Genomic DNA, 285,082 nt, shown 5'->3' with positions numbered 1-285,082 from the left:
ATTCAAATTGGCTAGTGCATTGCTCTATAGTCTAAACTAAAAGGTTTTTGAGTACGTTTGCCCTCTCCCGTTCCATCTGTGAAACAGACAGTGATCTGTTCTTGAGTCTGGGATTTTCCTTAGAAATTACATGTCCCTCCATTTTATTGAAATACCTGAAAATTTCTCAGTAAGACCCTGCTACCGATCGTTACCCCATAGGAACACGCTAGTCCTGGCAAACAGAGAAACTGAAAAAGTATTTTTGACTGTCGTAGTCTAGTATATAAATAAGTCTGCCTAAGAATATATAATTTAAAATATCCTTATATATATAAAATAAAAATTTAAAAAGCTGAATTAGTATCTTCTCTTTGAGCAGCTGATTCTTAAACCCACAGACCCCCAGACAAAATACCCAATGCGCATCCCGTGTGCTTAGAAAATGAAGAATGGAGACAAACAGGGATATTTATGGGAAGGCTCATGAAAATTTCACACGCATTCCCACCTTCCCTCATATTCTCAGGTGGCACAGATCAACACCTTTATTGAGAAAAGAGACCGAGCTGAACCACTAGACTCGTAGTGCCTTCCCTCTTTTGTTTTAAATCATGTGGTTTATTCATCAGGGAGGGAAGGGGTTTCAATCCAGAGGCGTGTAATTGTTTTGCTTGCACATACTCCTATTTTGCAATTTCTAGCTCCATTCAAGCATCCCAACTCTGTCTTACCAAGGATTTGCATTCAATGTGGGGAAAAAAAGTTCTCACGGCACCGAATAGTTTAGATTAATCTCTCTATGCTTACTGATTCTTTGAAATTAAATTATTATTATTATTATTTGCTCTCTTGCTGACTAAAAGTAGGAAAACTGTTTCTGGAGAACACAAAGTTTGCCAAAGGAGGCAGTTAGAAACTATTAGAAAATTGAACTTTACTAGTACACTTCAAAAAAACGTTTCCTAAATATTTTCAGATCAAAAAAAGTAATAAGAGGACTCAAATCCTTCCAACGTGTTGTCAATGCCTTCAAGCACCATAAACCCTTGTCCTAGATCCAATAATTTGGTCACTAAGCTGCTTCCTCCAGATGAAGGAAACAAAGCCTAATTCCAGCCTCTCTTTGTGGTGATTTCCCACCCCCCCCACCTCCCACCCAAGGCACTTTCCTCCTCCCTCGGCCACCCGGAGCGCAGGGTGTAGGTGTGGGTGCAGGTTTCCATCCTATTTGCAGGAAACAACCTCAGCTTGAGGTGTTGCATTTTGTGCAAGACAGTCCTACAGGCGGGGAGCCCACAAACCACATCCGCAGCTGTTCTCCCAGCCGAAATGATTGTTCGGCTGAGGGTCAGCGGAAGAGGCTGAGCATGCACAAGGTCACCAGGTACTTCTGTGCAGCAGTTAGAGCCCCATCCTGGGATGCAGGGCGGCAGAAGTACTCGAACAAGCACCTGCAACAGCTGAGTAAACGGCTCTTGCTGCTGAAACACTGTGGGTAAGGATTTGTCCTTTGGCCATTTGCTAACTTCAGTACGCTTGAGCCTTTATTAATGCTTTTTAATCTGCCCAAAACAAAGCACTTTTTTTATCTGCTGTATGGAAGGATTATGTGAATTCAAGGCTTTTTTTCCCTCCGAGTCATTTAAAGGAAAACAATGATCTAAATTACCTTGGTCCTAAAACCAATCTTGACGTATTCCATCTTTTTTGAGGTGAAAAACTATACGTGAGCAGCAAGCTCTGATCCCTGTGCTCACTGGTATGTGTTACAATCAGCGGTGTTGCACACGTACACAAGACACTGCTTGTAATCCCAGACCTTATTTCAACAAGCCAGCCCTATTCATTCAGAAAGCTAAGTGAATTCCATCCTATGACGCTTTACTGACAACTTTTGTGTTTAAGTTCCTGATCTTGAAAAAAAATTCATAAGCACACACCCCCAATAATATTTTTAAGTGCAGATAGTAGCTACAAATGTCTGCATTAAGCAGCCCTAGATCAAAAGCCTAAGCTTTGTTAAGCAAAGCAAAACCAGCACACCCAGGGGGAGCAAAACAGAGCACAGAAGATGAAGAATAAAGTTGTGAGTACCTGGTCCATGAAGACGCCCACCGAAATGAAGATGCTGCTGCAGAGGAAAAGTAGAAGTCTTCGGCAACTCTAAACACAAGACCAGATATCTCTGTCCCGCTAATCTGACATACTCAGAGCCCCTGGGAAACCTCAGGCTGAACTCTGTATCAGTATTTTCTTGCTCCAACTTGTTCATAACCAGAAGCGATGCATGACTGGTGTGCATAATTAGTCATGGTCACAGCAAGGCAGTCCCATAGATATAAGCAAGATTGAGAACACGTGTATGAATTGATTACAAACAGCCGCTGTAATACCTCCACCTTAGGCTGCATGTAACCAATTATCTTTTTTGTAAATATCACTGGTTTAAGCTATACGTTTTTCCTGATTGTTTTCATTTTGCCGTATACTTACCAAGCCATAATGGATAAAAATGTAATGGTAGCTGCTCATTTATCCTAAAGAACAGGACACGCATCATGCAATCTGGCATCACTTAAAGCACTAATCAAGCAAAAGACTATTTTGAATATACCATGTGCTTTTCTCTCTGGCACCTTCCTGAAAAACTATTCAGCTGTTTTCTCCTAACCCACCCAATGCTCATGTTGAACTTTTCATAACCACTGGGCCAGATGCTCTGTCGATGCAAATTTGTGCAGCACCCCCGAAGCTCTGCCGGCATGCACCAGGAGAAGATGTGGCCTCCTGCTTTTCCTCCAACTGTCATCCAGGAGAAGATGTCACTCACTCACTGGGGCCAGAGTGGCTTTTTTTTATATATATAACTCCAGAGAAAGGAAATTTAATGATTCGCCAGAATAACCATTCCAGTTGGTAAAAGTTCACATTGCATATTTATGCCCGGAGGGGTGACAGCGAAACCTTGATGTGCGCATTTCTTATCCTTATTAAACCGGCCACAGTCAGAGGTAAACAGTGGCATTTAAAATTTAAGACTGTTACAAGAAATTATGGTGTCCATTAATGAGGTTAACTTTTATATCACTACAACCGCTGTCCGGATTTTATCTATACACATGGGAAGAGAGCGTTAAGTGCTACCAGTCAGGTATACGGACTCAATTATCTTCAAAGCTACTGGTAAAGCTGGACTTCCCACTAGTGTTTCTATTGATTTCTCAGTCGCAGCCAGTCTATACAGGACAACGGCCTGACCTCTGTGTGTCCCAGCAGAATTGTCACTTGCACTCCAGGATTTAAAACCTCTTCTGTTTCGACTATGGCATTTGGTATGAATGATAAACAACAATTTTATATCAAATCTCTTCCAAGGAGAGACAAAAAAATGCCCTTTCAGATACAACTGTGTTCACGCCACCTCTATTCACAGTTGAAAACCTTGATCCCATTACCATGACCGCAGCTCACCTCAATATTAGATCACATAAATATTTTGTAGCCGAACTCTGAATGCAGCAAATACTCCTTATGAGGCCTTCTCGGCTATAAACGACCCATGCCCAGACTGGCTTTAAACGATTGTCACGCAATGATCCCTAGGCTGTCTCATTAGTAATTCACAGGTGGTTATATTCCCAAATTATAGTGGCCTCAAGTTTGCAGCAAAAGCTGAATCTCAAAGGTGATGATTGTGTCATAAAAGTGATCAATGAAAATTAGTATTAGACCATGAGAATTGCATCTCACAACGGCTCAAGTGTTTTAAATTCTGTTTGGTTAACAGGCAATATCCCAATGCTCTAAATGCATAATAGAAATGCATTTCCAATTGGACCCTTATCACTGAGGCTTTAAATCTTCGTGATGTTTATTTGACATTGAGCCTGATAAGAAGTAGGACGGTCACTGAGGTGGATTTGGCGCTCTCCTGCACTTCATTTGAAGTCGCTACCAATGACACAAGGAAACTTCGGACCCGCAGTTTGCTGTTTCTTCCTTCCTGCACATTTGTGCTGAATTGTTTAATCCCAGTGAAGGTTTTCCCAATTCACAGCTCGAACACAATTTTCTTATCCATGATGGCGATAATGATTGTGGCATACTGTATTTGACAGCTATTGTTGTAACCTATACTTGATTTCAAGAATATCACAAGCACGCACACACCTGGAAAAAAAAGGCAAGTTCTTTTTGCCTCTATCAATACATAGATTTTATGAATTGCCTAAATATTACCTTAAAAATTTTTTTTCTAGTCAGAAAGCTATTTTTATCTACTTGGAGCATGTTGTTCTAGAGGCTGTAAAATAGCATATGCTCCTACAAGCAACATTTAAATTTTCATGTTGTCTTTACCAGAAAACCTGGAATTTAACGTTTAAAATCAGAATCACCACTACACAAATAGCTAACATAAAGTTAATGAACACATTTCTTACTCAAGTCCTGTTTTGGGGGCTTTAATTAAAGCACCCTGTGAGTTCTACCATAGAGCAAAGACATCTAAGCATAAAAGCAAAATTGTTCCTGAGCCCTATATTCTCTCAATATATATTTTGCCTACCCCTTACCTTTCATCTGTTTGTGTTCCCTAATGAGCTTGCTAAAATAGCAGTATCTGGTGCATGTATCATTCCCAGCATAATGGATCCCTATTTTGACAGGACTCGTGCAATCTAAGTAATGGATGCATTTCATAATCATCCTCGTCACAATTAGATAAAACTGTACTCCAGGAGGCTTTCACTTAGCAGGTGCAATACGCTCTGGGAAAGCATTTCAGAAGCAATCACAACAGCTCTTGTGGTACAGGCCCATTTGTCAACTTGAATTCTTGAAATTAAAAGACATCACTTTCAGAAGAAGATGCTGAATCTTAACTCCTGTGTTATCCTTTCCCATCGAGAGGATTCCTGCCATCAAAACGTGCAAGGGAATAAACACACCAATCGATTTCAGTGACTTGGGTCACAGACTTGGGGTTATACCTTTATGAGACCCTTCCTGGCACAAAAAATCCAAGAAATACATGCTTATACTATGAAAAACTGGAACAGATGCCAGGCACCAGTTTTTCCACGGATATGTAATTATTACTAAGCTTAAAACATATATAAATTATTTTTATCCTTTTGATATTTGCTTGTCAAAAATCCACTTTTCAGGACTGAGTCTCTATAAAAAAGAAGCAGGTTTTTTTTCCAGACATGTTAAAAACTGCTGTTACATCCACGGAGCCTCCGCTAACAAGAAACCCCAAGCTAATGCACCTGGAGTAGTAACAGTGACTGTAACCTCCACATGTCCCGAAAGGACGCTGGCTAGTTTGCTGATATAAGAGTATCTTGATTGGAAAATACAGTGGATCAATTTCATACAAATTGACATATTTTGTGTCATAACGCTGCTGCTGCAGTTCTTTGCTCTTCAGATTTGTTATGGTGGGGTCACTCTGCTGAGCTGTAGGGTAGGGACATGTGCTGACTCCTGACACTCCTTACAGACAGCCCGAGAACACATACAGAAAGTCTGCTTTGGGAGAAGAGACCCAAGTTCTGCCGTAATTTACAGTGGCACCAGCAGGTACTGAGGTACCAGAGGGAAAGGGATAATTGAGCCCTTGAGTCTTTTTCCCTTTGAGGGTTCCAATGTCACTGGATCCATCCCTTTTCTCTGCCCGATCCATCATTGCTAGTTTATAACTATTATCAGCGATTAGCCTGTCATGACATTACATTGTAATATATGCTATCACATGCTGAATAGTTTGACCTCCAAGCCTCAATTTTCTACTTAAAATCTTAAAAATTAAGCTGAAAAAAAAAAAACCCTCAAACCCAAAATTACAGGGACTTAACTAAATATTTTTTTCTTGGTCATCACAAGGAAGCACTTCTTAAAAACTTTCATTTAACTTTTTCCTCTTATCTGGTTTTCATTCAACATTGCTTGTGGGCTTTGGAGAATTTGGTTCACAAGTGAAATGTTTCAGCATCTGTTAACTGGAAATAACGAGAAACAGAGTCCCCAGTAACTGTCTCCAACAGCGGCATTGACCATGCCCATTCTTCCCAGCTCATACGTGACCTACCAGCCTCGGCCATTCTCCTTTCCAGACAATAACTAATCTTTTACAGTCTTAAATATCTTTGATATCATGCAGTAGCTGAACATGTCTTGCTGAATTTCACCCAGCCGCTCTGGCACCTTTTAGGGGTGCAAGCGCATGACAGAGGTGGCCTTCTGACCACATCTGCACGGGATTGTCCAAGTGCTCATCAGCCCTTTAGTGGGGGGCATTTCCAGAGAGCCAGGTGATGGCACTGCAACAGAAATCAACACAGCTCTGGAAGCTATAATGCAGAGACAGTGGCTTAGATGCTCCATAACCCTTCCCAGAGTGTTCAGAAAGCAAAATGCAGTTTTATTGTCCTCAGGCTCTTGTCAACACTTAGCAGTGAGGTGTGATTGCACTGAACTACTCTTCACTAACACCTTGCATTTCACACAAACCAAGCCAGGTCCTTTGGTCTGGTCTGTGCAAGGACTAACTTCTTCCTTTCTTCCATAAATAGATTCTTGGCCACCTACCAGAACAAGCAATTGTGCTACAGTACCAGCTTTAGCATTAAAGCAGGTTTAAACAGCTGGGTTGGTGCTAGACTTTGGCCTTCTCCCACTCCTCAGATTTACAAAGGGAATACATACAAATACAGAAAATATTAGTGAAGAAAACAGTGTAGAAACATTAGTATCTGCAGTGTCTGGGTGATTTAAAATCATGCTCAGAGCTGAACAGCAACCTTCAAACCCCATCCCAAGGTGAGGTGCAGTTTTATCTCTTATCGTCACAGGGCTGAGCCCAAGCATCAGGCAACCACTGTCAGCCAGCAAGGGAAAGGCAAGCCTTCCTCACAGAGCAGCTTTCAGGGATATACATGGAGCTGTGCAGCAGTAAGCAGGGATAGACAGTCCCTGGTAGCACAATCTTGGCAACCTGCCATTTTGGGAACCTGAGGATGCTCCACTCAAGGGGTACATTTGGCTCTTGTTTGCTCCAAGCAAAGGATCCCCTATAATAATCTTCCTAGTTCTTTGTCTGAGGCTGGTAATGCCTCTGCTTACTCATCACCCAGCTGTTACGCTCTTTTCCTTATCTCCGCTATTGCTTAGGAATGCTAATTACTCCATAGCAGCTAATCGGCTCATCCCTTGTTTTGCTCTGGGCTCAGCCACAGGTTGCTCATGCTAACTGTTGCTTATCTTGAGTTATGGGCTAGGCAGCCCACAGACCCGATCTAGTTGAGGGAAAAAAAGGCTTCTACCAAGACGGGAAAAAAACCCACTTTGTTGACGAAGTCTATAGAGAATATAAGGAGTTTTGCAGAAAGAGGTTTTGACAGGTTTTCTTTTTTTTTTTTTTTTTTTTAATAATGCTATAAACTTCTGCTGGTGCAAAATGCTATGACATCTGTGATATTTCTGTGAGTTATACAGTGAGTAAGAGACACCTCACATAATTTCATATGACCAATAGCTATACATCTAACTCGGCTGCTCTTCCTCACTCTTGGAGTTCAAAAGATAGACACATGCAAAGGCTGATTCATTTGACTTACCATAGACATCTGCCGGAAGAGGAGATGAATCACACTTTGAAGGCAAGTGTTTCACTCCACTGGCTATAATTGATCCCAAGGTGACTAGCCTCCACAGAGAGACTGAAAACTTACCTAAGGCAGGGTTGGTGAATCCCACTCCATCTAAGAATTTAGCCCTATTCACAGAGAGGTTGAGTCAGGAGATCCAGAGCTGAGGTGAGGATTGTCTTGTCCACATTTAATGGAAAGCTCATCAGGAACATTTAAAATGGATTTATCCAGGTGAGGACACTCAAGCAAACGTGCACCCCCACATAACTGCATTTCACCTTGCCTCCTTCCCCTACCACCAAAGCCACGGAGGGGACAAATTACCACTACCATTCCCCAAGGCAGGCCCTGGGAGACCTGCTTTCATCATTTCATACTACTGCTAGCAAGAAAGACTGGAACTGCTTATCACACTTTAGACAGTCTTCTGTATTTTTACAGAAATGTTATCCATTTGACCTCCTCACAAAATATCAACAATCTATTTATGTTCTCAAAAATGCTTTTAACAAAAAGTGAGTGTGATACTTTCCATATACATGATGCAAAATAGTTGTAGGAGCCATTGGACCATCACTTCCAAAGGGACCATCCTGATGCTGTTCTGAAGGTATTTCTGCACAACGATCTGAAATCAAGCTTGCTCGAAGTCTTCCAACCTCTGCGCAGCTGACTTGGCAGCACTCAGCCCTTCTTTAGTTTGGGTGTACAGCCTCTACTTTGCACTTAACCAGGCCCAGACCAAAGGGAGATGTATGCTAGCAAAGGGTAACGACATCTAGAAACGACCACCAGACCACATGGCATGTCTGCTGCTAACTGGGGCCTCAGCACCCCCAGCCCAGGCCACCCCAGCAATCAAGAATGGGTAGATACTGAGGGGCTCAGGACTTCCAGAAAGCTCTAGAGCCAGAGGAAAGGCCACCTTCCACTGCAGACTTGGGGAACAGCCAAGGTCGCTCTTGGGCACACACTCAAAGTGCTGTCTAACAGGCACAGTAGGTAACTCCAGAGAAAATTATACATGCTCCGTCTTTCCAAAGTGGATACCAATGAATCCCAGTTTGCCTGTGCTTTGCCAAAAACAATTCCATTTTACGGGGCTCAGCCACAACTGACCTGAGTTTAAGCTACCATATAGCTACTGAGCTAGGGTGGCTTTTCTCATAAGCAGTGTTGACTAATGACACACGAAAAATAACACTGTTGAGCTTATTCTGCACTGACAGATAATTAAGTAGTATTATTTTGATTTTGCTGCAGAGTAAGAACGTGCATATAGGCTGTTATCACACCTCAGCTGATGTTTGGTAGTAGGTTACATGATGCTAACAATATTTTGCCCGAGTCTTTCAGGCATTATATCCTCTATAAAATTATTAAGGCCTCTTTTTCCATACGGATCAACACAAAATCAGCAATACTGCTTGCTTATGAAAAGCCACTGGCCTGCTGAAGTCACTCAGCCTTCCTCAAGAAAAAAAGATGACCCATCCTGTCCCCCGCAAACTTGCTATAAAGCAGAGACTAGGACAGAACATCTGTAGGTCAGAACATCTATAGATCAGCCATGGCCCTTTACTTCCTGCAGGACTCAGGATCTACACAGGTCCAGACAGAAGATGCCACTTCATTGTCTACATTTTTTAGCCATCCCCCAGGCCCGTGTCTCTCTGGTTTAAAATTACCGTTCTTATCCTGCCTATCATGTATGTTTCAAGAAGTTCAGATGGGATCACTGAGGTTAGAAGGGACACCTTGGGATCACCTTGTCCAACCCCTTGCTAAAGCAGGGACAAGTAGAGCAGATCCCCACAAGAGGGGTCTGCATGCAATCTTTTTTGCATCTATCCGTGTCACATGTCCCATTTCTCCCTCCCCCACGTTTTTCTAGGGCCAGCTCAGAACAGAGCAGAGCGCTCAGTGTTGAGTCATATGCAGATTCCCACCCAGGGAGATGTGAAGGATGAGAAATGAGAGGCACCATTGCTCTCAAACAAGGTTATTTACAGCATGCAACAGGAGGTGAGGGCATGAACTCTCCAGAAATGTTGAAATATAGATCTGACTCTGGACATTGTAGTGCCTCACCAGCAGTGCACTCAATCAAAATCAAATAAGAATGATTTCACACCGCTGCTGCCACTGTTGCTGCTATTTTACAGTGCCATTACTACCTGGCCTGGAGCCTACAAGAAAAATCTCTCTGCTGTGAGCTCTTTGGTAGCAAAGAGTTAAAAAGATAATCTCAAAAAACAAAAGCTTTCCTGACATGGAAAGCCAGTGGGGCTCGCAAAGCCAGTAGCCTACTTTTAAACTGGAAAGACTAACAGCAAAACAGCTGCCTCCAGATCAAACACTCCCTAGAACTCCAAAGGGCATCCCCATCATGTGGCTGGTTGCACTGATGTTGGATGTCTCCTGAGACCCCTCACTGTCCAGATGTGGAACTTCGCTCACCACATGCTAAGGGATGCCCTTTACCAGCTGTGGGACAGCTGCTGGCAATGACTGTTGGATCATGGATTATCCCAAGGTGCAACCCACAGCAGAGATAAGAGACAGAGCTGAACCCAAAGGAAGGTGAAAGCTTTGGCTGGGTAAGAGAAGCATCTTCCAAACCCAATCCCGCGGGAGCACTGGTATTATGGATTTTGTCAAAGTCACCTCTTTGCACAGACCCATGGGCCCCTGGCTGTAACTCCTGTGCCAGGTGAAGTTTACAGTTACTCTTGGGATTACAGGATAAGGGGCAATGGGCACAGGTTGGAACACAGCAAGTTCCACCTCAATATGAGCAAAAACCCCTTCCCTGTGCGGGTGCCAGAGCAGGGGCACAGGCTGCCCAGGGAGGCTGTGGGGTCCCTTCCCTGGAGACATTCACACCCCGCCTGGACGCAGCCCTGTGCCCCCTGCTCTGGGGGTGCCTGCTCACGCAGGGGGTGGGTCGGGGTGAGCTCCAGAGGGCCCTTCCAGCCCCCACCATCCTGGGATTCTGGGATTAATGTTACTCCTCCTAGCACACGTAGCAGGAAGACACACAAACCCTCATCTCCAACCCTCTGGGTCTCAGGGAGGAATCACTTAAAGAAAAAAAGTCCTCCTCTTCTGGGACTGCTCTGTTAGCAACAGAAATTCACCTTTCAGAAAACTGCACTTTTCATCCAAGATATTCTTCTAGAAGGGGCACAACAGGATTGGGAGACTATGCTACGGTGAGCATGTCCTGTAAAATACAGAACACATGCAGAAAGTGGGACTGAACTTACCTAAAATCTTTGCCAGCTGAAGGAAGAATTAGGCAAAATGCTCAGAAGCTCATATCTGGCTTTGAACATGTTGTCCCAAGAGAGGACAGGGTAAAACTGAGCAGGATGTCCCTTTGCTGGGCAACACAGATGCATCCTTTCCACGTCAGGGGAGGGTGGCAGGAGATTTCTTTAAATCCACAGGGGTGTCTTAGCCAGGAACCAGGCACACAAATGCAGGAACGCGGGTCTGCAGCTCATAGCCATGAGTTTGCTCATGCACAGCCAGCTCAGAGACAAGACCAAGGTGTTCAGGTCCCCCTGCCCCATATAGAATCATAGAATCATTAAGGTTGGAAAAGACCCTTAAGATCGAGTCCAATCGCTAACCTGTCACTGCCAAGCCCACCACTAAACCATATCCTCAAGCACCGCGTCTGCCCTTCTTTTAAATACCTCCAGGGATGGAGACTCAGCCACTTCCCTGGGCAGCCTGTTCCAATGTTTGACGATCCTTTTGGTGAAGAAGTTTTTCCTAATACCCAGCCTAAACCTCCCCTGACGCAGCTTGAGGCCGTTTCCTCTCATCCTGTCACTGGTGACCTGGGAGCAGAGACCCAACCCCCCCCCCGCAGCTCCAGCCCCTCTCAGGCAGCTGCAGAGAGCGAGAAGGGCTCCCCTCAGCCCCCTCTTCTCCAGGCTAAACCCCCCCAGCCCCCTCAGCCGCCCCCCAGCACACTTGTGCTCCAGACCCTGCCCCAGCCCCGCTGCCCTTCTCTGGACACGCTCCAGCCCCTCCAGGCCCTTCTTGTCCTGAGGGGCCCAAACCTGAGCCCAGCATTCGAGGTGGGGCCTCTCCAGGGCCGAGCACAGCATCACTATCATCACCTCCCTGCTCCTGCTGGCCACACTATTCCTGATACAAGCCAGTATGGCACTGGCCTTCTTTGCCACCCGAGCACTCTGCTGGCTCTCATTCAGGCAGCTGTCGATATGTGTCAATATGTGTTGTCACAAGCTTCTGGCCCAGCCTGCCACAACCCATGACAACTGAGATAATGTAAGCCATGCACTTTGGAAGCATAGCCATCCTCTACTACACCAGGATTCAATCAAAGTCAGCAAAAAAAAAAAAAAAAAAAATCCAATAGACTACTTTCTTCAGAGAAACATCTCCTGGTCGCTTTTCTTGCCCACCATGGACTTTCCCATTCAGCAGTAAAAACCTGCTGAATCCAAAGCATGATTCTGCAGTGGTAACAAACCCAAAGCTGTTCCGTAACCAAGATTTTTCAGAGAGGACCTTTGAGATCCTGCTCCAAACAAGATATGCACCTGGTCACTGTCTCAGCTTCCGGATACTCAGAGATCATGAGACACACTCTGTCCTCCCTTCCCTAGCAGCAGGAAGCGCCGCCAGAATAACCCAGAGAAAGCCATTTTAACTTACTGAATACTTTACAGTACCGACCACCTTCTACACCATCTGGCTGCAAGACCACTGAGCACCGAAGTGCCAGATTAACAGAGTTTCCTTAGTTGTTTTCCAGGCCACAAGAAGAACAGCCTTTAAGCTAATTATTATCCCCCGTCTTATGCCCAGATCAAGCAAACACAAACAGCATTTAGTGCCTCACACTTCAGCTGGCAGAAGTCCTAAGTCAGCTTGCAAATAAGTGGACTTCAGAGCAGCTTTACTCTCACATTTGTCCTTGCATCACCACTACGTACACAAGAGCCAAGGATGGATACATCCTTGTCGGATGTATCCAGTCAGGAAATCCAGGTTCTTTGCTTTCTACAGCACACTTTTGCCAAACAGGGCTGGTTACGCTGTTAAATAATACATCAACAGAAGGGTGGCCTTTTGATCAGAGTTCACACAAATACATCATTAAAGCTCTAGTGATCAGCAGGCTGCTTTTCTGATGATGTATTAATGTAATACATCATCAAGATGCAATTTAGAATGATGAATTAGCGGGGTATGCCATCAGAGCTCCATTGTTGTAGGCACGTATTCCTCTCCAGCAGGCCCTGGCAAGTCCAAAAGCACTGCAAATAATGTTTTGAAAGATTTTCTTTAAAAACATATAAATGAGATGTGTGCCAGTGAGAGTAAATTGCACTTGGAGTCAATAATATGCCTGAGGATCCCATATGCCTTTTGTTCCGTATTAAGCACTAGCATCTCTCAGCTCTGTTCTAATATAAGGCTGTCGAGAGATTGCGATAATTTGATCTGCTTCTGTTAATACCCAACCTGGCCTTGCTGTTGGAGCTGCTGAGCATGGACTTAGTTGCAAACCTCAAAAGGCAGCTTTGCTTTCCAACCACCACCTCTTCATAGAGCTCAGCTAATAATGAATCTCAGGGATGGCTTAGTATTTTTGCGTTACTACTCATTTTTATTTCCCTGATTAAGCCCTCTCAGTGCTATGTGGCAGCAGCCCTGGGCTGTTATCCTTTAACATACCAGCACCGGGAAAGAGGGCAGCACCGTCCTGCCAGCTTCTTACAGCTGTACTGCCAGATGCTGCCTGGTTCCCAAATGGGAACTGCGGAACAACAGGTGGATGCCTGATGTTATACCATATTTTTGGCCCAGATCTAAGTGGCAGGTAACAGAAAATCTGTTCCTGCTAGGACAATACACAAGTCTTTCAGACTCCTGAGCCCCAGTAATCACCCAAGCTGAGGGGAGTTATCTGATGGGACCCAGCTCTCGGTCGGGCTGTCCAGAGCCCCACGGGAGCAGTGAGAAGACCCAACCAGAGGAGATGCTGGCAGCAGGACAGAGGGATTTTTATTATCACAGTTGTTACTTAAGTCACAGTCCCACCAACTGCTTTCCTGCGGCCAAGGTGACAATCTCCTGTCTGAGGCCAGGATCAGCCACCCCATCGGGCAACAAGATGCGATCACTCCCTGGGAGGAAGACCCATCCCCATGGGGCTGACGTAGACCTCAAACAGACCAAGGAAGACCCTGTAACCCCAGGACTCTCACAGGATGGGGAAATCAAGCAACCTACCCAGTCCTGGGATGCTCTCACATGACTGGGAGCCCATTTGGGGTCCAGACAGAGCTGACAGGCATGATCAGCCATGGCCAGTTATATCAGTATCCCAAATATTACCCAGATATAGATAAAAATCCAAGAAAAAGTGAAAATACAGGAAGTACTCTGATAAAATGGTTCTGTCAAAAAATAATTTAAAATACATTTTAAAAGGTCAGGTGCCAAAATTTCATGACAGAGAAAGCTGAGCATCCTCACCCTCCCCCGCGCCCCCAATCTTGTTCCAGCTCTCCCAGTGCTGCCACCATCTCCATCCCTGAGAGGTATCGTAATCAAAAAAAGAAATCTCTGCCCAAACTTTTGATGGCCAGTTCTCTGATGCTGCCCACCAGAAGTCAAAGGAGCTACAGAGATTTTCTCCACCCTTTGCTTCAGTTTGACACCACTGTCCCATCACACTTATGGATGTAACACGAGCTGTGGAGGCACTCAGAATCATTAAGGTTGGAAAAGACCTCTAGGATCAACAAGTCCAACCCCCAACCCAACACCCCCAGGCCTCCTAAAGCACGTCCCCAAGTGCCACATCTACACGTTTTCTTGAACGCCTCCAGGGGACGGTGACTCCACCACCCACTCACAGCGTTCCAGCTTAACATCCAACCCCTCGAGCACTTCAATTAACTACTATTGAAGAGAAATTAGAGCGAAACAATTTTAATTTTAAAGACTGAGATTACTCACATAGCATTTCTATCTTAAGCCCATGCCAAGCTCAACCTCATAAATTGCTTATTTGGTCATTATTATTAGAGCTGATAATCATAATCACATATTAAATGAGTTGACAAAAAGCGTGTGTATCATATTATAAGCCTGCCAAGGCTGAGCTTGTTTTCCGAATTTTGAGCCATCCTTGCATGTGAAACTGGAGTCAATTTCTAAGTTTTGATTTTCATAATAGGTTAACATTTATGTTCCTCAATGACTTAATACAGAGGCAGAGGAGAGGGAACGTTGCCTGTACCACAAAGCAGCTTTCCTAATTAATCTCTTATTGTCATGTAGGACGTGCTGGCACTTGCAAGCACAACATTCACGGCTCTGTAATTAAGTTCCTTCTCCAATGGAACAAAGCAAAACACCCATTTTTACAGCTGAGTGTGGCAATAATTAGAGATCATCACCACAAGGCTGCGTGTGAAACCTGTCTGGTGCTCTAACTGTATCTATGGCAAAAAGAGGAGATGTTCCACTACACACTGCAATTAGGGTGACCGTGCATTCTTTAGGAATTAGGAAGTCATAAGGAACCGAGTACAGACAATAATCCCCCCTAGTAGAGCAGCTCAGAGGGGGGCCGTAAGGAGCCAGTTAAATGAGCAGGAGACACTTATTCTTCTAGTTCGAGCCAATATATCCTCATCTTTGTTAATGGAACGTACTTTAGCTTAAAATCCAGGAACGCAGCAGTCAGCACCACTGTCCTTTTATCAACTCAGACTAAAATTAGCAGCTTAATAGTGCACAGCCGCTAGTGGAAGTGGACTAATATAATTTATTGCCTGCTCTGCTCTCTTAGTATGCTTCTCCAATGATGGCAGCGCAGCTCAGTCCTTTCTAGCCAGTACCAGTTCATTGCAGTATCGAAAGAACTGAAATTGTTGATGGCATCATATAGTCAATGCCATCGACAGGCTACTGACGTACTCAGGGAGCGCTACGCCTAATTAACTTACCACCGCGTGATCTACTTTTTGTTTGTCTCCAAAGCTTGCAACCTAGGCTCTGCTTCTTATAAAGCTAGAGCTACCTCCAGCTCCGTTGGGGTTTTATCACACGCCCTCCGAGCCAGTTTCTTTGCAAAACAGAAGTTGCAAGCCAGAGACATGCGATAAACTTTTCCCCAAAGCTCTTTCGGAGGGAATAGATTCAAGGAGCAGACAGCCCTGGAGCAGCTCGGGGACCAGCATGGTTGGGCCAGGGCAGAGCAAGAGCTATTGTCACATACCCAGGGTAAAGACAGAGCTGTTCAGCCCCATAATAGCACCTGCCTAAAGCACACAATCCGTTTTCAATGGCCAGCAGCATTTCTGCAGAGCACTGTAAGATGCACCAGCTGCGCTGCCGGGTGCGAACACATCTGGCCCCATGCCCGGCGGCATGCCCAGATGTGGTCCAGCCAGCCCTGCCATCAGCCTCCTCCCTCAGAGAAGGGTTTGTCCCTCCAATGCGTTGCTGGGCAGAAAAACTTTGACTGAAGCCTTCTTCCAGCTGAAAAATACTTTTTCTTCAAAGAAAAAAAATCAGTCCGATATTAGTTAGATTTTGCTCTACGAAGGAAAAACTCAAAATACTACTGTCACAACTAGCGTACCATCTTCCGATTTCTCATTTTGAAGTGGCATATGTAAAATAAACTTTTCATAATAAGACTTTTGAAAAAGGGACCAGGGATAAAAGACATACTATAAACCAAACATCTTTCACTGATAAATTTTTGCTCTTCCATTTCTGTAAAGTCTTTCAGTTTGCCGTCTTAATTTCTGCTGACAAAGAAGCCAAATTTCAAAATTCTTTCCAAAAACCTTTCACAAAGCTGAACCTCGGCTATCTGCACAGCTTCAGTCTGGAACTTTAAGTTTCCCTTATCCCGTCTTCAAATAATGAAAAATTATTAACCCTCATGAATCATCCATGTAAAACTGGTAGAAACCCTTCCAGCCACAGCTATGTCCTGAGTTTGGCAGGGAACACCCACACCGCAGCCGATTCCAGTACAACCCAAACATTTGTTTAGCGATGGCTCTCAACAGTTTAAATCAGGATCTGCGAAGGTGAGACAGGGTGGGAGAAAGCTTCTGCAATAGAGCAGAATTATCTACAAACCCAGAGCAGTCACAGAACACCAAATTATCCCATCCTTCCTCCAAAACATATTCAAAGAAATAGTGCCGAGGTGCAAGGAAGCCAAAACCATTTTGCTGAGCCTGAGAGCTACTCAGCTTGTTAAATATGCAACCTACAATAAAGAAATATAGCCCCCATACATCAAGTCATAGCCAGATACAGCATGCAACTATTTCAAACGCGTATCTGATACAAGAATAAGGGTCTGCTTTAGAAAGTGATGAGTGCCCTTGTTTCAAAGGATTGAAGAGTACTTCTGAAGAGAGCATGCTGTGAGCATAGGAGGATGTCATGTATAATAGAGCAGCCTGCTGGTGGTGGTGATCTGCTGAATTACCAGACCTTTGATATGGGAAGAAAACAAAAAAAAAAAAGAAAACCACTTCATATCTCCCACAAAACACTGAAGCCTTCATAAAGAAAGCATCCATTTGAGAAGCACAGCTGATAAAACACTGGGGTTTTGTGCAGCAAGGTTGTTATCGTACATGAAATAAAGACTCACACAAATACCCACCATGGAGTGGGTGGAGTGGAGGGAAAGTAGTTACAGCTGATCTCAAAAGAGGATTTGAGTAAGCTGCTGGCTCTGGCTAGGAAATATCTCCAAGGCCAAGCGATTTTATAATCTCACACTTAGAGCCTCAAATCTTATCCGGCCAAACAAGAAGTTAATCTCAAGTACAGGGAAAGCCACGTGGTAAGGGTATTTCTGGAGCCATACCTGCCAGAAACAGGAATTAGTACAAGACACATCTGCTTCAAATCTCAGCCCCACCAGAAAAAAAGCTATTTCCCCCCCCCCCCCCCCCTTCCAGGTACACTGATCCAGAGCCACACCTGCAACCAAGTTGTGCAGAAAACACTTCAAAAGTGGGCTGAAATTAGCTGAAGCCCCACACACAGCATTCATCCCATCACCTGCACTGGTTTAGGGTTGTGGGGTCTGAGCTGTGCCCTGCCCTTTGCTATGCCCCAGGAGAGATTTGTTTGTTGTTTTGCAAACAAGTATCTTCCCTGCAAACCTAACTGCAGGAAAAACTAGTTTTGTGTATATTCCTGTAAACGCTACCCTCTGCTATCACCATCTCTCTAATGTGCCTTCCCCTCGTTACCCAGTAATATACCCAAGTGTTACCCCAGCAAAACAGTCCAGCTGCAGTAAATGCCTCTCGGAGTTGTCAATCTGTCTCCATAATTCAGCGTCACCCAGGGCTGGCCAGCATCCCTCCTGGAAGGCCCAGCAAGTCCCACTGGAGGGGCACACATTTGCCCTTAGGCAAAGTAGCTGGAGTCATTCTGACAAACAATACAATAAAAAAAAAAAAATTTCTACTCTCCAAAAGTGCAACTTGCCAAGAAATGTCACCAATGGCCATCTTTCATTCTTGCTGTTCTGTATAATGCATTCTCCACAGAAACTGGGGAGCTGGTTTGGGGAATATTTTGCATGGGATTGCATTAGAGCAGAAACCAAACCCTGGTATCTTTATTCTGGCAACAAGAAAATTTTGGGGGTTGCTCATTATGTTTGAACACCCTGCCTAGGTCTTCCCAACTGTAAATAGAGATAGTAAAGCTGATCACAGAATCAGCCCAGGATATGATTGGCTTTCTGGGCTGTAAGCACACATTGCTGGCTCATATCCAGTTTTTCATTCACCAATAGGCTTCCCAAGTCCTTCTCCATAGGGTGGCTCTCATTCATTAATTCATTAACCAGCCTGTACTGATACCGGTGGCTGCCCTGACCCAGGTGCAAGACCTTGCACTTGGCCTCGCTGAACTTCATGAAGTTCACATGGGCCCACTTCTCAAGCCTGTCAAGGTTGAGCACCCCTCCCCTCCAGCATATCAGCTGCACCACACAGCTTGGGGTCATCCACAACCTTGCGCTCAATCCAGCTACGTCATTAATAAAGATATTGAACAGTACCGGTCCCAGTGCAGACCCCTGAGGGACACCGCTTGATACTGATCTCCATTTGGACACTAAGCCGTTGACTACAACTCTTTGGGTGCAGCCACCAAGCCTGTTCCTTATCCATCAAATAGTCCATCCATATCTCTCTAATTTAGCAACAAGGATGTTGCATGGGGCTACGCCACAGGCCTTACAGAAGTCAAGATAAATGACATCAGTTACTCTTCCTTTATCTGCCAATGCAGTCACCCTGTTGTAGTAGGCTATCAGGTTTACCCTTTGTAAAGCCATGCTGGCTGTCTCTAATCACCTCCCTGTCATCCATAAGCCTTGCTTGATGCCCTTTATCAAGTGCTTTGCGACTGGCAAGATGAAAAGCAATAAAGGGGAACTAAGCAGGAATCATCAGTAACACAAACAAAAAACCAGAACGCATTCAGAGCTGGTCAAGGCACGGGCTCTGGTAGCCACAGCAATGCTGACAACAAACAGCACTTCCCAGCAGAAGGGGAGCTCCTACCATATCAGGGAGTTTTGGCTTTCAACATTTCCCAAATTCTTACAAGATATAGCTAAAGAGATACAGAAAGTTGACAGAATTGAAAAATCCAATTTTATCTTGTCCTCAGCTAAACAGCAATGCTGAGAAAAATTGCTGAGATTTTTTTGGCCAGGAAATCTATGTTCTTATTCAAGTCTGTTATTGCAGCCTTCCATTACAAGGGAACATAAGATGCATACGCTAGGAAAATAGATCCTCTTGAATGTGCATATCAAATCCTTTTTCACAAGCTACAGCATTTCAACATAGCGTTACTCCTGCCCATGTTTAACCTGTACCTTGATAGCTTGTACTCCCGCTTGCAACAACACTCAAAAAGAAGCCTTCAGACAACTTGCAAAAACTTGAGTTTAAGCAATTCCCAATAAAGAAGCTGTTGCACTATATAGCCACAAGACATTGTGATTCCCCAGACTAATGGGCTTAAGGAAATACAATAAAGTTGTTATCACAGTCAGACCCTGGTCTGTCTTCAAAGCTCTGAAATTACACAACAGCTCAAGGAAAGCATGGCTTGGCAACCACAATTAAAACCTGGTCACAGAAGAAACCTTTTGTCCTTTCTACAAGAACAGAGCAACACCCAGAGGCTTTGGCTCGCTCTAGCCCACGCAGCACAGAGGTGCCACCAAGTCATATAGGGTTTAACCCCTGCATCCCGCATGTATAGCGCAGCAAACACCTCTGCACACAGCCCACAGGCACCTACAGCAGCCCTTCAGAGCAACCATGGGTTTGAAGCAGACACCTGGAACATCTCTTTATAAGAAATCCCAAGATTAAAAGTGAGTTTATCAGAATATTGGTGAAGGTAAATAACACTTAAAGCAAAGAAGCACTAAGCAACTAGGTCAACCACAACAGAAATGCGAAGGGTTTATAAGTCCACGTTTTCCTACCATGTGTCTCTGCAGGGGAGATTCTTGCTTGTAGGTTTGGTTCCCAACACCTCTGTAGCTTCCCAAGATGCAGCAAATCCTGTGCAGACATCACTTACTCAAGAAAGACGCCTAATTCCCCCCTCCTAGCAACAACCAGGAGCAGATAACCTGCCCTGGTGAGGAAGCACACCCACCCAGCTACCACTGGATCCTCAGGACCCTTGATAACACAGAGCAGCCCAGCTGGGGAAACCCATACCTGCAGCTCAGGCAGAGCATGCTACAGCCACAAACAGCTCCTGCCGGACAGGAAAGCCCTGAATCCAATTCATGCTTTCCCAGCAGGCTGATTCAGACCCATTATGTACCTGTGCTTTAGGCACAAAAGCCTTCAGGACATTTTCCCTGGTAACACCAAATATATGTCCTTGTGGGCATATTCAGGTGGGCGCTATTTTATACCTTTTCCTCATTATGATCTATAGACATGAAGAAAACGGCATAATAGCACTTCTGATTCATTTTTGGTCTTTTATCACAAGAATATATATTTCCCTCATGTGTCCTTTCCTCGGTATGGTGTGCCAGGTAAAAGAATATGAATTAATAATCAAAAAAAGCATTCTGCTTCTAAAGCTATCAGCCCACACTTTGAGTCTGCTCAGGACATGACACATAACTGGTTTACTCCACAAGCTTATTCACTGTCATTTTCTCTCCTTACAGGCTGCTCTTTTCTTACTGAAGTGCTAAACATGATTTTTGCACTCTGATGATGCACTTTTCCCTGCTTTCACATGCTTAATTCCCTGTTATACCCAAAGAGAGTCTCAGAGGAGAGAAAATGGTGAAGAAGTACAAGTAGTCCAACCCAAAAAGCATTACTCCTGGAGTTATTGCTTCTCAAGGAAGCTGGTAATGATACTGAAAGCTCTCTGCACCTTACGGCCCGTTCCTCATATATTATTTTGCTGCGTTTATATTACACATTTCAGCATACCAGCCACTCTGTCGTTGTAAATGCATCAGGCATCAGAACACAGAAATAATCATCAGTGGCAAATTGTATCACTCTCCTCCCATTCTTGACTTTCTTCTCTAAAAATTAATAACAACTAATGAAATATAGATATTGGCCCAATAGCAACTGGCGGTATCCGAGTTACCTCCTTTAAATTTGTTAAACTACAAGCCTTTTGCAGATTATCATACCATTTTTATTATTTTGTCATGTGTGAGGTTCTTCTGTCCTTTCAGTGATATGTTTAAGAATGAGCTTTGATATTTTAGAACAAATAGGGAGTGTCAATAACGAACTCTTAATGCTTACCAACTGCCTGGTGCAATAGGTCAGTACTTATCTGTATTGAGTAAAAGTGGGTCATCCCAGATTCTTATATTTATATAATTAACATGTCCAACTTTATTAAAGAAAGGCGGAGCCCTCCCAGTGACCCTGACAACTGCAGGAAGATCCACAACCAACTTAGGTATAAAAACCTGGAGGTGGGTCTCATTAAAGTAAAAAGGAAACTGCATTTTTTATTACAAGCTAGCTTGTTTGTTTGTTTGTTTTCTGGCCTTGAAATGAATACCGACTGCAACAATCCTGCATACTTCTCCTTAAAACTAGACTGACACTCAAAAAGTATTAAAAAAAGGAGGCAAATATCAAGGAAGACTGGGTTAGGGAGAAATTCAAGCAGGCTGAGTACAATTTAAAGTAATTCTCTGTGCTTTGGATGCTTTAGAAAACTCAAAAGCCCGCACTGTGTTCAGCAGTATCCATTTCAACCCTTGGAGACTGACTTCACCATGTGATGAAAGTCACCGGAACTGCTGTTTTCTCCTTCATTACATGGTAATAAATGTAGTAGAAAAGAGTCAAAAAATCTGAAATTCTTTCCCTTTCACAAACTTTGCAAATAGACTGATTTATTTGAGGGGAAAATAGCCTTCTTTTGTGTGTTTTTAAGCAAAAAACACACAAGCAACAAATCTGTTGGAGAAATATGAAAAGAACGATTTCTGATAGACATTTCAATAAAATCTTGTGAGCAATTCACAAAAGAAAACGTTCCTTAAATAGCAGCTTGATTGTAATTAGAAGAGCCTGACATTCTTTCAAATTTCCTTCTCAAGAGACTGAGGCTAAAATATTCTGATTTTTCATTGGGGGAATACGCAACGTTAGACACGGGCTTTGACTGCAGACCTTATGCCCGCTCTTCCACATTGCTGCTTCGCCAATAAAATCTGATAAAGGATGAACTAAGAAGGGCAGGGGTGTAGGAGGACATGGTTGTGGTCACACCATGCCAAGGCCTTTCCCAGGGTCCTCCTTAACAGCTTTCAAGGAGGCCGTGGCACTGGGGGCACAACCCAGGGAAAATCTCACTCCAAATGGGGCTCACGAAGAGAAATGGAGCCACAGGCAAGGGAAGATGAGCTCCTTGGGTGCCCACGTGCAGAAACAGGCAAAGCTGCCAGCTTCGGGCAGCAAAACACCCTTTGCCTTGCTCTCCAGTTTGCACCCACACCCAGTTAGAGAGCAGGATTGGATTCACGGGGACAGGCTGCTGTTCTACTCTAAAGTCTTCCTGCAAGTTATTCGTGCTCAGGACCCCTTAAGTCACTTTTGATCTGCCTCCTCCCTGCAAGGAAATGGTTTTTAGACTTACCTCTGCCCAGCCACTACCTCTTTACCTCCTTCCTTAGCACCCCTCGGGCATATGGCATGACACCCGCACCCTGGAGCACCCCTCCATGAGCACCGGGGCTACCGTCCATTATTGCCAGAGGTAATGAGATTTCTTCCTGAAAGAAGAAAACTACGTGTCGGCTCAGACCTGACAATATCTGTTTAGCTCCAGACTGAATATAAGTCACTTCAGTGATATCAGCAAGAATGTCATTTTCTGACAATGCACACTAAGAACAATCATTTCAATTACTGAAGGAAAGGCTGCTGCCACCTAAAACCAGATGTCAGTGTGCCCAAGTACAAATTGGCTTTCCTTGACACAATAATTATGACTGGCTCAATAATGCATCAACACAGGCCAGCAAATGGCACGTTGAGCACAGGTCAGCGCTGCCCTGCTCGGGATCATCCTGCTTAGAAAACCTCGAGTGATTTATGTTGTCATCGCACAGAGTGTCTCAGTAAGGGGAAGATTTACGTAGCAACTTCAAAGGCTTGAATTACCTGTGTCGGCAGAGCCGGCACCATGGCAGGATGGTTTGGGTTGCATTTGCTCTGGGACTGGTCCCTTAGATCTGGAGCTGCCCTGGGCTGGGCACTACTGGATGGTGCTGGGACAGCGACCCACTGCTGTAGTTTAAGGATGGAATAGATGTTAGGCTACTGTAGACATTTAAAGGTACACTTTTAAACTAAACCAGTTGCATTCACCTCCTCCATGGTCAACAGCGTGAGATAACACCTCAAAAGACAACAGGATCTGTCTGAGATGACTGAGATGCACAGGAAAATATCAACATTCTTGGGCTTGATTATAACTGAATTAACACCATTTTCTGCTAAAGACTCCATTTTGCATAAATGAGATCCTGTGCTGCAGTCTCTCTCTCTCATGCTCCCTTTTAATCAGCAACACAAAGAAAGGTAGATTAAATCAGACCCTTGATTACTGTGGATGGGATATTGTAAACAAATAGGTACAAAACAATGCCAAACACCGCTATGACGGATACACTGCAAAACAAGAGATGGAGAGCTCAGGATGCAGAATTTCATCAGATGAGAAATTAAACATAAGAGTAAGTATAAAAGACCTTTACTTGGATCCCTACATAACAAAGACACGTAAATATGGTCAGTTAGATGCTAATGATATTGCAGTTTGGAAGCAAAAACCCAGTATATTAAGAAGCTGTGCACAAGCAAGACAAACCATCCAGTACATTGCAGGAATGACTCTTGTCTTGAAACTGGAAGCCCAGCCAGGATCTCAGGGACAAGGAGCTGCTTGTACTGCATGGGAATTTAATCCAGCCGTAAACCAGTATGGCCCATGTAACCAACATGACTGGGGTTGCCAGTAGCATCTTCTCTATATGCATCTGCAGATGTTGGTGTGACAGTAAGCTGGGAGGAACCAGCTTTGCACAGGTCTTTTCACCACCTCTTGTTGGAGATCCCAGAGGAGGAACACAGGCAAGACATCAAAGCAGACTTCGTCTAACTGATGAGATACGAGCCACCCTCATGTCAATTTTTTGTTTGACATGAATTACATTATTGCCATGTCCTTACCAGACAGATGCTGGTTAAGACTCCCAGCGACCTCATCCACCTTTGCCTTAACTTCTAACAGAGCTATAAAAAGCACCTTGCAAAACTGTAGTTGAGAAGAATTTCTCCTCCCACACTTCCTGAGCCCATCAAGGACTGACTCGTGTGTGCACACAAAGTTGTTTGTACACATCTTTGTTTCAGACTTGAACAGATACTTAGTCCCAAATAAAAATTACCCACAAAGATGATGAACAAACTGCAAATTTTCCCATGCTAAGTGTAAGGGATGCTTTCATGTCTAATAAATCTCTCTGCACACTGATGAATCAGATCCTAGGAAACTCTAGCAGCAGGGACAAAGTATTTGCAGAGACTGTAAATCTACATTAAATTAAATATAGCCATTTTAAAATCCCCTCTGAGAGCTACTGCTTTTCCACGCACAGGCTGAAGTGGAAGACACCTTTAAGCTACCCCAGGGCTAACCCTCAGAAACCACCGTCCCAGCTGTACCCAGACATGGCTCATCCCATTTTCCCTCTTTTTTTCTTGGGATGCAGCAAATGACTATTGGCTGCAGCAGCACCAAACTACCCCTTCTCATGCAGACCGCTGCTGCCAGCTAATGGTCTGCAAAATCGCACCCAGCTGCCCGGGGATGCCCCGATGCTGTTTCGTGTACCAGAGCCTTGGAGCCCAGGCCCGCCGCATCTCCAGAAGAGGTGGGCATGTTTTCTTTTCTCTCACAGGATGCATCATTTGAATCACAATCCACCCTGAGACAAGTTTTGTATTCAAAAATTTGCTCACAACTGGATTTTTTTTTAAAGATCTATTGTTTGGATCAAGTCAGTCTGCGCTTCTTTAATGTTCCTCCATCACAGCCTGCTGCTGCATCCATTAGTTACACCAAGACAAAAATATAAATGGATGTAATAGCAGAAAGCATTTTATACAGTCAAATCTTTTTACATTAATAAGTTCCCCACACCCAGGTGGATTTGCTCTGAAGATATTAGCTGGCTCCTTTTGTGGATATTTCTGGAAGCCAGGAATTGCAGGTCTCTGCAATAGCTTTTAAGGACCAGGTTCGTTATTAAAAAAAAAAAAAAAAGACCTATGTCTATATGTGTGTGTCTGTGTGAAGGAACAATTTATCTGGATGACTAAAATTCCAATATGATTTGACAAAGGATTGACTGCTTGTGTATTTAAAACCATGACAACCCTGACATTTTATAAGTTTTTTGCTCCAGGCATAAAATAATTTACATTACAATTTTAATATTTTGAGAAATGAAGGCCTGTGAGGTTTTCCTGCTCAATTATTTTGTTCAAAGTATCTCAGAAAAAAACTTGATAGGTTGTGATCATATTTCTTCTACAAAAATCAAGCTCCTGTTTTGTAAAGACAACGCAACAAACCGTGTTCTTGGGTCATGGTGCAATTCCCCACCCTCTTAAGGACCGATGGGGCTGGAATTAATATTTGCACCTCGTTTGGCCTTACAGACGCTACCTTGCCGTGAAATTCAGCTGTTCTGATTAACTACATCTTTAATCCGCCTGCAGATGAGTTTCCAGCAGAGCTTGCAGGAGCCGCAAGCTCTTCAAGGCTTGGCTTGCTCACGGGTCTGTACAGCACCAGATGCAATAAGCCCTTCGTCCTGAGGGGTGTCTCTGGCACAACCTCACTCAACGCACTAATAAACATACCGCTCAACACCACTCTTCCATCTACGTCTTGCCATTGGCGCTTCTTCTCCCTCTTGCTGTAGAACTACAGAGCTGCTGACCTGTACAAGCAGCTGCAACGCTTTCGGAGTAAATAAGTATTGCACAGAAGAGAATAGCTCATGAGGACTGGTTTTATATGGATTTGCTTCCTCTGGGGTCAGCCTCTCCCAGGCAGCACAACCATGTCGTCCTCTGTACCGTGGCCCCATGGCTGCAGGCAGCGGGGAGCCGGCAGCCCCCCACCTGCTGCCCACCCGAGCCAGGGGCAGCACAAGAGGCTGAGCCTGCCCGCCCTCCCAGCCCCTGTCAGAAATGGGGTGCTGGATTTTTTTTATCATTATAGACATTTTTACACATTTTGCCCATTTCTGGGTGTTGAACTGGAGTGCTTAAAGTCAGCTGAGGTACCTCTACCACGCACTGTAGCAGGGGGTGTAGACATACACCCGTGAGGTTTGGTGGGGCTGAGACCTCAGTAATAGCAGCAATGCCACAGAGCAAGATGTGGGAACCACGTTACACCCCGCAGCTTCAGTGCACGTCCAGCTTCAGCTACATGTTGCGTTTTAATTTCTTCATTCAGTTTGTTTTCAATAATAAACAGATTTCAGAAGGATGTACCTACCAGTTTGCTTCATCTGTTAGAAAACCTGCGGTGGGCTGCTCCCGCTCCGGGTTTGTGTTGTGCATTCCTGCTGGTAAGAGCGGACATGAAGACAATGAAAGATGCAACACAGGATTAAACACATATTTAGAAAACAAAGATGATTTTGTGAAGGGATACAGGAAAAACAGACCCAGCCTAACCTTTTGGAACACATTTGTTTTATCTGCTGTGATACCAGACACAGAAACCTGCCGTGTGTTAGGGGTTTTGGTTACGTATTACACTGTGAAAGGTCTGAAAATGGCATTGAACCAAACATCAGAAAAAAGCACTGAAATAATGGATCAAGGACTTGCTGTGCAGCTTCATTTATGATGAAAGTCAAACAAGCAGCGGGCGGTTTTGTGACATGCATGGATCTCAAGAACATCCAACAAAAATTGACATTTTTTAACCTGGAATTGATTAAAAACAATTGGAGCAAAGACTGGAACAAAACAATTCTCTAAATAGAAGGCTCCAGATGGATCCCAGATAATAGCAAGAGAGAAATTTAATGTTCTACATCATAAATACAAGAAATGTGCACATTGCCACTCCTGACACCCTCCTGTCCGGTCTACCTCTCCCAGGTCACCTCCAAGGGTTGTTGCTGCCCTCTGCATCAGTGTGACCAGGACTCACAGTGGGGAAATCAGGGAGGAGGCTGCATACAATACCATCCAACTCAACCAACCAAAAGAAGCACCACTGAAATGAACCGACATCTTAAAAAGTAATTTGAAATCCCCAGCAATATCTGCCTCAAGCAAATAAAAGCAGGTGAAAGGAAATGAAATGTTTGAGGAATGCCATGGCTATTCAACCTAGTCAATGCGCACCAAAGACAACAGCTCAGTGAGAAAATTCATCACCATCACGCGGCTCTCTGCTGGAGTGAGAGCAGCAGAACAAGTTCAACAGCAGCAGCGTGAAATCGCTCACTGAGAGCCACACACCCTCTTTCCATAGCACCCTGGTCCCAGAGAGCTGACCAGAGCATCAGTGCAACCCAGCGTTACTGAGGTAGGACCACGGGTCCTCAAAACCCTGGGCACAATCTGGCTGTGAAGATACAGCGAAACTTCTCCGTGGATATTGTGATTCTTAAAGTGCTTCCAGAAATATGATCCAAAACTGGAACATGGCCCAGACAATTACTGTGGCAGACACCTTGGCATGGTGACTCCTGCCTGACTGAGCCCAAGCACAAAATAAGCAAGAATAAAAAGTGTGTGTGCTAAACAGTTACAACCGGAGTGAAAAACCTGGCCTAGGATGTTGAATATTAGTAGAAAATTACACCAAAAAGGGGTAAAAAAAGGCTACAAATAGGGAGCAGCAACAGGAAGCCAACGTGGCTCAATGCTGGAAGCGGTGTCTGTAGGCTTGAGGTTGCTAAACCTACCCAAGTCTCTCATGCGGGTAATCCAGTTATCCTAACACCAAAAAAGAAAGTTTATGCAGAATACCATAATAGCTGAATTACTGCTAATGGCCTGAAGAGGTGATCCAAAGATTTTGCCAAGTGTCACTTCCAGCATCAGTTGCAGACGCAATTTCCGATACCGAGTCTGTTGGGAATGCGACCTGGGCTGAATGTGACCGAGCTCCTGTGCTTGGGGTCCTTTGGTGTCCTGTGCAAATACGTACTAGTTTCAGGGAGGCAATGGGCACCTTCATGTACATTAAATGTTTTCTTTCAGTGTCTTTCTCCTACCTCTTGCTGCGGTGGTGGGAACACCCTGCTGTTCATAGGGAGCGGAAGTAGAGCCTAACAGCGCCTCTATTTCAATGAGACAAAGTATGGAAATAGAAATATGCATGTTCAGCAAATGAACAAACTAAGGCAATGGCCTCTGCAGGAAAGCTCCCAAAATTCAGGTGTTCACCATTCCCTGGAAATGTTCCTTTGGAGCAGATGGGGATGGTGACATGCTCACACTGTGCAAAGGGAGGCACCCATGGGAAAAGGCTGGTCATGGCCATGCACTGTGAGTAAGGCATAAAAACCCCACTAAAAGAAGAAAGCAAGCAACATAGGAGGAGTAAATAAAATAAATGAAACTACAGTTCTGTGAAATTTCATACAGCAAGTATTTCCATGGTATGCTGCATTTGATTGAATGCCGTATTTCGTGTCTACAAGCTACCTCAGCAGAGCCAAAGTTCTCTAGGCCCCTCGCAGAGCCCCCAGAGCAGCCACATCCCACAGTTGCGGGAAATCCCTGGAGCATTGCAAGGTTTTGAAAATTAGCTCAACTCCTCCTCCATGGGAAACCCAGGTTTCTGTGGGGAAGAACAGCTGGCGTAAGAAACTTACCCCAGATAAATTGAAAAGTCTTATTTTCACAGAAACTGGAAAAAACATGGCTCACTGCAGCTCTCTGTTTTGCCAGCACTGCTTCTAAGGAAAGTACTGCAATGCTGTGCAAAATACGCAAGCTGGGACGTTGATGTTGGCCCTTCAGAGCCGTTGGTTTCCCAGGTGAGATCCTTGGGAAAGAGGTTCTTGCAACGTGCTTTGATATTCTTCTCGCCTGCATGTAGGAACGGACACTTGTCTTCCAGAAATGACCATCAAATTCAAGAACAACTAACTACTGCGTGTTAATGCCAGTACAACTACTTTTGACCAAATAAGACAGCAAAAAAAACCCTTTATTTTCCATGGCATTGTATCATTTATGAAGGTCTCAGAAAAGCAGAGCTGTCAGGAGATCAGGGTCTCCTCACTTGAGCTCTGGTGGGAATTCAGGGTTAAAAATGAAAATGAAAATTTGGGAAAGAGCTGAGAAATTATCTTGGCGCTAACGTATCGGGCTGCTGATGTCACTGAATATCTTGTTGTTAGCAGAGTCCCTCTGGGCTCTGTTCGAAGCGCTTTTTTATTTTCTATACAAACGAGCTAGACCTACACTTCCAGAGAGTTAATTTGCATTTTTATGGGGATGAAGCCATTTTGTATGCCAGTGGGCCTTCTCCAAATAGCGCTCTGGTTACTTTTTAAAAGGCATTTAACATAATGAAGGGTAGATTGCTGAATATTAAGCCACTGAGTTTAGTGAAGGAAATGTCAGAGAGTGCGTTTCATCTAGATGCATTAAAAATGGCAAATAGCATACCATCCAGTTCCTTATCAAACAAAATACATGCAGCTTTCCTTTCAAATGCGCAGAATATGCAGCCAGGTTTCCAGATTTCAGCCATTGCTGTGTCTGGGTGTATCAATGTCCTCACTAAGGAACAGCTCACTGGCTCCAGAGAACATCTTTATAAACAAAACTCAGCAGTATTTAGAGAGGGACAAGAAGAAACAAGCAGAAGGGCGGGGGCATGGCACTCCGCGGGGCTTCGTGCACGGACTAACTCCCAGCAGTTTTGCAGCTGACTCTCCCACAGCCCTTGTGTCCTCAGGGGAGGTTGCCTGGACGTCTTCAGTCTTGTCCCAGACCGCTGGAGAGAGCAGGTCCAGGGCCTCAAGGGCATGTCGTTCAAGCACCTCCAATGATCAACCTTGTATATGTGCATATATATACACATATATATTGCACATAGTAATGTGCTGCACTATTTCAGTAACTAACTGACTATAAAACTGGGGGCTAGTTCACAGTTTTTACATTTATATTGCTATTGTTCTTCAAATTTTTGATCTTTTTAAATAAAAAGTAGTTACGCAAGCCTTTCAGAAAAAGTCAATACAACCTACAAAATTTCCTCAAATTTCAATTATGGGAGAAAAAAAAAGAAAAAAAAGAATTAATACTCAGGATACTGGACAAAATGGGGTGCTGACCAAGTGGGCTGGCATGTAATGACAGTTCCCCAGGGTTCAAATCCAAATGAGTTGGTACCCTCAAAGAAGAAAAAAACAAAAAGGCTCTATTCTTAAATAGAAAATGTTTTCAAAAAGTGTCAAGAAAGCACCACGGAATGAAAATACAGCAGATTCCCATAATTTTGGTACTGAGCAGCTCAGGCTGGCACCAGTAACAGGCTGCTGGGCTGTGGTGGCCCAAGCATGGGAAGGGGCCAGATCCCCTCCTCACCTTCCTCAGAAAGCTTAAGAAGAGCCTGCTCACAGGCACCAGCAGCGAGCAGCCGTGCTGCACAGAGACCCTGGGAGCGGAGCCGCTGCCTGCTCGGGGCCCCGGGCTGCCGCACATCCCGTTAGAGCAAAGCCCTGGTGTCCCAGGTCATCACCGCTTTGTTTTTTACATCCCTATGAGGGAAGACACCAGAATGTATTTTCTGCATCCATCAGCGCCTGTTTCAAGCAGATGGCACAAGCTGGATGATCACATCTTCATCAGGGCTCTCAAATATATTTTGATCGACTTCAGCAAAACCAGTTCAGATTTACTCCAGGGCAGAGGGGACAAAGACCACACCAACAGGCTTTCACATCTGCCGTGTGTAGCTCATCAAGATTTTAAGCCTGGTGAACAAACGGGGGGACATTTTCCTCCTGTTCGTTGTGTCCTACGCCCATGCTGCCACCCAAGACGCGCAGTGCCATCAGCTCTGAGCAGTCACACGTGGGTCCCAACACCGACCCAGGGCCAAAACATTGCCGGGTAGAAGCCAAGTCATACCAGCCCCTGCATTTCCCAGGCTCAGCAGCACAAACAGGACCGCTGCGCTTCACGCCTAGAAACATTAACTCCGACCATGAGATTGCAAGAGACACAAGTTCCCCGCGGATGACAGGCACTGGGGAGAATTGAGATAGCTCAGCAAAGAGCGGAGAGTGGCGTGAGCCGGAGCTGGGTGGTGTTTGCAGCTCTGGCTGGGCACATAGCGCAGGGGAGTGGCACAACCCACTGGCAGAAACAGGCAACAGGTTCATCGCTTTATCTGCGGGATTGGTATGGCACAGTGCAAACGGGAGGCTGGGGGGAGCCCCGGGAGTGCATCGCTCCCGGGGAGCGGGGCGCTGCCTGCCAGAGGTGCAACAGGCAGCAGGGTCTGCATATTTGAGAGCTAAATATTGGCTGCAGAAGCACCTTCTGGTGGTGCAGACCAGAGCGATACAGGCAATGGGGAATTACCAGCATGGATCAGGTCATCCATGCCCGAGCACGCCAAAATGCCCCTAGGAAACAGACTGTAACAACTAAATAGGTCTTCATTCCTTTAGATTAGCATTGTAGATTATTATGTGTAAAGTTAAGCTGGGCATCACGTGCTTCAAGTAAGTGCTAGAGGAGCATGAGAGCCTTGTTGGGAGAAGCTCATCCCTTGCAGTGGGACGGGATGAAGGCTGCATAACCCATGGGGTTAACAGCTACCAAATGCTGGTGCATAGGGATTGATGTCCTCCTCTAGGCACAGAACAAAAAGCAAAGTTTGAACTCTCATAAAATTTCCAAGGAGTGTTTGCAGAGGTTTTCTTGCTGTTCTTGCTTTGGTTTGTTTTGGTGCTGCTTTTTTTTAATTCAAGAATTTGGGCTGTTGCACAAGGCAAGGTAGGATAAGACGAGCAGTACCAGATCTGCTCCTGTGTGGGTCCTGCATCAACAGCAAAAGCCAAGCAGGCACCTGCCCCATGGTCAGCCTTAAAGCTGACTTAAAATACAGGGCACATTGCATAAAGCAGCCATGTCAGGAGCAAACCTCATGGTTTTCCTACACTTTGCACTGGGTTTGGGAGTCAGTGGAGTATTTCTGGCTCATGCACTTAGGCCAACGGAGGAAAAGGCACTTCTATTTCCAGCTGAGCAGCAAACGCATGGATGTGCAGTGCCAAGGGATAAACTGGTACTCAGTGTATGTCCTGGGGATGAAAAGCTTAGCAGCCGTGGTTTGCTGTGCTTTGCACTTCCACCCTCGCTTCTGTAAAGCATGGGAACTTTATAATGAATAAAGTCCTCTCCAGGCTGCCGCAAACATTGCTGCCATGCCAAGACATACGTGATGGCGTTGCGGCTCTTCCCGGCAGCCCCTACCGCAGTCTGCCTCCCACCCAGCTTCAGTTAACGGCACGGACCAAGGAGACGTGAAGAGATCTCTTCCGAGCAGGAAGGCAGCACACACCAAAGGTCATTAAAGGAAAGCCTAATTGGCATCATTGGCTTTGCAGCAGGCTTTGGGGTATTGCAGGAGCTCAGGGAGGCTGAAGGGTGGCATCACATGGAAAGGAGGTGGACAATCTCCAGTGAAGGGTGTCTTCTCTACATTGATTCTCTCCCTGCCTCTGACAGCAGCTTTCAGGGTGGAATAGCTGCGGTCCCATGCTCAGGGTAGCACCTGGAAGGCAGAAAGAGATGGATCGATGCATAATGTTAATATTATACACCACCAAGCAGCAGGCAGGGGCCAGGGCAGGAGCAAAGGAGACCTAGCAGACGTGGGAAGTGTGGAAAAGAGTGGCTGAGTGCTGGCTTCCACCACAACACCAGGCAGGGTCCCATTCCCAGGGGTTTCCTTTACATGGGCAGCTAAGCTGAGCAAGACAGATAAGAAATATCTTCCTCTTTTCAGACAGAATTTAATCAAGAGTTTGGCTTTCCCCAAAGGATGGCCTCAGCCATATCCCAAAAATGCGCATATTGCATATCCCAAAAATGTAAGTGCCATTAAAATTGAGCAGGTTTGGGGGAGCCAGGAGGCAGATTTTGCCCTGTCTGTGCCCAGAGACAGGGAAACCACCAAAGGTATTCGGAGAGGCAGAAAGCCAGAGGCGGAGGAGACTGTTCATTGCAGGGTTTTGGTGAGGCAGCACCGCACGTCGCTCCCCCAGCCACGGGCATGAGGCACCCCAAGAGCTGTGGGAGGAGAAGGATCGTCCTGGAGAGAGACGCAGGGCTGGACCAGGGGCTGCAGCTTGCCCAGAAGATGCCACCACCGACCAGCTGCCGCTTTGCAAAAGCGTTACAGAGCGTTGCCTTTCCGTGCATTTCGGCCCCCCACTCGTTAATTCTCCTTTCTAATGTAGATCAATGAGCACTGCTTTTTCTGCTCTGATGTGTTAATTTCTAGAAAATAGACAACAGTCTATTTAATTTAGACTCCAGACTTGGTGGATAACTTCTCCACGAGAGCAGAGGAAGGAACAAGAACACAACAGGAAGCTTCTGGGGGCCCAAAGGTTGTTTGTTTATCTTTGAACTTTGTGCCAAAACAACAAAACACAATTATCCTAATTTTTGCATGCAATTTCCAGCATTGTAAATCCTTTATGTAAGAATACATCAAAACCCTTCTTCCTGCCAATCCCCTCTGTTGCTAAGGAACAGGCAGGCAGAAACCCTGAGCTGGGAGACTTGAAAGTCCTCATTAAAAGGCTTTGTGCATCGCTATCAGGGAAATGCTAATTCAGTAAGGCTGATTGATACCCCTGTGTTATCAAGTTCCAGCGATGAGGAAGCCGCTCTGGCTCACCTTCAGTCACTGTTGTTAACAGCAAAAAAAAGGTTTCTCACTTAAGCAACTGGAAACATTTTAATCCTAAAAAGCAACCAAAGTTTTCACGTTCTGCATACCTCACTTCTGTCCAGCACGCACAAGGCTTGGGAAATTATTTACATGCATTTGAAATTCACTTAGCAACCCAGGCTGCACCACTTAATTAAAATGTTTCCAGTTGTATAATCATAGGACATCCTTTTGAGCATCCTACCAGGCTGATCGGCACTGACTCGGAAGGAAAGCTGCTGATCCAGACAGAAACTTTCCGCCAAGCCCATGTCTCCTTCCTCCAGGGCCCCCGGTCTCAACATCAGTGTAAAATGAATGTTGTTCAGCTATTATTAATTTTTACTTCAATCCCACACCTCTCTCAGAGCTCTCCTGGAACGGGGCTCTGTATACACAGACATTATTGCCCTGCTCCAAGGAATAATATTTTAGCCTCTTTGTTAAACCTCCTCCTCAGTTTTAAACCCCGGCCACAGACTAATTGCTGTACTTTCAAAGTAAAAATATACATATATCAAGGAAACACTATTTAAAATCAAACATTTTGCAAAGCAAACAAGGGAGATGCAGTGTCATGCCCTCCAAGCACACCTAAGGAAAAGATGATTTACCCCAAGTGCTCATATAAGGGATTTTTTTCTTCCACTATAAAAATGAAGGAGCTGCAGCAAGTGGTCTCCAAGCTCAAATACTCCAGCAAGTCAGGATTTATCAGATTTCACGTCCTTTTCCACCTCCTTTTGAAACGGGGAGCAACGGTCACCCTACCCCCCACACACACCCAAGAGTGACAGCAGCAAATCATCACCAGACTGTGCACAATTGGTCATCCCTGTATTAATTTGTAAAGCTAAATTAGGGAAAGAACGCTTTGCAGTTTAATCAAAGCTACAACATCACGATTAATGCACTGAAAGGTTGGAAAGGATTGACCCAGAAATGAGTTCCCAACGGAGCAGGCACGGCTTCGCACCAAAATTAAATGGAGGGACGTGTCAGGGGGAGGAAACAAGCACATTCAAAAGAGCTCAGGGACATTTTTATACTGATGAGGTAAAGAATTTCACAGCAATGTAGCCAAACAACCCATATTTCACTATCATGCCCTGAGCAGAGGAAGTCATTGTTTGATCTAGGTTTTAAATGAAGCCATTATTTGACCCGGCTCTCAGTGGAAGTGGAGCATTATAGAGCAATTTATCCAGGATTTTCTCAGGCAGTTCAGTTCATCCAGCCAATCTCATCGCCATCCCTGCATCCCCCCTTCGGGTGGCACAAGTCCTGTCCTGCCACATAGAGATAGGCATCAGACACACCAGCTTTGCAGGGACATACCCCTTATTTAAGGAGCAGTAAAGCAGTGATAAAGCCACCTTTCTTTCCCTGCCAAGACGTGCAATGAGTTTTCACTCTGGTTTCCATCACAGCGTTGCTGTCCGTGCTCTCACCAAACCTGTCGGAGGAGCTCATTGCCATCTGCAGCCCATGCACATGCTATATGAGGTTAAGTAGGGTTTTAATTTCTAACAGGGCTTCTACTTGGGGTTTTGGTAATGGGGAATTGAACTAGGAGCTGGCCATGTTGGAAGCGGTCCTTAGACCAGCCCAGATCACCTTATCTCATCCTTTTCTAGGAGGCATTTAAGACGAGATTGAGTTTGCAAGGGGGATTGTCTACCACAAACATCAGTCAGGGAATTGATGTGGTGCTGCCGTACCCCAGGGCATGCCAGGGACCTACTTGGCAGGGGAAGGAGGACAAGTGTCCCTGTGGCAAAGCTGCTGGAAAACACTCCTCCCAGCTCTCAGCATCACCCAGGGAGCCTTCTCTGTCCCACTGCGAGCGCTTTTCACCACTTTGCATCTAGCTAATGGAGGAAATTCGCAGTTCCCACTGGAGTCTGTGTAATCAAGACTTGTGTCAGGCTGCAGAGGTGTCGAGATGATGCCCAGACCTCCTGCCCGTGCGCAGCCACCCCCCATCCAAAATCCCATGGCAGCGCCCAGGAGAGCCGCATCACCCCCAGCGTAGGGGAGAGGGGAAGGCGTGCTGGCACTGCACTGCCTGCTGCCACGCTGCTTCAAACTGTTAAGGTTTATTAATATTTCTATTTACCCTGGGTTTTTCCATCATCTGTTCATGCAAAAAGATTAATATTTACCTTGGTGTAAAACCCAGAAAGCTGTTTACACAGCTCTTAATGCACAGCAATAGTTCAGCTGGGAACTCTGATCTCGGGCACTGTGCACATATATCTGGGCTGTTCTCCATACACCCGGTGACAGTAGTTTGTGAGGAACAATGAAAAAAAGAATCGGAGGCAAATATTACCATCCAACAGCTCACTGGAGTCATCTGCTGGAGCTGCAAGTGCCACCGAGTAAATTGCTCATTAGCAACATGCACAAAAGGAGGGTTTCTTTGAGGCAATTAAATAACAACAGCAGTTGTGCAGCTCAGGGCCTCGAAATACATTTAATTAAACGTTTTTATGTATAAGGAAAAATCACATCAAGCAAATACAGGCACAGTTCAGAACCATTACCAGATTTTTGAAGTTTCTCAGTGACCCACTTTTTTGCAGCTCAGACTTGTTGAATAGTTCTAGGGGCTTTTGGCTGTGGGGAGAGAACAAGAGAGCAATGGGGAGCTCAATTCTTTTTTTTTCCCTTAAACTAATATGTAATTTTGAATCACTCTGCTTGCAATGGAAGAGTTAGAAAACAGCAGGCATTTGTCAGCTTTGTGAATTTTTATGAAATCCTAGGACACAGGCACAGCAAGAGACCCATCAGAGACCCTGCACAGGGCAGATGTCTCATGGACATCGCCCCAAGATCTTCCAGTTCTGGGAATTTCTCCCCTGAGGACACAAATACTGCCAAATCCCTCAACCTGCAGTTGGGCCAAGCTGCATCTTTCACAGAGCCCACATATGTCCCATTTTAAGGCTCCAGGTAACGATGCATTTACGGCTTTCCTTATAAACTGATCCATGTGATTAATTGCTCCCACTTTTTAACCGTTGCCTCCTAACGCCAGGTTCAATTTATCTAACTTCAGCTTCCACCTGCTGGAGTGTGCCACAGCCCTCCTGTCTAAATGAAGGAGTAACATCATTAGACATGAAGTTAAATTAAAATGCCATCAAGTGAATAACCTCACTGATGAAGCCATTGCATTTTGCTGCGCTCTTCCCCTTCGCAGCGGCACCGGGAAGCCCTTACACGCAGCAAAGGAACTCGAGCACTTCTGGAGGCTGCAATGAGGTTCGTGCAGAGACACCCCAAACCACTGTGACCTTGGGAACTGCACCATGCTGCCCCGGCTCAAGCTGGACTAACAGGATGCAAAGTTGCATTAAATTTACAGCACACTTTCAGGACCAGTGGTCCCACATCTCTGTATTTTTTCTTTCTTTTCCTCTTGACCTGTTTCTCAGGATAAAGCATCCAGAACACTCTAATGCCTGAGCTGTGGCGTGGCCTTTGGTCTGGCCCTGCAGGTCTGATTACTGAGGACTCACTCAGGTACATGGAAATATATATAAAATACATATATTTATATATATATATATAATAAAAATATATATTTGTATATATTCATACATATTCCTATATTTTATATATTATATATTCATGTATATATTATTTTTATATATGAAATATGGCACACTTTTCCAAAGCAGGACAATTTCGTCTAACAAAACTATAATGATTGGTCCAAACTTCTACAGGAAAAAAAAGAAAGTCATGTTCACTAACCTATGACCATCAGGGGGCTGTCTTATAAATGCTGAAGCCCAGCTAGCTGCGAGTCCCACAACAACCTACCCTCACTGCCTCAGCTGAAAAAACCTCGTATCACGAAGTATAAAATGTGCGTGTTACAAGGAGAGTAACATATCTATTAAGCAGTTCAAATACCGAGGAAATAAAAGACTGCATGTCCCATAATTGCAGTGGCCCTGAATCAAATCCAAGGACTAAAACTGGCTCATGCACAGGGTTCCCAAAAGACCATACCCTCTCCTGTACCCCAAACCAAGCAACTTCAGCTCTCACAATTATCAGGCAAATTTATTTCTGGCATATCCTAGAACAACAAAAAAAAAAGCCCTGTAATCATAACCAGATTCAAACATCAGGTCTGAATTCCCTTTGCACTTCCCCCCCCCATGTCAGCTCATCACGAACCTGGGGATTAAGAAACCCACTTTGGAAAGAAATACAACAGTACCAAAAAAGCTGAATAGTTTCACCAGAAGGGATGGGCAGAAATTAAATACTCTGACCCTAATCCTTGCCTTCTACCACTTTTCTTCAGGAACAGAGTCAAGGGACTGGTCCTAGCTTGCACCAATATGCTGGACCTCTCACAGCAATCCTCAAGGTCCTCCCAACCTCCTCCATAAATGAAGCTCAACGGAGCCCTCACAGTATTTTTGCAACAGCCAGAGAAGTTTGCACAGATTAATGTCACGGGAGGATAACTCTTCACCTCGTGTGAATATCTTGCTTCAAATCCAAACCATATATAACATAACCCCCAAAAATGGAAATTATGATTTTAAATGACCATTTAAATTTTAAATCTGCTTGGTAGCGTACCATGGGATAAAGCCCTGGAGGGAGGAGGGGGCCAAGAAAGCTGGTTAGTATTCAAAGATCACCTCCTCCAAGCTCAGGAGCGATGCATCCCAACAAAGAGGAAGTCACCAGGAGGCCTGCATGGATCATCAAGGAGCTCCCGGACAAACTCAAACACAAAAAGAAAGCCTACAGAGGGTGGAAGCAAGGGCTGGTAGCCTGGGAGGAATACAGAGAAATTGGCTGAGCAGCCAGGGATCAGGTTAGGAAAGCCAAAGCCCTGGTAGGATTAAATCTGGCCACAGACGCCAAGAGCAACAAGTAGAGCTTCTATAGGTACGCTGGTGATAAAAGACAACTAGGGAAAATATGGGCCCTCTCCGGAAGGAAACGGGAGACCTGGTTACCTGGGATACGGAGAAGGCTGAGCTACTCAGCAACATTTTTCCTCGGTCTTCACCAGCAAGTGCTCAAGCCACACCACCCAAGCTGCAGAAGGCAAAGGCTGGGACTGGGAGAATGAAGGACAATGTGGGAGAAGATCAGATTTGAGACCATCTAAGGAACCTAAAGGTGCACAAGTCCATGGGACCTGATGAGATGCATCTGCGGGTCCTGAGGGAACTGGCAGATGAAGTTGCTAAGTCACCAGCCATCATATCTGAGAAGTCGGAGCAGTCTGGTGAGGTTCCCACTGGCTGGAAAAGGGGAAACATAATTCCCATTTTTAAAAGTGGAAAAAAGGAAGACCCGGGGAACTACAGGCCAGTCAGTCTCACCTCTGTGCCTGCCAGGATCACAGAGCAGAACCTCCTAGAAACGATGCTAAGACACATGGAAAATAAAGAGGTGACTGGTGACAGCCAACATGGCTTCACTAAGGGCAAATCATGTCTGACAGATCTGGTGGCCTTCTACAATGGGGTTACAGCACTGGTGGATAAGGGAAGAGTAACTGGCGTACCTGGACTTGTGCAAAGCATTTGACACTGTCCCACACGACGCCCTTGTCCCTAAACTGGAGAAACACGAATTTGACAGATGGACTGCTCGGTGGATAAGGAATTGGCTGGATGGTCGCACTCAAAGAGTTGCAGTCAACAGCTCAACGTCCAAGTGGAGACCAGTGACGAGTGCTGTTCCTCATGGGTCGGGACTGAGACATGTGCTGTTTAACACCTTTGTCAGTGCCACAGACAGTGGCACCAAGGCACCCGCAGCAAGTCTGCCGATGACACCAAGCTGTGTGGCGCGGCCGACATGCTGGAGGGAAGGGGTGCCATCCAGAGGGACCGTGACAGGCTTGAGAGGTGGGCCCATGCGAACCTCATCAAGTTCAACAAGGCCAAGTGCAAGGCCCTGCACAGGGGTCAGGGCAATCCCAAGCTCAAACACAGGCTGGGTGGAGGATGGATTGAGATCAGCCCTGAGGAGAAGGACTTGGGGGTGTTGGTTGATGAGAAGCTCAACATGCCCCAGCAACGAGCACTTGCAGCCCAGAAAGCCAACCATACCCTGGGCTGCATCAACAGAAGCGCGGCCAGCAGGGCGAGGGAGGTGGTTCTCCCGCTCTGCTCTGTTCTTGTGAGACCCCACCTGGAGTATTGCACCCAGCTCTGGGACCCCCAAGATAAGAAGGACATGGACCTGTTGAGGCAAGTCCAGAGGGGGGGCCACAAAGACGATCTGAGGGCTGGAGCCCCTCTCCTATGAAGAGAGTCTGAGAGAGGTGGGGTGGTTGAGCCTGGAGAAGGGAAGGCTGCGGGGAGACCTTGTAGCAGCTTTCTAGTACCTGAGGGGGGCCGCAGGAAAGCTGGAGAGGGATTTTTTTATAAGGGCATGTAGTGATAGGACAAGGGCTTTAAACTGAAAGAGGGTAGATTTAGCTTTAGATATAAGGAAGAAAGTCTTGACTGTGAGTGCGGCGAGGCACTGGCACAGGTTTCGCAGGGAAGCGGTGGTGCCCCATCCCTGGAAGCGTTCAAGGGCAGGTTGGGTGGGGCTTTGAGCAACCTGATCTAGTGGAAGGTGTCCCTGCCCGGGGCAGGGGGGTTGGAACTAGATGACCTTTACGGTCCCTTCCAACCCAAACCGTTCTGTGATTCTATAATAAATCCAGGTACTGTAAAACAATGAGACACACGGGGATGAAGTTATTTTACAACATTGACTGAATGAAAGTTTGAGAAGGGGCTTGGCTATTTCTCAAGCCTGTTTGACATTCTTTGTGGAAGAGAAGTTATGGCAATGACCACCAGAAGCTGTTCATGAAGCATTTGATACTGAGTTAAATAGCAAATTAATATTTTCCCACTTTTCAAAAAATCTAGCCTGCCATAATCAGTCTTTCTTCAACTCTAAAGGCAGCTCAGGCATTCATTTCCTTCCAATGCAATATGTATTTCAGTTTTCCTGCTTGAATAGTTAAGTGTCTCAATAGTAAAACTCAAGGAATTTATGGTTTAGTTTAAAAGCCTATGTAGAATAAGGCAGGAGTCCAGAACCACGAAGCTTTATTTAGCTAGCTATAGCTTTATTTCTGAGCTATTACAAAGTCATTCATTATGCTCAGCATTATTCTAACGTATAGATTTTTCACTAACCTATTTGCAAAGTCACTCTGGAGCCCGAATTTCAAGATGAATTCGAGTAATGAGAAAAGGATGCTCCTGCAGCAGCTGGGCAATGTACCTGGGAAAGGTTTTAAGATCATGTCCCGTTTCCTAAAAACCCTGTTTTTCACCCACCCATGAGCACTTACGATTTCACAAGCTGTTTAGCTTCTCCATACTGGAGAATGTGCCTAAAAAATGGCATTTCCCAGCTGGGGGATGCTGTAGCTGTGGGACAGATTACAGGAGGAACACTGTCCGGGTGTGCTGTGGGTCGTCGCTGCCTGCAGAGAGACCTGGGTGCTCACTGGATTGGTTTTATTCTTGGAAAAGCAAAATAAATTTAAGTAAAACCAGAGGTAGATGGTCTTCAAATATGCATTAGTGATGTCCCAAAGCTCACAACTCCACCTTGGTGCAGCAGGTTCTGCAGGGATTACTGCCAATGTGCAGAAAAGTGTGGTTACTTAGCAATTGCAAGTATTTTTAATCTTTGGCGCTGTTTATCAGTGTCACCTTCTTAATCCTCAAGGCATAAATATTCCCAATTTATTAACGGGAAGCTGACACAGTGCAGTTGTGAATATGCTGTGCTTGAAGCAGAGTCTGTAAGAACACTGGCACCAACCCCCAGCTGCATCAGCTCTTGGGGGTCCGATGTTTCCTTTGCCTGTAAATTAGAAAGCAGAGTCATTGGAAAACACAGAAATGGAAGAAACTGGGGGCAGGGGATTAGCCTTGTGTGAGGTTTTCATTTTCAGCATGAATATTTTTCTCAGCTTTTTGGTTAATTGAATGTTTCATCTACTTCTCACCCAAAATTTGTTGACATGTATTTTCAAACTGATATGTCAGAAATCCCCCCACCTGTCACTAAAAGGCATTTCTCCAACTTCAACAGTGCCAAAAGCTGACGCGTAGCAAAGATCAAGCCACAGGCACTGCTGTCACAGAGGCTCCTATCCAAAATCCTAGCCTTTACTAATCTACAAGCACTCCCAATCTTTTCTAAATCCTCTCTCAGGTACACAGGTAAGACCACATAGCCAAAAGACACATCATCCCAGCGAGGCCAGAGCCTCCCCCCTTGCAGCACACACTGGGGTGGCAAGCAGCAGGGCCCCCCCGCCCACAACTAACAGGAGAAAAATCACATCAGAATACAGCTATGGTGATATTAACCGGGCTATAAAGGGACATCGTATGGAGTCTTAATTACTGCACCATGAGTCAGACCACTGTCTTTAATCTGAGTTTAAGTGTCTGTAAATTGATATATCTCTTAGTGAACATGCCAAGTGAGTGACCACCCAAAAGCAGCCCTGCGCTTATGGTTTTCTTATGGTTAGGTTCAGCAGGAGCAGAGGAGAAAAATCATATTACGCGAGGTGAGTATTCATGACATTAAATTTAGTAATAAAGAAAGAACTCAATAATATTCTCACAGGCTGGCTTTCAAGTTGACTAGTTAATGGATTGTTAGATATTTTTTATAGAGAGTGGAAGATCTGCCAAAAGCATGTGGATTGTTAGAGCCGTACAAGATGAATGCTTAGTGTCAGTTAAACCTTCAAATAAATTATGCAAGCCTTTGGGTAATACGCAATTAGACATGTTAGCATAAAAAACATTGCTTCATCTGATAATAGCAGTAAATTCGCAATACTTAAAAGCACCTATCACACGTTGGGTGATTACTTTCCCATTTGCAGCTTCCCAACTGCACATTTCCACCTTAAAGCTCCTGTGCCGGTCCCCAAAGTCTGCAGACACGTACCAAGAGCAAAGCCCTACCAGCCCAGCTGAACTAATGCATTTGTCTCCCGAAATTTGGCATGAAAATGGATCATTGAAGTAAGAGGGAGAGACAGGAAAATTACAGGTTTTCAATGACACTTTTCACAATGGCTTTCTAATCCACCGTGCAGTCTTTTCAGCCTGAACGCTGTAAAGTCCATTTAGCTGGAATGGGAGCATTAAATCCTTAATTTTACAGGGAAGCTGCGATCAGATCAAAATATCATGTTTGAACAGAACTTTTAAATTATGTACTTGAACTGGTCGATTCGTTTAATAAAGGTCGCTCAGCACGGAGGACGCAAGTTTGGAGATTTGGCAAAGGTGAATTACTGTCAGCGGTGCAGAGTGGGCTGCTGCCGAGCATCCCACAAGCCACCGGCTGCAGGAAACTCGCACTTATTAAAATGGCTGAAGTGACGCATTAATTATTCAGGCAAATTTGAACTGCAGGCGCGCGTGCTGTGGCTGGCGCTGGTCCCCAAGCCTTGCCTGCACAGTCAAGCAGCACTCGGCCCCAGCGGCAGGAGGCACCACACAACCACGGACCCCACAGCTATACACCATGTAAGACCACCTTCCCCAGCTCCAGCAGGCTCGGAAGCAAATACGCAACAATTATTATCCCATTTCTTCATGGTTTTATGCCATATTTTTGCATCCCAGCATCGGGGTGTCCAGACCTACCCACTTCATGAGTGATGCGCCTGCACTTAGTTTTCTTGTGTCCCAAGGGGGAGTGAACTCTACAGTCTCAATAGTCCAGAATTTCAGGGAAAAATGTGGTTTTGCTTTTCCTCTTTTGCTCTTCTCCTCTTTAATATATTTTGTACCTCCTAACAGGACCACATGACTGGCACATTCAGTACCGTATCCAAAAGACCAAATTACCAGCTATGCAAAAAGAGCAGCAGGCTACCAACCAGTAGGCAGAAAATTATTCATCAAAAGTAGCTGGCAGCTGCTTTCAAATAACAAATGAGCACCTCAAACTGTCAAACCTATGAGGCAGATATTTCCAAATAACAGAAGAGCATGCAGAGGTTTGTTAATCAGAGAGGACCCTGGGAAACCATTGCAATAAGTCATTCAAATATGTACACAGGTTGCTCACCATGTTATTAAATGTGTATATTACAGTAGCAAATAAAGCTAGTAACCAGAAGTGGAGTCCACATGTACTACAACCTTCCAACATCACCACTACACTACAGGTAATTTTAAGACTTTGCACAATTTCAAGCTTATTGCAAGGGTTTAGAGCCCCTGCTTTTGAGGCAGACTCATTTAGTGCTGTGTGATTTACTGAGCTTAGCCCCTGACCCACAAATCCAGGATCTCAGCCTTTAGTGGCAATGCATGTTGCAGCATGTTTTGTGTTCAGGAGTGCAAGTGTGGAGCAAAGGAGGACTGGAAAGCTCAGGTGTCTGCATTTGGTTCACATTCAGCCATCTCAGTCCAAAGTACTAGTCCTCAGGTGCCAAAGACATTGCTTAAAAATTGCTTAGTACAAACTCTGCAAGGCAGGAGGAAAGAAAATCCTTTTGGGAGGACTTCTTTAACGAATATACTGAAGATTAATCCAACCTGTTTTAAGAGAGAAGCGAAATGGATTCCCTGGACCTGAAGATTCAGCTTTGCTCCCAAGTGTCCAGGCAAAGCTTTATTTGGGCAATAAAACATAGCAAGTGTCCGTGCCTTTAGCACTTCATCCATCACTCATGGGAGAACAGGGGAACCTCTTCTCTGGGAAGCCCAGCCCTGAACTTCCCCCAGAAACCAGCACTGGATGAGCAACAACCCCCTCTCAGAAGATTTCATCTCCAGGCGGTGGGAATGTGTCAGACATTGTGAGTTAGTGAAGAAGGTATTTAAGAAGTACAGATTACTAACGTGCCAAAAAATGGTCTTTCTGTAGGGCATCTTTTTTGCTTTGATTTAAAACCTGAGCTGGTTTTTCTGCTGCAGCCAGAGTCATGTGATGTGAGCTGCAGGACGTGCCCACAAGGCCAGGCAACGGGGTGACCAGAGCCACGGGTGCGTTGGCACCACAACAATGCACTCAGGGTCCTACCCTGCTCCTGGGGAGACCTAAATCCAGACCAGATTAAGAAAGAAACTTTTTATCATGACACTGGTGAGACACTACCCCTGGTTTCCCAGAGAGGTGGTCGATGCCCATCCCTGGAAACATCCAAGGACAGGCAGGACGGGGCTCTGAGCGACCTGATCTAGTTGAAGATGTTCCTGCTCATGGCAGGGGGTTGGACTAGATGGCCTCTAAAGGTCCCTTCCAACCCACACCATTCTGTGATTCTATGAAATAAAGCTTTTAGTCAAATGCAATCTTCAAGCCCAAGAACCAGCTGGGAACTCTAAAAGACAAAAATAACAAAGGTAACAAAGTCTTTAAAAAAGGCAAATTACTACGGCTTGTCTGGACTTCAACAAAGACCTGCTGCCATTGTGTTTCTTTGTTTGCATGCTTTTACGGGAGAACAAGGTAGATTAGAGACATATAGAGGAGTTGACTTGAGAGACTGAACAGCAGGAAAATGCTTTCCTATCCTCTCAAGTCTTCCAAAACACAGCCCTTGAGATCTCTCTTCAGTTGATGTTCAGGTGAATCTGACAGATGCGAAGGTTTAATAAGCTGTATCCACTGCACACAAATCCCAAGTACCAGGACACAGGGCAGCTATTCCTGCCCAATGACACTCAGGCAAGAGCACATCGAAGGCAGAAAGCTGGGAGTAAAAACCCCAGTGGGATTTAACAGAGGCCAGTATGGATGCCATATGTGCAGATAAGCTGCTTTGCCACTGTGCCATACCAACAAAATTAATTGGAGCGCTCCTGGAAGCCGTCCCTTCTGGGAACCCCACCAAGGTGCCTGGCCTGGAAAGGAAACACTGAGTTAGAGGCCGGTAGCTCTTTTCCTCCAGGTCAATGGTTCCTTTTCTGTGGGCACAGCTCCCCTTGGGGCAACTGGACATGGCAACTAGCTGCACACCTTTCTGGTTCACTTCTCTTGTACGTAGCTGGGGCTGCGGTGGGCGAGCACAGTAGTTGCCCCCAGAGCTGGAGCTTAAGGGGAACGAGGACCCCCTTGTCCTTGGTGAGGACTGATGTCCAGGACTGTGGATCATGAAACTCCAGTTACTGGAGTTCTCCTAATTCAGGGCAGTGATGGAGTCCCAAATCTCCTTCCTTATTTTCTGACCTTCCCACATTCAGGGTGAGACACACCAGCATGAAGCTTCCCAGTGTTTTCCCTCTGTGCCTAAAGCAATATGTTTCCAGCAACAGGGAAAAGGCAGCTCTCCCTTCTACCAAGTGAAGAAAAATTCTCCTATTTCTGCTGCGTTAGAGACCAGGACCTCTGAATTATCCCATAGCAGAGGAATAATTAGCTAAACAAATATAGGCAGGAGGAAGCTTGTCACGTCCCAAACGTGACTCCAAAAGCTAATTACATTATTGTAAAAGCAAAATTATTCCATTATTTTAAAACCACAGCTGTGTGACCCTATATATAGAGAACCCATATATAAAGAGCCTCAAGCAAATCAATAATGCAAGAATTTGGCTGCTAAAAGAGCAAAGAAAACTAACACAAAAGCTTTGAAGCATACACCCTGTGACCACTCTCAGAAGGCTACTAAGTGGTAAAGGGCTCCTCCAGCCCTGGTTCAGATCTTCCTTCGCTGCCCATCAGCCAGAGGAAGGAGTGCAGCCTTCTGGGAAAATGATGTACCCATGTTAAAAACAAAACTTGCCTATACAAATCAACCCACAGCAGCAAGGGTATTAATCTTAAGCACAAAATTATTGCAGCTGATTTTGCCAAGCAACGGGCTGACGTCTCTCCGCCAGCCCCTTTGGCCAGCTCAGCATACGGATGCGTTATGCATTACCTGGGATTAGTCATTGCAAGTGGTGGATGAGCTCTTAGTCTTAGAAGTGTGCTCAGATATAGAACATTACCCAAGACTGATTGAAGACAATTCCCTGTCCTGAACGTGTTGATGGCCTAATATGTCACACAAGCTCTCCTTTCGAGCAGCCTCATGGACTTTCCCTTATCCAAGCTGACACATCCATAATGGCACTGTTCCGCTAGAAGAGTCATCCAAGGAAGGAGATTTAGGCTGGGATGTTTTACAGCCGGCAGAACGTGAAGCCATTGCTCAGTCACACCTGGTGTGATGAGCTATCGCCTCTCCCCGCCTCCTCTGCCCGTGCTCACGCTAGCAAGGTCCACAAAACTGAAGGGAATAAATGAGAAACAGCAAATGTTTGTGAAATCCATTTGCAACCAGAAGCACAGCAGGGAAATTATGTTTATCCGCTACCTCCTGCAACGTAGTTAGGATTTGTGCATTATTAATGGCTTCCTGTAATCATGGCATGGGGAATCAGATACATCTTTAATTTATTAAAAGCTGCAATCGTTGTACTGTCGCTCTGTACTGGCTTGTCCACTGCCCCAGCAGCCTGCTATTGCAATTGCCTTTAGCCAGAGCAGCAGAGATCCATGTTCCTGACTTGTAGCCGAGAAACACAAAAAAGTAAGTTTTTCCTTAGACATATGTAGCTTTGAAGGACTGCAAGACTGCTCTTAGGAAAGTGCGATCTCCATCACTGAAAGAGTTGCTGAACCACTCAGGCTTCCATCAGCATCAGTCCAGGCTATTTTCTGGGACAGGCTGATGGGTCAGAGACCTCTCTTCTTTCCACCAGGGACACAATGGATTTCACTGTGTTCTACACTATACGCTGTATTTTATGTACTTCTACAACAGTGTCTTATCAGTCCAGCTCAGGAGGTTCCTTCCTCTACAGTTATGGCAATTTAGCTATTGTGGCTGTGCTTTTACTCCATATCCTTGAGTTTGGCAGCTTAAAAGAAGGAGTACTTTTTAAGGTTTTATTATTATTATTGAATAACTGCAAAGCTCTGGTTAGTACATGGCCATAGAAAGGCTGAATAGTCCGAGGGGAGATGATACGAACAACTAACTAGGAGGCTGAAGGGGTCCAGCTCCTTCTGCATGCACTCAGTAATAATGCATACTGATGGACGGACTGGTTTCCAGTATGTGTCCCAGCCAGTCTGCAAGGGGAAAGCCTAAGGGAGAAGCTGAGACTGAGGGCAAACAGGAAGCTCAAAGAGATGAGAAGATTATTTTTGATTCATCCATAAATCCTCAGCCATCTCCAGAGAGATAAATGCTGTGTTGCCAAATAATATCAGGTCCTTTGTGCAAAGACTTTTTTTAACTGTTTGGGGATAAAGCTGTTAAGCTGACGAAAATATCCTTTTAAATATGATGTTGGGATACATTTCCAGAAGTATACCCCAGTAAAGAAAGCAGCAGCAGGGAAGAGCAGGACCCACAGGCAGCTACCGCTAATACCCAGCCTCTGTTTTTCCCTTTTTCCATCCCTGCACCCTCAAGTCTGGACAGTGGAGGGGAGGAATGAGGATCAGCAATTTGCTATTTTCCTTACCCAGTCTGTGAGACATCTGTCTAACCTTTTCTTAAAAAGCTCCCACTGTGGAGATTCCTCTCCTGGCTTGGGCAATCTGTCCTGGTGTTGGACCTAACTAAAGTAACTCCAAGTAACTTCAGAGTAACTCAAAACTGCACCCCTGTTTAAACCTACTACTTCTTGTCCCATCTACAGTGGATGCGGAGGACGGACCATTCCCTTCCCCTCTGCAGCTGCCTTGCCCCTTCAGTACATTGATGTCCCTTCAGTCTTTGCTTCTTTAGGTTAAACCACCCCAGGTCTTTCAGGACCTCTGTTTTCTACATGTTGCTCATGTTAATCATCCCCTTCAGCATGACATCCCTTTGGCCCGTGACTGTCCTAAACCCAATGCCCAAAACTGGACAAGAGACTTCAGTCGAAGCCCCAGAGCTGAGCAGCGTGGGAGGACTTGACTGCACACCTTGCAGGGGAGACTCCTGCTTACCCATCCCAGGGCACGGCTTGCCTTTTCCATAGCACTGGGGCATTACGAATTTGAGTGACTGCCTCACACTCAGGGTCCTTTCTCCAAAACCGTGACCTTGCTGGCTGCTCCAGCCCTTGTGCAGGACTGGGCATTTCTCCTTACAGAATCACCCTTTTTTCAAACCATTTCTCTGGTTTGTTCTATCCATCCAGTCTATCCCTATTCAGGCTCTGACAGCACAGTCTCAACTCCAAATATTATAGTTCTTTCTACACTATCATACAGCTCATTCTTCAAAATCTCTGAATGCTATTGGAGCCAGAAGAGACCCCTTCAGACTTCCAGTTACTATGTTCACCCTGTTTGACAATGAAACATCACTAGTGAATCCGAGGGCGTACTTTGAGTCAATCTCCACCCACCTCATAATTAGTTTCACTCTGTTGCTTACTCCACCTCTGTATAAAAGTGTCAGTCAAGACCCGATGGGAACTCCAACCATGATAAGTGTCCTCATTCAGGTAGCACCCCCATGCTTAAAAGACAAGTTTAGGATGTTGCTGGCTTTTCAAATGACCACTGGGAAGAAAGCAGAGATCCAGCTCAGCTTTAATGACTGTCACGAAGCACTAACACAGCAGCAGCAGAAAGCTGGGTGAGGGTCAATTCACCCTACAAGAAGGCATGCCACAAAGGTGACACCGAGCGGCAGAGCCCGTAGGGACCACAGCGGTCCCAAGGCTGAGCACAGCTCCCATCCAAGCTTAAGTGGTTCAGGGTGTTTTATATCTCCTCTATAGGCAACTCTTGACCCAGGGTTGCTGGAGGCTGCTTCAATTTTCCTGAATATCGCATCACCTTTGTCTCATATGTCCAGAATGAGATATAGAAGGAAAAAGCTGCCCTGCTGCCCTCTTCAATCTAGTTTTCTTTCAGCATAAATATGGTCTGTTCTTATTTTAAATTACTTTGACCTAAAGTGTTTATTTTCTCTCCATTTGTTGCAGCCAAAAACCTTAAAAACACAGTTTCCACTCTTATTACATTACCTTCCTTCATAATTTCCACAGAGATGGAAAATACCCTGGATTAGCGCTTTTCCAACTCTTTGTGTGTCTCTAGGAGGAGAGGGCTTGTATGAAACCATGAAACCTCCCTGGCAGCAGGATGGGGAGGTCACGCGTGAGCGCACTTGAACCAGAGACCGCAAAAGGAGGAAGATTGCAGAACTGAAAGATTGTTCTTGGGAATTGCCTGCATCCATCCCTCAAGTACTGCAGTCCTGTGCAGGTGTCCTGGCTAATTCCCACTGCAGAGATGAGAAACCAAGAAAAAGACACTCAGATGCTTCTGAAGATTAAGTAAACGGCTCTAAATTTCCCCAGGATTTGACCAAAACCACCATGTGCTACCGAGCACAGAGGCCACTTCTCTCCTGAGAGGGCCGAGGGTGTTCGCTGTGCTCCCCCAACGCCAACAGTCCTGACCACAGCCTAAGCCAGGCAAGCTGGAGGAGCCATGCAAGCCTGAGATGGAGGGTAACGCAAAAGAAGAGGAGGAACTCAGGCTAGGCAATGATTTGTCCTTGCCTCACTTTCTCCTCCACTCTTCTCCATGTTGATTTTACCCATCTGCTCTCTTTTGCCTGTGACATGGTCTCACAGCACAGAACAAATTTAGTGCCACAACAGAAAATGCTATTTATTAATTTCCACCAGGCACTACATCTGTGCTTCTTTCTTGTCAAGTTACTTATTTTTAGTACACTTCTGTTTCTCTTACAGGGCAAGTAGGTAATTGTTATCTATCCCTCTATAATTGCAGCAGCAATGCTCATTAATCAATACAACACTGGGCAGAAATTTCCTGATGAAATCCTGTTTTAGTTGACACCTGGGCTTCTGAATGACTACGAGACAAACCTAATTACCTCCTTGGCTAACAGAAACCACACACTTTAAAAAAAATGAAAAGCTCCTTTTTAGATGAGACCATTTTAACAAAGGAAGCTAGCAAGCTGTGATGAAAGACCCACACACAACACTTCAGACCACATCGTGATGCCTTTACAGGAAGAGAAGCATGGCTTACACATTTAGCATTTTTAAGCCAAAGAATTGCCCAGCACTGCTACAAAATACCAGATGGGGTAGGTTCGTACTTGAGAGCTGTTTGATGATTTTGATAATACACACAGGAGCCTTCCATTACTTTTATGAGCATGGGATGCCTGGAAGAATTGTGCACGTGTGTCACACATTAAGCTGGAGATCACACGGCCACTGCAGTAAAAGGGCAGAAAAGCTGAAGTCCCTACAGCAATCACAAGTTTGCTTTTTCTCCTTTTCCCTTCTTGTTCCCATGCTGGATGGCTCTGGCTGCTCATCCTCCTGGCACAGAGTCTGGTCCCTGGTTCACATCCAGGACCTCAGGTGGTGCTCCTGCCCAGGGCTCGGTCTGGTTCATGTACCTGCCAGGTTCCTACTTCCAAAACACCCCTGAGATATCCCAGTCCCACTATAGCTTCAACATACCAAGTCCAGTTGCGTTTATGGCCAGAAAGTCATAGCCAAAGCCATTGGTGTAGGCAGCATTTTCACCCCAGGCCATATTGTATAAGAAGGCAAGAGAGCAAGAAAGCTTTTCTGCATCTATTTTGCAGGTCAAAGGAAGATGCTTCTACCCACCTGTGCAAGAAGTCTGTGACAACCAGGAACCGTACCTAGTCCTGACAGCTAGCTCTTGCTTTCACCATGAGATGGCCCACCCTCTCCAGGGGAAAGCTTGCAACAAACACAGGTTTCCTCCAGAAACGAAGACCTTTTGCCTCAGTCATTTAACAAACTGGCAGCTAAATGCAGTCACACACATTGGGGTGTAAGTGGTCTGCTGTTGTTCCAGCTTATTTTCAGCAAACAAATAAAGTGCACTTCATTATAGCTGAAAATGAAAGTGTCGCTGGGTTAGAAAAGCAACCAAATGTTTGTTTGATTTTCTTTAAAGAACAGTCATCATGGCCAAGCAGTCATTTCTTAGCAGCTAATGATGCTTATTTTGGCTGCAACTTTGCCTGTGTCCTTTCTGATGGAGGATTGAACTCACAGCAGAGTGAAGTCCGATTGCCACTTTAAAATTGCTGTTAAAAAGGGATATATATTCCAGCACGATGTCAGCCAGTTAGTTAAATTGTGCTGCATTTTTTATGAGCAGAAGACAGTTTCATAGGGCTTCTTATTCAAAGCAGTATAGACAGAGTTCAGATATTTGGGCTGTACAAAGATTCTCAAGTCACATCTATAGAAGTGGTAAATCATTTGCAAATAAGGCAGAAAAGCTGTAAGTTTTAGGGAAGAGAGTGAGAGTTAGGAATCGGTAACAGAAGCCAACAGGCTCATGGATTTGAAAAAATGCTTGAGGATATGCTTATTTTATGATAGTAATGGGAAGGGTGGGATGCAGGGAGGAAAGGGAAGAGTTGAAGGGATAAACCACATCTGTGGAGGGCATAAAGTGCCAGTGCAGGACCCTGACGCATCTCCCCCAGGGCAGAGATTAAACTCTCAGACGCCTTGTCCCCAGCTGGACACTTACTGAGCTGTTAGTTTGTGATGGTGAAGGCACAAGCACAGATTTGGAGGACAAAGAGCAACGGAGCTGCAAAGCAGAGATGAGCCTGCAAATTCACCCACGTAACACAAACAAGTTTGAGTTCAAGGCAGATTCATCGGTTCCCAGCAAGAGCAGTAAGAACCAGACTTCTATGCGGTTTGCGCTTTTGACACGATCATACGATGATTCATTTAGTGTGCGTTACCTAATACAGATTTCTGCAAAGCCTTGATTCATTGATCTAGTCAAAAGAAATGGAAGAGCTGAGCCATAGGAAGAGGTGCAGAGTCATTCGTCCTCTGCAGAACAATGACATGCGAGGACCCATTAGATGTAGAAAATGGAAGCGATGGAAAGAAGAGGGTGGGGAGAGAAGTCCAAAAACGTATTCTTTGGAAGTCCTAGCAAAATACAGGTCATTGTTAGCACATGTAAACTATCAGTCTGGAGAAGCAGGTATAAATCAATATAGTGCCATTGATTTCAGCAGAGATGCAGCAGCTCTGGACAGGTGATAGCTGACTGAAGAGAGCCTGGGGATCCTGCACCTTCCAAAGGTCGTCTTTAGTTGACAAAACAGAAAAAGCAGAGAAGAGATTAAAGTGCTTTGCCCACTTCCCAAATTCAGCTCCGAGCTTGAATCCTGGCAACAGCAACCCTTCACCAAGGGAAGCCTTCGAGACCAGGGCAAGAGGCGACAGGGTGATCCAGAGGAGCAGAGGTGCCTGAAATGCCACCATCCAGACCTCACAAAAGAGAAGGAGTGGAGGTAGGAAGGAGATCAGAAAGTGTGTGATATTTCTCATTCTGCAGGATAGGGACTCTCCCTACCCCAGCTCTGTGGAAGGTGTGGTTTAGGGGAGGTAGACTCCATCTTCACATCCTCTTATATTTCTAAAAAAAGTATTCTCCTGATGCAGTCTTTACAATTATAGGCACAGTGGAAATTTCACATAGACTATCCCAAGGGCTGCATAAACCTTAAGCCTTCAACAAAGGTAGGAAAGAAGAATATCTGGTGCTGAGTTCACCTAGACTCCCCTGTCAAAGGGCCTGGCAGTTTTCTCATGCTTTCTCTCAAGACTCATATAGCTGTCAGGACCATGACCTTCTCAACAGACTGGTGATTCCTAATGACTGCGGTGCGAGTGGCAAAGCTGAAGGTGTGATGGATAAGCCATGTCACAGATTTTAAAGCATCCTTCATTTTTATTGGAGGACAGGGGTCAGATAAATACGCCTCTGTAGTACACTCTGTGACTGATTTCAAAGGGTTTCAAATTACGTTCACAGCAGACAACCGTAGAAGAATAAGCTAAATGCACTTAGAGTACCAGGTTACTTACCCATACGCCTATGGAAGCCAAGTACCAAAATAAGGTGTCACAGTGACAGAGTGTGTGCAAGACAGAGTATCCATTCGCCACAAAGAAAGTCCTTCAGAAAATCACTAATGTTCCTATGATCACTAAAGTTAAGCACTTTTGTTTATCTTGGCCTTCTTTCTGTGTTAGGAAATAACTATGAAAAACAACCTGAGCGAGCCAGCTAATAATTATACCATCACAGTATATTGATTCTTCACGTCCATAGGAGAAACCGCAGTAGGCTGCAGTAGCTCTCTGAATGAGGTACCACTTAGATACTAGGACAGGAGCTGGCTGGGGTTTCCACATCCTTCTCAATGCTCTCAGGAAATTATACAGTAGAAGCTAGTGAAATGCTGTTGTAAGGTAATAACAGGGTCTTCTCCCCACCCCAGAACTTTCTCATTCCACTCAATAAAGAGAAAAGCACAGAAAAGGACAAAACAGCAGCTGTCAGGTGTTCCTGAGGCACAGTAATTATGAAAATATTATTTCATGTTTTGCAATAGTATTTTCCATGAGAGAGACACTTGCTCAGAGCTTTAAAATCTCATCTTATTACAAGAATTTGTGAACATGATGCACTCCAGGAGATAGATGAACAAATAAGACCCTCCATAACTTTACATCTTAAATATCTTTCTCACTCCTCTCTTATGTAGCTGTGGAACATTAGAATGGGAGCATCATTACACACAGAAAAGCACCTACACAACATAGCCATTTGTGCTCTGCCTCTTCCTTATCATTTCTCTTCTGTGACATCTAGAGATGTCTGTTAGGCACAGAAAACAGAATTATCCATTACCCAGCAAATGAAAATACCCATGACTTTTAAATTATAACTAGATCACAGTGAAGAGTCAGAAAGAGCTCATGCAGGCTAGCTGACAGCCCATTTGTCCTTTTCCAAGCCTGCCACGTTGCCTGCGTGGAGCACAAGAAAGCTGATAGCAGACTAATGACACCTAACATGCACACTTAACTGTTGCACACAATGGATTTGATGCGCCGAGGAAGAGACTTAAAACACTCGGTGCTTCAGCATCCTCAGCCTCCACCCAAACCAATGGCCAGACAACAGGGTCTGTGCGCTGATACTGAACCACAGCATCCAAGCAGTGTGCAACAGGGAAGCTGCCTCTGTATGGGACCAGAATAAACAAACCTTGGTCCAACCAGAGCAAGAAAGAGATTTCCAGGCTCTGGTGCTCAGCAGGAAAAACAGCCCCAAAGAGGCTGGTTCAGGCCGGGAAAGACAACTGCAGGACTGAGGCCACAGCTACTGCTGTGCTGGCCACAACTCTTCCCAGCTACACCATCAGCTTCACTTGGGGCCCAGCAAAGCTCCAACTTCCACCAAACCTACCTAAGCTGGCAGAAGATCCCAGCTAGGAAGTGAGAGGAAGACCCTCAGCTTATCTGCAAAGCAGGCAAGGCCAGGAAGGGAGCCTGATGGCAGAAGAAACGGAGGTTACCTGGACAAGGACACATCTACATAGCCAGGGACTGACAGTATGTGAGCAGGTGGGATGCAAACAAAATCATTTCTAAAGACCAGCCCCAGATTGCGTCAAGGTTAACATGCCTGGGGAAGAGCAGGGAGGTCAGCTTGGGCTCATACCCACACTTCTAGCTGAGCACAGACAGATCTGTCTTGGGTCTCCCCACACCCGGCAGAGAAGTGCCACACACAAGTTAGCATTACAGGTGCTTCCCAGCCCAATGATGCCTACTCCAGTAGCGGATCCAAAACCAGTATTCCACAAGAAACCACCCAGCACCAGTTTAGCATGTACATCATACCTCAGACTTTGCTTTCTGCTGCCTGTGAGAGGCTCCCCTTGTGATTACATTGCAAATTCAAGGGTGGATTGAGAAGATGAAAAAGGTGCAGGCAAAGCATCAACTGTAGTCTGCAAATACCTCCCAGAAGGAAATATCCTGGTCATCACACATCATGCTCTGCCTGTTTTTTGGCAGGGTAACGTGTCCACAGGGTCTGCCTACGTAGCCAAGAGCACAAGCAAGGAGCCCACATGGGACCCCTCCATATGGTCCTGGAGGGCAAAGGTGCACCCTGGGGCCAGCTGCCTGTCTTGATTGTGGCTACACCCATGGATGGAGCCCAGGTGAAACCTCTTCTCATCAGCCATACCAGGCCTATTTGTGGCAAGAGGCAAATGGCAAGATAACGAGACTGACACAATTAGAAATAATTAGCCAAGTGGGAAATCTGTTCCTAGATAATTAATGGTAAGAGGCAAGGACTGTGTGATAACAAGTCGGGACCATATTTCGCTGTTCTCAGTGCATCCTGCTTCTAGTAACAAGAAGGCAAGGGAACAAATTGGTTTTTTGTTAAAAATAATTGGATAACAAGTATTGTACCAGCCATGGGAACCTGAGAGGTGAATTAGACTCACATTCCTCTGGACAGTGCAAAAAATGCCATGAAGTGGCTTTTTCCACAGTACAGGAAAGAAGTATTTGGAGGAAGGGGCTGCCTGCAGAGGAAAGGCACAGATCACACTGCAGCCAGAGTCAGGAACAGGATTTTGACCCTACTGACTTGTGTTGTAAAGCTATAAAAAGCTAGCCAGCCTGGTGGCAAAATGCTCACTTCAATCATATCCCTAGCAACTGTGCAAGCATATGTTTGGTGAAAGATTCCTGAAACACAGACATTTCTTCAGGCCTTTTTACAGGAGTTACATCCAACTGTTCAGAGCCTAGCACAGACTCACGAGTCTTCGGGCGTCTGCCCACCACAAACAGGCCTTTGGGTTCATCAGCTAAAGCAAGAAGTGCTGCCTCTGAATTGCTTGACTTTGGTGTCTTCATGGAGTTCATCATCACAGCTGAAGAAGTAAATGTCTTTGTCAAAACATCCAAATATCTTGCTGGATAATTCACATGTGGAAAGAGAGGCTAAATTAATCAAATAAATTGTCTACAGGGGACAGTTTCCCCCGAGCACGGGCAGAAAAATCTGCTGGAAACAAAGAACAAAATGTCAGCATCTCACTTTGAGATGTGAAACCAGAGCTGACAACACTGTGATTTATGGAGAACCAAGGCCTGTTTGGGGACAAAGCAGTTTACAGGAGTGGGGCCAGCAGAGGTGAAATCACAGGACTCAGCTCTGCTCATCATCCAATTGCAAGGGCTAATATTTTATAAGTGTAAGAGATAGGCAATGACCTTCCTCTTCAGAGTCTAAAATTGTTTCTGGGTTTAGCCTTTTAAAAACAAAAAGGTATCTATTTGTCTGAGTACAATATGTCTAAGATCTTATCTACAACCTAGTAATTTACTAGGAGAAGAACTTGGGTGAAAAGATTTAAGGGTACTGCTTGCCTTGTATGAGCTTGTACTTACAAATAATCATTTAGGAGCTAAGGGTTCACCTTGACCTAGAATATACAAGCATGATAACAAAAGATTAAATACACAGCATGCTTCCCCTTTGGACGAGTCTGTTGAATAAAGATATGTCAAATCATCCCACTTGCATTACATATTCGTGAAAATTATAGCTGGTTCCCAAACTGACTAACATGTCCAAGCTACGGCTGTGCCGTCAAAATGGTATTGGTGAGGTCCGACTAGAGGGGCCAGCCTTTTCCGGCATAGTCCTGGGGACAAGACTCCCATGAAGACGCTGGCATTGCCATCGCCTCATATTTTTTGTGCCAGCCTTTTGTGCATATTTTTGTGTTGTATTAACCAGCTGTTTCCTTTGCCAGTGTGGTTTATTCCCAGCTGGGGATACAGCATCCCGACACCACTGAGGCAAAGCAAACCGCATTCAGATGTGATTTTTAGTCGGTCAGCATCGGGAAAGGACTTCAGGGTGAGAAAGACACAAAGCCCACCTGAGGTTTCTTCCAGTTATGGAGATCCAGAGAGTCATCTTGGCTGAGGTGGTCTGGGACATGAGGAAAAGTTAGATGGGATGGCCAACATTGTCTGGCATCATAGATCAGTAATTCTAGGAAGACTGACTGCAGGGACATCTGGATCAATAGACAAGCAGCAAGAATGTTGCAAAACTGGAGTTGCTTTGCAAAGTTTGGCTATGGTTAATGATCAGTAGTGTGGGTGGACCTAGCAGAGTTAGGTTAATGGTTGGACTCGAATATCTTATAGGTCTTTTCCAATATATTCTATAATTCTGTGACTTCACTGGAGGAAACTTATGATCGTGACTTCATCTGCACAGGACCATGGATGCTGGACTAGCACAAAAATGCTGTTCTGGCTGGATAAAGCATGCTACTGCAGCAAATACTGGTGCCTCTGGGCCAGCTGGTGTCCTTGAAGGAAGGAAGGAAAGGGGTGTTTAAGCAGCCCCTGCGTCCTCAAGGATGGGAGTCAAAAATCCCACTGCTGGCTCTTTACGTTTGGCTGCTGTTGAAAATCTCAGATAATGAATTTAAAACCTCAGGTTATACATGATTAGCTTGACGCAGTGGTAGTTTCAGTCCAACCTCCCTCCTGTCCTGTTCTCTGAAGTGTTAGTTCTTGGGCAAAGAAAGCTGCCTAAGAAACATCATGGTAGAAAAGGTTCAAATCTTGTTCTGGCTCTGCAGAGGGGATTTCTGTTTGACCAAGATGGGATGTATCAAGTGCTATGTCAGGGTGGGTGGCAAGATATCAATGCTGGGGGACTTTGTGGTAGAAGAGACACATCGGAGTTCATGTGCCATCACACACCACAATGACTAAGGGCAAGGCAGCTCGTCAAATCAGTGTGGGAGAACCCAAATATTCACAGACGGTGGAAAGTACATAGGGATATCATGGTGCTCCTGGTAAAATGGTGAGGATGGGCAACATCTCAAAATGCAGGGGACAGAAAATGGATTTGGTCATAGCACATTGCACCACCAAGTAGGTAGAGTGCAGTGCAGTCCGATGGCTGGCGGGCAGGCTCCCGTGGTGGCCTGTCCATGGGGCATTTATGGGACATGCTCCAGCAAGGTGGCAGAGGGTTGTCTTTGTCCTGTCCAGACCCCAACGCTCCTTCTTTTGACCTCGCTCTGAGAAGAGGATGGAAGATCTGGCACTTTTAGATATTTACAAACCAGCAGGGAAACAGTATCACTGTTTCTGGTTCCTTAATCACTTAAGCAGTGACAAGAGTTAATGGTCCCTGAAGCTTTCCTAGCAAATGTTCCTTGACGTGCCATTTTCTGCACATCTCAATGATAGATAGGGAGTGAGAAGTCATTTTATGACAAGCCTTCTCAATTATTTAATAAGGCAGATTCTAATAACTTGGGGAAGTCCCCTAGAGAAATGAAAGTATAAATACAGTTTCCCTTTTATTCTGTGAATAGCTGGAGAGGAAAATGGATTGCCCCCTCTCCCATTGCCTGTCAGGTTTGTTTCTGGGACAGTGATTTTCTGTATTTCTGTCTGCATATTTCTGGCTTTTTGGACTGCAAGTGAAAACAGTAAATTAAAATGAAGGGGGGGTGTCTATAGAAGTGGTCAAGAAAATTTGCTACTGTATCAAGAGCAGGAAAAGGGCTGTGAATAAGGCAAAATGCAGGACCGTGAGGGAGGTGGGTTTAGCATGTCTGATGGACACTTCCTTCCTTTTGGTGTCTCTCTCTTCAGATTATAGCTTATTTTTGGAGGAGGGTCACTGCTGAGGGTCTATAAGGCTCTGAGCACAAGAGGACTTGCCAGGTGAAAGCTCTTCTGTCCACTGAATTATGCAGAACCGGATTAGCACTATAACATTCAATAGTCTTCCCATGTAAAACCACCGAGTCAAAGGATTATATAAGGGACTCGGGGATTTGACTTCATGCCACAGACTTGCACCAGCATTACAGCCTGCTTTCTCTCACCCACTATGCTGCACAAAAAACCCACCTGGCTATGGTAGAAGTACTCAGGCACCTCCATAAGTCATGCAGGTCCTTACGCAGCTACATAACAAGAGAGCTGCTCATTTGTGCTGGGAGCAGGGGTCAGATTTGGCCCAGGGCAATTATACTGCTAGAAATGCACGTTTTGCTATTCTTTATTTCTCTTCTCATTCACTTTGAAGTGGGAGCCAATTTACAGGGGTAGCACAGGTAGAGCAGAGTCACCACTTTTTGCATTGCAAACATACATGCACGGTAGAGAAAATAGACTATGATATATGCTGGTCTCGGTCCAACATATCTGTAACATCCCTCTATCTCTCTTGAAAGAAACACCAAGCTGAGCATGCCAAAAGCAGAGAACATAAATCTGAGTGTAACAGAAAGTCACTTGCATTAAGCCAAGGACACCTTCAGCCTGTTCCTGATGCCAGTCCAAAAACTAGTTGCTGCCCAGGCTTCCCCTGCCTATTTAGAAAATAGGAACAGGAGCTGGGAATGTTAAATGGTTAATTCAGACTGTTTGTTGAAGATATGACTCCACAAATGTTATACCATCTGGTGCTCTGTGAAAGCTGGAGGAGTGGGTGCTGTATTTTCATAACAATACGCCCTTCTACTCTCATTGATTAATAACATGAAGCTATTTTGTCTTTGTTCTTTTGTATTTTAAAATATTTGTATGAAGGCTTTTCAATGTGAAATCCAGTAATTATCTTAAGAGCTGAATCAATAGGTTCTTTGGGCAGACAAATTACACATTAAACTGAACAGTAAAAAAAAGCTCAATGAAAGGCATCTCTGCACCAGGCCCAAGATCACCCAAGTCCTTTCTTTTTTTGCCCCTGTCCAATTATCCCCATGATACCAGATGCAGTTTGGAAGCAAGAAGGCTGGCTGCCATCACAGAGGAGTTGCTACAGAAAACTGAGCGCACAGGTGGCTCACGTCCACCTAAATCATGGGAAGTTGGCTTACACCATCCCAATGCCCACACTGAGGCCATGGTCACCTCAAACCAAGATGGGTACGTTGACCTCAGCCAATACCTTTAAGCTGCTCCAGGAGGGACAGAAGGGACCTGCTGCTCTGCACCCATCCGCCTCCTGCCCAAAGGATCTGCTGCAAAGCCTGGGGCCATGAGGCATGAAGGGAGCTGAAAACATCCACCTTCAAGCCTCCTCCTTGGGCTGGTGGCTGCAGAGTTGGCCTCCAATGAAAGCAATATTTTGGAAATGCCAGGGAAGGAAAAGCTGCAGAGCGAACAACACACTCATCCCCGAACCAGGAGATGTTGGTGCCCCACCTACCTCCAGTGGTCCCCAGCCGACGAAGGAATGAAAACTCCTGAATTAAGTTATAATGCAAAAAAAAAAAACAGAAGAGGGGAAAAAAAGTCATTCCTGATATTAACTGAACTGAGAGTCAGTCTACGGAATGCCATGTGCTTGCAGGTGTGTTAACACCAGCTCCCCTTTAGCTATCAATGTAATATGAGCGAGAGATTTAAACCTAACCACAGACGCTTCAGTGTCAAAGGCAAAAATCCCTCTCTAACATCTAGAAAACCCAGCTCATCAAGGCAGAGCCTTTTTAGTTCCAGTAGATGAACAGCTTATGAACAGGGAGCACAGCTAAAAATGTGCAACTGGAAGATGATTTAAATAGTGCAGTTTGTAGTGGCTAGAATTAATAGGCAATTTTTAATAAAGTTCCCTAGAAAATGTAATTTCTTTTCCTGCAAAAAGCTTTATTTCACTGAGTGGTTCCAGTTTTATGCTGGAAAACCAAACTAAATCCTTTCACCCTTCCAAACTTTTTTAACAGCTGTAAAAGGTAGTTTAATTTCAATGAAAGCAGAATTTACCCCACAATTGCCCCATGCACCAGCAGAGCCTGGGAAGAGAAACCTCAAATTCCGAGAAACTTGTGAGAAAATTATGAGCCACCCCCATCAGCGTAACTCCAAAATGTTTGTTACCCCTTCACACGTGGCACCTTCTGGATTTAAAGCAGAGGGAGGAATTTGTGACAGAGCATCAAATTTGTGACATCCAGCATCAAATTTGATCAGTCCCTTGGTTTCCCATAAAAGAGACATCCACCTGCCCCTCCAGCGCCCGCCTGCCTTTTCCAGCCTCAGCAGAAATTTCCCTTTTCTTCAGAGTTTCCTCTCCCTCTTCCACCTGTTTTGCCGTGACAAAGTTTCCAAGTACAAACGAAGTGACCCTCATCAAACAATAAAGAAACAAATCCTCCAACAGCTATTTCCTATCTGACAGTTGGTATGTGAATGCTTCACTGGCTTTACTGTTTAGCCATGAAACCTTCATCATAAGTGTCATTTGGCTTTAACTTTGCAATAAGGTAATTATAAGCACCGTGCTTATTAAAAACAGACTCCATCACAGCCGACGTTGACTGATGTTGGTTAGAGTTGGAACTTGACAGCCAAGTAGGATGAGCAAGTGCATCAGGGTGCTAACGACGTTATATTGCAAATGCTGTTTATTTTCTGTCAGCTCTAAACTATGCAGTAAATAACACATTATAAAAAAAAAAAAAAAGAGATCCAGAAATAACATTAGGTTAAAATGGAACCATCAATTATCCCCCTTTTCTTCAGCTTTTGGAAGATTTCTCTCTTTTTTTATTTTTTTCTTTTTTTATCTTGAAGCATTTGTGCAGGGTTTTTTCTTTATTCATTAATTGCTTTCTTCTGACTCCTCTGTTCGGCTTCAGTGCCCATAAATCAATGTTAAAAAGACAAAATGCTACTATTATGAAAGGAGTGTAAAACCATATTTAAATACATTTCCTTTCGCACACATTTCTTCCCATCTCGGCACCAAAAACAGTCACTCTCACGGAAGGCAAGACCAGTTTTCCGACCCCAAAGTGGACCTGGCCTGTCCCGTTTCAAAACCCTCCCAGAGCAGCGTGCTGGAGGGCGAGCCACAGTCCTGTAAACTGTTTTCTCCTAGCAGCCACGAAGGAGGCTCCAGCACCAACTTTCTCCAGCATCAAATATTTGATGCATGGTGATGCCCACAGCACAACCGCTTGAACCTGCAGCCAGAGACAGCTCTAAATATTCCCTACCAAATAAGTGGTTATTTCCAATCAGTTCTTTCCAACAGGGGCATTTGTTGTTGGAAATTTTTGTGTGATTTTAAATGACAAGTTTTGTTTGGTGTTTCTTTTTTAACATTTCCCCTGTGGGAGATGATGGGGCAGAAGCAGGGGGAACTGGGAAGGAGACAAGGGTGAAGGTGAAACACCTTCCCTTCTCTCCAGACATGCAGAAAGAAAAAATACAAATTAATCTTAGCTTAAAACCCAAGAGAAAGAGGGTAGGGGTAGAATTTAGTATTTGTTTGTTCTCAGAATTTCCTAAGAAAAAAAAAAAATTAAAGACTTCACAAATTAAGCCGGGGCAGTGTCCCTCCTTTGGGGCAGCAGGACAGAAGTTGCTTTTGTTGAACCTGAGCCAGAAGGTTGGCTTTTTGCAGGACCACATGCTGCAAGGGAGGGACTGCTTGGAGAAGGAGATGTAAGCCCAAGCTTTCCCAGATTTGAGAGATGCCTGTGTTTTCTGGGGGAAGGCAAAGGGCATTTTCACAGGACTGTGGCAGGAGCTACCAGCTACACAGTACCTGGTGGTGCAGGCAGAGTCTCCTGCTGAGCATACAGACACACGAAACTCGCTTTTGGTTAGGAAAAGCTCCACCTTACAGCTTGCAACCCCAGTGTCAGACCTGGGAAAAAGAGACCTGTGGATGTCAGCGCATCAGGACGCAAATTGAATTAATGCTTTTGCATAATCTGTGAAAAAGGCAGAAAGGACAGATGTTGCCTTTGCATGGAGACCTGCGGTTTGAAAGAAGCTTTGAAGATGAACATCCACATCACAGAAGGGGAAATCAAATATTGTGGCCTGTCTAAACGTGAACTGAAGCACTTTATATGCTGCCTCCCCTCCTCTGCAATTAAAGGATTGAGACATTCACAAAAACAAATCAGGAAAAATGCACTTGTCACTTGAGTTAGCTCTGCCTGGAAATTTTTCAAAGTGAGCATTTTCATCCAAGTCTGAATGTTTTCAAAACCTCACTAATGTCAGTAATATTTTATTTAGGCAAAAGCACTCTAACACTGATGTGCCCTATTCACCATTTTCAAAATTATTTGATTTATCCTATGAACAATTTTTTTTTAAATTATATGCATTTCCTAAGAAAAAATATAAAATTCCCATTTGAAATAAAGCTGTTTGGTCCTTCTAAAGCAAATGGGTTCCTGGAATTTGTATCACAAAATGTCACTTTTACTCCCTTTCATTCCAGAATGGAAATACTTGAAGCAGCAAAATTTCTTGGAAATAAGTTTCTGATTGCCATCCAAGTGTAAATTAAATGCCAGCTGATGGCATTGCCATTAATACACCTGATCTCTGCCCTGTGAAGATGCCCTGTTCATAGTTCAATCAGGATTCCCATCCTGGGTGCAGGAGAGGTCAGCAAGGGAAGCGTTCCTGCTCTCACACTTGAAATAAAATTGCAGCTTTGATAATTGAAAGGTGAACGCTTTCATCCCCTGCTAAGTGGCCTCCCAGGAATTTACCATTTTGGTAGCCAGGTGCCCTAAGGGGGTTTGGCAGAGACTTTGGGGGGGGCTGAACCAGCCCTAGCAGCTTCTCCCTCCAGTTGTACCTGCGCAGGGCACATCTGTCCTCCTGAAGGGAGCAGAAAAATGGTCTTTAAAAACATACCTCACCTGCCGCGTAGGTGCCAGGAAGCATCCTCCTTTGCGCATCCATTCACGGCGAGAAGATGCCGAGGCGCTCCTCTCTGCTCCCCGCCGCTCGCTTCTCTCCTCTAATAACCGAGATCAGAAGGTCAAGGATGCTAACTGTTCATCACAAATTGGGTTGGTTTGCACAGAAAATACAGCCCACCATGTTTTCAACATTACCTGGCAGCTTTTCTTCAGAATAAAATCATGGAGTCGGGGGGTCCTCTTTGCTGTTAACAATACAGGGTAGAAAGGTCAAAAAGAAATCCAGCTGCAAACGGCCCAAGTGACCATGAAATAGACCTTCTTCAAGTTCCCATTCCTATGAATGGCTCATCATCCACCCCCTCCAAGTTATTTAAGATGAATCCAGGAGGAGTTAAGGTCAAGCTCTCTGACCTTTCCGGGCAGAAGTTGGGGAATAGTTAGGCTGGTGTTTGACAAGCAGTCAGCACTAATCAGAATAAATTACAACTTCTCACCCAAAGCATCTTTTCTGCAGCTTCTAAGGGTCAATTACTATTTTAACTTGGCTTATTCTGCCAGGAACAGAATCTGTGATGAGACATGTGCCAGCTCACCTCAAAATTCAGGGGCTTCATGTGCCCAGCAGCAATGCAAGAGGCACAAGGCTTGGTACCAAGAAGTGCAAAATAGATTTTGTTTAAAACCTCTTGTAGGAACTGCTGTTGTTTCTTGTGAAACCATCGAGTTTCAAGCCTACTTCTTATGAAAGGGCTTTTGAAGCGACATTTTTCTTCATTTTAGAAACATTTCCGGTGTTAACTGATGAACTTACTTTGAAATTAATTTTTGTCCCATAAAAGTAGATCAAGTGAAGACTTGGCAACCAAACAGAGCTGCTCCTAAACTGTCTCTGTATTGGTTCCAACATTAAATACTTCAGAACAAAATATGGAAGATATTCTAGAAGGTACGTTGTTTCAGGGTGCCCGGGCTGAGTTTTCTTCATTCTTGACCACCTCCCTCTTTTTTTTCCTTTTATTTTCTTTTTGTCTTTTGAGTGTTTTTTTGTTGTGGTTTGGTTTGGTTTTTTCCTCTCCAGCCTCTGACAGGCAAAACCTTACGTACGTCTGGAAATCACCAGCTCAACACCCAAAGACGGGATCCGCCACATCATCTCTTCATCCTCTTTATGCAAAGTTGCTTAGAAATTTTGCTCATTTTTTTACATAAAGAAATTATAAAATCCCAAGCGATGAAAGCAGCTTGTGCCATTGTGCAATCTATTCACACCTTCAGAGACATTTAAGTTCTCTGAATTCTTAACCAGGAGCTAACTCTTCATTCATCAAATTCAGCAGTCATTTCAGTTGACGCAAAATTTCTTACACAAATATTTTTCCTTATTTTCTGTGGTTGAATTATGTAAAAACAAAAAGATCTTGGAGGTGCCTACTGATGTCTTGTCTTTTTGAGTAAGAAAACCCCAACACTTGTAAGAAAAATCTCTCTTTCCTGAGTTGCACGACATTGTGAACTGTTCCTGGCGTTGCACTGACGAAGGGGTCAGTCTGTCCAGTCCGGAGTCAGAGATTCACACAGATGATAAGAGACACATACTCAAAGGCACACGCGTCTACATACTACACTTTTGGAGGTGGCCTAAGCGTCTCCAGCCACCTGGGACACCTCTTCACGACCCTGTTACATACCCTTTCAAAGCTGTTGTGATAATTTCCCAGCTTGGGACAAAAATCCCTGTGAGTTCTTATGCAAACAGTTTGTACCTCCTACAGACCATTAGCTTCAGTGTATTTAACTTGAAAATCACCCCTATCATTTGGATCTCATTCCGTTCATTAAAGTCTCATTTTACCTTCAAAACTGCCAAAACTTCTTGCAGCAGAGACCTGGGAACCTCCTCCTGCACTCTTCCCATCAATGAACAGAACTGCAGAAATATTGCAAAGCCTTATTCTATTAGAGTTGTAAAGTAGTAATTCAGTATTTTTGCCCGACTTGCATTTGAAAATATGGAGGCAATTGAGGACACTTTCAAATATTTAAAGCAGGAGTTTGAAAACGATATTCATAGATCATCACTCTATTCTGCCATGCAACTACATTAGCACTGTCTGGGGAATATTCCTGGTCTATCATATTTTTGATCATGAGCTTTTCCATATAACTATAGCTGTTTGCATTTATTCATCAAAAGAATAGATAAAGAGTTCAGAAAATATTTATATTTTCTCATTGTTGACTCTGGCCTTAAAGAACATCTGAAATTCCTTTTTCTGCAGGCAATAATGCCACATATCTTCCACTGTCCCTATCACCTGTCTGCTCTGTAAGGTGATTAACTCTATGATCACTATAAAAATGTTTTATTTAGTGGATAATTGTAAGTACTGGTATCTACCATTTCCAAATCTCTTGCTTTATTATCCTTGTTCAAGAAGGTCTTAATATTTAAGTGATTTACTGATCACTTAAAATGCCAGCCTAGCCATTAGGAGGTACATTTCACTATGCATTGCCTAATTTTATAGTACATTATTTCTTTATAAACAGACACATTACTCTGAAGCATTAATTAAACCTCTTTGCCCATTATGAACTCCATTTGGAAGACAACAACATAACCAACGGCTTGCCTTGATGGATGGGTCTGCAACTCCATGTTTTGGCTCACACCAAAGAGCTTCCCAAAGAGCAGTGCTACCAGGAGCGGGAAACATTATGCCATGGAGAGTAGTGATTTGTGGAAAGAAAGCATCTAATGAATAATACATGGCATTTGCACTTCAGCCACCCAGTTTGTTGAACTATTTTGCATCAATAACCTGGTGCTAAAAAGCTCTGTTTATTATTGCAAGCCTCTAAGGCTTTTTGAAATAGAATTACATCAGCCCATTTATAATACTTAATGTTTGGAGCAAACTGCAGCTTCTTACATCACTGGAGAGAGTCCTCTCCCAGAAACTTCTCTTGAACACGTGCCTGGAGTGACTTGAGAGCTTTTCACATTTCCACCGCAAAGACATGACATTTAGAGCAAACATAGAACAGTCCATCCACCACCCCTTTACCTTTTGCCAGTGCTCCTGGACTGGAAGCTCTTAGGGCACAAGCACTCAGGATCTAGGCAGACTACCCCAAAAAGCCCTCAGTAAGCAGAGGTTGTCTCCTTATCAGGGTTTCTACACAAGAGAAATTAATTCAGCCTTCCCATCCCCTCCTAGCACCATCACCCCCATCACTACCAGCATTCCTGAAGACTGCTTGTTTCTTGCAAGGTGGGTACCCGTCCCACAGTCTCTGCACCAGGGTCACCCCGCCAGTTTCCAACATTTATGGACTCCCAAGGCTGGAGGAAGCCCCAACCCCTGTACCTGACTGCTCCCAAGTGGTGCAATGACAGGTTGCTCTGGAGCGTACCCCCGCTTCTGATTTTCACTCCAAGATAGTCAGATTTACAAGATGGCCTGCAAAGAAATAAAACTCTATGACTCTACTGAGTATTTCAGTCTTCACATATCTTGTTCTCAGGTGTGCACAGCCTGAGTTGTTGTCACAGCCAGCGCACCCCTGCATCGCTTCAGAGGCCACAACAGTCACTCCACAATTCAAGCGTTCAGGACAGCATCTTGCCCTGCTGTGTCTTAACATCCCCATTAAGAAGTCAACATCTACCAACGGTAACTCTGCAGACATATGCACAGATGTTTCCTATTTAGGGATCCTATTTAGGATAGGAAATAATGGTGGTTTCTCAGGTACCACTGTGTGAAGCTGACTGGGAGATGATTTAACTGTGCCCATTATAACTGAAAAAGTGAAAAAGATATTAAAGGTTGTAGGAGAAGTGCTGTCACAGTTGGAGGACTCTTGGCTGAGCTGAACCAAAGGCCACCTCATGGGGATTCAATTTATGATGAGCACAGACAATGCCAGGAACAGCAGCGCATGAGCCAGCCAACAGAGATCGGTGCTACACATCAGAGGCAAAGCAAATCTTGACATCCACTCATTGGAAACTCCACAGCCACACAGGGCACCCTCATCCTCTGCCCACAGAAAGCAGCCCAGATGGTTCCCCGTTGTCGGAGCTGTGCCACGTCTCAGCAACACTCAGAGCTCCACACAGAGCTGGAAGAAACACAAAATGCATTAAAACACAAAGGCAATGCAAGAGAGCTGGCAGCTCGTGTTGCTTTCCAGCTATCTGCAGGCACCAGAAGAAAGGAGCTGACAGAGAAGGATGCACTGGCAGGGCTCGATGCAGACCTTAAAGGAGGAGGCTGGACTTTTTCCTCTCACAGCACATAGACAGCACTGAAAAGTGTGCATGGAGCCACCCCACCACCTTCCTCGCCATCCTCCTTGCCCTGGGTCTGGGTGCAAGATCACTGCCTGAAGCGTATTCACAGAGCCACCCCCTTAGCACAGCAATCTCCCCAGACACAGAGGGAGCTCATTTGGATTCAGCAGGAGAGCTACAAAAACGGCTGCGGGAAGTGATAGTTCAGGAGGGAGTTGGAGGCTTGGAACAGAGATAACACTGTGGGGACATTCATCTTCTGGCAACGGGAGGAAAACACAGGGGAGGAGAGGCAGACTGCCGCAGAGGCGGACAGAGCGACTCCGCTGCTCCCAGTCCCTCCCGCACGCACCCCAGCTGTTCAGACCCACACCAATAACTGATCATCCTACCAGCATCCCAAATCTGCCTCCAACCCCCCTAGTACGTAGGATGTACCACATCAAAACAACCTAGGTGGAATAAAGTTACATTCCCTGTTTTGAGGCGGTTTTGAGCTCTATGTTTATGATGCAAAAAGCCTTGAAATCATAAATTGCAGTCCTGTTTCATCAGTTACATAATTACTCTGCTACCACTAATTAGCAGCTGACTATAAACATAACCTTTATCCCAGAAAACGTCCCCTGTTCAGAGCACAGCTGAGCACGCAAGTCAGGCACCGCTCGGGTGCTCAGTCCAGTGTGCTTAGTAACCCTCAGGACTGGTCTTCTTGTATCCAGAAGCTGTTGGAGTGGCAAGCCCAAAAAAACCCAGAGCAACGTTCAATTTGAAATTAGGAGGAAAAGCGAAGGCTTAGGGAAAATATGCTCAGCTGGACAAAAACCTTACCTGGGCCAAACAGTGACAAATTGCTCCCACTGCTGTCAGACTTGGAGAGACCTTTTTAGCAGCAGTAGAGGAACGCACTAAAGAAATGCCACATTATACTCAGCAGAAAGATCTGAGATTGATGCAATTAAATCCCTGAAGGTCTAAGGGTAAATGCAGCCGCAGTAACGAAAGCAAAGAGGGTGATCTGACTCCAGGTAATTAAAAGTCCATTTTGATGCCAATAGGATCAGAGTCTAACAGTGAAAACCTGGGTCCCACTTGCAGCCAGCAAACAGAAGGACGGTGGGGAAGGCAGCAAGGCAACAGCAGGGATGGGGCCAGCCTTCCCTGCACCCCTTTCCACGAGGCTCCACACCGAATCCAGGAGGGGGGCCAGGCGGGAGGAGGTCTGCAGGGATCTCACACCGTGGAGAAGGGGTGATGTTTGAGTGGCAATGACAGAGATCTCACAAAAGCCATGCAGCTTCGTACCTCCAGCCAACACACTGAGAAGAGCGTAACTCTCCGCAGCACACTACAAATGACTGTGGAGCAAATGGTCAACATGGAGAAGCTGTTTCATCCCTAGAGACAGATGTTAGAGAGCTCTCACCAAGCCAAGATAGCGACCCCATGGGCAGGGCTCGTGGAAATGCCTGCAAGGTGGACAGCTTAGAAAGGCATTAAGTGGAGGTGAGGGACAGGACTATCCTTCTAATCAGATATTTCAATCACAGGTGCATAACTCCAAAACTTCCTGCTAGAATATTCCCTGTAAAGTTCAACGTAACTGCAAAGGGTAGGTATCGTTTGCTATACCAAAATGAAAATTATACATTAGCTTAGCACCACTCCTGGTAGCTGGATGGTGGCATTGCTTGAACATCCTGAATTAACCATCTCCTTAGGCCCAATCAAGCAAATTACTTAAGCATGCACCTATCTTTAAATAAACAGGAGCATTAAACTTCCCAAGCAACTTGCTGAACAGCAGCCACCGTAACTTGAGTTTCAAAATGAGCTCCAAAGCACAGAGACTCATTTTCGTCTCCATCAAAACCTGGGAGGCTTCTTCATTGTGGAAAAAAAAAAAAGGACAGTCTATGAATAGAGCAACTGTAATTTCATTTCAAGGAAAGAACAGGTTAATCAGCATTGCTGGATTCAGCACAAGTTTCCAGGAGAGGTTTGCTTGTCGCTGTGTGAAGGGGCTCAGCCAGGCCGTGCCCACAGCACCTGAGCCCGGAGCATGTCCTGGTGCCCTTGGTAGCATCTCATCCCCAGATGCAAAGGCCAACCAGTTTTCAAGAACTGCAGTAACCTGAACGCCTGCTACTCCCAGAGAGTCCTTAATCTGGACTTGCACTCCCAAAGTTGATTTCTAGGCTAAATTTCAGGAAGTAATGCCAGTGAAAATTAAGACACTCATAAGAGAGGATTGCTCCACTGCATTTTCACTGAACTAATGAAAACCAGCAGGAAAATCCTTTCTCTACCTGAGTCAAGGCTTTCAGCCAAACTGTAAGTGAAGTATAAGGAAAGTCACTCAAGATTAGACATTTGTGACCATTTCCAAGGAAAGCAAGTCATACAGATTGCCCCCTTCTGCCCCAAATAATGCAGTCCCAGACAAACGGGGTCTTCCCTTCCCTCCTGACAGAAACATGAGGTCAAAGAGCCAAATGCAGCAGCATTTCAGATGGGAAGGTCTGAAACCCCCAGGGAGACCCACACCAGCCCCAGCCCAGACCTGCCATCGCCAGGCTCCTCCATGGGGGCTGCCAACCCCTGTGGCAGGTTGAGCATGGATCTGCAGTTTATAACACAGTTTCCTCCCAAAATGCTCTCTGACATCCCCAAGCACGGGGAGTGGATTCTCCATCGTTCCCTGAGCACGGCTCCTGAAGCCACAGCTCCGAGAAGGGCAGTAGGATAGTGGTTTGAATATCAAAGCCGTGCCAGAGACCGGCTGAGCACAGACCTAAGAGGGTGGATGCCTCCAGCCAGAGAACTGATTTTATAATTTATTTATTTTTACACAAAGCTTGCTGGCGATGATTAATGAAACAACTTTGCCACCTGCTACAGCCTCCTCTCAAAAGATACGTGATGACAGGATGGAGCTTTCCAAGTCAGCTCTGAGGTCAAAAATGCATCATCCTGAAATACCAGTAAAAAGCGGTTTTTCTCTCCCCTTCAAGAATTCAACACCTAGAAACATGCAGAGCAAAGAACTATCCACAGCAAGCCTCGCGGTCTATACTTAGCCTGGTTGTTTGCACCTGAAGTACTTTGCAAACCTACAGAGAAAACCAACTTAACAATTTCCCCATCTGAGGTTTTCTGTTATTAATGAAACCGCTACCAGAAGAATGACATGTTTATTTTAATGAATCTGTTCCCCTAATTTATACAGCGCAGTCACTTAAGCACCGCGTAGATCTGCAGATCAGCAAATGAACCTTGTTAGCGTGTATGTGCAATTCATACATACAGGCAAGAGCACTAACTAGCTTGATTTGCTGATCAGCAGATTTGGAAGTTATTTAAACAACTGTACATCTCTAATTCATTAAAACAAATTTAATGATTTTTCCCATCAGCATTTTCATACAATCCCTCACTCCCCTACAGAAACGATGGCTGTAGGGAGCAGTAACTCAATAGCATTAAACCTCTGCCAACAGGGAGCCGCGGGATAAAGATTTCAAATTGCAGGAAAGAAGTAATCCCTGAACCACCTGTACCCAGCCAGAAGCAGTGACAGGCAAACGCAGACCCCGCACACAGCTCAGCTCCACCACCACCTGCCAACCTCTGCAGGAAAGCTGAGTACCTGCTTTCGAAGGTGCATCTCCCAGCTCATACGCTGCTTTACATTCCTCTCTATTCCTTGCATTGCCCTGCTCAAACCTCTCTGCAAGCTTACTTTCCTTCATCAAACCTCTAAACTCGTATAGTTCGAGTGTGCAGCTCCCTTCAAATACACAAACTCAGCGGTAATCTCAGCCCTCAGCAGTTTACCACAGGTATATAAAGTATCTATCGCTTCTATTGAGTGACTGATGGCGGGGAGGGAACCCAGACCCTCGCAGAGCTCCGACAACCTCGCATCAAACAGCAGAAGATGATGAAAGGGGTAAAAGCTCCATAAGGGAAAGCTGCGGCTTCCCAAACAGGCAGGCAGCAAGTCTGCAACAAGGGAATCGGTGCCACTTACAGCAGCTGTGAGGAAGGGGGGGTTTCTTCCCAAGAACCAAACACAAAAATTAAAAATGCAGACACTGAAGATAATGGTAACAAATGGGAAGACATTTTCCTTGAATTGTGATTATATTTTCTTCTGCTGTGATTTGTCTCCCTCACTTCTCCAGATTCGTTCCCCCCAAAAAATAAAAAGGTCAAAAGTTTTGAACAAGGAAGAAACATTTGTCACATCTGAAGCTCGCCTCAGAAAACTTTGCTGTTCAGCCAGTGCGAACTAAAAATAGCAAAGTGGTCTCATTTTCTTACACATCGTCACGTGAGCTCTGCCTGAGGCTGCGCAGCACGACACCACCTTCCAAGAGCTCCCCCCAGCAGAGCTCTCCTTGGGAAACTGCAGTGTTTCAGACCAGACCGGGGCTGTTTCACCCATTTCACAACCACGAGCTCACCAGGACCTCCCCAGGCCACCTCGGTACAATGTATATTCCCACAGGGACCAACATCTTCGCCTGCTACCAACGGCCAACGGCTACCCCAGGCGCAGCTCAGCTGCTGCCTCCACCCCAACACAAGCAACGTTTTCCCCTATTAAAAGCTAGGAGCTGTAGTCAGTGCAGTTCCCACCTGGATCCCACCAGCAATAATCTCCCTGAAAGGGGTGGCTTGCAAGAGGACCACACACTCGGTGAGCACAGGTACATCTCATCCCTCACCCCTTCCCACAGCTCGCTCACAAGCTCACCTGCCCCGTCGGGCTGCCTCTGACTGTCTGATGCTTGGTCTCCCCGGGCTCATCGTGTCCTCCCCAAAGGACTCATGTCTGGGGTACAGCCAGGTCTCACACTCACGGTGGGCCTTTTCTCAGGCTGCACTGGAGAAAGCAAAGCCAAAGCCTAACCCTCTCCCCAGCCCAAACCGCCAGGCTGCCTGGCCACAACTTCCCACCAAAGTCACCCCAAGGTGGACAGTGGGAGCTCGGTCCCCTCCCTTTCTCCAGCCAAAGCCCATAGTTCCACCCTGTCATCCTCCCCCTCAGGGCTCCTGCTGTCACTTGGATGATCTCCGCAGGGAAGGAAACATCCACACATGCCTTCCGCTTGTCTCAACCCAGCTGGGATTTGCAGTAGGCTATGTCTGGCCTGTACCCACCAGACAGGCTTCAGCTGTCACCTTCAAACCGTCACTCTCAGACACAGGTCACAGTTGGCTCTCCCACTGTGGGACTCCTCTCCCATGTTCTTCAGCCAGCTTCTGCCTTGCTCTGAATTACAGGATCAGGTTATCTTTCCCAGACTCTCCCCAGCCTCAAGCATCTCCCTCTGATTTTTCCTCAACTGCTCCAGAAGAAGCTTCACCTGATGCTGCATAAGAGGTGGAGCAAAGAGCCAACATTACATTTATACATGAAAAGAAAGGTGCATTTTGGCCATCTCCAGAAATAACGAACTTGACCTGTGGTCACCAGGGGAGGAGGAAGGGCAGGGAGGTGCCTGCCCAGCATTGATGCATTTGGGAACTGGCCATGTGGGAGATGCTGAATCAGGAGGTGAGGATGAGCAGAGGCAGCAGAGGCTGGGTGGGATGATCTCATGAGGCTGAGAAGTCCCAGAGAGGTGGGGTGGGATAGAAAAGGGGAAAGTGGTTGTGGGATGGACTCCTCAGCATTGAGTTGGAAGTGCCACATAAGCAAAGCACCATGTGGAGGCAGAAGGCCCCCCACCCCCAGGGGACCACAGCCCCAGCCCACATAGCCATGGGGGACTCACCATAAAGACAGCAGGGTATCGTGGGCTGGAGGAGTGCAGGGATGCAGCAAGCTCCGTGGTAGGACAGGGGAGATGACCTGGCCAGCACAGAGGGAATCAATCAGGACAAAGAAAGTATTTCCATTGTTTTACAACCAGTCCAATTTTTAAAGTAGGGGAAGAAAATGCAAGGCTTTATCCCATCAAAATAGAGCAGCCTACAAAGGTTGCTCTTTGATGGGTTTTATGACCATTCCCTTGGAAAGGCTGGCAGCAAGTTCAGCTTCATGCAGGAACAGCTCTGTGCACGGAGGCTCTCAGCAGCTCCTCTGCAACGAGCAGTGAACCAATGAAGGGGCAGTATTTGGCCAGGGTTTGATTTCCAATATCTCCATTTGGCAGATATCCAGACAGATAAATACCAGTAAAGCACACTTAAACTGGCTTTGCATAAGCAGCTATACCTTGCATGCAGATGGAATTTAAGTTGGTTTATTCATATGTCCTCCAACACATGGTGGGAAAACCTCATGGGAAACTGGTCTGCGTTGTGCAGGCAGGGTCTTGGGGACCCACCAAACCCATGAGTTAAACCTGAGCCCCAGGCTGACATACACCTTGGCACAAATATATTACAAGATTTTAGTGCCCTGCCTCCTTCCCTCTTCCATCCCTCTTACGTACAACTGTAAGGCTGCAGAGTTTCTCCCTTCCTTTTAATTTAATAATCAATTTAATTAAATTACCAATTTAATTTGTTGGATGACGTCAGCTATCCTCACAGACATCCCTTCTGCAAACCTTACCCAAATCCAAGCAAAGTCAGGGTGGGAAAATGTTTTGCAATTCCCAAGAAGGAAAAGAAAGTTTCCCAGTTCCCAGCCAGATCAGGGAGAATATTCATGCACTGAAAAAGTGTGAAGCGTTTTGATAACTGCTGAGGGATTCATCAGCACAGGATGTGATGTATCAGCACAGACAGCGGTATGGGCGCTGCTCAGAGATTCATTTCACAGTTCCCTGTGCCCTCTTTGACTTGCTAAAAAAAGGGAGCAGGCACCTTGCAGAAATTAATTTATACAGAGTATAAAAATAAAAAGGCGGGGGGGAGGTGAAATACCCACTAGAAGGCAACAGAGCAGCAAACACTGCCTGCCCAGACACAGACACTGCAGCAAGAAGGTGCGAGGCAGGGAAGCCCCACGCATATTTTGCTCAGGGCTGAGTCCCAGCAAACACGGCTTGGGAAGAGGGTTTCCACATGCAGAGCATCACTAGGCTTGAGGTCCAACTGGCACTTCTTTTGCACTTGTTTTAAAACAAGCCTTCGGGTGAGCAGAAGCAATATAGCTGTTTGCACGTCGCTGCTGTGAAATGCATTAAGCCATTTGATTTAATAAATGATGCAATTACAATTATACATATTAAACATGACTGCCCAGTGTACAGCAAACTACCAAACAGCATGTTTCAGAAAAGCTGCTCTGTCAGCTTACGCCGGGCTAGATGAATTAACCAGACACACCGAGCATTTCTAAGGGGAATCACAGATGTGGTACATTCAAGCATCCATCTCTATTAATTCAGCCTTTGCTTTGATTTCCGCCTTCATGCCAGAAAATGGAATTCCTGCAAGGGAAGGCACAGAGCACGTTAGCAGAAATGAACCTCCCAGCATATACACATCCCTCGTACAAGACATGCTGCTAATGATGAGCGTGAAAAGTCTCATGGCATCCATCCGTGTCACTTCACTCCATTCTTTTAGGTACTGACATGCAAGAAACATCACTCGGATCCAGATAAATGAAAAAAAAAGTAACTGAAGACATATTCATAGAATCACAGAACGGTTTGGGTTGGAAGGGACCATAAAGGTCATTTAGTTCCAACCCCCCTGCCCCGGGCAGGGACACCTTCCACTAGATCAGGTTGCTCAAAGCCCCATCCAACCTGCCCTTGAACGCTTCCAGGGATGGGGCACCACCGCTTCCCTGCGAAACCTGTGCCAGTGCCTCGCCGCACTCACAGTCAAGACTTTCTTTCTTATATCTAAAGCTAAATCTACCCTCTTTCAGTTTAAAGCCCTTGTCCTATCACTACATGCCCTTATAAAAAAATCCCTCTCCAGCTTTCCTGCGGCCCCCCTCAGGTACTAGAAAGCTGCTACAAGGTCTCCCCGCAGCCTTCCCTTCTCCAGGCTCAACCACCCCACCTCTCTCAGACTCTCTTCATAGGAGAGGGGCTCCAGCCCTCAGATCGTCTTTGTGGCCCCCTCTGGACTTGCCTCAACAGGTCCATGTCCTTCTTATCTTGGGGGTCCCAGAGCTGGGTGCAATACTCCAGGTGGGGTCTCACAAGAACAGAGCAGAGCGGGAGAATCACCTCCCTCGCCCTGCTGGCCGCGCTTCTGTTGATGCAGCCCAGGGTATGGTTGGCTTTCTGGGCTGCAAGTGCTCGTTGCTGGGGCATGTTGAGCTTCTCAGCAGCCAGCACCCCCAAGTCCTTCTCCTCAGGGCTGCTCTCAATCCGTCCTCCACCCAGCCTGTGTTTGAGCTTGGCATTGCCCTGACCCCTGTGCAGGGCCTTGCACTTGGCCTTGTTGAACTTGATGAGGTTCGCATGGGCCCACCTCTCAAGCCTGTCACGGTCCCTCTGGATGGCACCCCTTCCCTCCAGCATGTCGGCCGCGCCACACAGCTTGGTGTCATCGGCAGACTTGCTGCGGGGGCACTCTCCCAGCGAGAACTTCACTGGACTGCCACAACTTCTCAGATATGATGGCTGGTGACTTAGCAACTTCATCTGCCAGTTCCCTCAGGACCCGTGGATGCATCTCATCAGGTCCCATGGACTTGTGCACCTTTAGGTTCCTTAGATGGTCTCAAACCTGATCTTCTCCCACATTCTCCTTCTGCCCTAAATATCATATTAGGTATGAGCAAAAGCAAGTTTCTTCAAATGTTGTTAACTTTGCAGAGATGCATATATAGATATACGGTACAAATTCCCATGAACTAGTTCACCCCCTTCCTGCAGAATAAAATCAGAAAAAAAACCAACTTGTACTATACATTTATATTAGACTCCTGCTCTGTGTTTGCTGTTGTTGGTCAAGAAAAGGTTGTCCCAGCAATCAGAACAGGTTAGGCCACTTACAGAATTTTGGGATTCTTTTCTCAGCCCCAAAGCAGTCTATTCCCACACTGATAAAATGTACACGCAACGGCTGCATGACGCTTTGCAGACAAGTTCTCTCCGAATTGGTCGGGAGCCGCGCGCGGAGCACGTCCGTTCCTCCTTGCGAGGGTGAGAAGAGGCACGGCCACAAGCGCAGAGGAAAAATCCTCTTAAATTTGCTTTGAAAAGCATTTGTCAGGTTTCATCGTCAGCCGAATCAATGAATCTGCTTTTAGCAGAGAAACAGAGTGATGAGGACTGGCTGATTCAGGCATTTTCCTCCTCAGGAGTCCTTGATGAGAATGGTTTTTCTTAGCAATTTTGTTTGCTTCAGCCTCACCCATAGCCCCTTTCCTCCATCAGTGACAGTCCCAGCCAGGCGTGTCCCAGAACCCGGGACCACAGGGATTCTTCAAATTCCCCCTTTAATGTAAAAATACATTTCCTGAATAGCACAGCTGTCTCCAAACAAGCCCCTGACACTGCAAGCACAGAGAACATGAAAGCCACCGCAGGGCCCATTAATCAGGGGCTCCAGCACTGCGAGAGCTGTAATCAGAGAAGAAAACACCAGATAAGAGTTTCTCATTGCTTTTCCTAGTCAGTGGAAAACGGTCAAAACCCAAATGAACCAGCTCATTTTCAGCTGCTTTAATGAATTTTGTTCTTTTCTTCCATGGGCGATTTTTTTCCTCTCGTGGGACTGGTCTCGCTCCATTCAATAATTTCAACATTCTTGCGACAGACATCTAATAACTAAGGGAACACCAGCCTCTTCCTATAGTACAGGATAATTGTACAACAGCCTTCCCTGCATCGGTGCATACCGAGACCTCTCCCAAAACCAAGGCCAACAAACTCCTCATGAGATGATTTGCAGAGCGCAGGTGAGACAGGGCAGCTGCTTTTCACCATTTCCACCACAAAAAGGCCACGCAGGGTTTGCTTCGACCAGGTGGTTAGGGCAGAGCCAGTGCGAAGCAGCAGGCTTCCCACAAAACATCTGCCCTTCTTTTTCTGCAACACAGGGATCTAAAACCAAAAAAAACTCTCCAGAAGTCCCTCCTCGGACACTGAGATCCCACGCACGCTTGCACGAGTCCTGGGCAAAACCAACCCTGTCATTTTGTGAGTCACCGTAAGCCTCCAACAGCCCAGTTCTGAGCAGCCTTAGAAATAAATAGCAATAAAATGCCAGCAGCTTTTGTTGTCCTGTTTGTTTAGGGTTTTATTTTGCCTTGTGCTCCATCTGTGTCGCTTTCCTACCGCGCCGCTCCCAAGCAGCAGCATGTCAGCGTGTTATATTTGGGGGGGTGTGCGGAGGGGGGCAGGGGGATGGGGAACGAGCAGCCTCTCTGGAATTCTTTCATTTTCCATTCTATTACCACCGAGAGCACCTACTTCCAGATGGAAATGCAGATTGGCACGAACTGCGAGCCTTCGTCGCTACCTTCTGTTCACTCCCGCTTTGCCAGGAAAGATTATGTCCCTGGACAAGCTGGAACTTTGCGCCAGTGGCAGATAGTCCCATTGAATTAGTCTTTCCTAGGTTCATTTTAGCAATTTGCATTACGTTTTGCCGTTTGTTTACACAGCCCGTGGTCTGGGTCTGTCAGATCTATATATACCATCCTGCGTTAGGATGTTGTAAGATTTTTTTTTTTTAACAGAGAAATAGGATAATAAGATGAATTTTAAACAAATGCCTTGACAAAAATATCATCACGCTTCTGTTCTGCAAAGGACTTCATGTGTCATCCCCTCGTGGCAGCACCAGAATAAGAGCACTTTGCAAAGTTTAGTTGAACTCAACTAAACCCGCCCTGATTTCAGCCTGCTATTCCAAATCCCAGTAATTACCTCCACGTACTTCATCGTCCTCCAGTGCATTGCACAAATTGAAAACTGCATTTCCATCTCCCAGCTCAAAGTATCCTCGCTAGTAGCCAACAGTGAAAATAATCATCATAGCGCGGCGGCAAAACCAACGCACAGGCAGCGCTTTAACATTGTGTGCAAACGAGTGGAGAATCCAACTCAATCTTAAAGTGACTGGACTGAGAAACTCAAATCTAAAAAAAGGTAAAATAGACAGAGAAGTATAGCCAGTTGCCGTGGTGACGGCAAGATATGAAAGCAAGAACTGATGGAACCTTTACAGTTATTTAAATGCTTATTATAACATTATGCAAAACGGCTGAGTAAAGAAAGCGGAGAGGTTAACGTACTTATAAGAAAAACAGTCATTGCAGGATGAGCAAGGTAACAATTTATAAGTCAGAAATAAGGCCTTGTTTAAATTGAGCCATTTGAAATAATGACATACTTATGCCCTCTTGAATTAACAAGGGAAATTTGTTTTGAAGAGCGCAGAAAGGAGGGAGCTCTCATTGGGTATGAAAGCATTTCTCACCGAGAGCTGCACAGGTCCTCCTCCAGCATCTCCATATCCCTCAACGCCAGCCTTCCCCAGGCTTCAGGGGAGCGGCCCAGGGGCAAGGCCTGAGCCGTACCACAGTCTCACTGTGGTCCTTTGGCTTTGCAGCATCTCCCATTTGGATCCTCCCCACCCCTTCCTTCCAGTAGATGCTCTGCTCTGAGCAGTGATGACACAAGGTGAGCACGGTCATACATAAGGGTGAAGCAGAGATTTGGAGCCAGGACGTCCCCTGAACCTCAGGTTTGGTGCAGAAACAAGATATTGTCACCCACGGATGAAAGCAAGTCAAGGCACATCAGAGAGCAAGTTCAGCAGCTGCAAAGACCTACCATGTTCCCCATCCCAAAACTGTCACCCACCCCCTGCACAAGCTACATGGTGCTCGGTCTCCACCTCTTTTGTAGGGCCAGAAGGACTTATTATCCTTCTTCCTGTGAAAAAAAAGGAAAAAAAAAAAAACTTGAGACTTACCTCTTCTTGCCCCATAATTCACCCCAAGCCCGGAGCAGGGCTGCCTGGTGTGGACTTTTCTCTAGTGAGGCTGATGGGAGTCAAGCAGAGTAAATCCCATTACAGTCGCACTCAGGCCTTTGGGCTCAGCTCCTTCCTATTGTCATTTGTCAAGTGCTTTTCATCTGAAACATGATTCTAGGATTCAATTACCTTATAAAGTCAATATTTTAGGTCTCAGCTCACGCATCAACAAAGGCATCTCCAGGGATTAGAATTTAGCATGGTGGAGCTCTAAGTAATGTTCCCTGCACTGTTCCAGCTAAAAAAGTCAATAAGGTAGGTTTGTTTCCCCCACACTTCACTCTCAGAGGCTGCAAAATTATTGTTCACTTTTGTAAATTTAAACCATCGAGAAGGAGCAAATGCTCCTGGCTTCATTATTTCCAGGGAGATAAAACAGGATTGCTCCACGGCTTCCTCTCCACATTCTTGGCAATACTTCCCTCCCGCTGAGCTAATAGACAGGCACAGGTCAAGCGGTTTGCTCAGGATGGGTTTTGCCCATGTCAGGGACCAACACAAGGTCTAGAGCATCACTTAACCCCCTGTGCAGAAATCAGTTTCTGGTATCAGAGGTGGATTTTCCATATTGGAGAGTCCTCCAGTCTGTCGCAATTTTCTAAACCTCCAACAAGGTGGTACTCGAGCCATATTGCTAGTATCAGTAGTGTATTTCTAAACCCAGTGAGAATGAGTCCTAAACCCAGTGTCTAAACCCTCTGCAGTAGGTCGCACATGCACCTAATAAAACAGGGGGCAGTGCATTTTGGGAATAGATTCTGCAGTTAGCTGAGGTCTCCCAGGTACCAGGCTAGAGGGGCCAAAGATAACCCAAAGTCAGAGACTATGAAAGCCTGAAGCGTTTGGACACAGAGGAAAGAAAGGAGTCATGCTGAAGACCAAACCTTACACAAGAAACCAGAGCACTGGTGTAAGGCAGTGCAGGTAAAAGATAAATATTTTCATGAGCTGGACTGGGAGAGAGAGGTCCAACAGCCCTGGTGGAACTGGGCATCATGCAAAGCACTAGTTAGAGCTGACCTGGGATGCTGCGCAATCTAGACCACACAGCCGAAAAGAGATGCCCTTGACCTGGAGCACAAGGGAGGGTTAGGAGGAAGGCTGGGACTCAGAGGGGAGCCTCAGAGTTTGGTTCCTCCACCCTTGCAGAGGGCAGCCAGCAAAGGAAGAGGGGGAAAAAAAAACCAACAATTTAGGCTGAAAGACAATGTTATCGTGGGGAAAATATCAGGATAAGCTAATCACAAACACAGTCAGACTGGAAAATGAGAAGGTTTCTAATGATCAGGAGAAAGTCTAAAAGAGCTTTGTAGAGAGGGGAAGAGAGGAGGATGACTGCCAGGTTTTGGGGTGGCTCTCAGTGGGTTAAGGAAAAGCGGTGAATGCAGCTGTGCTGCAAGAGCAGAGAACAGGGGCTGGAGCCTCCCACCCTCTGCTCCAACATTTCAGGTGCTTTTACTAAGCAGTACAAATATAATTCTTCAGGGTTTTAATTAAAGGCTTCAGGCAATCCAAGGGAAAAAGTTTCACATTTCATTTGGGATAGGGGCTTTCTCCCTCCTTATTATGAAACTTAGCTCAATACTAAATTAAATATTTCAAATTCTTTTTTTCCCCTGAAATCATGCAAACAGTAAATTTTGAGTCTTTGTTTAACAGTCTATCTATTGATCTTTGCCAAGGCCACAGCACTTCATAAATCTCCACTGAAGCCAGAGAAGCATCAAAAAAAAAAAAAAAAGATTAAAAGTTAATACAACTCAAATACTCAAATCACATTTCCAAGAGAAACTTCCAAGCCCAGAAGTGTGTTTTCATCAAAAGGGTCCTGCAGAAGCCAGCCCGCTTGGCAATCACAGAGGCACAACAGGGCTCAAGGTAGTCCAGGAGCAGTTATCTTGATGCACAAACACATCCATTGCAAACCCAGCTGCAAAGCTGGGGTTCTCCCACAGCATTACGGGGGCATTGCAAGCAGTACAATACCTTGCACATCAAAGCCAGCAGCTCAAATCTCTGCAACACCCACTCTGAACGATCTCTACAAGCAAACAGAGCCTCAGGACTTGTTTCTGCTCAGGTAAAACCTAATCCCAGGGTGCTGAGCCACACCTTGTCCCAGGCAGCCAGGAGATGCTTTCTTGTCCCATGACTACTGGGGCAGCATTGCTGCATTTTGGCTAGCACCAGCAGCCCCTTTCTCTCCTGACTTGCAGCTCAGAGAGGAGGAAGACGAGGGATGAAGATGCCTTTATGCCTTCAGCAAAAGGAGAAAAAGCTATACCAAGAGAATCCATCAAATATATTTAATTTAGGCTCATTAGAAAGGGAAAACAAGTCTGGCCAGTTAGGTGAGCAGCTGATCAGGATAACACACCACGGGCATCTTAATGGGATTGCTTCAGCTGTGGCTAGGGCTAAATCACCTCCTGGGGCTGGGCACAGCATTGCAGGCACGACTGAGGGCAGGCACTTGATCATCCAGGGCATCCACCCAAAATTACCCCAGCCTAAAGCCAGCACTGGCAAGAGGAGATGGAAATCCTCAGCCCCTGCAGTGGGCTTTTGTGTTGGTTTTCAGGAGTGCTTTAGCAGGTTGTTATCACCAAACATTCAGGGAAGACTGTCCAATTAACAGAAGTTAGTAAAATTAGAAGATTTAACAGCAGCAGCAATGTTTAACACCGGATAGCAGAAACAACCTCCTTTGACACTCTTTACCCATTGATAAGGTTTGATAAAGCTGAAAGCTTCACAGGCATTTTCTGGCAAATGAGCCATAAAATAGGATAGTTTAAGTATTATCCCTAAATGGTAAACCTTCCAATTATGCTTGAAGAAAAATTACTATATCCTGCTAATTATAGCATCCATGGCTCGGATTTGTTTGAAGAGAAGCTCACTTCATTTAAAATAAATACCAACTTTGAAGGCAAGACGGGGTGAAAAAAGAAGGAAAATGAGAAATGAAAGACCTAAGGCATGCAGAGCGACCGAGTGCCTGTGTGCAATGGGTCAGTGCACGTCACTACATCCATCCGCTGTGGACACCACCACCCACATCTCCAGCAGCCCTCTCCAACCAGGACCAGCCTGGTCCCGATGCAGCTGCCAGCAGCGTGGTCCCACGTGCCTCCCGAATTCCCTCCGGCATGCATGCGCGTCACACCCCAGCTCCATCTGCATCCCGAAACAGGAGCCCTTCCCCAGGCTGTCTGCCAGCTGCATCTCCAAGCTAGGACTCCCAGCTGCCACGGAGGCAGCTGCAGCAGCAGGATGCCGTGCACGTGTCAGGATCTGTCCCAATTTGGGTGATGCTTCTTCTCCTGACGTGGTTGTTGAGAAGCCCAGGTGGAAAGCTGTGCATCTGCAGAGAGCAAATAGCTCTTGGCAGCATTGCAGACCTGGTTTAGGGGTTCTCCAGGACAAGGATGGGTGCTGTCCTACATGAGATTATAAAAGCAGCAGGATTAAATAATGGGGTTAATTCTCACTAAAAGAAGAAGTTACTTAATAATACAGCTGGTTTTTAGAAAATGCCCGGCTTCAGCCTTTTTAGAAAATGCCTGGCTTCAGTAGCTGCTCAGGAGGGAGACCCCAGCAGCACAATCGGTGCGTTATGGGTGACCAGGACCCAGAACAGAGCCGAGCTCAAAATACCTGCTTAAATACATTTATTCATCACAAACTCTATTTTTAAGGCCATTTCCTCCCAGAGAGATCAGCAGGAGGTTTGGGAGCCACTATAAGCTCTATTTACAGCACGCTGGAATTAACCTCAGGACCTTCTCTGCTCTCCAGAAGGCATCACCATGTCCAGGCAATGGATCAAAATAAGCCCCACACTGAAATGCTGCCTGCGGTAGCTGAATTATGGGGACAGCCAGGGCCAGGCATTAAATAGGTCAAAACCAAAACTGCTATTGCCTTGATTCATTAAATCTGAGTGGACAACAGCCAGCGTTAGACTGGGGACAAAGGGATTTTTGGGCACTTTGGGTGTGTTGCTCTGGGGTTTGCTGGTTGTCGTCTGCAAAATTTTTGTACCAAGTCACAGTTAATTTTCCAGCAGGATTTGGTGTCCTTGAGCAAAAGCGGCCGGAGGCATGAAGAGCAGTAGGCACAGGTTAGAGATCCATCACTGCTGATAGAAGAATTAAAGCTGTGACCATGCCTGGACGAACCAAGACAGAGTTTTTGATTTCTCTCATTGAAGCACCACCTCCGTGTCCTGCATCCGCTTTAGTCGAGGTTGCAGGGAAGCCGATAACATAATTTCATTTACTGGATGGGGAAATCTAGACTGAGGGCTTTCTTTTCCAGAATAAGCGACACCAAGGCCTTTGACCCTTCATTGCTGCTTTCTCACAAATTTTATAGACCAGCTGGTGAGGCCCGAGGTGTCAGGTACCAGCTGCAGGTTTGACATAGGAAAAGTGAGCAAAGCATGGTTAAAAAGAGCCAGATTTCATGGAACATATGAAAAACATCATTTTGGGCTTCACATACTGGTCCTTTGGGGTTAAAAGTTGTTATGCTTCGACAGGGAGGTCACAGGAGAAACAGTAATGGGTTTTGCCCCATGTGTCCTTTTACTCCTTCATGGGGCACAGAGACTGCGCACACCGGGAAGAGAAAGGGGAACTGATGCAGAAAAGGCAATAAACTGAGAAGAGCAAAAATAAAACAGAAGCAAGCCAGACTTTTTCCCCTTTCAGATTATTTTTTAATAAAAAGCTTAAAAATAAACCTTTATCCTCTTTCATTGCTCCAGTTCAACCTGAAACGTAACTACAAAACTGACTCCTCTCCTTATAAGCACTAATACTGTAGTAGTTAAGAAGGAGAATAAAGCCACTGGGCTGCCAGAAACAGCTCACAGGACTAGAGGACGAAAGGCTCAGCACCCATAACCGCAGCCAACAGCCCCCTGCTACCGCAGGGCCAATTCCACCCATGCACATTTTCAGGAGCACAGGTATCCCCACCCAGCCATCCCATACCCACCTCCAGTGGTGGCTCCCAGAGCAAATTTCTGGGCATTTTTATCTTGGCTGTGAAAACAACAACAACAAAAATATTGCTTTCTTCAACAATTCTGCAAAAGACTCTGTTTTGACTGACAATCCTGTCCACAAACTCAGTTGCCCAACAGCAAAACAAGCGAGGTGTGCAAATGGAGCCAACGAGAAGATGTTCCAAAACAGAAAGGGATGAATATTCATGGCAATATTTTACTTGCATCTAATCTATCTTTATAACAGACATTTCACTCCAGCACGCCAAGGCTGGAGCTCTGAACAGCAACAGCAAGAAGAAACATAATTAGGGATAGTAATTAAGGATGCAAATACAGTGGATGCCACGTGATAATTTCATCAGGAGGGCAGGAGAGCACCAAAGCTCCCCGTGGAGCGGGTGATGTGCTCCCCGTGACCATTAAACACTGTTGCACAGTCACACGTACTACACGTAAAGACGTAGTAAGTGTTTCATTCCATTTGCACAAATAGAAACACACCCCAGCAAACCCAACCTGCCAGGAGAAGGAAGGAGGCTGAATTTTGTATTCCCAAAGCATTTTTCCTCTGAATCGCTGTGGTCCAAGAGGTGACAGTGATGGCTTCATGCTGCACCGAGAGCAGCACAAATGAAGCCCTGCAATGGTACACAAGATTTACCCCAGCTCATCATCTGCAGAAGTAGACGCCTGGCTCAAACCAAATACAACACACATCCTTGTGGTACCCTAATCCTGACACGGATGCATTTTTGCCGGCAGCCAGCCCGTGCCGTTAAGTCATCAGGTTAACATGGCATTGCACGTTGAAAGCATCCGATCCCTTCAGTGATGTTCTGAAGCCCTTACCTAAATAGCATGTACAAATCACTCATTTGGATGCTTAATTAACTGGTGGGCACACAAATCCCAGGTTTATGCGCTTGCACGGTGAGCAGAGCGTATAAATGTGAGCTTCGGCTGGGCTGTTAAAGCAACCAGGTCCAGAAATGGGGCTCGTTATGGGAGGAAACAATCAGGGAACAAATGGCATGTGTCAACAGAGACTTTTTAAAACAAAAACACAAAAAACCCAACCCGCCCTAAAATTCAAGGTGGCCCAGCACACTGGAAAACCAGGCGGTTCCTGGGAATGGGTTGTTTTTATTGACTCTTGCAGAAAAACAGTGCAAAGAGTGAAACCAGGAGGAAACTACCTCTTGCAAAAATTTATTCTGCAGGGCAGAACAACAATATCCACAGATAGCCAGAGATCCCCCCCACACCCAGGCTCAAACTGCCAGCACCCCTAAACTCCTTGGGATCTTCCTGGTGGGCAAATTATTGCCTGAACAGGACAGGGAGTTAAATTCTGCTAAAACAGGCTCTACGTGTTTTAATATCCACCCAACTCTCCAAGCCAAGTGACAGCCCTCCCATATAAATGCATTGCCCTCATCATAAAAGTGCCCATACTTTCTTCTAGGATTTTCAGAACCCTTTTGCACCATATATATCACAGAAAGACCAGCTATTTTGAAAGCACTGGAAGTGCAGACTGCTGATTTTTAATATGCATTGCATTTTATGGCTCAGCTACCAGGTTAATGTGCAGTGCCAAGGATTTCAATGGGACTATATTTATAAGCATCATTAATTCATACGAGTTCATAATAATCCCATAATATGGAATTAGCAGCATTCTGCTTTATCCAAGGTGCTATTAAGATATATATCATGCAAAGAGTAAGGCTATTCCACAAAGCAAAAATACAAAGGCAAGACAACTTCAATAACGTGTTATTATTAGATACCGAACAGTTAGAGAAGAAGAAAAGCTTGTCGAACAGAGGTGGAAGCTGTATTTTATGTGGTCTCCAGTATTACCACTGCTGCACAAGGAGGAATTAAAAAAATCAGCCGGTAAAAGCCAAGGGCACAGGAGCAACATCGAGTCTCCACAGGGTGCTGGAGGGGAGCACCCCCGCGATGGGGACGCCCTGGCGAGCAAGGCGTGGCACCTCCAGCCCCTCCGCTATCGACACCAAGCACAGGCAGCCCCCACCCATCCCTACGCCACCCAGCTGCATCCCCAAACCGCACCTATCGAGCAAAAGGAGGGTTCAGCACCTTCCCAAAAAGTTCATCCAACTCTGAAAAATAGCCTCCTGCCCTGCTTGGGATCACATTAGGTATGCAACATTATTCAGCCGGGAGGCAAAAAACCCTCCAGTAGGCATTATTTTTTAACTGCAGTTACGTACTCTAAGAGGGAAGCGTTCAGGAGGAATTAGGAAAAAAGCAGATAAATGAGCAGGGAATTTAGGACTGGGCTCCTGGGACTGGAAGTAAAAAAACCCCGCGGTATTCACAATAAAACCTGCCTTTCAGGCTGAAGATGACAGCAATCAGCTTTGCTTTAACGACTCTGGGAAAGGGATTTCCTTGGATTGTTTCGCAGTTGTTCGGTTTGGAAAAAAACTGAAGGAGGGATGCCCAGCACTGCTCCAGTTCCTACCGATGATGCTGGGCACCACCAAGCAAGAAACTCCCACAATCACCATTCACAAGTCATTGCTGTGTTCCATTCACAACATTGCTAAATAAAAAACAGAAAGGGGAAGCGAAATATTTCACCTACAAACTCAACAAAATCTCCGTGCGGATGAACCTGCATCCGTACATCTGAGGTCTCCCAAACGGGGTGGCCGCAGGAATCGTTTTAGCAATGTACCAAAACAGGCATCAGAGTTGCAGCACTCGGGGCTGTTCCCTGGGTCTGGCCGATTTGCTAAATCAGACATAAACACTGAGTCGGAAAGCAAATTTACCTCCAGCTTTGCAACAAATGAGCAGCATGCACATGAAAACCGTGCTCTTGTTATTCAGCTTTCAGGAAATGGATGGAAAAGTCATTTTCTCTGATGGACATAGGGACCAGCGAGCTCAGGCATGGTTTCTCCAAAGCCTCCTGCCACACCACTCCCTGGCCCAGGCAATTTGCTGCAACCCCCATGCTGACCCCCCCCGGGCCATCTCGGCTACCCGGGCAACTCTCCCCTCCTAAAAACTTCCTCTCCGCCTCGGTTTTGTTGCCTTTTTGTTTTTTATAGCTCCAAACATGTTGCTACAGCAACCCCAGCATTTTATCGGCACTCAGGGGAATATTCATCTCCAGTTCCGCCGCTCCATGGAAACACGTCTCGGCAGACCCTCTCTCCATCCCTGCTCGGAGCGGGAGAAGCTGACCCCACCGCTCTGTTCCTGCTGGGGCATGGGGTCCACACCAGCTGGGCAAAGATGCGGGGGTGGGAGGTGCTGTGGAGGGGTGCTTTTAGCTTGGAAGAGCACCCAAAAAACCCCTTGCAATGACCAGCCCAGCGCTCACAACCTCTGCAACGCAGCTGCGATGCCCACTGGGGAAAAACACAAAGTGGGCAGGAGTGGGAGGCCCACACAGGCACGCCATGCCCATTGTAGGAGGGATCCTGTTAAAAAGAATTCCCTGGTTTGCTGGAATTTTAGTAGTTGGTCCACAACCTGCTGAACACAGCAGGGCATGTATCATCTAGCATTTCCCAAAACTTCATCCTGCAATGTGCGCTGCACATCTGCCACATATTTAGAGCAATCTCTTTGGAGCCCGGCACGTCCGCAGGGCCGTTGGAATGACACTTGCGCTGATGTTACGCAGCAAAACCACGTCACCATTTTCCATGGAGTCTTTGAATATTCAAGTGATGGAAATGAGATGTCACTTCTGCATCCAGCCATGCCCAGCAGTGCACGAAAAGAGACTCGCACATGCACGCACACACCAGCACAGCTCACAGCTCACTACGACAACTGTCTACAGGACAGCCAGCACGACAAAGGCAAAATGGCAAAAGTTGCCATTTCCAAGAAAATTAATTTGGTCCCTTCGTGTGTATTCTGCAGCACCCTTGGCTCTCCCCTGCACCACAGTCACAATGCTTTCCAGCAAAAGCAAACCCTGTGGCTCTTAGGGGCTCGCCAATGCTTTGGCTCAAAAAGATAATCCCAAAATAATCCCAACATGGCTTTGAACTGGGAAAGCTCCTTTGCCTTAGGGTGCCATTGCCCCTTCTGGCTGCAGAGCCGGCGTGAGGCGGGGTCCCCCACCACCAGCACATCACACCCGAGGGCCCTCTGCCTCTGGCCCACCGCGAGGCGACTCGGCTGTGGGACTTAGCTAACCCATACAACATTACATTCGATTATAACATCAAGCAGCTATAGCATCATTGAATCATGGAATGGTTTGGGTGGGAAGGGACCGTTAGAGGCCATCTAGTCCAACCCCCTGCCATGAGCAGGGACAGCTTCAACTAGATCAGGTCGCTCAGAGCCCCGTCCTGCCGGGCCTTGGATGTTTCCAGGGATGGGGCATCAACTGCCTCTAAGGGCAACCTGGGCCAGGGTTTTACCACCCTCACAGTAAAAAATTATTTCCTTATATCCAGCCCAATCTACCCTCCTTTAGTTTAAAGCCATCACCCCTTGTCCGGTCACAACAGGCCTTGCTAAAGAGGTTGCCCCCATCCTTCCTATAGTCCCCCTTTAAGCACTGGAAGGCCACAATAAGGTCTCCCTGCAGCCTTCTCTTCTGTAAGTAATTACCTAATATAAACTTATTAACATGAAGTATACTTCTTCAGACTTTAAAGAAAACTTTATAGCACCACGCAAAGGTGTCTTCGTGGTGGTGCTGCCCCTCGCTGCCAGACGGCACCCGCAGTCTCAGGGTCACCCCTAGGCTCTGCAGTTTCCATGGCATTTTTTGTATATTCAAATTCAAGACACTGTTAATGTTTCCTTGGCCAGGGCCAAAGTTCATTAATGTTCCAAGCAAATTACTCAAGCGCTTAAAAATAAGCAGAAACAAAGTCCTGTGCTGGCCTGCAGATAATAAAATACTATAATTGATCATGCAAAAGTCAAAGCAGAGTTCTTCCTTTTGATTTTTGCCTTTTTTTTTTTTTTTCATTTTTGGTATCATCTAAGGTTTCCCTCCCCCAGTTTCCCAATTTTCTGCATTTTTCACAGAAGAAATAAGTTCCCTCCACAAGACCTCAGTGAAGGCAGGAGGACAGGAGGGGTACCTCCTTCCAGCCCTACTAGAATGGGGTTTCCTCTGTTGTCTGCAGCTGCTTTACTCGTATCTCAACACATTTCTTCTCTATGTTACTAATAAGTGGATTTCCAGCCTGTTGGAATTTAAGATAAAATTAATATATTGGCAGATATCCACAGCAGCCTCTCAGGTGTTCATACTGAAAATTATTATTTTCAACAGTTCATGGCTCATTTCTTTAAAATTAAAATTAGTGTTGTGGCAGCCGGGGATAATTTCCCAGATGCCTGCACAAAGGAGAGCACAGACCTGGAGGATGTGAGGAATGAGGCTCTGCTGCTGTCAGCTGTGTCCAGCCTTGGGGCGTCCCTCATTTGTACCACTGAGGATGACCTTGAACGGGAGTCCCTGACCCAGAGGTCACTTGCAGATGAAGCAGAGGTGAGGATGCTCTTCTTCACTTTCCCTGGTTCTCCGTGTTCGGTGTGAGATGCTGGGCAACGGAGCAAGATGCTGGGCGAGATGCATGGTCTGAACAAACACCACTGGTTTCACATCTTCATGCTATACCCTTGAAGTCAAGCAGATTTCTCTCTTCAGCACTTGAATCTCACCATCCCATTAAACTCCAGACAAGGACTTGTCCTAGAAGCTACGCTAGAACGCTAGAAAAGTGAGATCTGGCAGAAAATGTTATAAAGGACAGGACTGGAAATAGCATGGACCATCTTCCAGTTACCCATACTGGAGGGTATTTAAGGAAGGTACATGGCTGCATGGAGCAGCACACTTTGGACAAGTGTTTGGATTTGTGGTGGCATCCTGATGGGTGACCTGGCAGCAGAGTGGAGGACAGCCTCCATCTCCGCCAGTTACTGGGAAAAAAAAAAAAAAAACAAGTATTACAGATGCCACAGTCCTCTAAGGGACAACAAAGAGGCAGAATTTTGCTTTAATTCACTCCATCTTCATCCCACCACGCTGCACAGCCACCATGTCATGCCACCTCATGCCACAGTGCGTGGACCCATGGTCTTCAGCGGGATGGAGCGCCGGGTACTGCGCAGAGCTGCTTGGTTTTAACTGTGGTCCCAGTGGAGGGGATGCCACCACTGTGGGACACCCAGCTGCTGCATCCCTCTCAGGAGTCACCACGGGGAAGGTCCTGCTCTTGGCCACCCGCTCAGCCTTCACAGCAGAGGCAACTAATCTGCTTTCCTGGGAAGTCGTGCAGGGAGGTGCAGCCTTTACCCCGTGCTGCTAATGGCCCCATGAAGCACAAGGAAACAGAGGACCCTTCCCAAAGGCCATAAACGCCTGCAGCCTCCACTCAACACTGAAGCATCCTTCTGCACTGTAAATCACTGGGAAACATTAATAAACAGCTCCATCTACTGACATCCTCACCTCCGAAATCCAGACCCCCATGGCAGCCTGGATGCATCATCCAGAGGTACCCGTGGAGTCGACAGCACCCTGCCCAGGTCAAGCAGCACCAGCTTTCAGCCTGGGCACAGCCCAGGCACAACCCGTCACAGCCCCTGGGTCCATTGCGGGGGAGGAAATCTGCCAGAGCAGCTCAGTGCCTCTGCCTGACCCAGCTCTATTAGAATTCTTTTTGAATGTCAATTAATTGACATTAATTAAATGTATTTTCATCTTGCTGAGTGAAATGTAATATCTCTTTAATATTGTATTTCAGCCAAGGAGATGAATATACAAGTGATCAAAAAAAAAAAGCCAAGGAGTTGAAAAGCAGCAGCTGAGAATGAGCAGCCTCGTTACACTTGTGTAGCACTGGGACATAAGAAGATGTAGCCAAGCCTTTGCCGCCCAGAAGCTACCCTTCTCTTCATCACCGATCCCTGTGGTCCCTATGCAGCCCGCGTTGGAGGACCAGAAACGGCACAACAAACCTCCCTCTCACATAGCATCTTCCTCCCGGGGCTTTCACACCTCTGAGTAGTGAGACTAAAATCACAAAACTGCAGCCAGAGGCACCCAGAGACGGGGCTTCCTCCCCAAAACTCATTCAGCTACACAGCACGCAGGCAGCTCTAGGCTCTGAAGCAACAGGCCCTTCATCCACGTTATTCCCCATGCCTTAAGTTAAAAAAAAAAAAAGGAAAGAAAAAAAAAAAATCACCTAAAGCAATGCAGACAAAGAGGACAGACAGATTTGGGTTCAGAGCACTTGATGGAATTGCAGCGGTGCATTCAGACTGGGCAGTTATTTTAAAGACCATATATTTTCACATTTGTCACAGGTCCTTGGGTTACCTTAAAAGCACCCCTAAAACCCAAGCCCCTTCCCTGCCCCAGGGAGACATAAGAAGGCAGGACACCTGGATTTCTGTGGTTTCCCCTGTCCCTGAGGGACAAATCCGGCTCTCTCCTCTAGCGCAGAGCAGGATTTAGCTGTGTCTGATGCCCAAGAGTGTCACGGCCATCAGATCTCACAGGGATAGAGTCACCCCGTGTCCACTTTGCCACCACATCTATCCATTGTGGCTTTTTATTTGTCATCAGTCCATCCCAGCCCATCTCTCAGATCCCATATTTGCAGCCAGGGTCAATGCAAAGGGGAGTGGTTTGGCCACTAAATCCCACGGGGAGCATCCCATGGGGAGCATCTACTTCACCCAAAACCCTGGGCACCCCCAGGCTGCCTGCTCTCCATCAGCCAAAATTAAAACCATGGCTTCTTTCTTCCGCATCGCTGCTACCAAGCAGCAATTGCAAAGCACCCATAGGAGTAATGTCCAGGGGGAAAGCGTTATTTACAGCCAACAACAGGTTGAAAGCCTCAAACCACTTTTTAATTAGGAAGAAGGGGCTTGCACTTGGGGAGCTCAGGTGTGGAGAAGTCGCTCATGTGGAAGGAGGTGACTTGGAGCCCCTTGGATCGAGCATCGGGGGCGGCTGCAGCTGCACCTTCCCTCGCGCTCACCCAGGGATGGGAAATACGGGGGTGGAAAATTAAGATTGAAGAGGAGGACATCAACAGGACCACAGGTCACTCACAAAAAAACTGACCTGTAAAAATATACCTTTAGGGTAAATAGCAAAGTGGTTGGAATAAAAGTGTCCAAGTGTCCATCCTTCCCCATGCTCCCACAAGGATATTTGGGCAGCAGCAGCCGTGCAGGGACTCACATTTTTCTCTTTCAAAGGGGTGTGTTTAAAAATCCCAGCTCAACATATAGCTTGATGCAGCTGGATGGATCCTTATAGCTAGTCCTGTTTTAGTTATTAAAGTGTTTGTGGCTTTTCCGAGCAGCTCAAGGGGCCAAACTCCACCCGCCGACAGGCGCGACTCGGCTGATGGCTGCTGCGGGGTGGAAATGGCATCCGCTCAGCTGCGCTCGCTCTTTCCAGAAAGGCTTTTGCCCAGAATCTTTAGCCAAAACAAGAAATTCCTGCGGAGCAGATGGTGAGTACCGTCTGGGGGATTTCCAGACTGCCTTTCCCCACTGTGCTGAGCAGCATAAGTTCTTCAGTAGATCTGTTGATGTCCACCACATCTCCTGCCTCCTCCAGGAACCTCCTTCCCACGTGTCCGCAGGATTAAACTAATTTTAAAAACCTCCAAAAAAGGCCCAGAACCCTTAGAAAAAGACCCAACTATGAGCTGCCGTCCGAGGAGATGCCCAACGCTCGCTGGCTGCAGGAGACACCTTGTGTAGGCAGAGTGGGCTCATCGCCAACATCACCAACATCACCACCGGCAGCTGCCAGCCCAAACATGCTTCCCATTTTAGCTATTTATGGCAGGATAGAGAGAAATGTGTCAGAGCCATTAAAACCCTGGCAGAAGCATTTTGATCTAATTATCACCTTATAATCCCTGCCAAAAGATCTGGAGGGACAGGGATGTGTTAATGCTGATGAGATATTAAAAGCAGAGGTAAGAGGCTCGGTGTCCCCCAATGGGCATCGCTACCCACTGGGGATCTGGGGTTCCCCCTCTTTCTGCCACAGGGGCAGCTCACACATGTGCCTCCACTTCAAAAGCTTCACCAAAATATTTGGACCCAGGGAGAAAAATCATCCTGGGGAAGCACCCATGTCCCCAAGCTTGAGAGAGAGAGAAAAACTTCTGGAAGAAAGAGGAAACGTGGATCCCACGTTATGGCAGAAATCCTCCCGGCCGCGCTGTCGTGCAAACATGCTTTGAGCGTAATTTCTCACGTGAGGTGTCAGTCCCAGACACTGAAGCAAAAAAATCCCCCTGAAACTGTGTAATTTTCTAAAATGAGATTAAACTCACACCACCTCTGCTCAGAGCGACACAGGGGACTGGCGACTGATGGAGGATGCTTTTTCTCAAACCAAAAATCCTGCTAAATTGGGATGCCAAGACTGTATCAAGGCTGTCCAGGTTCCTATTCAGGGCGGAATTGTTTAATCCAGTTTTCATCCACACACCAGCGACACGCAGTGGGAGCTGGGAGGGCCGTACACCGGCGCAGGGCTGGCGCACACCCAAGGACCGCCGGGACACCCGCACCCTGGATGGATTTTCAGCCGAGCAGAGATCACAACAAACACAGAGCAAGAAAATATTCCTTATGCAATTTTAACTCCATTTCACAAACTTAGCTTCATTTACTTGTTAAAGTTTAATACGTTCCTGGGAGATGGGGTGAGGGAGCTGTCGGTGCTGCTTTGACTCTCCCCATGGCTCAGCTGGCATTTTTTATTTGTGCTTTCACTCTCAACAGATAAATCTGCTTTTATCTCCTTCCTAGTTATCCAACAGCCTAAAAAAAATGCAGAGGCAGGAGGAGGGGACAGACATCATGTAGGAAACTCAATGATGGCAAATTTACTGCAAGGAAACAGAAAATATCAGGAGGTGATTCTGCCTCTTTGCTGAGTGTGAATTGTGCATCGCAGGTCATTCAAAATATTAATGAAAGTGAACTGAAAGGTAACATTAAGAAACCCTGGAGGGATTTGGCCCTCCGTAACACCGACATGTAAGTTTAGGCTACAAAAAGCAATGAGGTCCCAGCTCCCACGGTCACCACAGAAGAGCCGGGCTCTAACAGCACAGCCGATGAGCTAAAATGCAGAAAAAATAGGGAAAAGATGTGCAGGGAAGTGGTAATGGATCTTTTCAGTAAGGGCTGTCATGGACCACCTGAAATTCCCTTTGCCATTTCTCTCTATAAATGTCATCCTCATGAGGATACTTTGCTATAAAGGGATGATCTATATTTTTTTTAACTTCTGCATGGAGTAGCTGTTTATTTGAATGTATAAATAGCCACAGCCTCTGTCAGGGCTCCCGAGATGCTCGGCTGCCAACTTCTGCTCCATTGCAAGTGATGTGTCCTGATTTTCTCCACAACTCGGTCCTTCCCATCCTGCATCCCCCTCTCCTGCCAAAGCACAACGAGTTTCACTGAAAAACTTTAACTTTGACCTATGCAGATATCAGGAGTTATTGCTTTTTTGATCCAAAGGGGCTTTTTAGGGCACTAATCCTCCCCGTCGGCACAGGGGTTCTTGGTGTGCCGGTCCAGGCTGCGAAAGGCTCATCAGGATTCACCGCACGGGGCTGGGGCTTTTCGGCAGGGAGAGTTTAGGAAGCGAGGGAAAGAGCAAGGCAATAAACATCTCTCTAATGGGCACGTTTGCGACGGCAGCGGAGAAACGTACCAGAGGCATTTTCTTTTCCCTGAGACGGCAGCCGGAGTTTACCCTGTACGACGAGCCCCTGCAGCCATTAATGACTGAAAGAGCCACTTTCTATAATTAGATTTTCATAGGTGAAATGAATTTAGGCAGGCTGTGGTGAGTGATTACGAGCCTTAATGATGGTCTCTTTCTGTGCCCGCGAGGATGCTCGGAGAAAGCTGCATCCCAGTTATCTTCACCAGAGGCAGACGCAGTGTAATTCGATATATTTTTACGCAGCGAGGAGAATGGACTCCCGGTAAGCTTAACATACCTACAATGCCTTACAGGCACAAGTGGTGAGAGACGGCTGCAACGGAGGACTGAGGTACAACACAGAGAAATCTCTGCCATCCCGTCACCCCCATCACACATGTCCCCCTCCGCCACCACCCTGGCAGGCAATAGCAATTATTTGCCCTCATTAACGTCAGCTTGCTTAGTACAAGCTTTATCCCTTGTCCACCTGGGATGCGGGATGCTGTTTCCTCAGCCCTCATCAACACTCCTGCTCTTAGAAATACCCTTTATCAGAGCAGATTTGGTGTCTTTACTGCACGCCCCATTTCCAAAGGGGTTGTAGGAGCTCCCTGGGAAGCCACACCAGGACCCGTCTGGGTTTCTTCCCAAAAAAAGTGCAGTCTGGGTCGGGGCAGTTTTCATGTGTCTGTGGGCAGGTGGAGCTGATGGAACATCATTTTTTTAGTCTCCCTCCATGAGCGGATCTTGGGAAGAAATAAAGCAGAATCACAACCACTCTGACTCCTTCCACAGCTGCAAACCTCGTGTTTTATGGATGTCGCAGCCTTAATATTCCTTTCAAAACAGGCCGTGGACATAAAAGGCCAGTTTGTCAATCCATTGATCGCCCAGGGCTAAGCCGCTAATTCTGCTGCATTGTTGTGGTTTGCATTGAACAAACTGGCTTTCCAAGATCAAAATATATTCTACATCAGCGCAGGGTTGTAGTCACAGCCCTCCCTGATACCAGCAGTCCCCCAGTCCCCCCCATCCCCAGGAGCCGGACAAGAGGGTGACAAACCCAAGGATTTAGCATCCTTAAATACCCCCATTTTCCTTATTTCTTCTGGAGTTTGTCGTGCCCTTTGCCAGCATTATGTCACGCAGCATAACACTAAGGTAGTGCTGTCAGACATGCCAAAATCCCCTCTGCTAAAATCCATCCTCCGGGTCCGATTCATCCAGTGCGGGACAGGAGAACAGCTCTACAATGTGGATTTTGAACTGGGGTGTTTTGCACTGCTCGATGCATCCCTGTGCACCCCAGCTCCAGCCCCAGGATCTGTGCCCAGGCTGGCACCACATTGCTTACATTTGCTGGAGGGACCCTTTCCTGGGGGTGTCAAAACGTGCCAGTTGATGCCAGGTTTCCCATGGCTTTAGTATCCTTGAGCCGTTAAACCCCCTCCCAGCACAGCACTGGTTTGGGCTGGTTTTGTGCTCCCTGGTGCCAGCTTCAAGCACAGCTCAGGAGATTTTTCAAACTTTCAAGCAGAAAATGATAAATAATCTACTCTCAGACCTAGTAACATACAAAAATTCCCATTTTTCTTTCAGATCCCATTCTTGCTCCTTCTGTCGCAAGGCCACATCCAGCGGGATACTCCTGAGGTTCTCCCTCACCTTTCCCTGCTCTCTCACTACCTCATACTTCCTATGAGTTTCTATCCCAAAGTAACCCTTTCAGGAGGCTGTAAAAACCAGTTTTACATTAACTAGCTCAAATAGCTGCCCGGAATCCATCTTCCAGCAAATATGGCATTGTAGGGCTCCTGCTGGAAACTAACAAGTACTTGTGGGGAAGTTCATGTCTGGGAGAAAAAGGGGGCTTTAAAAGAAAGAAATAAAGAAAGAAACTCTTTCTGCAGCTGTAGTTGAATTAGACCCCTTCAAACATCAGCATCAAAGCATGGAAACCAGCGCTGAATAACCACAACAATCATCTGCACCCATCTGCTGACCACTAACTTTTAAGAGAGAGCTATTTAAAAGCAAATTGTTGGATATTCCTTCGCCGGCAGCAGCTACCCAGCATTTAGATGAAATGGCTGCCCTCCAAGAAAATAGCAAAATAATGACAGAAAAGCAGCCAGCTCTAAATACAACAAAGCACAAGAAGACAAAGTCAAGATTAAAACTGCTCTCATGCTGGGGATGCAGGCTAGGTTCATTGAAGTGATGTATTGCTTGTTCCCACTTTTGCCCAGAGCAGCTGCTAAAGCTATAACGGGCCACGTACAAATCTTGCAAGCCGTGTCCTAGCAGGACATCTGTAATAACTGGGCTTTTAGATATAGAGGATGCATGAAATGGAGTGTACTGGGCTCTGCAGAGAGCAAAGGGCTCCATTAATCCACAGTGATGCACAAAACGTGGAGGGGAGCCTACCAGCCTGTTTATCCCTAAAAACACATGAAGGCAAACAACCAGTTTTCCACTAATCCCAGGGGTGATTCCTGCAGGCATGAGCATGGGAGAGCACCAGGGCCCTGTCAGAGGTGTCCATCCCCAAAAAGCCTTGAGGAGGAGAAGTTTCCCCATTTGACTGCTGCCATTTTTTTTTTGCCAGCACTGACTGAGCTCATCCCTGGCATAGCTTTGAGTTGCAAAACAGTAAAAAACTAGTATCTTCTCTGTTTGTGGTGGCCCTTGCTCGTCTGTGCAGCTTCTCTGTCTAATAAGGGCTTTGCACGCTCTTTATCCTTTGTCGCAGAGGAGTGTTATTAAAAGGTCTCTCTCCTCTGCTCAGCCAGCTGTCCTCATAAAATGTGGAAATTTAATACCTCTGATGAGCTCCGCTCTTCTGTCAGGTAGGGTAGGAATTGGCCAGCAGGTTACAGAATTAAGAAAAAATTCAGCAATTGCATTTGTTCCATTTTCTTAGGAATACAAGCTAGAAAACATGGTCCAACCTACTAAAGAGAGAGCAAATGTCTGTCCTTGCAGCCAGCTCCTGGAGTTGGGAGGAGAGGGAGACACTCCAAAGTGCTCTCCCGTGCACACCCACACTGCCCTGCACACTCATTTCATGGGTGACCATCTCAGATCGGACTGAAACGCCCAGGATCGTCACGAATGTGTGTGTGTTTGCAATGAACTCGTGGTTTTGAGCTTACAAATTTTCATGTGAACAGTTCTGTTTGGTTTTGTCTGGAAATCGCTGGTCTTGCAGAACCAGCAAAGATCCCAGGTGGCTTTAATCCACCGGCCAAAGCTCTGCTTTGACAACCAGACTTTTACACCATTTGCACTAGAAAATAAAATTATTCCTGTCCTAAACCAGCTGAACGAAAGGCATGATCGCTGGCAAATCCCCTCCTGGTCTCTGAAGGTCCATAGCACGAGTGTTAAACCAGACAAAAGCATATCCACATGACATACATCACCCACTTCTGATTTTTGAAGGTTCAGATCCAAAGCCAACCCGAAACCACGGCGAGCTTAACGCCAGCTCACAGCCACACTTGGAAGCAACCCCAATACATCAGCTGTGAGGGAAAGGTGTGATTTTCCCTCTGCCAAAGAACTTTGAACAAAAATAGAGGTAAACGAGTCCTTGGTGAGCACTGAAAACAGCTTTGGTTCCAGAAGCATCCAGCTCACAGATGGACCACCTTAAAAAAAGAGCTTTACCACCAAGGTATAATGAAAAACAGTGCTGTTTTATTTGGTATATCATGAGCTGCATCTCCCCGCTGTACCCGCTGTAACTGGACTGCCGGCTGTAGCAGGTACAGCCGTATCTGTAAAATCTTCAAACGTTGCCTGCAGGCAAGCAGTTAATCTTCCTTCCCTTTGTTGATAATATTTTTTCTGTTAAAATGCAATTTGCACTCCCCAAATCGGAGGACAGGCTTCATGACAAGGAGAAGGCTTGCACCGAGATGCTGATGCACTTTTTCCTTCTCCCAGCCCGGCGATGGTGGCTGCCGGTGCCACGTATTACATCTCAAAAGACAATAAAGTTTCATGTTCGTTAGGACGGCTGCAACGAGGCGTTGGCGGAGCGATCAAATAATTGTTTCTAAAAGCACGTCTTTATGATGCCTTAACGTGATGCTTTAAAGCACTGTTGGGAAATGAATTGAGTGCAGGGCGTAGGGGATTTCAGCCTTGTGAGCGGCATTATGCTATAAATGTTGAAAAAAACTAGAGATCCATAGGGCTGAAGGTGATCAAGAAGTTACTGAGCTCATCCACTTCCCCAGCCAGTCAACTTCATCGAGTCATTCCCATGAGATCCTCCTCTGACCTGGCTTAAAAACCTTCTATGACGAAAAGGTCGCAGTCTCCCTGGCCTTCTACCCCAGGCACCTCTTCCTCTCTTTCATTAGTACAAATGCATAAATAAAACCAGCACTGCTGAGCAAACTGAAAGACTTCATTCCTGTTTTTATACCCACTACAGCATGTAGGCCTTCCACAGGAGCCTGGCACAGGTGACCCACAGCCATCAGGGGACTCACCCCCAGCCCTCTTGCCCAGCTCTGCTCCCTTCTGCTTCCAGGGTCCTTCCCCACCCTGCATTTCTGCTGCTGATTCCTCATCCCGGATGATAAAACCAGGTGCTTCTCTCACCGACAGCCATTCTAGTTTTCTCAGGCCCTTTTTTTAGATAGTTTAGCTCCACATTAATTTTCCAGTCTGGTTTCCCTGCACCTCCGAGGCCGATGCCAGCACGGTGGGGCCAGCCTCAACCTACATTGCTTCCAGTGCACCTGGTGACTGCTTCCCCTGGTGTCCCTTGGTTTGTGTTTCAGCTTTTCAAATTTTGTTGCCTTTTGTTTTCATCATTCTTTTTTGCTGATTTTTTGTCATCAGGCTTATTGTCTACTTCATATACGCCTCTTTTGACCAAGGCCAAAAACGATTTCTTTGAGGAGTTGCCCATACTCCTTAGCATCTTCCCCAGAAGGTCCCACCTGCCGTTCCCCACAGCCACTGTGCTTTGTCTCCTGGAAATACATCATTTTTAGTTTGAGTTCTTTCTTTCTTTCACTCCACAGTGACTTTCAGCCAATTGGCTTTTCATCTTCATTAAGCCAAGTCACCCTCCCCTTTCAGCTAGGCCAAGTCTAGAAGCTCCACTTTTCCAATAATCTATTCCACCTTCTATTATACCTATGAAAATAAAAAATTCCAACCTCTAATCACTTGCAGTTCTTGTATTTCTCAGCTGACATCCTGCCAGATTGGGGTTTGCACCCACTGGACATGAGATGGTCTGTTAATTGCGTTTCCCCAACACAGTAAGACAGAGCAACTCTTGAACCAGCACATGTCCATCAGCTATATGGCTTATGTATAACATGATGAGAAGAGAACTGAAGCTACTGCTTGATCAGAAAGAAGAAAAAAACCTTAATGGCATGCAATTTGTCATAAGTCATCAGCAATGCAGGTTCAAGGCCACCGCTCTAGCACAAGCGCTAGTTACCTTAGCCAAAAGATCACAGCACCGGGGCCACCTGGCTCTAGTTTAGGAGGCACCACTGTCTGCACATTTGTCCTGGCAGCAGCTGAAGGCAGCAGCGCATCAGAGGGCAGGTGGATCCCAGAGCCTGTCATTCACAACCAAGAACAGCTTTCAATACCACCTTCATGGAAGAGTTCCATTTTAAAACCAACAGCCAGGCTTTAAATCCCAGGCATGTTCTTTGGGATTATTATCATGATCCAAATACTGCCAGGGAATGTGTGTGTCACACATACCCAACCTCAACATGTTTGTTTGGAAGATGTGTTCTGCTCAGCTTGGGTTATTTTGGATGCTGCATTTTGGGCAGTGAGCTACGTTGCGTTCTCTTTGCTCGCGACGGGGATGAGACAGCCCGAGCACGCCGCCAACACAGACACACGCCAGCAGCACACACGAGCAAGCCTTGACACCTCCCTGGAAGGGGTAGTGCGTCCTGTTGACATGAGTTCTCGTTTTGGTATTCACAGGAGCCGAGTGTCCATCTGAGGTCCGGGTGTGCCTCTCACAGAAGGACACATCTGCTGTGATATTTCTGTAACACCTCTGCTCCGAGAGCCTGTCACCTGAGAGCATGGGAAAGGAAAAAGCAGCCAGCTCAAGGTCCAACAAAATAACTAGCCAGAGGGACAACTAAGTGGCCAGCTATAAGATGTATAAATTATCATCACTTGCCTCAGAAGAGTTAAAAAAAAAAAAAAAAATCTTTATAGTTGGAAAATGACAGTAGCTTATTTAATTTATGACAAAAGCAAAGACAAGAGGAGAATAGTATTGAAGATTACACTTGCTGAGTGTGATGCTCTCCTGTAATGTAATGAAATGAGTTGAGAGCAAAGTGAATTAGTGCTACAGGCTGACCTCATCCCACTAATCCCGGAGAGCAATAAGAAATGGAAGGTTGCATTCGCTGGCTTGGTTTTCAAGGTCAGTGAGGACCAAAGTGGCCGGTCTCCTCTCCCTGTGATTTTAGCATTAACTGAGCAGCTGGCTGTGATCCTCATAATTTATTCTAACATGGGGAATTACTCCAGTGTGTTTGGCAGGTGGATAACTCCTTTGGGAGCAAGGAGAGCATGAGAATGAGGGGCTGCAGGTATCAAACCAGCCCCCACGCTCAGGTACCTGGTCATCTACTGCTGTTTGGTACTTTGCACCAAGCAGATTGATAGGACTGCAGCAAGTGGTGGCTCACCCTGGCGCATCCTGGCTGCGTTGCTCTTGGACTGATCCTGAGGTGGTCACCATCCATCCTGCTCTTGGCGCCTAAGTGATTCCTATCTCCCTCTTGTGCCTTCGCTCAGAAAAGTTATGGATGCTTTAAAATGAGTTTTGTTTCAGAACTGTATTTCTCATGCCCTGACAAGACCTTACCCCTGAGCAAACTGCATAGAAAGTTTTGATGGTGGTAATTAACCACCTGCTGAGCTGGATGTTTCTGCAGGTAAGATCGTCCTCCGCAGGGAGAAACAGCTCGAGACCTGGTACGAGACACCAGCCGATGAAGTGTTTTGCAGATTTATGTACTCTGGCTGCAGCTCCAGCTCCGCTTGGGGCTGAATTTCACAGTGTGCAGACGGTTGTACGCCACCGATCCAACACCCCACCGGGGGACCAGAAGGCACTGGTGACACCCAGAGAGCTGCTCCTCCCGCACATGGCACGGTGACGTTGCCCCGTAATCAGGAGCTAAATGCAGGCAGAGGATGAGGGTCTGGCAGGAGGGTTTGTGCAGGGGAGAGTGCTGCTGGAGCATACCTGCCCTTCTGCATTATCCAACAGATAGAAAAGAAAGGTGCATGAGGATGGGTGCTGCGGCTAGTTTGGGGACCGATAAATCTACCGGATCAGATTGCCATTGGCTTTGATGGAACCGGTGTCAGAGCAGCTTTCTTGCAGAGAAAGGTGAAGTATGCAGCATTATCTCTTTGGGAAGATGGACATGTGGGCTGGAAGCTGAGCTGCAGGAAATAGAGCAAATGCAGCATTTCTCTCTGTGATGCACACAGAGGATCCATCCTTCTCTCATTTTCATGACCGTAACTATTGATCTCATTGAGTTATGCCTGAGCTGTGATTGAAGAGGAAGGGAAAAGGGGGGAGATCATTTCAAAGTCAGTGAGAACACTGCTTTTGAGAGGCAAAGTCACCAGACCCACCGAACAGAGCTGTGCCTCTGTATGTAATAGAGAGATCCAAAATAGAAAAAGGCAGGAGGATAGATCACCAATAGATAGGGTCCAGTTTACAGCTGGGATGAATCAGGCACAGATGACTCTATGCAGTGCTGTATGAGGAATAAAAACCATTGCAAACAACCAGGGAAGCTGCAAACGTACCTGGAGGAGCTCAGCACCTGCAAAGCAGCAAGTCTCATCAAGCTGGTGTTTAAGCACTCAGGTTTTCACTTGTATTCACGGTTCCTTAGCGTGCCTGTGCAAAAGCAGTGATAACCTACCTCAAGGAGCAGCCATATCACCTTGCACAAGTGACATTGTCAGAAATGGCAGAAAGCAAGCATTTCCAGCAGTCCTCAACCCCCGTTTCTGAGCACTCTCCAGGCATCCCGTAGATTCAAAATCATCTCTGCCATTCAGCTGATATCCCTGCAAAATCCCGATGGGAGCAGTGTCTAGGACAAGCATTCTTGCAAGACAAAGCATCTCACTCTCAGAGCCTGCATCTGAGAGACTTTTACACAGGACGCAGGGCCAGATTTGGGCAGGAGCCTTACCTCAGCTGCCAGCATGCCACCCCAAAGAAAGGCCACCAAAGTCCTTGGATCTGTCTGCAGGCCTGGGTTTGGGGGCCCTTGAGGAAGGGCATGGGTGGCTGGCCAAATTCCCAGTAGGAAACGCCGCTTCAGTGCAGCTAAGATTCAATTGCAAAACTCATTACGTGCAGGAACCTAGAGTCCTGGGTAGCCATCATATTAAATATGAAGTGCAAATAAATTTTACTACCGGGGGTTTTGCTTGGTTTGGGTGAGCACTCAAGCCTATATACCTTTTGGAAACTTCCTAAATCCCCAGATCTCTGCAGCTAATCCTGTGAGATCATCAACATGACTTTTCGAAGCCTGAGGCAACAGAAGCTGTTAATGCCTGAGAAATTTGGAGGCTTCACCGGGAAGCCTCACAAGGAGCTCAACTAATCCATACCCATCTCCCTTCAGTGGGTCCAAAAGATGCGGAGATTTGCAATAAGACCTCCCCGCATATTTGCACTATTGCAAGAGTTCAGACCACGGAAGGAGGTTAATTTGGCATTGCTGCTTTGTGCATTTACCTCCCAGACCACAGGGGAACATCCAGAGACGCCTTGTGTTGTGAAGACCAAGGGCAATGCAATGTCAAACCACACTGGGCAAAGCATGGCATGCATCCCGGCCAGAGGCAAGGCAGAGAAGCGCAGGTGCAATTTTCCTCTAAAATAAAAGGTTTTGAGCCTGATCTTCAGCCTACAACACAACCGCTTTGTGCAGACAAGCAGAAAGCGGGGTTTGGAAAACTCCTGGGAGAGCATCAGCCATGTGGGAGGCAGCCCCACCAACACCACCCTGCACAGCTGTTTTAAGGCATTTTCCATCAGAAGGACGATTAATGTAGGATCAAGGCGAGGAAGCAGCCTGGTGGGATGGCACAGCTGCCAACATGGCTTTTAACACACACAGCCCTGGTTAGGCTGGGCCCAAAGGGACACGGACGGGCTTTTGCCCCTAAACAACCACTTTTCTGGTGCCGATGTTCTCCACCTGCCCAGGTGGCTCTGACCTTTGGCAGCGTGTGATTTCAGGCTGCAGCTCTAGAAATGTCACTGCTGCTTCTCATTTATGTGTTTCTATTCATCATTTTCTCCCTTCACACCCAGCCTAATCAATGGGGACAAGTGCACATTCCCTCTAACTGATTCCTATTATTACTCATTACGCCCTTTGTTCCAACCCTCTGCTTCCCCATCTGGTATTAAACTCCAAGACCCCCCATCCAAGCTGTCCTTTGACTGTCTCTGTAGGGACAACTCTGCTTTAGTTGTGTAATCAATTAGCCGGGAACCAGACCACTGGCTCGGATACCTTCTTAGAGCAGCCTTAATTTTGATTAATATCTCTTCATGACTTTAAACCATATAGGCATGATTCCCTACCCAGCCATGCTTGTTAAAATCATAAATCAATCTATTCCACCCCCTCCAGACGCACCGAGACCTTTCCAGTTGCAGCCATCCAGCTACTGCTGCCGCAGAGCGTTATTTACTGGGTTTGCTTCATCCCTCTGCAGAGAAGAAATCCACTCACTGAAGCCAAAAAAGCCAGAAATATGTGTTTATTTTAAAGTCATTAAAAGTTACCTCCTGCATACAGTACACTTTTGAACAGCTCTAGCCCTGCCAAAGAGGCTGGGAGCAAACGATTTGCTACTCACCCAGAGGGTCACCCCAGCCACTGTTACCCAAAGATTTTGCCTGTCATCGCGTCCTTAGCACCTGCCTAGAGGAGCAGCAGAGCTAAAATACACACACATGCATGAGTTCAATACTTATAAATAAAAAAAGTGTCTCAGCTTTAGCCACCAGCCGGTTTAGGTCCTCAAAAGCCATGTGTCACCATTCAATGTCCTACTTCAGAGCCCCAAACCAGCCCATTTTATGCCTTCTTGATGTTCAAAGTCCTTCCTATCCCAATTACACTCAGCCCTCTGTAGAAAAACACCAAAGAAATAATGCTTCCCTTTACATTTTCTGTCTTTTATTCCCTTTTCTGTCACTCTGGCCCAAGGTACAGGTTTTGGGCGTCATGACAGTGCAATCCAAGGGCACTACCACTGGTAAAGGGGGAAAGTAAATGGGAAACCCTGAGTGTGGCCACACTATAAAAGCGCTCTGCAGGGCTTCCAGACCCACAGTCCCCCAGAAGGAGAGGGGACACTGCCTTTAAGGCAGAAAACTGCCAGTAGGAGAGGCACATCTGGCAGGGATAGGATAAAATGATGCTGCTCTGTAATAAAAGATTCAAGGGTTATTTGTCAGTTGTCCATTCCTTACCCCAGAAACTGAGATTTCAGCCAACATTTTCATCAGTTCTCCAGCCAGAAAAGGTAATTTTTTTGTGTTGCAGGACAGACACCCACGGCCTTAGTCAGCCGTCCGGGGAGGGGGGCATTGCACCATCCCTTTCACCTACCCCCCTGGTACTTTTGGGACAGCCTTTCTGTAAACAAGACTGCTCACCTGAAGTATCTTTTCCCCTTGGTTGCAAAGATATAATTATCAAAGATATAAATACCAAATTGCAAAGACACATCAGGGCTGGTGTGGGTGCAGCAGGGACCATGGCCAAGTTCTGGGGCAGGCATGGATGGATGGAGGACCTCAGCTGAAGACTGGGGCTGGCTCCAAAATATCCCAAGGGGCCTGAGCAAGGTGCTGGTTTCAGGTTTTAAGCCCAGTCCAGCCAGCGATCTGGTTTATGGCCTGGCTGCAGTAACTGTGCCAGGGGCCAGTGAACTGCAGTGTGCCCCAGAGGGACCCAAAGGCAAACTGGGATGGGAGGTTTCCCTGGAGGACCTGGACCATGATGAGCAGGTGTCTGCAGGTGAGGAACAACCCAAAGCACGAGCAAAACCATTGCATCTTCCAGTTGTCCTCCAGGGAGGGAAAGTCTCTCCAGCACAGGGATGGCAAAAGGCACCACCAGAGGGAAAGTCTGCTGCGGCTCCTCCAGAGAGGACTACACCTGAGTAGCCGAAAGGAAAAATGTTGCAAACTCACCTGGCAGCCACATTGCAGTCTGGCTTTGGAGAAATACAAGGCTTCTGAGACCTTGTATTTCCAGCTTCTGAGAGCAAAGCCTGAGCCCCTCGCCAGGGACAAGCGACCCAGCAGAAAGTGCCTTAAGGTTCATATGAGTAATGGTCTGTTTTTACACCATTCCCACAAGGATCCCACAGCCCAAGCCTGCTTAAAACAAGTCCCTGTGATTTTTGCCACAGCAGAAGGGACACACGGGACCAGCCACCAGGCAGCACAGATGGGACTTTGGGAGCCATATAAAACCCTGTGCTTGTAAGACTCCTCTGTAGTCATTTGGTTTAAATGCCTGAATATGCTCCAGGAGCTCTGACATTTGGGGAATAAAAGCGAACAGTGACCAACTCCCCTCTCTTCATTAGTTCCTGTAATTGCTGTTACCAGCAGAAGGAAGCATGGCCGTCACGCAGGGACCAGACCCTGCAAGCGCTGGGTGAGACAAGGTCCATTCGGGATCGGTTCAGTCACTGGTGGGTGCAGCACCTCACCCCACTCTCCACCCCCTCCAGCAACAGCAACCCCTCGCTTCCCCCCTCCAAAGTCCTGCCTGCAGCATGCTAACACATACATTAAAACACTCCCCGTTCAGCTCTCAATAATAACGTGCTTTACTGCATTTATCACTGCTGTTGAGTACGGCTTTACACCAACTAATCACTGTTTAACATGCCCCACGCCGCTCCATTTTAGCTGGTGTCTCAGCAAGCGCTGACTCGCTGCGGTGGGATAATTGATCTTTGCAAGCAGAAGCCAAATCTTCAACCATGTGTTTGCACTCATTGTCCAAGGTGGGCTTCAAACCCAACCACCAGCTAAAACGGGAGGGACACATTTCTGGATGTGGATTATTGGTCTTATGGATACCATCTCCCTTCCTGCTACTAAATCTGCTTATATCCGAGGAAACATTGGTTAGCTGTAACTTCATGTATCACCTCGCATAGGGGGAACATCAGCATCTGCTCATGATAAGTCAAGCCCAACCAAAATGCTCCCAAAAAATGTGGAAATGTCCCATGTCCCTACAAAATTCATCATGAGCTCTATGAGTGATGCACAGCCAGACCAGAAAATTTTTTTCCTGAGAATATCCAGACTTGTGGGACCCTCTTTGTCCCACAAAGTCTTTAGAAGGGCGAGCCATCAGAGGTAGCCCAAATCCTGTGAGCCCGGCACAGCCCTGACCCTGCCACGTACTGGGACAGGCACCTGGGAGAACCAGGCTGGGCATCGATTTTGTGCCATCGGCCGCCGTGACACCTTACATCAAACACTGGGAAAGAGCAAGGGAAACATAACCGAGTTTTATAGTTCATGTGAGCACATCAGTGTCGCAGACAGGATGCCATAAACTCGGGGCATAACTCCAGAGGATTTTCTGCTCGTCCAAGCTACAGACCATCTATTTGCCAGGGTTCGTATAGTGCTAACCCAGGGTATATGCAATCAAAGCGGTGATAAACAATGCTGGCACACACATGAAAAAGTATATATCTGTGTTCCCAGATTGTCAAGAAAATCAGCTAAACAAAAAGCGGTCCTGAGTAAAGCTAAGCCCCGAGGCAGGGGCTCGCTTACTGCTGGGTTTCACCTCCTGTTCTGAGCAAGGTAACATTTTTTTCCCCTCATTGCAGGGGAGTTAAGAGAGAAGCAAAAAGTAATTAAGCCATCAGAAGGCACTGCAGACACATTAGGATCCCAGGTGTTTGGTTAAGAGGGGATTTCTACAGCATATGTGAAACCCTAGTTAAAATTCTCACGTTTTCTGTATGAAATCCCAATTCTGCAGAGTTACTGCAGGCACGGGAGGAGGAGGATGGAGCAGAGCGCAGCAGAGCACAGCAAGGAGAGCATGCTGAATAAGCAAAGCCTACACCGCAAAGTGTGACGGTTTAACCGGAGGCAGGACTTCAGCTATGCTCTTTGTCAGATCGCATCCAAGAAATCCCAGGCTTTGGCACCAGAGCTCACCTACAAGCCCCTCCTGGCAGAGGGCTTGGGGGAAGCATCCCACCAGTGGTTTTGGAGCTGTTTTATTCAATGCAAGCACAAGCTGTCAGTGCAGCAAAAAGGGCCCCTCACTCCCACGTGCCTTTTCTCTGATGAAATATTAACTTTAAGCCACCATCACTGCCCAACAGGCCTCTTCCGATCTGGCGCCAGAAGAAATGATAAAAGCCCACAGGCTGTGGAGGCAGTGACTTGACGTGGCTGTAGGATAAAGGTGGGCAGCGAAGCTGCACAGAGGGAGAGTACGGCAGCTTCAGCCTCTCAAGTGATGCAAGATAAGGAATAACTCATTTTGTATCCTACAATTGATTAAATCAGCCAGTACTGCTCCGCAGCGTGGTTATCGGCACTCGGCCTTCAGCCCCTCCCTGTGCAGAGCCTGTCACCAGCCCGTGATGGCCATGTCCTGGGGACCCCTGGCTGGGGTGGGACGGGCTCCCCTGGTCAGGCAGTGGGGGCTGATGGCCCAGCGTGGCCACTGGCTCCATCCCAGAGGGACGTAGCTCTGGCTGAGCACTGGGCTGAGCCAGCGCCGCGCTGTCCCCTGTCCCTGCAGGACCCTTCGTCACGGTGGGGAAGTGGCCCAAGTTATTTTTCCCCATAGCAGAGCCCAGGCGGTCACCCCTGCACCCCACAGTGTTTCAGCTTCCCTCTCTGCCCCCCTCAAAGCCTTTTTTTTTTTGTTTTAATTATTTTTTTAAAAAAATCACAGACCTGAGCTGGGTGCAACTCCTCTGCAAATGCAGACCTGATTTCTACCCCTGCTGCACAAAAAGGCAAGGAGCATCATGGTGCATATCCCCAAAACAGCCCCCAGCAGGTCCCAACAAGGGTTTCACAGCCTGCCAGGAGCTCACCTGGAAAATCACAGTCAGGGCCACAAGCACACACACGCAAGTGCAGGGTGATGCTCTGCCTCTGGGCAAATTTCAGCCACCGTGTGATTAATGGCACAGTGTGCCTCGGTGGCTGCAGCTCACCTTCCGACCCCGGTGCCGCTTGTCCCATGGGAAGCACGCGTGGAAAACATACAGGTTTCCCTTCAAGGCATATAAAATCATCTGCTTCACAAGCAGCAAATACAACATGCTCCCTCGGGGCATAAATACATTTTCCAAACTCTCACGCTTCTGGACTCATCCTAATTACAAGAGTCTCCTGGACTCCACTATCAACAAGGCAGCAACCTGGAGCTTACTCAGCACAATATTATTTAAGACTTAATGCTGAGCATTTGGTGCAATAAAGTGCTGTTCGAACTGATCCAGCCTCGCAGGACCACGATATTTGGGAACGGCGGTAGCTCTGTTGCAAGTCTAGTCAGCACTCTGAGCATCAGCGCCGTTAGAGGGTATAAGTATACAGAGGTTATTTGAACTGAAATTATAATAAAATATAACACATTGCTCAGCAAGCTGATGTCTAGAACACAGTGAAAATCCTGCTAACGGGGAAGACATCAATTTGATTTTTAAGTTTGTTTAAAGCAGTTTTAACACTAAGCAAGTAAACATTTATAACTGAATAAATAGTTTTCAGTTTAGTCAAGGAGCATTCAGTGGATGTTGGCATAAATATTCAGTTATGGAAATTATTTGATTGAAATAGATTTTACATGCCATAAATAAATATTGTCTGCGATGAACACACATTCCCAACAAGCGGCGCGAATTAGAGAGCCACTGATGCCTAATGCTGGTCTTTGAAAGTGTTTTATTTAGAAGCACTTCTGCTCACCACACAGCCAGCCAAATCCCATCTGCCCGGGGTTTTCTAGATGTTCATCCCACCACATTATTAAACGCTTGGGGCAGAAGCAGGGCTGCATGGGCAGCGCGGCGGGTGCTGCACCCCTGTGCCCGGGGCGGGCTCGTCCAGGCGCTGGGATGGGGCAGGTTTAGCAGAGGGCTGTGCCAGAGGAGCAAACAAAACTGTAACCAGGAACCTGCGATATGTCAGCATCGCTGCAGAGCCTGCCCGCAGGTTTTAGTCTGTTTGGTGTTGGCCACCTGCATAAGTCAGGGAGAGAAATCTGCGTGTTTTACCGAAATCTGCTGTGGCTTCGGTGCTTGCAGAGCTACGGCTGGATGCAGGCGCAGGAGCGATGCTCTCCCCCAAGCAGAGAACGTCGTCCTAGCACTCAGCATAGCTTTTAGCCACATTAACTGACACATAGGTGTGAGTTAGACTTTTCCAAAATATATTCATCAATAAATGCCCTCAAGTTCAGGAGTATTTGTGGTGCTGGCCTGGACGGGGATAGCTCTGCACAATCTTGTAAAGAAGCAGATGAGCTCAGCATTAAGCTGGAGAAAATCAGGGATGACCTGATCAGAGATAAACAGCATTTTCCTGTTTTGGGTATATTTTTAAGCTTTCTCTCCAAAATGACAGCATGTGCAGGACCGGGGCACAAGGCTGGTAGCAATGCTGGAAAAAAAAAAAATCAAAAAACCAAACAAACAAAAGGAAAGGCAAGAACTGGAATTAAAGTTCCAATGTCACACCTGACATCACCACGGTCACACAGGACCCAGGCAGGAGCGAGGAGAGGGGCAGAGCTGTGGACTGTGCCCCAATCCTGCCATCCAGCACTGGTACGGTAGCAAGGATCCAAACCACAGAGATTTCTCAAAAGAAAGCAAGCACAGGGCACCCACAGGATAAATTCCCTGCATGCGGCGGCTTACTGAGAAAAGCCATGTGTTTCTGGACACAGCAGGACCGTGTCTCGCCCGAGCCCTCACAACGGCAGCGAAACCACGGGCGGACTGTGCCATCTAGCTTCTACGCTCAGACAGGACTGCTACACTGGGTTTTCTTGCACACACCGCTCACAGCCCTACACGCTGAAATCTGTACCCTGCTGCAAGCCTCTCCCCAGCACAGACCGCAGGGAGGGTGACTGGGGGGGTCTGGGTAAGACCCTGCCTAAAGTCACCCTTGGGGAAAGCCTGCGCAGGGTTACACCTGAGCATCACCAAGTGCCACCACCGGTGATCTGCAGAGCCGGTGAGAGGCAACCCACTGGCATACCACAGAGGAACGTGTCCTCAGCACCTTCACATGGGCAGTAACTGGACCTCATCCCACGCCTGGACCAGACACCCCCTGCACCTCTCCTGGTTGACCCCCACGCCACTTGACTGACATCTGGCAGACATGAGAGCCTGGGGCACACAGAAAGCTGTGCTTGGAGCAGCAGCTCCCACCCTGCACTTGCTCAAAGCGACCACGGCCAAACACCCTGTTTCTTCACAAAACTCCCAGGTCTCCCTTCCCCTTGGCTTGGGGCTGGAGTAACAAACAGCTTTAAGCTCAGTGTACTCTGCTCCGAGCATCGCCTGCAGCTGGCACACGTTAGAGCAGCCTCCAAGCTGCCCCAGGTGGAGCTTACTCCTTGCAGGAATTCAGTAATGTCAGTATTGGGAATATCCACATCCCTGGACAAGCTGCTGTCCCTGCTTCAGCACACCTCACGGTGCCGAAAGCGTTATCCCAGTTTCACAGCCAGGGAACTGAACCCCGTGGCAGGGGCTTGGGAAGAGCAAGGAGCCCCATCCTGACCCAGGTCACGGGGATCCACTTTGCTGGTCCTGGCACTCACCTTGAGATGCTGCAAGTAAGAAAACAGCCTGAAGATCACCCCCAGCCTGGTCCCACAAGCCACCTGCTGCAATAAACCAGATCTCAGCAAGTCCAAGACCACCTCTGCACGCAGGAGGGTCATCACGAGGTGCAGGCTTTCACAGCATCCCTGCTGCCACAGCTTACCTGAAGGAATTACACTTCCTTTCCTATCTGAGCATGTCAGACAGCTTCATTTTTATAGCATAAGGATGAGTTTAAAAGCCCGTGTTTTACCCAAAGCCTTGCAAATTCCTCCTGGAGCCTCTGACAATCATAGATTCTATCTGGTGCATAATCCAATGCAATTTAGTGTTTTTTCAACAGTCCAAATTCCCTATAAACTCTATTTCAGCAATTAGAGGTTCATCTCTTCGAAAGCTAAGGCATCAGTATCTCTTACTTGGCTCCAAATAGGCAACATTATTTCCCTACAGGAAAACATGTATTAGTTGTTCGCTATTAATGCAAAGTCCTTGAAGAGTATTTTGATTTTGCCTGTTCTTTAGGGGAATCAGCAGCTCTTTATAAATCATTTTGCTTCCAAATAAGTTTGAGCTTCACATCTGTGCACCTTCAGAGTCTGTAACCATCAGCTTTAGGAAGAAACAAAACGCAATTTCCACGATGAGCTCAGGAAATTCAAGGTTTTGGCACCTAGTCTTCGTTGTATATTGGGCAATAAATGCCTAGTTAAGGCAGCAATAAGGTAAAACGGCATTACAGTTTGTACTACACCACCTTCCCTCTAGACTTAAAAGATGGGAGCAATGGAATAGGAAAAAGGCAATAACATTTAAAGCATTTACAAAATTCCAAGGTGACAATTCTGGTATTTTAACACGTTCAAAGTAATTCAAAAACATATTTTAGCTTTGTTTTCAAGTCTGAAGCTGCTTTTCAATTGCTATCCCTAGCTATTTGGTACGGGGGGGGGGGGGTTATTGTTATTGTTTTCCATCACGTAGATAACACAGGTGCTCTGGCACTCAGCTCCGTGGACCACATCCTCAGCTGCTTTAGAGCAGCACAATTCACTGCCCTGCAACAGCACCCACAGAGGGCAGAGGAAGAAAGTGCCCCAAAGCTATTTTACCATCAGAAAGGAGCTTTGCTCAGGAGAGAGGGACATATACCCACAACTCCCTGCCAGACTTGAACATCTCTTGCAGCTCTGAGTGTCCAAATAATTCGGATACTGCTGCCATTTGCAAAGCTCTCAGGCTGGTACCCAGCATGGGGGCATCCTCCGGTCACCAACACATTGATGGGGACAGGAACAGCATGGACATTTCCCACCGGGAATCGCCACGAGCACAGCTGTGCACCTCTAGTATGTAGCGGGAGGCAAGTTGAACACAGCTCTGTGCAGACTCCAGCAGTGGGAGCTGCAAAGACCCTCCATGCATTTTGTGTTTCACTGAAATTTTACACTATGGTCCGTTACTAAGAGGTACATGAAAAGAGTGTGGGGTAAAAATGAGAAGCATCTTTCATAGTAAGGAGAGGCATGACTGATTATCAGGTTCAGGTGTCGGCAGCCACAGTGACCTACCATCTTGAACACAAACCCTTGGAGCAAGTCATCTGATTTCTCCCTGGTGTCAGGACACCACCACAGCCAGCACAAGGCGGGAATTTGCATCACTAGACACAGCCAGGTTATTAATTCACTTGTAACCACCCCCCCGCGCAGGCAGAGGCACCGCAGCATGGATCACACCCTCCTTGCCAGAGGATAGGAAGCTCAAAGCTCTGAAATACAAAACTGGCATCACATCCACTCCTTGCATTTCATGCTTCTGCCCAGTTATCCTTGTCCACGGAGCCCAAGCAACAGCTTAAACGGGTGCTACCAGCTCCTCCGCCTCCGCAGCTCCCCAGCAGCATTCATGGCGATGTATCAGCAGCTGAAAAACCAGCTTTCGCACCACAGCTCCCCGTTCTCTGCTGGGGATCGGGAGCAGCCAGCCACCAGCGAAGCTGACTGGTTTATTCATTTCCTTGAAAAAGAATAAATCCCTCTGATTGTGGCATGGGTTAAAATAATGCTTAAGAACAAAAGACTTGCTCTTCTCCAGTAAGAATCCCCCTAACATAAGAAATTCAGTAACTGGTTAGAAAGGCGAGCGGTGTTCTCTGATTTTTCAGAGTCACACTGAAACCAAACAAATGCACCCCATAGGATTCAACTCTATATCAGCAGAAATTAGAAAAAAACTAGCCAGCCACCAGAGGAACTGCACCCTTTTTATTATTATTTATTTAGTGTACCTTTACGCTGAAGACTTTCCAGATAGGAACTAGGGATTTAACCATTTCTCATTCAAAGAGACAGGCCCAACAGCATCCTCCAGCTGCAAAGCAGCTCACCCTTCCCCAGTCCAGCACCAAACCTGCATCAGCACCAGCCAGAGCTCCCCAAATGACCCCAAATCGGCATCTCTGTGTGCCACACCGGGCTGCCTTTGGTCGCAGGAGCAGCAAAAAGCAATTGCTTGCTCACCATCATTCTCCCAGGCTACAGGAGGCACGCCAGAGCTGGTCAGCACTTTCATGCACGACGATCTGTATGGCATTTTGAGAACTGGTGCATTATTAAAATGTAGAAGCCCTTGCAGAAATCTGTTTAGTCTAATGTTACTGCCTCAAGGCAAAGGGAAGATGGAAATCCTCTGAGCAAGACAGCCCCATACGGTTGCCTTTTAAATTTTGTATCAGGCTTTAACTATTAATTTATCTTATTTAGTATCCCAGGTTTAGCTCTTCTCTCCCTGTAGCTAGCTGCAGGTTTAGTCCCCTTGCAGTGAAGACATGGCAGCAGCTCTTAGGATGATAAAAAGCACATTTTCCCCCAGATGTAGCTGTTAACCCAGCTAGCTGCTTTAACTCACATTTTCACCTTGTTTTGTGTTACTTAGCAAGTATTTTTCCAAGTTTCATTAAATTAGTTTCAGATAATTCCTGAACCACCATTGCCAACCGCCTGACCACAGCAGCACGCAGCTCAGCTGGGGAAAAAGCAGCTCACTGAGCTCCATCCTGTTGCTGCCAACCCACAGCATTAACCCTCCAGTCCTTCAGCTTTTGCTGTAAACACACCTCAAATCCCTGCTCAGCTGCTCCACGCCCCGAGGTTCCTCACAGTAGGTTTGAGTAAAGCTCACTAAAGGCCAAAAGCTCAGGACTCGGCTCATGCCCACAAGATCCCTTACACCTCTGCTTCCACCACCACAGAAACCAGAGCAGGCTCCGTGACAGCAAGGTACGGCCACGCTTCTGCTCGGTGAGGTACTCACCCAGGACAAGGGCGAGGGGACAGTGCCCTGTTTGCTGCAGGAGGGAGGTTTTAGCACCGCACAGAAGAAACACTCCAGCCACCAGGCCAGCGCCTGGGTTTGTTCCCATGCCCTCCTCGCCACCCCATCTTGTTCTGTTTAATTTAATAACCAATAACAGGAAAAAAAGCGCAGTATTAGGGATTCCCAAACTAGACACAGAGCAGTCAGCTGGGACAAATCAGCCTATTTGCCACTTCAGGCATCATCAGATCATTCGTTTAGTCATTAAGCTCACAGAGCATCATCATTTCAACAGCTCCAAAACCAGCCTGAGCAGCAGGACAGCACCCCAATGCTTTCAGTCCCCTTAGAGGGAAGTAGAGGCCCCACTCCAGGCTTCTGGCACATTTGACAAGTGTCTCTTTGCCCAGCTCTCCTCAGTCCTATCATACCACAACATTTAAGTGGCTGGAGACCTCAGAAAACGCCAGATGAAGTGGAAGGGGTGGTCAGCTCCAACCCTATTCACTTCCTTCAGATGAAGGAAGGTTTGGACCACAGAGGACATCACACACGTGGGCTCCAACATCAGCCCTGTCACCGGCTCAAGATGATGTTACTGTGGCTTGCTTTGACATCAGTTATAACTTTCCCCACAGCTTCCCACAACCTGAAGAGCCAGACCTCCTAAGTGAGGAAGGCTTGGGCACAAAGCCCAAAGTACAGCACTGCACCATAGACATGGTGTAACATCACTATTTCCTATGTCAGCAAGAGCAGAGTTTACCAGCACCTAACCCAAGCAAGCCCGGCACTACCAGCAGCTGCGCTCCTCAGCCAGCCGCGGACCATTCCACCGCTCGTGGGATGGCACTGAGCCTTCGGGCTTGCAGGCAGAGCATCGGCACGCTTGAGGCCACCCGGATTTGTGCGGGAAAGCCGATGACACCAGGGTAGGCTCGGGTCAGGCCTGTCCCCAGCACAGCACCCACCCCCCCGAGAGAGCCATTGCGAGGGAGCCCCGCGGCCGCGAGAACCTTTACAAAAGGCAAATGCACACACGTCAGTCGGACAAGGCGAATATTTATTAAGTAAGGCTGGGCCGAGATGCTGTAGGTGTGTCGGGGAGGCGCAGGGAAGCCCCGGGATCTTCTGGCGACAGCCTCATCCTCCCGGCGCTCAGTCCAGCTGCAAGAGAGGGAGAAAGGCGAGAGCGTCAGCGGGAACGGGCACGGCCGCCCCCCGCGCCCGGGCCCGCCGCCGGCGCTCACCTTGATGAAGCCGATGTCCTTGGCGTACTGGCGGAAGCACTGCCGGCACATGTTCAGGCCGTACTTGCGGATGAGGCCGTGGCGGTTGGAGCAGACGCGGCTGTGAGGGGAGAACAGAGCGAGGAGGGTCAGGGCGGGTAATGGCGGCGCGGAGCAGGGAAGGGGGGGGAGAGGAGAGACGGGGCCAGGCGGCTGCCGCAGCCCGGGGAGCCCCGCGGCGGGCACTGACCAGGAGCGGGAGCCCTGGCCGAACTTCCTGGGGTGGCTCCAGTAGAGCTGCTGGTGGCCCATGCTGCCCGCTGCGCGCCCGGCTGCTAGAGAAAGATGGCGGCCGGCGCATGCGGTAATCAACCCTGCCCCGCATCCCGCCCTGCACCGCGGCGCGCCCCCGCTCCGCTCCCCCGCCCCTCCGCGGCGTGACGTCAGCGCCGTGAGGGCCGTAGAGGCGGCAGCGCGCTGCTAGCAGCGCCGGGCGCGGTGGCGCGTGCCTGTAGTCCCAGCTACTCGGGAGGCTGAGCCCGCCGGATCGCTTGAGCCCAGGAGTTCTGGGCTGCAGTGCGCTATGCCGAGCGGGCGTCCGCGCTAAGGCCGGCATCAATATGGTGAGCCTCGGGGAGCCGGGGGACACCAGGTTGACTAAGGAGGGGTGAACCGGCCCAGGTCGGAGACGGAGCAGGTCAAAGCTCCCGTGCCGGTCAGTAGCGGGATCGCGCCTGTGAATAGCCACTGCAGCGTAGCCTGGGCAACACAGAGAGACGCGGGCTCCTTTTGCGCCGACGTTTTGCAACCCCCGGTACTCCCGCACCGCATTTTGCCCCCCGCGCCGACCCGCACGGACCCCGCGCGCTACCGCCTCCTGCTGGGCGGTGGCGGCGCCGCGGGCCCTGCGCGCACCGCCCCCTGCTGGCGGCCGCCGGCACCCGTGCTGTCTGCGCATGCTCCGACTCCAGGAAAAAAAAAAACCACGGCTTTAAAAGTTGTTACAGAGAAAATATAAAGCCTGCGTCCTGCTCTTAAAATATAAATATAGAAAACCAACGCTGGAAGGATTCGCTGATTTATTTTTTTTCTCCAAATCCTGGTTAATGTGGTGAGAACCGGCTCTGCGGGCAGGGATCCAGCGAGCCGTGTCTTCTCCCGCCGCACCCCCCCTCAGTGAACGGCCCCGGTCTGTGCGTACACGGGGGCTGGTTCCACCCTGCGTGCACCTTCCAGCAATCTGTTCAATTGCTGGAAGGTTAAACTGTTAAAAAGCAACAGGTAGATCTGTTAAATGCAATGGTTTTATCCCAATTTCTACTGCACCCAAGCTTAAAGCAGCTCATCCCAGATGCTGAAATTTCACTATTGGGGATTCCCAACCTGCCCTGTCTCCACCAATCCTTTTCTACATCGTGAGTTCTTTCATTATTCAAATTTTAAGCTTTATTGAATTTCTTCATTATCCTTGTAATGAGTTTTTTCCCAAGGCCCCACATTGGTAATGAGTTTTTTCCCAAGGCCCCACATTCTGTTGTTTAGAAAGCCTGGGCTACTGTTATCAGAGAGGGTGGAGGATGAAGGGCGGCACTGGCGTCTACACCAACCAAGCGGCAAGCGCACGTCACAGCGGGTAAACATGGCGTTTCACCCAAGCTTGGTTTCTGAACGCCCACGGCTCTGGTTTCTGGTGGAGTTACCCCAGCCTCCTCAGGCAGCAGAGCCACCCTTCAGCTGACCCAGCCCCACCACGCTGGGGACAGGAGGCCATCACTGAGGTGGTGCTCTGTCACTGGCTTCGGAGGGAGCGCTGGTACCTTTGACAATGAACACACATTGTAAAACTTGTATTCCTCTGTTACACACAATTGTAGAAGTTGCCCAAAAGATTTGCCTGCCTGCCCCGGTGAGGAGCCATGCCCTGCCACAGAGGCCAGGCAAGCCGCCTGCCCCATTCCGTGTCCCGCACACCCTGGCCTGGGCTCCTCGCTGCCACCAGCACGGGCGGTGTGCCACACCTGGCGCCAACCCCACTCACTGAGCCCACGGGCCATCGCAGGGACCAGCGTGCCCACAGGGCTGCTCCTCGGTGACTCCTCAGCTCCCCTGTGTCCTCTCAGTTCCCTCCATGTCCCCTCACACCTGCCGTCCTCTCAGCTCCCGCATGTCCCCTCAGCTCCTCCACGTCCCCCCACACCTGCTGTCCCCTCACACCAGCCGTCCCTCCCCGCTCCTTCCTGTCCCCTCCAGCCGAGCCGAGCGCCTCCTGCCGGCGGAGCCTGCGCACAGCCCCGCGCTGAGGACCCCTCGCCGGGGCTGCCCTCACGGCTGCCGGTGCTGCCGCCTCTCCCGCCTCCCTCCCTTCCAGCCCTATGCGCCCTTCCGCCGGGCGGCTCCGCACACCCCTGGCCGGTGGCGGCGGTCGGTCGGCGGGAGTCCCGGTGAGCCAGGCATCGCGGCGGGCGCCTGTGCGCGGAGAGCGCGGGAGGTCCCCGGGCGCTGCGGAGCCGCGCCGCGCCGCCCTCCCGCCTTCTCGCCCCGGTGCCGACTAACGTCGCGCTGAGGGGCGGGCGGCGATGCGGCTGCAGTGCGAGGTGGAGGTGGTCAGCCGGCTCCTGCCCACCTGCGGGCTGCGGGGCCGCGGCCGAGGCACCAGAGCGCTCCTCTCGCTCGGCCGCCCGCCCGGACGGGCGCGGGGCGGCGGCGTTTACCTCATGGTGTGCACGGCGCGGGACCGGGTCGGCGCTCGCTACAAGGTGGGGACGGCGGCGCCCCGGGGCGGGTGTGTGGGGCGGGGGGGAGCCGGGACCGGGGCGGGTCCCCTCGTCCCGCCCCGGCCGCTGAGCGTCCGCTGTGTCTCCTAGGTGCAGGAGAACATCGAGCGGTTCTTCACCCGGTTCGTGGAGGAGGGTAAGGCCACCGTGCGCCTGCGGGAGCCCGCCGTGGACGTCTGCCTCAGCAAGGTGGGTGCGGGGACCGCGGCCGGCGGTCCGGGGACACCGAGGAGGGGGGGTGCCCAGGCTGGCTGCGTGGGGTCCGTCCGACAAACGCCACACGGACACTACGCCTTAAGAGTCGTCTTTGACCCACCGCTACTTTGGCGTGGGAGAAGGAAGCGAGGCAGCGTGAAGGAGCTTGGCTTTCTGTGTCCTCAACAGGCTACAGCAGAAAGGGAAATTTTGTGCCAGGAAGGCTGAGCCCAGCTTCTTTGCTGGGCTGTGTCCTGATTCTGCTGCCTTCTGCTCCCTCTGGAGAAGCAGCAGGAGCGGGAAAGTCTGTTTTTCATGTCATTCTTTGTCGCTTGTGTAGAGAGAAACAACTTTGTGATCTCTCTGACACAATATCTTGCTCTTGGGCTGTAAATTCTATGAAACAGTTGGTGCTTACAACCTTTCTAATGAAAAGAAAAAAAAGAATACTCTTGTCTTAGTGGACAAGCAGCGTGCCCGCTGTGGTTTTCAAAGCTGGAGACACATGGTATGGGTCAGTAGTACAGGCACCATCTCACCTTAATGCTTGACTGATAGTAGGACTTACCAACACGTCTATTTACAGTTCATAGGGTATTTGGAAGCTGTAAAGTGTTTTTAATAATGCTAAACTCACCCAAAAAAAGAGGCTTATTACAGTTCAGCTTTTATGTTGGGTTTTTTTTCTGTGCTTGTTCCAGTAATCTTTTGTAGCTTGTAGAAGAGGAAAGCAGGACAGCTTTTCTAAAACCTTAGAGTTAGAATGTGTAAAAAAAAAAAAAAAAGCAAACAATACTGATGTTTTTGTTTGGAAAAATCACTTTGACTTTCTGTTGCAACTCTGACTTTTTGGCCCAAAGGAGATCCTTTAATGCCTTTGGTGATGTCAGACTGAGCAGCTGTTACCATGAGTGGTGAACTTACTGTTTCACAAAGCAGAATGTTTTCTCAAAGGGCCTGTCTAAGGAGAAATGCCCAGGGCATGTTTAAACTGCAGCTGCAACAGGCGCTGACAACAGTCTTGCCAGAGAGGAGTGGAGCTCAGGGCAGGCTGCAAGGTATGCTTGAGAAACAAGGTGAATGAATCTGTACTCGGATGGTGACTTACTGAAAAGAAAACAAATATGACCCAGCAAGAAAGAAAAAGCACTTAACTGTGTTGGGAATAAGACCGATAATTAAATATAAGCCCGAATGTAGCTGTGGTAGCCCAAGACTTTGCAGACCGTGGCACAGTGCTATGGTGATCTGGAAATACCTTGTCTCCACAAGAGTGAAGGCTGCGGTGGTGAGGAAAGCAGCCTTAATGTGATGAAGAGAGCAGTTTGCATTATGGGGTTAAATATAAAAGAAGTGGTGTGTGTCCAAACCCAATTAATTTTTTTCTTGCCAGAAGCAAATGTGCTCTATATCTTACAAATATGAGAACTCGTGCGTGTTGCGTTAGATCCAAACATCTACATCTCTTACTCCGAGCATTTCTGCGGAAGCGTGAGACATCAAAAAGTTTGTCTCAGAACAAAGGTAGAAAAGCAGGCCTGTTGTAAGCGGATCTACTGGTATAAAATTAGAAAGGTCTGTGTCTTAGTGCTACAGGATCTTATTTAGACTCATATAGGGCCTGTAAGGAAACAGTGTGACAGACATTCTTTCATTGTGGGTAGTAATTTAATGAAGAACTATATGATAAGATAGTCCATGATGTTGTTAGACTGAAGAGAAAGTCTCAACCAAACATAATGAAACAGGAGTTAGAATAATGACCAGAGTTGCTCCCAGGAGTCTAGATCCTTGCTCCCCATTTTTAACATAAGGCTCACCCTCATACTGTCAAGCTTCAGGAACAAATCCACTAAATTCTCCCACAGCCAATGATAATATATATTCCTCTTAAATGTTCCAAATCCAGAAACCCAGTTTAAGATCACTGATAATTTTTCTGTAGTGTTTCTGCTGGTCTTTTATAATTTCATTACATAAAGGCTTCTTAACTCTCAAAGATGGACAAAAACTTTTTAGAAAGGAGATTTCCAGGTATGACTGTACCGATTGCGTGCAACTACCGTGCAAATCTCCACTCTTTGTGCTCTGCCAGGTGGTGCAATTTGCTGCATTCAGCCACATCAGAAATTAAGTTGAGAAACATCGGTCTGGAGCATAAATAATAAAGTCACTGTGGGTTTGGTTTTATTCCTTCAGCAAGCCTGTGCCTGCTGCATTGCACACAAGGTCTGAAATCCATGTAATCTTTGATTGCCTTGTCATCATTCATTTAGCTCTGAAACAAGGGACTTGTAAGGTGTCAACACAGATTAACCTCTTTTCCCGCCATCTTTTTCTGTGGTTGACTTCAGATGCGGAGCAGAAAATTGTCTCCCAAGCTCTCCCAGCTAATTCTTTGCTTTTTTTCTTAGATGTGTCTTAGTATTTTTCTCAACATACTCAAGGTTTCTCAGCAACAAGGTTTAGAGAGTACTACATTGCCTTTACAAAGGTATTGTGGAGGAACACGAAGTACTGGTATTGTGAAGTCAAGTGAACAGCCCAGAACCTCATTCTTAACAACCTAGTGCTTCTGGCTATGAGAAACGGGTATCTGTTGCATCTCATGCTTTGAGATCAAAGAAATATTCCCTGTAACTCAAATCTGATGTATAGTTATGTATTTTACTTGGTCTTTAGAGATCTGGAGGACTTTTTCTCTTTACTTCCAAAATTAGTTAGCTATTTATTACCCTCAGAAACATGACAAATCTGCCTGTAGTCATGCGGAGTCCCAGAGCTAAATATTTTAGTTAGATTGGCTGAGATAATGAATGTTGGTGGTCTTGGATACAAAGGTGTTTGGCAGGCAACCCCCCTGTGTCTGGAGGGTATCACACACGGAGCTGAAACAATAGGTGTGCATGGGACGCTTAAGGAGAACAATCATTTTAGGTTCCTGATGCAGTTAAATATGTTTGACCTTTATTGTCTCTCTTTCTATCACATTAGCATCCAGAAGTCTCCGAGATCATTGCTCTGTTGTGCTAGATGCTTATAGCGTATTAGGTAAGCTAGTTCTGGGTGCTCTAGAATTTGGTATAAACAAATACATTTAGAAGGAAAATTGTCTTTCAGGTGCAGAAATGGGTGTCACTAGGCTTGGGCAAGTTACAGCTGGGAACAGAGTGCAAACCTCTCGACTCTCAGAGCCACACCAAAACCCCGTTTCTTTTTTCCTGCAGTGAGAGATTACTTTTACTTGTATGGATGCATCATGCTTTTTATTTTATAACTCATTTTATAGCTTAGTGTCTGTCAGCTGCACATCAGCTTGAGTAGAGGCTTGCTGGGAAAGTTAGAAGAGAAACATTTGGTCACCCTGTTATTCATAAAACTTAATTATGTCAGTACAACAAATGTATCACAGCTTTCTTGACCTTTATTTAAAATACAGGTCATCTGATACTCCATTAATTTGGCTCTCTGTCCTTACGGCCATTATATTATATCCCACCTAAAGCAAAGTTAAGTCATTTGTTTGCAGGAGGACTGCAAATAATTACCCCCTTGTTTGACGCTGGCACAACCAGACAGAGCTGTGTGTGACCAGAAGCATTTACTTAACCAGCCCTGAAGCTTTCCACCTTCCTTTATGTTAAATTTAACCTCAGCTTCCATCCTTTTCCTTCCTCGCAACTTTCAGAAATTATTGCCTTGAGTTTTAGATCTCTGATTTCCCCATGTGTGTTTTTATAAACTGTCCCTTTATCATGTTGCAGGTTAGGAAGATCACAGTGCATCAGGCTTTTTTTCTGTACCTTATTTTCAGCTGTGAATTCAGAGCTTTGTTCTTTTTCTGAGAAATGAAACGGCAGTTTGTTTGATCTAGATTATTCAGAGACGTCGTAGCTTCTCATTCAAATTGCATGCCATTTGTTCTTAAATACTGTAAACAGCACGTCAGCCTAATAAGCCCGAGCTGTTTACCTTTCCCATTTCATTACCCTGCTGAGTTAGGATCTCCTGATACACGTACCAAATAGTTCAGAAAGTGTTAGTACAAATGAGCACAAGAATAATACACTTTTAATTCCACATTTGTGTTTTCCTGTAGGCAAATGCCAGCAATTTAAAGAATTTCCTTTCAGCTGTGAGACTGGCTCACCAAGGGACCGACATAGGAGCTCTCCCGCTCTCAGCTTTGGTACCAGCGAAGACCTCAGAAGTTGAAAAACCTAAGACAAAAATGATCATAACTTCAAGAAGGGACTATCCTCTCACCAAAAACTTTCCTTACTCCCTCGAACATCTCCAGACCTCATACTGCAAACTTGCTCGGATCGACACACGTGTGCTTTGTTTGAAGAAACTCCGAAAACTAGACTTAAGTCATAATCATATTAAGCAGTTGCCGGCTACTATTGGTGACCTGATCTGTCTTCAGGAGCTCAATCTGCACGACAATCACCTGGAGTCCTTCAGTGGGGCTCTGTGCAACTCCACCCTTCAGAAATCTCTTCAATTCTTGGACCTCAGCCAAAACAAAATTAAAGCACTTCCAATTCAGTTTTGCCAGCTGCGAGAACTTGTTAATTTAAAGCTCGATGACAATGAGTTGATTAGGTTGCCATTCAAGATTGGCCAGTTAGATCATCTACGCTTTCTGTCAGCAGCTCGAAACAAACTTCCTTTCTTGCCCAGTGATTTTAGGAAACTCTGTCTTGAGAACTTGGATCTCTTTGGAAATCCTTTTGAACAGCCTAATCCGCTTGTTCCCAACATACAACTGAAAATACCATTGACCTTATTAGAGTGTGCTGCAAGAGCAACGATAAATTACAGGTAAGAGCAGCCTGATGGGCACACATCGCACCTACTGTTTCAAACCTGTTGAGTCTAAACTTTCCTGACTTTTTTTTTCCCTGTCTCTTCACCTGTTAAATATCATAAGGTTAAAGTTGTTTTGAATTCCACTTGTAAAATCATCCCTTTGCTATACACGATAATGCAGTAAATTGGTGACTTGGAAGCATTTAGAGAAAGCTGTAGGTTGGAGTGGTTTTATCCACAAAATGGGGGCACCATCACAGAATGTTCTTGCCCAACCATTGGAAAGGTCAATCAGTTCTACAACCCTGAACCACTTCTGGCATTTTGTACCAAGAAGCTTAGATTACAGAGGATTTTGTGGCACCAATCATCTTTCATATTGGGCTTTAGCTTGGAAATTGCCTTCCAGCATGGTTGCCCTTCATCTTGTCCTCACATCAAAGTACAATATAACTGTCTGTAATACCCACTAGCCTGTCGCTGTCCCTTCCTGCGTGAGAATAGTGTGTTGGCAAAAGGTTACCTTCCACCGTACAGCTCCTAGTTACAGGCGTGGATCAGCCTGCCTCTGCTTGAGATGGGGGACCTTACGCGTGCCAAGTAGGGCTACAAAGGTACCACGAGGTGGGTTCTCCAAGGGCAAGTGTCACACTGGAGTTGGCATTACCTACTGCAGGCTTCTCCCTGCCTTAGGTTTTCCTTGAGCTGTTTGCTTCCTTTGCTGTTGGAGGGAGGGTATTCTGTCTTTCGTGGTGAAACCTAGTTCTGAGGTAATTTTAAAGTTATTATTCCACCACGTAAACACCATCCTTGCCAGGCTGCTGTTTGTTATCGGTTTTCTCCCCTTCCCCCACACGGCGTACATAGCTCTGCCTGCCGCGCCTGTGATCTTCCCGGTACCAGCTGCTGCTGCTCCCTCCCTGTTCTGGGTGGAAAAGGGAGCAAGAAGATGGAAGAGTCACGGGTACAGAAAGGGGGTGAGAGACAGACTCAAAGTGTTCCTAATCAACGCTCTGTGCCCATTCCTGCCTTGGGGGTGAGGAGCGCCTCATAAACCTGGGTTAATTGCTCAGAAGTCTGTGCTAAAGGTGTCCACAGGCATGCAGGGCACACCCTGGAAATAAGCAATGGAAACAGTCCCCTTGCCCACAGGTCTGTGGTTATTAGGAGACAGCATCGGTCAGAGTGGTCCCGATTATCTTACACGGAAAAGTTTAACAAGTGGGCAACAGACGTTCTGTCTGACATTCACCGGCGGTGAGAATTGACAAAGAACAAGAAACGGGAGTGATGATGGACTGTAAAAACCTCCAGAAATGAAGAAAACAGAAGGAGGGAAGACCCAAAAGCAAATGTTCGGAAATCAGTCTTCATAGTGGCGTGCTGGGCAAGTACCAGAGCTGTGATTATGCTTGTCCTGACTGGAAAAAAGGATGTCCCGAAATCGAGGTGGTGAAAAAAACCACACAGGAGTCTTAGCTATGTGAATGATGGTATGTAGAAAGAATTGGGAATATGTAGGTGTATACGGGATGAGTCAGTGAGGCCAATTCTGTGAGTCTCGAGTGACAGCTGGGCACTGATGATACCCACACTTTGAAGTTAACTTGAGAAAGTACTTCAGGGAAATTATTTGTACCCCAAACACTATGCCACTCTGCTGCGAATTTCAGAAGAAGCAATTCTTGTTCCTGCCATTCAGTGTCATTATTGATGTGACGGACGAAAAAAGCGGTCTATCAAGAGAACCATAATTTATTGTCTGCAATGTAATAGTACTACTGTAAAAGGTTCATTTTGTCCCCCGTTCCCTCTGGATACGGTGTTTTTATGCTACTACCACTTCTTCATGTTAGAGAGTGAGGAGTAAATTGTGGGTGCCTTATCAGGCCAGGAGGAAATACAGTGATCTTGCTGGCTAATGTGAGGAAAGAACAGATCTGTGCCTCGATGACTCATTATTCTTAATCTTCTTCCTAGTTCTCTAATTGTCTATTGCTATGATACAGGCTGTTACGATTTTTGTGAACTCCCTAATTCTCACATCCTTTTAAGTTCAGGCCCTTCGTACTCAGGGGTCAGTAACATGGTTGCATGTTTTTAGTGACTATCCTGAAAAGTGGTGTTTAATTCCTAACCAGTCCAATACTGCAAGCGGCAAAACCTCAGATTTGCCTTGCCTGTGATCTCAGAAACGCATTTCTTACAGCTGGTGCATATGGCGTGTCACTGCGCTTGAGTGACACTGGTTCATTTTGTGGTGAATTCACGCTTACTCCTCTTGTTCAACAGAATCCCTTATGGTTGTCATCTCCTTCCTTCTCACCTTTGTGAAGATCTGGAAGTGGCTAAAACATGCCAGTGCGGAAGTGCCTGTCTGAGCAGCTTCATTCAGATCACGGTGACCATGAATCTCCATCACGTAGCTCACACTGTGGTCCTTGTGGATAACATGGGAGGTACAGAAGCACCCATCATCTGCTATTTCTGTTCTCTAGACTGCTATTCCCAGTTCCTGGATAGGTACCTGCAGAGTAATGGGTGACTGTTAACAGGTGCAAAAGCTTTGCCTGAAGTTCTAGTCCAGTGACGGAGGAGCCTGAAATTGTTTTCTGCTTGTTACCCACATGTGCTGTCATAGGGCATCTGCCGCCGATAGCAAACGTCAGCCTTGCAGTGAGGGGGCACTGTCGGCCTGGTCTGGTGGCCTGACTGTTCCTCCACCCCTAGAATCTCTCTTTGGTTGGAATAAAAAGCGATGCTTAGCTTGAATGAATCTTCCTTAGAATGTATTCTGCTTTCTTTTTCCTACTGCTGTGATTTTTGTTTGGAGTACTATGACAGTTTTCTTTGTTCTGTGGTATAAGTGGTTTCTCCTTGCTAGGAGAAGCAAGGTGAGCGTGTATCAGACTGCTTTGCTTGCTTACATTTGAGGCTCTGAACTCTGCCTACAGAAGAGGACTGCGTTGACTTTATCACTGGACTGGACTCTTCCTGACTTGTTTACCACACACCAACTTAGTAGGCTGCTATGAGAAGAAATTACAGTGTGAGCAGTTTAAAACTGGTCATGTAATTCCAGGTGCTTCTTTTTAAAAAGTTCTGTTACAGCATTCTCACTTCAGGCGGGGACCAGCATTGCTGGTTTTTTTTATCAGAGCAAATGTTTTTTGTTTTATCTCTTTGTTATACAAGAAATGTCTTTTTTTTTTTTTCTAAATATGTGACCTAAACTTTGTTTCTTAATTCTCACATTTTAAAGATTCTTTAATTGTTCACTACTGTGTCAATTTAATTAAATTTTTAAACCCTTCTATGTACATGTGAATTGTGTTTTCTCTAATGAGGTTTTTTTTCATCCAGTGTATTCTAGGGATTAGTTCCCGGCCTTTTTCCTGGTGAAGATACTGAAATACTTCAGTGTACCCACACCCTTATTTCATGTCTTGTCAGCTGGTCCCTGGCTGGGGTATTGAAACAGGATGGAGCAAAAGTCCCTTGAGAAGTCTTTAGGCATCCCATGCCCTGGAACATGTGATGGCTTGGAGAGAGCATGTTAGGCTGTCATTTTTGAAGTAGTATTGACTGCCCAGGAGTGAGTTACACATTTTGCACCTCTTCAGGTCATAGGAAAACACACCACGCTGGCAATTACGTGTAGTTTCAGTGGGGGAACAAGACATCTGTAATTACCGAGTGCAGAGCTGACCTAGGCTGGGCTTCAAGTGACAGCTAGATGTGATGTATGGCATGAGGAGCAGCATGAAAGGCGGCAGCAGGCTTTGGAAGAAGGTACTGGCTTGTGGGTATCACTTAATGTCTCTTATGTGAGCACAACCTTCATCCGCGTTTTAAAACTGATCGGTTTCAAACTCTGCTAATCTGAGACACTGTCAGCAGAAATAAATATTGAAGCACTCCTACTGAAGGGCTTTGCTCTGACAAGGCTGAGGCGGGTTTTCCTGAGGAAGAGGAACCTTTATTCTAGAAATACCGAGTGTCTTTATTCTGACATTAGAGAAAGTTTTAACTTGACTGTGCTCTCTCCATGCAGTATTTGTAAAGCAGTAACTTGTAAGGAACTATGGGAAGGCTTGGGTGAATCATTTCTACGTTGCTCTTCAACTACAGAGAACTTGGGAAGGAGAAAGCCAAGTGTGCCTGTTAACCTCAACACCGATCTTCAGAAAGCACTGCAGAGCTAACCCTGCGAAGTTTTAAATAGTCATATGTTAATGCTGTTGTAAAGGGAGAGAGACCTCATCCTGATTGCAGCAGCCTGAAGATTACTCATCTGGAAAAAAACCCCTTTTAGGTGGAGTGCATGATTAAGGGAAGTGGAGTAGACACAGAAATCTGGCCTCCTGTGGGACTCATCAAGAATTTTAGATGAAGATGCAGATGTGTGGGTGTCTGTGCAGTGGCTGAGAGCCTTCCCAGGGAGCGAGCTGTGGTGGGTGGAGGAGGAAACCACACCTCTGTGGCCCAGCACGCGAGCAGCCTATTAGCGAGGGGTATAGGCTGTGAAATCCTGTCCGAGCCCTGCTGTGCTGGGAGAAGAGATTGGCTGGGGGGTTAACGGCCAACGTGAAGAGGAGCACATCCTTTCTTGGCATGAAAGGGAGGCTGCGAACTGTGGGAAAGGGCTTTTTGTATGGGAATACTTTGTTACCAGCTCTGCACATACTGCTGGGATTTTTTTAATCCCAAGTGTGTACGCTGGGGCGCCATTATCTCTGAAGTGAATGTCATCCCCAGAACTGACTTGGCTTCCCTTAACCCTCTGAAACTACAGCAGCTGGCACAGCGCTGGGGGCGGCGGGGTGCTGGAGCCCTGTTCCGCGGAGGTTCCTCCCCAGCCGTCGCTGGTTAGTACCAGAGCACCTTCTGGCAATGTACCCAGGGCGCTACGATCTCGCAGTCTCCGCAGAGGTCAAAAGCGTGGAGGAGCTTTCTAAACTCCCTGCTTTCCAAGGAAAGATGAAGAAAAGAGAAGTCTTGTGCAGCCAAGCAGAGGGGTCAGAGGAGTATACAATATCCGCAAGTTCCCTTGGGAGTCTGTTCCAGCCGCTTCATTTTCTCGGTCTCTTGCAATCCCTGCAAACAAGCTCTCTGCATGCTTCAAAGCATTTGTCTCAGTAGGGTGACGCTCTCAGGTTGCAGCTTCATCCCAGGGGCAGCAAGGTGCTTGGTGAGTTAGTCAGGGTTTGAGTCTTGCTGGCTGCAGAAGGATGAGCAGCCGCGGCAGCATTGCCGGGGGGTGGCTGCTGCAGCGCTCCGTGCCTGCGCTCCGCCGAGCCGGCGCTGCGTGCTGTCAGCCAGCCAGGAGGTGGCGAAGGAGCCAAGAGCCAAAGCCGTTTGTTCTTCAGAGTTAGCTAAAGCCAAAGCAGAAATTGCCCCTTTCAAGAGCGTCTCCTGCAGTGGTTTTTCTTGCCTGCCAGCAAGACAACTGTGGTATCTCTTGGATCTCCTTCAGCATGCTGGGAACAGGCTGACTAGCTGGTGGAGACAGCAAAGATGGGCACAGTTCTGATATTGCAAGCACAGGAGTGTGCGTGACCCAACCGTTGTGTCTCGGGCTTTTTGTAGAGAAAATGGGACCAGGCAAGAATTGTTCTCATAGGAAACTATTTGACCTTATTTATTTTACTTGGCGGGGAACTCTGCAGGGCCGTTTATGTGGTGTTTCCTATTTGTAGCAACGTAATTTGATTGAATCAAACCAACTTTAAGGACTCCTCTTTTTTTAATGCCTCACTTGAAAACCACTGGTTGTGCCCAGGTGATGAGGGAATACTTGCTGAGTTATCACAGAATCACAGAATAGCAAGGGTTGGAAGGGCCCTCTGGAGCTCATCCCATCCCACCCCTGCGTGAGCAGGCACCCCCAGAGCAGGGGCACAGGGCCGCGTCCAGGCGGGGGGTGAATGTCTCCAGGGAAGGGACCCCACAGCCTCTCTGGGCAGCCTGTGCCCCTGCTCTGGCACCCGCACAGGGAAGGGGTTTGTCCTCATGTTCAGGGGGAACTTCCCGTGTTCCAGCTTGTGCCCGTGGCCCCTTGGCCTGGCGTTGGGCACCGCTGAAAAGAGTCCAGCCCCATCCCCCTGACACCCACCCTTCAGATAATTATGAGCATTGATGAGATTCCCCCCTCAGCCTTCTCTTCTCCAGGCTGAACAAGCCCAGGTCTCTCAGCCTTTCCTCATAAGGGAGGTGATCCAGTCCCCTGAGCACCTTCGTAGCTCTCTGCTGGACCAAGCTGTGGTCAGCAAAGGTCAAGTTGTGAAACTGTTATTAAAAATGTCTCCTAAGCATAGAAGCATTGCTCCAGTCCCTTGTGTTAATGTTGTGCCTAAGAAGTTTGGTGTTTGCCTCAGACGTTGCAGAGTCGAGTACTGCGGGGCTTAGTCTCATCGGATTAAAGCAACCGATGGCTCTCACCCGGAATTGAAGGAGGCTGTCTAATGTGAGATGGTTTTAAATGCATCTGAAACCTGTACTTATCAGTCTCATCTGGGGGGAAAAAGCCTCGATGGCAGATCTTGATTTGATACTCCAGAATGCTGCTGCAAGCAGGGCTAGGGGCAGGTTTGATCACTCTTTAATTGGTCTGATTTTGCTGTGCCGATGCCACTTGGCACTGAGTGCTTTGTCATCCTTAACGTGTTTATCTGTATGCTGCCGGTGTGATAGGGAAGCTCTGTTATCCCAACCAGATGGTGTTTCAGTTGCCGGAGTTTTACCCACGGCTGTGCAAGGCGTTAAACCTGGCTCTGCAGGGGCTGCCTTCTTGGGGCAAGAAATCCTTGAAGTGATGGAAGTGAGTATTGATGTTAACCCAGACTGAAAAATAAACAACCCCCAAACCTGCGTATATCAGTGCCACGCCACGCAGCAGGAGGGGGTGGCGCAGCCTCCCGAAAACACCCTTTGAGTGCTATAAAGGATGAAGCGCAGGTGAGACCCTGGTAAACGTAGCAAAACCCAGGGCAGCGCTGCAGTCTGGGGCAAGGTGCTTGTGAAACACGGGGCTGCTGCTGCAGGCAGGCGGAGACGGACAGAAATTCCGGCTAGATACAGCTGGGACGTGCCAGCGCTGCCCTTCGCTCCACGGCCGCGACGGGTCTGCGGCCTCCGGGGAACCCGCGCTGGGGCTCGGGGGCGGCTGTCAGGTTTGTAAAGCTTTTTGAAGCAAACCTGGAGCAATTTCTGCGAACGCAAAGGGGAGCCGCGGGGAGCAGAGCTCTCCTCCTCCTGCGGGTCCCAAGGACCTGCGCGGGTGATGGTATTTGACCCTCAGGAGCACGCTGCACCGTGACGTATTGCGGGAAACTGTCACCAAATTTCACAGCTGGCCCGTGCCTGCCGGTGAGAGGGGCTGGGACACAAGCGATGCAATTACAAGAGTAATTCTTGCAATTATTTGCAGCTGTTGAATTATTAAAATTATTCTTGTTTTTATAGAATTATTGTCCTCTTACAGATTGTTCTTCTAATTCTAGAATGAGTGTTGTCATATTCGCGTAATTCTAGAACTATTATCCTGCAATTCTGTAATTATTTTCTTGTATTCCTGCAATTCTAGAGTGATTTTAAAATGTGTTGTTCTTGTGATTCTAGAATAATTTTTGTATTTGTGCAAATCTAGACCTTCTTATGTATGATCCTTGCAAATCCAGAATAAGTTTATTTTTCTAATTCTAGAATTAATTTATCTTATTCTTGCAATCCTAGAATTAATTTCTTAGTCTTGCCATTCTAGACCGAATCTCTTATTCTTCCTATTCTAAAATAATTTTGTTATCTTATTCCGGCAAATCTGGCATGATTTGGTTTTATTCTTGCAATTCTAGAATTATTTTCTGATCTTACTCCTGCAATTCTAGAACGTTTTTCTCACACGTTATCCTTGCAAATCGAGAATTATTGTATCTTCTCATCAGCCATCCTTGCAAATCTACGGTGACTTTCTTAGCTTGTTCTTGCAATTCTAGCGTTATTTTACCTCGTTCTTCCAACTCCAGAAGGATTTTCTTCTTCCATCCTTGCAGTTCTGCAGCGATGTACCCCGGCCCCGCTACCGACCCCCAACACCCCCTTTGTACATCTCCCCCCTCCCCCCGGCTACACCACTAATCACTAATTAGCTCTCGCTAATCACCAACCCCAATTAGCGCCGGCCAATCACCGCACGGCGCTGCGAGGGGGGGCCGAGGCCGCCCGCTCCCGCCTGAGGTGATGGCGGACAGCCACCGCCCCGCCCCCACCGCCGGAAGCGGCGCTGAGTGACAGCTCCGACGACCAATAGAAGGCCGGCGGCCGCCTAACCGGCGGCCTATGGGGCGCAGTGACGTGTGGGTGTGAGGCGGCGGCAGCGCGCGCGCGCTGCCTGCGGGAGCGGCGGCGGCGGCGGCGGCGGCGGCGGCGGCGGCGGGAGGGCGGCGGGGAGCGGCGGCCGCCGCCGCCGGGAAGGATGCGGCTGCGGATCTACAAACGGAAGGTGTTGCTGCTGGCGCTGGCGCTGGCGGTGTGCGCGCTGGCGCTGTGGGGAAGCGGTGGGGGAGGCGGCGGGCGGAGGAGGCAGCAGCAGCAGCAGCAGCGGGGCGGTACCGGTACCACCGGGGAGCCGCCGCGGGTCAGCGAGCCCCCGCCCCGCCGCCCGGTCGCTAACGCTTCGGCTGCATCTCCAGTACCGCCGTTGCTTACCGAGAACGGGACGCTGAGTTACCGCTCGCTTATTTACCGGTTGAACTTCGACCAACCGGTGCGGAACGCCGGGCGCTTCCCGGCGCGGGCCGCCGCCGCCGACGTGGTGCTGGTGGTGCAGGTGCACGATCGAGCCGAGCACCTCCGTTTGCTGCTGGAGTCGCTGCGGCGGGCGGCGGGAGTGGAGAATGTGCTGCTGGTGTTGAGCCACGACCTGTGGGCCGAGGAGCTCAACCAGCTGGCGGCACGCGTGGACTTCTGCCCCGTCCTGCAGGTCTTCTTCCCCTTCAGCATCCAGCTCTACCCCCGCGAGTTCCCCGGCCACGACCCCCACGACTGCCCCCGCGACGTCGGCAAGGCGGCGGCCCTGCGCCTGGGCTGCATCAACGCCGAGTACCCCGACTCCTTCGGGCACTACCGCGAAGCTCGCTTCTCCCAGACCAAGCACCACTGGTGGTGGAAGCTGCACTTCGTCTGGGAGCGGGTACGGGCGCTGCGGGAGCACACCGGGCCTGTCCTCTTCCTGGAGGAGGACCACTACCTGGCGCCTGACTTCTACCACGTCCTCAAAAAGCTCTGGGCCCTGCGTGAGCGCGAGTGCCCCGAGTGCCAGATCGTCTCCTTGGGCACCTACAGCCCCGTCCGTGGCGGCTTCGCCGGCCGCGCCGACAAGGTGGAGATGAAGACATGGAAGTCCACGGAGCACAACATGGGCATGGCCTTTGGCAGAGACACCTACCAGAAGCTCATCGAGTGCACGGACGCCTTCTGCACCTATGATGACTACAACTGGGACTGGACTCTGCAGCACTTGACTGTCTCTTGTCTTCCAAAGTTCTGGAAAGTGCTGGTTCCCGAAATCCCCAGGATTTTTCACACAGGGGACTGTGGCATGCACCACAAGAAATCCTGCAGACCATCCACCCAGAGTGCCAAAATCGACTCTCTCTTGAACAGCAACCAACAGTACCTGTTTCCTGAAACAATGAGTGTCAGCAAAAGGTACTCCATGGCACCCCTTTCCCCTCATGTGAAAAACGGAGGGTGGGGAGATATTAGGGACCACGAACTCTGTAAAAGTTACCGCAGACTTCAGTGAGGATCATTCTCACAGCCTTTTTCTTTTTGAGTTGTTCCATACTGTCTTTTACAGGTACACACGTGTATAAAAAGCATTTATGAGTTGGTTTTTGCTTTAATATGAATAAACATTCTTGTAAAAGGTGTCCCAAAATAGTAATCTTTCATGTTTGGCAACCATGTTTTGGAACCGGGTTACTTGCTGCTGCCGGGCTGCCCACAGCAGCATCGCAGCCCCAGTGCAAAAAGTGACCGCTGCTGTGCTTACAGGGAGGAGGAGGAGGAGGAGACTTGTATTTATGTGCATCTTTTCTGATGCTGGTAGTGCTCTGGTGCAGGGCTTTTTCCCCTCATCGGGGCAGAGCGGTGGTGCCCGTAGCGCCGCGCTGGGGGTGGTGAGGCACAAGCGAGGAGACCAAGCCCTCCCGAGCTCCAGCCCCGGTGGGAGCCGGGCTTTGCACACCACCTTCGCCGGCGGTACCAGCACCTCCCGCCGTCCCGCTCGAGCTCGCCTCATGCCTGATACCTGCGTCCTGGTTTGGTTGCGATGTGTTGGTGAATATATGAAGGAAAAGGAAAAAAAAATCATTGTTTTTACTACAATGTAGATAAATATATGATTATTTTTTTTTTTAGTTCTGCCGAAATAAAAATCAGTTGTTTTGTAATACCAGAGAAGTTCTTGATTCTCACAAAAAGATGATGTCATCTTATGTTGCTAGAAGGAGTCAGGACCGGGGGTGGGGTGGTATCTTTAATCCAGAGGGCTGAACACATGCCATCACCCGTTCTAACAGTGTGTATTTAACTTCATTAATTTTTTACTGATACTAATTGAGGCAGAATAGAGCAACAAATGTGTGGCATGACACTGCTTTTGTTTGGATCACAAAAAAGTTTGCTTTCAAATCAGTCAGCTGTGTAAAGCAACCAGTAAAAATTATTTCTGTGTAATGGAAACACGCTGAACTGGAGCTCAAAGCCGTGAACAGGGAGAGCGGAGCTGTTCGTTAACACCAAACACTTCCTTGCCTGTTTTAAGTCTAGCAGTACGGCTGCTTTAATGGCACTCGGCTTTAAAGCACAACTGGTAGCAGCAGCGCACAAGCAGCTTTCTGTAGAACAGAGAAGTATGTTAGAGAAAGAAAATACTACGCTATGGTGACAGACGTGCGATATGCAGAGGTAGATTTTATGCTGAGAGATTTGGAGAGAAAAAAAAAGCTTCATTTTTTAATTAGAGAAACGAGGTTGGTGCACTTACAATACTGGCTACAAGAGTTACTCATGAACGGAAGGGCATGTGGCAAGGCTTTCCTTTTACCGCCATTTGTCACCTACTTTATGGGTTGTGAATATATTGGTTAAATGTTCATTTGAGAGAGTGCCAAGTTTTGTGAAATACTGCAAGAGGTACACAGATGTTTATTTTGACTGCAATAAGTTGTTCTCTTTTTCCAGGGGTAATTTAACTGCCACGATTTTGTACTTTGGTACTTGCTCCGTTTTCATAGTTCGACAAAGTCAGGGCTGATGCTGGAAGAGCTGTGCCTGTGCCTCAGCCCCTCGATACCTCCCACAACGAGCTGCGTGACAGTGACAGAGCTCATCGGGGTTAAACTTAACCCAGCAAACCGCTTACCCTCCTTCAGCTGGGTCAATGCTGCACTGGCTGGCGTAGAGGGTAGGGGCAGGTGTTTCTGGCAGTGGTGGCTTCCGCTGAAGTTACAAAAGTAAAGCTCACACGACACACCCCCACTGCAAGCACTTGCATTTAACATAGAAATATAAAAGGAATTCCAGAGGAACCAGGAAAGTCTAATTTAAGTTTATTCTAAAGCGCGTTCGTGTCTTGTACAACTTAAAACAGAAGTTATTTCAGAAACAGTGAGAAGGGAAACTGAAAGTTTGTTATTGTTAGATATGTTCTTTTGGTTATCACACTTCTAAGCGATGAACCAGCGAACAGCACACTGAAGCCCACAGGGAACTGTTTTTGAAAAGTAAACCTAATCTGGGTAAAATGAATCCATTTTACAAACTGTAAATACTTAGTAGCAGTCGCACAACAAGACAGGATGTTTTTAGTGTGCGGTTGAATTTGTTCGGTTGAGAGGCTGGGGTACGTTTGGATGCCGTGTTTTGAAGTGACGTACTAGGACTGAATACATGGTATAAATGTTGATTATTTCTAGGAGAGTAATTAGAACTTCTCTGTGTAATTAGAAATTTCATTTAATTGCTAAAAATCAGTGCAAGCCTAATCCTGCATCTATCACAAAATGAAAGGTTTGAAAAATTATGAATACTGCTCATTTCTAGGTGGACTAAACACAGCAATTCCTGAGGGAGCCATTAGAAAAAGGCTATATACAAATAATCCCTGTAATGTAGCAAGAGACTAAGATAGTTATATAAACAATAAAGATGCGTTTTCTTCCAAGAGCTCAGATTCACCTTCAGCTGCATCTTTCTTACAAGTAAAACTACTTGAGCCCATACATGTGATTAGAAAACTCAGACCTGTTAACTTCAAAAATTATTAACAACGTAAGTATTCTAAGTTGACATGTAAACAAAACTGTTTCAGTAGGAACCTGTGTTCTACTCTTAGCCCTCAAGTCATAAACCAGCATATGGAAACCACAATAAGCATCAAACAGAAGGAAATCCTAAAATAATTAAAGTAGTCCAATTCAAATCCTGAAATAATTAAACTAGTCCAATTCATACAGCAAAGAATTCTGAAACGTGACCGGGCAGTGCGTTACATGATCCCTAATGACCTGCACGCTCCCATCCAGCGTGTTCACTTCTTGGAGAATTGGGGAGGCCGGTCTGCTGCGTGAGCTGCGCTGGTTCCCCTGTGCCGACCCTGCGGGTGCAGCTGCTTCATCCCCTTCTGCTTTCGCCTGCCCCTCCAGGAGAAGGCCGGCTTGTTTTTCAGAGTCTGTTGCCACAGCTGTTTCACCTACTGTGACAGCACTTTCTAAATCTGGTTCCTTTCTCCTAGATTCGCCAGGAATCGCTGAACTGGTGTCAGAAGGTTCATGCTGCAAACAATGGTGTGAACTACAACCTACTTTTCCTATTGTTTCAGCTGCTGCAAAAGATCTGGAAGTTTTGTTGGTTTCTGTAGCACGTTCTTCTTCAACTGTGTCAGCTGCAGTACAGTTTGTTTCTGCCTTTGCTGGGGGGTAGCCGCCGTTTGTCTTTTCAGTGAAATCTCCTCCTGAGCTGCTAAGTGCTTGTTCTTTTCTGTCACATTCAGAATGGACTGCTTCCTGCGACTGTGGAGAAAATAAATTAATTGTTTTATAGTTGAAACGGACTAGGCACACAAAACTGCTGTGAAGACAGGCCAAGACACCTGTTTCTCCAACGTCTACTTCCAGAAAGCCAAGTCAGTATGGTGCTGAGGTCTTCCTGGTCTTGTACCACGCATGGGAATGAGTGGCAGGGAGGCTGTTTGCCTCCCGAGGGTTTCCTCTGCAGTAGGAAATGCTGCTGGGCTGCTGCCAAATGGCCACAGCCTCCATCACAATTAACAGCAGGGAAGACCAGCGACTCACTACACCCTGGCTGTTGTTTTCTAGAACTCAGGGGCCACAAAATCAGCTAAGGGATCTAAACTCTCATTGCGAGAAGTGTGTTTTAACCTTGCAATTAGGGAAATTACCATCCTATCATACGTGAAAGGTGTAACCAGTAAGCAAGCTGTCTTTCTCAACTGGCCTAAGTGAGCTAATCCAGGAGTTGCTGTGGTTTGTCTCAGGAGAGTATGAAGTGTGAGACCCAGTGCTGTCTAAACAGCAGTTACCCAATTTAACCATTAGCCATTAACTGCTTTGGCAAAAAACAGCTGGTAACTCGTATGTCCCTACCAGTGGACCATGAGGATCAGCCAGGCATCTGTCCAGGAGCAGCTGGATTCATGGATTCAAGGACCGAGTCGCTCTCTCACACACCCAGCCCTCTCAGACCCCAAAACCACTGCTCACTCCATCAAGAAACAAAAGCAACACTAGTAAGTCCTTCTCAGCCCTGCACAATTCTCCCACATGAATGTGTGAGTGATTTAAGATATCTTAGCTTCCTTTTCTCAGGTACTGAAACAGCCACATTTGCTCTCCAACAACCTGAATTTTAAATTTTTATGTACAAGCCATATTAGCTGCAGAAGTTAAGCCTGTCAAGTAATGCTGGAGCCACTATCTTTAGGACAAACTCCTCAGTCCTCCAGCATAGTTCCAGAGGTCACATGCTTCATCTGAACTTGCTTTCCAAGAAGCCGTCTACACATTAACTGTATCTGCAGTCTCCAGTTTACGGCCACAGAAGTAACCTGATTGCCCCTGCATGTTATCTTTCCATGTTTCCTTTAAGAAAAGTTTTAAATGGATTTCTGATGCAGTGTCTACCAAGAAATCCCAGTTGATTTGGGGGTTTTACCTCACATTTTCCTCTTTACAAAACCAGTATTTTGTTTTCATCTGTCTGTCTCCTGTTTTGCAAAGGGAGATCATTCACGTCCTGCTTGACTAACTCAGGCGCCTCTTGACCAATCTGATCTCCTATGACCAGGTGACCCGCTTAGTGGATGAGGGAAAAGCTGTGGATGTGTCTGCCTGGGCTTTAGTAAAGCCTTTGACACTGTCCCCACAGCATCCTCCTGGAGGAACTGGCTGCTCATGGCTTGGAGGGGTGGACTCTTCGCTGGGTAAAAACTGGCTGGATGGCCAGGCCCAAAGGGTGGTGGGGACTGCAGTTAAATCCAGTTGGTAGCCAGTCAAGGGGAGTTCCTCGGGGCACAGTGTTGGGGCCAATCTTGTTTAATATCTTTATCAGTGATCTGGGTGAGGGGACGGAGTGCATCCTCAGTAAGTTTGCAGATGACACCAAGTTGGGTGGGAGTGTTGATCTGCTCGAGGGCAGGAAGGGTCTGCACAGGGATCTGGACAGGCTGGATCAATAGGCCAAGGCCCACTTATGGGGTTCAATAAGGCTCAGTGTCAGGTCCTGCCCTTGGGTCAGAACAACCCCATGCAACGCTACAGGCTTAGGAAAGAGCAGCTGGAAAGCTGCCCAGCAGCAAAGGCCCTGGGGTGCTGGCTGACAGCCGGCTGGGCATGAGCCAGCAGTGCCCAGGTGGCCAAGGAGGCCACCAGCCCCCAGGCTTGTGTCAGCACTGCTGTGGCCAGCAGGAGCAGGGCAGGGATGGGGCCCCTGTGCTCGGCATGGCAGAGGCCCCACCTCGAATGCTGGGCTCAGTTTTGGGCCCCTCGGGACAAGGAGGGCCTTGAGGGGCTGGAGCGTGTCCAGAGAAGGGCAACGGAGCTGGGGCAGGGTCTGGAGCACAAGTGTGCTGGGGAGCAGCTGAGGGAGCTGGGGGGGTTTAGCCTGGAGAAGGGGAGGCTGAAGGGAGACCTTATCACTCTACAACTAGCTGAAGGGAGGTTGGTCTCTTCTTCCAAGTAACAAGCAATAGGACGAGAGGAAATAGCCTCAAGTTGCGCCAGGGGAGGTTTTAGGTTGGATATTAGGAAAGATTTCTTTCACCTAAAGGGCTGTCAAGCACTGGAACAGACTGCCCAGGGAAGTGGTTGAGTCACAGTCCCTGGAGGTATTTGAAAGACAGGTAGACATGGTGCTTAGGGACATGGTTAAGCGTGGACTTGGCAGTGTTGGATTAACAGTTGGACTTGATCTTAAAGGTCTTTTCCAACCTAAACAATTCTATGATTCTCTGATTTTAATCCTGTGGCAGACTTCAGAAACACCCTACCTTGCATCCTTGATATAGACAGGGTGACTGAGGAAGAAGTGTGGCCTGAATGAGACCTTAAACATTACAAGCAGTAAATTTGAGACCAGCTTTTAAGATGAATAGTCCTATGTTTAATTATCCGCACAATAGGAAACCACCAAGTACTTGAACACTTGGACCAAATAAAGATAATGAGACCTAGTTCTTCACAGACAAAATCCTCGAGGTTTTCTCTGTCTGTGTGACGAGGCAGAGGGAGTAAAGCAGTGGCCGTGACTGAGCACCCTCTGTCCCTCTTAAGGAGCCCTTTCCAATTCCGCTCCCAGCAGCCAGGTTCTCTGCCTCTCCACTCCCTCCTGGCCCCAAGTCCCTCCAGGTAAGTTCACTTCTGGACCAAACACCTTGAAAGGTGTCTGTGAAAAAGATGGCATGCTTTAACTGTGGGCTCCAGCACATGAATCCCAAACTTCTGGGTGTTTGAAGGACATGGATTATTCATTTCTTTATTCTGGTTTTGTTCTGATGACATCTGCCATGATTTGTTTGCAGTGTGTTGTCATCAGCTCTGACCTGAAAGCACTTAGGGTCCCTCTGAATACTAGATAGTTACTTAGTGATTTTTTTCTTTTAACACCAGTGAGACGTTTAGTGTGTGCGTGCCATCCTCTATTCCTGCAAGGAGAATGCACTGTCTTTAACAATTGTATCATAGTTCTCCAACTTTCCAATGAAATATAGGAGGTTTCAATCCCTGGGTAACATTAAATGGCACAAACGTGAACCTGTTTCTAAAGCTGACATTTCTGCTTGCAGGCACCCCCTACTCCATGGTTTTCCCCGCTATATCAAGACAAAACAGGAACAAAGGTGTTTTGGTCAGATTTGATACAATCTTACTGAAGTACATTAATCAGTCCGCAATATGTTCTACTGCCAGAGAGATCCTTACCTTCAGCATGATTTGAATTCTCTCCTCAGTAACATCAAGCACTTCAATTAACGGCTGACTTTCCAGTGCTGATTGGGAGCATGAGGAAGGGCATAAAACAGTGCCTAGAAATCCATCAATGTTTTCTTCACTGACAAACAATCTTTCCTAAAGAAAAGAAAGAGCAGGTTATGTTCTTTTCATACTATACTTCAGCAATATTGGAGCAAGAAATGCACTCCAAACAAAGCCAGGACACTGATTCACAAGTTCCACAGCACGCTTACATCTTGACAGAGAAATTCTAAGCCAGATGTTCAGAAATAATGATGTGAAATGAATTGAAGACCAGTGCTTAGCTCATTTTGACTGAAAGTACAAATCTGCATCATACACAAAGAGACATATGTTTTCTCTCTTTCAGTATGTGAGTAATATATAGATTTAGACTCCCTCTGAGGAATGATTTGCAACAACGTTGTTCCACCCTACTCACCTGTCTTAACATCAGGAAAGCGTTATGCTTTTATGGATTTGTTCCAGTGTCTTACTTCAGGAAAATGCAAACACCTCCTTGGCCTGTCATTGCAGGATCTTTGAATCCTCAGGCCTCAAGATCAGACCTTCTAAAGTAAAGGCTATGAAACATGCTTGGCTATATCCGTTTCACGGATATCCACCCACAGAGGCCTCTCAGATCTCCATTTAGGCAGGCGTAAACACCAGTTGGAAGAAATGCAGAGGTATCCACAGGTAAAGATGACAGCCTGGGACATGTTTTGAGGCTGTTAATATGCAGTTCACAAACAACGTGAAACACGTTGCTACAGGTTTAAAGATTTAAATCAGTCACAGGTAATTAAAGGTCCTAGAATACATCCTAGAGGGGCTGTTTCCCAAGAACTGCAGAGCTTTCCCTGTCCTCATATTATTCCTAAATCACCTGCTGTAGGCCGTAGGTAAGGACAGACATTGGCACAATAAAAATGGTCTAACCTAGAGGACTATTCTTATGTTCTGTGAATTACCTTCCCCATTTAACAAGGAACTGTTTAATTGGAAATAGCAGGGAAGAGTTGCAAACCTTCTACTTTAAGTCATACTTATAAATTTCTCAGTCCAGTTCTACCCTCTTGTCAACCCAATGAAAGGTAAATTTAATTATCGCTGACGTCTTGCGGACTGAGAAGCAAAAAGGCAATTCTGCACATTTTTGCCCCCCTGTGGATATAGCCTTATGCACAGCCAGATGCCACGCTGTGTCTAAGGTACAAACTTTAACTGACATCTTAAAAAAAAAAAATCTGTATGGGAAAAATAAAACAGTGGAGTATTTTTTCACTATTTAAATTAGAAATCACAATATGGAAAGTCATAACATACCTATTGCTGGTTTTCAAAACCAGAGTTTTGGAATTAATTCAAAACTGAATTCATTTTCTATCCAGAAAGATTTCAATCCAGGCAAACAACCAACATCGGATGCTGAGGCAGTTTGTGGAAAGATTAAACTACAGAAGGGTGGCCTTGACAGAAAACCCTCTAGTAACACACCCACTCCTTGTATTTTTGTATATAAGTACTTATTCCCTTGTGTTGCATCCTTTCTTGCCTGCCAGAGAGGGACCCTGCCAGTGCTTTAGCTTTGTAGAAATATTCTGCAGAGTTTAAAAGAAGGTGTCAGAGTAAAGAAACAAGGCAGGGAATATAGACATAAAAATCTGTGCAGCACCAAAACTCCCACAAGCTCATGAACTAGATTCACAGGCAAGGTTTTGGGCAGCACAGGAGATACATTTCCACCTCCATCAAGTATCGCTTCACCCACGCATCACAGACAACAGCTCTGCTTCCCTTCCACGGGGTTTTTGGCACACTGCCCAGCGCAATGGCGGTTCAGCCCATCCTGGTACCCTGCCTTTGCTTCAGAGGAAAGCGCAGCAAAGCACCCTCTGCTCCAGCACGACCACTCTTCCCCCCAGCTGATAAACTTAAGTCACCTGCCAGTAATTCACCTTTAGCTGACACCTCCACTCCTTCACTCCCACATTTTCATTTTAAGAGCAAGAAAGTTTTCCTAAAAGCTGGAGACTTGCAATTACAGTGAGGGTTCAAAAATAAATAAATAAATAAATTGTGTTTGTTCGTCTTTTCCTCCAAAATAACTGCTACAAGGTCTCCACATCTCAAGACCCCACTTGGGAAAAGAACCAACCTGGGATTTGGGGCTTAGCAACCTTCCTTCAATTCTTTCTCCTGGACTACTGTGACTGTGAGCAAGTCTCTTTGTCTCCAGTTTTCCTACATAAAATGAGGAAAATGAATTTTTTTCCTCTGAGCCTGCATTTATTTTGTCTAGTTTGTTTTGTCTTTGGTGAAAGGACTCTCTCACTGTGCATTTTTGCTCTTAAAGTCAGTACCTGACCTTCCTCATGTCCATAAGCAGCATAATAACAACAAGAAATCACAGGTACAGGATCCGGGAGAGGAGATTCTTGAAAAGCCAACAGGTAATGAAAACTTTTCATTGCTAGGTCTAAATATTGCAAATCATATCCCTAAATTGCTTTGTGTGAAGCAACTTTAACCACTGGGTCACTTGCAGATGCTGCAGAGCCATTGGCTCCGAAGTCAGCGCTGTGGTGAAACAGCAGCAGTGGCAAAGGCAGCGTCCCACAGTGGGGCTCAGCGCCCAGCGTCTCACAAAACGCAGGAATGGTTTCATGGAGGTCCTTCTGAAATAGCAGGAGGCGGTTTACACACACTAAAGCAGAGATACAACAAAGAAAACCAGGAAGCCCCTTAGGAGAGAACATGAGGTTGAGAGAGCTCCGTAGAGAAACTGCCTCCCCAGGTCCGGGGTGCGAGTGCCAGCGCTGTGTGTCAACCGTAGCTACGAGAAGAGACAGACAGTTTGTCTTCAACAGAACTTCACGCTTCGGCAACAAACCCAATAAATCTTTCTGAAGGTTTGTTTCCCAGATTAAAAGCAAAATAATTTATTTTCCTTACAGAAAATTTTGTTTAAAAAAACCTGAATGGAAAGGTCTATTGATCGGTACTTTACAGGTGGATAAAAAGTAACTGCTTGCGATGATGTTCTTATCATTTTAACTAGTTACTATAAACCAGTTTGACCGGGTTTCATACCAGCTCGACACCATATTCCCAGAACACTACACTTACATTTCAAATTAGTATTTAAAACTTTATCACGGCACTACCAAGTGGCCCGCCATAAATCATGGACCTTGTGCCATATGCACAAGCAATGCAGTTTGTTATCAATATAATGATTATCACTAGCCTGTTCAGACAGCCAGCAACTGTAATTCAGACTTTGCATTCATGGTGAGTATACGCTGAAGCTTTTATATTACTGCAGATGTTATCAAACACAGACCTTGGCAAAAAATGATTCAGGAATTTATTTGAAAGTCTGTTTGCTCTGGCTTGGAAGAGCAGCAAAGGACAACCATCTGAGATTATTTCAGTCATCCTGTAAAATAATTCATCAGTTTGCACAGTTTATTTTCTGATATTTATTATACTCTCTTAGCAATTTAGAATTAAATATGTTTTTCCCTGCACATACTGTCATCTGCTGTTTAGTACGCATTTGTTTTTTCCTGTGACTAAACTGAGACCAAATTAACATAAACGTTAGCAGGAATGACTTTGGTTTCTAGAACACTTCATCATTCAAAACCGTCCTCTTATTGCACAGCACTGACAGCGCACAGCAGCAGCAACACTGGCAGAAACAGTGCAAAGCCAGTCACTCCATGGCTGCTATTAGCACTCAAATAGTTTGTTCTGCATTGCTTTATCCAAACTTATAGCCAGTTACCATCCAGAGTTACCTCCCACATAGGCTGCAACAGTTTTAAAAGTGGGACAGGTTTCAGGCTTAAGTTATTTGCATGAATTCTGTAATGAGAAGCTGACGCCAACATGGAAAAGGACCTGAATCTAGGGGCTTCTTGGCCTCTCAGTTTGTAAGGTCCCATTGCAAACCAGCTCGACGTGAGAATTTGTAGCTCAGAGTTTTGGTGAATGAAGGTACCTGTACTGGGGGTAAAAACTTTTATAAGGTATTTGTTACTGCAAAGATTAAACAGCTCAAAATAAGCTTTCATGGGCTTAATCAGTAGGTTAATAATGTTTCCCAACATAACTGTTTTGTGTAAGCACGTTATTCCCATAATGCATCAACCAATTAAAGGCTATTTAAAAATTAGTTTGTTTTATAGCAGAAGCAAACTAATTATGTTTCTTAATGTAGTTTGGGAAAGAGATTACTTTGAAAAAAATTCAAACAATAAGTTCTGTTCTGTTCTCTGTTTCTGTCCTCTTCTGACCTCCCAAAAAACTTGCCAAGAGTCCTGAAACTCTGAGCACAGAATTAACTGAACCAAAAATAAACTGGTTTAGGATTGCGCACAACAGTCCTAGTTTCTAGCATCATCATCTAAGAAGTGACCCCTAACTGTTATATTAACTCCTTAGAGTAGCTTGGGAGTTGAAAATTTTAACCCTGACTTTCAAAGAAAGCAATGGAACACAAAATAGCTTGGAAATTAGGGCAAAACCTAGATGCAGCAGTACAGGCAGCCAGACTGCCGCAGCCAGCTGAGACCCAGCACCTCTGCTTGGACTTGTGAGCATAGCGCACCATCCGTTCGGCTCTCCAGTACAGATTTCTCCCTGAAAGGCAGCATAGGCTTAAAACGTCAATGTATCTTACACTTCCCAACACAGCTCTCTAGGTTTCATGCTTGGTTGACTCTCAAACCAAGAAATACATTTATCCACAAAGGCCCTAATTCTAAGCTCACCCAGCACGAGGACAGCCCCAGCACAGCCCAGGCAGTGTGCCCACAGCAGCACATCCAGCCCACAGCCCTTTCCACGTGCTCTCAGCGCTGGGAGCAACGTAGCTCTGCCACCCACATTTGACTTTTCCAGCAAATACACGGCCTCTTGGCAGCCCCATGCCGCGTGTGTGTCCAGTGTGGCTGCAGAGCATGGGACCTGTCGGAGCACAATAGACCTGACAGCACATACAAGACAAATGCAGTGTTCAATGAGATAATTAGAAGATTAATTACAAAGACTGACAGCCCCTCTGTTGAAAAGACAACTAAAATTGATATTGTTCCCACGGGGGTTTTTTGTGTAAACAGGTCACAGCAGGTGTTTGTCTTGGAGGAACAGCCCCACAGCATACCTGTTGCCAAAGCAGAAGTCCAGGGGTTAGAAAACAACACGTGACGGTACGTGCGGCAAGCAGAGGTCACAGGGCTTCGGCATCATTTACTGGCTGCTTTCTGAAGGAAAAAAGCAACAACAGCTTCAAAAGGATCTCCTTCAGAAGGCGCTGGTAGCTGTGCCAAGCAGCAAAATCACACATCTTTTTTTATACTCAGTAACACACCCATCTAAAACATTCTCCATGAAGGCATCAGCATTCACACAGAAGTTAGACACAGCTTTCACATCACTATGCAATTCCCTTTTAGATACCTGTGTTAAGTAATCCTCACAAACAGCATAACTCATGTTTAATTCAAATTATTAACTAATCAAGAATGTTTAGTATAATTTTTTTTGTACTGTAAATGTTAAAAAAACATAATCTCAATGCATAGTAAAGCAGAAGAAAAGCCGCTCCCTGCCGTTCTCTGGAGCCCCGTGGGGGTTTACGTGAGTTAAATCTTAATATTCTCCATAACAGCTTTTATTATAAAAGGAATGGGCTGATGGCAGCAATTCCCTCCCCAGCAAGAGGAAACCCAGGAGGGACGCGCTGACCAGGAGGGTGAGCACACATCCTCTGAACAAAGTCATTCCAGTCCTCTGAGAAGGGCGGGAAGGGTGTGGGTCAGCATGAAAGGGAATGATTATTTTAACCAATCTTTCTAATCACATGAAAATAAGCACACATGACCCCAAAACTGCAGGCAGAATTAATTATCTACCAAACGTGTTTCACATGCTGGTATAACCGAGCCCCCGAGTTTCAGTAGTTCAGATACACCCACCAGAAAACTGCTTTTTGTTTCTGTTAAGAATTGAGCCACATTTAACCCCAGGAGACCAAATACTAAAGGACAGTGCTTTATGAAGGCATGATTTCATTAATTGTCCAACTCCAGCTCTGCCGTAAACCAGGACATTCTGGGACATGTTGTTCTCAGAAGCCTTGCCTGACAGGCTTACAAATTTTATTAATGGTTATTTAACGCTCAACCATTCCTTTTTGTTCATTCCCTAGGCTCTGTTGTCTTAAAATGAAGGGAGAACTCTGCAATGCAGGAGTTTCCTAGGCCTGAGCTTCCAGGATTTAAACAACTGGAAGTGAGAAAGGTAGAAGGCATTAGAGGATGAACTGCGATAAAGAGTAATAGCGGGAGCATAGCCCACAGCTGATCCTTCAAGGCAAAAAGCAGATGGTGAAGGAAACTTCCTCAGGTCATAGGCCTCCATTCCCCTGGAAAAACAGGGCCTGGAGCAGGCCCTGTAGAAAGATCAACGCTGCGTGGTCTCTGGTACAGCGATTGAGCACAAGGCCAGTGACAAAAGGTAACTTTTAAAGCCCTGAAATATCTGACCCTCCTCCAGGAAGTCCAAAGTTACAGGATCTTTATTTTTGTAGGATTTCTGGCTACCACAACAAGTTTGGACGTTAACAAGTGTGGACATTATGGTTTAGCCAAGGAGCAAAATGACTCAGAAAGAAAGGGAAGCAATGGCTGCAACCGCTGATACAGATAGGGCTCAGAGTCAGCAGAGAGCTGGCTCTATTGTATGGGAAAGCTGTAAAGCCAAAGCAACATCAAGAGCTACCAAGCAAAGGAATACTTGCAACGGCACAGTTAAAGTCCGGGGAGGACTGTTGCACTGTAAAGATTTGCTCAAAATAAGCACTTGCTGGGGTGGGAATTCAGACTGCTCAGCATCTATGGAAACTGAGCTCTAAATATATCGTCTTTCAGCACCAGGTTTCAAACGTATCTGACTACAAAAGGAAAACCAGTCCTTGAAATTCTGTTTCAAGAACGGTGTCCTAAGGACAAGCTCAACTCATTCTTCTACCAATATCTGCATCAGACCAATTCCCAACAAGAAAAGAGGCCAGTGCGATAACCGGAACATCACAAGCCCGCAAAGCAGGGCTGTGCAATTACCAGCACCGTTATCGTACGTGTTGATCTGGGCAGAGGCGCACAGGCAATCAGAATCAAGCGATAGGCGCTTCACTACAGCAGAGTCCGGGGACAAGGCTGCAATGAGATGCATTCTGCTTATGCGGTGAACTATTATGATAACACATTTTCCTGCTTGCTTGGCATGTTAATGGAATACAGCTACGGAAGCAGCCTAACAGGGTCCTGTAACAGCTGCTGTGGCACGAGCCATCGCCGCGTTAGGCAGATTTCTCAAGTAACTAACTGAGCAAGGAATCCGTTCCCTGAAACAACATAGAAACCGGTGGTCTCCACGAAGAAGCAACTTCCCTGAAGATAGCAGAATAGGAATTTCTTATCTGTAAAAAAACGCTGGCCTCTTCTTTCACTGCGCACTATCCTCCAGCAATGCTATGGCAGGAGGTTACCAACAAGCAGACAGCAGCGCAGCTGAGAGGTGCAGGATAAAATTCCTGCTCGCCTAGGCCACCAAAAGCTCCCTGAAGTGATTAAACAGGGCACTGCTATTGTGCGTGTTCCTAAAACACTCCTCTACAGCTGATGTAACTCCTTGCAGATCTCAATGCAAGAACCATAGCTCTGATTTATAGAAAGAGGTTCAAAGCAGAACACCACCAGAGACAACAGCAGACAAATTGAAGAAATCAACATAAGTAGAAGAGAAGCTACCACAAGCAAATAGTTAATGGACAAAAGATAGCATGTAAGAGCAGCTCTGATTAAATATTAATATTTCTCACTTCACTCTGAGTGAATGCAGCTATCAGCGCTGGCACAGGCACTTTTGGGAAATAGCACAGTTAAAAAAAAGGCAAACAGAACAAATGACTTCAGACTATTTCAGCTGCTTCAATTTGCAGGCCCAGTATCCAAAAGGACCCCAAAAGAAATCAATCTTTTTTAGCCTGTGACATGAATGAATAGCTGGGAGGCCTATGACTAATACTAAATCTCCCCCTCCTACTACTCCACCCAAAAGATTTTGCAATATATAATAAATTCAGCACATTCAAAGATTTTTTTTAACTCACAAAAATGTAATATTGGCCAAAATCCCCTTACTGCATGCCCTTTTAACAACTGTCAAAAGGTGTTCCCCCAGTCATAATAACCACATACCAAACACTTTCAATCATAACTGAGTTAAAAGCATGCAGAAATGTCCATCCATCACAGTACTAAAGAGATATTGCAGAATTTCCCATTCCCAAACTGAATTTTCAGCTATATCCCCACAAAGAGTCGCAGAAAGCTGTTGTTTTCCCTTAAAACCTGCATTTAGGCCTGCATGCCATAAAACAAGAAGCAAGCGCACGGACGCACACCATGCCACACGATGAAAGAGATGGCTATTCAGACTATATGAAAAAGTGGATAAAATGCCTGTAGTTCCTAACCCATGCCTTCTGTATCTCTACAAAAAACAGTCAGTAGTGTGCACGATGGCTTATTTAACATCACATTGGCACCCAGTACTCAACCACACCAATTAAGAGTAGTGCCGAACATTTCGTGGCCCCGCTTGCACAGACTTGCAGGCTCCTGATCCGATAAAAGCAAAGGAAATGCACTGCAAACAGTTCAGCATAGACGGTTCTCAATAAATTCATCTTCGATACTTACCCAAAATGATCAGCTCCTCCTTCAGAGGAGCTGCTATGACAGAGAAGGCATGCAGCCTGCTAAATGGGAAACAGAACTTGACGATTCAGCTGCACATATACTAATTGGATAAACACCTTTCAGAATCCTGCAGTAATTTCTAATTGTAGGAATGGAGCAATTAAGATACTCCAAACCACCATCCCTGTCGACACATCCAGTTTTCTGGACTTTGCGCTCCCATGCTAGGTGATCCAACCTGCAAAGGACTTTATTGTTCTAAAATAAAGACAAACTCAAAATCACATGGCCGAAGAGTTACACAAGAACTGTCCAGCCTTAATCCCTGCTCACGATAAATTGTTTGAAACTCTGAGCTTACCAAATAACATAGTTCTCAAAAAAATTTGTGCAAGGGCTTTTTGACAACAAAAATGCTGAGCATCCCTTTGCGGGGACACAGCCAGTTCTCAGCAGGCATGCCAACCTCCTCCTGCCACAGGGAGCATCGCTGCCTAACTGCCCATAAAATAATAAAACATCTCAAGTAGAATCATATTCAGACTGATGAGAAGACAAAGAACTAGCCCAGCAAAATGGCAATCAACAGCAGTTCACAGCTGAGATTCACTGAACAACTCTGGTTGAATTAATGGGCGTTGCTGCAGCTGTAAATGGGAGTTCTGTCCTCAAATACAGGCACAGGTACACCCTCTCACATGCCTGCACTGCATGACACTGCACATGTGTGTATGTCTGGGGTACGATAAACGTCTCCTTTCTTCATGTGAACAGATTGCATGAGCAACTTACATGGCCGTAAAGGCTAATGCTAAGGACATAGGGCAGACTCCGTTTTCACTCAGCAACACATCAGTGCGGGAGGCAGAAGTCATTTCAACTCCAAAGACAATGTCAGCTCCATGACGTGACCTTTGTACTGCTTGTACAAGACTAGCACTAATTAGGTCATTCTGCTTGCATCCAGTAACAGCTCTCTGACAGAAGCAGTTTCCATCACTAGCAACTTCTTCTGAACTCAGACCAATAACCTAACAGCTCCTTGGGACATCATTCATAAACGAATGCAAAGAGCAGAAGTCACACGCCGCAGTGAGGCGGAACGCCAGGGAGCGTGATGCACCAGTTTGAAGCCGTTACCTGCAGAGCGGAGGCGTCAAGGCCGAAGCAGAACTTCTCCCAGGGCCCGGTGCTCCCAGGGGCCTTGGCGAGCCCGATGGCAGCGTTGTGGGCAGACACGCTAACGCTGGTCTCGGGGGACACCAGCCTGTTTGCGGGAGGAAACTGTAAGAAGAGGGCATAGGCGCCAGCATCACTGGAGAAGCAGAGGCTGTAGTGGTTCGTGCCCACGTCCCCGCTGAGGCTCTGGGGCCAGATGCCGGGCACAGGCACGAGCAGAGTGAGGGAGGCCTCATCCTGACGGCACTGGAAGGGAGGGCACACGGCGGCCTCGGGGCTGCCGGAGCTCCGGGGAAGAGCCATGCCGCCGGGGCTGCCCTCTGCGGCCGGCGGGGCCGCGCTCTCGGGAGGGCACGGAGGGGCGTCCCCGGCGAGGCCGCTGGGCTGGGGGCTGGAGCTCGGAGTGGGGGAAGCGGCGGCGGAACGGGGCGGGGACGGCGGGAGGCCGCCGGCGGGCGGCCGTTCGGGGCACGGAGCGGGTTCCCCGTCGCCACACGTGCTCCGGACCACCCCGCCGCCCCTCGGCGGCTCGCCCAGCCCTTCGGCGGCGGGCCCGGCCTCTTCCAGCCGCTCCACGCCCGGGCCCGGCGGTACCACGGGCAGCGTGACCACGAGCTGCCGCTCGGCCTTGTTGAAGGCGGCCCGCCCGCCGCTTTCGTCCACGTCGTAGGGGAGGCGGAGGCGCAGGCGGTAGGCGGGACGCTGCGAGTCGAGGCGCAGCTCCCGGCCGCGGATCTCCAGCTCGGCCTGGGCGGCGGAGCGCAGCAACGGGAGCTCCACCGTTACCACCAGCTCCCGCGGCACCGGGCTGGGCGCCGAGTCGCGGCAGTACCGGTAGTCTTGTAGGTCCACGTAGGAGCGGTGGCGGATGCTCCAGCGCGGCGTGGTGGGACCGGCGGGCCGGGCCGGCGGGGGAGCGGCGGGCGGCGGCGGGGCGGCGGGCGGCGGCGGGAAGGGGAAGGGTGGTAGCGGGGAGTCGTCGCTGCCGTCGGAAGGGGTCGGCGGGGCGGCACCAGGCAGCGGGGTGCGGATGACGGGAGCCTGCGGGACGCCCTTGTACTTGGTGCCGCGGAGGACGGCGGCGTTGGCGCGGTCGAGCTGGACGGAGCAGTGGCGCTCCACGGCCTCCAGCGCCGTGTCGCTGAGTAGGCGGCGGAAGCGGGAGCTGCGGGAGGCCAGGCGGAGAGCCGCCGGGTGGAAAACCACGTCGTAGATCAGGCAGCGTTGTCCGCCGCGGCCCAGCTCCTCCCGGCCCGGCGCTAGGCTATAGGGCAGGGCCCAGCGGTGGCCGCCGGGCTCGGCGCGGGCCTGCGGCGCCCCGACCTGCGGGTTGCTGCAGACGTTGAGGTAGCAGCGGCGGGAGCCGGCCTGGCTGGTGCGCAGCACGTAGCCTGCCTCGGGGTGGACGAAGCGCACATCCACGCCGCGTTCCCGCTCCAAGGCCGTCACCTCCTCCTCGTAGAGCCGACGCTGCTCCGGGTCGGCCAGTTCCGCCGCGTACTCGGCGAACAGCGCACGGAACTGCTCGTCGCGGAAGGCCCATTTGAGCCGCTCGGCCTCCTCGGCGCTGAGCTCCAGCTCCTCCAACCGCCCCGGGCCCGCCATGGCTGCGACCCGGCCCGGCCGCTCTCGTTGCTGTGGAGACGCCAAACAAGATGGTGCCTCCAGCCCGGCCGCGCTTGTTGCTGTGGTGATGGTAAACAAAATGGCGCCGCCGGGCCCCACCGGCCGGTTGCTATGGAGACGCCAAACAAGATGGCGGGCCGTCCCGCGGTGGTCTCCGATTCCTCTCGACTTCTGAGGCCGCCGCCGCGGCCTCGCTGAGCCTTTCCGCTCCTTTCTCTTCAGTGGCTTCGTGCTGGCTCTCAGCCCTCGCCCCTGTGAGCCACAGGGGTGGTTCACTCTCCACCCTCCTGCATCCCTGAGTGGGCACTGCCTTCCCCCCGCAGCACGATCAGAACTGCTGGCACAGTCTCTCCTGCGGTTTGGGTTTAGACCCTCAGCAGTTCAGCTCCCATCCACACCCCATTGGTCCCCCCAGAGTCCATTGCCCGCTGCCCTCCCCCTGCTCCTGCCCCCGGAGCCATGCTCATGTAGATGCCAGTGCAGCAGGAAGGGGTCTGTGACACAAAACAGCCAGTGTCGTGGGTCCCCTCTCTGTCCTGCACCTGATTTGGGCATGTGGGGTAGCACCAGTCTGCTGACCTGGTCTCAGCATCTGTGAGTGGCTGGAACAGGTTTTTGCTTAGTTTCGTCGAAAAGGGACGGGCAAGGTACTTTAGGCCCTTTCACGTGCCAACAGGCTGCTCTCTGCTGCTGGCCAACCCAGCTGCCGACGCAGAAGCTGGCACTGCCAGGCCCTGACTCTTTCCCACCTTCCTGGTTGCTCCTTCAGCAAGATTTCCTCCTCCCTGCCTTCTGCAGAAGTTTCAAAGGATCACACCCTTGTTCCTTTTGCCTCTCCTCACCCTGCCTGTGTGACACGAGCAGCAAACATTATATACTGCCATTAGTAAATAACACCTCATAATCTCTAGACCTTTCCTGTCCAAACAAAAATCCCTAGCCCACATTTCCAGCATCTCCTGTAGATAACTAGCTAGCGGTTCACCTCAGCATGGTCAAAGTTCTCCCTCTCTTGAACTTCTTTAAAAGATAGGTATTTCCTGTTTGATACACATGCATTTGGTTCTTCCAGTTGCCTTCTTTTATTTATGCTTTGCCAATTAATCTTCACAGTGGCCCTACATTTTATCTAAACTAAACCCAGTATCTTTTCCTGTAAAAGTTTATTCATGTATAAAATACACCATTTTTGGCTTTGACATTTATTATAAACAGTCTGTAATACATCATAAAAATCAATCCATCTCAAATGAGTGCTACAGTTGGCTTTACCAAGGCTCACTCCCTTTTTGCAGTCTTGCAGAAATTCAGAGCCCCTGAAGCTTGCTGAAAATGCCAAAAAAAAACAATATTTAGTTTTTAAAAAGCTCTTTCACAATAAATAATGTATTATTCTATTTCTTGATTTATGAAAGACTTGATAATGTTTTAAACTATTTATAGACCTGAAGTATCTTATGGTATGATGTTTTCTATACTCAGGTAGAGGTTTCATGGGTCGATGTATTAGCAATTCCCTTGGGAGGGTGGGGAGTGTCACCCACCCCTGTTTGAAAAAAACACAGCTGCTGCGACAGGCATGAAACCAAATGAGGCAAGGTAAGATTGCACTTCTCCCATTGGGTTCTACCATCCTTATTTCAGATGGGAAAATTTCCATCACAGCTTTAAGTCCTTTTTTTTTTTGATACTTTTTGGTAGTGCAGCTGACCTTTCTTCCAGTCATTGGAAGACCACAGTTGGAATGAGTAAGTACAGATTTAAAATACATAAAATGAAAGCATGAAAGTGGCTTCTGGGCTTGATGATGATCGCAAAACGAACCAAGAATTGTTCCTAAGTGTAATTAACCTGTGGAACAAGCATAATCTCCAGAAACAAATCTGTTTCCCGACTGGGTCTCAATTACTGAAAATCATATTGTACTGTCTATCTTTCCTTTTACTTTTGTATCATGCTTCTCATCATTGCTATTTGACCGTCATGTCTATATTTATTATTTTAGTTCTAGGCATTTGGATTTCTTACACTGCCTAATTATGAAGTGTAAGTCTACATAACTGATTTTCTGTGTTGCTCCTGATAATTAGAAAGTCAGCAAATAAGAAGATACTTCCTTTTTAATGAGAAACTGAATATATTTACCTGTCTTCAACTGTCTTGTTGGAGGGGTAGAATACCTTGAATGAAAATCCACTTCTTGGAAATGAACCCTATAAAGAAAAATGTATATACCACACTTGTGTAAGTAAAGTACCACACAAATAGTGAGAGACACACTTGGATGTGACTGCACCCCCTTATTTTGGTAAAACATAAGGAAGTCTTACAGGATTTATGCAAAGACAGTCAGTGTTGGTGACCGTGAATGGGTCGTATTTATCTGCAATGACGAGCATATCTGGCACAGGATACACCCTCAGGGCGTAGTCATAGGCCCAGTACACAGGGCTAACGTACAGCGGAAGCGGCGTCAGATGTCCTTGTGATAATATAGTCTTTACAAACTGCAAGACAAACATAAATAGTTTGAGCCATTTCCCACAAGTCAAACTCATTCCTGCAGATGCTAATGCCCTGTTAATAAAGAAGCTTTGAACTGGAAATGGTTTTTTGTGTATTTCATTCCCTCGATTATTACTAATTTCTGGCGTAAAATAGCAACTCCCCTGCACCAGTCAGCTGCTGTTTGTTTGTTGTGTTGTTTGGGTTTTTTAAAAACATGAAGTCCTCTCTAAAGCATATCAGCCAACATTTGAAAATGTCAAAACTATTTTGTCAATCAGACTCTCCAACAACCTGCAGAATCTGCTTACCTGTTCTTCCAATCCAGGAAGCACCAACACTGCCATAACTTCTATTTTGTGGGTTTTTTTTTCACTCAGGGCTTTCCCCGCAGCACCAGTTAACCACATGACCCACACTTAAACACAGTCTTTTTCCTGAACTGGGGAAATCATTTAATTCCCAAATTATTTTAATTCCCTTGGCTGTTCTGGGAGTTGCCCTGCTCCAAACACCAGCTGCCCCCTTTCATTTGCTTCTTCATCTGGAAAATTCCAGCCAGGGTATTTTGGTTCATGATACTCTCTCCTCAAGCCCCCGAAAGCTTTTATTATCTCTAATGAATCATGTAGCTGCCGTTAGGCTCCATTTTCCCAAAGGGCCAAAATCATTGCAGCAACTTGGTGGAAGGGTCTGCTGTTGAAAGAAAATGTCGTACCAAGATAGGACCAGTTATTCCACTCATACCGTATGAGGCCTGAAGTCACCCTTAATTCAATCTAATGTTAGTAACAAAATTTATCTCTCTCATTCATCTTTTTACACTGATGGCTGAGTTAAAAAACTAATGACAGGCAGAAAAGGCAGAGAAAAACTGAAGTATGCAAAAGCAACCCAAAATTCTTATCTGCAGAAAGTGTTGCAATACATAATTTTACATTTCCATCATTATTCCTTCCCTTCCAAGCACGAGAAAGCTGTGTATGAGCACAGGGAAGGGATGGCTTGCAGCGTACACGTACACATACACAAACGTGCACACCAAAACCAAGGTGCACCAGCGTCCACAAGGGGTTCCCTATGTTCACAAGGAAACTGAGCACTGTCATGATGGAGCGAAGGAAGAAAGAGCTAAAAGAGGTGTCTGAGTCAAACAAACAAACAAAAAAACACTGTAAAATAAACAGAAACACACTCCATCCATCACTGCAATAAGCCTGGATCATTCTCACTCAATTACCTCAGTAAGTCACATCAACTCCTGCTGTGCATTCATTAACTAGAATCGTAACTCGGAGTGCTGTGGTGATGTATCAAAAGCAGGATTAAGACTTCAAGCGAGAAGGCAGAAGCAGATGACCTTTTGGAAAAGTGACATGCTGCTTTACTGCACATGTCACTGGTTAATTGGTCAAGTCTTAAAAAAAAAAAAGGTAATTTGTATTAAACTTTGCCTTTAGGAATCAATGTTTCTTGGTACGACATTCATTGCTGGTGCACAGACACCAACAGTCAGCTGCTATGAAGTTCTGCCTTTGGGGGCACCTGCAGTGGGACAGTGACAATGACTCGGTGCCATCAGTCAGCATCGTGGTTTCAGTTATTTTACTGACAAGATGAAAATGAAGGTAATAATACTAAACGTATAGATCCTTCTTGGTTACTCTTGCAACGTGTCATGAGAACGCAGATCAGAGCAGCCTAAATGCAGACCTGCTGCTCAAAAAAGAGGTCAAGGGGATCTCAGCAAGAAGTGCTGAACACAACTCACTCACATGGTTGGGAATATCCATGTTGCTGTTAGGGAAGCGGACACAGTTTCTGCACATTTTGTTTACCAAATCTTCACGGAAGATAATTATTTCTTGGGTGCAATATTGAATCCTAAATGGAAAACATTAATGAAATTAAATAAATTGAGATGAAACTAAAAGACGGGGGTGCATTATAAAGTTGATCTCCCTCTAATGCAGCAAAATGAAAAAGTACATTTCAATTAAAATAATATTTTCACATCTTCCCTTCATTCTCTCCAGATTCAGAAAAAAACATGATGCTTTTGATATTCGCTATCAAACTTCTAGCACTACTCCCTTCCATCACTTATTTATTTATGTATCAATGTTTTCAAAACTAGCTACGAATAATGCAAGTGAGGAATTCGAATAATTTGAAAAATTTAAGACAAAGTTTTCCAAAATTTGTAATATTTGAAAATTATACCTGCATATAAATTAGTCATTCAGTAAAAAAAAAAAAAGAATATTAAAAATAGCAGTAAGCTACACTGTTACCTGCAAGGATTTGTGGTGAAAACTGAAAATGGCACCAGCTGTCTGAATTCCTCAGTAATATTTTCAGCCAGGGGAGGTCTAAAATAAATAGCAACAGATGTATCGACCAAGACTCTTACCTTCTTTAACTATTTAACTCAAAATTCCAAAATTTGAAAAAGTGAAGCAAACTGACCGTGGTAAAATAGAACCAGGACCAGGGTCTTCAGGGCCAGGAACAAACACAAATCGACTACTGTAAAAAGTTCAACATATCACTTTTATACAAAATGATCCTAGAAGTATCTAAACATTGGTTATATACTGCCGTTAGTCCACAGATGCATGCAAATAACCTATTCTGGGGCAGAGATGACAGCTCTTCCTGGCCTTATGAACCACATAAAATACAGCTAAGGAATACAAATATCCACTCCTCACTGAGATGGAAGAAGCCTTAAAAACTGTTCACCATGCACGGGGGACTGACTGTGGGAAGGGAGACAGAACAGAATGTGCAGCCTGGCTCAGGACTCAGCGGTAATGGGCTCCACAATCTCATACAGGGACCCCAGATAACCCAGCAGCGGCACACCACGAGAGCCCCACCAGGACACAGGACGGAGGATCAGTCCCTGACATATACTTGCTTACATCTCACACAGAGCTCAGGAGCTGCAGGCTGTGGCCTTTCCTGCTTTTGGGGTCCATTCTAGGAACTAGCCTACTTAGGGGCTACTGTTAGGAATTTGAAGCTCAGAAGCCAGAAGGCATAAGCCTGGCTGTCTCCCTATTTTACTTTCCTTTGTCTATTCAAATCTCTGTAAAAGGGATTTAGTTGTCCAGGCCTGGAATGGGGCTCCCACAGAGCAGCGACACAAGAAGGGATAAATAAATGATTCCTTTGCAGGACTGCATTGCTTTGGTTAGTTCTCAAACTAACAGCCGTGGAGAACTGTGCGTGCAAGAGCGAAGACAGAAATGAGATGCCTCCATGTAGGCAGCAGTCAGCATCCCAGATAACATCTTCCAGGGCTGGTACAGAAAGCCTGTAGGTGCTCGTAGCAGCAACATCAGTTTATAAAGCAGTACTGCTTGGGCAGAACCCTGATGATTTCAAGGGAATTCCACAGGCAAAAAAAGGCTCACCCAAATAGCACTTTGGGGGAAACATGGGTGATATCTAATCCATGCAGAAAATGTTGCAGAGTGGGGCAGCTTCACCTTTGCTCACTCAATAGCAGCTTCCATGACCAAGCTATTTTAAAGAAAATCAAAACCCTGCACTGCTCCCAAAACAAACTTACAGGTCTGTTACAAGACCAGCTTGCTATCTGCTCATAGCTGGCTCACAATAATGAGGAAACATCGTATCTGTTAGTTTCTTAAATAATTAAAGCAAAGGTTTCACCAAATAAACAAATCTCCCTTTTCATAGCACTTTGTTGTGTACCTTTTATGAATGCTGGGATATTCACATATAATATCTGCAAGAGCCTTCAAAGAACCTAGAGTCGGGGAAAAAAAAAATCTATGATACAACACCTGGTTAGAAAATAAACACACATTATATGAATCACCCCTATACTTCAGTACATTAAAAATGTGTCACTTGGAAAATAAGGGTTTCTCTTCTGCTCTCTTAATTTGTTTTGCCATCATTATTTTAATTTAATGTACATGTCCAACTGCAAATAAAGACTTCCCCACCTTTCAGTGACTGAATTTGATTTTTTCCATATGGTGCAGATGAAAAATTTCCACAAAAGAAAAAGCAGGTTGGAGGTGCAGAGGAATAACCTGGGAAAACAGAGTATCTGTGAGTATAACATCCATTCACTTCAGTACCTGTCATCATTCAGCCTCCAGCACATTCCCTGAAAGGCAGAAACCAAAACAGCACTTCAAGCTCTGCTGCTATTAATACACCTGAACTATTTTTTTTATACAGTGTTTTGTTAGCTTAAAAAGAATGTTGGCAATTTACAAATGTCACTTCAAGGGAGCCCTGTTATTTACAGGCCCAGTTCCAAAAACATTGTTTGTGTGCATCCAACTACTGACCCAGTCACATAATTACACAAAGTACAATTATAATAAATAATACAATTTTAAAATGCACTCTTTCCTTAAAAAGAAAAATAGCGAGTAGGTAGCAATGGATTACTATTAACCTCCAGCCATCGTTCCAATTCAAGGGCTTTACCAACATTTAATTCACTTTTTGGCTTTATAAAGCAACAGTAACTGGAACTGCTTGAGCATTTTAAGAAATTGATGAATCCTCACAGTATCACTAATCACCCAGAAACACATGCTTTATAGCGAAGAGTGAAAAAAGAAACGCAGTTCCCATCCCTCAAAGAAAAATAAAAACACCTACTCAAGCATTCATCTCGCGCTCCAGGTTACGCTTCATATTCCTAACATGCAGCACAAGACTTGGATTTGCTTCACTATTTTTCAATCCAGTTGGTAAATAGGACAGAACTGTTTATTCCAGAGGAGTGGCTCATCAATGTTTTTTCCTTGCTACTCATAATTATGAAGCTTATTATTTGCCTATTAAAAAAAAAAGTCTCAAAATGGCAAATGTAATGTATGTACCTTTGCCAGATGAGTTCAGTATATTAACCTCACTGACCAAAGTCCCTTTGTTACCTCATCATATGCAATCTTAGGTCAAGCTCAGTTTGCTTCAAGGATCTCACCAACTTTGATCACGATAGTGAACTGGTTTTGTAACTTCCGTATATGTGTGGTAATTTGCGTCCAATTTTCTTTAAGTGGCAGCAGTTTCCCACCCTTAATTTTATGTTGCTTATTTTTAAAGCAGCCACCCTCTCACACGTGCATTCTACCTAAGACAGACAGGACAAGCTGTTCCAAAACTGCTCTGGAGTACAAAGAAGCAATTCACAGATCTTGCAGATGCTTGCTATTCAAATGTTGTCAGCATTACTAATGTAATGACGCGTGGAAGAAACAGTTCATATTTTAAGAGTAACTGATATTTTTTCATTGGTAGAACCAGAAAGCATTCGATGGATCACTGATCTCCAATGAAGTAAGAAGTTTTCTTTAAACTAAGCCTAGGAAGAACTTTCACAGGCAAGGGAAACATTCTTGTCACAGCACATAAGATGGCTATTGTCCAAAACAATATTAGTACTAAGTGATTTAGAAAATGGCAGTATCAGCTTGCAAAAATATAATCCAATCCAATTTTTAAAACTGTTAGAGAAAGATCCAAAAGAAATATAATAGCAACCGTGAAATACAAATAGCTGTCACTAAAATTAGAGTGAAGCTTCACTGGCTTTGGGCTTGGGTTCAGTAGGATCCTACCAAAAAAAATTCAACAGTTGGGCTTATTCTAGCTTTCTCAAATGGAAGTTCATTAAAAATGTGCAATACAGTAATAACAGGACTCAAAAATTGTTGCCTGACTTTTTCATTTAAAAGTCTACTTTTGAAAAAAAGCCACACAAACCACTGTTTCATGAAAGGTCATATTTAGATCACAGTTTGACAATAAAGTTGGCCTGACACTTAGCAGATCCTAGAAAGAACAGTCTTGCTCTCAGTTGGTATGCTGTCCAGTCTCCCCTGCCTGGACAGGGATGCTCACGTAAGCAACCAGATGATGAAAAGTTCACAAAGCTAAACCAGCATAAAACTAATTCTCCAGCAAAGGCAATTACTTTTCTGCTGGGGTATTCCCTGAATTACTCACCATGGGCTCAGATTTTCCAGCCCATGCCAAGGAGGGGACACAGCCAGAGATGGAGGACTAGCTAGGCATCAGACTGCCTCGCTGTGCTTGTCAGCTCCACCCATTGATGCTGCTAAGGACTAAGGAAAATGGTAAAAATTTCTCTAAAACAAGGCTCAGAGTCAAAGCAGTTCTCACCTACCCGAAAACATTGTGTGAAGCTTTTCCAGTACTTCTGCTTGGTCCAACCACACATCAGAAAGAAATACAAACATGGCATCTTCATTTTCATCCTCCAGCTGCTTTAGTTTTGCAGAAGCCTTTACTGAAGCTGAAGAAGGCCCTCCAAAGAAGTTTACATTCCCATAGAAGCCTCTACATCATTAAAATATTCAAGTTAGTTCTGTTTTCTTCCCAAATAGTTAGTAGTTTTGATTATGACTCACTTAAGCCATTTTAATTATTATTATTATTATTATTATTATGACAGGTAGCTCAGATGGTATCAATAGTCATCTAGTACTTCATGGAGAAACCAAGGAAGAGATACAGTGGTCACCTCGATATATAGCAGGGACACTGTCCTGCCATAATTTAACATATCATCTCAGGGTAAGATTTATCCTCAGTTCTCCCCCCAGTCCACTCCTTGAGCAACAAGGAATTTCTTATTCTCCTGTATCAGTTATCTAGTTTCGCAAGTGGGAAGGGCTTAGATCCCAACTGTTATTATATGCAGAATCTAAGGGCCTTTGGAAGGGTTTTTCTGCTAACGCTACAGGCTTTAGTACTGGCCCAAGTAGACCAGGAAGTCCCAGAATTGTTTCCTTAAAACTGTATTTATTTTGAAGCATTTGGGGAGGGGGAAGAATAGCATAGTTTAATGTCACAGAAATTATAAAATAATAATGCACTTAGAAGCCCATAACAAAATATGGAGTGAGGCTGCCGAAAGTCAGTTTTATACCTAGTGGTAGCAGAAGGCTCAGTAGGCGGAAATCCAAAAGCGTTCACATGAAAAACTTCATCTTCATACCAACCTAAGAGATTTTGAACAACAAAATAACCTTTAGTTTTCCTAACAACATCATGTCCTAGACATTAGTCAGAGAGATGGCAGCTGTGCTGCATAGCTAGTCCCAGCCTCCATCAATCCCTCTCTCGTGATGGCACCAGTCCCCACGCTGTTTAGTGGTGAACCAGAGCAGGAACTATCTGGCTGAAAAACAGAGTAAGAATGCAGGGGAACAGGAATGATTTTTGCTGGTCCTGCCCCAGAAGAGTCTCCATCAAACCACACCCTTTCTTGAGAACTGTCCCACCTGTTAGGGGAACGAAGTAATAGGGTCATACTTGTCCCCACTATCATTCTTGCTCTTAACTATTTAGTTTATTTTACAAATTTTAAACATAAATTACATTATAAGAAAACAGACTGGGATTATGTATATTGCACAGAGTAATATCCTACAAACAGAAATGACCATAATTTTGCTAAAACATGTCCAAGGCTTCAAAACATCAACATGAGACTTGTCTGTTCAGCCACCTCTGGCAGACATGTAATTGCAGCAACAGCCATTAACAGAATAACTATTACAAGCTATGAGAAATAGTCTTTACCTTCAGCCAAAACAAAGCATGATTCAGTATATAAGCCACTGTGGAACTGGTGCAGTAAGGTTAAGAAATATATTTTTCTTAGAACAGGACTCTTAAACTAGTTCTTTAGCCAAAGTTCACCTTCCAGCTGGTGTAATACATTTGGACACTACTGAAAGTTCATAGGCTGCCTTAAGAGCTAGGCGATCACCTGGTAGCTGAGCAAGTAAACTCTTAAGCAGTCTGCAAACAGGAACACGTTCTGCTTCCGCTAGGAGGAATACTAACCTTGTCCTAACAGACTCTGTGAAAGGGCACTGAGCTGCAGCAACCAAGTAATTTAAAAAGAAGGAGGAAGACAGGGCTGCAAGTCTCAATACATAATTTTTAATGGTCAGTATTGGTTTATTATTCAATCTGAAATTCTCCAGGTCTATAGGAAATTTCTTCAACTCTTACATCACAGAAAAGGATATTGCTTTACTAAGGTCGAGCTGGACGACTCCTGTAGGGTCTTCTAAGAAAAATTTCCCCTAAAAACCAGGATTAATTAATAAAGAAAGATATACCCAAACACATAAATACTTCAATCAGAAACATCTACCAATCAGCATTTAGCTTGTTTTAATGTTGTAAGCTTAGAACACACTAGCAGAACTGAAGACAACATGGTTTATAATAAGTGTATCTTAGCACCTTCCCTTTGAGCCGCTGCAGTTTGGATTGCTGCTGCACCCCTCTTCTACAATCACAGTCCAATGCAATGGCAAGTCCAAACACAGTCATTGGAAGCTCCAGCATTTCAAGAATGGGCATGCCTAAAAAATGTAACTGGTTCTGGTTGCTACATAAAGCATTACAAAATTCTGCAGTGAGAAGACAAAGACACTTTCTCTCACACCCTAGCATCAAGTGCTTTGGCAAAGTGTCTTCTTCAGGAATGGATCTTGCACCACTAACATTGATGTGAGTTCTGCCAATGTCTTATATGAAAAGAGAAAGTGGTGAGAGATTTAAGCCGTCTCATTTTCTAATATAACACTGAATGAATGGTGACCTAGATACTCCACAATAAAAAGCAACCTACCTCCTTGAGCTGAGTTATCATCCCAAGCACAATCACTTCTCCCACTTTAGTTGTGTTGCCTAATAGGGTTTCTATTGTTTTAAGCTGGAACCAAAGGCAACAAATCAAATAAGAATTAAATCAGACTCTCCGTATATCTATTCCTGAGCAAGCAAAGCGCCACACAGCACATGTGTTTACACAGATACACAAATGAGCCATGAGACAATACAGGCTCATCAGAGAAATCAGGGACACATTTCTGAATGGCAAATGTAGCACAGTTTAGGAAGATTTCTGTAACACCTGCTAGCATAAAGAACTGCTTAGCAAGTAAATATTTATTGTGATTACTCTGCTTACAACCGGATTAAAACTGAAAAGAACAAGTAGCAATTTCTGCACTTGCCTAAGAATGTCAATGGTTGTAACTGGATCCTCAGCAGGATCCAGTCTGAACCACAAGGCCAGCCCGTGCCCACACAGTAACACTAATTACTTTAACCACAGAGCCTTAGGTGCATGACAGAGCACACTCCAGAGTTATGCAGGTGATATCACACAGCATGCCATCTGCGGTTTCTGGACAAACTTATTTTCGTCTGTCAAGCTGCAGTTAAGAGACACAATCCTCCTACAGCACCGGCATAAGGAATGCATTTGCCACTGCTGACAGGGAGGATAGGAAGCAGTCAAGGGAGAAAGATGCCTATAAACCCTGGATGGAGATGCAGGCTCAACTCAGCTCAGGCTCTGCCTCAGGAACCCACGCTTCTCTTGCACTTTATAGCTGCATTTGAGTGGCTTGGTCATCATGCTGATCTGAGCCAAATAACTGCATTTTTGACACACAGGCTAAAAATGAGCGAAAATAACTCATTTCCATTGATTACCCACATTGGATGTAAAACTAAAATGTCACTGGAGAACTATTACTGCATTGAAGTGTAACACAAGTACGGTTCCTTTTGCAAGAAAAAAAAAACAGATTTTTTACCTGGAATTTACTCCTACTGTCATCAGGATGAGCAACGACTGCTGAAGGAGTAAACAACTCATGTCTATGAGTCCTCTGCAGAAACCAAAATTGAAGTAATCCAGTTTAAAAACAAATGAGCACTGTCAAAAAGCCAGTTCATTACAACCACTATATAAAATACTTTTTAAAGTTTTCTATTTTATTCAGCAACATTTAATTTGTTGAACATAATCCATTCTTTTGACAAGAATTTGCTTCTAAGAAACAGATGATCAGTACTGGACAATAAAACTAAGCCTGAAAAGTAACAGCAAAGCATCTGTAATGCTTTTAAAAGAAGTTATTTCTGACTACCGGGAAGGAAGGGGCGAGAGAGCAAGGGAAGGTAAACGGTATTAAATGCTAACTATGTGGAAAAGAACAGGTTCTCTCTTCAGGGCAGGGCCTATTAAAAGTAAACAATTTTTGGTTTTTTGTTTTAATAACAGGAGCAACCTACACTAACAGATAAGCTGCAGAGAGCATGAGGAAAATACATCATAGAGATTTTCACTTCTTTCACTGTTTTCATGCAGTCTGAAAGCCTCCCCTTGGAACAAACCCATCGCTACCAGCCTCTGCAACACACACAGTAATTCCTGTCAGCAGCCTTCACCCACACAGTGACCTGAACCTTCACTTTTCTGGAGATCAGAAAGGAGTATGTACGACAACCAAACACAAAACCTGTACAAAAGAGAGTCTGTGTGAAACCATCAGGCAAAGAGGTGCAATAGCAATATACAGTCTAGGAAAAGGAGGCTTCAGGATATACTCTATGGACACCTCCTGCTGCTGTTTTGTGTGAGCATGCCAATTCCAGCAGGTTTCACTAATCCTGATCACTGTTTGTATGAGCTAAAGCTTCTTCAATTAATGGTTAACCAGTCTTCCAGGGCAGAGGTTCCAAAACTGCAGCACACATAACCCTAGCAGCAGCAAATCCCCTGGTAGATAGAGAGTTGTTGCTGCTCTCTGACCCCATGCACGCAACTACCACACAGTCCAAAGGACGAGTGATTCACACAGGCAGCTGGACACCTCCCTGCTGCCTTTGGGGCAGCAGAGACAAAAAGCCATGCTGACTGTCTGTCTGTGTCCAGGCACTTCGCTCACACTTCAGGCCAGGGCTGCGCAGGGGCAGATAGGCCTGTGCAGCACCAGCCAGCACCGAGTGGGAACTGTGCTGTGGACCAGCCTGCTGCAGTTAGTGCAGACACCTGAAAATCAACCACCAGATCATCTGATTAGCAACTCACTCCCCATCCCATCGCTGCTCCTACTGGGCTGCACAACACAGGCAGGGCAGAGCACAGCACGGAGTAAGCAGGCGGGTGACCTGGGGGGGTAGATCCCAACTTATTGGGTGAGCGGAGTAAAGGAAAGAACAGGGTTGTGAACCTGTTCTGAAGGATAATCAGAGAGTGAGTGCTGAGGGACTGACTCTTTCCGGCTGTGTGCACAGCCTGGTCCAGAGCCACTACCTGCAGCTGCCGTCAGTACCTACTGTCATGGTGGCGCAGAACAAATCATGTTGAGGAATCCTGTTCTGAAGTTGCTCACAACACAAGACAAGATGCAAGTGCCACCAAGAGATGACAAGGGATGGCTGGCTCTCACTGGGCATTTTGAAAACTGGAAAATTAATAAATTAACTAAACCAGAAGTGAACTTCAATGCTTCAAGGAGAGCCTGAACAAGAGCTTCCCAAGGCTTCAGGTTTGCACTACCTCAACAAGGACGACATACAATGACATGCTAATCAAACAGCACAGAGCCAGATAACCAGAGGGAAAAGAGCAAGACACACATAAAAATATATAATCCCCTCTTACAACATGATGATGAAATGCAGAAACACCTGAATTGATCATGCTGTATGGTGACAGCTGAGGAGACTGATAAACCTTAGTACAGAACCTGTTCATATTCAGATTTTACTTAAACTGTAGCTCACAAAAGCGCCTCAACACAAAGCACTGTTGTACATGTATGAATATAAACTCCATTTTGTTCGTGTGTTTTGTTAAACAAAGCAAAACATTTTCTGACCTGCTGTAAGATGGAGTAGCGTTCACGAAACAACTCCGCTTTATCTCTGGCAGTTCCAAATAAATTTGGTACAGGAAAGTTGGTCATTGACAGACTGCAAGAAGTTTATCACAATCAAGATTAAAAAAAGGTATATTCCATACACAAAAATTACTTTTGACCTAAAAGTTCTAGGAGGCTGCAACAGCTATAAGACTATTGCATAATTTATTTACTCAATGAGGAAGATTTCTGCAAGGGATCCTGTGTTTCTGCATTTTGAAAGCTACATCCATTTAATTTCCTTTTAACTCACAAGCCTTGAGATTTATCTTTCCACCTGAATGGGACTCTGCAGAAATCAGTTTTTAAAAATGAAGTTATGTCTTTTAAATGGCCATGAACAAGAGTATTTTCTTCCTCTTGGTTAGCAGATTCTTTTAATGGAGTTCTCTGCTTCCAAAAGCATGGAAAGCTAGAAAGCATTCCTGGAATTAAACTCCTACTGAAAACACACATTGCTTTTGCTGGACTGGCAGAATCATGGACCAAGGCTAGAATATGAATTGCACGCTACACGAAGGTCGCAGCAACCCCTCACAATGAACTCGACTATCCATTCCTCAGCTAACACCACTTCAAGCTTTTCAGAAGCACGGCCTCTTTTTGGCTTAGCAGTCTGGGCCGCTTGCTGTTAAAGGTGAATTCTTTAGCTGGCAAAATATTTACAACCAATTCCTCCAATTACTTCTTCCTTTCTCCAACCTCCGGAATCACCAGTTGCTCCTGATTTTTCTTTTTTAGCTTTTGTAGCTCTCCTTAGAAATCCCCCCAGGGCTTCAGGGAGTTGCAAGCTACAGTCTAAGAAACAAATGCATGCAACAGACAGACCAAATTTATTAAAAAAGATTAAACAGCCAAATGCAGAAAAAAGAAAAAACAAACTACATTTAGTGATGTATGTCCTTAGCCTTACTGTCTCTTTTATTCCTTAGAAGGCATAAACATGGTTGGACATTTTACTATCTGATAAACACCGAAGTTCCAGAACCAGTAACATCATAGGCAGCACAGAATACACTGCCACAGGAGATGCAGGTCTCCATTTCAGTTTCAGCCTACTGGACTAGGAAAAACCCAATGGTACATTTATCTGTGAGCCAGCATTTGTCATGGAGTCTGACTAGCTCTTTAGAGACTAAGAAACAAAATTGTCTCACTTTCTCATTCAGGCTTGAGACAAGCAGACCCTAGAGGGCAAGATTAAAAAACAGACTTTTAACCATACAGAAACAGAGTTTTTTTCCTTAAAACAAGAAGCAGTTGAAACTTCAAATATGCAAGACTTACGGTAGAAACTTCTTTCTTTCTGAATTATAAATATAACGTGGAATATCAAAGGCTCCAATAATGTTGAAAACATTTTCTCTGAAATAAGAATGCATTTACAACATTATCTGAAGTGGATGAAACAAACAGTAACAGAACAAGTTGAATAAAATTATATTAGTTTTGTTCACTTTCACCCTGCGTTATCACCATTTCTCCCACATCACTCTACCTATCGGATACTACTGCATCTTCTAATTCAAAAATCGAAACTCTTCAGAAGTTCATTTAGAAATGACAGAGGGATATAGCCCCTTCCCTTACCATCCTCTGCTATCTTTTTTGACAACGGAACAGCCTTGGCATGGTTAATGTGAGTAAGTTTAAACAATGGATATGCACAACTCTTCAGACTATTAATTGAGTTGATCCATCCCATTATATTTACTGGTTCAGCTCTCTCCTCTGATGCCTCTCATTTTCCTCTTACTGTAATTGGATCAATTTCATCAGAGTAGATTAAATTATGCCATGAACCTTCACTAAGGCTTACAAGCACAGGACAACCATCATTGCCTATCAGACACTGAATTCTTAGGCTTCAGAGTGTATTTCTTACAAAACTTTGCCTTCAAGCTTTCTGCAACATAATCCAAGAGAGCTCTACAGGCTGGCCCCGTGACCCGCAGCACTTTTCCCTTCAAGACCTTGTACCGAGAATCTGCACATACAGATTTCTCTTCACTTCTGGAGTGAAAAATACATTAAGTATATAAAGCACCACAAAGAAAAGTCACACTCAAACCACCTGCATCATAAAGGTTCCAGCGACAAGGAGAGAAGTATAAAACAAATTTGCTTCATACTGAGAAACTGTGGGATCACAGTATCTAACTGACATGCCTAGCAAACCATTTACATTCATGCTTTGAGTTACGGTGTCAATACACTACGTAAACACTAAAGGAAACGCATTCATCACAATCACAGATAAAGTTCTCTGAAACTCAGGTAATTGCTTTGTTATCAGAGAGTGAAAATCAATCACGGTTTTCAAAAACCAGGCCTGCCATACAAAAAAGCAGAAACAAGCACCACGGAGAAAAACTTTTCTGAGTGCTTTCAGAAAAGAAGTATCTTATGAAAGGCACAAAAATAACATTAGATAATTCTGAACTAGAGAAAAGGAAACAAAGAAATGAAAAGAAGTAACAAGTTTTCACTGCATTGTAACTATTGGTTTATTTAATTGGTTAATATTCAACCTGTGCCACATGTAACACATAACTATAGCACTTTAATTCCAGAATGTCAGCATTATATTTAGAATCCCCTGGAGGCCTACCCATGAGAACAAATTTTCTAAGAAAGAACATTACTAACCTTCAAAGACAGTACCAGGAAGACAAAAGCACAAAGCAATTACTGCATGTGCAGCACTGCAGAAAACGCCTGACATTTATTTCCCAAGAAGAAATAAGGGCATGCATATCAACTCCCATAAACCTCAAATGAAAAAATGATGTCACCGTACATGGTTTCATCCGATGCCTGGCTACATTCTTGGACAGCTGCTTCCACTGTGGATTGTTCAATCATATTAGATGACACTGAAAAGAAAATTTCGAAGGATTAAAACTGCAGCCTATGGGAAGTAGTAAGTAAGAAAGTAGGTAGGTCTCAAATATTTTACAAAAAACGGTCCTGTCTTCTCAGAGGAATATATTACAGAAATACGAATATTTTCAGTAAGCTAAATGCCATTTTCTCTTTACAAATGGATCACTTAATATTCTTACCAGAAGGATACATTTCTAGCAAAAAAAATAACCCACGCACATACTGTGCCCACCATTAATTCACTAAACATGGAAAACAAGACAATTATAGTTTATGCAAAGCTGCCTAATATACTACAAATGTGTTAGATCTGAGCTTTCACATTCTGGAGGTTAATTTTGTTCCAGAACATTATCACACAGATTGCTGTCATAAATAAGTATTCAAACAGTTTTGTACAATTTTGGAGACAGGCACATTGTTGTCTTTAGGGATTTAAACTGATAACTGAAATTAAAAAATATTTCTAAATGCTAATGTCTTGCTGAATTTAAATGGAAGACCAGTCAATGCAGATTCACAAAAGGACTTGCTCAGCATTTCCAAGCCTAACTGCTGGGCTCTTGGGACAGAAACTAGTACATGAAAACCTGCCCTAGAGTACCCTATTCAGGGCATGGGACTTAAAATGACAATTCCTGTAAGGCAGCGATGAATAGCAGAGCAAAAAGGGAGCTAGCAGGGATGACAGGAGAGACCACCATATCTGAATTGCATCTCTACCCCTGACCTCAGACAACTCATGGATGTTAGCTGGGCAATATGGGAATTTATAGCACAAAATTCCGCCTTGGGCAAAGACTGGTGTTGGCAAGTGCGCTGACTGCATGTACTACACATTGGCCCTAGAGCTTCTCAAGACTCAAATTTATCCAAAAAGACAGATGCGTTCATTCGTACCAGTAGACCTTATGCTAGATCAGGACCGGCTCTTCAAACCGCTTTTATTCCCTGTTTGATTGCTATGATCTGTTATCCCATGGCTAGAGCCAGAACATAAACCCATAACTTCTGTAGTCTGTGCTCTAGTAAAACTACAAATCAAGCATGTGCCCACCCTTGATTTAATTTGGTTTAAACAGGATAGGCTGGGAAGGTTTCCTGGACTCATCTAAGACCTAGTACGTATTTCAGATCACTTTTATACGGATTTTAATCTTCTCAGCCAAAAACTGGAAGTGAGCCCAAGTTTCCTAGTTCGCATGAGCTCTAATCAGTAAACACACATGTATGTCAGGCATCAGTGCCACCTCCATCAGCCATATTCTTTAACTAAAGGTGCCACAACTCCTATGTTTTGTGCCGTGAGACAGTGTCAGGTATATTTTGAGCTACTACCCCATGCCTTTCACGGCGCTTAGGAGCAGGGACACTGGATCTGTGTACCTCAGGACATAGTGTCCCAATTAAGCAGGAGGCAGTCCCCAGACAAAATACTCCTGCCAAGATGATGGAGTTTCAGGCATGCTCAGAACCAAACGGGTCTTGAGAACTTTACCACGAAAAGTTCAACACTTTTGAGTGTCTCATGTTTTTATGTCATTTTGCAGGAGTTTTCTGGATTGCACTTTTGGACTTTGGAATTTATAGAATTTGATGTACTTCCACACACCCAGCCGGTACAGCTCCTCCGGTGCTACAGCACCTCAACTGTTATCAGCACCTTCTGCCCAACGTTACTACTGCGATATCAGGTTGGCATAACAGGACACCCACATCTGCCTTGATGCTTCAGAGAACATCCAGGTGACAATTAAAATCCAGAGTTGTTTTAAGTTAATATGCTGGACCATTATACCAGTACACTTGCATCCCCCACTTCACTTGGATGTGAGGGCAGTGATCTCTGAATGAACGCAACTGTCCTTCCTACAGTCACAGCCAGGCTCCTCAGGTTATAGCTGTCAACAGCCCTAACCCTTTTCTGGACCTGGACTACTGAATAGCAAGTGAATTCATTTCTCATTATTTCTTTTGTTTATTTTAATATTTAAAATTATAGTTTCAGAGCAAAGATGTCCATACAAACTCATAGTAACTGGCGTTGAAAAATTTCACTACTCTTGGAAAATTCAGGAGGTACCAGGCTGCTAACTTTTTAAATGGCAAAATTATACTATCTTTTGCTGACATTACAAACTTCAGTATTTAACAAAACAAAAAGTCAACAAATACATTTATCTTGATCGACCTGCCAGACTAGAATGACACCTTAATGCATATGCTGCCAGTAACTCTGTCTTTGCACAGATAGCATTATAAGCGTAAGATAAACTTAGCAAGCTTAAGAAAAATAAATTGTTTACTTACGAGGCTGTTTTTCAATGGCATCAATGACATTTTCAATTAGATTGTCAAGTTCTACTTCACTGACGGACTGAAGAGCTTCGGTAAGATACTTCAGAGCATCCCTAATTCCAATGAAGAAAGTCAGCTCAAAAAGCAATTAATATTCGATGCAGTTTATACAAACTATGCCAATTTTGGCAGATGTGCACATAGTCACTGAATGGGTTGTGATTAAAAAAGTAGAAATACTTAGTACTGCATAATACTGCACTAGTTTAAGTCAAAGAAAAAAACTCATCAGGATTGAAATCATTTAGGATAAGAAGCAGGTACAGAGAACCTCATCTTCACACAATCATAGAAGGACGGATGTCAGAAGGGACCTCTAAGGTCTCCCGGCCCAGCTTTCTGCTCTAACAGCACAGAGCAGTCACATTGCTCATAGCGCTGTTCAGTGAAATTCTGAACACCTCCAAGGATGGAGATCTCATAACCTCTCTCGACCCTGTCCTGGTGCTTAACTACTCTCCTTGCGAACAACTTTTTCACAGTATTATAGAAGAGTCCACATTAGAAGCGACTTCTGGAGACCACCCAGTCCAACCTCCTACTGAAAGCATTATGTCATCCAGGGCTGCACTGAGCCAAGTCTTGAGTATTTCGAATGCGGGAGATTCCACCACTCCTCTAGTCAACCTACTCCAAAGTTTAATTGTTCTTACAGTGAAGATTTTATCTTAAGCTTGTGCCATTTTGTCTTGCCTTGTCACTGTGCATCCTTGAGAAGAAAGTACCTTTGTCTCATCTATAACCACCTTTTAGGAAGACTGGGATAAGATGCCCCTGAGCCTTCCCTTCTTGAAGCTGAACAAACCCCAGTTCTTTGCATTTTTTCCACATCAAGTTCTCCAACCCTCTAACCAGCTTGGTGGTCCTCTGCTAGACCCTCTCGTTTTTTTTTTAATGTCTCTCTTGAACTGAGGAGACTAGAACTGGGCAACTGGGATTTCTTCTGTTGCAATCTGTGTGTGCTGCCCCTCGCCTCTCTCTGTGCACTGCCTCCTCCCTGTTAGCCAGTTGGATCATCCTCACCCACTTCTCTGCAGACTGAGCAAAACCCGCTCTTCCTGCTTCCCTTACACACCACGAGCTCCAGCCCATGACCACCTTAACAGCCCTCTGCAGGACCCACTCCAGTTTATCACTATCTCTGAGATTGGAATAATTTTAATTCTAAATAACACAAGAATCAGAAATCCACTTCTTCCCTCATCCTTGGACTAGAGTCTCACAGTTAAAGACAACAATTTTCTTATTAATGTCATCTGTCGGCCAATCAAAACTGGCATTTTGGTTAACAGCTTGACCTTCAAAATGTCTCAGTTCATTTAACTGTGGGAGTCAGGAGCTCTGAACTTGGACTCCTCACTAATGAAATTGCCAGGACGTCTAAAATAATCACATCACATCCGTGCCAGAAACAAAATGGAACTAATATTAATGCACAATCGTGAAAGGAAAAATACGAGCAATGGAGCCCCAGTCACTCTTATAAATCCTGACACTTTCCACTGCAAGCAGAAATCACTTTTCTTTGACCTCCCAATCTCTAACACATGTTATTATGTACCTTTGGAAATACCATTTCTTCCTCTAGTAAGAGATGCTGAACACAATAAGTGCCACTTGGGAAAGAGATCCCAGAGTTGTCAGGATAAGCGACTGGCAAAAAAAAAAACCCAAGAGAAGCCCCAGCACCACCATCAGGGAGGGTGCCCTGGGGAGGGTGCCCAGGGTGGGCGCTGCCGTGGGTCGGGTGGTGGGTAGAGATGGAGGGACGAGTCCCACAGCAGCAGGACGGGCAAAACAACAGCGCTCCGGAGGAGAGACTCCGAAGGCCTCAGTGCGGTGGGGGGGGGGAGGGGGAAGAGGAGGGAAAGGCGTTACCACATCCCCGAGGAGGCGATGCGGGGAGGGCGGGTTGCGGCCCCGTCCCTGACCAAATGCCACCACGCGAGACCCCGAAAGCGGGAGGTGGGCTTGAGGGAGGTGTGAGATGACCCCCCCGCCGCTACTCACGCCCGCAGCAGGAGCCCGCGCAGCCGGAACGCGGAGCCCAGCCGCCGCCGCAGCCGCTCCGGCTCCATGACGGGCGCTTGGCGCCAAACGGCCCCGTACCGCCCCCGCCGCCCTGGCCCTGCCCCGGGGCGGGCGGAGGCCTCCGGACGGCCCCGCCGCGCACCTCGGGGCTCCGTGAGGAGAACGGCGGGGCGGAGGAATTCCCGCCTCGGCAGCGCGGCGGCCTCGCCGTGCGCCCGCGGGAGGAGGGCGGGATTCCCGGGCTGGGGGCGGGCGGTCTCGGTGTCTCCCGTTTTCCGACGTCCTGGAAGAAGGGATGGCTGCTGTCTCGCCTAGCCCGGGAAAGGTGCCGTTTGGTGCCATGCTGCCCACCGGGGTTAAGGGACAGTTGTTCTTCGGTGAATTTCACAAGAAAAAAGGCAGGGTAATGCTAAGGACACCAAACACACTTGCTGTGGCTGACACGAGCTACCCAAAGTTATTATTTTGTTGCCTTACAGGCAATGTAGCTCACAATAATTCTGCCCCTTCATCTTTCCTTGCAGGGCGTGGTACAGGTTGCAATGTATCTCCAGTAGCCTGGAACCTCTCCAGTTTTACCTGCCATCAAACATCCATCAAATATGGCCGGCTGCGAATTGGGTTGTGTTCCTGTGACTGCCTTGTTTTCACCCATTGACACATTCAGCCTGTTACCATAGAACCATAGAACGGCTTGGGTTGGAAGGGACCTTTAGAGGCCATCTAGTCCAATCCCCCCTGCGTTGAACAGGGACATCTTCAACTAGATCAGGTCACTCAGAGCCCTGTCCAACCTGGCCTTGGATGTTTCTACGGATGGGGCCTCCACTACCTCTCTGGGCAACCCATTCCAGCACTTCACAACACTCATTGTAAAAAATTTCTTCCTTATATCCAGTAAATCTACCCTCCTTTAGTTTAAAACCATTACCCCTTGTCCTGTCACAACAGGCCTTGCTAAATAGATGTTAGATGGCATAGGATGCTTCTCTCCCGTTCATTTCTTCTTGTTCATTGATCAGTCTCCTAAGGTTCACCAGCCCTGGGCTGGGGCTGCCAGCAGTCTGCTGTGGTTCTGTGTCAGTTGCTTGGCTGTATAGTACCTTTCGTAACTCTGCCTTGCCTTTAACTACCGCTTTGCAGGACTCTTTCCTAGCTGGAAGGGTGCACTGGGACCCTGGGTCCTTTCTCTTATGCTTACACACTGACAGTAACTGTCCTACATGGGTGCCAAGTTTTCTAGGATAGCTGTCAGCTGCCTGAGAGTTTATTACATGGTAGACTCCTAGTTCTTCAGTTCATCACTACTTATGTGCCAGTGCTGTCAGACAGGGATCCCTTCCAGTTGGTTCTGCCTCGGCCAACAAGCATGTGATGGTCCCCATGGCAGTTTTTACACAAAACCAGTGAACCACTGTTGTACGCAACTTTTTCCTTTGGCCCTGAGAAGTTGAGTCTGTTGCAACATACTGAGCCCTGGTGCAGAGCATGATAAATAAATACACTGCACCTCATACAGTTCCAGTCTTGTGGGGCAGCTGCCTTCTCTCCAGATTAAAAATTATTGGTATTTCATTCAAACACTCTGAGCTCCGTCTCTCAAAGTAGAGCTTTATTCCACAGAAGGCTCACAAAGCAACTGTGAAAGAAAGTTCCTTGATCAAAAGACTGCAGAGATATAAAGACAGGCAAAAAATGTCAGTCTATTTTCTATAGGCCATTCTCAACTGCATAATTTATAGTCACTCCTCCTCATCTGGGAGCAAGCTCATGGGTGAGGCTGCAGCTACTCTCTTGAGATTAAAAGCTACCATCTGACAGGTCTCAGCTATTTTGGCAGGAAAGATGATCCATTTTTTGACTCAGGCATGCAGCTAGGTGCAAATTATGAACCCAATCCTTATGTAAATTCTTCTATTTGCTAAGATTACCACTTATTATCCTTTAAAGAAAACCTGAGTTTGACATTCAGCTCATGTCTCACCTGAAGAAGGAAGGAATGTACCCCTCATCTAAAAAGAAACTAATTTTATTTTAAGATATAACCAAACTGGGAATATAAAGCATGTTCCTGCAGCATCCTGCTGTATTTGGGGTTCTGTTAGGTTGCCTGGAGCCTCCCACCAGAGATATAAAAGTATTCCAGCAGGAGCTATAGACTTCTGTTCCACCGAACCATCTGTCTTGAGCTCTGGAAGCCATGCCCAGCTCTTTGTCTCCGCCGTCTGCCATGGCTTTGTTGGACACCACAGCGCTATGGTCTCAGCACACGTGGCTTGAGAGCAGGGAGCCAGCCGAGACAGCCTGATGGTTTATGATCAGACAGCACATCTACCTCATGCCAAAGGCGAATCAATGGAATTGTTTTGTTATACCAAGCACAACAAATATCTCATTGTCATGTCTGTCACTGCTCCACTGGCAAAAACCATGAGCTGCTGCCTTTGCACTGTCCCTAAGCTTCTTTCTGAGACATCACATTGTATCTCTACATGACCTATAGATCTGTCGATAGAGTTTGCCTGTTACCCATGTTTTTTCTTAACTCTTCCAATTCTGTATTTTAACCATCATCCCAATGCACCATCATTACATGTCTTCATTTTAACATTAGCAGTTATTGACAGGAATAGTTAATGTCTTCCCTCTTAGATCCAACAGAGGAAGTATATGTCCCGCTTTCCCAAGAAAATCTTTATGATTACTGTTTTTGTGTCCTTTCACAAGATGCCTAAGTGGTTATTTCTCACAAGCCCTACTCTGCTACTCTTTCTGAAGAGCTGTACCTGTTTTACTTTGAATTCCATTCATTCCTGCTGGATCCACAGTTCAGCTGGAACTCACTGGGTTGTCAATCTAACACTGTAAGAGCTGGAAGGGTTGTATAAGAGACTACTGCTTTTCCTAGCCTGCTGTTTAAGGGCCGGCCAACATATAGTAAAGTGTATATAGCGGTGGGGATAACAGAGATTGGAAATCCCTCAAATAATGAAAAGTGCGTAGTCTGGAACATGATGGGAGATGACCCATTGAGATCCCAACATCAGCTATATTCTGTGAGTTACCTCTAGCTCAGCACTGGCCCCAGCACACAGGTCCTGTGTAGCACCTCTGGTATTCTCCTCAAGTACCTAATAGCACTGCACCATGTAGCTTCATGCTTTGTCTGCTTCCAGGCTGCAGGTTAGAGGACAGCATTCATGGCACGCTTCTCTGGGGCCACCAGTTTGAATTCCTGTGCAGATATTTTAATTAATACCAGCTAGTATTTCATTGCTGCTATTTGTGGCAGGAGCGTAACTTGTCCCACCTTCAAAGAGACACCAAGTTCTGCTGCGGTTGTCTTAGACCACCTCCCATGTTGAGACCCAACTCTTCCTTCCATTCTTGCACTAGATTTGTGTTTAGGTATCCTATTCTCGGTGCTTTTTTCCCTCCTCTCATGCACTTCATTCACAGGCTTCTGCAGAGTTTATTAGGCCTTAAATCTCACCCTGTAACGTTCAGCATGCCTCACTGGGCAGACGCAGTGTGCTGGCCCACGGTAGGGCCTGTACCCGCACTGTCAGTGCCCCTTCCAGCAGCCGTACAAGGACGAACGCAGCGAAGCGCACCCACACGGCCGCACCGTGCCCTCCCGAAGCTGCACCTGGCAGCCTTTGGCCCGCTCCGAGCCTCCAGCTCGATCGGCTGCGGGGCTGAGGGCACCGCGCCCGCCTTTAACCCCCGCCCGGCGGCTCCGGCCGCGGCGCGACCCCCGGTTCCACACACGGCCGCGGCGGCGCCGAGGAGAGGCCGCGGCGGCGGAGCCCGCCACGGCCCCTGCGCTGAGGGGAGGGTGACGCCCCACACTTTGGACCCTCCTCGCTTCCCGTCCGCCTGAGGGGAGCGACCGGCGGAGAGCCGCAGCCTCTCCCGGAGGAGGCGGTGGCGGGACGCGAGCACTGAGGCAGGCGAGCCGCTTCCTCCTCCTCCTCCTAAGATGGCGGCAGACTCCGCGGAGCAGTTCTGCGTGGCCGAGGAGCGGAGCGGCCACTGCGCCGTGGTGGACGGGAACTTTCTCTATGTGTGGGGGGGATACGTGGTAAGGCGGCAGGAAGCGGCCGGAGGGCGCCGGGGACGAGGACGAGCCGGGGGCGGGAAGCTGAGGAGGGGGGACGCGAGGAGCCGCGCAGCGAGGCGGCATACCGCCGCATGGGGAGAGGCAAGCTGAGGAGCCCGGGTACGGGAGTGGAGGTGCGGCCCCGGCCCCCGCCATGCCCCGCGGCACCCTAGCCGCCCCCTCCACCGCCGCAGCCCCTCGACGAGCCGGGAGCCGATCGCTGTTTACCTCAGCGCGGGCGCTGATTGGCTGCCGGGGCAGTGCGCCCCGCAGGGGCGGGCGTTTCAAATGACGGCGGCGGCGGCTCTGAGGGGAAGGGCGGGAAGGAAGGGGGTGGGGGGGTTTCTGCTCTGTGTGTTCTTTTCCCCTTTCGTCTGTTTGTCCCCTTCTTTCAGTACTTAAAGGGGGACTATAGAAAAGATGGGAGTAATCTATTTAGCAAGGCCTGTTGTGACAGGACAAGGGGTAATGGTTTTAAACTAAAGGAGGGTAGATTTAGACTGGATATAAGGAAGACATTTTTTACAATGAGAGTGATAAAACACTGGCACAGGTTGCCCAGAGAGGTAGTGGAGGCCCCATCCACAGAAACATTCAAGGCCATGTTGGATGGGGCTCTGAGCAACCTGATCTAGTTGAAGATGTCCCTGTTCAACGCAGGGGGGGGTTGGACTAGATGGTCTCTAAAGGTCTTTTCCAACCCAAACCATTCTGTGATTCTCTAAGCAGAAGTGCTGCTGAGTGGCACCCATGGCTGCTTGCTGCTTTGTTTCCAGCTGCCTCCATCATGGAGCATGTGTTGGGGAAGGGCTGGTGGAGCTGGTTTGCTTCCCCTGTTCTAAAAACATATGGTTTCTTTGTTCTCTGGGAGTGCTTTTCTAGTCTCCCTTCCTCTGTGGAGTGATGGCTATTATTTGTGGCTCTGTTTTTCCAGTATGTAATTCTTGTTCCTGAGCCCCTGCATTTTTTACTTATTAGAAGTTGTGTGTTACGTACAGTGCATTTTCTCCCTCCAAAAGCAGTTCTGTCACTTCAGAAATAAGCTGGTGGCAGACTAAAACCACATCTGCTTTTTTTCCATTGAAAGATCAGTACTAGTTTTGGCATAAGTAAATCTTTGTATCTCCTGGGTCTGGGTTAATTCAGTCTAAGAGAACTGTGAATGATACTAAGTTCTACGCAGTCAGTTAGTTCATCTTATCCACAGTGTTTGTACATGTCAGCCCTAAAATGTGAAAGTAGCTGTGCTTGGTATTAGTCTTGATCAGGTTGAAAACATGTTTCTATTAGCATATTCTGTGTTCTATCTGTATTTTTCATGGGCTAAGGTAAACTTTAAGATGTGCAAAGCTTGTCCTTCTGTACTCAAGCAAAGAATTCTAGTTTCGGGATTCCTGGATTTAAATTTGAAAGTACATTATATGTTATGAGTGCATGCAATAGCAGAAGAAGGACACTTCTAGGGCTCTCAGGTACTAGTGGCTAGTTGTTTCTTCCAAAGGAGCATTATAGTTTACTTTCTGGAAATTTAAATGTTCTTTTTTGTATAGCTAGAAATGTTGGACTTAAAAGGTGGGGTAAAGCTGGGCAGTTTGTGGAATTTGAGGAGTTGCTCTGCTCCTGAGCCCGATTCATTTGACCTGGAAAGGATTGTGCCACTGGTTACTACTGAAATACTGAAAAAACAAGCCGATACTGCATACTGAAATGAAAACCCTCAGCTGTGGTAGGAAGGAAGGCAGCAGCGTTTCACTGTCTGGGTTACCCTGGCACGCCTTCTCTAGCCTATTGCATGGCCAGGCTTGCCTAATACCAAACTAATGAAACTGAGGAACCCTCAGGAGCCTGTAAACTGTTTCCACAACTTTTCTTCCCTTTGGGGGTCTTTGCTAGGCAGTGTTTCTTGTGACTGCAAGTCACGTAAGGATTTGAATACCTATTTTGTAGTGTCAAGAAGTTAACCACCTCTAGAATATATATATATTTAAATAATGTGAGCCTGTGATGTAGGAAGACTTAGTGTCCTTTTCTGGCTTTAAACTCCATAATACTCTGTATAACTATGCAACACCTAAATCACTGGTAATACTTGGTAGTTCTCTATGCTTTGGTCTTTAGAAACTAAGGTTGGACTGGCTAGCACAGTGTTTTCAAAGGTTTTCTAATAAAGGATCCTGGGTTCACGTCACAGTCAAAACAGACAATGTGTGTTAAGTTTAGCAGATAAACTTTGCAAACTTTTTGAGTAGTTTTACATATTTATTTGTGGAGAGTATTATGAAAATCCTTGTTACTCTTTAAGCAGCACTTTACACAGGAAAATAATTTTACATTTTTACATGTTGGCAGTGGCCTGCTGCCCAGCTAACTTATTTTTGGCATCATTGTATTTGCTCAGAGCTGGTTCTGTAGCAAATGCTCAGCCTCTGACCACTGACGTATCTAGATTAAATTGAGTAGACTTGTGCACTTTGTGAAAGCTGCAAGCTGCGTGTAAAAGTAGAGCCTACCGTATGAAAGATACCTGGCAGGATAAACTGTACCAAACATAGTGTGTTCGGACCTGGTTGGCACCTTTGATATTGGAAGAGTAATAATAAAGTATTGTTTAAGGGCAAGCAATCAATATCAGTAACTAAATTGTTAAATGCAAACCTGAAATTTAATTATTAATTTCTTTTCCTCACATTAATTTAATTTTTACCTGATTTTTTATTTTTATTTTTATTTAATGACTCTGGCTGCTTATTCCCTCACAGTCTTTCATTTCTTTCTGATGCTAAGACAATAATTTCATGGTGTAATCATTACTCAGCCTGAGTGCTGCAACTGCATTCTTTTGGGCTTCCTTCTGCTTGTTCTTCCTCATCATTATTTCCCAAATTATTTTTCTTTCTTATATGACCTCTGCTTGGGAGTCTTCATAGATCCATTTTCCTCAGAGGAATTAATTTTCTCCTCCATGTTATGGCATTGCTTAAGCTCTTTTATATTTGACATTTTGTTCTTTCAAGTTCCTTCCTTCGGTCACTGCACATAACTTATTTTTGTGCTTTTCATGTACACTTTTCCATATATTGTCCATTATGTCAAGAATTGCCTCCTAATTAAAAGTACTTCTCAAAACAAAAAATAATTAATTTTAATTCAGGAGCATCAAATCTGGTCTGGTTTATGTTGTTAACACATCTTTCTTGGCAAAAAGTTAAGTTGGTCAATCTGTGCCTTTAATGAGGGCCTGAGAAATTAAGTTCCTTATTTTTAAAATGAGTACTTTTTTCTGACTTTCTGTTTAGTTGTGGAGTTCTTGACTCATCCACACAGCCTGGCAAATCTTGGTTTCTGGAAAAGGCAAAAAGGGATTGTGGAATGAGGAAAAAATCCTTCTGGTGAAGGAGAACCCTCTTTTCCTTGAAGATGTAAAAAGCCCCAAAGAACAGCATTAATACTTTCATGCTTACCTTTGATGTTGTGTATTTGGAGGTATAAAGGCTAACAGTACAGCAAAATGTGCTCAGAGTGATCACATCAGTGACTGGAAAAGTACTTCCTTCAGTAAGAGCATTTTAATAGAGGAGGAATGTGTCTTTGACAGTCTCTCTTAAGATTTTTGGTTTTGTTTTGTTTTTTGAATCCATGGTCATATTATGGTATTGTTGTGCTACTTGTTAGTGGCAGCTGTGTATATTTCCTAATGACTGAATTGTTAGGAAATGCCTGACACATTATTTTTAATAACTTCAAAAAATGAAAAACATATCTTTTATACTAGAAGTTCAACAAATATATTGGCATTATTGAGCTGTCAATTTAAAATTGTAGTGATCAGAGCAATAATGCTGGGGTATGACTTATGCTCTGGTAGATTATCTCCTTAAGATTATTCCATGTTGCTAAGTAACATGATTTGGTATTTCATTTTAAAATGTATGGTGTATATTGCATGATTGAGTTCACATTTGCAAATTTTTTTTTGTTTTAGTCAATTGAAGAAAATGAAGTTTATCTGCCTAATGATGAACTTTGGATCTATGAAATGGATAGTGGGTTATGGTAAGTTGCATAATTTGTATTTAATTAATATATAAAGTTGATCTTTGCATAGATTATAATTAGCTGCAGTGAAAAGACTTGCTTCAGTTACATGAGTTATTGGTCATGTTCCCTGGAGTTTAAATAGCAGATGTTTAATGTGAAGACTGAAGAACAGACATATGTACTTGCAAATTGCTCTGGGAAACACATGAGTTCCTTAAGTATCATTGTTTTTTTCAAAAGGATGTTTGAAATGGTCGGCTTAAGACTCTGTTGTTAAAATGGGTGCGTTTTATTTGTGCATTTATTTTGGCTTAGTTCTCCATGCATTAGCTTCTATGTTTTTCGTGGTTTAGCCCCAGTCAGTCCCCCCCAGCTGCTCGCTTGCTCCCCCCAGTGGGACGGGGGAGAGAATCGGAAGGGTAAAAGTGAGACGACTTGTGCATTGAGATAAAGACAGTTTAATAGGGAAGGCAAAAGCTGTGCATGCAAGCAAAGCAAAACAAGGAATTCATTCCCTCCTTCCCCTGGGCAGGCAGGTGTTCAGCCATCTCCAGGAAAGCAGGGCTCCATCATGCCTAATGATGACTTGGGAAGACAAACGCCATCACTCTGAACATCCCCCCCTTCCCTCTTCTTCCCCCAGCTCTATATGCTGAGCATGACGCCATATGGTGTGGGACATCCCTGGGGTCAGTTGGGGGCAGCTGTCCCAGCTGTGTCCCCTCCCAGACCCTCGCTGTTGGGTTGGGTTAAGGAGCAGAAAAGGCCTTGGCCCTGTGTAAGCTCTGCTCAGCAGTAATGAAAACATCCCTGTGTTATCAACACTGCTTCCAGCACAAATCCAAAGCACAGCCCCATGCTAGCTACTATGAAGGAAATTAACCCTATCCCAGCCAAAACCAGCACATTCTCCACTCCTTATTCCATACCATTTATGTCATGCTCAGGTCCCCCACTATCCAATACATCCTTATTAACCACTGTCCCACTTCCCATCCTTTGATATGATACACAGATATCGTTCCCCTAGTTTAGGGACCACCCCTGTGAAATTTCTGTAGAATGTCCACAAATTGCCCACTGTGTTCATTCAGTCCATGACTTTGGGCTCCATCTGTTCTGGTGGTCACTCAGGGCAGGAGAGGTGGGTTGTTACGTGGAGTTATTGAGCACCAAAGCCAGCTCAGGCCAGGTCACTGCTGCACTTGCACTGCTTCCTGTAAGGCTTGCCCTTCACTGGTTCCGGTGGTTCCTGCTATAGTAATTCCCATAAAATGCAACTCAAATCACAGGTTACAACAACTTAACCTTTGAAATGTAGAACCATTACAATTTCCACCTCCGGTCCCTTTGGACTAGACCATAGGGTTTAACAACGCAATAAACTCCTCCCCTTGCCCCTGCTCTTGCTTGGGCTTATCCACAGACTGCAGTCCCTTAGGGGTGTACCTGCTCCAAGTGGAGCCTTATCTATGCACCACAGTCTCCCCAGGGCTGTACCTGCAGCAGCCTTGCCCACAGCCACAGTCCCTTCAGGAGTGAGCCTGCTCCAACATGGTCTCACCTGTGGCTGCAGTCCCTCCAGGGGCGTACCTGCTCTCTTGTGGGCTTATCCATGGCCACATGCTCTGAGGTGCTCCAGCATGACCTCGCATGCAGCCACAGACGCTTCGAGGTGTACCTGCTCTGGCATGGACTTATCCACAGCCACAGACGCTTCGGGGTGTCCTGTTCCTGAATGTATTTGCATAAATAACTTATAACTAACCAGATCTTGCACATTACTAGCAATTTAATCTTTACGTTTTATATTCATTGTGTTTACATATGATATGCGGGGAGAGATAACAATGCCTCTTTTTAAAGTTTTCCAGTGGTTTCTATTACAGTAAGTGCATTTAGTCGGGTAAAGTGGTATCCCTTTGGGCTTATATGTGTTTTCTGCCAGCTGTCTGTCTAGTCTCCCACCGGTTTATATATTTCTTGCATACCCATATTAAAAGCAGCAATTTGAAATGGAGGGAAAGGGGGAGGAGGCCTAGATCGGGAAGGTATGGAATTCCACATCTGTGTGGTCAAGTCGCTGACTTTGAAAACAGCTTGCATGTGGTTAGCTGTGAAGTTCTAGCAAGTGTTTTTGATGAGTATTATTTTAAAGGTCGTACCTTCCCTCAGCCTGTGGTTTGCTGTTAGTTTCTTTTGGTGAAATGGTTGGCCGAAGCAGCCTCTTGCTCTCTCTTGTTTTTCATGCCTGATGTCCCTGTGTCGGTTGTACAGTTGTTTTATATGGTCACCCAGGAAATTGGATCAGGAAAGTGATCTGGGTTAAATATAACTTTTTTCAGGGTTATTTTTAACCTGGATCTGTTCTTGATCTCATTCAGTTTACAGCACAGACAGTTGTATATGTACAGCTGAGTGCACTGTGTGACACAGGAACAAGCAGGAGTGAGAGAGCAGGAGCAGAGATGGGGAAGGTGGGCTGGCCTGTGGTAGTGCTGGTGCCACAAAGGTATTTGGAAGCAGTGCCCTGAGCCCCTGTGAGCAAGCGCTGTTTTCAGCAGGGACAGGTTACATGCGCATTGTTGACATCTGGTGATGTAGCGTGTAAGAAGCTTTTCCTTATAATGGCTGCCTCCAGGTCTTTTAGGTTGGATAAGGTCAAGCATCAGAACTCAAGACTGTAAGAATCCTTTCCTTCTGTATATCCACAAGTGATAGACAGTGAAGGCATCTGATCTAGATGTGGATGTGTCAAAGGAGGGAATGAATGGAATTGACTGGGTCAGCAAATGCCGTGATGTTAGACGCTGCAGAGAGAAGAAAAAGTGGAATCGGGCTTTGCACGTGGAGACCGTGACTGAGGGGGGAGGCTGGGCTAAGGACCCAGGTGGAAAGCTGAGAAAAATGAACGGGAATGGCAGGGGAAGGAAGCTTCGATCAGAAGCTTGGGTTGAAAGCAAGTGAGATGTCAACAGCAAAGCTGAGGCAAGGAATTGGGGTGCTGGCACAGAGAGGCTGCAGTTTGGCTGCAAAATCTACGGAGACCAAAGGTGTGGTGGCAAGGTGGAAATCCTAAACAAATCACGCGTCCTCTGCATGTACATGTGAGAGGGAAACGCAGGTCCCTGTCTTCTGTGGAAATCTGAGATCCTAGGAAAGCTGTTTACAGTGTGGAGTAACAACTCTAAGCACAGCCTGGGCCTGATGCTGAGCCTTGTGGGTTTGGCAGTTGTGTAGTGCCTGAGATTGTGTGTTAGAATTTGCATCGCACAAAGTTACTGGTTTGTAAGAGAGACCAGCAAGGAAAAGGCTAGGAACTACTGCTGCTGCTGAAGAACAAAGAACTCCTTGCTAAAACTGGCATTAGTGGAGGTTTTTTGTTATGCTAAACACAGTGCAAAATGCAGTTTTAGGAGTGGCAGATTGAGTACTGACACTAGTGAGCACCTCTGACCTTTATTTCTACTTCTGCATCACTTTTCCACTTGTGAAATAACAGCAATACCATGTTCTCATTTCAGGAGTGTTTGGAGTTAATAGTATTTTCCAGGTTTTGAATAATTAATGTTTCAGCTCTACTAATGCTCTTTTAGTACGGGCTTCACCTCCAGAAAAATTGAAGTGCTTCGTAAGTACATGCACAGTATTCACGTGAAAGTCCCCTTACACCACAGGAGCCTGACCTCGTATATCAGCTGCAGTTTCTAGTGCTAGTTATGGCCAAAACATTGCAAATGTATTTTTAGGTTTAAGTATAAAAATTATTAATACATCTGTTTTGGATTTGTTAATTTTAGCAGGTTTGAAAGCAGCATTATAACACTTAACACATGTGCTAAATTGCAGGACAATGCACCTAATGGAAGGAGAGTTACCTACCTCCATGTCAGGAAGCTGTGGGGCAAGCATTAATGGGAAGCTGTACATTTTTGGTGGATTTGATGATAAAGGATACAGTAATCGGGTATTGTACTCTTTTCTTTCATAACATATTGTATTTGAATGAATACTAATGCTGACCTTACTGTTTTGTCTGGGGTGCTTTGCATTTGAATTAAGGAGAAGTTTAAGGAAAAGCTTTATTTTTGTAGAAAAAGTATACTTTTAAACTGACAATAAACTTCAGTTTTTGTTTTAATGTTCAACTCCACCTATTTTTGGATGGGGATTCGGGATATTTTTGTATCTGGGATTTTCCACTGAATCATAGCTTCAGAATGAGTCCTGTTATGTGAAACTTTCTGTATTTCTGAAAACTGCCAGTACTTTCCCCAATTGCCTTTTTTTTTTTTAAGTATGTTGGCAGCCGTAACTGAAACTGATCCCAGAATATCACTTTTATTTTTGCTCTTTGGTAGTGATTACCTTTCTTATATAATCAGATAATAATTAAAGTTAAAACAGAGCTCCCAGTTTTTCTTGTAACTGAAGGCTGGAGTAGCAAAGTAGAGAAATGAGCTGTTTATATAATTTAGTGTAAATGAAGTCAGAGTTCGGTCCTGACTAGAAAATAACTGAAACAGAGCCTGGAATCAGAGCTCAGTTTAGTACTTGGTTCACAAGCCTCGTTGATTTTGTGCAGTTACCTAGTTAGGTCAGGCAGAACTTCTGACCGTTCTGCCAGTAGAACTGAACTGAGAGTTGTTTGTCTTGCACAAGTTTTTTTGCAAGGCTTCAGCTGACTCTGGAAGGAGCAGGATATTACTGTTCTGGCCTGGCTGAGCAAAGGCAAGATGTGCTGTTAATTCTCAGGCTTCTTGTGTTCTTGTTGTGTATCAGCTTCTTCCTATATATTGCTCCATATTGTAAAGGTTGCTGTCAGTTCCTTTTTATTTATTTATTTTTTAAAAAGTAGTGTATTCTGGGGGTGGTGGGCTGCTCTTTTTGCTGGTGATTTGTGCTGGATTCTTCACCATCATTTATACTGAAAATGTTGTAATTTTTTTCTTTTAAGCTGTATTATGTTAATTTGCGAACAAAAAATGGAACCTATAGGTGGAAAAAAATTACAAATTTTAAAGGTCAACCTCCTACACCACGTGACAAGCTTTCCTGCTGGGTGTATAAGGACAGGTAACACATTAAGAATATTTAATATGTGTTAATTGCAGAGAGGAAGTACTATAAAGTGAAGAGAACACAGGTTTGGGATTGATGAAACTCTAATTCTTAGCTTGGCTTGCTATGGGATTTTGTGTAACTCTCCTAACAACTTTCTACCAGAGTTTTCTCACATGTGACCTGAATTAATGGTAAGTATAAACCCACTTCAGGAGAGGGTTGGGAAATTTAGTGAAAGTTTCTGGAATGCTTTGAGACTTTAGATAAAAATCATTACGCATCTATTACTTACGGTTTTAATTTTAACATGTGTTAAAAATCAGTATAAAATTACATCTTTTTTTGTTACATTATGTAAGCATTAAATTATTACCTGCAATAAAATATATTTAGTATATTTTCAAGGATTTTAATAGCATACAAATGCTGACAATTGTAAAGGCATTTCAGTGAGTATCTTTATTTTCTAAGAATTAAGTCAGCCTAGATATTTGTGTTGTAAAAGATACTGAGTGTATTTAGAAAAAAATACTTCGCTAAAAATAAATACTTCAGATTTTGTATTTATTGTGGAAAGTGTCTGGGTATTGTGGCATATGTGGTCAGAAGAAAGTGACAAGTCAGTGATTTGTTATCAAAGTTATTGTAAACAAGTAAGAATATGATACAGTGAACACTATAAAATGTAAATGATTTATCTGTTTCTGGACTCCACAGCTAAAGAGCTTTTGCATAAACTGTGTAATGCCTCTCAGTACTATGTCTTGGTTTTGTAATTCTAATTTAGCTGCAAGACATGTGAAATTACATATATTTGAACAACTTCTCCGTAGCTGTTAATACAAGATTATTCAAACTAAATCGATCTATTCAGAGTATCAAGTAATCCACATACTGAGAAAATAACCTCTTTTAGGTGGCAGAGTGTAACCGTTTCATTTAACAAAAGTATTTGAGGACAAGCTATGCACCTTTTCAGAAATATACCTTAAAATTTCACAAGATGTGAATTTGCAGCTCAGGATGTCTTGGTGTATTACACAATGCTTTCAGTAACTCTGTTTCCCTAGGAATGTCAGTCTGGAATGACCTTCACCATCCCATCATTTCCTAAATTGCCTTCTCCCAAGATCACTAACAACTATACCAAATATCCTCAAATGTTGAAGTTAAACAAAACTTTAGGAACCATTACTTATGGATGGCCATTTCATGGGTGGAATATTAGGCTGGGAGGTGTGTAACAATACTTGCAATGCAATATGTTCGGTAGTGCTTAGTTGAAAGAATATCTTTACAAGCTAGAGAGAAACTCTGGGGGTCACAGGCAGTCTGTGGGCTGAACCAGGGAAGCGTTTGTTGTGAAAAGATGTACACAGAAGGCTAACAAATATAGCAGGAGCACAGGAATTGCAGTAGAAAAGGTTAGGAACTCTAGCAGAAGCACAGGCATTTCACTGTCTTGTGTTACGTGTCATTTTGAGACTTGTGTCTGAAAATGTGACTGTGATAAGCTTGTGGATGGAGGAGTAGAGAATAGGGACTTTGAGGTATCCTGAACCTCCTTCCCTCCTTCTGTGAATTTCTGTCAGGCTTATTGAGGAGTGTAACACTATTGCCTTCATCTCGGTAAGGTTTCTGTGTAATTAGGTGTAACATGAAGTACTTGAATTTGTTTATATTATTCATAGTACAGTAGGTAAACAAAAATTTGAAATTATTTATTACGGCTTATTCATTTGAATGTTATTTACCAAACAGCTAATAGAACTTGGTTTTTGTTGTTACTTTTTTAGGCTAATATATTTTGGTGGCTATGGCTGTAGGAAGCATAATGAACTGAGCGATTGTTTTGATGTCCATGATGCATTTTGGGTAAGAGGCTTGTCACAATTCACAGTGATTTATCCTTTCTGATTGTCAAAATGTGATCTTTTATGCTCTACTCAGTAAGTATGAAAATCTGTCTGATTTTTCTTCTATTTGTAGCATCGGCAGAAATGCAAATTAGAATCTTCTACTTTGATTTGAAATTTCAGATATTGCACATTGGGAGCAGTGGGTGTTCAGAGGATTCCAAGAACCCAGTGCTGGGCTTTGAGTGCGGTGAAACAAAATGCTGCCAGAGCAGGAGCAAAGGCAGTATTTTAAAACTGAAGACAGATTTTAAATATGAAACTCAGAAAATTTTAGAATTTACTTCCTTGAAGTAACGATACAGAATGTATAGCTTCGCAAGTCTACTCAGCAAATACTTTCAGTTAATTTATTTAATTTGTTACCCAGAGTAAATGCCATTACTTTAAGATGCCTGGATTAGCTCATTTCCTATAATGATTCCTTACAGCTAATAGGAAGAAGGGGATTGATCAGAGTGTTTAGTGACAGGAATTAATAAGAGAAATAATAATTAGAGATAATTAGAGAAATAAATAGAGAATCTATCTAGAAGGTAGATTTCGTCTGCTGCAGTGACTGGTGTTGGAGCCCAAAGCCCATTTTTAAAAGTGTCATCAGCCCTCACGCTCCTGAGTGCTGTTGACCTTCAACTAGACCTGAGCTGCTGCATCATTATTAAAAATATTAGCATGTGTTTCTTTTAATAAAATTCTGTATTTTAGTTTATTTTCTGCTTTGATAGCTCACTTCGGGGTTTGTATCTTTAATGAGCACCAAGCTTTTTAAAATAGAATAAACTTATTTTTTATTTCTTAACTTCTTTTTTAGGAAGGACAGATATTCTGGGGATGGCATAATGATGTTCACGTTTTTGATACAACCACACAAACTTGGTCTCAACCAGCAATTAGAGTGAGTGGTTTTAGTCTTGTCTTTTGACACAATTGTGATTTTACTGCATTGTGGATAGTTACTGTGCTCTAGAAATTGATGTTGGGAAAAGTAATTTGAATATGCTTTGTATTGCTCAGGCTGATAACATTAAACAGGAGGACACTCAGTGCATCTGAAATGTGGAAAATTCAGAACTGATATGAATTTTTTTTCCCACAGGATGTTATTAGACTGGTGTTCTTTCTGTAATACAGTTCTGATGCAAAAAATATTGTAAGCTTCAGAGAGGTATTAGAAATCTGGATACGTTAGAAGATGATAAAGTATTATGTATCTAGGGGATAGTTTTGAGATAAAGCTTTGTATTCAAGCTTTAAGACAACTATTGGGAATATAAAATTACCATCAGTGCTCCATCACTGGAAAGACAAGAAAAACTCCAGAAAACTCCAGAATACTCCAGAAAACCATTTGGTAGGAATACCAGAGTAGTGCTGAGGAACTGGGCGTGTAGAGGTGTTTTGCTGTCTCCTTACATAGTAAGCTCGGGTCCTGCAGAATGGATTATGGCAATTATACCAACTTTGGGTATCTTTGTAGGCCCTGCCAGGGCTTTGGATATGGAACAGTTTCAGGGCTGGAGCACAGCCATTAACCCAGGCCAGCTCTGCCTTCATCCCGTGTCACACCTAGTGAAGGCCTTCGGGAGCAAAGCAGAGTCTTTGGGGTGTGCGTGGTAGGAACACATGAATGGTTTTAACGGTGCCAAACAGATTAACAAACCTTGTTTATCTGAACTGTTTTGATATGAAGCCATTTGGTTGACTGTATCTGTGTATAATTAATCTGCAACATGGATAACCTATCACAGATAACTGAGAGTTGACCACAGGAGAGATTAGGGTCTGCCTGGGGACTTTTTCCTTTCCCCTGCCTCCCCCTTTTCATAAGGCTGATAGGTCAGTGTGCAGGATAGTGTATCGGGTTAAAACAACAATAGTGGTCTTGAAATCTAGTCTCTCTTGATTTACTATTCAGCTTTCCCAGACTTAAAGAAGGCAAGGGGAGAGATAGTAAACTCACTGTATTGCTAGTTTACGTCTTCAGTTTTTCTTTGTGAAGTAAAGAGATATGTTTAGTATCTGAGGGTTATATGCTTGTTATTTTGAGTGTTGTGTATATGGAGCTGCTGCATTCCCTTCAAGAGTTAATGCTGAAAAATTTTTTGAACAAATATCTCCCAGTCATGCTATATTGTTAAATAAACAGATCAGATATTCTTCAGCAAATGTGTTATTTTAATAGTCTTTCAAAGGAGTGTGTGTACTTACTTTCCCAGTAAAATATTAATTCACACATTGCTACTTATTGGTATTAATATGATAGTATACTGTAAAAGTTCATAAAGTCCTGGTGAGTTTATGTAAGAACTCAGTAGAGGTAGTATATTGTAATGAGTGTCTGACAGTATTTTATGGTCTTTATAGGATGTTCTAAAATTCCTATAAACTAAACGCAAAAAATGAAATTACCATTGAAAAGTAAAAGCCCGTTTCACTATCTTTACTTCTGATTTACCCAGGGAATACATTTTGGCATGTGGTTATTGGATGTAACATCAAATTTTAAGATTTGATTCCCAGAGATGTTTATACGAGTTCCTGATGGTTTGCACTTTGGAAAAATAAAGCTGCACAGGACATATCAACAATAACTGATGTGTTACTGTAATTTTATGCTTAGGAACTAATGATAAATTAATTTAATTTCATTTAAGTAAAGCAATGATAAATCATACCGAGAGGGTTATATTAAACGTTAGCTCCTGAGGGAACTCCATTAAAGCTGTCCTTGGCAAATACGTATATCTTCTAATGTCTGTGGAGTCTTGGACATGACTACAAATTATTTCCCTTTAAAGTTGCAGTTCTGTCAGCATATTGATGCATGTTGGCCTTACTTTTGCAACCCCTGTGATACTGGCTTGCCAGTATCCTTGGATGGCGCTTTGATGATGTTCTGAAGGATCTTATTTTGGTTCTTCCAGGGTGGAGATCCACCTCAGCCTCGAGCAGCTCATACATGTGCTGTGCTGGGAAATAAAGGTTACATCTTTGGAGGACGAGTGCTGGTTAGTGTTTAAAACATTTTCTTGGCAGTAATATTATTTTCTTGGCAGTTTTTTTTTTAAAGAGTAAATTATTTTTGTAGTAGAAAAAAAATCCAAAATGTCTTCAGCCTAACCTGCATGTTAGGGGTGCTGAATCCAGGATGCTTCTTTTCATCCCCTTCTTCCTTACAAAAAGATGTGTCTTTCTTTCTGTCTGTAGTATTAACGGTGAAGCATACATTTTCCCAAAAAGGAAAAAAGAACAGATGAATGTATGGTAAATGCAAATGTATATAAATCAACAAAAATGGTTGATGGGTGTGTAACCTCTGTAGGGTATGGTTCATTGAGAGTGAGGCAAAAACAAGCCTAATGATAGACCGGGTTTAAATAAATGACGAGGTGTTAGCACTCTGTGTTTGCTACAGCTTAGCAGATTTATACATCAAACCTGCTGGCTTTTTTTCCCCATTTCACTTACTGAAATGCTAGCAAGCAGTAAATGTAACTGGGATTTTTCGCTTGTGCTAAATGTGTAAGAACAGTGAATTACATACACATCTCTCATCCCCTGATGTTTACCTTCTGGGAAAGTGAAGTTCAGAATAGCTGTTGAGATACAGCGTTTTATATTTACAGTTACAACATGTGGTTCTGAATGGTAGGAAATAACAGATTTTAGTTGGCTTTATAATTTAAACTTTTGTCATTCTTTTACACACAATGACTGAAATACAGATGTCTGGAAGAACAGCGAGTGATTGTAATGTCTGGATACAAAGGTATTAGTCTCCATACGTTCAAACTGCAGCATGTTATCTGATAGCACAGGTCATTCCAGTCCTGTTAAGCCTCTCCTCCGCTCTCTGAATGTCAATTTTGCAGTCTCAGTCTTTACCTTTAGCGTGCTCTGTGCCCTTGATACAGAATATGTGAAACACACCGTAGAGATTGCTGTTAACAGCTTTATTCTGTGCATCCAGTATAAGCTCTTTACTGCAAGAGTAAGACTTGTATTTGCTTTTTTGATAGCTGATCCAGGACTGTACCATTTAATACAGTGTGGGAGGATCTTAAATCTGTTGTCCCTTAGGTAATAGTCAAAGGCGCAGTGTAAGAGTTGTCGGTATAGGATGCGATCAGTGCATATTTAAATCAAGGCTAGATTCTTGCTATATAATCTTAACTCTTCCTAGCTCTTTTTAACTTAAAAAACAAGTGTCATAGGCATCATTTCCCTGGTTGTCTGCCCTTAACAAACTTGAAGCCACCACAGGTAAGCAAAGGAGATACTAAAAACTCTCACCAGCACACTTTGTTTTTCTAGTACTAGTCAGAGGAGACCTCCTCTTCAGTAGTTCTCTGCTGATGCATTAATGTAAAAATTTAAGCCCGAGGCAGCAATCCAATACAAACAACATATTTCTGTCTTCCATCTGAAAATCAGGATGGTAGTAGGTAGCCTTAACTGATGCAGGCTCCCCTATAATTTGTAAATTTTTTGCAAGATGGTTTCTTTATGGGCTGGAAAGTGTACCAACTCTTGTTAAAACTGTTGCAAAAGCATAGAGAAGAGAACATTTTTAAAGGTCTCTGTATGAGCTGGAGTTTATCAGGAACGTGAGAAACATTCTGTAAAGCAAGTTAAAAAAACTAATTTAAGTTACTATGTACTCTTCTATATTTTTTTAAATTAAGTTTTTAGTTTGTTTTACCTACAGCTAATTTAGAGCCTTTAATAATTTTCAGCTAAAGGATGAGATTTGATGCTTTCTATCTCTACTACTATGAAAAGTAACAGTGAATTAGGTTTGAAAACCCTCAGTGTTGTCTTTCTATAGTTTTGTTATATGAAAGAGAAGGAATTAACTGTTGGTTGGAAATGCCCTACAGTGAATGTATGCCACCTTCATCTTGGAAAGCTGCCGTAACCTAAACCCTATATTCTCAAGTACTGGCAAATAAAGCAGTATAAAATTGCACTTTGTTCCCTATCCCCCGTTTTTCATGCTGTAAAAGCTGTACTCTAATGCAGTGTTCATCTTGGGGCGAGTCAGCAGTTCTGTTACAACATGGCTTACTCCTGCTTGCTCAGACAGAAACCGGATATACAGATCAAGGCAGGTTCAGAAGGACCACACAGTGTCCAGCCAGTCTTTCAGTTTGAATTGCCTCCCACAGCTGCAGGAGAAGTTTTTACTGAAGCACCTTTTCAGAGCAATCAGAAAAGAAAGTAACCAAAATTGATCCTGTTTATTCTTACCATTCTGCATTATGTGTTGTGTGGCCTTTCATACAGGCTCACGATCTCTGGAATTGTTGCTAAAGCCCCACCTCTTGACTGAGAGAGAATTGCACGCAGTAGCTTCCAGAGCTGTAGGTTTGGGCGAACTTGATTTGCAAATAACTAAGGAAATAAAGGGATATTAGAAGAGGATGAAAAAGTGTCTAGTTGTACTTGAATCTTGTGTGTCAGGGTTAGCTATGCCAGGTGAAGTGGGCCCTGTGCCTCTGCTATGGACTTGCTCTTTCGTGTCTGCTCTATAAATGAACTCTTCCTAACCACAGCTGAACTGAATCCTGCTCCTCATTTAGCAAGCCTGCAGACACGAGAGGGAAATAAACCTAAATGTGAAGAAGTAAACGTGCAGCTCAGGATCTTCTGGACCATTTATTTCTGAACACCTCCTCAGCCTTCAAAGCTTTGCTCCCTCTGGCTTTTTGTTAGCGAGGGCTATCTCTGCATGCTGCAGAGGTCTTCACAGCAGACCCAGAATAGCATTGAGTGTTGTGCCCAAGCTAGTTAGGGTTGCTGTGCTGTGCCTGTTGCAACTGAACTGCTTTGTAATGCAAGCTAGGATTCTCATGCAGCCTCTGCAAGTGAAATTATTGATTGATAAACTGGAGCTCACCTGTCATTTCTCCACTGTGCTGTTGCATGACTAGATACGCCCTAAGAGGACATGCCTTCTAGCTTCTATTTAACTCTTACTATTTGACTACAGGATTCAGCAATACAAGGCGGCTCTGATCTGAAAAGGTTTTTTTTGTTCCTCAGGTAGATCACCTTCCTTAATAACCATTTGCTAAATTTCAGTGAAACAGCTTGGGAACAGTGTCAGAGAAGAGTGAAATTTTGGAAAGTTATATTTAATTTTGAAGGAGAGCAGCAAGTGTAATTTTCACCTTAGTGGTACTCTATTATTGATTCACTTTCTACCCTAGAAATAAATGGAAGGAAACTTACAAAAGTCAGGGAACATTCAGTGGGGCTTGAGGAATTAATATAAGTCATGAAACAGGAAAGGGAAGCTAAAGACATCAGAAAAACACTACATTTTCTGACAACAGGAGTAACGCCTCCCCAAAGGATGAAGTCTTGGCATTTCTCCATAAATTAAGGAGCAAATACGGGGTTGCTCTGCTCCTCCTTCTCCTTCTAGTTCACCATAATACAAATCTTCCCAGGGAAAAGGCTCTACAAGGAACCAGAAAGGGCCAGGAAGTGTCATGAGGCTTCTCCTATTCATCTTTCTGGGAGGAAAGGGCACCTTTTTCCAAACTTGGAGCTAGAACTGGTTAAAGAAGATGATGATGATGGTGATCAAAATCAATTGTACCAGGAATCATTTGAAAACAGGCTCAGAAGTATTATGTGGACTCTGTTCCTCCAGGTAAGCCCCTCAAAAAACAGAAATGGGAGAGAGTGGGAAGGAAGGAGAGTTAGTCCAAAAGCTGATGCAAGTCTCATGTTTGATTTAAGCAGAAAGTTTTCATGTAAAGAATGATGAAGTAATAAAACGAAGTCTTTCCAGCAGCTCTTCACACATCTGATGCCTTAATGTATGCATGTTTATATTTCCTGTTATCCTTTCTGTCACTGAAGATCAGAAGATATATTGAACTGCAGTCCTTCTCTTACAAAGATTTGAGCTGTAATAGCTGTTTGACTGTAAATCTCAGAATGGAGAGCTGCACAGAGTTTACTGTAACAGCAGTGAGCTGTGAACATGTCACCCTTAATGCCTTTCATCATGCTAGAAAGCTAATCCTGAGACAAAGCAGATCCTGGTTAATGTTTACTAGGCTGCAAATAAATGATCATGCCATAGGTAAGTAGGATGTCTAAGGAGTGCTTGTAGCTCAAAGGGAAATGCAAACCTTAAGAGGCTTGATGCTTTTAAGCCAATTAAGAATCATCTTCAGACTATCAGCTAAATGATTAAATATAGTAGAGAGCACTTAGAAATACCTGAGAAACTACAAGAAAACTTTGCATATGGCAAGTGACGATGCTATAACCTGGCTGTGTGCTTCAGTCTCCCAAAAAAGGGTTGAGTAGAAAGGCATTTTCATTTGTTAAACCTATGTTAAAGGACTGAATCTTAGACATAAATGTCCAACTGATGCTGTGTTTTGAAGTCAAAATGAGATTGATGTAATTATGCATCTGTCAATCTGTTGACTCATGAGAATGTAAAGATTATAATACATTGATTTCCCAGGGACCAAGAAACTGAAAACTACTCCATCTTCTGCCTAATGCCTAGGAAAGGAAAGTCAGCGAGGAGGTCTTGAACAGGATCTTCTTGAAACCTTAATTTCCAACATAACAGCAACTTACGTTCTTCCCTTTCTTTAATAGACGTCCTCCGTACTGAACTGTGTTATTCCAAGATGATTAAATATTTTTAGTTCTAGAGGCCAGGAAGTTGCCCTTTCCCCACCCTACCCCAAGCATCTAGCTGTGTACAGGTACAGCAGAAGAAATTAAGTAATTGCATTTTGCTTTCTGCTCGTATAATTTGTTCCTCATCTCCTTCAAAGCCATCTGAAGGAGCAGGAAACTGAATAGACTTGTCATGGAAGACAGATCTGTTCCACTAGCTGTCAGCTGAACCATACTTTATTGTTACATTTGCCCTCTTGCAGGGATGAAATTTCTCAGGCAATGCACAAAAGTCCTCACGTTCTGCTATTCTTTAGCCTGTTGGCCTCTGAAGGCATTTTCAAAATGCTAGTTAACATTCTCTTCCCTTGGACAGAAAAGGGCTAGCATGTACTTGATCAGAGGAGGCCGTAGCTATCCTGAAAACCTTGCTGCTTCCCAAAATGCCCTGAGAGACTCTACATAGCTCTAATGGCCAACTTTGGAAGTCTCTCAAACTCACTAACTGGCTGAGTTCTCGGGTAAAACTACTCTTATTCTGACTTAAATGACAAGTCTAGTTTCTGCCTCAAAGGATCTGCAAGCTGGAGAAAGGCTTATTCTAATAGATCTATGGACTACCCTAGGAGAAAAGGAATTGTAAGGTAAGGCAAGATATATTTCCCTACTTCTCAGCTATTGTTTTGTAGTATCCAGGGGAATCACAAATATCAGTCAAGTGTATGTGAGCCATTGAAAATATTGCTACAATCTAAAGCAAAGAAATTCTTTCTTATATTCCCCCCTTTATGTTTCTAAGGCTATTACTTTTTTCATCTCAAAACACAGGCAGATATGCAAGTGTATTGATTTCCTGTTGTTCTTATTGACACATTTTATTATTTTTATGGCAGACGGTAAAGGGTCATAAAACTTCGTTGTTGCTAGTTGTAATTTTGTGAACGGGCTTGCCTTCTGGAAAAGAGAGAAAGACACAGATGTGATGAACTTTTTGTGGGATATTATGCACTGAGTACAGTACCTACTAGAATATTTTAAAGAATAAGTGACCAGGCAGGAGGATGCATAGTTCTGATCAGGACACAAAGGAAAATAATGAGAGGAAACTATATGTAGAGTATTATACCTTCTGCAATACCCCCCGTGAATTCTATGGGTGAAAATTGAATACATTTGCAGGAACTGAATATCACCTATTAAACTACTATTATAAGCTACAATTAGCCCCATACTGCCGTTGCATTACTGTAGATATTCCTGACAGGTAGCTTTCTGAGAGTTGCATGGGTTTTTTGAGAAGAAATGCTTTTCATCTGCCACGTAATACAGAGTTGTTTTAAGGCACATGGGTACAGTTTTCTTCAAAATATTGTTGCTTGGAAAATTCTGTCCTGGGAAGGCCTCGCTGCAATATTTTGCTCACTGTTTGCTTAATATAACACAACTGTGATTTTATTTATTTGTTTTAGCAAACTAGAATGAATGATTTGCACTGCCTGAATTTAGACACTTGGACTTGGTCTGGAAGGTAAGTTCCTCTCTTACACTTACAGTTGAACGTAGCAGATTGAAACATATTGTTAAATAGTTCCAGTGCTAATTTTGTAGCTTTTCCAAGAGGAGAATGGGAGTTTGGGGGCTATTTTAACAGCTGTTATATTGTGATTTCAATTTAATTTAATTTGATAGTGGTTACTAAGCTTTTTCTGTTCTGCACCAAAGCGTTGATGATGCTATTTTAAGCACAGCATGTAGTGATTTAACATCCTCATTTTCAGGATGGGTACATTTATCCATATGGAACTTTAGTTTCAATGTCTCTTTGAACACTGTTTTTACTCTCTCTATTTGGCTTATTATGGTACAGAATGGGGATGGATCCATATCTTCCCACCCCCCCACCCCCCCCACTCCATGATAAGCATCTTAACCATTTTTTTTTAAATCAAGTAAAAAGCATGACATAGACATTTCAATTTTAAACTAAATCAGGTATTAGTATACTACCTAAGATCTGTTTGTCTGCACGTAGCATTTATCACACAGCTTACTTACTACATGTGTAGCATCAGTGGATATATTGTTAGCTGATAGACAAACCAGGAGATAAACAGTAACTGGTGGGTGATAACCACTGTTGTGTTCCTATTCTCAAGGTAATCTAATAGTACTTTCATAAAAGACCATAAAATACGCCTTTCTTGAGTATGTGTCAGTACTGGTGATGCTCCAGGGCTTTGTGTGCTTCATGCACCTACGACGGGCATCTTTAATTGCCTGTGACTGCTGATCATCTGATCCTGCAGCGTGTTCCTCTGCCCTCGGAGCCAGGAGCAAGGCCATGGAGCAGACACAATCCTCCGTCCATTCCTTCTTGCTGCTGATGGCAGCAGGACAAAGAAGTCCCACACTGTCCTTTAAAAAAACCTTCTCTTTGAAGATTTCTTTAATTAGCACTTAGGATTAATGAATAAGTTTAATTCCCCTTTTTCTTTGCTGGCTGTTCTAAAATAAACAATGTTCTACCTCAATTATAGCATTGTCCCTCTTTCGAGTGTGAGCTTTACCTCTGAGTGGATTGATTATTCAGATTATTGCTTTAGCTGCATGCTTTTTTTGTTGTTGTTTCATTAGCAGTTGCCGTTTGGCTTGCTTTATATTGCTTTAAAAACAGGAAACCTGTGACAGTTGAGTGACAAGTCCATGAGAGGAGCTTCAAACCCTGAAAGAGGAGTGTCAATGTATAAGTTCTGTCTTAGTCCTCATCAGCCTGTGTTCCCTTTAGTTTGGCATATGAAATCTAATACTGAAGTTTTAAAAAAGTGTTCCTGTTCTTGACCTGAATACAGCTGGATGATTTTACATACGTACGCACACATGTCCTTACACTAAGGATGGTAATACTAAATGCAGCCATTCCTAGAAACTGAAGATTGAAGATACTCAATTATTTCTGTACTGTGATCCAAGAATAGCTCACGAGACTTACCCATGATTTAGTATAGACTCTGATCATTATAAATTTAGGAGCCTACTAACCAGCCAATCTATAGCACCTCTGCAAAGAGTCTTTGAGAGACTGAAAAAAGGTATTTCAGAGAGACTAAAAAAAAGAGATTTAAGAGATTGGGGGAAAAAAAGAATCTTTGCAGAGTGTCTGCTGCTGTGGCGGTACCTCACAGGAGGTAAAGCGTTCATATTTATCTGTATCTAGAGAATGAACCAATCAAAGGCTGGCCTTGATAGGAAGCTTCCTGGGACTGAGCACTGTTCTTCCCTTACTAAAGTGACTGATCTTGTGGAAACTTGAGAAATATAATTCAGACTAGCACAGATGGTAGAATTTAGATTAGCCATTATCAACTGCAAATCAGCAAGGGGGAAAAAAGGGCACTTTCCTAGGGCTAGATGATGTTTTCTCCAGATAATTTATTTGTGGTTATTAATTATCTACTATGGTAAAATCATCTCATATTCCAAGCCACCTATCAGCATGCACAAACATCCACTATCTCTTAGTGTGATTTCATCTCCTAATTGCAGGAGGAGCAAAAATCAGTGTATCTTTCAGGACAATATCAAATTAGTATTTACATTTTGGCTCCAGTTTACAGTCTGTCTTTGCGCAAATTATTTGGAAAATGTTTTCTGGCTACGCACTTCTTTTCATGAAATCAGTAGTGGTGACTGTATTAGAAATTGGGCATTTGTAGCGATCATCTCCAATATAAAGAACCTCATCCCAAAAGTCCCATGATTCCACACACAAACATTGTAAAATAAGACAGAGTATATAAACAGGCCCAGGTTTTTTTATATCCTCTTTTTCTTTTTTTTTTCTTTTTTTTTTTTTTGGTCTGACATTTATATAGCAAAGAAATGCTTGCTGAGACCAATAAAGTTATGTATTAAGAGCGTGAAGTGAAGAAAATCGCTCTATATCCATTCAGTACCAGCAGTAGTTTTGAATCGTTCTAATCAGACAATCCATCTCTAGCTGAAAACTGCCTCTAAAAAGCCCTAGTGTCATTCCAGTATTTTATAGGTGGGGAAATTCCTCCAGGCTTGTTTGCTGTCAGCGGAGTTATTTTCTCCTCTAGATGTTTCTTGCAAGGAATTTTTCCTTTCTTATGCTACAGCTCCAAATTCCTTTCTACTGAAATTTCCAATCCAATGATGAATTAAAAATTGGGCACGATACAACCTTCCTGCTCTTGGTAAAGAATTATCTCAGCCTTTCTGCAGCTGCAGAGAGATTGCCTTTGATTGCCCGTGTGAATTATCACCAAAGGAGACTTGAGGATTTAATACAGATTTAAAAGTTTGGCCGCCTGAATGATGCTGACCAAGACAAGTTGACTGCAGTGTTTGAAGTTCTTCTGTAATGTACAGATCTCCCAGGGAGGAGGACTTGGTTTCTGCAGTCCAACATTCAAATTCACTCGCTGGATACCCTCTCCTAAAAGAAAAATTCCAAATGCAGTGATGATTTTATTTAAAGCTTAATGGCTTTTCATTAACCAGTCATATCAACTCTATGCAGGTTTCTTAAGGAGTTGCATAATATTAACCTATTAATCCAGAAATATCTTCCAGCCTGAGACTGCAATATTTATTTCAGTTGCCACTACCCAGAAGTTAACCTTGCCTTCCCTGAGCTGCACTGACCTGTTGTTCAAAATGTTCAATATTATGTTTTTTCTGTTACTGTAATTATTTTTGTAGCAGTAGCTTGAAAGATTGAAGCATTATCACCCATCAGTAGCTGGTATATATTTTTCTAAACGTCAAAGCCTGTTGTATCTCAGCACAGTCTGTCTCTTTTGCCAATTTTAGCAGCATCTTATACAAGAGTTTTGCAAAGCAGGCACTCAAACATTGTGACTTGGCTTCAACTTCAGTGCCAAATTTAGTAGGACAGTTTTGCACTCCCTGTTTAATTAGGTATGATTCTTCAGTCTTTGCTTCCAGATGGAGAACTGCTTAGCAGTCACTGCTAGCGAAATTCCTCTAACTGAACTGCAGATGCCTGTATTACTCACCCTAGGCTTCCTCTGTGCTCAGTTAAGAGAAATAGGCGCTTCTTGGGCACAAGACAACTGCTGCTAAGGTAGACATCTAAAATAATTCACGAGTTGTGCTTTTCAAGGACCTGTGTCTCTTCATTGATTGTAAAGGAAATATAGATGACTGTCTCTGCCCTGTTCATATTGCAGCTTGAGCACACATCTGTGTGTATTACACTCACTTCACTTTAGCAAAGTGGAGGGGGGGGGCGGAAAGTAACTTGTTCTTTGACATACAGTCTACCTGGATTGAGCATTCCTTTCCTACCCACTCTGGACAGTCTTTGTCTAATACTCTGACCCCACAAGAGAGCTTTCAGGTGATTACACCTGCTTTTGCCATCATCTTTCCAAAACGAGGACATAGTGAGTGTGCGGTGGCCTCGATTCTGTGTGTCTAACTTTAGGTACTTTACAACAGAAGTCACCTCTTAGGATCAAGGTAACTAGGAGGGCTGATGCCCTCTGGAGGTCCTTACTCTTCTCTGCTGGATCCTCCTGAGACAACTGCACTCCTAAGTGCCTAAACTAAGATGATGTGAATTCAGGCCACCCGCTATAGGTAATCCCATATGTTCAGGTTCTTCACTGTTCAGATTGTCCTCTCAAGCACACCTAATTGTGCAGCTAAAATGAAATCCATAGATAAAATCTGGAAGAACTATATTTTTTGTAACATGACCAGGTGTTTAGAATAGTAAACCTACATCTGTTTTGTACTTAGGAATTCCACTTTTTACTAAAATTTATCTCAAAGTTTGGGTGATCCACTGTTGAGTTAAAAGGCACAATGGTTGAAGAGGGAGTAGCTTTTGGATAAAAGGTAAAGCCACAATCCTTTATTCATTTAAGCTCATTTTCCTAGGAGTGGAGAGGCTGTAGCCCTTTGGGATTTGTTAAATTTTATCTCAGATAACTGAGTCTGTTAACCTACGTGTACTGTGCAGTTTATTTGAATATATAGGCCTTCCTTTGCTGTCCTAAGTGCCTTCAGTTGTACCTTAAGGAATGGCTTTACTGATTTTAAGAAAACAAAGTAAGAATCACTGCTTTTGTCCTTATATGTGATATTTATATAACTGATTGATCAGGGAACTATTACTACAGGAAATTACTTGGTTTAGATTTGAACACCGTTCTTCTCAAGAGTGAATTCGGATTGCATAAGTGCAGCTTTTTCTCCGGGAAAATAGCCAAGCTTATTCTAGGACACACTAAATTAACTATTAAATTTTCTGGCAGGTTACTTCTCAGCATTCTTTGAAAAATTGTTTCTGTTTATTTGTTTCACCAAGAATTAATATCAGTGGAGAGAAACCAAAAGATCGATCCTGGCACACGCTGACTCCGATAGGAGATGACAGACTTTTTCTTTTTGGTGGACTAAGTTCTGATAATGTTCCTTTAAGTAAGTAATTTAGATATTATAATTCTATTGTACACTTCAGCACTAACCTCGTGTAGTGTGCACATTTATTGTCTTTCTCAAACTACTTATACCTAAATCTTGTTCCAGAATTGTCATGGTGCTTGGATATTTCTCTAGCTATCTTAATATTTTTATAGAAATGTAGGAGCACGTTGTGTAGTACTGTGAGAACACATGATAATAAATCTTTGCTCAAACTGTCATCTAAAAGAATAGAGGCAAGAATCTCATGCATTCCAGTATGAACAAGGGGTAACTTCTGATATCAATAGCAACTGCCATAAGAAGATACAAACAATAATGTCAACATAATGTAGATTTGTGGATGAATGACAAATCAGAGCTAAAAAATGTGAAATAGGAAGTAGGATAGTCTTACAGAGTTCCTTTTCTAGAAAAGGCAACTTTTTTTCATGAAAAAATTTGAAAGTAGTGAAAACAGCTTTAAGTGTCACAGATGTATTCCACTGGGTTTTCAAAGGGACACTGACCTGTTTTCTCAATATATCTAGAAGAGAAAAAGTGTATTTTAATTCTAGATTCCGATGCAGTGAGCTTTCTGTGACCGAATGGTTCAATTACAAAACCTGAAAAGATGCAAGTTAATGTAGAGATGATGTTACTGTTATCTTAGTATAATGTCGTCTTAGAACACAGAATTTTTGTATAAATACATAAAAACGGTAATACTTTGTCCCCAGAAAACGTACTAATGTATGTTCTTATTTGTAGGTGATGGCTGGATTCACAGCGTTACCACAAACGGATGGAAACAACTTACCCATTTGCCTAAGAGTAGGCCTAGGTATAAAAAATAGATAACGTTTGCCGAAATTCAGGTGTTTTAAAGTGTTACATAATTTTAAATTACTGAACAATTTTTTTAAACTACACTATAAGAATATTTTAGAAAATTACTGCAGTATGCTTGATTAGTTTGCTTTACTGATTTACGTCCCTCCGCACCTGAAACAGCATTATTGCTTTCTATATTTGCTATAGTTGATGCTTACTTGCATTATGATGTGTACTCGCGCTAAAAGATTTTTTTTGTGATGAAGGGTCTGGGTGTCCAACTAACCAGGTGTTCTGTAGCAAAATTATTTTTATAACTTTTGAGGAATTAATAACGGATGAGAATAATAAAAGTTTATTAACGTTGATACTTTATTAGAAACATGGGGGAGACAACCATGAAAATGTTGCTGCACCTTTCAGGATTCAAAACTATTATAAAATACCTTGTTTGGTTGTGTTGTTTTTTTTTCCCCTGAGCAGAAGCAGCTAATTACTATTACAGTTTTGCAAATCTGAAATTAGTACTAAGCAGTAAATGGAGTTTTGTTATTTCGAGGACTTAGCTTCCAACCAAAAAGGACCTAGTTTGAGAATACATATTGTTCATACAGGCAGCAATACTGTCTCTTCCAAACTGTTCCCCTTCCCTTTCTAGTTTAAGCCTACAGAAAGAGATTGATTCTTTCTGATTAAAGACAGCAAGTTCCATGTTCTGAACCTGGAGGTTGTTTAGAAGCTGCCATTGAATACTGGTGCTTGCTGTATCAGACCAGAGACACTTTTTTAATGCAATGTTTGAAGCATTCTGTGTATTTATAATGTAAACGCCATTGAATTGATTTGCTCTAGATAGCAAATATTCAGTTTTCATAGAATTAATTCTATACATTCACCCAGGAACTCTCAGCACAATGTTATATCATTCTTTTAGCATAGTATACGATTCTGGTCTGGCGTTTGCATGCTTCCTGCCTTATGTTCTGTTTTCTATTACTGAAATATCTTTACCTCAATTAATTTTCTTCCCGTTTTATCCTATTCTAGGGTGTCTTTTAAATAAACAGCACTGTTAGACCAAGTTTTCTGCTTTCTTATATTTCAAATGCTTTCAAGCCCACATAAACTTGTACCTTAGCTTCCTAGAATATTTTCTGTCTTTTTACAGTCAGTGAACTGATGAAGGGACTGATGACTGCTTTAAATAGCAAAGTATATCATTAGCGGTCAAGGATCATGTTTGTCTTCATGTTCAGTTCCTTACGTGAATGCGTTCATAAAAGTTAACTGCTGGAGTGCACCTTGTCTAATTATTTTTACTGGTGCATCATGAAAAAGGATCAGGAAGGGACAGAATGTGCTCTTTCTACAGGCAGCAGCCCAGGGAGCTGCCGCTCAGCCTTTACTCTGCAATTAAACTGGAATAAGGTTTGTGCCTCAGGTGGCGGCAGTGCTGGACGTTAGGAACCTGGGACTCTTGAGCCCCACGTGGCTTTCAGGCAGTTCAAGGGCAGATCCCATGCTGGGCTATGAAGTGCAACTGTCACTTGGCTGTGCTGGCAGAGAGCCTGTTGAGCAAGCCACTTTCCTTGCTGCGGCGGAAGCGCCAGAGAGGGTTCCTGAGGTTGGCACTGCTAAATTTGCTGAGCACTGTGCTGTACACACAGCCCAGACCCTCCTAAGAGAACAGAGCCTTTTTGAGTCACAGGCTGACAAGAGCCTCAGAGCTCCCTCACATCCAAACATGTCCTGTGGTTCTCTGCCACCTGAAGATTTTGGTACGCAGTTTGTGGGCTGAGGACAGTTGCCTTTCATTGGCCTCATCCTTTATTGCAGTAAATGACCTCCCCCCAGCCCTGTATTTAAAAAAAAATAATTAAAAAAAAGATACTTCAAAACCTTTTTCAGGAAGTCGTAGAAACATGGATAAAAGAAGCCATGCCAAAAGCCTCTCTATATATTGAACTAGCTTGAGTGGGAAGTACGTACTTGTACCATAATTGTATTCCTGTTCTTACACAGGATTATTGCAGGATCTCTGCAGCTGGAAAAGGTTTAAGCTGGTTCTATTGTTTATATGACTTTATAGCAGGACTTAAAATTAACTGGTAATGATATGTATATGAGTACTTCTTTTATATATTTTGATAATATACAGTATATCACACATGCATTAGTGTATTTTCCTGATGCTTCCACAAAATTGATTCCTTTAGATTTTGTAAAGAATAACTTCCCTCACCCTTAATTTTTAGTAATCTCTAAAAAACTGTCTTTCAGGTCCCTGATTCTGTATTTGTAGAAAATATTTTTCTTCTTTCTGTCCACCCGTTGTACCTCAGCTAATATTTTGCATGCCAGGTTAAAATACAGAACAAATTCTATGTTTAACTTCTAGATTCCTGGTGTTTTCGTTACAATGTAATTCTGTTATTCTAGTTGGAAGAGCCATGTAAAAAGGTTATGTGATTCAGCATCTGTATAATTTAAATAACATGCTTTATTAGAATGTTTAGGTGATAAGTTAGAGCAGCTGTGAGAGGACATAAACTCTGTCAGTCTGTAGAAAAAGCATCAGGTTGCAAGCTAGGATGTCAACAAAGTGAAGGCAGGAAAGGCTTCCGAGTGTTCTTCGGTGATGAAGTCCAGGCCAGAGTTTTCCTAATGCAGATAAGGCAGAGACAGACCTATCTACAGGTATGAGGAAGAGAAAAGGTGGGATACAGTTTAGCCTAAGGAAAACGGTGAATAATTGCTGATATGAATGGAGTAAGAAAGTGAGAACGTTTACTTTTGCATGAAAGTTCTAGTGCTGCGTATTATTTTGGTTAAGTAGACTTAAAGGGCCAGAGCTCTGTGCTGATCATCCTCTTGTGTTTACTTCAGTGGCGATACACCAATAGAAAACTTAGATTTTGATCTGCTAATAATAAAAAGTAACTCTAGCAAGGTGTAGCTGCTGAAGTAGCAGAATCTTTGTTAAAGCAAGATTATACAAGTCAGGTTTTGTTTGGTTTTGGGGTTGGTTTTTTATATATATACCATGTGCTTTTATAAGCACAACACAAAACTCGTGGGCGTGATGTAATTGACACGCAGCAAATCGTCCCCCAGAGATTCCTGGGGATCCATAAAATGGCAACAGGATAACTTGGGTTCTGAAGCTCTCGTCCTAGTGTCCAGGGGTAAGAGGCAGTACTGAAACCCCCACAATCTTAAAGCCGTTAGAACTGTAGTTATGAATTCAAGAAATAGTGGAAAATTTAAAAAGAAAAAACAGGAAAGAAAAGCTGTTCTTGGCAAAATTTTGATTTGCGTAGTTATTTTGTATAGTTATGTTGTTTTCTAAAAATTTTCCACTGTGACGTTTTGTTGTAGTGATAAGACAAAGTGTATCCATAGAGTACAGAAAAGTCCAATAATGACAAAAATATATTTTTCTGTACAAAAAGTAATCATTCAGCCAGAGTTTCTCATGAGATGGATAGTCACATTGCTCTCTCCTTTTATAGTGTTAAAGAAATGAGTAATACTGTACTTTTAGGTATTATTTTTTATCTCTGAAGACTTCTTAAATAATGTCTTTGTCTTGGCTTCCTAAGAAGTAAGGGTTGCAATACTGTGCTCTGTGCCTCTCCTGCCCGCGTACGTTATGAATCAATTGACTCATTTCAGTAATACTTGACAAAGAAGTAGGAAGCTCGGAGATACCAAGTCCCACGATACCCTGTGCAAATAAACGGCCAAACAGGGAAGAGCGACTCTCGTCACCGCTTCGCTCCGGTGAGCGCGCGGTGCTTGTTCTCTGTTCTTCCATAAGAACAACCCGTCTCTGTCTTGAGAGACCGGCTGATAAAGAACAGGCTTCATTGTTTCTGCGGCTCACAGAGCAACTTGTAAAATAGATGACTTAAAACTGTAAAATTCTTCCGGGTAAGAAGTGAGGCCAGTAAGACTTCAAGGCTCTGTGCCTCAGTAGTGGAATCACAGGATTAGAAAAGTGACCTTTCCCTTTTAGTTAAAAAGAATTTACATCCTTGCAGCAAAAGAGTCTTTTGAAAATAAACTTATATATGAAGAATGGAGGAGGGTCTATGTGAGGTGAAGCGGTTAATGTCCAAGTACACTTACCGCTTCTCTGAAACCCTGAAAAACATTTTGGTTTTAGATTTGTTTTGCTGATAACACACACCTGCTTGTTGTTACTTGGTCACTAATTCTATTTATAATTTTATTTTTAGATTGTGGCATACAGCCTGCCTTGGAAAAGAAGGGGAAGTGATGGTGTTTGGTGGAAGCAAAGATGACTTGCATTTCATGGACACAGTCAGTAAACTGAATAATGAAATCCTAGAGCTATAATAATTAAAACAGAAAGAAAATAAAGTTGATAAAATTGTTGATACTATTGGGTTCATTCATATACGGTGCGGTGAGATGTGACCTTAGGAATTCTTGGCAAGTAATTTATGAGGTTTTTTTCCTGCCCTTGTTAGGCTCATAGAAAGGAATTTGTTATTCAGATTCTTTAAAAATAATTATTCAAGTAGTCTCAGTTTTAAATTATGCATGTGGTAATAAATGTTACATTAATCTAGAGAATAGCAGTATGGCTGGATAAGTTGTTTGTCATTTTAACACTTCTTTTTTTCTGTTGATCAGGGTCACTGCAGTGACTTGTTGATATTTCAGACTCAACCTTATTCACTCCTCAGGTGAGTTGAGGTTATTGGCACAAAGGCTCTGGCATAAATCATTGTGGCGCTGTGCTTTTACACACAGGTCTTTAGGTTACACATCGTTTACTTAAATCTTTCTTTTGGTTTTGTCTTTTTCTTTTCTTTCTTCTTTCCCCTCCTCCTTCAGGTTGTGTCTTGACTGCATTGGTAAAAACGCAGCTCTCTTGAAGAATCAAATACCATGCTTGCCATCGAAACTATTGCAGCAAGTGTTGAAAAAAATAACCTTCTGGGCTGCAGTTAACCACCGGCAAGAGAAGAAAGCCGAAACTGAAAGACAAAGTCAACTAAATACCACATGAACAATGGCAACGAAACTGTTGAACACTGGTTTATTTGCAGCGTCCAGCAAAGTCTTTTGTTAGTGAACTTTACTAATGCTACAGAACAACTGTATGTTAAGCCGAGTTTCTAAGTGAAGTTTGAGGACAAAGAAAGCCTTTTTATGGAAGTCTCTTTTGTTTTCTGCGTTATAGAAAACCGATAAAACTTGATTTGTATATATTGTTAACTTCTGCTGTTGTAGTCTTAATGGGAGAGTCCATACAACTTGTTCTTTTTGAAGGTGACAGATGGTACAAAATGTTTTCCGTTGGATAAAACACAGCTTAAGTCTAAAATCTTACTCCAGCCTTATGACCTCAGCCTCTCTGAAAACACAAAATTAGTTCAACACAGTATCTTTGGAAGATTCACGCTTGTTGGCCTTGAGAAAGGTAACTAATTTGCTACCACCACGAATCTGATCCTTTGATTCCTCCAGACTCTGTTGTGTGCCCGTCTAGTCGAACGATGGAGCCAGGCGTCCTACTCGGAGTAGGAAAATCAGTGAGCTCACCCCACACCTGCAGGAAAACCTGCGGCGAGCAGTGTTGCCCTTCGTATAGGAAAGCTTACATGCAGTTAGTTCATAATACAGTTTTACTATGTTTCTGTAATCAAGGAGTCCTTTTAGAAATGGGTTGTATATTGTATTTTGGATGTGTAAAGTTTATATTTAACTCTTTGATTTAAAAAAAATGCTTATTTATTGTTTAAAAAGAGCATATGTAGTACTTGCTATTTTTCTGTTTCAAAAATTTAGTTAACAGGAGCACAGTCATTAAAATTTTATAGAGTTGAATCGAGACCAATTTTGCCTAGTTTTTTTGACATTTTTATGATCTGCAGACCTTAATCGGGAAGTTTTTGGAGCGAAGTTGTGTGATGAAGGAGAGTTTTGTGACTGGGTGTTGCAGCGGAGCCATAATTTCATACGTGCTAAACTTTAAGCAAACATTTAGCACTAGTTCGGTGGCTTTTGTTTAACTGAGGAGTTGTCGCCTCTCGCTTAACGCGGTTTTCCCGCGACACCCCACCCCCATCCCCGCCGGCCCCGGAGCTTTCGGGGGGGGGGGGGGGGGGCGGGAGCTGACAGGCCGCGGCGCTGCCCTTTCCCAGCCCCCGTCCCCCGGCCAGCCCTTCCTGCCGGTGGTGCGGGATCTGGCCCAGCGCCTCCCGTAAGGGGCCAGAGCGGGGAGACCCGCCACCGCTTCCCCGGGCCCCGGCTCCCCCAGCCCCGGCCGCCTCCCCGGGGCGGGACGGCGCCTGCGCGGTGCTGCCGGAAGCGGCCGCCCGCGGCGGATGTTGAGGCTGCGCCGTCCCGCTGAGGGGAGGGAGGGAAGGAGGAGGGGGCGGCCGCGCCGTCCGCCCCGCAGCCCCCCGGCCCGCCGCCGCCCTCCGCTGCGGTAGGCCCTGGGGGACCCAGGGGGTCGGAGGGGAGGCGGCGGGTGGGGGGGGGTGCGCCCGGGAGCGCGGCGCGAGGGGCGGGCGGTGAGGGGGCTGCCGGGACACGCGGGGCGCTCACACCGCGGCGGGAAGGGCCGGGGGTGTTAACGGTGAGTGCTGTGATGGCGCATTGCCGAGGTCGGGGCGTGTGTCACGGGCATGTCCCGACAGATGAGACATATCGGGCCTGTCTCAGCGCAGGAGGAGAGCCCGTCCGGCCAGTGCGGTGCCGTGAGGGATGGGGGCGGCCAAGGCAGAGCCGTAGAGAACTGGGAGCTGCGGTGGCTTGTGAGAAGCGTTTCGGTACAGGACTAAAGAATCGCTAAAGCAGAAGCTGTCCGGTGTGTCAGGGGTTGTTAAAAGAAAAATTAAAGAACGCTGATCGCTGGGGAGAGGTCGGTAGGAGCCTGGTTAACTTGAAGCAGACAGATTTCATTAAGGCGTGAGTAAGGCTTTCTAACTTAAAGCATAATTAAGGTTCAGCAATAAACTACCAAGGTGGTGTGTCTCTGTCATTGAAGTGATCTAAATTAAACGAAAAACTGTCGGGAGTGGTGTGGGTGTCAAGGATTTTGTGCCTGTGCAGGGTTCAGTAGTTTCGCTGAGGTCCTTTTCACTCCTCTCGCCTTGCCTGGTTGCACAAAACCGTTCCTTGCACCGTCCAACTTTCCTGACCTTTTGATCTGTGTCTGAGAATCTTTGCGTGGTCACGGTTTCAGCTCCTCGCTGAAGGAACGCTGGAGCAGAAGGGCTTGGGAGTGGCTCCTAGGCGGGAGGCAGTTTGGGCTTTTTGGGGGTCCCCCACTCTATTCCAGGCTGCGGCAGAGCACAAGACGGCTCCCTGGATGACCTGGCAGGGCTGACTTCACCGTCTCCTCCTGGCTACATTCCTCCCACAGTTGGGGCTTTGAATTACCAGTGACCCCAGTGGCAGCGTGGCCCTGGGGCTCCTCGCGTGCCAGAGCCCTGGCGCAGAGGCTGCTCTTGCTCCTAAGCTGCACAGTGCTCAGGAGCCGTCGGCTGGGGAGCTCTTGTCCTGCTGGATTTTGGCCTTCCGCATGCCAGCGTGATTTGGGTCGAGGGGCTTTGTTTTGTGAGGCTTTTCTTAGCGTAGGTAACGTGTCCTGCATTTAACAGCTACAGGAAGGTTCATGTGTGGGAGGCTTTGGCTTAGGCAGCCCAAAAGGACCTTGCCTGAAAAGCTACAGGAGTGTTCACTTTTGTGAAGACCATCCGGTAGGCAAAGCTTTCAAATCTCTTCTGTTGTGTGTTGGTTTTTTGGTCATCAATTAATGTATTTGTAGACAAGTGTGATTTTTTTTAAAAAGAGACCTTGGCTTAAATTGGCAACTGAAATGATCAGAAATGACACACAACTGAGGGATCCCCATCCAAAACTTTCTTGACTCATGCAATAACTTCTTCCACAGAAACATAATTGTAAAAGAAACAGCAGTGTGTAGTTTCTCTTTTTTTCCCTCTGGTGATTTCCCCTGATGTTTTTTTCAAAGCTGCATACTATGTGTTATTCTGTGCATGCAGTGCTGTATCGAAATGGCCGATGATAATGAAGACCTGCAGGCAGATGAAGAGCTCCCGGCTCCAGCTGAGGACAGCTTTGAGCAGCTGGAGAACGACAGCCCCGCTGAGCGCAGCGGGCACGTGGCAGTCACTGATGGACGCTGCATGTACGTCTGGGGAGGCTATAAGGTACGCTGTTCTGCTTGGTAAGTAAGCCTCCTGCCACCCGTGGTGCTGGTAATTACGTCCCATTAGTTTGGGAGTGACTCTGTAAAATTATCCCTCCTCCAGAAAATAATAGCTCCAGTAAATATTGAAATAAATCACAAGTGGTAAATGTAGATCTTGGCAAACAGGTAACTTCTGTGGGGTGCAGGGTGTTGTTTGCCTTTGTCAGCTTGTGTGTCTGTTGGAAGAGAAGGAAATACTGTCTGATTTGCAGTGCGCACCGTGCAAAATGGTGCTTTTATTTACAACGTTATCAGCACAACTGTATGTTGCATGGTAATGATCATGGGCTGGTTATTTATCACAACGGGGTGTGCGTGTATTGCAAGCAGAACCAAGTCGTTTTACAATTTTGACAGGAGTGAAGATGAATTGTTGAGCTCAGTAAAGAAATTGATAGCTCAAGACAGAGCTTTGGTGTGTTGGTGGTGGTGTCGTGCAGGGGGTGGGGGAACTAAAAAGGCAATTTTGGCTTATTTATGCACCCTAGATACCCTGCTTGTGCTGTGAAAAGGACGTGCAACTTCCATTTATCCCAGTCTCTGGCTCTGCTGGGAGCTTGTGGGTCCCCAGCAGAAGCTAAAATAGGCTAATACCTGCTCTCTGAGGGCTGCCGTGCAGGTGAGAGGTACAGGAGTGCGGCAGGAACTGCTCCTGCTGTTTTCTCTTCCGTGATTAGATCTCTGAGGGGATGTAAACATTCACAGGAGTCTGTAATTCAGTATGTCAAGCATCCTTCTGATGTTGCTTTTTCTTTTCTGACCTGTTCTGCAGAATGCCCAAGTTAGGGGATTTTATGACTTCTATCTGCCTAGAGATGAAATATGGATCTACAACATGGAAACTGGACGATGGTACAGTAAATAATTAACTTAATTGTTGTTTTAGGGGGGAAAAATAAGATAAAGTCTTAACTTGGTACAGAAAGCTTGCTGAGGGTCTGCGAACAGAGAGAATTCCCTGATCTCTTTGTTCCTACCTATCAAACTGTTGCATAAACGTGTAAAATATTTCTAAATTTTTTTTTTTTTTTGAAAACAGCAAATATGTTTTCACAGGGTGAAGTAGGAAAGGCAGCTCAGACAGGCAGCTTGTACAGGAGTACATGATTAACAGTGTGAAGTGTTTTTGGATGCCTGGTATAGGATGTAGCACCTGAAAATTGTACGTGTACCACTTCTGATTACAGTGGTGCATTGGTGAGGGAACCTGTACTGAGTTTGTCCTTTTAAGAAGTTCTTTTTAAACGTTGATGCAGCCGAAGAAACTACTGTGTCATCTTAGATTGTTGGGAGCCTGGAAGTTGTGTGAAACCTGCGTGCCTGATAGCGTGAGAGAAGGGCACCCAGCGCTCCGGTTCAGCAGCCAGCTAGGGCCTTGCGCTGCGAAGCCGAGTCCCCTTAGCACTTTGCGGAAAGTGCAATTTCAGCAGTGCTTCCAGTCCTCCTCGTGGTTCGGGAGAGCCTTGGATGTGGGCTGGGTGCTCAGCTTTGCGGTTGCAATGTTTACAAACATTAAAAATCCAGTAGCAAAATAGAAATCCTCAGTTTAGAGAGGTGCGTCCTCTTTGCCTGAGGATCTTTCTGGGATTTTGAACGTGAAAGGCATCCCAAACTCCTGAACTGGGCAGACAGGATGCCTGCCCCACAAAACATGTATTAATTAAATTGCCTTTTCCCACCCCCCCTCCATCATACCAGGTTAATGCTGTAAATTGTTAAACCTGCGAGGGTGTGAAGGAACTCGTAGCTGAGTGGTCCGCGATGACCTGTTGTCATTACAAACATATTGGTAGCATTATAAAATTCCAGTCTGATAAAGTCATTATTGTTCATTTTTATCAGATCAAATATTTTAAACTGTGTTTCTAGGAAGAAGAGTAAAACAGAGGGAGATGTTCCACCTTCCATGTCTGGAAGCTGTGCCGTGTGTGTAGACAGAGTGGTGTACCTATTTGGAGGACATCATGCACACGGCAACACAAACAAGGTTAGTGATTTAAAGGTAAACCCCTGCTCACGAGTAGGTTTCTCATTGGCTTTTGTTCCCATTTTTTATAAACTAGATGCAGCCTTTTCAGTTAATTAAAATCCATCCAAAGCAAGAAATGTATAAACTTTGCAAATCACGGAAACGTTTGCTTCTGAATGACTGGACAGGTTGGATCTCGTTACAGAGCTTAAATGCTAATAACGGGATGCCAAACGTGTATCCAGTCGCTGTGTCCTCCGTGGCTTCTGCAGCGTAGCATTTTCGTCCACTGGCTGTATCTGCAGTTCGTGGAAGCAGACACACCAGCTTTCTCAGCCTGTCAGTGGCTTCCACAGATGTGAACTAATTGAAGCTGTGTTCTTTTTGTGCTTGCCTAAGAGGTTTTGACTAACAAAATACAGTGCTTACCGCTTGGATTTTTGTTTTTTCCACGCAGGTGATTAGCTGGCTGACTTTTCCCAGTTCAGTGTACTAATTTCTCTGCCACAGGTCAGATAACGTGACGTTTGTAAAACAGGTCAGCCTCCAGCTCTGCATCGTTTCACATGATGATTGTGCTCTGATAGCTTTACACCGCCCAAGAAACTCCACGACCTATTACTTGTTTTGGTTGCGGTCGCTCTTGAGCAATTCACCCTATAAATTGTATTGCATCGGTGCTTTTGAGTTTGCTTCTTTTGAAAGGTGGGAATTTCCAGAGTTCGCTGAAGTAATCCCAGGAGGCGATTTGTAACTGCTCTGTAGTTCTTTGAAATGTTATTTTTCTCTGGAGTCTCTGATAATATTTTCTGATATTCTGCAAGTGTGGTTTAAATTAAACAGGCTTTTTGGCCTCACTCTTAAATATAAACTGAAAGTAGCTTGATGCGATGCTTGCAAACAGTCTGAAAGAAACTACGTTTATAAAGTATTACTTGCTTCGTTCTTATGGTATTCTTACATTTCAGTTAGTTTATATATGTAGCAGCTGTTTCTCTCCATGTAAATGATGTAACACGCAGAGAAGGGATGATACCATAAAACCCCACTTTTTTTTAAACAGACTTTTTTTTTTATTTTAAGATAATTGCTACTTTGGACACACCTTCATTGTATCCCATTTCAGCTTTTGGATGGTACAACCCCATGTCCGTAGTCCTGTTACTTCTGTAAACAAGTGTTTGGGGCCTGAGGCTGCAACAAGATACGGATCGTTGGATCCATATTTTGTTCCAAACATTGTCAGTGCTCTGTGCAGCTGGGAAAAGAGCTTTTAAAGTATTTCTATACCATTACTTGCTAATTAAAAGTTACTATTTTAATATCAATCAGATGTAAGGTTTGAGCTAACTGTGTGGGTTAAAAAAATCTTTTTATTTTCTACAGTTCTACATGTTAAATTCCAGATCCACGGACAAAGTGCTGCAGTGGGTCAGAGTAGAGTGTCAGGGGGTACCCCCTTCATCAAAGGACAAACTTGGCGTTTGGGTTTACAAAAACAAGTAAGGCTCCAGCACCAAAGTCAGCGCAGCTATCCTTGCGCGTGTGTTTGCTTTTAATCGCTCTTAGTCTTGTCGTTGTTGTGTCTTTTTGTTTGAACAAGACCTGCAGAAGGATGACTTGTCTGCGGTGCATACGTGCTTCAGGAAGATGCTGGATTTCTTCCCCAACCGGCCTTTTAAAACTGTTCCATCCTTTAATGGTTGATAAGCAAAAAACCTCACTCCCAGTTTGGGTATTTGTAAGCTGCAAAGTGTCTGTGTGAGTCACGGTCCAAAATGTAGGTTCATTACCAGCAAACCTTCTGCAGTGCGCTCTCAGTGCCTCGCTTTAAAGACACTGCGTCGTGGTTACTTGTATCAGCGTCATTCCTCTCGGCCATTGCATCGGGAATTGTTCTTCACAGAGGCTGTAGGATTCCCCGTATCACACAAAATGCAGTCTTTCGGTCGCATCTTGTAGGACAGCTTACCTTTCTTTTGATAGTTGAAGAGCGGGAAGCCATTTTAGTCTTAAAATTGCGTGTGGCTTTTTCAGCGATGCATATGCTTAACTTGGCATGTTTTGTGCTGGTTGCACAAACCAAGGAATGTGTTAGGTGAACTGCTGTTGATGTTATCTGATTTACTGTGTTGGGATACTGTCCCAGAGGTGCCGGAAGGCCTTTTGGCATTCCAAACCTTGGAAAAGATGAGGAAGACAAGGAGAAGGTGATGAAGCCAGATGAGCTGACAGGTAAAACTTTGTTGGCTTACACCCTCCTCCCCTGTTCAGTTAGTGGTGTGCTAATCCCCTACGCGGGGAGCTGTGTGGTGAGGTTGCTCCAGCCTTCTGGCACTGAAGGATAGGCTGAGGAAAGCCCCTGTTGTAGGTAGGTAGTTTCCTGCTTGCACAGGCTTGCAGTGTCCCAGCTGCTCAGGAGGTTGGGGGTGGAAGTGAATTCTCCCAGGGGAGGTCAGGGTCTTCTGGCTCTCTCTTCTTGGAGCATCTACCCAGGGCTGGTTTCTCAGAGGGTTCCTGGCTTCCAGAGAACAGAACTCCAAAATGCTCTGGCACAGCTGACAGCTCACACGGCCAGAATTGTCCCCTTGCAGGAGAAGCTGGAAGGGCTGATCCTGCAGAGCAGGGCACTCTCTGCAGCCAGGGGCTGAGGAGGTGACTGTCGGGGGCCTCTAGTGCTTCTTTGGTCACAGCTGGCAAGGGTTACACATTCTTACTGTCTTGTCATGTCAGGGTAGGGGCTTCAGCTGGTACCTACAAAACCTTACCTGTACAGCACAGCTCTCTTCTGCCTGTTAGCACAACTGGTCTTGACTGTATTGTCTCTGGCTCTACTGAGGCAGAGGAAATCAGGGATGCCGTATGCCCTTGCGTTTGAACCACACACGGTGATTTTGGTGTAAAGGCTACAGAAGGCTGTGCTACGTGGAGCGAAAGCTCACTGTTACAGTATTGGATGTGGGATTTGCTGCAGAGACTCGCGAAAGGTAGGAAACTGCCCGTGGTGCTAGTTTTCAGATTAATGACGTGGAGAGAAAGCTTACTGTTATGATTATTTGGTGTGATCAGTTTAGATGTAAATCTGTGCAAGACTGGAGTTGTGGGTGTTCAGTTAGCTGGTGTAGATTGTTTTCCGTTACTTTGTAATTCAGTAAGAATTCCTGGCAAACCCATGCCCTTAGTTTCTAATAGCTGCTAAAACCCAAACATTGAACTTAAAGATGAATTACATTTTAAAAACAGTAAAAATGGATGAGTGACTGCTCATAGTAACTGCTCTTCAGGCTTTGAAACAAAATGCAGCGAGTGCGAAGGAAAATGCCTTCCTCCCCCAAGACTAGAAACTTCCCAGGCAGCTTCATTGCTAGGGGGTCTGCTGCAGGTAGTGTCCCTTGGTCTCCTCCTTGCCTGGCACACAACTCCTCAGTGGCCGTGCCCAAGGCGTAAGGCTTTCCCTTCGCTTCTTACAGGGGCGTCTGTGAACATTTCGGGCTCAGGGGAAACGGGCAGAGGGTGTGGAAAGGGTGGAGGCAGGAAACTGCAGGGATAAACACCTGTAGTCGCTGTGTGGGAGCTCCGATAGCAAAGGCTGAAGCGCAGCGACCAGGCAGCAGGCCGGGGAGCCTCACGTGTTTGGAACCGGAGCAAAGCTTGGAAGCCCGAGGCCTGGGCAACAGCTCCAGAGGGATTTCATGTGGGTGGTAGGGTCAGCAAGAAACAGGGCCCATACCTGGAAAACTTGCACTGTAGACATGGGAATTAACAAAGCCAAAGGAGCTTCCCTGGTTTTCCTGTCTTCTGTTTGAGCCTTTGCAGAACTTTAATTTGCAGCAACTGATGTGCTAGCATTACTAATAGATCTTGATGCATGTTTTGTTTCAGACTAATATTTTTTGGAGGCTATGGTTATTTTCCTGAAGGGAAACAACGGGGAACTTTTGAATTTGATGAAACCTCTTTTTGGGTAAGTAAACCTGGAAGTAATTTCTATTTAAACTTTAAATATTTAATTCATGCTTATTAAAAATTCTTGCTCACTTAATATTTTTAAAGAATTCAGGTCTTCCTCGAGGGTGGAATGACCACGTGCATGTTCTGGACACTGAAACTTTTACTTGGAGCCAGCCTATAACTACGGTAATTATTCATCTTATGTTAGTTAATTAAGTTAGAGCTCTTACAAAATATGTGCACTGTGTGCCATATCTCTTGTTACAAGGTGAAATCTTTGTAAGCATGACTCTGCTAGGCCTGGGCTCACTGTGTCAGTTAGAAGGGGGTGCTGACAAAATGGCCTCCCCGCATAGCCGTGCGGGGTTAGCGGTGGCCTGTCCCCGCAGCAGCGGCTTTGGGCCGCAGATGTCCGGAGTGCCTGGCTGTGTGCTCGCTTAACTTGCAGTGTGAAGCTGCCTTAACCAGTTGGTATCCCATGGTGGGGGTCCCATCTCTAGTCTGTATCTCCCTGGCATTGTTTTAGAAGATGTGGTTAACTGCAAGCAAGAAGCATGGAAATTCACCCAACCTAAATTTTCCTACTTTCCTGCTCCACCCTGCAGCCTTGTTTACATGGCACCAGTCTTGAACTGGCAAGTGTTTTGTTGTCATGTGCTCTGTGATCCTGCCTTCTTTGGGATATAAACCAGTCCCTAAATCCCAGGAGTCAGAAAAGATGGAAGAGCGCTCTGAAACACCTAGTGCCAGCTAGCAGGGGGACGTGAGGAACGCCTTGCAGGGTCATGAGACTGGGTCTCCGCAAAAGGACCGTGTGGAGCTGATCTTGTCTCAGCGGCGCCTGCTAAGTTTGTTTTCTCCGTGGGATGAATCACGGGGCTGCTCGCTGTCACTGTGGCTGGCGGGAAGCGCTGCATCGGCAGCACTGCTCATTTCTGCTCTTCTGGCTTCCCTCCTGGGACACACAGCCTCTGATCCAACCAGGGGAGGAAACCTGACCAGGAGCAAAAGCTTGGGCCTGTGTGACCAGGGCTCTGTTCCCTTCTCATGCTTCTTGAGCGAGCTGTCTCAATTCCCTGTACCTTGCTCTCTTGCTGGTGAAGTGGGACTGTTAATTTCTCTCCTACATGTGGACTCCGTGAGGTGTCACTAGCTTGTGTCTGAGGTCTTACCTACAACATGCTTGGAGGAGAAGGACTGTCGAGGGGGGTTTTGAAATACTGTTGGTAGAACTAGCCTTGGAAACATCCCCTCAGAATAAAAATTACCTGCTGCCTATTCAGTAGCATTCTTCAGGCCACTTAAACTGAATTTCAATCATTCATTCACCTCCATCCTCTCTCCTCTCCAAAAACAGGAAACTTGCCTTTTATTTTGATCTTTTTTTCCTATTGACTTGCTTTCTTTCATGCTTCAGTGGAATTGTGCTCGTGGGGAGCTCAGGAAAACAAAATGTATGGTTTCCTGTCATCCTTGCTGTAATGTGACGGTTGGGTACAGTTCACTTGGGTGCTGAATTGTGGTCAAAACAAAACAAAATGCTCTGTAATTGCAAAAATACACGGTTTGAAGTGTCCCAGAAGTATTAGGGAACAGGCAAACGGAGTGATATTGCCGCAGAATTGGAGGAAATGAAATTTGAGATAAGTAACTCCTTATTCGGATTACCAAAGAATTGCTTTGTCTTACTACATACAGATATAAAGTATTTCAGAAGTAATTCAAGAAAAATACTGGGTTTTGATTTATTATGTCATTATTTACAGTCTGAGGTCTTCTGTGACTGTCTGAACCCTAAAAGCAAAATTTATACCTTGACACTAAAAGAGGGGGGGAAAATATCCCATTTTTAATGACTTTTCTGATCTTCCATCCATCAAACAAAGCAAGTTTCTGCACACAGAATGACGTACTGGATGGTTTTTCACTCTCTGTTCCTTGTTGGCCTTAAATCTGACTTTAGTTCAGCCTCTCATCTCCACGGGTGGCTGGTTTGTGGAGCTGTGAGACCTTGCTTTGCCTTGAGCGCAGTGCCCAGGTGAGCTCCCCGAGGAGGCCAGCCCCTGCCACCCCATCTCTGCTCTCGCACCGCGCTGCCCCAGGTGCCAGGTGTGGCCGTAGCCGTGCTGCTTCGGGTGTGTGATGGCAGGCAGCTGCAGCCATTCAGCTCCTCTTCGCTTCATCTGCAGGTTTCTGGTGAAAAGGCATTTTCTTTCTTTTGTTAATGTATCACACTCACCTTCTTCTTCTGCGTTTTCTTTTCCCAGGGTAAAACTCCGTCACCACGAGCGGCTCATGCCTGTGCTACAGTCGGGAACAGAGGCTACGTGTTTGGTGGCAGATACAGAGTAAGCCCCAGCCCAGTTTAACAATGTGTTACTGAAACCCAAACGGAGTATTTCAACCATGGTCTGCTTTATTGTAGGAGTCCAGAATGAACGATCTTTACTATCTGAATTTGGATACGTGGGAGTGGAATGAAATGTAGGTGCTGAAACTTGAGTTCTTTTGTTTGCAAAGCAATATGAAATGCTGTTTTTATTCGCTTCTGATCATTCTAGTGAAACTTGGTAAACTCCAGCAATTAAGTAAACTCAAGTAGAACTGATCCTCCTGAGCAGTTGCTGACTCTTGCTCTCAGGCTTTTAAAAGTACTGATACCAGTATAATTCTTTATCTAAAGAAACTGGGTCTTGAGCTCTGCGCAGTATGAAGCCGCATCCTTCAAATATCTGCAAAAAGAGCAGAAAAGAGCAGCAGTACTTTATGTAGCACATGTGTAATTTATGGTGCTTTTGTTGAAATACAGAATCACACAAGGCATTTGCCCAGTGGGCCGGTCGTGGCATTCTTTAACACCGATTTCCTCAGATCACCTCTTTCTCTTCGGAGGATTCACCACTGACAAGCAGCCATTAAGTAAGTTGTTCCAAAAGGATGTTGTGTTGTGTCTGTGTTCTTAAACAGTTGTGCACAGAAGCCTGAATTATTGCCTAGTCACCTTAAATTCTTTGTAAATTCCTTCCTTCCGTGTATTTGTGATCCAACTCCTTATGGTCAACAGTGAATTTCACAGAGTAGGAGTCACTGAGTGTGTCGAGATGTGATTATAGAAATTAGTCTGCTCTAAAAATGTATCTAATGCAAATTGCAATTAGTAGGAGCTTTACAGTTCCCCATCTTTCCCTTCTGACTTCGCTCCCATAATTCATTATTAAAGGGCTGTTTTCAAATAGCCAGCCCAAAGTTTCATAGGGTTTTTCGTAAGAAACTTGATTTATTTAAGAACGGAAATGGACTGTGTTACACCAGAGTACGTTTGTATTGAAGCAAACATGAAAGAACTAAGAGAGTACTGTTTGTATCTGGAGTTCTGCTTGTTTTCAGGTGATGCTTGGATTTATTGTATCAGCAAGAATGAGTGGATACAGTTTGAGCATAACTATTCTGAAAAACCAAGGTATGGGAGACACTTTCCTGGAAACTTACTGAAAAGAGTGAGGAAGCTTTTTGTGTTGGCTGTCAGAGAGAGGACACATGTTCCTCTGTACAGCGCTTGTTTTTCTTAACAATACAAACACTAGCTTCTACCCAGAAATACAGGTGTGTTGAACATATACACAAAACACAATACCACCGTAGGTGCTGGAGGTAGCTCAGCATTTGTGAAATGGTGGGAAACATGGGGATTTCAGGTTTGATCTGGCTGCAGCGTGTCTGAGCTGCACCAGCACAAGAGCTGACCGGACCCTGCGTGTTCTTGCTCTGCTGGCAAACCGGACCCAGGCAGGCGTCACTGTTTTGAGCATCCTCGCTGGCAGCTCACCCTGTGCACACCCAGGATATTTTTGTCTTCCTGCTGAGTAAATTAGAGATGATAACCTGCAATTTAAAAGCATCAGAACGACTGTGATGCATGTGTATGGCATTGAAAACACTCGGGTCACGTGAGTTATTGTGATCCATCTTGTCTGGGGAAGCGTTCTGATGCGAGGTTAAATGCATTAAAGCAGCGATGCTTCCTGGCCTGCCCCCTTTGGCCGTGCTCTTGCTGCTGGTGAGGATGAGGAAGGGTCTAGTTTCCTGGGCCAGCACAAGGCTGAGCTGCTGCCCCCCCACCTGCTTTTGCCCCCTTGGGAGCAGCAGGACAGCGATGCATTGTGGCTGAAGTCTTAGGAGGGTAACACAAGATCTGACTGACTCGGTTCGTTCAGTCTTTTGACTCAAGTGGGACATGAAAATAAAGTCTGTGCAAGCAGATCCGTACAGCCATCCCTCAGAAGCGACGGGCCTGGGGGTTCCACACGTGCCGCTGAGCCCCGCAGCTCTGCAGCCCTGCTCTCACCAGGGCCCGACACAGCCCGTGGTTTGCTGACCCATTGTCTTCCTCCAAACATTAACGCCTGTTGAAGTGGTCACATCTACAGCGTACCGGTGGAAGGGCAGACTTGCACGCGTTAACTTTTAAATACAAATCCCAAACGTGCGTTACTGGGTGAGGTGGGTTTTTGATTTAATGCAGTGCTGACTTCTGTTTCTAGGTTGTGGCACACCGCTTGTGCGAGCGAAGAGGGAGAGGTGATTGTCTTCGGGGGCTGCGCCAACAACTTACTTGCCCATACTAAAGCTGTAAGTTTGTTTTGAGCTTTCCCTTCCTGTGCAGCCCGGCCCTTCCTGCCGGAGCCGTGGTGTCTTATCGCTCCAATGTGAAATGCTTGTAGTCGGCAGCGTGAGCGCGTGAGGACTCATAAAGGTGCATAAACAAAGCTCAAAGGGGAAATGTTTTGATGCTTTTCTGGAAACCAAGTCATTATTCGTTATTTAAACAAACTATGAGTTACTTTCCCTCACATGTGTGTCCCCCAACTACTTCTTTAGCTTTGCCCTGTGCTTCTCACAGAGGTGTTTTCAGGGAGCCCCTCCCAAAGCGATTTCTCTGCTGGGAGGCCTGGTGAGAACAGGCTGAACAGAGAGGGGCTCTTCAGCCAGGACAGGGGTGTCCTGAGGTCTGTAAAAACACCAGCTGGCTGGAAAGGGAGACTGGGAACAAGCACCTTCTAGCATAAGGACCAGTGGGTGGCAGCTAGAACGGGCGAGTGGCAAACAGGAGTGGGGCAACACTTCTTTATGCACCAGCAACTCAGCTCTGGCAGATAATGCATTTACGTGCATTCAGGGAGGAGGCGTGACCATCTAAATGAAAAAAAAAAAACCAAAACTGCTGAGCCTGATACAGTCCCCATGTCCAAAGTCCCTCCCTGCCAATCCCTGGACACTCTGCCCACAGGGGGTGTTCCTGTTCTCTCCCCCGAGCACGGGTGTTGGCCAGGCTCATAGCTGGGGCACGGGGCTCGCAGGGCCCCCCTTACGCACTCGTGCCCCTTGTAGCTTCTGGCCCTCCCAGGCCAGCCCAGTCCCCTCTGACTGCAACTGGAGATGCCACATGGCGAGCGTGTGAGCCTGGCCGCTTCGTGTGCCCGTTCCCCTCCGGCTGTTTGTGTGAGGTGGCATTTGGTCTGGCTTTTTATTCCAAGAGCCTGTAACTTCCCGGAGTGTAAGATTTGGAGAGCAGTTCTGCAGTCAGCATGTCTGCTGCCGTTGTGGTTTATGTGAAGTCCAGCCTGCTCCCCACCATCGGCCTCTCTGGTCCCAGGTTGCACCTTTTGCTTTCCAGGGTCTCTTTGAGTGACTCTTGGCTGCTTTGGCTCTGCTGTCATAATGTGAATCCACATAACCAAACTGCCTCTCTCTCTCCCTCCCTCCCCGCCCCAGGCTCACAGTAACGAAATACTTGTGTTTTCTCTACAACCAAGATCTCTTGTAAGGTAAGAAACAAGTCATCAACTGTTGTGTCTCCATCTAAGACAAGTGGTGCAGGGTTACACTAGATCTGTTTCTTATGTTCCTAAAATACTTGAAAGCATTTCTTCCCCTGAAGAATGCTGAAAGAACAGCAGCCAGTTATGAGAGGCTAGAGCAGGATTCCAGTCACAAGCACGCATTCAACACTGACAATGATAACAAGCCCTCCCTAAATAGGGGTAAAGAATGAGCTTACCTTGCAGCCCTTGTTTGAACCCGCACTAACACCGGCCGTGTTTCCCTCTCCCCAAGGCTGTGCCTGGAAGCAGTCATTTGCTTTAAGGAGATGCTGGCCAGTTCCTGGAATTGCCTCCCCAAGCACTTGCTGCACAGCGTCAATCAGCGGTTTGGAAGCAACAACACCTCGGGCTCCTGAGCCTTCTGCAGGCGTCCCTGAACGAGCAGTTCTAAGATGTAATAATATTACCAAGTGTGGCAAACATTAAACTTGTATAGGTTAAATAGCTGTATCGGTGTAGGTAGTTGCTTTTTGCTTCTAAGTTGCATGTGAATGGCCTAGAGAGAACCTATTTTTGTGTAAAGATGTTTGCAATAAATGTATTTAATGCAAGTGGAGATGTATCCTGTGCTTAAGCTAAAAGTAGCTCTGGGTTTGTCCACCTTGAAGTAGGTGTCAGGGCCAGCCCCAGGTGAGACACTGGGGTGTGCGTGCACAGAAATACTTGTTACGGAGTCCCCAGTCAAGGAGCTGAGGGCTTCTGTGGTCATGGAGGAAACACGGAGGCACGCCTTGATCATTGAGGAGGCGCATTGCTTTAGTCTACTCTGAAGCTTGCTGTGTCAGGTGAGCAGTCCTGTTTTTAGTCTACAGCGTTAGGAAACTGTCTGCTTAACATTTTGACATAAATGCTTAAGGTCAGTAAACGGGGATTTGGAAATTGTACCTTGTCAGAGTTGATAAACTGTCGTAAATCTTCAGATGTTAAAGCACCACTACTCTCTGCTTGTTTGTAGTTTGGGTTTTTTTGGAATTCTTTATGTTGTGGAACTTCAGTTGTGAACCTTAGGTAGCAGATATTCTGCCCTGAGAAGTGTAACTGAAAGCGCTTGAGCCTGTTATCAGCTGTGTCAGTAACCTGCGGAGCTCACCTACAGCTGGAACAGCCTGAAGGACTTGGGCTTGGTGGAGGCACACGGAGAGCAGCGCCTCCGCTGGGTCAGCTCCAGCTGCCAGCAGCCCCAGCATGACATCGGGGACAAGAACAGGCTCTGCTGCTGTGGGGAGGGGGTGAAATCATGTCTGAGCTGTCCTCAAAAAGAAATTAAAAACTTTTGACTTCTAGAACAAAACAATTCCTGTACTGTAATTCCTGCGGCCGTTTCTTTTGTAAGTTTTAGCTAAGGCTTGAGTGAGAGCTCGGGGGGCCCCAGACCCTCAGAGCTGAGCTGCGGTCTCACAGCCCCCTCTGGGGTGTGCCGATACAGAATGTGGGTGGGGGGTGTTTATTCTGACTCAAGCTCCAGATCGTCTTCACATTCCTCACCTCCCCAGGGGTAACACCTGCACAGCTCCGGAGGGGCAGAGCTGGAACAGCACCGTCCCTCTCCTGGCAGCTGATGGCATATTTGGGGAAAAATTACATTTCACCTTTTCTCAAATGAAGCATTTTGCACTGAAACTCTCCTGCTGCTACTAGAGACTCCAGTCCCCTCCAGCAGAAAGCGACAGGTATTGGGAAGAAACAACATCAGAGTTTTGCTGCAGCAAATCCAGGCGTGCCTTTGCCCGGCAGCATAGGGAACGAGCGCGCGGCTCCAGCACCCAAAGCATCGGAGACCGAACAGCGTGAGAACACATCACTGACCAAAGGCCAGCCATTTACTCGCACGTCTTTACGCTCGTCGTATCGGGTGGGTCGAGTCCATCTAAACCACAATGCAGGAACCGGTCCTTGTCTGCCAGCTACCGTGGAAGCTAAATTCAGTCAAATGAACGGCAGTCTGGGTAGGTCGATCTGTCTGTCCCACCTGCAGGTGCTGGATTCCGCCCGCGCCACAGCGGCAGTTTGGCGGTGAAAAGCTCGAGTACGGAATCACTTCTTCTTCCTGTTCAGGAGATGAGGTGCAGACACTTTCACTTTACCAGGAATATTTCTTGACAAATCGGTATCCTATGAAACATTAAAGACGAGCAATTGAACGCAGCAGAAAAGCATTTACAAACATCTTCCTCACCCCAGCTAGCGCTTCCAAGTCGCTGGCAGGAGCTGACATGCCCATTTCTGCCAGCTTGCCCCCCCCAAAAATAAGGCTGATATCAGCCTTCCGCTCTCACACCATGTTTTAATAATGCAAGACTTAATGGTTTTTCTGTGCAGCTTCCACACATGGGCTCCGGTCGGATGGGCTGGCTGGGCCAGAAATTCCCTGGGCACTACCTGTTGCCTTCAAGGTTGTGAACCATTAATTGTGTTTTTCTAGCAGAGTGCCACAAAAAGTCAACATTAAGGCGCTGCAATGTTGCTGATCAGCGAGCTGTTACAGGCCAAGTGGCGCCAGGCACAGAGCAGCCTGGGCTGCCTGATAAACAGGGAGCATGGCCGCAAAAGGGGAAATAAACACCTGAGGACTCGAAGTCACACCAGGCGGCGCGGGAGGAGCGAGGGGACTGCGGTGCAAACGGCTGACGGAGCCGCAGGAGAAGAGCACAGCAATGAACCAGCCCTCACCGTGGTGGCAGGTACCGGAGCCCACAGGGTGATGGTGCCAAATTGAAAAGGACATGGAGGAATCGGCAAGAGAGCCGAGGAAAACTGCATCGTGCGGGCTAAGACCTGCCTGAGCAGAGGCGACACATTTACCCGGCCCGTGGTGAGCACCTTGCCGGGGGAGAAAGGCAGGCAAACACCTGCTGTGTGCAGCACTGAGAAACACAACGCTCCGGGAAAAAAAAAAAAGGCAATAGCACACGTTTTTGGAAGGATTTACCCCAAAAATGGTACTAGTGGACATTGTGCTACTGCTGTTATGTTTATATAAGAAAAACAATGGAGAAAAACTAGTCACCTTTACACTGCGGAACAGATCTTTTTCTCTTGCACTAGCTTCTTTGGATTGCATAAAATTGTGCAAGGCAATCTTGGCAGCTGTAAAAACACCAGAAAGATTTAAACGGTATATAAAAACGTGCTGGCTTCAATAGGTAGTGTGCTAAAAAAGATTCGAGTGCTTCAATACAATACCTTTTCCCTTCTTTTGGGTGCCTGGAGTGAGCTTGACTTTATACCTTTCAAAAGAAAAGGTTTCTGTTAGTAGTACGCAGGCTGCCCTTGGCCAGCGCAGGCTGCCGCCAAAGCCTTCCCACAGAAAGTGCTGCAACTTACTTGTAGTTCGTCATGGCTGTGTAGGGAGCGCAGATGGGAACAGCAAAGAGCAGAATGTCCTCGGGGTGCGGCTGGCCCGTCAGGGAGTCCAGCAACGCCTCGCTTTCCTGAACGGGCAAAGGAGCTTCACTGTGAAACCAACCCCAAACTACCGGTTTCACTGCGGGCAGAGGCCGAAGGGTCTCCCCTTCCAGCTGAACTACAACGGCAGCTGCAATCCCGCAGGCACCCTGGGTCAGACCTCGCGACGGGGCTACTGCAACGTACTGAATTCAGCTCTGTTGCTCACTCCGCCGGCATCGAATTTTACCAAGCCACGATTCATTACTGACTGTCTTTGATTACTAGAGATCACATCATTTGGAACAGGAGAGTTTTGAATGACCCAAACAGGACCCCCCAAATATAGTTACATCTTCACAGGGTCACCAAAAGCTTCCCCCTCCCAACAATCACTATCTTCCTTCATTACAGAATTTAAAGAAATCTACTTATTTCCAGCCTTGGGCAACACGCACAGCCTGTAATTACAGAAAACTCTGAAGCAATTTTATATGTAAATAAACTTGTAAACCGAAGAGCAACTCGCACCACATCGTTTTGTGCCATCCTCCAGCCCAGAGCCAGCGTTACTGGGGGCTGCAAAGACCTCCAGAGGTAAAGGCAAGGGACAAACTTCAGCTGAGCCAGCCCCTAGTTTCTACAGGGGATGCACATGATAAGCAGGGTAGGAAGTAAAAAGAGGCTATGGTTTGGTTTTTTTGAAAAAATAGGAAAACTGGGTTCAGTCACAGGCACGAAGGGGACTGCAACAGCAGAGCCGTGCCCTTCTAGAGGGCTCCCACACGACCCAGCCCACGCCTCTGGTCCTGCTCAGAGGGTGCTGCGTGCTGCAGTGGGGCCCCCCAGCTTCAGGCGGGGATAAAGCCGCCTCCTCAGCACTCATGGGGTTTTAAAGACAAGCATTTACCTCAACTCCTGGCTGATCCTGGTCTTGCTCCTCCTGCACAAACAAAGAAGACGACAGAGCTGAAACTAGCTTTTTTCTCCCCCAGCCCCTGGAGAAAATAAATTCTTTTATCACAGAAAGCCACGTTCTCACTGCAAAGAGAATTTAACTTATTTTAAAGCAAAAGGTAAGAGCACTTTTATGTGGGTGAGGGGAGGAATATTTCTTTCAAAACTCTAATTTGCTTGGCACACGCCAAGCTGGGAGGAGAGAGATGGGCTGTGATTCAGATACTGACTCACAACAACAGATCTGGAGAGGGCTCTGTTACATTTCAGCTGCAGCGAGTGGGAGGTATTGACTGAAGTGGATCCTCGGCAGCCTGGCGAGGCTCGGTTCTCCTCCCAGCCCTCATTCTGGCTGTGCTGGGAATACAGCATGCATGTAGACTGCTGCAGGGTTTTATGCTGCTTCTTGGAACCACCGGGCTCCCAGCATCGTGGCATTAGGCACAGTGTTCTCCACAGTGCCCCAAAACCAGCAAGAGCTGCTCGGCCTCCCTGGCAGAACAGAGCTGCATGGTGCCAGGAGAGCCACGGTGAGGCTGGGAAGGGATAGACGCGTGGACAAGAGAGGAGAGGCAAGTGTGCCTTTCACCTTCTCGTCCTGCTGCTCCTCCAGGGCTGGGTCCTGCAACTCGTGCAGCACGACTCCTGCTGGGAGCACCTCCTTGCCCCCTCCGGCACCACGACGCACAGCCTTGGGTTTCTGCTGTTGCTTCTTTGCTTGCTCATCTTTTGACTTTGCCTTTTTCCCCTTTTTCCCTTTCTCCTCCTTGTTTGACCCTGCAGACTGAGGTTACATAGAGAGGTGGTCAGAGCCAGCGACCCAAGCGACCGCGCCACAGGGGAAGGAAGAACTCTCACTCACGCCCAGCAGCTTCATGATGAGCTCCCGATCCTCCTCGTCCTGGTCCTTGTACTTCTCCTTCATCTTCTTCATTTTACTCTGCAGAAGAAAACACACCAACAGCTTTAGAAACAATTAATTTTGCAGAGTTTTGCATCCACAAACACCTAGATGCTGACCCCACATGCACTTTCCCTTCCAGGCCTCCTGACGCTCTTTCAGAGCAGTTCACCAGTGAACAAGAGACTCTGGTTCCAGCGAGGAAAGCACAGCGTGCCCAATGCTAACAGACCAGCGTCACCATCCTGAAACCACCAAGAGCCTAAAACTATCAGGCAGCCACGGACATCTGACATAAACCTAGTATTACTGTCCATGCTTCACATGGCAACGGCTCAACCCATGGGTAAAGCTCGTCCCTGCCTACCTTTTGGCCCCGCTTCATGGGCTGAGGGGCCGGCACACCTTTATTGGTGTTGGGAGCAAGGGGGGGCTGCATCTCCATCTCTTTCTGCTTCTCTTCAGGCATCTCCAAGTTCTCAGAGTCATTTTGCTGCTTCTTTTTCTTCAGTTCTCTAAGGAAAACAATGACTTGACACACTGCCTCTTGTAACAAGAGCGGTTGCTGCTCTCCTGCCAGCATTACCATCCTGCTTCCCCACCACGGGACTATGGAGGGACCCGAGGCATGCGCCCGGGAGATAACCCCTCCTCAGTAAAACCTCTCGAGCCCACAAGTACGCAAGAAACTGTTCACAGCCAGCACTGCTGAAGGACAGGAGCAGCCGCCATCCCACAGGCATGACCCACACTGGAAATGCAGGACAGACAATGGACATGGACTGGCCCAGACTGGGAGGTGGAAAACATGCCCGGCGCCCAAGTCAGTCTTGGCGAGGGAACGGGGATGAGGCATTCCCCTCACTGCAAACACAAAGAGGCTCTCACCTCCTCTCCTTGGCAGACAGATGCCTTCGCCCCTGGGACTTGCTGTCACTCTAAGAAGTGAAATGCAGTTAGAGCACACCATGTCCAGCAGCAGTTCACACTGCTCTTTGCCAAACATCTGAGCTGGGACCTTACCAAGTTGGGTTCTTCCTCTTTGGGGATGACTTTCTGCAGGGATCTGTGGGAAGATCAAAATGGGGGTCATCAACAGACGTAGGGCAGCTCAACCATGGACACATCATCACTGGCTAACTTGGTTGCACCACTTTCAGCTTTCTAGTTCTTGAAAATCCCAGCTTTGGTGAATGGAAAAGGGCAGCAACACTGGGATTCAGTTTACAAAACAAGCCTTCGGATCTCTGCCAGCTTGTCTCAGGCACACACACAAACAAGGAACAAAGACAGCCTGGGTACAGTATGCACTAAAGGAAGCCCTGATGTTCAGCTCCCCATGCAGGCAGCCCCGCTCAGCTGTGGTATCCCCTGCAGAGCTGCCCGCTTCCACCCACTCAGTCCCATCTCCTTGCACCTTCCAAGGAGTGCCATTTCCAGGGAAAACAGGGAGATGAGCTCATCTCGCAGCCACATGCAGAGCAGTAACTCAGCACCAGCTTGGCAGAGCAGAAACAAATCATGACTCAGTTTCTCAGGTCTGAACAGCTCTGAAAAGAAAACGGGGGCAGCCACCTCCTGAGGAGCAAAATCAGTGCGTGGTGCATAAAGGATGCTTAGGCCAAAACAGGCAACAGGAGTGATGAAAGAGCCAGGTACTCCTGTGTGCCTATGTGTGCGTGTGTGTACTGCAGGAAGGGGTCCAATGCAAGGAGCCCACAAAGAAGAGCCATGGAGAAAAACTGGCAGGGAATGGTGCACAGCGCAGCAGTATTCCCGCCATACAAGGCTTGCTGCCCTGCGCTCTGGCAGCCTGCAGAGCTGAGCATCGAAAGAAGCGATGCCAACTCATCACAGCCCTTGTCTTGGCAGCATTTTAACAGTATGGGGATCCTCAGAAGTGCCCACATAGCCGATAAGGGCAGCTGCTGCTTCGCTTACCTTTGGGACTGAAGATGCGACAGGTCGATTGTTGTATCTGGGTAATTTACCTCTTCCTCCTTCACTTCGCTCTTTAATTCTGGATGTTCCATTTCGTCTTCAGATTCTCCATCATCCTCTTCGGAGTCACCCTCTGGTGCAGGTGGTGTGTTTACTGCACCCTGGTCACAGTCAGCAACACCCTCGTCACGATTACTCTCAGGCATGGCTTCCACATCCTCTGGTGCTTCCTGACACTCTGCTTTTTCCTCTTCACTGCTGCTGTCTCCTCCTTCTGGGGCACACAGGTGAGGAGAACACAGCCCACATCAGAAATGCCAAACTGACCCGTAACACAGTGCAGGGAACTAAATGCCAAACCCCGAACTGTCCCCCTCAGTCAGCAGCACACAAAGCACCCCAGTCACATCCACTGTACCTAATAGCTCCACTTCTTCGGACACCAGTTCACCGGCACTGCTGGAAACCGTTTCCAGATCCTCGTCCTGTACTTTGATCTTCCTTTCTTCTCGGTGTCTCCAAACGCAGCTTTCATCCACCTAACAAGAGGTGCCTTCACGTTAGGCCAGTACCACCTGCAGTGGTGTTCGCTAGCCCATTCAGTGAACACCTGACTCAGCTTTACCCTTTCCGTTTGAACACTTTTTGCTATTCAAAAGGCAAGAAAACTAAACTGGCACCTTTAAACCCAAGTCTGACAACCTAGAAAGCACAGCTAGTGAGGAGACACACATCGTTGCACAACCAGCAGACTCCCTAAATGCACATATGCTTCAAACAGAGCTGGTATAAAAATCCAGCAGAGGTAGTGATGTTCACAGTGTCCATTTGTTTTAAATGGAGACGGTGCAAATTGGGGAAAAATGGAAATGAAAGCAGAGTAATTTTCAATGAGTAGCATTTTATGGGATTTGCCCCAGTGGGAAAAGAAGTAATTGGGAATATACTGATAAGGAAGAACCAGAAAATATGCCTCCTACAGCTCAAACCAAATTACAAAAGCCAGCAGGAGCTGCACAGAGAAGCAGTACCTTAAACAAGAAGCTAAAGCCCATCATCAGATACGAAGGTGGAAGAAAATTCTTCTTGCCTGAAAAACAAATGCAGATTCTCATGAGGAGGTTTAACAGCTATGTTACATGATGTATTTTCAAAATTCTTTTTTATCAGAGGCTGAAAAATTACACTGGGGCTTGTACTATCTCTTGGATGCCAACAGAACAGGAGAAACTCAGAAGAAGCTTAGCTAATGATTCTCTGCCCAGGGCTTCACATAGAAATGCTGCTGCAGCTGCCAAATAGTCAGTCTAAACCACTCAGAACAGGTTTTCAGGAGAAGAGCGGAATCTCTCGGCTGCCGCGGCGAGGGGGGCAGCTGTGGTGGCTGCCACTGCAGGACAGCACAGCATCTTCACACAAAACACCTAAAGTCAAATTCACACCGTTCCTTTGTGTCTCACCTCGGATCATGAAGCTTCCAGTAGTGAGGTATTCTCCTGTAGGCGCAGTTTTAGAAACCTAAAAAAATCATAATATACTATAAAAAGTATTTGTCGTAGAAGGGCAGCATTATGTAATAACAGCACTAACAAAAGCAACACTCAAGCAAGCTAAATTTTTAACTTATGGGAACAGTCTGCAGGACGACTCCATTTCCAAGAGGTTCTTCCTGTCCTTTGTAGCTTATTTTCCTAAGAGATGAATCAATTCAATCACACGCTACTGGCACTACATTTCAGAAGTCCTGGATGAGTAGCGGGGTTATTCAGGAAATAAGAACACTAAAGGCACCGTGACCTTCTGTTTAATGTAATCTCTCCACCCCTACACTTGAGTTGATTGGAAGCACAGCAAGACTGCAATTAATACACAAGCTAGAAGCCCAACTGAAAAAAAAAAGAAAACTTTGTTTTCAATAAAAATCCTTCCACTGTGTTAGAAAGAAGTTGTTAGAGGAAGCATTTCCTCTGTCACGTGCGTGTCATGGCAGAGGTTACACCTCCACCCCGGCCCTAAGTGCAGCACACCCAGGGAGAACCCTCCAGGAACTGTATCAGAGAGCAAGTTTCACCTGCACCCATCAGTTCCCCGCCCGAGACACTTCGTCTGCAGTCGCACACCAGTTCCATCTGCAAAGCTCATGCATGAGTGTCCTCACCTGGTTGTGGGAGACCCACCAAGCGCTGGTGACAACACGGGCATCCCAGGCAGCACTGTAACACAAGGCCATCGTGCCTGCCTCCGTCAGGGTTCGTGGAGGGATCGGTTCACCTACAAAGTAACACCCAACACATCAGTGAATGCAGTCCATGCACAAGAGGTTAAATTCTCCAACTTCCACGTGCCCTAATCCAGCGTGTGAGCTTTCCAGGGGCCCTGGGCAGAGACATGGCCTGGCTGAGCTCGAAGGCAGTGCAGACAGAGCAGAAGCAGTGTTAGCAGCTGCTCTCCACAGCTCCCCAAGGGAGGCTGAAGCTAGCTGTGCTACTGCTCCTTCATCAGCTCAGCTCCACCAGGGAGCAGTAACTACACCCCTCACAGCACAAGACCCACTTCTACCACCTCCCAGGAACAGGGCACAGGCAGGGTTTGCACAGCTGATCTCCCATGAGATCCATCCCACCGCATTAACGCTTCTCTGCTGAGATCAGTGCCCTCCACCAGCACTCAAACACCTCATGCCACTAGTCAAAGTCTCAGCAGGACTGCAGTCCCCACGGCCAGCAGCAAGCACTTGCACCCCCGCCTCTGCCAGTGACTAACGCTTGTCTCTGTGAGCACATCTCCATCGCTCCTTCCCACCAGGAGCTCAGGAAAGCAATTGCAAGCAGCCAGTCATGACTGGGAAGCTGTGGCAGTCAGATCTTGGAGGAATGATGCCTCTCAGATCCTAAGGGAAACGTCTGCTGGAGCTAGGTACCACTGCAGGGGGACAAGGCAGCTCGCCGGGCTGGGCTTAGACACGCAGTGTAGAGCCTGCCAGTTCACAGCGCCCCCAGGCTTCTACGAGTCCCTGCATCACCCCACGCATGGTACCTGAGGGGTTCTTTATCACGCAGCTTGTGGCTCCATGGAGATCAGCATGCACGTATATGTCCCCTGGGAAAGAAGTGACTCGAATCAGTCACACACGCGACAACTACACAGATCACTCGAGCTAAGGTGAAGGTTTCTAACGTTAGCTGGGAACAGCTGTTTTGGCTGTGAGGAGCAGGATGGGAAGAGGATACTGAAGTCTTTTAGTCCACCCCAGTTGCTCCAGGAAGCATCAACTCCTCTGCTCCTGACAGGAGTCTGTGCAACCTACGCTTATCCCACAGTGCTGGTGGGCCCAGCCTCCCACAGCAGACCCCCAGCACCCCACGGACAACGCACACGCAGTCTCCAGGACTCACCGTCACCAAAGGCCCCTTTTACCCAAGGCCCAACTTAAGAACAAAACAACCAAACCTTCCCATGTCATTCTTTCACATTTACAGAACTGGAAAATAAGAGAGAAACCGATATACTCCATTTGATAGGACTCTCACCTGGTTTAAGATACCGCTTTACAATCAGCTCATTCTGCTGTTGATCTCTTCCAGCAATAATAAGGTAATTCTCAGAACTAATGAACCACAGGAACTTCTCAAACCTGCCAAATGACATCAGTCCATTGTGTGAAAAACACCTGGAACTAACAGAGCATTACAAAGGTGGTTTTTATACCAAACTCTAAGAATATCCATCTTAGCATCTACTCCTTACAAAGGACACCACAAATGGTTTCACATCCATCCATATGCCTGGGGCATAAAACCAAGGCACAGTACAAATATAACATGAACAGTATTTTGAGATGAAACGACAAGTACCGTCACCACAAAGTCCGGCTGCCTTCTATTTATTTTTAACAATTCAGTTATTAGACTATAAAAACCTTCGGGGTATTGTTTTGTTCTTGCTTTTTTTTTTCAAATCTACTGTTACTATTTCACAGAGCTGCCAGAAAGGAACAGTGATTTTCCCTATTTTTATTACTAAGCCCATATTCCAAGCTGTGTTAAAAGTAAAAAGAAACTACAAGTCCACGTCCACTGAAAGGAACTTTCCCAGGAAAGGCACTACCAGAATCAGGCCAGCACCTTCGAGGAGCACTGTAAGAAGTCTCAATACAAAGTGTAGTGCTTAGAAATCATAATTAGCTCCACTTCTCAGCTAGCAAAAACTCAGCCTGACACAGCCGTTCTAAATTTGCACACATTCACAATATATTAGATAACAACAATGAAACTGTACTTGCCAATAGACCTTTCTCGCTTTCTGAATGGTGGTAACTGTCTGAACTTCCCTCAATGTCTGCTTCGTCTTCTTCTCAGCCGATTTAAATGCCTATTTAGACAGAAAGCAGGATCGCAATCCACCAGCACAAGAATCACAGAGCTGATAACTGAGCAGTAGGAAAATCCCTCCGAACTTTATCAGAGCGCAGGCTCCACACACTGCTGCTCACAGGCCTGCATTCCCCTCAGGCACATGTAAGACAGCTGTCCTAAAAGCTTCAGAAATCTCCACCCTGGATAGCTGCCCCCTGTGAAGATCATCAGCTCTTTGATCGTAAGGATCTCCACTGATTTTCCACTCCTGCCTCCACAAGCACTGGCCTGTTCGTATTTCCACCTAGCACCGGCCTTACGTGGTCACAATGCCACTGGCGGAAACCAGATGATACAGCAGGGATCTGCAATCCTCTGTCCAGCCAGCTTAAAAGCTCAAGGATGAAACAACCCTGGTTGGTTGTTTTTATCTTTCATGTCTCATTAGGACTACCTAGACCAAGTTAGGATTTTGCACTGATCAGTGAGAGGGAGTTTGTTTTTAAATATCTTCCAAAAAAAAAAAAAAAAAAAAGAAAGAAAATACCTTTTCTGCAGCTTCTACTGTCTTCTGAGTTTTCTTAGCTGCATGTCTTTTGTGATCATAGTACCTGCAAAACACAAGTTTGTTTGTATCTGAAATCCCAGCAGATTCACTCATTTTTAGGACGTACTTATCACAGTCCTCTACATTTGCCATTGGGACTCAGTTTTGAGAAGGTTTATTTTTTTAGCCCAGGTCTTTGGCTTAGTCTTCACCTGAAAAAAGCAGCCAGATGAAGGCCACCCCCTCCTCAGACAGGCAGAGCACTGTGCTTGGGTGTGGCAAAAGCAGCCGTTTTGTTCCATGTGTGCAGAATGTACTCGAAATTAAATTAATGTGTGGAATTGTACTCGAAATTAAATTAATGTGACAGCTAGAGACTAGCTGCTATGCAACAGTGAGGGAAAATGCACGTCCTAGAGCTCAGGGCGAGCTACCCATTTCCACGTCTAATTTTCACGTCTAACTTTTACACAGAGCCCTTCCTAACATGTTATCACTAGCACCTGCAAGCATACAGCAACTTCGACTACCAAAGCACACGTTTACTGTAAGCCTTACTTCTTGGCATTGGCATACGCAGACAAACTGAGATCAACATCAACTAACGACGGTTTGTTTTTCTGAGGTCTCTTCAACTGTTTGATTTTATTCTTTTTCTTTTTTCCCTTTGGCTCTTCCATTTCTTCTTTCTCTAAATCAGCATCCTCCTCCTCTTCTTCCTCTTCAGATAACACATATGGATTCCTAAAAACACATGACATCGTACAATTAAGATATGAGAAATGGCTGTTTTCCACCCTTAGTGCAATGCACTCTTACTTCTATTCCCTCACGAAGACTGGAAACGGCCTAAGGAACCCTTAAACCACTTTCACCACGCAGCTGCAGGAAGGCCCTAGGCTCCCTTACACACAAGCCCATTTACGTCTTTGAGTCAACCAGAACTGGGCGGGGGGGGGGGTCAGGAAGAAAACAAAAGCAGATAAAGAGCTCAAATTTTCCAGTCCAAGGAAGTGACACTTTCCAAGACAGTTTCTTCTATCCAAAGAAACACATCAACATGCTATCAACCTAGAGTAAAATCGAAAAACAGTTCCAAAGATCTACTTCCATAAAGTAAAAGGAACACAAGACATTCTATGTGTGATCGCCACATGGAAGAGCACAGTTACATCACCATATGACTCACTGAACAGGACACCAATGTGCTGGTTTAAAACCTTAAACAGCATCTGCACCACTGTTTTCAAAGAGGTATGCTGAGCACACACTAGCGGGATTTGCATTTGCTTCTCACCAGGACATTAAATCCTGCTCAATGCAGCTGTACCAAGCCTGTGTGGCAAAAGGTGGTGAAGCAGCATAAAATAACGTCCTTCATAAAGGAAAATATACCTCCATAGTCCTCTGCACTAAGCATGCATGATTCAACACTTCGTGGACTGACTGAGTGGTTTGATCAGCGAAGTGATCACTAGTCACTACTAAAACAGACGGAGAAGAGAGGCTGATGACACAGTTGCCAACACAACTCACTCCTGAAAACAAGGGTTCTATACACTAACATTTCTGAAAATGAGGTAACAAAAAATTCATAAATTAACTTTGCCACGTTACAGCTTTTATACCAAAAGTTCTGGCCATTAAAAAGAAATTCTTGCTTTTTTCTCCCTAGCATCCCAGTACAGTGGCAGATAAGGTTTTTAAAGATGCTCCAAATATTGCCTCACTGCCAGTTCTCTCATCAGGACTTCTACAAGAGCCAGCATCAAAACTTGCAACTCACAACAGCTGCAATCTTGAACCGCCAGCCTTTCACTGGATGTCAACAGCATCAAAAAGGGCAGGATCTCATGTGAATTTTACATCAAAGCAGCATAAATCAGAGAGAGTTGACTGCTGACTGACAGACCAGAGCTCTGGACCTATACCGTGTTAGGAGATGTTCCAATGGTTTAGAATATAGTAAGAAAGACTCTAAAAATACTAAAACAACAGCTGTTACAATACTATTGTTTTTGAAAGCCAAAAAGAAGGCATCCCTCTTTGCTCACAGAACTATGTTGTCTTCATGCTACTGTAAGAAAAACCAAACAATTTAAATACCAGTGCACAAGCTAAAAGGATACCTGTCTCCTATGCAGCTCACAGTCAGTCCTACTTGCATTTGGTACAGGTGATAAACAATGTACTCACCTCAGCAGCATTGTGATATGATTTGTCTGAAGCTTTAATTCTTTGATTGCACTTGCAACAGGGTCTCCCTGTGCCTGAGCTTCTTTAACAATCACCCCGATCTCTGTCCAGTCTATCTGGTTGGCTAACGCACTGCGGACCACCTGGATGGCTCGGTCGACGATCTCCAAGTTCATTTCTATAAGTTCTCCTTTTATCTTATCAGCTTCCTTAAGGAAAGAAAAAGTTTATACCCACTGAAGCTAAACAGACACTCAGCAGATTAAAATAAAAAAGTAGTAATGAATATTGAGATGAAATCCAAGAATGGCATTGATGTGATCACACAGGACAACGGCCAACCTGACTCCGGCAAGCAGAGCAGCACAAGCATGTTTTGGCAAGAGAGGTACAAAGGTCTCACAAGGGAGCAGAGCCCCGCTGGGCAGGCCTAGGCTCTCTGCAGGGCTACGGGGTGCTCAGCGACAACAGAAGGCTTCACTTTGGGATCTAACGCTGACCGTAGCAATGCAGACCAGCAGGTCAACTCTTCAAGAAACATTACATATCTTCCAGGTTAAAACAAAGCAAAACAAAAACCCCTCAGTCTTACCTGAGCTTGCTGAAGAGCTTCTAGTCTGTGCTCGTGATCCCTACGGACATTTTCAAGTTTCTTCAATGCTTGTTTTTCCTTTCAAAAATAAGAAAGATGGAAAAATACATACACAAATGGCACTATATCACCTAATCACCACAAGACATTCAACAGAGCATTCCAGCACAGAAAAACACAGCAGCATAAAAGATGCAGAGTCTCCAAAGTACTGTTGTTAATGCTATTACTTGCATTCCAAGCAGAACCAACTGCTACATCATACGTCTTGAAATCCACTCCCTGACCACTGCTGACTCAGCATTTCCACAGCAAAAATCAGGAATGACACCTCCCTCACCCCAGGCTACAAGAACAAAATGAACCATGTGAAGCTCAGAGAGCCACATGCTCTCTGAGCCAGCTGCCCCACTCTTGGATGAGAGCATACCTGCTGCAATGCTTTCAGATCAATTTTCTGTCCCTCTAGCTTGGAGTAAAACTCATCTGCTGCCTGCAAGAGAAAACCAGTTTTAAGAATCTCCAAGTTGCATTAACTTATACCAGCAACAAGCGGGCAGAGGAGGTTCTGCTCAGGAGAGGTGGCTGCAAAGCGCTGAAAGAGGAGATAAACGCTAAAACAGGATTCGGTAACTTCCTCCATTTTACCTTCACATGAGGTAGGTTTAACAAGACACTCAGTGATAGGTCTCGCTACAAACCAGGCACTATGCGCAAGGAAATAAGTGGCCAAACTATAGCCCATGTTTTTTGCTAAGAAGTGATGAAGAAGAAGCTGCTGTTTGACACAGTGTGCTCTTCAGATTAAATGATTGCAATGATAGACCTGTCTGCCCTGAATTCCTGCTGCTTCAATAGGTCAGCTAAAAAAAAAAAACCAAAAAAACCAAACAAAAACACCCCACGTAAAACCTAAAAAGTATGCTTAAGAACTGCTCCAGGTGTCCCGGTTGCCAGACACTATGCTTAATACAAAAGAGGAGTAAGGTTTTAGGCTGCTTAGATCATCAGTGCTGTGAAGGAGATGACAGAAATTCAGCCAAACAGCAGGGTAGGAAAGTGAAATGGGAATTCTGGAGATCAAGGTCAGGAACAACACGCAGTTAACTATTTCAGATGTTAATGAGTCAAGGACCAGGAAGGACACACTCAAGGAAATACTAAATCAGGTGCCTGAAGCTTTCAAAGCAGTAACCGGAAAAGCCTAAAAGCGATGACTGACTGTTTGCCCCCAGCGATAACTCAGCACCTGAGCTCTCCACTAATAAAATGCCTGACCAGGACTGTAACAGCCACCTTCCTTACAGGTCCAATACACACCTCCATTCAGTGCCAGATCTGTATTTCAACTACAGGATCTAACGGAGTTAAAGACAACACTGCTCAACAGTAGCCTAAAGGCCCTGTTTTAGTCAGTCTTTTCTGCATAAAACATTTATCCATAAAATTAATCATCTCTTCCAAGGCCTACATTTTCATTAACTTCTGCACTATATTTTAATCACTCTTTTTAGTATCAGTCAATTAAAGCACTTAAGTACAGTATCAGCAAAAGCACTGTACCTTATTGAATGAGTCAAATTCCAAGTACGGACATTTTGAATGTTGAGAAAACAAGAAAGGATGAAATTCCTCATATCTGTAAAATACACATTTGATATTATCACCTGAAAACTAGTTTATGTTATGCAGACTAGTAGAAAAAGGAATAAATACTTCAAATATTTACGTGTAGATATCTTCTGCTGGTTTATCTGGTGCCAGACTCGGCTTTTTCTCCCTTTTCTGGATAATATAACCCTAAAAGAATACAAAAACATGTAATCAGCATTTGTCTTTGAAAAGGATCTCCCTTATCTTGGCAAGGCAGCAAGTTTTAGCTGCTAACCAACTGAGGAGCATGAGACAATTCACTCTGGCAGGGAGACCTTGTGGCAGAAGCGGTATGACTGACTCAGTAAAGCCCTGACCGCTTGCTTGTCTTGCCTCCAATTTATTCCAGAAAAGAAGATGAACTTCTCTTACAAACCTCAGGACTACCCCCTATAGCTTACCACACAAATGCACAGCTTACATGCAGAACTCCTGCCTGCTATTAAATCACAAGGGCAATTCTCATAGAACCTGCATAATCTGCTTGTGAATTATTTAATGGCTGCACATCCAGTGCAAGGAAGCATTTTTTTATTCCCCATCACTACCTGGAGCCCAAGCTCACAGAATAAAATCTGTAGCTGATAACACCAGGAACAAGAATGCGCTGAACAATACCTGCCTGCCAGTTTAAATCTGCGATTCCTGCGTAGCTCATAACGGAGTTGCCCACCTGAGACCCACCTTTCCACTGAAGTTGTCAGTCAGTGTCATATAGTCTTCTGCTTTCTCTAAAGCAGTAAGCACTTTTTCGATATTTTCTAAAGAGAGAGGGGGGAGGAGAGGAATATTTTAAAACACCTAGAACAGAAAGATATTTTTATATAAACATAGCACAAAAGCACATCAACAAAAGACCCAGGCAACTGCTCTTCCAATTAAATGCCTGAAGCAACCTGTCCAACCTGACCATGTTAAGTAGGATTCTAGCACGTCTCAGAAATGAAATCGCAGATAACCCTTACCCCTGCTGCTTCACTACAGCAATTACTGTTCATCTTAAACAGGAGCCCTAGCACACATTTTTACATTTGGGGAATTTTTAATTGAAAAAATATCTGTATAGGTACGTCTAAGACATAATTATTCAAGTTTCATTTAAAAAAGGCCACAAAAACGCTAGCACTTTATAAAAACAAAACTGCAGAGGCAAAGCATAAACCAGTAGCTGTGAAGTTATTTGCTTGTTACAAAGTTGATTTATTTAACCACCAAAATGCAGTAGGAAGTAACAAAACCTTTTGATTCATGGCAAATATAAAGCACACAAGAAAAATAAGACAACAGAAAAATCTATTCTGACTTTACCACCAAATTCATAATTTCCCAAGAAATGTAAAGCTGCTACTTTATCAAATCCGCACCAGGTTTGCTATAGATAAAGACAACTCTGATGCTAATTCTTCTATATAGGATTCTTGTAAAATATCCCTTTACATAGCCAGAGCTCACCTGATGTTTAAGGTAGTATCTCATTATAAAATCATTCAGACTATAGGAGGAGTCTGATGTTTTAATTCCGATATATGCACCATTCGAGAGCTTTAATGTGAGTAAGGTTGGTTCCCAACCTAAAAGTGTTACAGTATATAACCATGTGGTCAGAACTACAGGTTTAAGGATCACTCATCTCTTTGGGGGAAAAAAAAATACTACTACATAGACACAAAAATTGCCATACATGTAGTACGGCCCTTAAAATCTTATTTTCTACATACCTTTACTTTCCATATGCTGATCTACTTTGACATAACCAGAAAATCCAACTTCTATGAGGCAATGCTCAATGAGAGTGGCTCCATAAGCTGTTAAAAAAAAATAATCTGTAGAAAACATTCACAATGACATTTCTATTCACATTAAAATCACAAGAAGTATTTCAACAAGCTAGGGCTGTGAAACTACAGTCAATCCTTAGAGAGGCTGGGGAGAGCAAGGGGACTTGTGCCCCCAAATTCAGGAGGCAGAGCCCAGAAAGAGCAGGTGATCAGGACTCCCATGGTGGCCCTCTCAGAAACGCGCATCGAGCAGCCAGGTCTCAGCTCATGGCTGAGGAGTTCTCACAGACTTAAGCACGCTTAGGTTCATCTGGAACTGGGAAAGGTCTAGGACAGAGTGAGGATATACAGGATATCATGTTGGCCAAAATGAAATGAAACCTTTACATTTAAAAGGGAGTAGGAAAGTTTCTGAACTGAAGAGTGTAGGAAATCCAACCAGGGTGGCAAACTGCCTGGGTTGGGGTAAGGTATTACAAAGCGCGAAGCCATACAAACTCTGTAGCTTGAAATAAAGAACTAGGAAAAAACTGGCAAAGCCAAATGTGAAACATGAGTGACAGAAGAAAAAGATGCAGCCCCATTTGAACAGGGTGCAGAGAAGGAGCAAATGAAAACAGATATATAAGCTCCTACAAAGATGCTTGAAGACTAAGAAACAAGATGGGGCCATGAAAACCAGGTTTAACTAAGAACACTGAGAACAAGGAAAGCAGAAATATGGAGGAAGGAAAACAAGCACTGAGACAGGGAAGCATCAAATCCAGAATGATGTAGGTGACCTTAGAATAGGCGAACAGGATGTTAAAGAGTCCAAACAAAGTAACAAGATAACCACTTGAAAAAAACCAGCACAATCCCATGGGAATGAAAACCCTGGCCTACATCTGGGACGTGAGGCATTAGAGCTACAGTATTAACTGCCTGAGCAGAGCTGCTGGTCACCCTAACGTGCTGAGGGACAGCCAAGAGATTGTGAAAGCAGGACACTGAACAGCTAAATCAGGTTTCAATCATCCCAACTCTACGGGAACCTACCCTAGGGTCTGCACTGATCAACTCACACCTAACTGACCTGGGAAGAGGGAACAAAGGACAAGGGGCAAAGCCTACTGATGAAACAATTTGTCTCAGCAACAAAGACAACAGCCAGCTGTGAAGAACTGGAGGAGAACGAGCAATAGTGAGTGATTAGATAAAGAACTGACACATAAACTCACTGCAAAACAATATAAAATGATCTACACAAGGAAAGACTGTCCTACTTATGCATATGCCCAACAGATCATTTCTATTTGGGAGTGAGACCTAACAACAGATGGTCCTGTGGAAGCATAAGCTCAATTGTCAGCGAACAAAAAAAAAGGCAAGCTGCGTGTTGGGAATTATTAGGAAAGGAATAGCGAACAGAACAAAGGAATCATGCCACAGTATAAATCCATGGTGCATTTCTGCTGTTAATGTTATGTATGCTTTTCCTTACCCCATTTCAAAATAGGTAGAGCTAGAAAAGGCACAGAGAAGGGCAACAAGGATCATCACAGGCTTGGAACAGATTCTGCACAAGGAAAGACTATACAGGCTATGTAGCAGGCTGGTCAGCCTAGAAATGACTGAGACTTAACAAATGAGTGGTGCAGAGTTGATAAATAGGCAGCAACTGTTCACCTCCTCTTCAAATGCAATACTATGGCACCAAGTAAAACTGCTGAGATGAGTTTCAGAACAAAAAAAAAAGAAGGAGGTGACTTTTCATGTGACATGGAAGAAACTGGAACTCCTCACTGCAAAAACACCATGGGTGCCAGAAGTTCAAAGAGGTTCAAAAAGAGATTTGGTAAATGCATGGAAGGAAAATCCAAGCCAAGCCATTAAATACAAAGATGGTGATCAGTCATGGGAAGCGTCTAAAATGTAAGACTGCTGGGATTGAGAGACTGTTCCAGGACAGTATCAGTGTGCCTGTTCGGGCTGCAAGCTAGTGACAGGGCTGGTGACGGGGCAATGGCCCAAGGTTAAGCTATCTTGCACAGGATGTGAGGAACTGCAGGACACAATGTGAGAAATTGGACACGACAGTTACCAGCATGAGGAGCGGCAAAAATGAGAGAAGCATCAGGAGGGTTGGCCAGGTTAGGGAGGAGTGGGGTGAGAAACAGCCAAACTCACACGGTAACTGAAGGTAAGGATTGTGGACCTTTTTAGAGAGTGGAGCCTTGCCAGGCCAGCTGTGGCTGGGTAATCAGATCAGTAACCCTATATAAGGCCAAGGTTACCTAGGGAACAGTATGAGAAATAACAAATAGGGGTATGGACATAGCAAAAGTAGGACCAATGGGGGAAAGTAATTAGCAGCGGGTGGTTTGTTTCGGAGGAGACCGGGGTGGAGAAAGAGTGGGACAAGGGCAGTGAAAAAGAGAATCAAGAAATGGGAAAAGTAATTCCTAGGTCTGCAAATCCTGTGATTTGAGCCATTCAGGGGTACCTGCCAGGCAGTCCTCTGCTCGATCAACATTGCCAAATCAGAAGGATAAACCAAACTTGTTCTGACCATATCACACAAGTCAAATTTGCTTCTGTGGTCAGGAAAAACAGGGCACAGGGTGCTTTGCCCAGCTACCAGAGATCACCCAGATGGACGTATCAGGCATCCCGGTCTTACCACATCGGTACTTGCTTCAGGACTGGCAGCGCTGGCATATTCCAGTCACTCCCTAACAACATCCTTGCCCTGACTGTGCACTTACATCTCCTATTCAGTATCACTAAGGACAAGACACTGTACGAAATGCTTTGACTCAGATCTCCAGGTCCTCACTCTCAGGTCCTCATCACTGCAGTATGACGGCAAGGCTCATCTTTGTGCAGCTGGCTTGGAATCAAAAAAACTACTCTGTTTTCAAAGGCTTAGGGGTTTTGTTGTTCTTCAAACATACATAACAGCAGACTGTCATGAATAACATCCAAAAAAAAGACTGCTTGAAGTTGTTCAAATTTTTGGCATCATCTAACGTAACATGTATTGACCTCATTTCATTTTCTAATGAAACACAATTACTTACGAAGATGCGGGTTAAGAACCCTCTTCAGTTGTTCCCCTTTGGGTGTATTTGATATAATTTCAGTTAACCTACAAAAGATAATGGAGAGTTGTCATTCCAAAGAACAAAGAGTTTTAAGATTACAGCGTATTGCTTAGAAGCTACAAAACACTGTTTTAAAAAAAAAAAGAGGAGTGTGAAAATGGCCAGTCATTTGTGAAAAGACCACCCAAAGACATGCTACTTTTCACAGTTCCAAGGAATTTGGGTTTTTTCCAATACACACACTACCTCAAAGCAATTACCTCTCCAAGGTCGGCAGAGGTGCAGGTGCTTTTGCACTGTCAACTGGGTATCGTTCCCGAACCGCAAATCTGACATCATCCGCTTCATCCGTGCGAAACCTCAGAATGTTTAAGATGATGTATTCGTGGTCTGTCAGGACAATGTTACCCTGCGAGCACACCACAGGGGACCATCAGCAAAGGCTGCGCTCACATGCTTGCTTACAGAGGACACATGTGGAGCTTTGCACTCACCCTGTCGTACAGCTCAATGATGAGGTGATAAGCAGCTTCATCGCTTCCAAACTGGAAGTCCACAATTCTGTCTATACCCAGCTGTTTGACACTGACAAGCCTTCTCGTCTTTAAATGCTTACGGCACTGTCAATAATGGAGAAAAATGTCTGTGAGATGATGCAAACAGACCTGCTTGTGACATTTTGTACTGAAACACATTCCTAGCTATAGATCCCTCCCTGACACTGACCACTTCTTACTTAATACAAATACCATAAGGATAAAAATGCCAATCTTTGTAATACCGAGACAAGACAGCTCTTGGCAAAATAATACCTTGATATTTATAGGTAATATAATTGTTCTGGATTCTTAATGTTAAGCCATCTTTGCCATTAAAAATAGCTATTTGTTTAGCTCAGCAAGTGCACAGCTAGTTAAAATTCAAAGGGTTTATTCTACAAAGAGAACCGGGATTATCCCTGCATCCATATATGATGTGGAAAGCCACCCTGAGGAATCTCTGCTGAGTCATTTCAACGAGGCCACATCCAGAGGTGGCGGGCTAAGCAGGCCCGCGTGAGTCAGCGCTCAGGTTCCATCCCCGCAGATCCACCTGCAGGAACACAGCTTGGCAGCTCGCAGCAAGATCTGACCCCTCAAAGCCCAGCAGACTGAACAGCAGGACTCACTAACATAGGGTGCTGCATCCAGGGTCTAAAAATTTGGACAATCCAACTGGAATGACAAGGACTTCACTGGAGTAAAATTCCAAAACGTCTTGCTGGCCCAGAAAATGTTCAGCAGCTCAATATTAGTCTTCATAAACTTAAGTTTTCATTGTTTCAGGCACTGAACGTCAACGCTGTGACCCCAGGTCCACATTTGCTCTTCCCTTGTCTCTCTGTCACCTGCTTGATCAGGATCCACCAAGCAAATCCTTTCACTATTTTCTTCTCTCTCAAATCTGTCCGCTATTTCCCTCTGTCTCCAAGGACAGAACATGAAGGTTGCTTTCTGATATCCACCCATCTTATTAAAAAGATACTGTAGGTTAGCTTACCTTCATTGCAAAGCTAGACGGCATCATGTTTTTCGGCCACTCGAACTCCGTTGTGTGAATGCGTATACCAGATTCAAGCAGCAGCGTGGCCTTGCAGTCCGGTCTGTTAACAAAATAAAGACTCACCCCTTGGCACATGAGCAACCACCCCTTACCACACAGCAGTTTGCACTGTGTCGAGGTTTAGCCCCAGTCAGCAACTAAGCACCACCCAGCCACTCGCTCACTCCCCCACCCCAGTGGGATGGGGGAGAGAATCAGAAGAGCAAAACTTGTTGATTGAGATAAGAATAGTTTAATACTTAAAATAGTAACAGTAATAATAGTAATGATAATTACAATGATAATATAATAAAAAAGAAAACAATGAGAGAGAGAAATGAAGCTCAGGAAAAAAAGGGGGGGTGGAACCACAAGCAGTGCAACCGCTCACCACCCTACAACTGATACTGCAAGTCCCCGAGCCATGATCGTTGCCTCCCCTGGCCAACTCCCCCCAGTTAACATACTGGGCATGATGTTACATGATATGGAATATCACTTTGGCCAGTTCGGATCAGCTCTCTTGGCTGTGCCCCCTCCCCTCACAGCTTCTTGTGCAACCAGCAGAGCACGGGAAGCTGGAAAAGTCCTTGACTAGTGCAAGCAATGCCCAGCAACAACTAAAACATCAGTGTGTTATCAACACTATTTTCATACTAAGTCCAAAACACAGCACTATGCCAGCTAGAGCAGAGAAGAATTAACTCTATCCCAGCTAAAACCATGCCACACTGGAATGAGACCAAAGCACCACAAACCAGCGGCAGTCTAGCTACAGAAAACACCATTGCCAAAACTACTTAGTAAAGACCACAGTGCCACGGCCAGACTAACAATGAAAGGACATCCGCATTTAAGTTTATGGATAATTGGGGCAGGCAAAACATTTGGCAAGCAGTGGAGGTAAAAATTCTCCAACACAACGGGAGGCAAGCAGATGGGCAAGGGCCCACCTCAGACACCAGTGGAGCGGACAGGCTAGACACGACACAAGCCCTGGCTCCCATTTGGCCTGGGCACCACTTACTGAGTGCTGCTCATCATTCCTCCCACTCCATTCTTCCCTCCCCACAAAAAAAGGGCCATGACAGTTGTGTGGTTTTACACTAACACCTTTGGCCTTTTGCATATTTTCTGCAGTACTTCACACTTCATATGCTATCTCCCAAGAACCTCCTGGGTAAAAATGACTGCGTTTTATCAAAGAACAACAGAATTTCACAAAAACTAGTCAGAAAAGCCACACACCTGCCAATAGACACACACACAAAAAATCTAGTTCTCATATGTACAGCAACAGCATAAAGAAATTTAAAGAAGTTCTTACTTTTGAAGGCGAATAAGATACGTCTTATTATCCACATCATAAACATTGTTTACTCTCATTCCCAATAAGCTGTCAAAAAGAAAATACACACTTTAGAGAATACAATACACAAACCACACAAGCGGCTGAAAAAATCCCAGTGATAATTAAAATATACAGAAGCTGAAGTTATGACAAGTTACCAAGCAGTAACCAAAGAAGCAGCAGAGGAAGATTAATGGAATGAGCTGGAAGCCGAGCAACCAAAAAATTGAGAAATTGCTATTATTGGATAGAGTGCAAAAAGCTAAACAAGCTGAAGAAAGAACAGCCACAGCAGACATCCCAGCTGCAACCGGACAGCCTCTGGATCTCTGGCACAGGACAGAGACCAGGCCACCAGCTCCTGCAAGCACCCCTCTTTGTGGCAGGGATGCAAAATTTACTGGTTACATTGGAGCACTTTCTTCCTCTGGGCTAACTTCTGCATCACTTGGGGAGCTCTTTGCCAGCATGGGGCACCAGTACTCCCAGTACAAGTACAGAAACGGCCCGGAGGGGACAATCCTGTCATCGTTTTGTTCAGCGTGGGGCTGAATATGCAGACTGCCCCAGACACCAGAAGGGTATGAGAGCTCCATGGGACATGGACGTGAGGAGCACCAGGGCTTCCCAGCTGGACAGAAAAACGTACGCCAGACCAGACGACCTTCCCCACACAACCAGGAAAGGGAGGGCACTCCGCCGCGCCCCAGGGAGATGCTGGCGGGACAGGAGCAGGACAATGAGTGGGGGGAACAAGGGTACCAGGCCTTCCTTGACGGTGTGAGAGGGGAGGCGAGAGGACTCGGCGCTCTGCGGCAGGGAGGTGTGCTAGGAGCCGTTCGGGCAGCCCCAGACCGGCCCCAGCACGGCAACGAGGGGCTGCCTCAGAGCGGAGGCGCGGCGGGGAGCAGCGGCGCAGGACAGGGCGGAGGGGCAGCGCGGCGCCCTCAGGGCTCAAAGCCCCGAGGCAGAGCCGACCCGCACTGCTCCGGTGCCACGGCCGGGGTTGCGGCGCGGCCGGGCCCCGCTGAGCAGAGAAAGGCGCTGCTCGGCCGGGCCGGGCCCCGCTCCTTCGGGATCGCGCTGGGCGGGAGCGGGCCCCGCCTCAGAGCACCGACCGGGCGGGGTGGGAGGGGAGCGGTACCTCAGTCGCAGCTCGGCGAGCACCGCACGGATATCGACGGTGCTGAAACGGGACTTCATGGCGGCGCCGCCGCCTCCCGCTGCCACCGGCAGGCAGCCCTCCCGCCACCCCCGCGCCTGCGCCAACTGCCCGCTACGGGTCGCGCCCCGCGCCAATCCTCTGCGCTCCGCGGCCGCGCTCGCTGTCGCCCCCCCACCCCGCACCGCACGCATGCGCAGAGCGGCGGGGTCTGTGCGGGTCGGCGCGGGGGGCAAAATGCGGTGCGGGAGTACGGGGGGTGCAAAACGTCGGCGCAAAAGGAGCCCGCGTCTCTCTGTGTTGCCCAGGCTACGCTGCAGTGGCTATTCACAGGCGCGATCCCGCTACTGACCGGCACGGGAGCTTTGACCTGCTCCGTCTCCGACCTGGGCCGGTTCACCCCTCCTTAGTCAACCTGGTGTCCCCCGGCTCCCCGAGGCTCACCATATTGATGCCGGCCTTAGCGCGGACGCCCGCTCGGCATAGCGCACTGCAGCCCAGAACTCCTGGGCTCAAGCGATCCGGCGGGCTCAGCCTCCCGAGTAGCTGGGACTACAGGCACGCGCCACCGCGCCCGGCGCTGCTGGCAGCGCGCTGCCGCCTCTACGGCCCTCACGGCGCCCGGCGATGGCTCCGTCACCTGCTCAGTCACCTTCTTGCACCCCAGCACGTACTCACGTCACAGCTAGCTGCCGAGGAGGCAGCCTCTGAGCTGGTTGAGGTCCAGAGCAACTGGCACCCCCTCAGCACAAACCCCAATTCAACGTTTCTTACGTGATTCTGGGTTTGATTCCAGCGCCTCACGACAGGATCTAGCATTGGGAGCATCTCTTTGATGAACCAATTTCTTTAAAAGAGTGTTTCTGGGCCCTCTCCTTCCTTAGAAATGCCTCATTTTTTCCTGCCATTCCTCCTCCTTCCCCTGGAGATACCCCCCACAAGATGTGGTGGCTGCTCCTCTGTCCTGGCTGGGATTCCCCGCTGTGTCAGTGCTGCTCAGCATTAACACATCCTGATACCTCACTGCCCCTTCCCCAGGCAAAAGGAAACTGGGTCCCGCTCTCTTGCCCGGGCTGTGCTACAGGGGCTGTTCACAGGCGCGATCCCACTACTGATCAGCACAGGAGTTTTGACCTGCTCCGTCTCCGACCTGGGCCGGTTCACCCCTCCTTAGGCGACCTGGTGGCCCACAGCTCCCCGAGGACCACCATATCGATGCTGAACTTAGCGTGGACGCCCGCTCAGCACAGCCCACTGCAGCCCAGAACCCCCAGGCTCAAGCCGTCCGCCAGCCTCAGCCTCCCCGGCGCTTGGATTACAGGCACAAGCCACCGTGCCCGGCTGTTTTTCAGGCTTTTGCAGATTCCGTGACATCCATCTTGTGCGGGCTCTGCCTGGCCACACAGTGGCAGTGGGGAACTGAGAGACCATCCTTGGGCTGCTTGTATTTTATGTTTTAAAATGGGTGGATAGATGGACAGGAAAGACAGATTTCTGAGCACAAGGTGGTTTAAGCAGCTGAGAAAGCCTAGACTTCTCATTTTGAGCCAGAAGAGGCACGTCAGGGAGCTCTACCTCCAGGACAGCTCAGCGCGCTTCATGTACTGAAGAGCAGGTAGGAGATGTCCCACTCCCTGCTTTGAAATACTCCACAGAGAATGGCTTCTTGATTCACCAGTGTTTTCCTAAGAGTGTAAAGCTCAGAGCTGAGGACACAAATAAGCTGTGACAGTAAATACCCAATGGAGCAGACTAATGAGATGCTCCTGGGAGCTGGAGCCCTGTCTCAGTCTGGAGTGAGCTGCCTAAGCCGGTGGTGTTTGGGGGGTGCTCACTGACTCGCAGGTATGCAGGGTCTCTGAGCCAGCAACACGATGGGAAACCCTGCTGCCTGTCATTTTCCATTTTAGTAGTTACATCTATTGGGATCCCAAAGGTCTGTCTGGGTCCTGCACTGTGGCCTCTCACCGCTGCAAGAAACCACAACACATGCCACCAAACACGAGCACACCTGAGTGAGCAAGGCCACGGCAGCATCTTCAGGTCGAACATCTGTCCGAGATTCTTTTGCCTTTCCCCAGCATTACTTGACCGTTTTGTGATTGCTCCCCAGCACAGACAGCTGACAAGCGCAGGGTCATGCAGGGGAAAGATGCCAAAAGAGGCTGGGTCCCGCTCTCTCGCCCGGGCTGTGCTACAGGGGCTGTTCACAGGCGCGATCCCGCTACTGACCAGCACGGGAGCTTTGACCTGCTCCGTCTCCGACCTGGGCCGGTTCACCCCTCCTTAGGCGACCTGGTGGCCCATGGCTCCCCCAGGACCACCATATCGATGCCGGCCTTAGCGCGGACACCCGCTCAGCACAGCCCACTGCAGCCCAGAACCCCCAGGCTCAAGCCGTCCGCCAGCCTCAGCCTCCCCGGCGCTTGGATTACAGGCACAAGCCACTGTGCCCGGCTGTGCACAGCTCCCGCTGCCTCCGCTCTCCAGCACTCAGGACCAGCTCCTCCAGCCTTGCTGTGGCAGCCGGGAGCACAGGCAGCGGGATGCAGTAGTGCTTCAGCAACACAGTGAGAACACGGGGGAGAAGGAGCATCAGATACAGGAAGTAAAATTCAGCTCTTCAAGTGAAGATTCAACACGATACCTTGGTTTAGAAAGGCCGGGTTAAGCTGTTGTAGGCAAAAAAATTAAATTCATGGTCCTGCTCTAGGATGTCCAGTGAGAGCTCAGAAGGATTTGCTGAAGAGAGTCTAAGAGGCAACCCACTTGCTGCAGGGAATACCTGCAGATGTAATGAATTATTTTGATCCTCAGAGAAGGATTTAAAAGCAAAAAAAAATGTAATGCAAGGAATAAAATGCAGGAGCTTCTTTCCTTTATCCATTCACGGCTGCAATAGACAGCTATCTAGAAATACTTTCATGGAGGATTTGAGATCTTCACTGTGTGTTTTGCCTCTCTCAGAGCCCTGTCCAAGAGAGCTCCCTCAGACATCCCATGAGAGTAACTCTGCAGCTGGCCAGCGCTGGGGATACTGCAAGGCCCTCACCTCTCTCTGGCACCACAGAGACCCAGGGCTGCAAGGAAAGCTTTGAGCCAGCATGCTCGGATGGCTGAGGCAGCCTTTGGTCTAATCCAGAAGCATAGACTGCACTGCCCCTCTCCTAGCAGAGCAAGACAAAGCTGATCCCAAACCATGGACTGCCATTGCCAAAATGGCCTTTTTTTAAATTTCCTCTCCAGGTATACTCTTCAGACGTGCTGAGCACTAGCCTGGGCGATCTCTGGTGGGTGTGAACATGCACAGTAGAGCAAGGGTCCTCAGACTCTTGTGTCTATTCACAAAAGCCGTGCAGACCACCTCTGAGGGCAGCAACCATCCCTGACTCAATGCCGGCTGGCAGAAGAGCAGAACCAGCTGCTGAGATGGCAAACACTGCCAGAGAGCAGCACTAGCCCAGCCAGAGCCTCCTGCTGCTGCCTCTGCCTCCACGGACCCCCTCCAGGCTCTCCCCACCAAGGCTGTGGCTGGTGCTGTGCACAAAGCCAGCCTGCAGCTGGCTTAGCCCTGACTAAAGGGCTAAAGACACCAAAGGATGGTGTCTTTGCATTGCATTTCTTAAGTGCAGAGGTCAAGGCCTGGGTGTACCTCCTGCCCAAGCCCGGACATGCCTCGGTTCCAGACACGGACATATCTCCTTCTCCAGGCACACCTCCTGCCCAAGGACAGACCCAGCAGCAGCCGCTCAGGAGGCTGCTAAGTATTCTAAGAAATGCTAAGCATTTCTTCCAGACTGCCTGGCCCAAGTTAGTGGAGTAAAGTCCAGGGTTAACACACACAAATGGCAATCCCATGTCAGAAACGACAAACAAAATCTTCCCCAGTGCTGCACAAGCCTTGTGCACAACCCCTTGAAGGGGTGTCAGGGCTGCATGGGAGAGACAGGCATCTTGTTCTGGGCACCTATTATCTGCTTAAGGAAGAGCTGTCAGTGACAGCTGGAGTTTTGGTTAAAGGCATTAGGATAAAGACACAGGGGTCATGGGCATGAGGAGATGGAGGCTTGACATCCACAAACAGGAGAAAGGCAAGCTGTCTACACAGAAATAACACTTCACACAGGGCTGGGCATCCCTCTCCCATCCCCTCCTACTACCAGTAACATGGGAACTATTTCTGTTGAGAAGGACCTGGGAGTGCTGGTGAACAACAAGCTGACCCTGAGCCAGCACCAATGCCCTTGTGGCCAAAAAGGCTGTCCTGGTTTCAGCTGGGGTAGAGTTAAATTTCTTCATAGTAGCTAGTATGAGACTATTTTGGACTTTTGCTGGACACAGTGGTGATAATGTGATGTTTTAGTTGTTGCTAAGTAGCGCTTACACTGGTCAAGGACTTTTTCAGCTCCCCGTGCTCTGCTGGGTGCACAAGGGGTTGGGAGGGGACACAGCCGGGACAGCTGACCCAAACTGACCCATGGGATATTCCATACCATATGACGTCATGCTCAGTATATAAAGCTGGGGGAAGAAGGAGGGGGGGGGACATTTGGAGTGATGGCGTTTGTCTTCCCAAGTAACCGTTACGCGTGATGGAGCCCTGCTTTCCTGGAGATGGCTGAGCACCTGCCTGCCCGTGGGAAGGAGGGAATGAATTCCTTGTTTTGCTGTGCTTCCATGCGCAGCTTTTGCTTTACCTATTAAACTGTCTTTATCTCAAACCATGAGTTGCCTCACTTTTACTCTTCCGATTCTCTCCCCATCCCACCAGGGGGGAGTGAGCGAGCGGCTGCGTGGGGCTTGGTTGCTGACTGGGGCTAAACCACGACACAGGCCAATGGTATCCTGGGACGCATTAACAGGAGTGTGGCCAGCAGGGCGAGGGAGGTTCTCCTCCCCCTCTGCTCTGCCCTAGGGAGGCCACGTCTGGAGTGCTGCATCCAGTTCTGGGCTCCCCAGTTTAAGAAGGGTGTGGAACTGCTTGAGCAGGTCCAGCGGAGAGTTACCAGGATGCTCAGGGGACTGGAGCATCTCGCTTATGAGGAAAGGCTGAGAGACCTGGGCATGTTCAGCTTGGACATGAGAAGACTGAGGGGAGATTTCATAAATACCTATAAATATCTAAAGGGTGGGTGTCAGGAGGATGGGACTGGGCTCTTTTCAGTGGTGCCCAACACCGGGACAAGGGGCCACGGGCACAACTTGGAACATGGGAAGTTACACCTAAACATGAAGAAAATCTGCTTTCTTTTGCAGGTGCCAGAGCACTGGCACAGGCTGCCCAGAGAGGCTGTGGGGTCCCTTCCCTAGACACATTCACACCCTACCTGGATGCGGTCCTGTGCCCCCTGCCCTGGGTGTGCCTGCTCACGCAGGGGGTGGGATGGGATGATCTCCAGAGGGCCCTTCCAAGCCCCACCGTTCTGTGATTCTTCCTATACTAACATTTTTCATCACATGAAAAAACATAACAGGAGTGAATCAAGACAACATGGACATGAAACTACCTGGTTTGCCCAAGAAAATCCGATGGGAATGAGCTTGGCAGATTGAGGAGGGACGTTGCACAGCTGGGATGCAGATATAGAGTCCTGACAGCAGTGTCGGCCTGCTAGCAGAGAGGTGTGCTGTAGTGTGGCTCCCAGCCACCAAAGCAACACCTGGAATAAAAAGTAAGGCCACTCAGAGCTGGGAAAACCTCAGTTGCTCAGCTTTGAGCTCAGGGGGAGCTCTGGCCCTTGGTGCTCATCTGATAGCTGGTTGCTGCATCTTGCTCAACAGGAGCAGCTGCTCCTGGCTCCTGCTGATCTCCCCCACATGCAGGAGCTGTGGCTTTGTGCAAAGCGTTACAGGTAAGCTGGGCTCCAGCCTCCCAAAGAACCAGCTTTGGGATCCCACTGAGCTCCAAACCTCCACCCCTTGCGAGGGCCAGGCAATGCTTGCACTGTGTCTGCAACCAGAGACCCTTTGAATGACACCTAAAACACACCTTACAGGAAAAAAGCCCTTGGGAACCACGTGCAAAAGCCCCTCTGCATTAGAGTGTGGATGCAGAATACAGCAGATTTCTGCTGGCCCACAGTGCTGACTGCAAAGCATCCCCACCCTGAGCTTCTCAGGCACCCCCTGATGATGCTGTGCTTTGCAAGACACCAGGCTCAGAACATCTGGGCATCAGCCATGGCCTGGCTTGGGGTCCAAAAACCTCAGGGTGCAGGTCTCCATGGGGTCAGCCAGCACATCCAGCTGAGTCCTGGAGATCATTGGTGTATCTCCTGCTTTGCTGCTGCTGGGAAATACAGGGTGTGAAAATGCAAAAATCAGAGAGGGAAGGAAAAGCCTCACAGATTATTTTTACTCTTGCTAAGGCTTTGTGATTTTTCAGGCCAATATTCACAAATATGGTGATTCAGGATCTTGGCATATGGAAATTTGGTCAGGCAGTATCCCCCCACCTACATTTCCTCTGTCTGGTCCTGAAAATACCATGTGAAAGGAGAAGCCACCTTGTTTGCCAGTAGTAACTGCAAAGGCATTTCGATGTACTTAAGATACAAAACAAACAGCCTGGAGGGCAAACTGTCTTTTCTGCTGGGAGGCCACTTTGGAAGAGCTTTTCCCCACTCCCACCGGAGGTCGGGGGAATTCCAGGGAGACCAGGACAGGGCTTTCTCCTGATGAGAAATGTGGGATTTCTAGCTATTCTTCAGGGTCCTCATTTACACCATTTCAGCACAGAAACAGGCTAACAGAAGTCTGCTGCAGTCAGAATACCCTGCAACACCCCCTGCTGCCTTCTACTCCTTCTCTAATGCTGTTACATTAACCTCATGAGAAGAACCCAAGGATCTGTTTCATGCCACGCTGCCAGTAAAGCATGCACACCGCGGGAGACTGCAGGTTTAGTTTCCTGGCCAAGCCCAGCTGCGGTTGCACAGACACCGACATCGCAGAATCGCAGGAAATGGGGCTGAGACGCCCATGGGGGACCATCTCCGCCACTCCCAGCCTGCAGGCAGGAGTGACCACAGCCAATCCCTCATGGAAAGTTCTTCTCTAACCTGACTCACTCCAACAGAGGACACTTGGCCCATTGTATCAGATATCTCAATGATCAAAGAAATCTATCAGTGGAATGCAATTGTAATATCAAGGATATAATTTGTTTTCACAACAGAAGAATTTCTCTAACACAGATACTAAACTCAAAGCATTATTATATTCCCCCTTGCTTCCCTGGAAAGCCACAAAGGCCTTTGAAGGATCAGCACAACAGCATGTTTTCCCATATCTCTCTGCCAAAAGGGGAAAGAAAACTAAGCAAGATGTGCAATAACCATATTAAAATAGGTTTGGACTGATAATCCAAACTGATTGGGAAGGTAGCTATATTCAAAGAGATAAAAGCAAAGGGGGGTATCGATCCATTTCCTTGAGGTTTGCTTATTCTGATGTCACGGCTATTAGGTGAAGTCGAAGGTGTGTCATTTTCGTTCACCGCTTTATTGTGACAGCACTTGGATCACTGGTGGAGGACGGAACATGCAAACACAGCCTTAAGAAAACCCGTGAAAAACAATAGATGCAAGCCTTGGTACCTGCACCACCCATAAGTTCCTTACAGCGAAAGAAAAGATAAAGAACAGGCTGCCCTGCAGCCAGGCCCAGCTGAGTTAACAAAAGGCCCTACAGCTATTTTCTATCTTTTTTTCCCAGGCTTTAACCCATAATCACTTTATGACCATAATTGCTTTATACTCTCTGGGCTGTAAATCCGTACTGGCATACAACAGGCACTCCATCCAGTGACACATTGTCAGCCAGTGCTTACTTTTAAAATATTTAACTTCTGCAGGCTACCCAGTAACTCGCTGCGTGTTGCCAAGGACCTGAAAAGGTTTTTAATTCTTAAGCAGGTATGTGAAACTAAACCCCTTCTAAGAGCTCACATTTTTCAGGTAATCTAGAACTGGTTCAGGTATTGTAAATGCGTTTGTTGGGTATCTGACCTTGAAAATCAACCAGCAACATAAGAACCTACGCTATATCAAGTATATATAGTGTCAAATCTGTGGGTTTTTCCGCAAGAGGTGGTTATCAGGTGTGGATTTGTATCGACTTTCTGCAGGCTGAGCACCGAGATTGAGTCTGTTTTGCTCAGACCATCACACTTCTTTGATGGCACATTTCTATCCCCCAGTTACTTAAGTTACTATCTTAAAAATAAGAACCTGTCTTTCAAAATATCTTGTACCGGGAGAGGTTCACATTTTAAAGGCTCTTAACACCAGCTGTGTCATCTATTGGCCTCCAAGGTAAGATGCAGTAACTCTGCAGGGATGCAGCAGTGGGGTTCCTCAGACAACAAAGCCTTTATTTGCTTTACTAAGTTATGCCATTTACATTCTGCTTCCTGTTTACTGTCCTTTCTGTTCATTTACGGAAAATAATATGAGTCTACATAAAAGTGTTTCAGAAGTAGGTGGTGCTCTCTCACCAGCTTCTCACCCATTCTCTGGGGGATTGGTAAACGTGAGCTACAAGGATTGACGTGCACAGAGCTTCTTAGTGACTAATTTGAGATCTTAACTATTGAAAGTGCTGAGTTCTCACGTCTTTTTGCTATATATCATCCTAAAGAGCAGCAATAATTGCTTTAAAAACACATGCCAAACCACGTAAAATCTTCTTCTGTGGCACACAGACCATATGAACAGAAAGTCTTCCTGAAGGGCAGGGGGGATCCTCACAAAGCCAGCCCAGCACAGGTGAAGAAGCATCTGCCTGAGTGGATCCCAATTTCTCTTCTACAGCACGTAGACACATCCCCACATCCTCAGTTAAGTTTCGGATTTCCTGTGTGATGCAGCACAGCATATCGCTTTTCTTTGTGAGGCTTTTAGACTTGGGTGATGGCAAGATCAACTTTGGACACTTTCGGCAGGTCACACAGCGGCAGCAGAACAATAGAGCACCGTGCTCCAGCTCGGGGCTGGTCTGAGCTGAAAAACGCTGATTGGCAGCAGAGGCAGCAGTGGGAGAGCTCAGGGAGCTATCGGGGTGCCCAGCCTGTCTCTGCTCCAGCTGCGGAGGGACAGGACACACAGCTGCTAAAGGCTCAGGGATCTGTGGGGCAAAGGCTTGAGCAGAAGCCTGGAGCTTGAGCAGAAGCTGTTGACCACAGCCCAGCGCAGCATGACTCATCTCAGCCACCAGCCCACCCAGGGTAGGGCACACACCAGCGGGCCCATGCTGGCAAAAGGATAATACAGATCAGAGCACCCTCTCGTTTGCCAGTATCAAGCACGGGCACGCAGGAACGCTGCGGGGAGAGGAGCAGCCCAGGAAGTGGCACTGCCACTTAGTCAGCAGAAGGCCCCGTTGCATGGAGATCAGCTCAACGGCTCCAGCACAAGAGCAGCTGCTCTCTCCCTGAAAGCAACTCCCTGCCTTGGCCTGCATGCAAGTATTTCACAGGTCCCATCACTTCTAGTTTACCAGGAGAGAAAGGAGAGAAGGGGCTCAGGAAAAACAGAAGATCCCAGCTGTTTGCAAGGTGAAATGGGCAAAGCCAAAGCTGGCCAAGGTTCCCCTGCAGACAGTCCTCAAGGGTGAGGGACAATGCCGTCACCAACAAACCTAAAAAAAAGCCATGCTTCAAGAGGAGAAAGCCAAGGAACAGTACATGTAGGTGTGAAACTGAGGAAGATGATGGTAGAAAAGGCACTTCCCCACTCTGCAGTTACTCATTTCAGTCCGTGCCCCATGGTACCCACCGGCAGGTGGCAGAGGGTCACAGCACAGCACATCCCTCCTGCAGCCCAGACAGACGAGCGTCCCAGGTGCCATTCGGTGTTTCACTGGCTACCAGGCACTGACATACTTAATGCTTGAGATCTGTGTTCCTCAACTGGTGGATTGCAGGAGAAAGAACCAAAGGTAACTCTTTGCTATTAAAAAGAAAAGCAGAAAAAAACCTTACGTACGGTCGCACCCTCCCCTTAATGCCTTACCCGGTCAGAACAAGAACACTAACAAGGCAGTCATTTCCTGAGACCAGAAAATGCTGCTCTGAGGCCAGAGGGCAGAGCAACCGATGCCTGCACAGGGACAAAGGCCATACTTTAAAGCTCCTGACATCTCCTTTCCCAACTATTTTGGTCAGGACCCATGATGTTGTACTACTGCTGCCTAATTTAATAAACTGCCGCTCATGTCACCAGAATGGAAATGGTCACATGGAACAGAGCCAAGTAGAAACCCACCAACATCCACATCCTGACAGTAACTTTAGCCCTGCTCGGCAGCAAACTCTATTTAGTTAAATTTTCCATGCTAGTGAGATGAGACTGAACTGGCTGTATCCAGCAAGATCACCATGGCTTGCTATAAATCCCATGCCAGTACAGTACTTAGTATTATCTGCTGCTTTGAACACAGCATATGAGCTCTGACACTGCATGATGCATGCAGGGACACTCGCGAGCCCTGGTGTCAGCAGGCTGTACCCCCGGCGCAGCCTGCGTGCACTCATTAGGGGAGGCCACGGATGGTATGTTTTCCTTGGCATCCTCCCTCTCTGCTCGCTGCATGAAAGAGCAAGGCTTCCTTGGAAACTCTTAATGTCATCTCCTTCATAATTCTGTAGTCTAGGAAATCTCCCGTTCTTCCAGACTTGTAAGACACCAAACAATTTCCCTTTTGCTGTTCCAAGGAGGATTGCTTTGCTTGAGCCACATAATTGCAAAGATGTCTGCCATAAATATTGATGCAATATTTGGTATTTTTGAAGGGATGGAAGGATATTCTGCAGTCTTAAACACACAATCCCAAATGAAAGCATGCCTATGTGCTCTGAGAGCTGTGCGCTCCAGGAGGTGACCACACCACCTGGCCTCCCTGAAGGCCAACCTCAAAGCAACCACAGCACATTTTGCTGGTTTTGTGTTCTGGATGGTGCTTCCTGTGTCCGCTCCGTCAGCTCAGATGCAACTACCAACACAGGCTTGCTTTCCCTTGTCCCCCTCCCCGCACATCGTGCCAGCAGGAACTGGGTGGGCAGCCCCCCGCCCCAGGGTGCCAGGCCTGAAGGACCAGCCTCATACAGCTTATGCATACCAGCCTCGCTGGCACGTCACTGGGAGTGCAGGGTTGCAACACGTCGTGCCTGTGAAACCAGCAAAACACGTATCTGTGATACATGTGTGGAGGGCGCTGCTCTGCGTCACGCAGGGCGTGCTGGGGCGCTGCTCCCAGCTGAGGGCTGGGGCCAGGTACGTGAGTGTGGTGCTTCTTGAGTGGCTGGCCAGAGCCTGAACTGCACTGATCTGAATTACGGGGAGCGACCCAAGAAAGAGCCATAAACCTGACGACACTACACATTGTAGAATCACAGAACAGTTTGGGTGGGAAGGGACCTCTAAAGGCCATCTAGTCCAACCCCCTGCCATGAGCATGGGGACATCTTCAACTCAATCAGGTCGCTCAGAGCCCCGTCCTGCCTGGCCTTGGATGTTTCCAGGGATGGGGCACTGACCACCTCTCTGGGCACCTTGTGCCAGTGTCCCACCACCCTCATGATAACACCAAGCCCCAAGCGGCACACAGGGCAGGTGAGGGGGGCCCTCCGTGGCGCAGTGTGACCCAGCAGCGTTTGAACTCCTTCCTGAGGCTGATAGCCCCCCCTCCTCGCTGCTGGAGGAGCAGCTGAGGGCATCTTTTCGGCCAGCACCATGCACCAGTCCAGCACAGCACCCCAAGTGCATCTGAACCCTGAGGCGTTGGGGTGCAAACCCTGGGAGCGTGGGCTGCCCCCACGGCCACCCCGCCCTACCGGCCTCCTCCTCCCCCAGGAGGGAACCTCTCGCACCTGTGGACGGCTACTACCCGTAGCCTCCCTACCCAAGCCCAGGGGCCGTGACCACTGAGACTACCACAGGCCGCTGCCTGGGCCTTTAAGGCGCGCCCCGGGCGTCCTCCGCGTGCTTCTGCTGACGTGTGATCGCGTGGCGCCTCTCCCCATCGAGGCCCCGCCCCCAACGGCTTAGTCCGCATGCGCAGTTCAGGCCGCAGGGGCTCGGCCCCGCCCCCGCCCAGCGACGCAGGCGCAGCAGTGGAGGAAGCGGCGCCCACCGCCCGCGCTGCGGAGGGGCGGGGATAGGGTGGCGCAACCAATGGAAAAAAACCCTCGCCCTTCCGTCCCAAGCCGCTCTCTGCGCGCATGCGCGCCTCCAGGCGGGACGGGGCGTGGTTCCACCCGCGCAGCCGCATTCCTCCCTCCAGTGGTGCCGCGCGGGAAGCGGGACGGCGCGCACCGCCACGGGCGGAAGGGGGCGTGGCGCGCGACGCTCCCCGCCCCCTCGCCCCGCCCTCCCCGTCGCGCAAACGCATGCGCGGGGCGGGCGGGCGGGGAGGAGGGGGGAGCGGCAGGCGGTGGCGTTGCGAGGGCGGGGCGGGGCGGGGGTGCCGCGCGCAGGCGCGGTGGCGGCGGAGGGGAAGTGAGGCGGGCGCGCGCGGCGCCTTTTCCGGCGGCGCTGGCTGAGGGAGCGGCGCTGCGCCGAGCCAAGCCCAGCCGAGCCGAGCCGAGCCTAACCGAGCCCAGCCCGCCCTGAGGTAACGGCCGCCGGCTCCTCTTCCCTCTTTTCTTCCCTTCCTTCCCTTCTCTCCCCGCCCCGCCTCACGCTCTCTCCGTCCCTCCGCAGGCAGGACGCGGAGCCGCCGCCCCTCAGCCGGCATCCATGAGCTGAGGCGCCGGGGCGGGAGCCAAGGCGAGGAGCCGGGCGGAGCCGCCGCCGCCTCAGGCCCGGTGGAGGAGCGGAGGGTGGCGCGGCCCCCCCCTTCCCGCACCGCCCCGCACGGCCAGGCCTCTCCTCGCCGCTCCTTCCGCAGCCGCCCCATGCGCGGCCGGCGCTGAGCCCCGCCTGCCCTTGCCCTGACACCCCTCCCCGGCCCCGGCCGCCGCCTCACCAGGCCGGCCCCACTCCGCTCCCCTCCGGCCCCCGCCCCGCGCGGGCTGCTCGGGTGGGTCGGTGCTCGCCCCCCACTCCCCCCGCACACACCCCGCACCCCCCGGAGGCGCCGGGCCCCTTGGATGCCGCCGAGATGGGCAAGGTGCTGTCCAAGATCTTCGGCAACAAGGAGATGCGGATCCTGATGCTGGGTCTGGACGCGGCTGGTAAAACCACCATCCTGTACAAACTGAAGCTGGGCCAGTCCGTCACCACCATCCCCACCGTGGGCTTCAACGTGGAGACGGTTACTTACAAAAACGTCAAGTTCAACGTGTGGGATGTCGGGGGCCAGGACAAGATCCGTCCCCTCTGGAGGCATTACTACACGGGCACACAAGGGTTGATCTTTGTGGTGGACTGCGCCGATCGCGACCGCATCGATGAGGCTCGCCAGGAGCTCCACCGCATTATCAACGACAGGGAGATGCGGGACGCCATCATCCTCATCTTCGCCAACAAGCAGGACCTGCCTGATGCCATGAAACCCCATGAAATCCAGGAGAAACTGGGCCTGACCCGAATCAGGGATAGGAATTGGTACGTGCAGCCCTCCTGTGCCACTACAGGGGACGGACTCTATGAAGGGCTGACATGGTTAACATCCAATTATAAATCCTAATGAGAAAATAACTATTTAGTCTACAAAGAATTAAAGAAAAACAAATAACCCACATGGCTTTCTGGAAGAATGATTCTCTACTGAAAAGTAAAACAAAAGCATCCATAGGATTATGATCACCTTTCTCCAGTTACCACCCTTTCCTTCTGCGCACTTGACTGGATTCCTGTTTTAACTCTTCTTGCTTGGCGTTAGGATGCTCTAATCTCCGAATGTGACACGAACACAAGCCCTAGATGCTATGGCAGACTTCCAGCAAACAGGGGAAAGACACATTGTAGACTTGCTAAGTAACTTTTTTTTTTTTTCTGTTGTTGGGGTTCTTTTTCCCCTCTTGATAGCCCTTAAGATGGTTTGATTATCTGGGGGGATGGTTGGGGGAGGGGTACCATTTTCAGTGTATGCTTTCTGGTTCTACTTTTTCGATTATATATATTTTTTTTCCTTCTATTACTTGCTGTAGATTGCTACTTTTTTGCATTCATGCAGAAAACATGTTGATAGATCTACTTCATCTAGTAAACTGAAAATTATTGCTTAAAATCAAACTGCAGTCTGTCTTTTTATATTAAGGACTTTTTTTTTCAAAGTTCTGTTAATCTGTAACTAAATAGTGACTCTCAGTCTGTCTTCATATCTCAGACTAATAATGAAACGAATTCTTGCCTGCAGTGGCAGATAGCGAGAATACCATTGTAACATGTTCAAAGTGCATATCGGGCATAATGTTAACTAGGTAATGTAAGAACTGCTTTGAAATGTCAGCTGTGAAGTTCTGAACCATACATCATGCATGAGAAGGGATGCAAATAAGTTCCCCATACTACATAGGAACCATATAGCGAATAAGACATGAATGATGTAATAGTTCCAGGGTAGACGCTGTTCAGTTTTTGTCTTGCATTGCGAACTTAAATGACGTTTAGCTGCAGTTTTTACTACTCGGGTCAGTCTCTGATTCAATGCGAGATAGGTTCCTTCCAGAAAATGCAGCAATAAGGTGTGAGCATTGCAACAAGTTTTACTTTTAATCACAGATGTTTAGGCAAAAAAATCTAGCACCGACTTGCCTGTCTTGTGATCGAGACAAATTGCTTTCATCTCAAGGCAGTTGAAGGCATCTAAATCTTAAAAGGATTTCTGATTCTTTCTGACATGCATGTAGTGGAGAAAGAAAACTCTTTTTTTTCTTTTCTTTTCCATTTTGTAGACTTCTGAAGGGGTAAGTTCCGTGGTAAGCTTTAACTGAGCTCGGTAATTCTGACACCTGAGTAATAGCTGTTTTGAGGAAATTGCTCATTGGTTTTAGTTTTCCAAGACTCGACTGAACTCGTGCAAGCAGTCGCAGTCTTCGCCATCTGTCTCGGTAGCCGGTTGTTGCTGTAGTCCTGTAGGAAGGGAACTATGTTGGATGTCTGAAGCCCATTGAGTAACTACTAATGAGAGCGGGGAGGAGAGAGAGAATACGACTATGAATGTAAACTTCCATAATTAGTTCTTAAAGGGCAAGCAGCTCATTTGCCATATCACAGTTTGCAAATGTGACTGGCAAAAAAAAAACCCAACCCACCCAGCAGAAGTATTAGTGTAAAACCACAATCAAGTATTAATGCTGGGTGCAAAGAAATGTTAAAGCAGCTGGTTCTGATTCAGCCTTAAGGATTAACTTCAGATTTCCTCAAGGAGTTAAACTCGATTGGGGAATTCTAGGAATGTATGCTACAAAACCAGAAGAAAATGGCTTTTTTCTTTGCTTTTTTTTTCCCAAGGATATACATTTTACATTAAATTGGGGGCATTACACTACATTTCTGCAGTGTTGACTCTGCATGCTAAGTACGTTGTACATGGAGCTCTTACCAAAGATGTATGGGAAGCTAAAAATACTGAATTAACTTCTGAAATTGAATGCTTTGCACCACTAAAGTTCCTTTAGAATATGGTTCTGAGAGTCTTATTTTGATGTGGGTTGCAAATGGGACTGAATGGGTTCTTGCTGCTAGAAGATAGAGCATTGATTGATGACAGGCCTTCCTAAGTTAGAAAGTCTGCAAAAGCTTAATGTAGAATAACTTAAATCCCAACTCTAAAGAAGAGGAGAATTTTTTTTTTCCCCCCCCCCCCCACTCAAGGCTTTTTGCCACTGGAATATCATTGCTCTATTTTCTAGTTGCCTTTTTTTTTTCTCCTGTTGATGTAACTTAACACACAGTGTGGTGGTATAAAGACTAAAAATACAAGAATATGGTTACTGTTTTCTTCTGGAGCATAAATAAAATAGCCAAGCACAAAGTAAATGCCTAAACTGGAAAACTTGAAGCTCTATTAATGGTTCTTGAACTTTCTTGAATCTATTCTCAGTCAACATGAAAACTTCAATAACTTTGTTTTTCGTCTAAGTTGATTTACTGTGTTTTCGAATGCTGGGGCAGACTTCTTTGCTAGACTTTGCATTAAGTTGAATCCACAATTTTGTATTTCCTTAGTAATTTTGTTATTCTGTTTTTGTAGGTGAAAGGAAACTGATTATGCTTCTGAATTTTTTTATGTCTTTTGGGGGGGGGGGGAGGGGGAGAAAAAAGTTACTGAAACGTGTGGCAGAGACGTCAAAAATAAATGGCCATTGCTACTGAACAAAATACAAAGGTTTCACTTTCAAGGTATCCTTTATAGGTTGTAGCTGAACCTCACCACGAACTAGTGGCTATCAGGCAGTGAACACAGCCTGTAGGATAAAGTGGCAATCTGTAAGAAATCCTATGATTTTAAAAACTAATCTGGAGTTTAAGTGCATCAATTTGTGTTCATGTGAATTTATGGAGTAAGTTTTGAATGGCGTTAATCGTGTCTGATAAGTGAATGAGTTTGTAGACTGTGATCTCCCTGACTAAAGTAAACAGGAATTTTGTGTTCTCAATATGGCTGTAGTGTTGGTAAAGAACTAATAAGCAGAAAATAAAGCAATTACACAGCGGAGCTCTCCTGGTATGTTACTTATATTTAATCATGAGAGAAACAGAAAGGGGCAATACGGCGCTGGAGTAGAGCGTTCTGCCGACATAAAGAGGTCTCTGTTCTGTGTCTTGCAGTTTTGAAAGCCTGTCTGTAATTCCTTTGAGACTTAGATTAGCGACTATTTTTATAAGTGGAAAGGATGATACTTCTTTAATACTCCCGCTTGCAGTTAACGATCTTTAGCAAACTTTAGTGTCAGGCTTATATTGCCTCAGCACCAGCCCCACGGAACATGGGAAGGTGACCAGCTCCGTGGGAGGGCACGGAGGGAGTGTCGCTGAGCAGGACGGTGCCGTGATTCACGGGAAGAAATGACTTGGTCAGAAAGGGGAGATGTTAGGCCAGTGTAGAAAATGCAGCGATGGACAAAAGGGTTGATGAGTGAATAGGGGCGCTTGTGGAGCGACAGATGTGAAACCAGGACGATTTTGGTGCCTGAATAGGGCACAAGTGAGCCGATAAAAGGACTTGGGCAGGTGCAGCAGGGACTGTGTGGGGGGCCGGGGCCCGAGCCGCAGGCTGGGGCGCGTGCAGTGGGCTATGGTTACTGCAACAGCTGCAGTCCTGTGGGCCCCGGGAGAGGCAGTGATGGTGCAGGAGCCATCCACAGATCCCAGCCTGAGCGGGGCTGTCAGGCTGCTCGGGCAGGGGCTTTGCTAGCAGAGGGGATGACGGAGGCTTTGAGGTAGCTCCCAGCACCTGGAACTGCAGGTGTGAAGCCAGGCTCCAGCTGCTTGGAGCCATCTTCCAGTTGGAAAGCTTTTAGGAGTCACCAGGAGATGATATTCAGCCAGGTGGGAGTACCTGGGTGTAGGGGCGGTGGGCCCGCTGCAGCTGCAGTCCTCCGCAAAGCCTGTTTATTCCAGGTTATTTAGGTTAGGCTCTGTCTACCTGAATGTCAGTTAAGGGTGTGGCTGTGTAAATGAACTTACTCCGACTTAATTAAACTACTCGGAGTTTGGAGACAAGGCTCCAGAAGAGTAAACTCATGTCTCTTTCATTGTAGAGTTAGTAATTTTTCAAAATGTCAGTACTTATCGTTTTAAATCAGACCTTTTGTCACCGCCGCAGTTAGCGTGACTCCCGAGAGCACCCTTCCCGAATCATGCCATGACTCACGCTTCAGCAGGGCTTAATTTCCCCGGTCACAGGGCCGCAGTCCTCATGGACGGGGTTTGGAAAAAGTGTGCCTGCCAATCCTAATTGGAAATTAACCCTGCCAATACGATAGTCCTCCCAAAGGCATGTCTCTTGCTCCACAAAAAAAAAGAAAAAGATCAGTCGCGTTGTCGAAACAGCTGCCCACAAGACCTGTGGTAGCCAGTGGCTTTGCTGGTGGACCTGAGCGTTATTTCCCTTGTTGCTGGGAGCTGGGAACGGGAGAAGCGACCGCTGGGAACGGGAGAAGCGACCACCGGGAGCGGAGAGCTCGCTCTGGAACGTGGAAGCAGCCTTGGTGTGGGCACCGTGACTCAGACTTCCCGCTAACGCACGGTTCTGCTTTTTGTCTTGGATTTGTTGCTGGTATCTGTCCAGCCCGAAGGGCTCAGTGTGTGGAATCTGAAATCACCTCAGCTTTGGCGCTTTCTGGAGAGGGGGGGGGGAAAAAAAGCTTTCCCCTCGCCTTGGAGGGGTAGCGTCAGCTTTCAAGGCCTGTTGGGGAGTTAGTGGCATCTCCGCTTATTAACTCCTATCCTCTTCTGACATCCTAAGCGCGACCCCGGCACCGACACTGCCCGAGTGTCTTAGTTTAAGAATTATACCTAAGCAGACACTTTCAGGACTTCAGGCCGAGGTGGATGACTTGAGCGCCGCAATCCATCTCCCTTTCAAAATTTGGAGCACCGCGAAGAGCAGTGTAATTTTAGCCCTGCCATCAGTTCTGAAGGGGTGAAGCGGGTGAGTCAGAGCCCTGTGGCGCTCAGCAGCGAGGGGTGCGTCCCCGTCAAGCGCCGGGAGCTTGTGTGAAAGGCGGCTTTTTATAGGCAGTAAATCGGGTATGTGGCGTATTGTCCAGGAAGTCGCTCTTCTCTTGCTTAAGAACAGGTATCTCTGGCCTCCTTAAAAAAGAGAGAAGGGGGAAAAAAAAAAAAGTACAGATGTGAGTCATCTGCTGAGTTCTCCAGCCTCAGTGTCTCACAGTGGTTTAACAGGCTCAGGCCCTTGCTTCACCTCAAGAGAAATGTTTTTGCCTTCCAGAGGATGCACTTTGCTCCTCTGTTACTGGTTTCTTTAGTTGCATCTTCCAGGGCAGTGTTAGTTAGAAAAAAATACTTCAGCGGGATCTAATGGGTGTCTGTTTTGTGAGAGATGGAAATTGATATGCTTGAAAATTGGTAACACTTGAAACACTTATTTTTCCATAGTGTTTCCTTTTCCATAGGAGTATTCAGATGAGCACACCCTTGAGGGGGAACCACCAGCAGCCCCTGGCTCAGCATAGGTACCCCTTGTGCCCCCATTGCCCTTCAGACTCTGTGAAAACTCACTCAGAGGTTTAAAAAAATAATAGAAGGAAGCAGAGGTGTCGGCAACAAGCTGAACTCCTGAACTTGTTTCTGTGTCTGTGCCTAGAATGGATTCCTTGTTTGAAATGTAATGGGGGTAACACAGCCTGGGCCAGGCACCGGCTTCATCCCAAAGGTTCTTTCTGATGGAGCGGGAGGGGAGGGGAGGTTTTATCTCTCATCATCACAGGAGATGAAAATGTGTGGAAAGCTGTGGCAAAACGCTGCGTTGCATGCTGACGGTTGCTTGGCTGTGTTATGGGGGTGTCCTCCCTCTTAATTCGTGTTTTGGGGTGGGGGTGAAAGAGCTCAGGATGCTGCGTTGGCTGTCCCGTGCTGGCCCTCAGCCTCTGCGCTTACAGGAGAGCAGGACGGGCAGGGTGGGCTGGCTGGCAGAGCTCGGTACCGAGGGAAGTGTGATCCCAGGCTTAACTAGGACTAGCTGAGAAGACTATATTGCTCTTCGCGTGCTTGAGCTGCAGCGATGCTTGTCCCTGAGGCCGTGCGGGTCCATCAGAGGAAGTTACATCGTGGGGAAAAGGGCAGGCGGCCAGCCTCCAGCACCCGCCTGGTTCATCGCTGCTGGGGATGGAGGCGAGTGGAGGAAAGCGTCCAGGGCTGACGCCAGCCCCAAAATACCTCTGGCATTAATTTGAAGCTGGTATTCGAAGAACAAACTCGTTACATGAAGGGCGGGAGTTACACGGGTTTGCAGCGCTGGGGTAAGGCTGCAAGGTGGAACTGACACCAGTCCCGGCGCCTGGTGATGACAGCTCCCGACTTGGAAGTAACGTTTGCTTGGCATACTTTCTCAGAAGGAGACTTTGCACTTTGCGTGCGTGGAACGTGGGATTGCGTAGCCCTCGTGCTGTTAATATTTGCTGTTTCTGCCCTGAGGAGCTTTATACATTTTCCTTTTGAAAACAAGGGGCTGTTGAGGAGCAGGCACTAACCCCATGGCTGTTAACTTCCAGCTGCCGCCCGTCAGCGGACCGAGGTGCGCTCTTGCAGTTATCCCATTAGCTTAACATCTGCCAGAACGCCCTTTCCCCACAGGGGCTGGATTAGTCTGGAACCGACCCAGCTCTTCAGGAGGCATTTCCTATCACGTACTTGTAGCTTTCAATCTGCTGCCCTAACTGTAACCCAACCCAGTGCCCGTCTCTCACCGTAGAGCAGGAAGCTTTTGCAAGAAAAGCAGTGATTTAGTTCTATCTTTCCCTCTAAAGCAAGCCTGTCTACTTAAGTGTTCAAATTGCATCGTGCTTAAATGTTTGAATCACATCCTTTATGTCACGTAGATCCTCATATTTTCAATCTAAAGGGTTGTTTCTGCTGCAATGACCTGCACTGGACTGGTTTTCATGTCGGCACTGAAAAGAAGAGCATTTTAAGGGGGGCAACAGCAGGACAGACACTGCTGGTGTATTCGGTTTCTTCTTGCTGCCTGATACAAAGGTACAGGACAAACTTCCCCAGCACCTGCTAGCTGGAAGATGAGCCAAGCTCAGCAAGGGCCGACGTGAAAGTCGCTGGCGTCCAGTGCTGCGTTGTGGAAGGCGTTGAATCGCTGCCAACGAGGTGTCCCTGGATCTCGCTCTGGCTCATCTTACAACCTTGGACTAGTTAATGAATTCAAAGTCCTCCAGCCCTTGTCTTCAAGCATCTTGAGTATGTGGCGGGTGTGAGCCAGGGTCACCGTCGGCCGGGCTGGGATGCTGCTGCCCCGGCGCTGGCGCTGGTCCTGGGCTGCTCCTGCCAGTCTCCTGCAGCTCCAAAGGCACCTTATTGCCTCAGACCTGCTTCTGGCTGTGTTTCCTTCAGCTTTCTGGCTCTCTTTAGGGAGGGATGGGAATATTTCAAACCAGGGTAGTGATGTGTTCTCCCTTAAATAATGCTGTCTGCAGCCTTGCAGCTGCAATCTCAGGATCTCAGCTCCTGCCTTACCTGTTTGGCTGATACTTAATAAAGAAATTATCTTCTGCATTTCCCTCTCGGTATGAAGTTACACTCTTAAATGCAGTACCAAAGCATCCCAACTTCTGTTTCCATTGTGGACCTTATTAATGGTTTGCGAAGGGGTATGCGTCACCCTGTGAGGACAAGCTATAGCTTTTAACCTTGTTTGAAGTTGTACATGGGTTTTTTTCTCAACCAAGGCCTTCAGGTCACAGCCTGAAATGCCCTTGCTTCCACACTATGCTTGCTTTTGCTCATGGTTGCCTCTTCACCATGCAGGTGTCCCCCCAGCCCTGCCATGCCATGGGGGAGAAGGGGCTCAACAGCTTCTCCTTCCTTTCTTTCGTGCGCTCCAGTAGCTCCCGGTCCTCCCGGAAATGCTCTGAGTAGTGAAACTGGTTAATCACGTTGACGCTGAAGGAGTGCTGGCATCCAAGCGGATCTGTGGATTAACTCGTTCCACCCGGTGTTTGCCAACTTCTTGGCAGCCTCATGCATTATTCAGCGGCCGTGCTGCTTTCGGGCCTTCAGAAAAAACTGGAGCTTCCCATCACTTGAGGGTTTTATGAACTGACATCTCTCCTCCGAAGCTTGCAGCTTCCTCTCCTTTTGGATTGTTAATGAACTGCAGGCTGCTCAAGGCCGAGACCTGGAATAGTTTGCTGCTGGTTCCCATAGTCTGGAGAGGAGACTTATGGCAGGCAGGCTTACTCCTGAGCTCTAACCCACCTCCCAGCCACCGCCTTTAAAAAAGAAAGTGCAATTTAAGGCATCGAATCTGTGGATGCCTTTAGCATCTGCCAACCTCCCAGCATACCCAGGTTGCCAAAAATGTGCACCGTGGTACCAAGGCGGGCTCTGGGACAGCTGTGTGGGTATGAGCCAGCCTGCCTACGAACCTGCGGTTCAAGCCGGGGCACTTGCAGATGACAGATAGGGAGGGTGAGGTGACTAATGAAGGCTAAATATCCCATTGCACCCTCTTCGTAGGCAGCGATGTCTCAACACACCGATGGCAGATATGGGGAGGTGGGATGGGGGCCACAGCCAGCTCCCTCAGCCCTGGTTTTCTTTTGCCTCTGTGTGTAGGAGAAAATGGGGAAAGGCAGAAGTTGTGGCTGGGATGCTCCTGGGGGTGGCAGGGGATGGGGGAGAGGATGGGGGCTGCGTGGAGGGTGGGGAGGACAGGAAGGTGACAGGTACCAGGCAAAGCAGTGCCTGAGGGGAGGTTCTTTCCTCCTCAGATGGGTTTATTTCCATTGGTTTCAATGGCAAAACCTGGATTGCTGCATCCTTTCTCGTACTGCAACACCTTTGAGTTTATGCCAGTGGAAGGTATTTTCAGGGCCATCAGGTTTGAGACGATGATTTTCCGTCTTCTCTGATTTTTCAACGTATTGCAGAGTTGTTGTTGTCAAAGCCTGTTCCCCATTTTGGAAACATAATTGAAATTATGCAAATGCTGGTACGGCACAGTGAGTGACTGATGCGCTTAACGCCCCGGCACAGCACCGCTCCGATGGGAAGCTGTCTGAGCACAAAAGCCCTGCGCTGGCCGGAGGGAGGCTGGGGGCTCAGCCCCACTCCTGCCATGGCTCCTGGTCCCACCAGTGCCTGTGCCAAGTGTCTGATCCTGCTCTGCTGATGCTCAGAGCGAAGCGCAGAGCTCACCGCATTCATGCCGAAACACCCAGCGCTTGGAGCAGCGACAGTGTTGCTCGGCCACCCTGGTGTGGCCAAAAGCCGTGGCGGTCGGGGTCCGGGGCTGTGTTGGGGGTGCAGGATGGGACCAGAGAGCAGAAGCTGGAGCACGAGGCTTGAGGGACATTAGCAAAACTCTCCCGACGAAGCTGTATTTTGGGGGTTGCCACCCTGCTGCCCTCCAGAAACCCCACCCTGCCCTGAGACGTGGTGAGGTGTGAGTGTGAGGATGGTGCCTGGATCTGGTTATGGTTCAGACCTAGGGTATGGTTCGGGCGTTGCACTGCTGACCTGGCCCAGAGAGAGCATGCCCCGGCTGGGTGAGGTGCTCTTGGCTGCCCTTCGGCTGGGCGGCACCAAGGCTGTGCTGGTGCTTTGCACCTCAGCCGCACTGGTCAGCAGCGGGAGAGGCAGCTAATAAAGTCTAGGCTTGTGGGAGAAGCTGGCTCAGTGGCATCTTGATAGTGGGATCCTGGGAGGGGCTGCCGATGCAAAAGCAGGCCCTCGTGGTGTGCAAAGTCCTTCTGCAGAGGGATTTGCAAGAGGAAGGAGTATTTTGCCAAAATAAAAGAGCTCCCCCCCCCCTTCCCCATCTAGGCCTTTCCAACCGCATATCCCTCAGCAGTTCCTCTTTTAGCACCACGTCTCCTAAAAAAAATAAAGTGTTGACTGCAGCTTTTCTGGAGGCTGCAGCACTCTCGCGTAAGTTAATGCACAGCTTTTCCCCAGCCTCCTTCCCGCTGTGGTTCTTAGGCTGAATGCAATCTTTTCCGGTCTGATCGCATGGCCAAGGAATGTATGTGCATATACAGTCTGTGTCTGGAGTAAGTTAAGTGCCAACAGTGAGGCTTTTGCGAGCAGCACAGAGGAAAAAATGATGCCCAAGTTGCTGTTTCCCCAGTTCCCGCGGGGTTTGGGACACTGAGCTGGCAGGTGATGGGCTGCTCCGTCCCAGCCTCGGTGGCTCCGCCTGCATCGCAGGTACGTAGCGGTGATTTCTGCCTCTCCACAGTCAATAAAATCTTTGCCAACTGGAACAAAAGTATTAAATCTGCTTGGCTTGGAAGGTAATGCCAGCTAATAAATAAACGGGGTTGAGGAAAAAAAAAAGAAACCGGGGTGATCCAGCATCGCAAACAAGCGTGTCATTCAGCGCTCCCTGCGAGACACCGTGGGAGGGTGCGGAGGGTGACGATAGTAATTAAGAAAGCAATTAATGCTAGACATGAAGCTGCCTCCCAAAGACACAAGGAAATCCAGACTACAGCTGTGCTAGCATTGCTTGTCCTGGCAAAGACCCTGCCCGTGCTGGAAGAGGGGGGGTTGCACATGGCGCGTTTGTTTGTGGACTCCTGGTCGGTATTCCAGGAGGAGAACCAGATGGGGGGCTCGGCATCCCCCAGCGGGTCCAAAACTTCTCCGCCAGCTTTGGTGGGATCTGTGCTGCCTGCTCTCTCCCACCAAAAATGTGGCTGGAAAATGCCAGCTGGGGCGGAGGAGCGGGAGGACCAGCAGCTCTTCCTCGCTGCCAGGGCCGGGTGATCCAGCGCAGCGGCACGAGCAACCCGAGCATCTTTCCACGCCAGCTGCTTTGTCAGCTTGGAGCTCTTGGAAAAAAAGAGCGGGATGATGGTTCTGTAGCAGAGCCAACATATAACGCGCTCAACTTGGCTGTGGTCCGTGCGTGGGGCTGTGGTCAGGCACGGTGCTGGATGTAAAATGCCTTTAGATGTAGACCTAAATTAGAGCTAAATCTAATTCTCTGTGCTGGGGGTGAGCTCACCCGCTCCCTGCTCTGCACCGCTGGCAGCAAAACATCATGCTACTGCAGACGTCCGCTGGAGCCCGGCGCAGCAGCATCAGTGTTGTTTTTACCAAAAAATCATGTCGGAGGGTCTCTGTGTATCCCCGGTCCAACCCAGTCCCTGCAGTGACAAATGAAACCGGGGAGAAGCGCTGGGAAAGCCAGTGGCAGGGTAGCTGAGTGGGGACGCAGCCAGGGGTAAACCGGGACCCTTTCAGCACCCACTCCTGCCTACGGGCGTCTGTCTGGTTTTTCTGTTTACATCTCCCAACAACTACAAACACAAAAGCCTCCCAAATGCTGCTTTCTGCCTTTCCAGGCTGTAAGTGAAAGCAAAAAAATTAAAAAAAACCAAACCCAATGACTGCTGGTAGCTTAAATTGTGAAGGTTTATATATATATATACACACACATAAAAACAAGTGCAAAGGTTTAACTGTATTGGTGTTTGATGGATCACCAGCTACAAGCATCCCCTTCTTGGGATGCTCAACCACTACCAGTATCTGCAAGAAGCTGGTACTGGCAAAAACCCTGGAGGAGATGGGGACATTCATGGGCCGGGGCTGCAGAACCCAACCTGGTCCTGCACGGACTTCTCAAACCTGAGGCCAGTGACACCTGCTTGTGCCCTGTGTTTTCAGGGCAAAACCTGCACTCTCAAGCCACAGCACCCCCTTTTTGCTTAAGCTAAAGCCCCTTTATGCTGCTAGATAACTGCTGGGGTGGGTCATGGCAAGGAAAAAAGGGCTCTGACGTGGCTCCTGGTGCTGTCGGGGGGTTTATTTTTGGGCAGACACACCATCCTTGCTTGGTTTGTGGGAGACTCAGGGACTGGATCTGGGAGCTTCTGCCCTTTCTTTACACAAGTGTGAAGCCTTGGGAGCAATCCCAGCCCACCCCCCCCCCATCTCAGCAGCCCTGTCTTCCTGGCACCAGCCCCCGTCTTCCCAAAATATCCCCTCCACGAAGCTCTCGCAGCTCCGACTGCCCCGACAGCGTTTGCAGGGCGTTGCCTGTGGGCCTTTCCACTGAATTATATATAACGCTTGGGTTTGGGGTTTTTTTTTTTCAGAAGGAAATCTGTTGCCAAGCAATGTAGCTGTGGCCCTGCTTTCTCCTCCCAAACCAAGACCTAAAAGCATGTGTAGGTCTGCAAATATCTGACTCGTCTGAAGTGGGGCTGGTGGAGGCTGAATCACAGGTAGCTGGTGGAAAAAGCTGCTGGTGGGGTTGGGAGGAGGTTTCCCTTTCATTTTTCAGAGGCTGCAAAGTTGGAAGTGGAGAGTTGTTTGATCCCAGAGGTTGCAACAGATATGGGGGGTCCTGAGAAACCCTAAGGGGTCCTGCGGGGAAGGCAGTAGCGAGATCTCCCCATGGTTTTACACCCAGCCTGTGTACAGTCTCCTGGACAGCATATAATGTAAAAATATTGTGTTTTCCCCCAAAAGGGGTGCTGCGATGCATGGACCAGCGCCGGCATGGAGCCGTTGAGTGTGGGGGGGGTGTCAAATCTCAGAGCCGCAAAGCCAGAGTGCGACCGTTGGCGCCCACCATCACATCGCTCCTCAATCAACGGCGCCCATGCGACGCCGGCGGGTGTAGATTAACAAGAGGGTCAATATTGACCCAAGTCCCACACTTGGGAGGTCGACAGTGCCCGTCTGCCTCCTTGGGAAAGCTCTGGTGGGAACAACGGCACCGACCCCGTGACTGACTCTGGCCCCGGTGCCGACGAGCATCGCCCGCGCAGCAGCTCTGGGCGAGGGGGTGGGGGGGGGTCCCACGGTTTCACTTCAGGCACAGCCAGGCTGACACCCCAAAACACAACCGCAGGAGGGTTTCACCTCACAGCAAACCGGAGGGATACCAAGTTTTTACTGATTTTTTCCCCAGCTGTTCAGCTTCAGAGGGAAATCACACCAGCATGCTTTCCTCATTAACCGCTGTCATATTTTCCAGACAACCCCTCAGTGTGCAATGCTGTAAATTAAAGTTGTTCTTCTTTCTCAGCTGCGTTCGCTAAAGGAGCTTAGAGTTAACGGGGTGCCAGCAAGACCCCGTTTCCCAGCCCTGAGCCTGCAGCGGCACTGGGATGCCCCATCCCCCACTTACACCGTCCCCCACCACATCTTCCCTTCTTTTGTGTCTCGAGCATGTCTTACACATAACACACAGCTAAAACGAAAGCAAGCAAGGTCGGTGGTGCCAGTAGAGCCTGCGGGATGTGGCTCTGCAAGCTCCCCATACCCGGGGCGGGCTGCAATGGTGGGGGGTGTGTGTGGAAAGACGTTTAACCCAGGAGCAAACCCCAATTTCAGCACAAGGATCGGCTGACGGCGCCGAGGGTTTCACCAGCCCGGGTGTGTGTGTGTGTGAAGGCAGGCTGTGATTTGCATCACCAGATCACAAGTTGCTTTTAAAAGATATGACCTAATTAAGTTTCAGCTCTTTTCAATATCATTTTCATAGTCACACGGCTTTTTTTTGACCTGTGTAACCAGCTGTCCCAGCAGGAGTGTTTCGAGTTTGGAAGTGGAAGAGGAGAAAGCATCTAACTTCCTCCTGGGAGTGGCTGTGGAGGCCAGCCCTGGGGTCCCTTCAGAGCCCCTCTCTGCTCCCAAATTTCACTCCCCATCATGAAGCCAACAGGCTCACAGGGCTTTCCCCATCCATGCAAAACAGGGGGCTCTGCAAAGGCTTGGCTGGAAAGGGAGCTCAGCAGGAAAGGGGCTCCCAGGGCTGGCAGCAAGCACTTTTCTTCCCAAAACCAGCTGATTTGTGCAGAAATTTGCTTTGTAATAGGTTTTGGGTTTTTTAAAATAATTATTATTCCACTATTTTTGGTGTTTAGGGCCAAAAGAAGGGGTTTCTTTTTGCACCATGCTCCCTCCCCATCCCAAATAACATCCCAACCTTTGCTGTCAGCCCAGTAATAGGCTCAGTCCAAAACTGGTCAACCAGGGGCTGCAAGAGCCGGAAACATAAATCACTTTGGTGGATGCAGCAGCATGTGTCGAACGGCAAACCAGAGCAAGTGCTGTGCATCCCAGTTGCCATGGGTCATGGTGTGGAGGGCGAGCCGGTTACCCCACCCCTCCTCCAGGCCTGATTTAGAGCACGCCAGGAAGAGGGGTGGGAGAAGCTGGCGTGAACTGGGTTCCTCCCCATGACCAGGCATCCTTCCTAGAGCTCGGTGTTGGATCTTGTGTGAGATGCCTCCAGCCAAGCCAGGTCCCATCAGACCCCATCAGGGCTCCTAAGCACAAGGCAAAGCCAACCAGCCCTTGCAACTTCCCCAGAGCCTTTTAAACCCCAACAAATACTGCTTTGAGTCTTAATTTTCTCCACAGGAATGTCCTGGGAGAGCCTGTTCACCGGTGAGGGTAACGCATGTCCCCAGGGAGGGAATCCTGGGTGGTTTTTTGGCTGGATGAGCAGTATATCCAGCATTTCCCTGTTGCTATGGCAAGGGTGAGAGCCGGGATTTTTGTGCATGGGTTGGTAAATCGAGCCCGTTCTGCACGGCTGATTTGCCCTCCAATTAAGGGCATTCTTCACTTCCCCTTGCAATTAGCATAAAGAAAACCAATTAACTCCTGCACTGTGAATGCCGAGTGTGGCTTTCTGCAGTGTAAAACCCTGCCTGTCTCCCACGTTTTGATTATCAAAAAAAAAAACCTGTTGACGAAAGACATTTGCCAGGCTGAAAGCAGACCCCACGCTGACAGCCAGTGCAGGCCGGAGCGTAGCACCGCGGCCACGTGTTGCAGCCTGATCCTTATGGGAGACCCCAGTTTTGCCCCCCCAAGTGAATAATGGTTGCCGTTGCCACACCCCGCTGACGCTGGGCTTTGGCTGCAAACTGGGGATTTGGGTGTAAAAGGAGATTTCTTGACACTCCCTGGCCATCCTCGGCCGGCGCCGGCATCTCCCCTCCGCCGCTGCGCCCAGGCTGTGCCGGCCGCAGGGCAACGCTGTGCCACGGCGTTTGCTTTGCCAAGCACCCAGAGCAAACCGGTGGTGGGTACGAAGGGCACCTCCGCTTCCCCCTGACCCCCTCTGCCACTTGTTCTCCTTTTTTTTTTTATATGGCTGAAGCCGGCTGGGAGCAGCGCACGGGCTGAGCCGCAGGGTTTTACACTGGTTTGACCCATCCCGCTGCTGCGCTCTCGGCGTGCACGCCCCGGCGGCTACGCCCGTAATCCCCGCCATGAGGTGCGGCAGGTATTACCTGTTCCTGGACTGCTCAAACTTGCCTTGCACGGCTCGGGCTGTCCCAAGCAGCTCCCTGGCTCCTCCAGGCCCCCCCCCACAGACAAATCTGGGTCTTGCACAGTCAGTGCCGGCTGCTGCTTCTCCTGCCGGCAGCAGCTTTGCCACCCCGGGCGGCGGGATGGTGGCAGCAGGGATGAGGTGCGCCCCGGCCAGCCTCTGAGCAGGGAGGTGACTTGGTGACTTCCAGCTACCATACTGCATCGCTCTCTCGGCTCCACCGGCTTCTCCTGAATTTCAGTTTCCCGGAGGAGTGGCCATGCTCATCCCAGCTGCCGTGTTCCAGCTGGTTTATCAGCTCCCAGGTGACCCGGAGTGGAGCCGGTGTCCTCCCCAAGCCCAGCATTGCCCAAAATCCCAAGTGCTGGAACCTCCACAGTCCCGCTGAGGGATGTACCCTGGGTGGTGGGACAGGCAGCTGCCCATCGTCTCCCCCCTCTACAGCAAACCCCAAAAGGGTCCTGGGGGGTCTCGCCCCCCCCCCCCCCCCCCCATACCTTGGCTCAGGATGTTTGCATTCCTTGGGTGAGTTTATCTCATCCGGTGCCGGTGGCAGAGCAAACCCCTCGCCTTGCTCAAGAGGAAACGAAACAGCTGCCGTTAACGATGGGCGACCACATGCAGCCCCCTCCCTTCGACACAGCTTGGGGCAGGGGGGCTTATCCATGCCACACACCAAAAACTGTGGCAGCCACTTGGTTTTGGGGGGCTATTTTTAACAAGAATTAGGTGCCCGTGCATCCGGGACACTGTGTGTTCCCCCCAGGTTGGGTTGCTCTGATGGGTTCCTGCTGCAGGGAGCAGCCCTGCAAGCTCAGCAGGAGGATGGCCCAATGCCCAGAGGATTCGGGAAGCTCATTTCCCCCTTTATGGGGCATTTTTTGGTGTTTCCCCCTGCTGGGAAGCTCTGAGCTGCTCTTTGTCAGCAGGGAATGGGAGCAAAAAGTGCAGCCCCTTCCCAAGAGCTGCTCAAGTCTCTGGCTTGTCTCAGGGTCCCCATTTGCTTTAGAGACCCCCGCCCCAGCTGGGGCAGGAGCTGACCCTGCGGCTGCGGTCAACACCCACAGCTAAACAGGCTCAGAAAGGGCTGCACAGGGGATATGTCTGGCTTATATTAAATACCGTAGGACATCACTGGGAAAGGACGGCTTCATTGTTTGTTAGTGGCTATTGGGTGGGTTTCAGGACCTGCCACTCTGCGCAGTGCATGGGGGTTAAGCGGCCCCTTCCCATCACTTGGTGGCAGACGGAGCAGCCTCCTTCATGCAAAGGTGCCTGGAGCATCCTTCATCCCTGGCACCGAGCCCTCAGCCCGAGCAGAGCCCAGAGGTATGTCCGTGGAGGGGGGTGAACCCCACGGCTTCCCACATCCCTCCCCGCCGACCGCCCACGACGCTGCGATGAGTGATTACACTGAATGTCCTGAACACGACATCGAACCCTGTCTGTCAGCCCCCACCAATAATCCCCCAGGACAAAAGACCCCGAGGACAGCTCCCACCCCCACCAGTAATTCCTCCCCTGCGCCCTAATCCCCAGCCCTTCTGTCGCAGCGGCCAAATCCAATTAACCGTGCAACAATCGCGCTCCACCCTCCCGGCCCGGCGGGTGTTCAAACAGAGCTGGCAATGCAGCTGCGGCACGTGGGGACCCTCCACGGGGTCCCTTGGGGACGGGAGCTGCAGGGTGTCACTGCTGGGGCTGGAGAGGAGCCATCCCTGCCCTTTAGTGGGGTTTATTCCCCCCCCAAAAGGACCTTCTGATAGCCAGGAGGCACGTCCAGGCAAGGTGTGGCCCCTGGAGTGAGGGGGGGAGGTGGTCTGGGAGTTGTGGCCATCGCTCTGCTTGGGGTGACTCTTTTTTCCCCGTTTTCCCAGCTGGCTTGGCTGCAGCACTGGCTTCCAAGGCACCACTCCAAACAGCAGCAGTCACAGCCATGTGGGTCCAACTTGGCCTCCAAGACCCAATAGCCATTTGCACAGGGTTTGCCATGAGCTTCTGAGCTCCGTTTCACATGTCCAGTTGCAGAGGAAGGTGCTCTGGTCCTCCTCCAACCCGTCACGGGGGACAGCTAGGGGTGGGAAGGGTGATCTCTGACCCAGCCGTGCTCCCAAGGTCGTCACCAGCTTTTGATCTGATTTGCAAAAAAAAAAACAACCCAGGTTCATGACAGAGGTACCGCAAATGCAGGGCAGCCCCATGAACCCCACGAGGAACCAGGTGCAGCCAAATAAACAGCCCAAATATTTGTATTTGCAGCCTTTGCTGGGGCAGTGATGTGGATGAACTCAAGCTGCAAGACTGGGACAGGAAATCAGATATTTTTGGGATGGCGGAAGCTCGTGGGACAGATAGGAGGAGAGGTGCAAGGGGACCTGGAGGGCGCAATGGCAGCACGGCACTGGGAAGGGCATTTGGTGGGGACCACCAGGGACGTGCCGCTGGGGAGATGCTGCCTTCCTGGGATAAACTGGGGGGGAAAGGTCCATAAATGTGGCTGGCCCCAGGTGGCTGCAGAAGTGCCAGCACCTTAAATCAAGTGGAGAAATGCATGGAGGGGGAGGCTGAGTCCAAGGGGATGAGATTTGACCTGGCCAGGGATGGCTGAGGGTGGCACATTGGCCATCGGCAGCTGCTCCAAGACCTGAGCTAATGTTTAGCTTTGGACTTTGCCAAGATGTCCAAGGGGCAAAGGAAGATGAGAGCAGGAGAACCGTGCAGGGCGGAGGGTGGCTGCGAGCCAGCGTAGTGCCCGGGGCCTGGGCTCCTGCATGAGCTCCAGGTCAGAGGGCTGTGATTTCTGGGTGTAATTTCCACCAGTTTGGTCCTGGCTCAGTGCGGGGACATTTGCTGACAAGGCCTTGCTGAGCTCCCCCGTTAAGCTCAGCTCTTCGTATAACGCTCAGCCCTTCCTGATTTATTTTACTCCTGGCACGATGGGCTCCAGAGAGGCATTTGCAGGGGGGACAGCATCGTGGAAAGGGCGAGGAGCCTGGCAGCGCCGCTGACAAAGCTGCAAAAGCGTCCCCAGTGCTGGCACAGGGCTGAGCACGTCCCGCTAGCCTGGATAACCTGCCCTGGGAGGCGCCTCGTCTCTATTTAAACCGCCCTCTCCTGGGATGCTATTAAGGACGTGTCTATTAAATCGCCCTGTGTCACTTTGGTGCGGCTTGTCCCCATCGCCACCCGTGCTCCCCGGGCAGCTCTCCTTTGGCCACGGCTGCGTGTTTCCTCCCCATCCCCTTTACCTGCACCATCCCAGACCTTTACATTTTGAGTTTTGCCTTGCCGGGAAATTTTGCACAGCAACATTTTCCAATCCCAGATTATTCTAATGACACCACTGAAGAGCTAAAAATAGGAGAAAGGCGTTTTCTGCCTCTCCCCCACCAGCCGCTGCTGGGAGCACGGGGACGGTGCCAGCAGCGGGAGCCTCCGAGGTGTTTGTAGAGAGTATTTGGAGAGTATCACAACTCCCCTTTCCTTTCCCAGCCGTGGATCTTTAAATATCTGGCCCAAATCCACACAAGCCTGCCTGTAGCTGCTTAACTCTTTCTTTGCATTCAAATGAAAAGGAAATTGGGCACCCAAATTGGGCTGGCTGAGGAAACGAGGCGATGGGTGCAAAACCGCCCTGGGGAGCTCCCGCGTGCGCCGGGGCAGGAAGCACCGAAATTGCAGGGGTGACTCAGCCACAGCATGGGCGGCAGGGATGGGGTGGCAGGGATGGGGCAGTGGGGATGGGGTGGCAGGAACGGGGCGGTGGGGCTCTCCCGGCTCCCATGGGGACCTCCCGCCTCCTGTGGGCCTCACGGTTCCCGCCTGCCTCGTCCCACTTGGCTTCCTCTTGTGCCAGGACCCTTGGAGGTCTCCAGGTCCTGCGTGTGGTGGAAAAGGCTGTGAGCCAAGGCTTGAAGCAACCCCTGAACACACGCTGCTCTCCCAAAAATGATGCACATCCCAGAAAACAGCCACGTTGGATTTAGCACCTGAATACGGTTGGCGCGGTGAAGCAGCGGCCGGTGGAGAGCCGAGCCGTGCTCTCCGCCATGGACCACAGGGAGGGTTTTGGGGGCACACAGAAGGGGGTGGTGGCAGCCCCAGGGTGTGGGTCCATAGGAACATGCTGCTTCCCCAAATGTGGCTTTTTGGAGCTTCTTCCTCCCTGATGCACGCCCGGCTGCCACCTTTACCTCTGCCTGACGTCGTCTTGCTCATGAGCTCGTGCTCTGCCTTGGTTTGGGAGCAGCAGATGAGCCGGTGTCAGTGGGAGGGAGAGAGCAAAGCCCCTCCCGGAATGCCCCAACCAGGCACAAAGGCTTTCCTTCCACCCATGATTTTCTTTTCAGGGTGATACTTAGCACAGCACATGCCAGGTTATTTTTCTGTTTTATTTTTAAGGCATGTTATGGGATCCTGCACTCACCAAGGGCAGCTGGAGTTTGGGAATATGCAGGGACATCGGGATATCGTGCTTCTGCATGGCCTCACTGGCTCTTGGAGGCCACCGCATGCTGCCAGCCTGTGCAGGGGGAGCAAAAGGTGCAGCTGCTGCCAAATCACGTGCCAAAAACCGTCATTAATGACTTCAGACCAGATTCCTGGAGTCCGCACTGGGAAAAAGTCTGTGCGTCACCCTAGGCATGAGAACTGGTCCCAGCATGCAGGCAAGGATGCATACAGCGAGCCGGGGAGCACCTAGCCTGCCTGGGGTCATCTCCATCCTCATCAGGGACATGACTGTACATTCTTCCCCTCAGGGCAGCGCAGGTCCTAACCAGAGGCAGATCAAACCGCTGCACC

The 285,082-nt window shown here is 46.5% G+C and overlaps 9 protein-coding genes and 3 long non-coding RNA genes across 15 annotated transcripts; 6 read left to right on the top strand and 6 right to left on the bottom strand.

Annotated features, from left to right (window-relative positions):
- Positions 1–118,144: 118,144 nt before the first annotated feature.
- On the bottom strand, positions 118,145–118,727 carry RPS29 (ribosomal protein S29). The gene is made up of 3 exons (XM_075104399.1): positions 118,579–118,727; positions 118,350–118,449; positions 118,145–118,266 (listed from the first exon to the last, which is right to left on the bottom strand). The coding sequence occupies exons 1-3, from the start codon at positions 118,638–118,640 to the stop codon at positions 118,258–118,260; spliced, it is 171 nt and encodes a 56-aa protein (XP_074960500.1). The 5' UTR covers positions 118,641–118,727; the 3' UTR covers positions 118,145–118,257.
- Positions 118,728–120,055: 1,328 nt separating this feature from the next.
- Positions 120,056–120,598, bottom strand: LOC142062233 (uncharacterized). Its single transcript, XR_012662403.1, has 3 exons — positions 120,541–120,598; positions 120,471–120,485; positions 120,056–120,145 (listed from the first exon to the last, which is right to left on the bottom strand). It is a non-coding gene; the product is annotated as an uncharacterized LOC142062233 (long non-coding RNA).
- Positions 120,599–120,792: 194 nt separating this feature from the next.
- LRR1 (leucine rich repeat protein 1) lies at positions 120,793–129,428 on the top strand. Its single transcript, XM_075104392.1, has 4 exons — positions 120,793–121,084; positions 121,193–121,291; positions 125,397–126,124; positions 128,405–129,428. The coding sequence occupies exons 1-4, from the start codon at positions 120,905–120,907 to the stop codon at positions 128,655–128,657; spliced, it is 1,260 nt and encodes a 419-aa protein (XP_074960493.1). The 5' UTR covers positions 120,793–120,904; the 3' UTR covers positions 128,658–129,428.
- Positions 129,429–134,510: 5,082 nt separating this feature from the next.
- MGAT2 (alpha-1,6-mannosyl-glycoprotein 2-beta-N-acetylglucosaminyltransferase) lies at positions 134,511–136,044 on the top strand. Its single transcript, XM_075104398.1, has one exon. The coding sequence runs from the start codon at positions 134,586–134,588 to the stop codon at positions 135,915–135,917; it is 1,332 nt and encodes a 443-aa protein (XP_074960499.1). The 5' UTR covers positions 134,511–134,585; the 3' UTR covers positions 135,918–136,044.
- Positions 136,045–137,715: 1,671 nt separating this feature from the next.
- DNAAF2 (dynein axonemal assembly factor 2) lies at positions 137,716–154,306 on the bottom strand. Its single transcript, XM_075104389.1, has 3 exons — positions 152,568–154,306; positions 142,615–142,761; positions 137,716–139,188 (listed from the first exon to the last, which is right to left on the bottom strand). The coding sequence occupies exons 1-3, from the start codon at positions 154,209–154,211 to the stop codon at positions 138,616–138,618; spliced, it is 2,364 nt and encodes a 787-aa protein (XP_074960490.1). The 5' UTR covers positions 154,212–154,306; the 3' UTR covers positions 137,716–138,615.
- On the top strand, positions 153,311–155,429 carry LOC142062234 (uncharacterized). Its single transcript, XR_012662404.1, has 2 exons — positions 153,311–153,448; positions 154,069–155,429. It is a non-coding gene; the product is annotated as an uncharacterized LOC142062234 (long non-coding RNA).
- POLE2 (DNA polymerase epsilon 2, accessory subunit) lies at positions 155,377–175,916 on the bottom strand. Of its 2 annotated transcripts, none has more exons than XM_075104390.1 (19): positions 175,760–175,916; positions 173,702–173,802; positions 171,306–171,381; positions 169,793–169,870; positions 168,464–168,557; positions 166,391–166,465; positions 165,415–165,498; positions 164,804–164,860; positions 164,349–164,397; positions 163,693–163,765; positions 162,928–163,100; positions 160,721–160,810; positions 160,464–160,518; positions 159,207–159,266; positions 159,032–159,109; positions 158,513–158,621; positions 156,563–156,739; positions 156,378–156,445; positions 155,377–155,558 (listed from the first exon to the last, which is right to left on the bottom strand). In XM_075104390.1, exons 1-19 carry the CDS (start codon positions 175,825–175,827, stop codon positions 155,540–155,542), a joined length of 1,584 nt encoding a protein of 527 aa, XP_074960491.1. In that variant the 5' UTR covers positions 175,828–175,916; the 3' UTR covers positions 155,377–155,539. The 2 variants fall into 2 exon arrangements, with proteins under 2 accessions (XP_074960491.1, XP_074960492.1); XM_075104391.1 differs by lacking the exon at positions 175,760–175,916 and adding an exon at positions 175,311–175,360.
- Positions 175,917–179,370: 3,454 nt separating this feature from the next.
- KLHDC1 (kelch domain containing 1) lies at positions 179,371–211,712 on the top strand. Its single transcript, XM_075104397.1, has 13 exons — positions 179,371–179,864; positions 183,865–183,935; positions 187,770–187,887; positions 188,878–188,996; positions 190,781–190,859; positions 191,712–191,795; positions 193,825–193,908; positions 200,026–200,084; positions 204,918–205,030; positions 205,784–205,856; positions 210,088–210,172; positions 210,509–210,561; positions 210,713–211,712. The coding sequence occupies exons 1-13, from the start codon at positions 179,763–179,765 to the stop codon at positions 210,885–210,887; spliced, it is 1,215 nt and encodes a 404-aa protein (XP_074960498.1). The 5' UTR covers positions 179,371–179,762; the 3' UTR covers positions 210,888–211,712.
- A 469-nt stretch (positions 211,713–212,181) lies between these two features.
- Positions 212,182–227,199, top strand: KLHDC2 (kelch domain containing 2). Of its 3 annotated transcripts, none has more exons than XM_075104394.1 (15): positions 212,225–212,312; positions 212,554–212,794; positions 213,895–214,062; positions 214,876–214,955; positions 215,973–216,090; positions 217,459–217,574; positions 219,955–220,036; positions 220,126–220,209; positions 222,291–222,371; positions 222,449–222,507; positions 222,833–222,942; positions 223,411–223,483; positions 224,565–224,652; positions 225,796–225,848; positions 226,138–227,199. In XM_075104394.1, the coding sequence occupies exons 3-15, from the start codon at positions 213,907–213,909 to the stop codon at positions 226,259–226,261; spliced, it is 1,224 nt and encodes a 407-aa protein (XP_074960495.1). In that variant the 5' UTR covers positions 212,225–212,312; positions 212,554–212,794; positions 213,895–213,906; the 3' UTR covers positions 226,262–227,199. The 3 variants fall into 3 exon arrangements, with proteins under 3 accessions (XP_074960494.1, XP_074960495.1, XP_074960496.1); XM_075104395.1 differs by having other exon boundaries at positions 212,249–212,312; positions 212,554–212,655; XM_075104393.1 differs by lacking the exon at positions 212,554–212,794 and having other exon boundaries at positions 212,182–212,312.
- NEMF (nuclear export mediator factor) lies at positions 226,900–251,556 on the bottom strand. Its single transcript, XM_075104387.1, has 33 exons — positions 251,372–251,556; positions 250,204–250,272; positions 248,835–248,937; positions 247,790–247,915; positions 247,556–247,704; positions 247,272–247,339; positions 244,150–244,236; positions 243,116–243,192; positions 242,508–242,578; positions 242,342–242,417; positions 241,209–241,271; positions 240,779–240,856; positions 240,187–240,395; positions 238,549–238,734; positions 237,991–238,054; positions 237,371–237,459; positions 236,619–236,722; positions 236,125–236,187; positions 235,247–235,359; positions 234,549–234,606; positions 234,120–234,178; positions 233,507–233,627; positions 233,089–233,362; positions 232,171–232,213; positions 232,036–232,085; positions 231,515–231,662; positions 231,109–231,186; positions 230,836–231,030; positions 230,200–230,232; positions 229,230–229,336; positions 229,089–229,132; positions 228,913–228,992; positions 226,900–228,017 (listed from the first exon to the last, which is right to left on the bottom strand). The coding sequence occupies exons 1-33, from the start codon at positions 251,428–251,430 to the stop codon at positions 227,940–227,942; spliced, it is 3,222 nt and encodes a 1,073-aa protein (XP_074960488.1). The 5' UTR covers positions 251,431–251,556; the 3' UTR covers positions 226,900–227,939.
- A 6,970-nt stretch (positions 251,557–258,526) lies between these two features.
- On the bottom strand, positions 258,527–263,403 carry LOC142061728 (uncharacterized). The gene is made up of 3 exons (XR_012662220.1): positions 263,259–263,403; positions 261,166–261,339; positions 258,527–258,684 (listed from the first exon to the last, which is right to left on the bottom strand). It is a non-coding gene; the product is annotated as an uncharacterized LOC142061728 (long non-coding RNA).
- Positions 263,404–263,866: 463 nt separating this feature from the next.
- Positions 263,867–267,994, top strand: ARF6 (ARF GTPase 6). The gene is made up of 2 exons (XM_075104386.1): positions 263,867–264,001; positions 264,091–267,994. Exon 2 carries the CDS (start codon positions 264,491–264,493, stop codon positions 265,016–265,018), a length of 528 nt encoding a protein of 175 aa, XP_074960487.1. The 5' UTR covers positions 263,867–264,001; positions 264,091–264,490; the 3' UTR covers positions 265,019–267,994.
- Positions 267,995–285,082: the final 17,088 nt, after the last annotated feature.

The sequence above is a fragment of the Phalacrocorax aristotelis genome, chromosome 9, assembly GCF_949628215.1.
Source record: "Phalacrocorax aristotelis chromosome 9, bGulAri2.1, whole genome shotgun sequence".
Taxonomy (NCBI): domain Eukaryota; kingdom Metazoa; phylum Chordata; class Aves; order Suliformes; family Phalacrocoracidae; genus Phalacrocorax; species Phalacrocorax aristotelis.
The sequence above is the reverse complement of the archived record's forward strand: the minus strand, read 5'-3'. Positions and strand labels throughout refer to the sequence as shown.

Coding starts and splice junctions, on each gene's coding strand:
- MGAT2 (XM_075104398.1), top strand. CDS start 134,586: ATGCGGCTGCGGATCTACAAACGGAAGGTGTTGCTGCTGGCGCTGGCG.
- NEMF (XM_075104387.1), bottom strand. CDS start 251,430: ATGAAGTCCCGTTTCAGCACCGTCGATATCCGTGCGGTGCTCGCCGAG. Junction 250,273..251,371: donor CTCGCCGAGCTGCGACTGAG/GTACCGCTCCCC, acceptor TCTTTTTGACAG/CTTATTGGGAATGAGAGTAA. Junction 242,418..242,507: donor CCAGCAGAAGATATCTACAC/GTAAATATTTGA, acceptor TGTATTTTACAG/ATATGAGGAATTTCATCCTT.
- KLHDC2 (XM_075104393.1), top strand. CDS start 213,907: ATGGCCGATGATAATGAAGACCTGCAGGCAGATGAAGAGCTCCCGGCT. Junction 216,091..217,458: donor CACACGGCAACACAAACAAG/GTTAGTGATTTA, acceptor TATTTTCTACAG/TTCTACATGTTAAATTCCAG. Junction 217,575..219,954: donor GTTTGGGTTTACAAAAACAA/GTAAGGCTCCAG, acceptor GTTTTGTTTCAG/ACTAATATTTTTTGGAGGCT.
- LRR1 (XM_075104392.1), top strand. CDS start 120,905: ATGCGGCTGCAGTGCGAGGTGGAGGTGGTCAGCCGGCTCCTGCCCACC. Junction 121,085..121,192: donor GGGTCGGCGCTCGCTACAAG/GTGGGGACGGCG, acceptor TGTGTCTCCTAG/GTGCAGGAGAACATCGAGCG. Junction 121,292..125,396: donor TGGACGTCTGCCTCAGCAAG/GTGGGTGCGGGG, acceptor GTTTTCCTGTAG/GCAAATGCCAGCAATTTAAA.
- POLE2 (XM_075104390.1), bottom strand. CDS start 175,827: ATGGAGCCGGAGCGGCTGCGGCGGCGGCTGGGCTCCGCGTTCCGGCTG. Junction 166,466..168,463: donor GCTACTCCATCTTACAGCAG/GTCAGAAAATGT, acceptor TGGTTTCTGCAG/AGGACTCATAGACATGAGTT. Junction 163,766..164,348: donor ATGCTTTGTTTTGGCTGAAG/GTAAAGACTATT, acceptor AAAATCTCTTAG/GTTGGTATGAAGATGAAGTT.
- DNAAF2 (XM_075104389.1), bottom strand. CDS start 154,211: ATGGCGGGCCCGGGGCGGTTGGAGGAGCTGGAGCTCAGCGCCGAGGAG. Junction 142,762..152,567: donor TTGACGCCTCCGCTCTGCAG/GTAACGGCTTCA, acceptor TCTTTTCTTTAG/GAAAGATTGTTTGTCAGTGA. Junction 139,189..142,614: donor GAATTCAAATCATGCTGAAG/GTAAGGATCTCT, acceptor TTTTCTCCACAG/TCGCAGGAAGCAGTCCATTC.
- RPS29 (XM_075104399.1), bottom strand. CDS start 118,640: ATGGGCCACCAGCAGCTCTACTGGAGCCACCCCAGGAAGTTCGGCCAG. Junction 118,450..118,578: donor GGCCAGGGCTCCCGCTCCTG/GTCAGTGCCCGC, acceptor CTCCCCTCACAG/CCGCGTCTGCTCCAACCGCC.
- ARF6 (XM_075104386.1), top strand. CDS start 264,491: ATGGGCAAGGTGCTGTCCAAGATCTTCGGCAACAAGGAGATGCGGATC.
- KLHDC1 (XM_075104397.1), top strand. CDS start 179,763: ATGGCGGCAGACTCCGCGGAGCAGTTCTGCGTGGCCGAGGAGCGGAGC. Junction 187,888..188,877: donor ATAAAGGATACAGTAATCGG/GTATTGTACTCT, acceptor TTTTCTTTTAAG/CTGTATTATGTTAATTTGCG. Junction 188,997..190,780: donor TGCTGGGTGTATAAGGACAG/GTAACACATTAA, acceptor TTACTTTTTTAG/GCTAATATATTTTGGTGGCT.